The 282075-nt window shown below is 44.1% G+C and overlaps 11 protein-coding genes across 30 annotated transcripts; 8 read left to right on the top strand and 3 right to left on the bottom strand.

The window, feature by feature from the left end:
• Positions 1–3971: 3971 nt before the first annotated feature.
• Positions 3972–21573, top strand: SNW1 (SNW domain containing 1; the record flags this gene model as incomplete). Its single annotated transcript, XM_080617482.1, is given in 15 exon segments — positions 3972–3997; positions 3999–4052; positions 5201–5354; positions 7531–7692; positions 13320–13415; positions 13508–13614; positions 14402–14506; positions 14600–14669; positions 15362–15427; positions 16709–16825; positions 17164–17305; positions 18571–18667; positions 19466–19583; positions 20593–20756; positions 20830–21573. Coding segments are annotated over 15 exon segments (1683 nt in total). The 3' UTR covers positions 21035–21573.
• Positions 21502–25473, bottom strand: SLIRP (SRA stem-loop interacting RNA binding protein). Of its 2 annotated transcripts, none has more exons than XM_080617486.1 (4): positions 25250–25473; positions 24914–25061; positions 23236–23343; positions 21502–21627 (listed from the first exon to the last, which is right to left on the bottom strand). In XM_080617486.1, exons 1-4 carry the CDS (start codon positions 25341–25343, stop codon positions 21543–21545), a joined length of 435 nt encoding a protein of 144 aa, XP_080473612.1. In that variant the 5' UTR covers positions 25344–25473; the 3' UTR covers positions 21502–21542. The 2 variants fall into 2 exon arrangements, with proteins under 2 accessions (XP_080473612.1, XP_080473613.1); XM_080617487.1 differs by having other exon boundaries at positions 25003–25061.
• On the top strand, positions 25412–41733 carry ALKBH1 (alkB homolog 1, histone H2A dioxygenase; the record flags this gene model as incomplete). Of its 3 annotated transcripts, XM_080617485.1 has the most annotated exons (7): positions 25412–25579; positions 28315–28423; positions 31625–31787; positions 34873–34963; positions 36731–36924; positions 37483–37726; positions 39420–41733. In XM_080617485.1, the coding sequence occupies 7 exons, from the start codon at positions 25412–25414 to the stop codon at positions 39438–39440; spliced, it is 990 nt and encodes a 329-aa protein (XP_080473611.1). In that variant the 3' UTR covers positions 39441–41733. The 3 variants fall into 3 exon arrangements, with proteins under 3 accessions (XP_080473611.1, XP_080473610.1, XP_080473609.1); XM_080617484.1 differs by lacking the exon at positions 39420–41733 and having other exon boundaries at positions 25412–25546; positions 37483–39383; XM_080617483.1 differs by lacking the exon at positions 39420–41733 and having other exon boundaries at positions 37483–39383.
• Positions 41734–58425: 16692 nt separating this feature from the next.
• SPTLC2 (serine palmitoyltransferase long chain base subunit 2) lies at positions 58426–146256 on the top strand. Of its 5 annotated transcripts, XM_080617789.1 has the most exons (13): positions 58454–58584; positions 58732–58898; positions 70203–70397; positions 84984–85138; positions 86162–86310; positions 86630–86754; positions 92828–92921; positions 95483–95588; positions 96435–96654; positions 98465–98591; positions 133324–133459; positions 135453–135582; positions 139908–146256. In XM_080617789.1, exons 3-13 carry the CDS (start codon positions 70272–70274, stop codon positions 140025–140027), a joined length of 1488 nt encoding a protein of 495 aa, XP_080473915.1. In that variant the 5' UTR covers positions 58454–58584; positions 58732–58898; positions 70203–70271; the 3' UTR covers positions 140028–146256. The 5 variants fall into 5 exon arrangements, with proteins under 5 accessions (XP_080473913.1, XP_080473917.1, XP_080473916.1 ...); XM_080617787.1 differs by lacking the exon at positions 58732–58898 and having other exon boundaries at positions 58426–58584; XM_080617788.1 differs by lacking the exons at positions 58454–58584; positions 58732–58898 and adding an exon at positions 58994–59079.
• Positions 146257–148102: 1846 nt separating this feature from the next.
• Positions 148103–165929, top strand: ISM2 (isthmin 2; the record flags this gene model as incomplete). The annotated part of the gene is made up of 6 exons (XM_080619144.1): positions 148103–148240; positions 162299–162559; positions 163049–163421; positions 164247–164387; positions 164883–164960; positions 165412–165929. 6 exons carry the CDS (start codon positions 148103–148105, stop codon positions 165927–165929), a joined length of 1509 nt encoding a protein of 502 aa, XP_080475270.1.
• A 9448-nt stretch (positions 165930–175377) lies between these two features.
• Positions 175378–181424, bottom strand: AHSA1 (activator of HSP90 ATPase activity 1). Its single transcript, XM_080620180.1, has 9 exons — positions 181198–181424; positions 180693–180883; positions 180444–180526; positions 179933–180050; positions 178178–178266; positions 177687–177821; positions 176813–176914; positions 176218–176269; positions 175378–175774 (listed from the first exon to the last, which is right to left on the bottom strand). Exons 1-9 carry the CDS (start codon positions 181275–181277, stop codon positions 175602–175604), a joined length of 1023 nt encoding a protein of 340 aa, XP_080476306.1. The 5' UTR covers positions 181278–181424; the 3' UTR covers positions 175378–175601.
• A 176-nt stretch (positions 181425–181600) lies between these two features.
• Positions 181601–201114, top strand: VIPAS39 (VPS33B interacting protein, apical-basolateral polarity regulator, spe-39 homolog). 9 transcript variants are annotated; one of them, XR_013957103.1, is made up of 22 exons: positions 181790–181917; positions 182386–182485; positions 183802–183945; positions 184937–184975; positions 185319–185383; positions 187925–187981; positions 188883–188975; positions 189623–189656; positions 190059–190161; positions 190250–190277; positions 190462–190535; positions 191072–191147; positions 191428–191562; positions 192107–192148; positions 192541–192630; positions 193020–193106; positions 193591–193680; positions 194154–194258; positions 194531–194736; positions 199281–199823; positions 200119–200188; positions 200851–201114. XR_013957103.1 is itself a non-coding variant. In XM_080620175.1 (20 exons), exons 2-20 carry the CDS (start codon positions 181825–181827, stop codon positions 194549–194551), a joined length of 1476 nt encoding a protein of 491 aa, XP_080476301.1. In that variant the 5' UTR covers positions 181601–181740; the 3' UTR covers positions 194552–196008. The 9 variants fall into 9 exon arrangements, 6 of the variants coding, with proteins under 6 accessions (XP_080476301.1, XP_080476300.1, XP_080476302.1 ...); XR_013957104.1 differs by having other exon boundaries at positions 194531–195991; XM_080620175.1 differs by lacking the exons at positions 199281–199823; positions 200119–200188; positions 200851–201114 and adding an exon at positions 181601–181740 and having other exon boundaries at positions 181825–181917; positions 194531–196008.
• Positions 201115–204969: 3855 nt separating this feature from the next.
• TMED8 (transmembrane p24 trafficking protein family member 8) lies at positions 204970–215494 on the top strand. Its single transcript, XM_080618599.1, has 6 exons — positions 204970–205068; positions 206330–206408; positions 209064–209193; positions 210090–210231; positions 210485–210784; positions 212187–215494. Exons 1-6 carry the CDS (start codon positions 204975–204977, stop codon positions 212402–212404), a joined length of 963 nt encoding a protein of 320 aa, XP_080474725.1. The 5' UTR covers positions 204970–204974; the 3' UTR covers positions 212405–215494.
• A 14405-nt stretch (positions 215495–229899) lies between these two features.
• GSTZ1 (glutathione S-transferase zeta 1) lies at positions 229900–238834 on the bottom strand. 3 transcript variants are annotated; one of them, XM_080619861.1, is made up of 9 exons: positions 238681–238834; positions 235645–235696; positions 234856–234923; positions 234215–234295; positions 233613–233738; positions 232999–233074; positions 232217–232269; positions 230915–230964; positions 229900–230285 (listed from the first exon to the last, which is right to left on the bottom strand). In XM_080619861.1, the coding sequence occupies exons 1-9, from the start codon at positions 238699–238701 to the stop codon at positions 230159–230161; spliced, it is 654 nt and encodes a 217-aa protein (XP_080475987.1). In that variant the 5' UTR covers positions 238702–238834; the 3' UTR covers positions 229900–230158. The 3 variants fall into 3 exon arrangements, with proteins under 3 accessions (XP_080475987.1, XP_080475988.1, XP_080475989.1); XM_080619862.1 differs by lacking the exon at positions 238681–238834 and adding an exon at positions 237312–237545; XM_080619863.1 differs by lacking the exon at positions 235645–235696 and having other exon boundaries at positions 238681–238745.
• On the top strand, positions 238821–269196 carry POMT2 (protein O-mannosyltransferase 2; the record flags this gene model as incomplete). Of its 3 annotated transcripts, none has more annotated exons than XM_080619859.1 (21): positions 238821–239080; positions 239631–239715; positions 240539–240643; positions 241777–241885; positions 242773–242881; positions 244499–244658; positions 247079–247185; positions 248172–248254; positions 249254–249363; positions 251385–251451; positions 252334–252403; positions 254863–254941; positions 255727–255878; positions 257577–257668; positions 258759–258835; positions 259987–260058; positions 260268–260327; positions 260534–260639; positions 262322–262462; positions 263102–263216; positions 263792–269196. In XM_080619859.1, the coding sequence occupies 21 exons, from the start codon at positions 238821–238823 to the stop codon at positions 263895–263897; spliced, it is 2265 nt and encodes a 754-aa protein (XP_080475985.1). In that variant the 3' UTR covers positions 263898–269196. The 3 variants fall into 3 exon arrangements, with proteins under 3 accessions (XP_080475985.1, XP_080475984.1, XP_080475986.1); XM_080619858.1 differs by having other exon boundaries at positions 252331–252403; XM_080619860.1 differs by having other exon boundaries at positions 238939–239153; positions 252331–252403.
• Positions 269197–277222: 8026 nt separating this feature from the next.
• Positions 277223–281668, top strand: NGB (neuroglobin; the record flags this gene model as incomplete). Its single annotated transcript, XM_080618437.1, has 4 exons — positions 277223–277329; positions 278698–278809; positions 280317–280436; positions 281522–281668. The coding sequence occupies 4 exons, from the start codon at positions 277223–277225 to the stop codon at positions 281666–281668; spliced, it is 486 nt and encodes a 161-aa protein (XP_080474563.1).
• Between the last annotated feature and the right edge of the window lie 407 nt (positions 281669–282075).

The following is a 282075-nucleotide window of genomic DNA, read 5'->3' as shown; positions in this document are numbered from 1 at the left end:
GTGTCTGTTAGGCATACAGATATCTGATATTCTATTACTTTGTATTATCATCTTCATTTGTTACAAGATATTTCATGAACCATTTAATTCTGTATTTGCAAATGTGAAAAGTGCTGAAGTAGATAAAAACGGTGCAGAGGATTTAACAGCCTAAATCTACCCCAAAAGACTCCTTTGAATGCATGAGAAATATGTTCTCAAAACCAGTTGTGGTATTCTCATCAAACTAAAAACATCCCTGCTGGCAGCCATGCCAAGGATTAAGTCCTCTGCAGAGCCTGAACTCCTTACTCACCATACAGAGGATCAATTTGGCATGATCATTTTGTAGAAAAAGGATGTATGTGGAAACCTGCTAGCATTAATGTCCAGAAATGTTAAGCAAAAAATACTGTGGTTAAAAAAAAAAAAAAAAAAAAAGGAATTAATCCTTTCTTAGAGACAGATTTACATCTAGGGAAATGTGTTCAATGATCTCAGAACCATTCCTTGCCTAATGTTTCTTTTTATCAAAGCTCTAGCAGAGCGGGCATCTCTCAATCATTACCAGGTCTGCTTCAGATAAAGTTCAGAATGAAGAGATACATGAAGACGCACACAGATGATCAGTTCAGAAGAGAATATTAATTTTTGTCTGATGCTGTATATATTGTGGGACATTGTTTCACCTCTGTGTTCCTGTATGGGTCTGTATGGTTGCTCACACTTGCCCAAAGCAGGTCTTGTAATAGTGGAAGCATCTCTTCCCAAGAGACTTCAGCTTTGATTAGAAGATAACAAGAGATTGAAAAGTGAGCACTTCCCACAGTTTCCCAAAGGTTAATCACTCTCAGTGTTAAGTATTTCTGCCTAATTTCTTGTTGGAATTTCCCTAATTTCCACTTCCAGTCACTGGTTCTTGTTTTGCCTTCCTCTGTGAGATGAAAGAGTACATTCAAGTCTTGCATTTCTAACTTCTATAGATACACATACTGAATAGTCAGATCATTTCTCAATCTTTGTGTAATTAGCAAACCATACAAAATATTTTCATTTGCTCACTTGGACAATTTCTCCTTGTGGTTGACAATAAGGAGAGAAAAATTGAGTTCACCTTATTTTAATATGGCAATTTAACATTTACCTTTTCAAACTTCACCACAAAACAAGCCTACTTACTGTATTTCCCCTACACTTCCAATTAACACTGGCCTTATATTATGTTTATAGTCTTCTAACCCTCTTCTGTCTTCCAGCATTGTTTTAGAAACTTCAATGCCACAACAACGTAGAGTCCCTCTAGAGTTCACCATGTTCCTGCTTCTACATCCATGGGCTGCACAAGGCTTTTTGTGACTTCACAGAACGAGAAATTCATGCTAAGCTGCTTCTCTTTCAAGTTTCAATGATAACTATGAAACTTTCAGTTTCAATGATAACTATGTAAATTATTTATTTCTTTGCTCTGGTGGCTAAACTAATATAAAAAATAAATAGTTTTCTCATTTCAAAAAGAAAATATAAAAAAACCCCAAACCAAACCAAAACCAAACAAAAAAACAACAAAAAAACCAAAACCAACCCCCCAAAAAAACCCCAAAGAAAAAAAACCACACCACCACCAAACAAAAAAAACCCAAATAAAAACCGCAAAGACAAACATTTTTGACCAGTCAAACCTTATATATAAGCATTTTCTAGGTTTGATATGTGACAGGCAATGCAGAGCAGGGGCAAGAAGTTATTCACAGCTGGATTAGAAGCAGGTGCATAAAATAACGACTGATATGCTCACAGAGCCATACGGCTGAATAAGTTTGTACAGCCCCTTCTTACCATATGGTCCACTCTGTCCAGTGCTGAGAGCCTTATGTATTCACAAACTTGAAATTGGCCAACTCTGACACCAAAATTAAACCACAGAAAATGGTTCAAGGGGAAGAAAATAAAGTATTAAAAAGAGCCAGTGTTGCTTATAGCCAGACAGCTATAAACATCCGCAAGCACAAACAGCTCAGTTACCCGTAAAAAGAAAGTGACTGCACACTTCTCTAAACGGGCTGGGAAACTGAGGAAACCAAAGGAACATCTTCCTAGTGCAGGAGCTGAAGCAGACTGCTCATCTACAATGTCACCTTCTAAACAACAATTGTGTATTGTGGTTGTCATATAAACTGTTGCAAAATAGCTCAAGATGTCTATTTGACATATACCATTAAATAATGCATCACAGCAAAGGAAGAAGGAGAAATGTCAAAGTAGGAGGGAAAAAAGATTTCTTTTTAGCTGAGAGTAGTCTAACCGCTGGAGAGACCCTGGCAACTTCCAATGGTGATAGGAGGCTCCTGAACCAGGATGCAATATTGCCAGATGTGACAAAAGCAATTCTGTTGCTAAATGACTGACAGAAACGGGTAGGAGAGATGACAGATGAGTTTTGCTCAGAAAAATTATTGATAAACGATATATGTCAAAGTCCTGTATCTTTAGCTTTGTCTGAAGTGCTCGTAAGAGGCCAGCTGTCTTGCAGAAAACAGGGAAGTATCTGTCATTCACAGAAATGATGACAGAGCTGCTGTCATCACAGTGCAAAGCCGAAGTCTGATTCTTACTAGAGATTTCAAGAGTTTTGGCATAGAAAGACTGCAACAGGGCTGTCCTTACTTTACTCCAAATCTCCCACATCCTAGAAATTGCAGATGAACTAGTCTGCCCTGCAGATTATAGAACGGCCAGTCAGGCAAAATGGCTAGAAGACCGCAAGACAGACATTTAGTCTGCCTTCTAGTCTTCCTGCCTCTTACGGTATGATTTTTTTGTTTCTAATAGACTGTGTTTGTTTCTTAACCATTCTACCCTTTTCTTCTCTGGCCAGCTGTTTCTCTTCTAGATAAACCATACTTAGCACAATGGGACTCTTTGCTCTTTGATTCACTAGAGAGCAGTTACTAATTAATAACTGAATTCCTTTGATTTTATATGGTACCACTTCAACACAAATCGGAACTCACCCATGTAAAGCTCCATCTACCACTAGTTCCCACCTATTGTAATTCCCTGAGAAGTATTTTTTCGTGTTCTGCATTTAACTATAGAGTGCATCCCTCGGCTTGATTTAAAAAAAAACTTTTATGTAACATATGGGTGCCCATTATACATAGACAGTAAACTGGCATTTAATACAGAAGTTTTTATTTTAAATCAATACATTTTTATGCCCCTTTTCCATCTCCCTTCTTCCCTTCTCTCTCATGTCCTGATATCTAAGTCGCAGATAGCAAAATAAAGAAATTAATATTCCAATCCATTTCCTCTGTATTTTCTGCTTTTTACTTGGACACGTTCAGCTGGGTGAACCGTAAAGTTACTGAACTTCTTGGAAACTATCTGAATAAACAGGATATCTAGAAATAAAAAAAAGATACTGTACTGAGAAACCCCCCTTTTTTCATTTTTTCTTCCAGCTGTACCTCAGGGACCTATATTGTTCAGTTTTCTGGCACAGCCTTGTTGGGATTGCGGCATTTCCACCGGGTACATCTCCTCCGCCCTAATTTGCCGAGGCCAGCAGTGCCTGGGGAGGTACCCAAGTGGGACAGACACGCAGTACTGGAGACACCCCGTATGCGGCTGGGAGGCTGGTTGTTCATTAGGTCTTGGCCGTTCGGCAGCAGACGCAGGCCCGATATCCAGTCCGTGATGGGCTACGGCACAGCCCACAGTAGCCCCGAGGCTCACCCGCCCGGGCAGTGCTGTCCTCTACGATAGTCTGCACCCTGAAGGCAGCAAATGCGCCGCTGAGCTGAGCTGAGCCGAGCCGAGCTGGGCCGGGAGGCGGATCCCTCACGCACAGCCGGTACCTCACCACAGAAGCTGATCTGCACCGCTGCCGCGGAGAAACAACATCCCCCAGACGACCTTGCGGCCCGTCCGCACGCGCACCACCATCATGCAGACAACAACTGCCAATTACGCGCCGAGGGGAGCGGCGCATGCGCAGCTACTGTCACTGCCCCTTTCCCGCGGCCTGGCTCCCGAGAAGACGACGGAGGCGGCAAAATGGCGCTCACCAGGTACGTTTGTAGGCCTGGTAGGCCTGGCCGGCTGCTCTTCTTGGTTTGCCTGCGGCTTCCTGCCCCTGTGCGAGGTTCCGGCCGACGGGAGAGGCTGCACTCGGTGTGTTCGCTGCAGGGCAGTTGCCTCTCCTGGGCAGTGGGTCTGCTGGCCGGATGGGAGGCCGGGCCGCGGCTGGAGGGAGAGCGACGAGGACCGAACCGGGGCTGGGGGGAGCTGCCCTGCCCTTTTCTGCCCGGCTCTGCCCTGCCCTGCTCCGGGAGGGGGTGTTCGGCCGTGCCGTTGGTGGTTCAGGGTTCTGCCTCCTCCGCGTGTTCTCTGCGGGAAGAGGGCTCTCCTCCGGCCCGGGGGGTGGGGGGATCCGTGGGGGTTTTGGGGAGGTGTCCGTACCGTGAGTAAGGTTGGAAGGTTTTTGTTACAAGCTGTTGAGCCTCTCGCAAGGCTCAGGAGTGCAGCCTTTGAGGCTGTCGTGGAATGTAGGCTTTCTCCGAGATGGACACTTAACTTAATCAACACGTAAAAAGGCTCCGTAGTCTAGATGAGCTGAAAATGGGAAGTCAAGAAACTGGAGTTCGTCGTCTTGGTTTTGGCCAGGAGCTGTCTGGAGTTAAGCGCGGATGTTGTTGACAGATCTCTTTGTGGGTGTTTGCCTTGAGAGGAAGGAAGGGGGAGTCGTTGGGACTAGGGGTGTGAGTTCTTTTTCTGCTCAGTAGTGGTGGGAACAATGCCGCAGTTGCATGTGGCATTCTTGTTGGAGAATGGGTACTGTCATACTCCTGTTTGAATATTATGTGAACATGGATGGATTTGTCCCTGCCCCTGTCAGGGGGGTTTGGAAATAGATGATCTTAAGGTCCTTTCCAACCTTAACTATTCCATGATTCTGTTCAGCATTAGTTTTTATAGGAACCTTATGGAATGCTGAGAGAGCATGCCCTTTTGCCCCTGTAATCTCAGAAGTTACTGCCCTCAGGTTTATGAGTGGAAATCTCAAGTTTCATAAATTGTTTCTTAATTTTCATGGCATGATTGTAGAGAAAGTAGTAATTTAGTAGCAGACTGAAGCATAGTTGAGTGTTGCTGAGCGAAATTATGAATTAACTTTTTATGTTTGTCTTTTCTTTGGTGTCTGTCTGGAAATACACAGTTTTTTGCCAGCTCCAACCCAGCTGTCTCAAGACCAGCTAGAACTAGAAGAACGAGCAAGAGCTCAAAGATCCAGGCAGACTGCTCTAGTCTCATCACGAAGAGAACCTCCCCCATACGGTTACCGGAAGGGATGGATACCACGGGTGCTAGAGGTAGCTATTTAAATTCACCGTATAGTAGTGTGTCTCCATGGGGGAAAAAAAAGAGTATTTTCTGGAGTAGAAGTAAATTCTGAGCATCTTGAGTGTAGCTCAGAGTTGTGTAAAGCCTTACCATGTGCAGCATTTCCATCCAGACGGCCCAATATATTTTCTTGGGTTGAGGGAAGTTTTTCCAATTCACCAGATTGTTTAAGACATATTTAATGGTACACAGGATGTTACAAGGATCCTTCCCTTCAGAGATTCTTGTGTTGTAATATAGAAATAGATCCGTAGTCCTTTCAGTCTACAATTTATGAATCTATGGATCCTCTTGAGAAAGACATCTGTATTGTCCCTCTATTTCTTAAAAACATGTTCCAGTTAATATCTGGAATAACTGAACGTGTTTACATCAGAGGAAAGAACACTTGTGTATTCTGTTCTTAGTGTAACAAAAGCTGCTGTTGAGGAAGAAAATTGTTAAGAGTTGAAAGGGAACTTAAAAATTTATCAGATACTCATTGTTAAGTATGTCACTGGCAAAAGGGTTTTGGATGATGTATTTAGCTGTAATCCTTGCCAGTTTAATGTAATTTAAACTGGAAGTGTTAAAAAATAGAAAGGAAAATGCAGATGTATAGCTCTGATTAGAAAACTATTTTCATTCCGTTTTTCCACTGTGAGCCACTATATAAAGTGGCTTCAAACAGTGGTTTCCTAAAAGAAAACAATTTTATATGGGTAGCATTTAATAAAGTATATGATGTTAAAAATTATACCTTCATTATGCCCAATGTAGGGTTCCCTTCTTACACTGTTGGTTACTAAAGGTAATATTTTAGTGCTTCTTCTTTCTAAATGTTAGCAAAAGAACTTCTTAGGCAGTCAGGTGGTGAAGGTTTTCACAAAGTTTCCAGCATCACTGGGCCACAAAGTGATACATGTCTTGGGAAGACTGTTAAGGACTTCTTTCTGCCTCATAACCAAATGCAGAGTGGTAAATGTTTCCAAAGCATAACTTTTGTCCAGTGATCCTGGAATGTCATTGTTGGAAAAAACAAAATCTGATCTTCATAGATCAAGAGTTATGCAAAAAAAATTTTAGGAATGACTGACTTCCGTTCTGACTGATACTTCAGTATTGATTCTGTAACTAGTTGTTGAAGGTGGGACATCCAGTGGAAGACTTTAAATAACTGAAGCTGTGTTTCGGTGAACACTGAAAGATGGCATAAGCATGTTCTTCATTGGAAGGAAGTGTTCCGCTAGTTCATTCCAGCCTCAGTCCACACTCTCAGTTGCAGTGGTGTTAACTATTTGCTCTTGAGAGCATGGGGGAAGATCAGTCTGCCCATTATACCCATTCTTCTTTGATCTGGTTTGTTACGAGACTCCACATAAGCAGTGCCATTGCAACAGAGGGAGGGGAGATGCTCGTGTTGCTTTAAGCAAATGCATCCTCTGAAGAACTGCATTTGAGACTGTAGCCTGCAATTGTTTTATGAATAGTACCAATTCTGTGTGCATCCTCAGTGTTAGTGAGTCAGGATGGTGTGTTTTAAGAGGTCCTTGGTTACCCGTTCATTAAATGCTTTTACAGCAACACATTGAAGAAGAGAGGAAGTAAACTTTAAGAATATTAGGCTGTTGGGTATTGGGCCAGTTTTCAGTGTATTCACACGTCAGGAAAGTACAGTACATACACATACATGTTTCCTTACACACAGTAAGGAAACGGGGTAGCTTGGCATTCATACCATTGTAAAACTATGAGCTATGGGCTTTGAAAACAATGGAAAGCTTTTTTAATATCTTCATTATGGTGTGGAAAATAACAAATAACTAGTAGAAATATTCATCAAAAAAGCTGCTTTTGTAGTTTTAGTATTTCCACGATTTCTTTATTGTAGAAAGCACATATTTGAAGTTCTGATTAATAACTTGCATGTAAATTAAATACTTAATCATGTATTGTCTGTAGCATAGCAGTGCCTGCACATTCTAGTCAGTGATACAGATTTTTGCTCTGTACAAGGAATAATTAGTGCAGGATGTCTGTGCCCTTTAGTGTCTTTTACCAAGTGTAAGTTAAAATCAGTCCACTCTTTTGTTGAATTTCCCACCCCTGCAGATGTTATGGCATGTTTTTGTTTTTCAGTCACTCACTACTTTTTCTTGTGTGTAGGATTTTGGAGATGGGGGTGCTTTCCCAGAAATTCATGTGGCACAATATCCATTGGATATGGGCCGAAAGAAGAAAATGTCCAACGCTTTGGCTATTCAGGTGGATGCAGAAGGAAAAATAAAGTACGATGCAATTGCCCGACAAGGACAATCAAAGGACAAGGTAATATTTCTTCAAATACATAGACTGGCAGTATACCTGGAAAAGTTGTATGTGCACATTGCATGCACTTCAATTCATTGATCTGCTATTAGCCAAATGGATTGTGTCATGTTATGGAATAACTGGAATAATTTCTAATGGGCATGAGCATTTTGACTGGGATCACTGTGCATCTTCTCTGTTACATAATGAGAAGTAATTAAAAGGCAAGGCAAAAATGGCAAGTCTCTACACAAAACTGACTTGATAGCTTACAGGTTTTGTTAGAGAGCTTTCCAGTGAAGGCAAGAAACTGAAAATAGGCCTTACAACAGGCAGCCTCGTTTCAGTGTGTAGAGAGAGGGAGTAAAAACGAAGACAGAAAACACAGTTCAGCTTTCAGAGTGATACACCTTGTGTCTTACTAATTCAACATTTGATGTTTGTGGCTATTTTCAGTATTGTTGGGTGCTTTGTTTTTTGTATGTTCTTGGTTTTTTGCTTTTTTGTTTTGTTTTGTTTTTTAATTGCAGAAGAAAGTATTGCCAGGGGATATACTCCAAAACCTTTGTGCTAAGTTCAGTGATGGCAAGGTTCTCATCAAGTTTAATGGGAACCACCTTTAATCTTTCTTTTGTCATCTCTTTGTGAGGACACTTTACTTTGAAGTCCTGACTAGTATTGAGGAGACCAGGTACTTGGGTCTCCTAAGCCCACTTTGAGGGGAGTATTTCTATCAGCCTTTTCAAATGTAACAAAGCAGACTACAGTAAATCTTTAATTCTTTTAAGCCTGTGTTGGAGGCTGGAAAACTGCTGATGTACAACCAAAACCTCTCTCAAAAAAAAAAAAAAAAAAAGAAAAAGAGGGTGAGCAGTCTAAGAATATCAGGGGAAGTCTTTCTGTTTTAACAAATTAATTTTTTTATTGTTTTAAATTGATCCTACAGTTGCCAAAGTTGCAAAAAGACAATTCCAATAGGATTTGGTAGTTAAGTTTCTGCCCTGCGGAGAAGGACTTGAGGGCATTGTTTGATGAGAAACTTAACATGAGCCGGCAGTGCGCTCTTGCAGCCCAGAAAGCCAACCGTATCCTGGGCTGCATCAAGAGGAACGTGACCAGCAGGTCGAAGGAGGTGATCCTGCCCTTCTACTCTGCTCTTGTGAGACCTCACTTGGAGTATTGTGTGCAGTTCTGGTGTCCTCAAGGTAAAAAGGACATGGAACTGTTGGAACAAGTCCAGAGGAGGGCCACGAGGATGATCAGGGGACTGGAGCACCTCCTGTATGGAGACAGGCTGAGAAAGTTGGGGCTGTTCAGCCTGGAGAAGAGAAGGCTGCGTGGAGACCTCATAGCAGCCTTCCAGTATCTGAAGGGGGCTTACAAGGATGCTGGGGATGGACTCTTCATCAGGGACTATAGTGACAGGGCAAGCGGTAACGGGTTCAAACTTACACAGGGGAAGTTTAGATTGGATATAAGGAAGAAATTCCTTACTGTGAGGGTGGTGAGGTACTGGAATGGGTTGCCCAAGGAAGTTGGGAATGCTCCATCCCTGGCAGTGTTCAAGGCCAGGTTGGACAGAGCCTTGGGTGACATGGTTTAGTGTGAGGTGTCCCTGCCCATGGCAGGGGGGTTGGAACTAGATGATCTTAAGGTCCTTTCCAACCTTAACTATTCTATGATTCTAAGTGTCGCATTTTGTATATTTTGTATACATTCCTGTGCATCATAAGTTACTTTGAAAAAAATGAATTCATATCAGGCTTCATGCTGTCATGTGGCAGAAAGTAGTCAACAGAAACAACAGCAGTGGCAATGCTTTTATTGAGGGGACTTTCACTGGGGTTCAGTCACACTTTACTTAGTGTCTTGAATTTGTCAAGAGGAAGATGCTAAAAAGTTAATTACATTTAAATAATTTTGTGACTGAGTGTTTGATACTTGATAACTAAATAGAAATTTGACTTTTCCCAAAGCATAAAAACTAATTTGGAGCAGGTAAGTAGACAAGACGTAATAATGAGACTGATTTTTGGGGAAGCTGTAGGGAAAATCAGAAGGAAAAAAAAGTAGTGTCATTAAACCCCTATTTTTACAACTTGTCAAATGCATCTCTACTTGTAGGATGAGACTTAACTTGCAAATAATAGAACTGTTCAAATTGGGATCTAATTATATTTGAAAAGGAACTAGAAATTATAATATAGACTTCAGGCAAAAATGACTAGTCTTTTTCTATGCCTTATTTAGTTCAGAGTTAGGAAAAGAGTTAGAACAAGTGAAGTTAAATTTAAGACATTAACATTTTTTGATTCATGAAGATACGTACCAGCATTCATTAACTTCCTATATGGCATCTATAAAGAAGCAGTAGTATTCTTATTTGGTAGCCATACTTACTCTGTATGGAAGAGATGTGTGGCTTTTCCAAAACTGGGCTCTGTAGAACTGGAATTAGGGTTTCTTAAATCTGAGCTGTGCCTTCTGAGTCAGCTTGGTTCTGGTTGCATGCAGCTGGATGAAAATGCAGAGAGTAAAGATCAAGTATTGTGATTCAAGGGGAAGTAAAACAAGGGGAAATTTAGATATTGGAAACAATTTCACTGAAAGTAGCAGAACTTCTATTGCTTGATCTGTTTTGCAGAAGATATTGGCAGATGTGTCATAGGGATCAGTTCTTCAGAGGTCTGCGTTGACTTGAATAATGTGTAATATTTTTTGTAAGAGAGAAGTTCTAATAGCAGAGTGTCAGTAGGATTACATAGAGAGGTTTTATCATCCTGAGAGCTGCAGTCATAATTCAGATATTTCTTCAATCTTAATACCTAGAGCTAAGAGAAACAGATACTTCGCAGTCTGCCAGAAATGAGATGGGGTTTATGATCCTATTGTATGAGCTACTGGTTGGGTCTGAGTTAAGAAGCAAATTTTGTTTTTGCTACAGCTTAATGATTTTCGAAGTTGAATTTAGTATTCTGCCGTCTTGTAGAGGCAGCAGTTCCATCACCCAGCCCCTCTATCTAGATGGCTTGTCAGCAGTTTTTACTATTGCAGTGGTTCATCTCTCTTGCATCTGGTCCCTTACATATTTAAAAAATAGTTGCTTCAGAGAATTTAACTTGAAAAATGCTGACATGAATGAGATAGTGTGACAAGCCTCGTGTTTGGGGCTGGCAGAAAGTCTGTTAGACATAAAATGCTGGATAACATTGACAAATCTGAATGCGTGACTGTATGGATCCAAGGATGGAGTTCCATCTGGTTGTCCAGATGAAGGATTTCCAGCACAACTATGTGGTTAGCTCTTGTGTTGCTATAGATTCTTCCAATACTTTTCTCTACTCACATTACTGAAAGCCAGGCTAAAATAATGCATCAATATTGATATATTTTTGGCAAGAGTGATGCTCTCTCCCCTTATTAGGAAAATAAAGACATGATTGCTTCCTGTGTTTTTTATTAAGACAGAAGAGGGTGAAATCAAGGAATGGAACTATTAGCTCCAGTACTTTTTTTTACCGCAATGATGATTTTTCTGTGCAGGGGTTGGATTTCTTCTTTGTGGCCCAAGGCTTTGGTTTAGATGTTAAAGGTAAAAAAAGAATCTTACCTGTAGTTTTTTGTCCAGATTGTGAACTCAGTTGAAATATTTACAAGAGAGTAGTTCAATTGCTGAAGGAGCTCATGTCACAGCAGTGGAGCAGGTCAAGAGAACGTGAATGTAACTGATCAAAAGTGTCTTATAAAAGTTTTATAATGTGTTTGCCTTTTTAGCAGAGCTTGGTTTGAAAGGTCATCATCAATATTTTTTCCCTGGTGTGTGTGCCAGACTTAGAGCCAGGTAATTGTGGTAACTACTGAAATGTTATATGCTTCCTATGGAGAAACCGTTCTTTGACAAGAGAGGAATTAATTCTGCAATGCTTGGCAGTAGCTTCTTGATTTACACATAGGATTGATGAGCATGGTACAGGGCTGCAGTGGATATACAGAATAAAATATTGAAGGGAGGAATTTATATGTTACAAATTAAGAAATTTCTGTCAAGTCACTTGCATGCATCAGGTGTCTTGTGAAACTCTGAATGTGACTGATGTCTAAATCCTACCATGAGCTACAGTTTCTTAGACAACTAGTTAGGTAAGGTTGTTCTCTTTCTGATGGCAGTGCCATGCAGATTTCTAATGGCTTCTGATTAAGGCTGCCCCAACCAGAGGGAGAATCGTGTAGCTGCACCAAAAATTGAGCATTTAATTTCTGCCTAGGAGAAGATTCTGCTTTTCAGTAGCAATCAAAATGAAATATCCGAAACAGCTTCCTTTTAAATGTGATAGATGATAAATGGTAGTGGATGGGCATACTACAATATCAAACAGTCTCCCCTTTATCTTAATTAATAAAATGTTTCAACGTTACTGTTAAAACAAGGTAAATATCTAGAAAAACAGCAAAGTGCAACATCTTTATCTGCCTTCCTATATCACCTCAAAAAAGCACTCAAATTAGAACATGCAAGTGCATCAAGTTTTTGATGGAAACAGAAATTTATGTATTTTCAGGCTAGTTTAATCTATGTTATGCAGCTTGCCATTTGCATGCAATACTTCAGAGTGTAAATAGTTCATGTAGTTCATTTGTACCTCAGTGTATTGTAGTTTGTAGAGCACCTCTTAGACTTAATCTTATTTCCATTTTTCTTCTGGGATGCTCTGAGCTCTTTCAGTGTACTTTGTTCTTCATGCAGCAAGACTTGGACTTAGAGTTAATTACCTTAGGGGAACGCTGCTCTTCAGATGTCCTTCATTCAGGATCTGAGAAGCTGGGATATTATTGATACTAATTCAAAGGATTAAAATTTTAGGAGCGAAGGTTGAGAAGCAGTAAATGGCTTTTGTATGACAAATTAATGCTGAGGCTAAATGTCAGTTTTACAGTTGGAAATGCACTCTGTAATGAACTTGAAATAACAGTTGTAATGACTTTTAACCATTTGAACTAAGACTTTTTGATGTTATTTTGTTGGAGAAATGTGCAGCATTAATGAGATACAATTTTTTATTTTTTTTTTTCCTGTAGTCATCTAATAGTGTCCTTTCCCTGTACTTAAAATTGAGGCTTAAAGCTACTGGCCAGCTAGCTGCCTGTTGTATGAAGACTGAAGTACCTGTATAAGGGAAGGTGTCAAAGACAGATTTCTCAAGTGGGGTTGTTTGGTTTGGTTTTGTTTTAAGAACACAGCAAGCATAATGAAAAAGCTAGGTGCTGAAGACTTGTATCATGTTCTGATCCTTGAAAACAGAAGTACAAATGTGATATTTTTTTGTTTGTATCTGTCTTGGGGACCCTGAAAAAGGAAAAGAGTAAGGAAGGGAAGCAGGAAACTGGTGTCTAATCCCAGCTCTGAGAGTGATGTACAGAATTATAGTTAATCAGATTGCTTCTTTTCTTCAGTTATTACATCTGTAACATGGGGTTCAGAGTATATTGTTGGTTTATGGGAGTCATTGAAGAATATGTAATTATAATACATTTAAAATTGTATACAAGTTTTAATTAGTATCTAAAGTATAATCTGGGTCTGAAACGTTTCCTTTAATATGCATACATTTATTCCTATTCACCAGCACTAATAAAATGTCTTCCAGGTTATTTACAGCAAATACACAGATCTTGTGCCAAAAGAGGTCATGAATGTGGATGATCCTGAACTGCAAAGACCAGATGAGGAGGCAATTAGAGAGGTATTATATGCATTGATGTGCCTAGTTGTCTGTGGTCTGTTGTATGTCTTGCACATGTGATGAGGTACATACTGTGGTGCTTTTGTCTTCAGATAACAGAGAAAACGAGAGCAGCCTTGGAGAAATCAGTCTCCCAAAAAGTTGCAGCAGCCATGCCAGTTCGAGCAGCTGACAAACTAGCTCCTGCACAGTACATTCGGTATGTAGTGGTGGGGTGTATGTAAGATGTTGTTACATCTAAAATTGGTTTAAACTGTGATGCTCTTTGTATTTCTGAGAACGGAAGTTCATTTTGAATTCTGTTTTTCTGGAAGTAATATGAAACTGACTTACATATTTCAAATTAACCCACTAATGATAATGTAGTTTGAAGTGTATTAAAATATGTGTCACTTTGCGGAGGGGTTATTTTAGCAAAAAAATACAGATTTGTCAGGCAGCACTATTAATGATGCAGCCCTGAAAACAACGTGTTTACTGGGAGTCTCAAGCTGAGATAAGGCATGTAACAAAGTTCTTGCCTCATATAAAATGAGCAATTGGAAAGAATTGGAATTACTAGGAGGCTGGTACTCATTTATGATGATTTTCTGCTTGCATACACAGAAAAATTCCATGGCAGGGTTAGACTTGGCCTGAGGTAATTCCGAAAAAAGTAATTGAAGAGGTTTTAATAACCCGTAAGTAATCACCAGGGATTCACAGACATAGGTAAAGAGTACAGTAACAGGCTCTGTGTACTCTGTTAGTTTGTTTCTTCTACTTTGGAATCTAGGTTGAAACAGAAGAATAATGGGAGATATATCCTGCATTCAGTCCACGAGCTTCTGTGCAGTTACCTGCTCCTGGCGTTCATAGTGGAAGGTCTTAAACTGGTGTGGATAAGATGAAAATGCAGCTAGAGCAGTGAACTGAGTAAAAATAGAGATGGGCAAGGAATATCTAGTTGTATGCAGAGAACTGAGCACTTTGATGGTTTTATTCAGGTACACACCATCCCAGCAAGGCGTTGCATTCAACTCTGGAGCAAAACAGAGAGTTATTCGGATGGTGGAAATGCAGAAGGACCCTATGGAGCCTCCAAGATTCAAGTAACTATTCAAAATGTGTTCACTGCAAATAGAAGATTCTGAAATGTATTTCCCTACAACATGGTGATTGTAAATGTTTTCTTAATTGTTCAGAATTAACAAGAAGATTCCACGTGGACCACCTTCTCCTCCTGCACCTGTAATGCACTCTCCTAGTAGAAAGGTATGAAATGCCATAGCGGTTCTCAGTTTTGAATTCTAGATGGGTTCACAAATTCTACTTTGATCTAATTAATTTCTGTGCACCTTCTCCTTACTGTTTTGTGTGATGTTAAGTGACAAACTTAGTGCCTGGTGCAGACTGTTGTTTGTGGGGTTTTTGGTTGTGGGTTTGGTTTTCTTTTTTGGTGGGGGCAATTGTGCAAGTAGCTCTGTTCCTACATATCTGTCAAAGGTTGAGTAAATTTCTCATATATTTTATGCAGGGATATGTTGCTGGATGTTTTCATGGCAAGGATGAGTTGACTGAGGTTTCAGCCTTGGTAGCTGCTTTTATACAATGCTATCAAGCTGATCCTCAATAATACTAACTTGTATTACTGAGGATTAGCTCCTTCTGAGAGATGAGTGTAATGTTGGTTCATCAGTTAACAAGCTGACTGGGAGTTACGGCCTGTGTGACGGAAGTCTAAGAGGATAGCTGGAAAGCTGTCATGACTTTATGCGATGTTAGCAAAGTTACAGAGCATAAATTAACATCTTATTGCTATTAAGAAGAGTTGGGGGGTTTGTAGCAGTGTCCTCAACTTTGTACTCTAATTTATTTCAATAGTTCCATTAGCTGCCTTTGAGAAAGAGAACAGTATTTCCTTTTGCCATAAATCTCAAGATGACTTTGCTTCTTCTCTTAATCAGATGACTGTGAAAGAGCAGCAAGAGTGGAAAATTCCTCCGTGCATTTCAAACTGGAAAAACGCAAAGGTAATTAAGTTTATCTTTCTAATGTTGCACCCTGCCGGGAAACTTCTGTGAGTGATCTAAGCTTGAACAATGCTGGTTTTAAACCTGTAGAGTTAGGTAAACTGGCTGCTTCCAGCATGGAGAACACATCATTCACAGCTCAGGTTTTTTTCTCTTCGGCATATACGGGTTGTCAGATTGAGTGCAGAGTATAGTACAGGAGTATAGACCTGAGAATACGTTACTTCATGGCAGAGATTATGTATTTTGAGAGGGAGAAAAATGGCATTAATTAAAATCCTCAACATAGTACAGTGTGTGGAGTCTGAAACTGAAATCTCTGGAGCTTACAAAGTAAAGCCACCTAAACTGAAAAAGGGTACTCCATAGAGAAGCAAGCATGTTTCTTCTTAATACTGCAGTCCAAATTTCTGAGTTCTCTGTGTTGTATTCTTTCACTAATTAATTTCCATCACTTAGCTATTTTTATTCCTTGTTTGAGAAAGTATGTGCTGTCTCTTTGATTTTTGTCAGACAGTAAGTTTATTTTCAGAGAGAAGGGATAACTTTTAAGTTCCTGCCATAACTGGTCTATCAGCTCTCAAACTTACCAAGCTGTTGTCATGAGGCAGCCTCTTCAAATGGAGGGAGGAAAAGCTGTATGTTTGGATGTTACTTTTTTTCCTACCCCAACACAGCTGTATAACTGGGGCTGATGCTAATTAGTAGATGAAATTTTAGGTTGCAGATGCTAAAAACAAAGCAAAAATTTTGTAAAGCTCACTAAAGAATCTTAAAATTATCATCTATAAATAAATAATGGGTTCAGCTTTTGAAAGCAAAATTGGCATTTAGTGCCTCTTCTGCTGGCAATCTTGCCCCATAATTTCTCATTTTGAATCAGCCTAACCCCTTAACAGGTATGAAAACAGTTTAGGGAGTAGAGTTTTCAATTGCAAATGATAAAATAGCTTAGAGACTGGGAAAGGTATTGTTTGTAGTTGTTAACACAGAGCAAAGAGTGGACCTTACTGATTGAAAACTCTCATTTGTACTAACATGTGACTTGAAGGGAAATTGTGATTCAGATTTGGGGGAAATGTGGAATTGGAGCAAAGCTTAATGTTACCTGGAATGACTTTTATGAATTATGTGGTATGAAGTAAATATGAAGGAGGTCCATTGAGGCATATTAATGGTGGGCTGTTTGTGGTTTTGTTTTCTTACACAATAAATGTAATAATGTCTGTTATTGCAAATAATGTTAGTTTCTGTTATTAACTGTCTCTGTTTCCACTGTAGGGTTACACCATTCCACTAGATAAGCGTCTGGCTGCAGATGGCAGAGGATTGCAGACTGTTCATATTAATGAGAACTTTGCCAAGCTTGCTGAGGCTCTCTATATAGCTGACAGAAAGGTCAGGTTGTTGTTTACGTGTTTTGTTCCATGTGGTTTTACCTTCTTTTTATGTTTTATTTCCTTGGGAAAATCAATTGTGAGTAGGCTTTTTTGATTTGTCCTGCTTCTTGGCCAACTTAAGACATAAAGTGTTATCTCCATTATCTTTGAATCAGTGGCTCAGTGTGGGTGAAATTAATCTTGTTTCTCAGCTCTGTCTGTTGTGGCTGTCTGGGTCTGAATTTCTTCTTTGTGGCTTGATTCCTGCCCTCTTTGCTCACTAAATCCATGACACAAGATCTGCTTGCATTGCAGGTGCTAGCTTTCTGTCTTTCTAACTTTGTCATGTGTGTGCAGGCTCGTGAGGCAGTAGAGATGCGTGCCCAGGTGGAGAGGAAGATGGCTCAGAAAGAAAAGGAGAAACATGAGGAAAAGCTCCGAGAAATGGCTCAGAAAGCCAGGGAGAGAAGAGCAGGGATCAAAACCCATGTTGAAAAAGGTACGTTTCTTTGTTATTAAGATGCTGTGGAGTTTTTTAGCACTCTCTGAAGTGTGGGTTTGGAGAAATAACCTGGGAACTTATAATACCTAAGTATCAACTTAATAATTAGTATTATATTAATATTAATATTAATATTAAAAATTAAATATTAAAATTAACTTAGTAATTTGAAAGCATGACATTTGTTCTTAATGTCTTTACTTGATCAGCCAGAGAATTTGGTTAATTCACTGGCTGGTTTGATGGAATCTGGATTTGAACCTCGCAGCAGCGTGTCAATGTATGCAGGTTTGGGACACTGTTGAGAATTTCAGTTGTTATTGGCTTTCATAACTAGTCTAAAGTATGGGGTTTTTATTTAGAAAAGGCTTGTTGCAGAAGAAGAGCAGTGTGCCAGGTCAAGGGAAGTAATAATTTACTGGTGACCTGTTAGACTGTCTCTGGAATAGTGTGTGCAGTTATAGGTCCCCAGGTACAAACTGGTTTGATAAGCTGGAGCTCAGTGGAGGGCCATCAGAATAGCCAGAGGGCTAGAGTATCTCCCTAGTCAGGAGATGCTGAGAGAATGAAGCTTGTTCTGCCGGAATGTGTGGGTTTGGGAGCACCAAATGGGAGCTTTCCCCTGTCTACAAGGAGATCATCAGGGCTCTTCACTAAGAATGAGACAGTGGTCAAAAGTTGAAGCAGGAAGTTCCAACTGCATGTGAGGAGAAAACTTTCACCATGAGGGCAAGCAGCAGTGGAACGGGTTGCCAAGGGAGGCTGTCACTCTGTATCCTTGGAGCTTTTCCTCACCTGAGTGGGAAAAGACCTGAGCGGCTTGGTTTGAATCCAGCATTGATCCTGTTTTGAGCAGGAGGTCGATCTAGAGACTCCCTTCTGACACAAATGATTCTCTGAGTCACAGTGTTCCTCAAAGCACTTAGATGCCTGTGTGCTTGAACTGTATTTTTACACTTAAAAGATTAAAGTATGATATGATGATCTGTAGGATGGCTAAGTATTCTCAGCTCTTGATAGCTGACAAAACATAGCTGTTGGATATATCTGCTTTAACTCTTTGTCAAGGACAGTTAATTGCTTGTGGCACAAGAAGGCTGTGATTTTCTATGTGTTCAGTCCAGTGAAAGTGTGACATTTTAGACAGTGCTAAAGGTCACTTCTGTTCTGTAGAAGAGTTGACCCACTGTGCCAGTGTCTGTGGCAGAGTTAATTCAAACTTCAAATATTTGTGTATAACGAGCAATCTTGTGTTTGTTCAGAGGATGGAGAAGCTAGAGAAAGAGATGAAATCAGACATGACCGGCGCAAAGAGAGACAGCATGAGAGGAATCTTTCCAGGGCAGCCCCTGACAAAAGGTGAGTACCAGAAGAAAGCTGCTTTATTCTGTACTGGCCCTGGCTTCCCCTCTAGGGAAACTGTTGCACTGGCTGTCCTTTTGCTTGGTGTGCGTGCCTGAATTTTACCTTGTGGAGTTACTCACTGGTTTATGAAGGGCTGTTTGCCCTTGTATGAAATGCATCACTGTGTTAGTGTGTTGCAGTACTTGCTTCTAAATTTAGAGTTTTCCAGATGTGAGGAGGGAAAGGTGTTTTTTTTCCTTTAGCAGAACTTCAGTATATTCAAATTTAATTAACCTTGACAGCAAAGGTTGAAACCTTGATCCTATAACTTCAGTGAGACCAGGGTCTCATTAGCGGCTTTGTTTCTGGAAGCTCTTCACTTGAAGTGAGCTTGGATTTATGAGTGTAGGCTGAACTATCTTGTTTGCCCAGGCCAGTGAGATTTCCAAGCACAAATGGTGTCTGGAGGCTTACAGTCTCCAATATCTTACAGTTGAGATTGCTCAGCCTTCCCAGAACATAATTACACTGGTTCTTGCAAAAAATAAATATGACATTTTAGACCAAGCCAGCCTGATGTAAATTGCAGACAGTGGAAAGCAAATTTAAATGTCATGCCCAGCTGAATATAACTTCCCTAAATGTTTCCTTTGCCAAGAGACAGATTTTAAATGTTACCTAGTGAGGAAGGGCAACAGTCAAAATCTGGCTTCTGAGGCAAACTGTTAGCAAGTACCACAGGATCAGGCTGCAGTTGAGTGTGTCAACAGACACAGTTTACTGACCTAATAAAACCTAAAATTTTTAATTCAGGTCAAAGCTGCAGAGAAATGAGAACAGAGATATCAGTGAAGTTATTGCCCTGGGGATACCCAACCCGAGGCCATCCAATGAAATCCAATACGACCAGAGGCTGTTCAACCAGAGCAAGGTAAAAACGCCTTTACACTGCTGTGCGGCTTCATGTGAGAACATGCTCACCCTTCTTTAGTGAGCATGGCTACTGAAGAGACCCTGTTCTCGTGGTTGGTGTGGATACGCTCTGAAAGAAGTCTCTACATAACTGGTTAGGAATCTGTTGCTCTCCTTTATCCATGGCTGATGCAACAGAAATGGAGTATTCTGAATGTATGACTGGATTAAAGTTTTTTGTTGTGGTTTTTCTCACTGGGGAGTGGGGAGAAAGGAAGTATTTTGCCTTCAAGCTGCAGTGACCTCATTTTCTTCTTTTGTACAAATGTACTGACTGAGGGAAATCTGCTCTTGGAGAGAAGCAAGTAAATGCATTCTTACTTTTACTTACGTTAAAAATTCTTCTGAAGATATAAATAGTTAACAGCAACGTTTATTTTCGCTGAACCTTGTACTATTCAGAGATGAAAAAGCAGATTAGGCTTCAGAAAGTCCCTGAATAGACCTGCAGTTTGTCAATCATTTTCTTTCATGTCTCCAGTGAAAGACTTGCAGGCAGAAGGGAAAACTGATGAATCAAAAGTGAACAAGCAGGCACTTCTGCTTTCACAGTTCACACAAGCTGCTGTGTGATTTGGATCAATCAGCTTAAATCATGTTTTCCAGAAATTCTGAATAATACACATTTCTGTATGGTTGCACTTGGCTTTTATAGACAGCTGTACTTGCAGGGCAGACTTAAATGATCCATTAATCTGAAATACGAATGGCCTGTAATGCTCCCTGTTGCTTTCTCCAAGAGTAGAAGTGGCCCTGACTGAGGCGTGGAATGATTGTATCATGTTCTTTGGACTTAATCCTAGGCCCAAAAACACTTATACCCTGATGAAGTGCTTGAACTCATTTGAAATGGATGGTAAATTGCACAATACCACCTTTGTGTATCTGTGAGACCCCACCAGTGTATCTTGATGTTAAAGTAGCCAAGTTTTTCAGACCCATTTGTGTCATATTGCTGTTCTTCACAGGGTATGGACAGTGGCTTTGCTGGTGGAGAGGATGAAATTTATAATGTTTATGACCAGCCTTGGAGAAGTGGCAAGGATATGGCTCAAAACATCTACAGGCCCAGTAAAAATGTGGATAAGGACATATATGGTGATGATCTAGAGGCTCGAATAAAAACCAACAGGTAAGAAAATAAAGAAATACTCTCGATTAGTACTCTGAAGTCAGTCAGCTGAGTTTCACCACTTCTCTTGCAGGTTTGTTCCTGACAAGGAGTTTTCTAACTCTGATCGTAACGCCAGAGGAAGGGGCAGAGATGGACCAGTTCAATTTGAGGAGGATCCCTTTGGTTTGGACAAGTTTTTGGAAGAAGCTAAGCAACATGGTGGATCTAAACGGCCATCAGATAGCAGCCGCCCTAAAGAACATGAGCATGAGAGCAAAAAGAGGAGGAAGGACTGAATGCCTTTGTTCCTTGAGAGGTAGAGAAATGGACTACATACAAACTTGGACTTCACCCAAAAGGCATTTTTAAGCAGAGGTTTATAGGGGAATGGTGTTGCAACCCCCCAGTTCACAACCTTTGTTGTGTGGATGTATATACGCACACTAATTCTTCTCTACAGCTACCCCTTGGGAATGGAGGCATGGAGACCACTTTGAAATATTTCACAGGGGAATTATGCTTTAGGAAGCGTTCTGACTTTACTGATTCCCTGTTGCCCAGCATCTCAGGGTAAGAATGCAGCCCCTTCCTACAGCTTTAGTTTTTACAGGTAGCTAAAGCTTTTACTTCATCTGTATATAATTACTGTCTTATGCTGTAATGGATGGTAGGCAGTTTATGATTTAGTGTTTCTCTAGCGTGGCGATACATGATTTATTTGAACAAGGAGGGGAAACAGCTGGATTCTGTTTTAAAACAAGTATTCATAGTTTCTCACTAATCTTTATTTTAGTTTCTTTACATTTAGTGAAATAAAGCCTCCTTCCACCGCTCAGTCACTGACTCTTTCTTTAACTTGTCTTCTACGGGACTGCGGTCTGAGAGTGAGCTGAAAAACAACAGCAAGTATGCGAATTAGCTTGGCAAGAAGGTTTAGTATTTTTCATTTCTGATCTTCTAAAACATTCATATGGAAAGCAGAACATGGGTTTATAACTGGTTCAGTTTCATGAGCCAGAACCACAAATGCTAAGCTCCTGACAGGAAAGTTGAATTAATTTGCACAGCAATTGCTAGTTGTATCACCAAAAGCTTCTTAAAAGCTTGTGCTTTCAAGTGGAACTAATAGAAGGTAACTGTCTAAACCTAGCTTAGAACAAAGTGGGAGAAGTGCTCATTTATTTTCTTTTAGAGAAGCCTGTATTTTGAAGACATGAAGAAGGCTAACTACTGCTTGCCTTCTGCTTTTTATTTTGCTAGAAAGAAGCCTGTTAGCTGTTGTGCCTCTTGTGAGAGTATACACCTCAATGTCTAGGTAGATAAGTGAATGTGGCATCTTACAGCTTCAAGAATAAAACCCAGCAAAGTAATTTCCTATAAACTGACATTAGGTACTCATCTAACCTATTCCTAATGCTTACTGTGATAACCCCATACAGCTCACATCCTCATTACTTTCAGCCCAACTTGAGCAGTCAGGCTAGTGCCTGGTGCAGTTGAAGACTCAAGTTGGAAAACCACTCCCTAATTTCTGCTTCCATTTTTGCACCGCAGTTGTAACTGTCAGGTCAGCTTTTAGTAACAGGTACTGAAGTAACTGCAACTAGTGAAGACTCCTGCACTAGCATGAACAATGTCAAGCAAAATACCAGAATCACCACAGTACATCACTCTTGCCAACTCATTTTACTCTTACCCTCCTCTAGCATTGAAAGCCTCAAAAGGAGACATGAGTTGTCAGAAGGATATTTAAGAATTCTTATTAATTGTTCAAAGACATGAACTTTCTTTTCATCCTCATCTGTCAGCACCGCTGCACACTGTGTGTTTGGAAAGAAGTGCAACAGCCATTGCTTTGCTGCAGTGAAGCTAGAGGAGTTGTCTGGCTCTTAACTGACCAGTCAATGACAAGGCACCTTTGCATGGGTACTAGACCAAAGGCTTTTAACGGATGGTGTACGCTGTCTCTTAATGCCATACACTAATGCACTGAGATTGCCAAAGTGTCATGTATTTATCTTCAACACATGAAAACAGGCACATGACTTTTCCTCTATGAAATGACAGCTGAAGAAAAATTAAAACCATGTAAGTTCAAATTTATGTTCTTTGTCATCTTCCCCCTGCCACCCAACATCCACACTGAATGTTGAAATCCACCTGCAGAAACCTGTCTACAAGCACTAACTAGCTGTGTGGCAGTTCCTGCACAGTTCTACTGCATTCATATTCCTTTAACTCAGCATAGCAGGAAGTCTTGGTCTCTGGTAAGTGATCTCTGATACCTAGATGAGCTCAGACTCTCAGTTAAGTTGAGAGAGAATGAACAAAACTGTTAATGGTTTGAAAAACACCAAAATTACACTAAGTGGCAAAATGCTTCATCACACTTAGAACAAACACAGCAGTATTTTGATGCTACTGTGTCCAACAAAAGGCGGAAGTTAAGAGCTCAATTCACTACTTCATTACTTCATTCAAGGAATTAGCATGTTACCTTGGCACCTTCAAGTATGTGGCAGTCCTTCTGAAACACATTCTGAGCTGCTTTTGGGGTCGAGAATTTAATCCAGCAGTAACGTTTGTGGAAGCCTGTATCTCTGTCCTAGTTACCAGTTAAAAAAATAAAATCCCAATTACTACAGCAAATATTCATGCAGGCTGTTAACAACTCTCTACAATATTCAATGTAAGGATTCACAAATTATCCCAGAAATCAGCACACTTGCTGTTTCAGAAGCCTTTTTCACACAGTAAGACATTTACTGTCATTGGCAGCATGCGGAAGCCTGGCAAGCAGAGGCTGTCCTGCATCCCTCTCTTGTCAATTTTTGAGTTCAGCAATAATAAATCTAAGATCTAAGTTATAGCTGAAGACTTGAATAATGCATAGCTGGTTGTTTCAAACTGCAGTTGTTACCTACTATTAAGCCAGTCACAACAGAACTGACATTTAAATGGCTGCACGATTTTAAAATAAGCCTGCCACAGTACTTGCAAAGCATTCAGCAAGACAAAGCAGCTTCTTAAGATCCCAAGAAAGAAGTCTCCAATCCAAGATGACAAGCACTAATTCACTGAAAAAAATAAAGTTAATTTTTAAGAATCACTTGCCAGTTGTAAAAGACAGTTGTCAATACCAAGGAGATGCTGTAGAAAGGCCAGGTCTACAAAATGCCTTTTATCCTAACTCTGATTCCCATCAGAGGTCACACCAGCTCTGCCACTCTGATCATCAGGCACTTACAAACACTGGTGCAGTTTCCACCCTGTAGTCACACTGCCCAATTGCAATATCCCAGGGATGTCTTAATCAGGGGCTCTTACATTGGCAGCAGATTTTTGTATCTCTGGTAGTTTTAACACTCCTAAAGTAACTGCTGAATCAAAACACACGTGCATCAGTTCAGCCTGAATCAGCGGTGGAGGCAGGTTTACAGTAAGCTGCCACCCTTAATGAAGGGACAGATCTGTCCTGGGCCTGAGGAAGTGTGTAGCAGGTAGACACCTGAGCTTCAGTGCTCATAAATAACTGGACTGTTCCAAACTATCTCTCTCCATTTTCAAACTATCCTGAACTGGTGGTGAACCAATCAGCTTAATTTAACTGACCACTGCTTCATATGGAGAACACAGGCAGGAGAAGCTCTCCTTCAGCAATGACCTTCAATTTATCCATAACAGAGTGGGAAAGGAACACTTTTGTGACTGCTGATCTCCAATAAACTGCAGCAGGTACTATTATCCCTGACCTATATACTCAGAACAGCAGAGGCATCCTGAAGAGGCTGCAGTTTTGTGTTAGCTCTGTGCTCTGATGGGGTACGAAGCCAGAGCAGGGGAAGACTGTAAGCTCATACCCACACGTTTAGGATTTTTAGGCCAGTGAGACCAGGCACGTGAACACTTTGTCGGAAGAAAGGTATCAACGATGGTAGAGAAGCTCAAGGCACTTTCAGGTTAATTATTCAGAAATGGCAACATTAACAAGATGTGGGGCACGTGCTTTCAAAAGCCTTTCCAAAGCCAGTGTAAACCACCAAGCTTCACTGAGGCCTACAGCCCGCCACGGGGAGAAGGACTTAAGGGTGGGCAGCACCCAAAATCTGACCCGTGTACAGAAGAGGCTTCCAAGAAGCAGCTCCGAGGGAGCAGGGCCCTGCAGCGGGACCGACCTGCCGGGGCCCGGCAAGCACGAGCCGGCGGCTCTGCCCCGTTTAATCGAGCGACACGAAGAGCGGCCTGGAAGGCGAAGGCTACTCACAAACGGCAGCTGACATCTCTGCACCGACCCGAACTGGGAGAAGTACTCCTTAAGCTCCTCTGTGGGGAGAATGCACACCCGGTTACACGGGACAGGCACCCCCGCGCAGCCGCAACCACCCCGGCCCGGCCCGGTCCGGGCCCCGCGGCGTAGTGCCGCACACTCGCTGAGGACCCCGCCTCCCGCGCCGCCCGTCCCGCGGCAGCCCGAGCACCGGTGTGTGCTGAAGGAAGTGGTGCGCACTCACTGCTCGACACCGTCCACGGAACCTCAGCCACGAAGATATCAAAGAGTCTCCTGGAGCGGCGCCCCACCGTACGGACCGCGCTGGCCACCGCCATCTTGGGAGCTGCGACGGGAAGGAGGCTGCCGGCCCCGCCCCGGCAGTGCGCTACGCCGCCGCCGCGGCATGGCCAAAATGGCGGCTGCGGCCCTGACCCGGGAGGGCGGGGAGGATGCGTTCCGCCGGCTTTTTCGTTTCTACCGGCAGCGCGAACCGTCGGACTTGCGGGGTGTGGTGGACTTCACCGTGCCGGGGGGCCAGGTAACGCCGGACTCCGCCTGCCCTCCTCCCGCGGTGAGGGGCCGGGTGGTGCGGTGCACTGCGAGCTGGTCCCGTCCCGCTCCCCGTGCGGTGTCGCGGTGTTTCAGCGCGGTGCTGCTGCAGCCTGCTGTTTTCATTAGCTGTTGCTCTCCGCGCTCAACGCGAAGTCTCTAACGCCATCTCGTTACGGTGCCCACCAGGGCTGATGCTTCTACGGGTCGCTATAACGTTTTAAACGCTGATTGCGTGGTGAGAGATGCGCCGCTGAGGAAGGATGAGAAGCTCGGAGGGCTCCTCTGCCCGTGGATCCAGAGCCCCTTTGGGCTAGCTGCCCATGGGGTGCAGATCCCTGTCCAGGGCCACAGACTGCTGTCCCAGCTGCCCCTGTCCAGCACACTGTCTACTCACAGATTTACTGCTTCTGCTTATGTTTGTTTATTCGTATACTGTTTAATTAGCTCTCTATGCTGCGGTAAGGGGTTTTCGAAGCATATAGTAGGACCACATGATACTTAAGGGAAGCAAAGAAACATATAGGCAGAAAAAAGCAAGTCGTGTTGGACCTGACACTATTTCCTGGGCCTGATTATCCTTGTCTTGGCCCGAGAATACCTTCCGAGATCAGCACAGTGCACACCCAGCGTTCTTGCTGTCTTCCCTTGGTAAAGGGTCTTCTGTCTTACTCCTGTATAGCAAGCATTCGGCTTAGCCCTCGGGGCACGTCCAGCATTGCAGTGGATTAGGGCACACAGGCAGGAGTGCATCTCAGAGTAGTCGCTGCCATGGTTTGCTATGTCCTCAGTGATAGACAAGTGATCCTTTACACTCATTTTCTATTTTATCACCTCACAAAAGGATAGTGGATGTCTACTGAAGTGTTGTTAACCTGGGATTTTCTGTACGTGAGCCTGTATAAAAAAAGGGAGTAGGGAATATAGTTAAAATGAAATCTTCCCTAATTTTTCATAGTTCAAAAAGCTTTTGCTTTTTACTGTTCTATTACAATATATATTTTACTATCTTTTCAGAGTAAAATTTTGATATTGTAATGGGGCATAAAACTTGACCCGTATGAAATTGTTCAAGGTGTTAGCATTAAACAAGGGATGTGTTAACATTTCAGCCTGTCTTGAGCTTGCAGCAATCCTTTATCAAATAAAGGATTCCAGCATTACAGCCCTTCTGGGAAATCCAAAGTAGTTGAAAGCATCACAAGCATCTGTTCCCTCTTCATACCGTTCTTTTTGTGCCCGTTACCTTGTAAAATAAGTTGATAGCTTGCTAGTGAAACCATCTTTTATTCCTCTTTCCCCCAGGTTAAGAACATCTGGCTTTTCTCTTTAAGAAGAGCTACAGGCTAGGCAGATTGGCCCAGATACTCTTGTTCCTTTTCTGTCAGAAAACTGCTTCAAGTGATTGAGCTCTTCAGTGAAGTGTGACATACCAGCTGCCCAGCTACCAGGCTTATTTAACTGATTCAGCACATGTAGTTCTTCAGCATAGAACAGCTGCTCTCCAGAAGTCCTGACAGCAGCTGATGTGTAAGCAGTTTGAGAAGGCAGAGAGGTAACAGAGTCTTAGTTGAAGGAAGAGGCTTTCTGGGGATGCCCTGCAGGCAGGACTCTGAACTAAGCTCTTCAAGGCTGGCAGTCGCAAGGCTGCTTTTGACAAAGAGCTGAAAAATTTGTTGATAAAACAGCACGTTGCCAGAGGCTGCTGCCCAGCACTGCTCTAGAGTTTTCTTACAAATTCTATGTAGGTAATTTACTCAGAAGATGTTAACCAGAGCTGTCAGCCTGCAGACTGATTTACACATTCAGCACTGCAGAGTCTGTGTGCAAAGGCCTTACTTTCATATACGCTCTAAGTTACCATAAACAAAGTCTTGCCTGTGTCTGCCAGCTTATTCCCCCTATGCCTGGCCGGTTCTTTCCTTACATGAGCTGTACTTCTGTATAGCTACATGGAGAGCTGAACTGGGGAACTAAGCCTGAACAAAACTAACCCTCCTCTGTGCCATGAACCATAAGATGATTCACAGCCCTAAGGGAGGAAGGGAGTGGGAACACAGTGGATGAGTTTAGCTTTGACAGCAAGTGTTGGTTTATTGCATCTTAAATACATGTGTTATTGCTACCCAAGAGAGTATGTCAAGAAAATGTATCTTGCTATGCCTTGAGCTGTTGGCCCTGCTGTTGAAAACAGAAGTGTCAATGTGGTATTCGGGATTTACTGGATTTCTGCAGTCTTTCACATCAGACAACTTTGGCCACTTGATCACTGTATTACTGCTTGTTCTATAAATTACACAATAGTCATCTACCCTATGGTATCACTAGCAACTTGTATTTGGAATGTTCTTTGAAGGTATCAAGTGTTATGGGTATATTGCTCTCTAATGGAGATTGATAATTACTAGAATGTTTTATAAAGATGTGGCTGTATTGTGGAAATGGACAAATAGACCATTTTTTTTTCTCATTGGTATGAATTGTTTACGGGTTTTTTTTAATGAATGGAGGACATCTCTCCTGATCCCTAGGTATTGTGAAAACTGTAGTACGGTTTGACTCCTACATTGAGTACATACTAGCTCTGTTAGCAGCATGCCCTGTTATGGTCACAGTTGCTTAGTTTAACTTTGCAATAGAGTTGGCATTTTCACAAGACTTACTGTGGAATATGATAGCACTCTTTCTTATAGGTGCTGGGTTTGGATGAGTTTTGTATTTCTTCCTTTTTATAACTAATCTATTTTCTTTTGCCAGGTGGTCAGATCACAGCTCAGTATTTCGTCAGTCAGTGATCAAGATGCCTACAGAGCAGGATTACAGCCAGTCAGCCAGTGGAAAGCCTATGGCCTTAAAGGTTATCCAGGTATGCATTTCTTGATTTCAAGAAAAATTAAACACAACCTTGTTCCTTTGGATTCAAGCGTCTTCCATCTTACCCCCTCTGCCCTGCCTGAAAAAGCTACTTTGGTTTGCTAAAGTGTAATTTAATGTTATTTTAAGTGCAGGAGGACAAACAAGTCAACTGAAGGGTGGGATACAGCAGTATGTATGAAAGTGAGAACAGAAGGGCCTTTTGTTTCAGAGTCTCTGATCAACCAGGCCATCCCTCATGAGGATGGATTCCTGTTGCCCTTGATAGAGATGTTTATATTATTTCTATAGCATGTATTTTTCCTCAACATACATCATGAACATTAGATAAGAACCATTCTTCTGGTTCATCTGGACTGCAGTAAGTGTGTGTGTGAGTTGCTATGAAGCCAGCCTACCATTTCTGAAACTGTGGCAGCCACACTAGTCATCTGCCGTGGTAATACACAGGGAATTTAATAAATTCAGGAGAAAGGCTTCCACCTCTTCTTGCCACTATAAATTTTTTGTTCCACTTACCTGTCACATTATAGCTGCCCTCATTTGATCTCACATGTCATTTTACGTCTGTCTAACTGTCGTTCCTAACACTTACATGGAGGAGGGGTAAATCACAAGTGTTCTACGTAAGTGCATTTTTCTTCTACTTCTGACAAAGAAAACATTTCACTAAAATGAAATGCAAATACATTAACAAATTCTCACTTGTGTTTAGAATCAAGTCTTGTGCAGACAAGAATAATATTTTCTCCTTTTCCAGCTACCTTTATCCAGACATCCTAAAGCACTATAAGACATTTAACCAACTGCCCGAGTAGTCTGCTAAGATAAGTTAGAATTTCTTTAGCTTGACTCTGGCCAAATGGAAAGGAACTCATTTGGTTTTGTTCCCATAGTGAGCAATGAAATATAAAACTAAGGAATCTGGGTGAATTTTTGTTGCAGTGTCTTGAGTTCTGTGAGATGTGGGCGATGCTGTCTTTGGATCTTTGTAACTGACACAAGTTGGTTTGATGAGAGGTTGTTCTTGTTGCTAGACATCTGCATGTCTTACCCTTCCTCTGACTGAGGCTGGAGACTAGGTGTAAATTAATTCCTAGTGTGCCACAAGATTTTGCTGCAGTAAGAGAACTGCACTTGCTTCCTCAAGTTGCCCATTCCACTCAGACCAACTCTTTTAAGGCCAAGAGATTCAATTGTGTTGCCTTCAAAGCTTGTCTGTGATGTTCTTGAGTCAGCTCAGAATGATTGCTACAGAAATATATCTCTTACTCTTCTCCCTCCCATGTGTGGTAAACCACTGATTTCTAGCTCTATTTGCCTTTGCAGGAACTGTTAATCTTGAATGTCAGTATAGAATTTTATACTAAAACTCCCCAGCTATTAGAAATTCATGGTTTTTTGCTTTTCTTAACATCAGAAGCCTAGCAATGAACCTCTTTTTAGTTCTTGCTTTTGTAAATCTAGACTAATCTGGTTTCTTAGGAGTAAGCAAGGAAAGGTTTTGAGAGACAGGAGCATGTGCTAAGCTTCTGATACAAGAGGCATAAAATTTGGATTCTTGTTCTCAGCTCAGTGTGTAACTAGCCCTTGCAGGCTTCAGTTCCTTCAGTAATACCTGGAGACAATACATACACAGTAGAGCGTAATTTCATTAATGTAGTAAAGCACTTTGAGAACCCCACATCAAAAGCTGCTGAAGGGAAGGGCAGTAATATTGTTCTGTTCTATGCAGAGTCCAAAAGAAAGTAAATTTAATGTTCTGGCAAATAAACTTCTTGTAACCAGACCTATTAGAAGGCTGCCATAGTCTGATGGTGCATGGACTGGAGTGAAATGAATGACAGTACATTATTAATACACTGAAGGCTCTTTTTCTAAGTAGTTAATTTTATCTTATGAGGTCAGTGAGATGTGCTGGCAGGAAGCTTCTTCTGTGCTTTTATTACCACTGTCATAAGGCCACAAGGCAAGTTTGTATCCTGCTGAGACTCCTAGCTTTGCTTCTTCCTTTTTCATCTATTTTTGTCTCTGTTTAACTTGGTATGACCAAGAAGTTCACAATGTCACAGTAGGGCAAAACCTCGAAACCTCCTGTTCCTTTTTTATCTCCCATACCCTTATCTGGCTTTGTATGTGAATTTTTGTTGGTGAGTCTTACTGAACTGACAGTCTTTGAGGGAATGCCTTGATTCTCAGCATAGGTATAATAAAGATTAATAGCATCTTCCCTTCAGACACTCATCAATGCTGTCGACCCTGGCCTGGAAGGAAACTCCCCATGGGTCCTGGGGAGAAAATTCCAGTGAAGAATCCTGTTAGCACTCCTAGTGATGGCAGCTCTCATGTTAAGGACTCTTGTCTGTTAAGATACAGATCAAATCGATCCATTACATCTCTGCTAATCCTCTTATTTGGGCTGCTGCTTGAACTGTGCCGGAGGTGCCTGGCTGAACGAATGTGCAGACTATCTACATGTTTATTTTTGTTGTTAATTAACAATGACTGCAAAGTATTTGCAGCAGCAACAAGAAGTTTGGGACATAATTTGACTTTCATGCCCACTTGATGAGTATTACCATACCAAAATACAAAGATGGATACAATCAGACTTACCTGGAAATAAGCATGAAGCAGGGGAGAGGACAGTTTACATTACTAGAGACTTGCTCAGCTCCTGCAGTTCAAGACACTGAAGTAGCAATAGGAAGACAGTTGAATTCAGAGGCAGCAGTGAGGATAGTTTGAAGTCTAGAAAAACTAGGCCAGAATTATTTTAACTTTGCAGGGCTCAAGAGAAGAATCTTGCTGAATCATTTCAAAATCAAATTTACTCCAAAGCAATTTGCTTTATGGTTCTTACTCATTTATCTACTGTGATCAATGATCACTATGCCATAAACAGACTAAGTCCTTTATTGTCATTTTTCTTCTTGGACCATTGTTGGCTGCCCTCCCTGCCTTCTACCTTATGGTCACCGTTTGTTTGTACTGAAAAAGCAATAGGTTTTAACTTACCTATTCAGACCTGTTAATAAATTTCATGAGCTTACATGCAGAATCAGTGGTTATATGTCTAAGGTGTTTTTTCAGTACCCTTGTCCTTGGCTCTAGTTTTAGAAGAAACAAGGGAAATGCCTAATTATACTCTCTCTCTACCTCCTCCTTTTTTTTTTTTTTCTCTTGTGGTCAGGGTTTATTTTCATACTGAATCCTTTCCTTCCGGGATGCCAGCGTCACTGGGTAAAGCAGTGTCTCAAGCTATATCCCCAGAAACCCAATGTCTGCAATTTAGACCTTCACATGGCTCCTGAGAAGACCATTGACCTGTGGGGACAGAGCAAGGAGCAGCTAAGGTAAGTCCACAGTAACCTTTGGTGGTCAAAAATAATGGAGTCTGAAGGTTTTAAAGACCTTTTTAATTAGTCACATGTAAAAAAATACATCAGAGAGATGCTGTTCACAGTAGACAGTCTTTTAGTTACCTGGGTATTTATTATTACCTTGCTTATTTCACTGCTCATTTTTGATAATGAGTTCTCTACAGCACTCATCTCCCTCAGTCTCTTAGTAAAATTGACATGCTGAGATTTTTCTCTAAAAATATGTTTCACATCTACAAGATGTGTAATGGCAAAAGCAAGGTTTGGACTTCGAAATGTTTGCACCTAAGAGAGAAGTTATGGCTCCACTTGTATTTTCCAAGCTCAGTCAGAAGTAGTTACAGAAATTTAGACACTTTCTTCTGTGTTCATCAAGGATGAAAAATGGTTCCTTGAAAGTATTGTGCACTGTGCCCTACAGCTGAAAAAGTGAGGTACTGTTCCAGCTCAACAGGCTTTTCCCAGCAACACTTCCTGTGTGCACAGAGAATGATCAGAACAGAGGTTAATTTGCAGCTGAATCCAGTTCAGTTGAAAACAGCATTCAGAAAAGTCATGCTGGTGGTTTTATTAAGCACTTGCCTGAGTCTTCAAGTGAGCAAAGTGCTGTATTGTGCTTTTTACCTGGAGAACAGCAGATCAAACTAGCGAACTTGTATAGTGTCTAGAGTTGAGAGCCGTTCAGGGAAGGGAGAAATAGAGTGCTTAACTAAATAGTTGTCTTCTTCCAAGTCTGGGAACAATTTTAATGCTTTTTAAAGCCATTGGAAAGATGCATAAATGTGCTCAGGTCAGGGGTTATCTGCTCTTTTCAGGATACGGGAATAACGAGGTAGGGAGAGTCTTCACAGTGCCTAGAAATACATTCTATGCTCCTTTAAAGAGTGGAGTTTGGGTATTTTCTGAAGTCCTGGTGACAAGTAAAAGCACAAAAGAGGCTAGAGCATCCCTACAAGGGATATTTGTAACCTGTGTACAAGGAAACAGCTGGGGGGGATTTTATAGATGCAGTCATTTACCAGCTTCAGACTAAAGCCCCAGCTGTTCAGTCTTGTTCTATTTTTGAACATAGTTATACCTGAATTTCTCTGTGCTTTCTTGTAGGAGCACCTGCTGCTACAGTTGTAGGAACTTGCTGTTTCCAGATACATAACACTCAAGACTTTCCTCTCGATCACATGTGAAATCACATGCAAAAATAAGGACCTACTGAGCATATTAGGGTTCCTGATGTTGTGCAAACACTCTAGCACTCTAGTGAAAGTAATTGCAGTTGGTTACTACCCTATAACAGAGGTGGAAACTGGACAGATGACTTTCAATAATCAGTGAGCTATGAAAAATTGCTAATGGTAAAGAAACCGGCCTTTTACTGCTGTTCCTTGTTTAGCTTAGTATGGTATAGGTGAAGGGCAGAAACAACATGTATATGCAGATAGAAATGTGCATTAAATCCAGGTGCTTGGTTGAGGCTTCACCATGGCAGAACAAATACGAATCTGTTTTGTAAAAGAAGGCATGTCTTACTGAACTAATGAGGCTGTGAGAGCCAACCATTGAGTGCAACTGATGATATTCTGAGTATATTTCCCTTTCATTCCTGTCCTGGGTTCAGTAGCAGCAGTCAGTTTTTCTCCTTCTTAGTAGCTTTTGCAGCACTGTGTTTTTGACTTTCGGCTTGGGAATGGAGCTGATAACAGCGATGTTTAGACTGACCAAGGACTTTGTGAGTCTCATGCTCTGCCAGGGAGGAGGAGAAGCTGGGAGGAAGCAGGGACAGGACACCTGACCCAAACTAGCCAAAGAGGTATTCCATACCACAGCACGTCATGCCCAGGATGTAGAACTGAGAGTTCCCGGAAGGGCTGGATCATGGCAGGGTGGGGGTGAGGTACCGGTTGGTGAGCGGTTGTATTCTCTTGCTTGTTATTTCCTTTATCATTATTCCTATTAGTGGTAGCAGTAGTGATTTGTGTTATACCTTAGTTATTAAACTGTTCTTATCTCAACCCGTGGGAGCTGCATTCTTTTGATTCTCCTCCCCGTCCCTCCAGGAGCGGAGGGAAGAAAGGTGGGGGGGGAAGTGGACTGCGTGGTTCTGATTTACGGCCTGGGCTTAAACCACGACAATTCCTTACTGTAACACATGACTTAGCTTGAGAAAAGAAGCTGAAATTGCTGGAATAATTAGATTAGCAGATAGATGTGTAGCTCCCTTTTTTATTTGTTACTAGCATGTTTCTATCAGATTTACTATAGTTACACTTTTTGTAACTTCATAAGGATTTTTCCATAGGCCATAGTAAAAGCCCCTCCCTGAGGTCTTTTCATGCCTTCACTATCATTAAGTAAGACTGGTAAATTGGTGTGTGGCTTCAGACCCCTGAGTCTCTCTGCATTAGGGTTGACACTTGAGAAGAACAGGTTTTTGTCCTTCATAGCAGTCTGGATAGGAGACACCTGCAATATAGACTTCTTGACATTACAAGAAGTGTATGGTCATAGCTAGAGCAGTCTTGCTTTTTACTGGACATCGCGTTGGTCAGTCTTCAGGACATCTTGTCAAAGTACCAAGTAGCAGAACTAACGGTCCTTTGGAACATCATGCAGCTTGATATACTTTACTGTCAGGCAAAGCATTCTCCTTTCTTGTCATTTTCCATTAAGTGCCTCGAATATTTTTCCTTTTGTTTGCAGCTTTTGTATCTTCACAGATTCTGTACTTTGACATTCAGCTGCTCAAACAGTACATGCTTAATTCTGACTTATAAATCTGTACCACTTCACTGTGTTGTCTCCATCTGATAATCAATTATGTACCATGTTGAAAATACAGGCTTTCAAACTGGCAGCAGTTGGCAGGAGCCCCTATAGCTTGCAGAAGTTGCATGAACTGAATTTTCAGGGTCTTTAGAGGAAAAAATAATGGCACTGAAAAAAGTTCAGCATTGATTGTTTTAATAGGCTGTCACATGGATGCGTGACTCATTACTGTTTGCTGCACTACCAGAAAACCCCTCAGAAGTTAATGCATATTCTATTCATTTTGTCTTTGCAGAAAGAAAGGCTCCAGTAAATGGGAGCCCAGAAGCTTATTGGAGAAGCTGCGCTGGGTGACCCTTGGTTACCATTATAACTGGGATACTAAGGTATTGAAACTAAATAGTTTATTTTTCTCTGCTGTAAACACTCAGAATGGTAGACAGAGGAGGATATCATGGAATAAAATGCTTATGATCCTACAAGACAGCCTTGAAGGAAGGCTGTAACAAACCATGCTTGAAAGAACATTTCAATCTGTATTAGCTTACTGTGAAGGATTTAACAGCAAAGTCCATTGCTGCACTCTTTCCATTGTAAGATAACTGGTAGCATAGACACAGCTCTAGACCTGTGACTCTATTTCAGGTTAAGTGAGCATTTTTACCCTACCAAAAGGGATGTTCACAAAAGCATTGTTAACTACTTCAGAGCAGCCCTACGGAGAAGGACTTGGGGGTGTTGGTCGATGAGAAATTTAACATGAGCTGTCAGTGTGTGCTCGCAGCCCAGAAAGCCAATCATATCCTGGGCGCATCAAAAGGAGCATGACCAGCAGGTCGAAGGAGGTGATCCTGCCCTTCTACTTTGCTCTAGTTCCAACAGTTCCAAGTCCTTTTTATGGTGAGGACACCAGAACTGTACACAATACTCAAGTGAGGTCTCACAAGTCCAGAGGAGGGCCACGAGGATGATCAGGGGACTGGAGCACCTCCCATATGAAGACCGGCTGAGAAAGTTGGGGCTGTTCAGCCTGGAGAAGAGGAGGCTGCGTGGAGACCTCATAGCAGCCTTCCAGTATCTGAAGGGGGCCTACAAGGATGCTGGGGAGGGACTATTCATCAGGGACTGTAGTGACAGGACAAGGGGTAACGGGTTCAAACTTAAACAGGGGAAGTTTAGATTGGGTATAAGGAAGAAGTTCTTTAATGGTGGTGAGGCACTGGAATGGAAGTTGTGAATGCTCCATCCCTGGCAGTGTTCAAGGCCAGGTTGGACAGAGCCTTGGGTGACATGGTTTAGTGTGAAGTGTCCCTGTCCATGGCAGGAGGGTTGGAATTAGATGATCTTCAGGTCCTTTCCAGCCCTAACTATTCTATGATTCTGCTTAAGGTGAGAATGACCTTGAGTGCTTGAAGACAGCTACTTTTGAGAAACTGCTTCTCTTCACAGGGGTGAGCGAGAGCAGGAAGAATCTGCTGCTGATGTGACTTTGAACCAGTATAATACGGCCTCACCAAGTAACAGCTATTTTGGGACACTTGACCAAAATAAACTTTTTCATAAGATTGAGTTAGATGGAGGCTGAAAAAGGATGGCGGAGTGAATATGCAGTCTTACCAGTATATTGCAGATACTTAACCAAATCTGCTTGCAGCCTTATATTTACCATGTCAGCCCATTATTGGGTGCCTTAATAAAAACTTAGTTATTCCTTTCTAGTCATCTCAGAGTCACTCATGGGAGAGAGAAAAAGTAGGTTTGCAGTTGATTTCTGTTTCTTGTTCTTCAAAGTTCTGTTAATGAAATACAGTCATCTCTTTCAGTTGGCAGCTTTAGGTAGTAACCAAGTAGATCCTCAGGATGTTGGTACAAGCCTTAAGTACTAATCTTACTCACTTCAAGTTTGCCATCAAGATATAATGGTTAACTCCACTATTAATTCTATCTCTAGCAGTCTTAGCAGGGGCCTAGAATTACATGAAGAGGTAAACTTGCTATGGTTCTGCCTATGCTGTAGTCATAAATATGATGTCCTCTGTGACTATTAGCCAAGCTTCTGACTTCTCATTCAGTGTTTGTTTTCAATTGTATGTACTGCTCTGATGTTCTGGATGTGGTTTGTGTTTACTTTTTCTCCACTCTCCTTCCTCCAGAAGTACTCAGCAAATCACCACACTCCTTTTCCCTCAGACCTTGCGTTCCTGTCAGAACAAGTGGCCGCAGCCTGTGGGTTCCAGGGTTTCCAAGCCCAAGCAGGGATCTTGAACTACTATCACTTTGACTCCTCCCTGGGAATTCATGTGGATGAGTCTGAACTAGACCATTCTCGTCCCCTTTTATCATTCAGGTGAGTCAAGGAAAGCGCTCAAGTGTTGTGGAAGGATTGGTCTCCTTTTTTATATAGTTGTATATGGCTCTAGGAAGTCAGTATGATGTAGTTTGCTAATTGGATATATAATATTCACTCTCTGAAGATTTGAATAGTAGGAAGCTGTAGCTCAAGGTTATAGTTTTTTCTCTGAAGACTGCTTGAATAGCATGGATGTGGCACCTGTGGTGGAAGAGCTCTTTGCACGGAGCACAGTTCTGTTCTAGTACGGTGTCAATTTGGTACTAGCAGGCAACAATGAAATAACTCGGCAGAGCTTCAAACCTGGCAAGGCAACTGCTCACACTGACTGCCTTGAACCAGGCCTCTTAGTCCGTTTTCCATGCTCACATTGTGAAGTTGTTCAAGTTGTTACTAGGAGACCCGTCTGGTTTGCTTGTTTGGGGTTTTTTTGGGGGATTTTTTTTTTTTGGTTTTGTACAAGCATTTAGCTGCTAATCTTTTCTTACTGTACATATAACTGTTCTCTACCTGAATTAGTTTTGTCTTCTTTCTCTATCCTCATGCTATCTCTAGTTTTGGGCAATCCTCAATATTTTTGCTTGGGGGCCTGAAGCGGGAGGAGGCCCCAACAGCAATGTTCATGCACAGTGGAGATATCATGGTGATGTCCGGCTTCAGTCGCCTCCTGTACCATGCTGTGCCGCGTGTCCTCCCCAACCCTGAAGGGACAGCTTTGCCTTCATGCCTGGACCAAGGACTTTCTTCAGACCTTCCTGTTGGCTCAGTCATTGAGCACAGCTCTGATGAGGACTGGCAGGTGTGTGCCAAGTACTTGCAGTCTTCCCGCATTAATATGACTATTCGGCAGGTGTTGGCTGAGGGTCAGAAATTCCCAGAGGAATCTGGAACAAAGGGAAAGGGCCAAGCACCCTCTGAAGATGGTCACCATCAGAAGAACAACAGAGCCAAGAGACATAAACCAAACACAAACACAGACAGCTGAGACCAGGAGGTCATACTGACAGGGACTGGACAGGCAATCTTCATATGGAATTGGGAACTAATGTATTCATACTAGGTGTCACTTGTCAGTATTGGGATTAATAAACTTCTGCAGACTATATCAAGTCATTTGTGCTGTAAGAAATAGGTTAAAGGAGAAAAAGAATTTAAAAGTAAAAGAAGGATAAGTTCAGGACCGGGACCCAGGAGATCAGCTCTTCTGTTGTTTTGTTGCAGACATTTATTGTACTCTGTTCCATTTAAAATACCTGCGTGTCAAAGAATTTTAAGCTTGGTACAGTGATGCTCTATAAAGTATTTTGAAATCATTGGGCAGAAAGTGCTAGTAAAAGATACATAATTGTGAAGGATTAAAGAATCCTTCTGGGCTTGTGCTGCTCAGCTGAAGTGCAGTAGCAGGTATGAGTGAGAATAGGCTGCTACTGGTGTGAGACCCACCTGCAGCATTTCCAAGAGGGCTGACCTCTACCACAAAAATTGGTTCAGTGTTTGGAAACTAGCAGCTCCCTCAAGCAGCACCTACTATAAGCTTGCTATAGTCCTGTGCTCTCCTCTTGCCTGCTTGTACCTCCTCAGCTGCGTCAGAAACTGCTCTTACGAGTAGAATGACTTTTTTTGCATACCTAAGATTTTAGAGAGAAACAACTAGGGGCAGTATCTACTTATAATGACTAGTAGCTCCTAGATGGGAGTATGTGTCTGAGCCCTATATCCTCATTCTTTACAAACTCTCCCCTCTTAAGTACCTGCAGATTATGGTCCTCCAGTCCCAAGCTAGCATCATTAAGGAACAGAATGACTTTCATTAGAAGAAATGAAGTTGAAAAGTACCTAAAACATTAATCAGTGACTATCTGTGTCACCCAAAGATAAATATAAAGAAACAAAGAAAAGCACCAGCTTTTGTGCCAGTTCTCTTTAAGGCTCAGACCTTCCTATCTGCTTTTTAATGTGATTTTAATTGTTGGAGTGGAATGCACTATCCTTGGGGTATTTTGTTGCACTTTCCCAATGAATAAACTTACTCAGTTTTTAAATTAAAGATCTCTATCAGTTTGGGAATGGCTTTTTTCTTCTTTTCTTTCTCTCCCTGTTAGTTATTCAGTGTATTGTTAATGCTGCCACATCCTTTGTGCTGTTCCCTCCAGGCTTCTTTCGGATACCGCCTCTGCCATCTGCCAGCTCTGGTAGAGGAGCCCTGTGTGTGTCTGCAGGGCTACCTAGCTTAAGGGCAGTTCAGGGTTTGTTGGGCAGGTTCAGAGAGGTGTTGCCTGCAGTATCCAAGTCCTATTCAATATGGATGTGACAGCTTTTCCTCATGGGGAAAGTGTCTGGTCTGCCTATTTCATAGCAAGTGAATGTGTATATGTGCAATTAATTCCTTATGCAACACTGCAAAGAGCTTCAGTAATTTAATGTCTAAAGTAATCAGATATAAGTTTTAGTATCTTGTTCTAGGCCAGAAATATGTCCTTTCTGTGTTCCAGGCCTGGTGCATTTACAGCTGAGCCCTGGGAGAGTGAATACTATTATGCAGAGAGGTTACATCATGACCAGAAAGGAAAGTTGACCAAGTCTCAGAAAAGAGCAAAGCTCCTTTAGTGGCACCTGAAGGTGGGGAAAGGAAGAGGAATGTCTGTTTTCCTGACAGAGAGAAGGCAGGCTGGCTGCTCCTCCCTCTTGAGAGGGAAGCAATATCTTCCAGCTCATAGAAGACAGTCATGGAACTAGATAGTCGTGAACTGGAGCTGCTTTCTTCATGTCACAGGCTGAGGCTTAAGTCCATGGTTCTCATTTCCTTTATCTTCAGTTCCTTGCAAATATGTAATAGACAAGCAATCATTTATTCCAGGATTCAACTGTTTCTGTGATTCAAGGTCAAGAAACCATACGGTTTATCCTCTGCAGTTTGAAATTGTAGTAAATGCTGCAAACATTTAGTAATTGGTTATGGGAAGTAACGAGCCCATTGATGCCTTATGTTTACATGTGACTGACTTGAGAATTTGCTGACTTGCAGTCAAGATTATTTAATGCCATTGTGAGTGAGAGACAGTCCTGATCTAATTCTGTATTAGACACACAGAAAATGAAAAGTCCATTACCCGGAAATGGGCAAATGGGAAATGATCCAGAAATAAAAGGGTCATCATCTGTGTACAAAGAGAAACAACCCTGCAGAAGGGAGATTTTCCTGAGCTGCCAGCCAAGCAGGTTCATTGGTTTTGTGACCACAGAAAAGCAGAGAACAAATGAGCAAACCACAGAACTTCTTTGGGCTCTGCATACTGGGCTTCCAGAACCCAATTTTGAAGAGGCAGCAACAGCCCTGGGAATAAGGTAGGGAATAAAACTGCATCCAGTAATACACTCTGCTTATTTTCCTTCTATGACACAAGGATTGGGAACCATAAACCTACTCTAAACAGCTCTCAGGCTGTGACATTGCACCTCATTTGTTTAGGTTTGTGATGACACCACAGGGTTTTTCATAGCACTCAGACTTTTGGCTCTAGGTACCTGAAACGCTTGTCTTCATAATACAATCTCTGTGGCTTTTAATTTCTCTAAAGCACGAGAAAGGAAAGAAGTCATCTAGACCAATTTTGCAAGAAAATTAATGTAATGAGTTGATTACAGGAAGATAATCGTATGTTTAATTCCAGGCCACCTGGAAATGAAGCATGTTGTTTACCACATGTACTCTTCATTATGTGATCTATAGCTAAAGCTAACTGTCCGACAGAGTTTAAACAACTGCTGGTTTTTTATAATCAAGGGTAAAGGGAAAATAAAATCTCCAATTAAATCAAAGCACAGTGGGATGAATGCTGGAATCGGAAGAAGAAACTGCCTGTACAAACTTAAAATTTTCAGTCCCCTTGAGAGTACTGTGCTAGAGAAGTTCATTGTTACAAACCAGCCTGCTGGCTAGTGCCCAAGCCAGATGTACTGCATGCCCTCTGCGTGCCAGCCAGGTGCAGTAACTTTTGGGCAAAGCGGTCCCTACACCTGTGCCTGCTGCCAGAATGATTCTGATCACTGGTATTTTTCCTTTTTTAAGAACTTGTTGACATTTTTTACTCACATCAGATATTTCTACAGATAGTAGCTAAGCTCCTGTATTTATGCTACATGCTCTGCTGAGCTAGTAGGTAGGGAGAAGCTAGTAGATAGGGAATACTCAGCAGCACAGCATTTCACTGCCATAGCTACAGGTCCAGGTTGAATCCAGCTCACATCTTAAGGAGTGCAGAGAAGAGCCTGGATCTGTCTTCATCTGTTCATGTAAGTCATTCTCATTCTCTGCATCACACCTGAAGCAGGGTACATTTAACAGGAAGAAGAGACTTGGTGGTGACAAGACTGTCTTCCACTGAATTGGGATGCAAAATTAATTGAGCTATAATCCAGTGTGCTCTAAGCATACTTTAGTTCTTATGAAATCATAAAACTTGCCTGGGTCTGAACACATTACCTCAAGAAGTAAAAGGAAGTACATGGACTGCAGACATTAATGATCCAGAAAAGTAAGGTGCTGGAGGCCTCAGAAGACCCATATATAAAAGGCCTGGGTTTTTTGGATAATCTCTACACAAGAAGAGACTTTGAGAGAAAACCAGTGATAGCCATCCACCATCTGCTGATGCCTCTGTAAATCCTAATCACCAAAGCTGTTTGAAGACAACCTGTAGCACAACACTATAGATCCGATAAAAGAGGCACAAGATGTGGCTGACACAAACTTAGCACAGTACAAAGTAAGTTCTGCTATTTATACTTAGCAAATTATAATCTCAAATACCTTAATAAAACCTTTTTTCTATGCAAAGAATTGAACAGTGTTCACATATGCTCTGATAAAGTTGAGATGAGATAAAAGTTGCCACTGTGCAAGTTACAGCTTAGCTCATACAAGCTGTTTCCTTGCATCATCTGGTATCTGTAGTTGAAGGACGACAAAAGGTGTCTGAAGGGATCTCTGGAAGTGTCTAGTCCTTCCTCCTCCTAGGAGGAGTGCTGTTGCCAATGGGCTACCCACATGAGGCTTAGATGCAAGAGTAGATGTAGAGTCTCAATCATGAAACATGATTTTTTCATGTGACTGAGACTCTACCATTTCTTTTGGTAACCTGTGCCAGTGCTGCCCTACTTGCCTTAAAAAGACATTTTTTCTTGTGTCCAGCCCAAGTTTCCCAAAATACAGCTTCTAACCATTCCCTCTGCCTTTTTCTTACCATCTGTTACTACCAACGGTTTGGTTCCACTGTCTTTGTAACTCTCCTTCAAGTAATTGAAGTCTACAGTTAGACCTACTCCCCCTTAGTCTCCTTGGAGCCACATGGAAGGACCCCAGGACCCACAACATTTCCCTGTAGATCACATGCCCTGGGCCCCTGACTTTCCTTGCTAGCCCTTCTTCAGCACCTCTTCCTATTTCAGGTGGCATACTACTCTCTCTGCTAGTTCTTTTACAAACAGGATGCCAACAGCAAATGGACTACTGGATAACAGCTCCTAAACACACTAGATCCACCAGATCCACTTAAATCCACTGGATCCTAGGCTGTGGAGTTTTTTCTTACAGTGTTTCCGAAATAAAATAATTTTTCCTCCCCTCTACATCACAATATAACAAAAGCAGTAGTTTTGTTAGGTGCAGAATGAATGTTCCATGGTTCCCTATGGATTTATGTTCTTGAAAAGTTGTGAGCTCTCACTGAAGCTTTTCTTCCAACTGAGCATTTACAAGTGATTTTACCCACATGATCTCTCTGGTGTTTACTACATGCACACAGTACCCTTTTCCAAAATCAGGTATTTACAAGGTCCCTCTCCTCTAACTGGCTACCTTCTTAACCTGCAGAAACTTAAGTAGCTGTGAAATTTATGCCATTTCCCAAATCTAACTGAAATAGACCAACAGGTTTCAAAGTTACTGGATTGGAATGTGAGGACAGTTTAACAAATGCGCAAATCGTGAGAACATAAGCCTTATTCCCTTAGGAAGCCAGGCTCAAAAGCCTACTTTTATGTTCTTCATGCAGACTTGTCTGGACTTTTGTAGCACGTCAGTCTACAAAAAAAGGGGTTTTGCTCTTGGCGTCCCAGTCACGAGAGAACAATCTGGGATATCAGAGTAATTCTAACCCAGTGAGCATCATCCCCATCCAGTTCCTGCTACTTTAAGCGTCTGACCCCTTTTAGGAGGAGCGGACTATGCACCGTGACTTTGAACAGGTTAATCAGCTAAATGCTTATCTCTCCAAGATGTTAAATAAGTCTATGGAGTACAGCAGGGAGCCAGATGCGACTTTTATTTGCAGCTAGGGCTTGTATTTAGATAGGCATCAAAGAAGATATCTACCACTTCCACTACACTAGGGGACAAGGAGGGAGGGAATGAAGTCTGGAAAACCCTGCAGTAGCTTTTCCTCTCTGCAGAACAGAGGAGAAGCTTACTCTTCCAGGCAGTGAAGGTTTTAACGGTTTTAACTTTTGGAGGTACTTTCCATCTCAATTTTTCACAAATCAGTAGGGACTATTCTGTCTCTGACATTTCCCCATGTGTAGTGAACTCTTCCCTGAGCTTCCCTGTGTAGCCTTTCTCTTTTTGTGTCTGTATTCACGTACTTAGCACTGAGGTTGTGCCCTCCTTTACCGTCACTCAATGCTAATTTCCTTATTTGAAGTACGTAGTGCTGATGGCTGGGCTGAAGGAGGTCCCTTGCCATCCAGCTTTTCTCACCTGTTTCACGATCTCAAAGCTCTTCCAAAAGGTAGGTCAGGGCCATTGCCTCCATAAGGCCAGAAGCAAGGCCAATTTATACCAAACTGTGGGGAAACTGAAGTAGAAGTAAGGTAAGGTGGCACTCACACTTAGGTGTGGATTTGGCACTTACGGTTTAGTGGTGGACTTGGCTGTGTTAGGTTTATGGTTGGACTCAGTGATCTCACAGGTCTTTTCTAACCTAAATGATTTCATGATTCTATGATGTACAACAAAACATTCTTCAAATATTCTCGTTGAAACGATGTATAGAGAATAAAAAAAAGTCAGCCTAGAAGACATACTGACTCTTTCTTCTCTGATGTTAAGAAGTCAGTACTTTACCTTTGCTTTTAGCTTTCTTCTAGGTGAATTTAAAACTCATTCTGTATTTACTGAGGCAGGCCAGATAAATCAATAAAGGCCTTGGCTTTCTAGAGGTGATCATATCACCAATCATTTCTTCTCTGTTCTGCACTAAGGGCTTAGATAAGAAGGGTTTGGTTTTGTTTTCCCTTAATGGATAGGTTTCTTAATTAGGATGAGGGAAAAATGACTGCAATTTTGCTGCGGCAAATTAAAACCAAAATGAGGTAGCAAAGAGCAGGGTCTGGAGGGGAGGGGGGCAATCAGAGACAGCTATTGATTTTGAAATGATGGAGGAGCCAAAGGAGAGCACATAACCTGGAAAGGAGACTCATCTTTCAAAGCACTGTTCTTGCTTAAAACCAATCAGTCCAGGCAGAGGTGTCAGTTGTTGTTGAAGCCCTGGCATTAGCTTTGTTTTCAGACAGAATTCAAATTTTGGGAAGACTCACAGGTTCATAAGAGGATGGCTCCTTAGACAGATCTTCAGATTGTGGAGCTAGGAGTCATGGGATAGAGCTGAACACAGGAAATCTGAGTGGAGCATTGAGAAATTCTTAGTAGGCAGTGGTAAAAAAAAAAAACAACCCAAAACCAAACATTTGAGAGTAGTTTCTTCCAAGGACAAAGAAAAGTGTCCTTGCTGACAGGCAAGTCAGGCAGAGGAAAGGCAGCAAATATACACCAAATATGGGACAAGCACTAAGATGTAACACCATTCTCATTCCCATCTGTTGCATAGCAGGTCCCATTTTTTCTAGAACGGAGAGAATTAATCTGGCATCATCTTGCCTTGTCTGAGTGCCTGACGTAGAGCTTTCTGCCACTCTAGTCAGCACACTTTCATATACACAGGCCTTTTCCCCCTTGGCTTTTCAGACAGCATTCCTCCAAGATTAAAGTCAGATGTTAGTCTGACCTTTTGTGAAATATAGCCAGCACCTGGAAAGACTGTCAGAGAACAGCACCACTCTTGTAATGACTGTTTGTTAGCTTATTTTCATTGCTGTGATGAAACCTAACTTTGCAAATTGCTGATTGTCAGATGTCTATGAGAGGAGGTTGGGAAGATTTTAGCTGCACTACTGCAAATAATCTGAAGCCATTCTAACCTAGCCAAATGCTATGTGCAAATAAGCCCCTTTTCAGCCCAGACAGCTGAAAACGTGCCATAGATCCTTTCAAAGCAAAGGGTTTGTTCCACCATGTAGGAGACCTTTCTTCTATTCTTCACACTGACATTGTTTTATCATCATAATGCTGATGACAAAATGACATCTCCTTTGCTCCCTGTAGGACTGGCAGTTTATAGGAGGTAGCACGTCCTTGTTCACAATCCCTTTTTCATCCTCACCCTTTCTCTTGCCTCCAAGCAATGCTAGAACAAGTGTAACAAAAATCTCTTTTCCCTGCCACCACCTCTGTCTTTGTAGCTCAGATGCTGCCACGTTGCCAGTTCCCTGCCTGAATCCCGACTGGGGGCAACATATGGAATTAGCTGGCAAAGAGAACTCTACATCGCCTCCTAACAACCTACCCTCACTTGACAACAGCAGGAGCTCCCCTCTCCAACAACTGTTTCTGTGGCTGCTCCTGCCATTGAGAGCTGCTGCTGGATGTCAAACATGAGCACAAGGATATGATCTCTTCCAAGCCCTTCCTGGCCCAATGCTGTGATTGTACTCCAAGAGAGATCCGAGTCTGGCACGCTGTTTTGATGCTTCAGCACTTAACCAGGGCTGAAAATGGAACCAGTTTGCAGACATCTCCTGACTTGTGCAGAGGTGTTAGGCAACAAGGCAAGTCTGTAGAATCTTATTACTATCCTTGTCTAATCCACTAGCACTTCTTCCTCTCCTGTAGGACAAAATGATAAGAGATAAATTAAATAAGGATCCCTGGTGAGCAAGCATAAAGAAGTGAAGATATAGAACACTCTTTCTGATGCCTGTGGCCTACCCACTCCTGCCCATAACTGCAAGCATCACTGCACACTGTTCTGGAATGGCAGAGGCTGCTCAGTGCTGAAAGCTGCAATCCCTGGCTCCACAGATATTTAATACTTCCTTTCCCTGGAATTCACACAAGAAATACTGGTTTACAGGTGACATGGAGCCTTCTGAGAAACCATGGGTCCCATTTGGGGAGTTAAGTATGCAGGTACCCAGGGTTTCATTCACTGAATAATATTTTCTACACAGAAAAGTGGGAAAGAGAGAAACATTAGTCACACACTTGCTTAACTGAGATCTAATAGCCAAGGTCAGTGCTCAGCCAAGAATAGATAGTAGAAGTCTCCCATGATGTATTTTTGTGATGAGAAGTTCACAGCACACAGACTGATCTATTATTGGGTTTCAGTATGAAAACATTAACTACCATGACCGTGCAAATTAGCAAATCTCTGCTGTGTGGAGACTGCTGCACCTCTACTGAAGTGCACCTGTTTGTTCTTTTGCTAGCCCTCTGCAAGATGACAATACCTGTTTGTCAGTGTCTAGCATGCTTTTCTGTGCTTTAAACAAAAAACATTAAACGGAAAAGATGAGTACTCAAGGGAAGATGCTGCAATGGCCAGTTTGGTGAGGAAAAGCACTGGACCTTTGCCTTGAGCTGTGTTCTGCATGTCTGCAGTTACAGTAGAGCAGAAGTGACATCATGACCTATCTGCTAGTCTGCAGCACCTCTCTGGTCTCCTCTGGCACTTCAACCTATAGGACCAGCGTGACCATCTACTTGGTTTGTTCTTTCCAGCTTTTGCATATGGGTTTGTACAGGATTCATCAGTGTTCCTCCTGAAGCCAAGCATTTCCAAATATTTAAGGCCACGAAGCCTTTTCTCCTCCAAGTTTTCCCCACGGACTACAAAGCAATCATTTCCCTAAACTTCAAACTGAGAACACAGGAGAACTATGATTTGTATGGCCTCAGAGGCCACTAAGCACTAAACCTAGGGAGTTGATGAAAGAAATAAGCCCTCTGAAGATGAAAGGAGTAAGGTCTCTGAAGATGAAAGGAGTAAGGTCTCTGAGAACACTCTTTCGCTCCTGTGGTACCTGAGAGAGGCAGTTGTACTTTTTTTGCCAGGTGCTACAGCACAGGACATGCTCTGATCCAGCTGAGCAAGAGCAGAAAACATACTCCATGTGGGCACTAACAACAAGTGTGAATACACTAGGTGCAAGGAGGCTTTATGTTACAGTTTGCACATTTGCCTTCTGTCTATCCCTGGAGTCTTGCAGTACCTATTGCTGTTGAGCTCCAAGCTTCTGGTGATGCTAGGGTTGAAGTTGTTCATTGTGGTACTTCCTAAAACACCTCTCTTGCAGTGTGGGTGTGAGCTCTTCCAGCAGACAGCTGTCTGCATATGCCTAAGAACTGGCAACTGGCTCAGCCTTCACTGCTCCTGAGGACACTGTGGACACAGGAGCAAGAACCAAATATATCATAGTAATTCAATAAACATCCATTCTGTTTTTGCAGCCACCAGCGTATGAGGTACCAAGACAGTGGCCCCCTTCTGCTGAAAGATGCAGTATGCAAAAACCACCCCATATCCCAGCGTCTACCACTTTCCCATTCTAGAGAGAGGGCAGCGTGGTCCTTACCCATTCTCAAAAGAAGGAGAGTGAGTTTGGGGCTTTTAGTGTAAGACAGAAACATTATTGCCTGGGAGTTTGGCATCTGGCAGGGAGAGGAGAGTGCGGTCGCCATGGTAATTCTTTGCCTCATTTAACTGCAAAGTAACCTCTTGTTACACGCAGCCATTCCCAGCACATCTGCCCTGCACACACAGCACAGGCTGGACACTGCCTGTGCATCCACACACAGAGCAACCCCCTGCCTACAGCCACACACACACACTCTACATCCTCTGCTGTGCAACACCCTTGTCCATATGTGATACACAACATGTATGTGTTGAACAATGCACATTCCCTCAGCTCTCTCCCATTCATATCAAATATACCTCTAGATAACCAGCCAGGCTTACAGTCCCTGCTCCTACAACTGTAGGTCCCTCTGCTGCAGGCATAAGATGATTTAGAAGCACAAGATAATTCATGATCAGCCAGCCACCAAAAGACACACCCACCCTGTCTCCGCCAGCCTTGCCACAAGACCTGCATACAGCTCTTGTACAGTTTATTCCTGGATACATTTTGTTTCCATGCTGTGGCATGAACAACGAATAAATTCAGCTCTGCCTCATTCATTTTCCTCTATTTCTGCCACTGAGAAAAAAATATCCCTGAGAGGCAGATCTATAACAAGTGACTGTGCCTCTCCACCGTGTCAACTCACAGGAAGCTGGTGGTCAGGTCATTGGGTGCCCCTGACTGGACCCTGCTGCTCATGTTTCTTCATAGGTAACTAGAGGAAATCAATCTCAATTCCATTTCTCCTCAAAGCACCCTGTGGGTTCTTGCCAGAGGGCTCAGCTCCTTGCTGATAGCAGGGAAACAGAAATCCGGAACTGCAGTGACTGATTTTATAGCATAGCAGGAGCATAGTAGACAGGGGCCGCGAGCTGAGTCCCTAACTCCTCTGCTACACAACACCAGATATCACCTTGTACCAAAGATGAAACTCAGCTCCCACTTACGCCACCAGACACAATCTCCCAAGCTACCACTGTCACATCAGGTTTCCTCAGCAATTCCAAAAGGTGCTGGTGTGATTAGGGTTTAGGCAGTGTTACCAGGGTGGGCACAGACCTGCCTGCAATCAGGCCAGGCAGCAAGCAGAAACTCTTTAGCCCCACATATATGACAGGTCCAACTAACAGGGCCCATGGGAGCTAGCAGGTATAGACCCGGTGGAGTCTCAAGTTCCCACATTGCATGGTGCAAATGACTTTTCTGCCTCATGCTGTGGTGAGTTTTAACAAACATGTAGCAAAGGCAGTCAGTCAGGGATGGCCCTGACCCACATGAGGGTTACAGTCACCTGAGTCTGACAGGGTTGCTAACAACCAAGTACCACTTGTTACTGCTGCAGGTGGACTATGAACGTGCTGAGAAGGGCTTCAGGTGAAAGGTCTCCTTTAGAGAGCTGGCAGGGATGCCTGTCCATATCCTTTTGGACCCACTCTCCTCTTCATAAATGTTTCAAGCTCACCTTGCTTCCCTGTATCTCTGGACAAGGCAGTCTCATTTCTTGCAGGACTAGTCATGCTTGCACATCTCCTCCTCCATCTCAGGCAAGTGACAGGCACCTTCCCACTCCTGCTCCACTCTCTTCCCATCCCCATCATCACTACCTACCTGCCTGCCTGGCTGTGGCTGAGCTCAGGTGCCTCTGGAGGCACAGGCCCTGCTTTTAGCCCTGCACAGGAGGTGGGACCCAGGCAGAGTCCATGCTGCTTGCAGAGCCCACCCCCAACCCAGCTGGGGTTGCTCCTGTCTGAGAAAGACACTTGATGCCTGGGCACACACTTCCCTCTTATGGCCATGTCCGATACAGCAGCTACCCAGGGCTGCAGCACCTTCCCTGGAAATGTGATTTTCCTGTGAATAGTGACATTTCCCATAGTTGCCTCTTACACTTGTAGGGCCCAGACATCTCTCCAGTGCACCTGGGTGTCAAGCACAGAGCCAGCCTTGAAGCCCTGTTTGGCTAATGTTGATCACAACACACAATGTGAGCTGTGTGAGCGGGAAAGACAACTCAAACTCCCGGTATGTGTCCTGCCAACGGCATCGCACTGTCTCTCTGATGTAAGCCCAAGTATCCATTCCTGGTCCTGGGGTAGATTTTCCCTGTGGCAGGGCACAGCCTCTAACATCTTTCCTTTCCTCAATTTATAATGGCTTTTACTTACTGTGATTTTGAAGGGAAAGTTTTTAACTACCTAGTTACGGGTACTTGAAGATTCTCTTTCTCCCTCACCCCATTGCACTATGGCAAAGCCTCTCTCTCTTCTGTTCAAATAATAATGATAACTTTGCGAAGAGGAGTGGCAGCAGCCTTCTCCTTTCCCGTACCAACCTTTTTCTCTGGACTGAGCTTCAGGTAGCTGGTTCTTTCTGTGCTCCCGTCACCCCAAATACCAAATTTATAATGCAGGTTATCATGCTACACAGAAGGGGCAGTTTCCCTTTACATCTAATCTGTGGCCACCTTTCCCCAGCCACCAGGTCAGGTCAGGTCAGTCCAGTTCACTGACCTGAAGGAAAACTAATTAATTTTCCATAGGGCAATTTTCAGCGAGTTGAACTGACTCTGGAGGTAGAAGGCTGAGCATTGAAACAAACCAAACTCCTTTAGTCATGTGTTTTGTCAACTTGTCTTCCTTCATATAGTTCTTATGAAGAGGAGAGAGGCAGGAGAATGAGAACCTGCAAAACTGTGTTTGGTACCTGAAAGGAGACAAACTGCTCCTTCCTTTCTTCTCCAAGCTAAGGTTTGGTCACTGCTCAGGTGCTAGAGTACTGTCCTCACCATTTCTCTTCTTCTCTATGGTTTGCTGTCTTCTCATGTGCCACCTTTGTAATAGCATCAGTAAGGGATGAAGCCAAAACTATCCACAAAGACATTTTAAAGGGAAGACACATTTTAAAAGGCCTTGTCCAGTCTACTGCAGTACCAACAATGTTGTCAGAAGCAGCAGCAGCTGCGGTCCTCCTTGAAGCTAGCCACAGCAGCCTGGTTGTGCTCTGCCAGACTCAGTGCTCTTTCCCAGAGTTTCTCAAAGCACTCTGCAGCCATTGATAGGGCGAGACCACACCTGCTGTGAACCTGTTTGCCAGGGTACTGATGGGAGGAGGGTTTGGGGTCACTTCCATAGTGTCAAAAGTTGTAGCCCCAGATCCTCAAAAGTATTTAAGCACCTAAAAAGAAGTTAGGAATTAAAATACCATGGGGCTCGGTGTCCTAATGAGGATGCAGTTATATTGGTATTCAATGTTTTTGCTGATACAGCTGTTAGTGCTTGGAAAAGTTCTGCTTGAAAAAAGAGCCCTATTCTGCTGACATAAGCTGCCTGCACACAAGGAGGGCTTCACTGGTATAACTGTGCTGCTACAGCAATTTCACATGCATTTACATGTAAATTAGGGCTTCATTTATACTGCACAGATGCAGTCTTTCACTTCATCCTGTTGGGGAGGGGAGGGTAATGGTCTTGCTACTCTCATTTTATGAACTAAGAAAGCAAGTCACAAACAAAATGAGCTCATTGGCTCAATATCGCTCAACATGGGTGGCAGTAATGACAGAGACATGGGTCATAGGTTACAGCCACAGGACTTTCTTCACTCCTAGAGACAGGGAGACAAATGAGAGTCACTAAATAGGAACCTCATCAGGTCAACTACACAAGGTCAAATCCCTGATGTGTTTGAGACAGAGGGGCTAGTAATGAATGCACTAGGGAGTCCTAGGGGACTGAGGTGTGTTTAGATGCACAAAGCACTGCCAGAAAGGAACTGAACTTAAAAGAAGTTCTTACTGCCCTGTTTCACCAAGCTAAGCAGCAACAGGCATGAGTGACAATGAATGTCCACGAAGAATGGACATGAAAGCTGAAGCCATACAGGTGGTTAATAACATATCACAGAAACCAAAAATGAGATCAGAAGCTACTGAGATTACCTTGCTGCCAACCACTGCTGCCCAAGTAAATATGCACTGAATGCACCTCCATTCTGCCAATACTCTTGTATCTTGACCACAGAATCTGCCAGGACATATTTCCATGAAAAAAAGACAACATAAGCCAAGAATGATAAAATAATTGATACCATCTCAGCTATTTGTTCCTAGACTTGCCTCTTCTGCTCTACTAAACCACATATCTGACACAGATACAAGGTGAATTGCATGGTAGGACCAAACTCAACATTTTTGCTAGAAAAGTTTTAATCTGTATCAGCTTCTCTCAATGGCAAGTACAAGGGTTCCTGAAGCTACGGCCTTTTTTTGGTCCCACAGTGTCAGTAAGTGACCTGTTGAGATACCTCACCATACAGTTCCACTGCAATGGCATAAAGAAAGATCCTCATATGCGGTTTGACTTCACAACTCGTTAAAGTTGTAAAGTAGGTATGCTTTTATTCAGTGCTGAGGTGCATAGGGATCGCTCCTCCAAAGTATGCACACCTCAGTGTCGTTTCCCTCTACATTTATCCTCTAAAGTTACACACCTAGACATATTCATGACCTATCCCCACTTCGTATTATAATGAGCTAAAAGGTCCTTTGTGCATGCGCAGTGCCCCCCCGTGGTCATGGGCGAGGGTCTCAGGATGAAGTAAATGAGTCTTCCTCTTGTGAGTAGGGGTCTTCAAGATGAAGTAAACGAGTCTTCCTCTTCTTAAACTTTTCACCTTTTGCACAGTTGGACGCCCCAGTAGTCACACAATTAGCTGAAACCAACCATATCTGTAATTCTTCTGTTAACTAGCAAAGATTTAGAACAGGGTGACCTTCCTGCAAAATTTATTGCAGGATGGGCAGACAAGGAGTATCCCAAGCTAGCAGATGTTTGCGAGGCTCTGTCTTTGAACTAACTGATAAGTAGAAGGATGGTGTGAAATGTTATACTTTAGAAGACTAGTGTGAAACAATTAACTCATGTTTAGTGGGGCCCCTAAATTCCACAGACTTATAGCATAGTTTTCTTTCTACAACTTAAGTTAAGCTAAAAAGTACTTTATATTTTCCAGGCACTAGCATTTCTTATATCAAGCCCCCTGTATCAATCCAAAACTCAGTCTCCAGAAAAAGCAGGTGTTGCCGTGGGCTGGGTGAAACGTAATGGAAGTGGTTAGATGTTACTGCTGGCCTTAAGTTAGGTATAAGATACAGTCTAGCTAAATTGCAGAGAAACAGTGATCTCCATTCTAAAACACTGCACAAGTCACTGCCCAAATGAGAGGCAAACACTCAGAAATTTTAACTGGGGGGAGCGGATGGGGAGAGACACAGACATGACTCTGAGTACTGTTTTGCATAGGAGTCCTGGGGACAAGGGATGTGAGGAAAACCAGACAAAGCATAGAGAAGAAGGTTCCAGACAAAGTAGGACAATACTGGTAGTCAGCCCTGACTGTAATAACCTGGAGAAAAACAACTCTTTGGTACTGGCTGAAAGAAGGCTGGAGCCATGAGCAAGGAAACAATATCCTGCTGCTCGATCCCCTCATACCAGTGGAAACATAACCTTATGCATACCTTGTAACTTAATAAATAAATAAATAAAGTAAATACAGTTACTTACTTCCCTCCTAACTAAAGGATTAAACTTCTGGCTAGCTGTATGTATCAAAATGAATAACAGTCACAGGGGGTTAAGTCAGTCTGTCATTAATCCCCTCCACCATACAGGACTTCCTCCCATGCCCTGTTCTGCTGGCCAAAACCCTGATCTTACACATACCATCTCAGCCCCTCTTACATCTCTGTTTTCTTGTGGCTCATCAGACCCCTATTCACATGCATCTTTCAGCTCCTAGTGTATTCTCTCAGGCCTTTTGTGTCTCTAACCACAAACCTCCCATCCTGACCCCTTTCACACTTCACCACAAAAACGTTATGCAAGCCTGGCTGGTTTCTCCAGGCAAACACAATGAACAGCAAAGTTTGTCATGTTTACAAATTCTGGTCCAAATCAGTGCCCAGAAATAGGTTCAGTCAAGGCTTCATTGCCAAAAGAGGGGGAAATATTCTGAACAGTCTTATTAGCATTGTACAGTTTTGGAGGTTAAGTTATTTCCAGAACAATATTATTCTCCGAGCCAGTGAAACAGAAGCTGTGGTGAGCCTAGAACTGTAGTACTCACAGCAGGAAGTGTTAACGACAGGGAGGGTCTCTCCTGGAGCAGAAACACAATTCTCAGCTTAGCTAAATTTAAACCAACCAACTCCATTATTTAGAAACAGGTACCTACCTCCCTTTGCCTTTTCCAGAAAGAAGTAATCCGCTGTGGGCATTCATGGCTTACCTACTTATCAAGATCTGCTGAGGACCAATGATGCGCATTTCTACATCAAGCTAACCAACCTTCCAAACATCACTCCCTCTCATGAGCCATGCCAAGGCCTCTCCAGCTTTCCATGAAGTTTAACTAGCAGCTTGACAAATTCTCATGGGGCACCCAGATAGCTAGCTGCTTTCTTCAACAGCTGTGAGGTCTCCAAAGAGCTTTCCACACTCCTGCTAATTTTATTATGCTTCAGGCAGGCATTCTGCCATTCAGTCCCAAGCTAAAAACCAAGGTTCACTGCTCCCCTCGAGGAATTTCCCAGCATACTCCTTGCACTTTCAGTGCTGGGTTGCTGTAACTGTTGAAGAAAAACAGGAAACAGAAACAACTCTCACCTCACAGCACTGCACTGGACTGTCCAAACCTCAGCTTTTTCAATTACACTTTCAGCACTTCAGCCTGCACCTGGAGACTGAAGGTGAAGAAAGGCACCAGAAGAACATAGACTGCTCCTCTCAGAACAGCATGCCTGCTATTAGCTGCCTTGAATGTAACAGAGGGGCCACTGCTTATTCTGTCTCTGCATTGCAAATATAAAAGTCAAAGGCTTGGGTTTATTTCTGACTACAGCCACCTTGAGACCTTCCATCAAGACTCTCTGTGTAACTGGCATCATTCACATACTCAGTTTTGTCTCAGCTGCCTACTCTCTCCTTTCTCGAAGGAAATTTCTTCCCCTCAGCCACATCTCAGCGATGAGTTCTGATTATCTTTTATCAGTGCAGAAGGCCTTTGTTCTCTCTGTTTGGGATATTGAAGCAGAACTTTTTTCTGCTACACTTCTCAGCCCCAGTGGTTATGCAATCAGCTCTTCCTGAATTTGCCCTTCTGCTGCCTCCAAACTTCACAACTCTACTCTGTGATCCCCAAACCTATGAATGGTTAGTAATAGTACCCACTGACTCATGTCCATGATGTAAGCTCTCTGTTGATACGAGCCTCCTGTGCAGCAATCCCTGCCTGTTTGACTTGTTACTTGTGGTCCACTCTTCCTTTTGACTCATTATATTTTTATTTTTTATCCAGTCTTTTGCTTCACTCAGTTGGCTGAGTAAGGCTGTTTGCTCTGCCAGCTCACAGGAATAGTATACTTGGAACCTAAAAGGAAACTTAAAACTGGAATTATGCTGTTTTGAGTTTGTTTTGCTCCCGTTTTGCAACTGCATAGTCCAGAGGCAGAAGCTGCAGCCTCCTGTGTACATGGATGTCTCGTGTGTCACACACAGCCATCCATATCAGAGTTGTCAGCAGGTGTGACTCCAGGAGATCTGTGGCATGTGCTTGGTGCGGCCTGTGGCAGCAGCTGTGTCCTGGGATGGCACCTCCATGCCAGACTTGTCTCCATGGATATCCCAGAGTCTTCTGTCACTGCTGCCCCAGGGTGAGCACGGCCTTTCCTGCCCCTGCGCTGCACCAGAAGGGGCCTAATGCCCCTCAAACACGAAGTCCCACACTAAGGCCAGGCTGGGTCCTGGCAACACGATGAGGTCACATGTGCAGGGGAGCACCACAGCCATGGTGTGAGGCTGCCCAGTCCTGCACAAGTTAACCGGGGGTCCCTTAATGGTTTTTTCTTCCCATTTGCTAAACCAGTACTAAAACCATTGCACTGTAAGCGTTTGTGCTAGTTTGGTTTAAGGACAGATGAAGTAACCAGTCTGCAGGGTTTGGGCTCTAACTAAACAGATAACACAGCAGTGAGATCCACTGCCTGGCAAGTGAAGCAGCTTTCCTCTAGAAGGCATTATCAGAGGAAACTTCTCTGTATGTAGGTGGGCAGGGAGTGGAGGTTGATGCCCCATACATGCTCTGTGAGTGTAGGCTGGTGGACCACCTGCACACCATGGCGAAACTGATCTGTATAATTCAATCCAGTCTATTCAGATGGAGAAGATATGGGAGGAAAATGCCAACAGCCAACCATGGCAAAGGGGAAAAAACCAAACCCTACAAAAAAAGTACTGCAATATGTGGTCTCCTAGTACATTTCTCACTCACTTGCTCACTCATTTCTTTTTTTCATGATAACATTTGTTCATTCCTCATAGATTCTGCAAAAGCCCTCCCGTCCTTATGTAGAAAAAGCCCAACACCACCTGTCTCTTTCCACCAGCACTCCTAACTGTACTGAATCGAGTCCACCTGCACAAGCACCCAAATGCTAAACAGGAGTGTTTGCAGCTTTGATCAGTAGGTCTTCCTAGCAACACCCGTCTCTTCCATACTCCCCATCCTGCAACACGAGAGAGGGGACACAGCCCATCTCAGCTGATGGCTCAGTCTCACTGCGTACCGAAACCAGGTGAAGAAAGAACGTTTCTGAGGCAAGTCCACACCTGCTTTAGTGGCAGTCAAGAAAAGGGAGTGGTCACAGACAGCAAGAAAAGGAACAAAGTCTCACACCCAGCCTGCCCTTGTTACGCCTGAGCCAGTGTTTGTACCCCCCTCATTACAAAAACCCTCTTGTCCAAAGGTGACCCAGAGATATGGAGCATACTGGACACATACTGCTGCCTGCAAATAGGCTAAAACCAGGCTATGAAGCTCCCCCAAGTCTTCTGGAGAGAATAAAAATGCCTTTCACAGAAGCTAATTCACCTTTGTTAGGAACTCCATGTTCGTATCAAATTTGCAATAAGATCTGTGACCGAAGCTCCAAAATGTGACTGTAATACAGAAAAACAACTATCAATAGTAGCAAATCAGAAGAGATGAGACCATTCTCTCAAATTCACCTGCTTAAGCCTGTTAACTTCCCATTGTGTTAACTGAGCTTTGTTTTTATTGTTTCAAGTTACATTCTAAGAAACACCACAGCCCTTCCCCCTCAATTGCACTGGAGAAAACAAAGGTCATATTCCTCCATCTCTTCAGTATGTGATTAAACACATTTGGCTGTTTCCTTCTACCAGTTAACACTCCTGCAACTCGGAAACCTCTGGATGCCTTCCTCTTCCCACTCCCTCACCAAGATGTATACAAGTTGTGTAATAGTGCACAAATCCAGATCCTTTGTGGTTTGCAGAGCACCCTTCCTCTCGTGTTGTCTGTGTGACGTCTGGAAACTTTACTAATGTTGGTAATATCTACCTCTGAACTAAACACAGTGTTTAGTTTACCCAGTCTTTGAATGAAGTATGTATTTCCAAACCATACTCAAATTCATAGTCAAATATATGATGATTTTTAAACACAGCCAGAGGCAGAGTTAACAGACTGGCAGCTTTAGCTGTCGGGGATACTGGCTTAGCAAGGCAGTCAAGCGTGCACCAATCTTTAAGCCCGAATTCAAATCCTATTTACTTAAGCTCTGCCTGGAGCTTATCTAGAGCATTTCCTATCAGGTCCTACACTACCCAGGCATACTTGAGCTAAGATACACCTCTCCCATGTCGACCCTAGGCAGGAAAGGGCTTCGCAATCATTCGGTCTGACCTCCTAAACCACCATTCACAGTTTCACTCAGAGGTTTTCCTGCCAACTTGCGGTGCCAACTTCAGCATTCACACACTCCATCACGACAAAGCCCGAGGCCTGTGTGTCCTGGAGCAACCCCCACAGCCTTGAAGAGAACTACTTCACCCATTAGCTCCCTCGACTCTGCACAGGGAGGGCAGCAGAGAGGCTCACCGGCTACCTCACCCCACCCTGGCCCTCTCCTTGCTCCAGCGACTGGGGTGCCCTAAAGAAAAGGCTGCCTCCAGTCACGGAAACGGCACCAGCCCGCGCCGCTGCCCACTCTGCGCCAGGAAAAGCGCTTACGAGCGCACCAAGACCCTCCCCCTCACACGCTCGGCGCCCCGCGTCCGCCTTGCCCCAGCCAGAGCCACCAGAGCCGGAGCCGCCGGAGCCAGAGCCAGCCCTCAGCGCGGCCCCTGCTATCCCTCACACGCCACCCCCCCAACCACGCCCTCACTCCGCGAGCCCGCCACGGTGCCCTCCCATTAGCTGCTACCTCAACCACCACCTTGCCCCTCCCTCCCGTCACTAGACGGACCTCGCTGCGCGGTCACGCCCCTCCGACCGCCTCTCGCTGTGACTGGCTATCTTATCGCCTGCTCTTCGTTCCCGGTTCCATTTCTGCCGAGCGATTGGACAACGCTCACCTTCTGGCTGCACCTTCCTCCGAACTTTCCGCTTTGCAATTGGGCAAACCCCTTGCTTCACCTCACTCCCCTCCCACCTGATTGGCATGCGAGGCTCTCATTGGGCCCCGTCCTTTGGGCCCCGCCCCCTGCCCCTGGCGGCCGCCGCCAGCCTCGCACGCGCGCCGATGCGTCGTTACAGAGCCCATCCCCGAGCGTGACGTGTCTGCCGGTGATTGGTGCAAGCGGCAGCTCGCGCTTCCGGTGCGGCGCGGCCCGGCGGGGGTGGCGGAGCGGGCGCAGCGGAGCTGGCGGGATGGAGCGGCCCAGGCGGGCTGCGGCGGTGACGGGCGCACAGCCCTGCGCTAACGGCTGCAGCGGCGCGGGCCACGGCACGCTCCGCAACGGCTACGTGCGCGGTCTTTCCCCTCGCGACACAGAGGTATGCGTGCGCACGGGCGCCCTCCGCCTCACGGGTGGGGCCGGCACCTGGATGGGTGTGTGGTCTCCTCGGGGGCGCCGGTGGCGGGAAGGGCTTGTGGGGCCGGTTGCGGTGCGGCCGCGGGCTGTCCTCGGTACTTTCTTCCAGGTGCTGCCGCCTTGCTGCCTCGTCCCGCTGTGGGAGCCGGCAGTGTCCCCGGCACGCCGGGTAGCAGAGGAAGCCTGCGGCTGCCCCCACTCGCCGTGGCTGCAGCCGGCCACCGAGGCGCCGCTGGTTGGGATGTTCGGTACAACTTTGCTGGCCGGTGGGATCGGGTTTGTGCTCTGCGGCCCTGCGGTGGGGAGAGAGGGCGGCGAGTAGCGCCTCGGTCATGGGCGTGCCGCGGAGGGTGTTTGTTCGCCAGGCTGGCCCTCGGGTCACTCGTGTCTTTACCACAAGGCTTTCGTTTCTGTTGTTTAGCAGCAGAGCTTTAAACTTAAAGCTCACTACAACATGGTAGGTTTGTGCTTTCAAATAAAAGGTTTTAGCAGTCTTTCACTATTGCTTTATTGTTACAGGTGTGATGCACAGGGCTACAAGTATCCTTGTTAGGGACTTCCCTCTACGGAATAGTTAAAGGTTGATGCAGCACTTCCCATCTAGCTGTATTGTCACCTTGTGATGCAAGTGTCTATCTGTGCTTGCAGACTTCTGTTTGTTTCTCTGCAAAACACCAAAATTTTTTGTTACAGTATAAGGAACATAATGGCTCTCATTGAGGCAAGCCTAACTGTATGGAATAAGTTGTGTTTCCTTGGACACCTAAAGCTGCTTGAGAAGAGCCTTCCTCCATGCCATCCATCCTGTTGCTCCATGTTTTTCCATTGTAGGTTTGTGCACTCACTGTGTGAACCACATTGAGAACTGATGCAGGGTAAAACTAAACTTCCTCCCGGACCCACCCCTGGTGTTAAATATAACCCAGGACACTTACCGCATTTCTTTCACTAGATGGATGCTCATAGTCTTGCCCTGGCATTTGGGAAGTGAACAGTGTTGGAAGTGAACAGATGGAGGAAGACAGTACAGTACTTTGGCAGCAGTGTCAGCTTGTACTGGTTTGGAGAGCTATGGCACTGGTTGTCTGGCTGTGCAAACAACAAGCATTGCTGACTATAAAATCATAAACATAAATCTTTGCACTAAGACTAGGCATGGTGGTGGTGAGCATTCTTCTGCGAGTGGTGTTTCTTCCCTGTCCCCTCGTAGTCCTTTTAAAGGAGGAGATCTGATTACAGTTGTGCTTTTCTGCTTCAGAAGAACAGAGAAGTTGGGGTAGGGAAGTTCTTCCTCAAGGATTTTTTCAGCTGTATCTGGAAAACATGGGAGATACAGCACGTGAATGGCAAAGCCATCTATGTCAAACTGAGGAAGCTTAAAAATCTTGATGTTTTATGAGGCATTCTAGTCAGTCAGTAGCTGGCAAGTAATACTATGCCCAAATATGCGCTGGAAGCCTGAGGTGTTTGAGGTAACTATTTCTAAAGTGGGGAAAGGTTCATTGGCTTTTTGCTAAGATTTCGTAGAACCACTTCTCAAAAGTGTAGCAGCATTGGCAGAGGATGCATGAAGAGTATAAGAAAGTTTTGTATCTTTCTAGCAGCTGCTTGCTGGTCAAGCAGAAATTAGGAGTCTTGCATTCATTTTGCTATAATTTTATGTGGGCCAGATTGCTGACTTTCAAAATAAGGTTCTAAATGTTAGAACCTGAGTGGAAGAAGTGAGTGTTTAGGTGTATTTGCTAGCAAAGATATAGTTGCTGGTGTATCACGGATTTGGCCACTTGAGTGGCCTTTTGGCTTTTGAATTTTGGTTGTTGATCCTTTGCACAGAAGGAAAACATGTTAATGCTTACCATGTGTTGACTATATTTGTCTGTGTTTGTACATACCACATACAACACTTGAGAATCTGCAAGTGAAGTAATCAAGTACCAAAAAGGAGGGAGCTTTTCCTACTTCGGAGAATAAAACAGAAAAGTAAAGGTGAGGAGGCGAAAAGGTGCTTTTGCAAGAAAGTCCTTCAGAGAAGTAGGAGGCAAGAAGAGATCTAGATAAAATGAATATATTGGTGGGAAGAGGAGGGAAAAGAAAAAGCGTTGGTATAAAGAAGTGTTGCACTGGCAATTTATCTGGAAAAGCCTGGAACTTGTGAGAGGATAGCTTAGAGACAGGGTATTACATCGCTGTGCCCTCTGGTAGGGCTTGGTAGTGAAGGAATTTTTAACTGTGTGAAAAGAGGAATGTGCCCCTACCTAGGATATCCCTGCTGTGGTTAGCTGAGTAAGTTTTGGGGTTTTTTTTGGGGGATGGCTGGGTTTGTGTTTTGTTTTGGGATTTTTTTACCCTAAATTGTCCCTATGACACAGATTTCAGGCTTTCCTTACAAATCCCTCTACAGAGACTGGTATTTAACTTAGCATGAGCTCTTCACTGTTATTCCAGCATAAGCAGTAATCTATTTATGGGTTCAAAACTGATTTAATATTTTAGTGTAATACTGCACTATGTAGGATGAAAGCATGAAAGGGTATTGTCGTGGGGAAATGAGCACAGCCAGGAGAAAGAAAGCAAGTCTACATAAAAGAACAGTGAAGTTACCTTTTCTTGTTCTGCGTGATTCTCTTTTATATGTCTTTCTGGTCTGTTGGAGTGTTGAGAGAGAGCTGGAGAGTTCAGTAGAAAAATGGTATTCAGGATCTATCAAGACACTTGTGGGAATAATAAAGAGTGCAAGGAAAATTGCTTTTTCTTTCTGCAATGCAATTTTAAACTGCAGTGTATTTCTCTGTTGCAGTGCTTTGCTCTAAAGCCAATGGCTAATGGTTTTCTAACACTGCATCTGAAAAATAATTCTTGCTAAAAATAGGGAGCTTGGGGCATCTTTAATGGGACAAGGTGCCCTTATTTTCCATGATAACTTATTGGAATCTACCTATTATTGTGAATACGTTTTTAGTAATGTGTTTTTTTGGACTTCTTAATTGAGCTTCTCACCTTAGAATGGTTTTGTTATGCCTCTGGAAGTTGAAGAAGAAATCATCTCAAACTGAAAAAAAAAAAATAATTGGAACATAGGTGTTAGATATCAAGTTCTTAATTTCTGTTGTGTGTGGTATTTCCCAGCCAGATAACAAATTTTAGTTCCCTTCACGTTTCTAGGAGGTTTAAAATGCCATACTGTAGCCATCTCCAGATAGCTTATTGCATCCATGCCTTTTATAAATGTCTAATACTACTTCCTCAGGAAGACAAGGAATAGCTTGGTTGAAGAGTGGGAGGACCGTGGGATTTGTATTCCTTTAAAACTGTCACAAATCCTGAATTCTTACAGCTATTAAAACAGGTAGCGTAGATTTCTAATTTTTTTCAGGTTTTTTTAGTGTGTACGTACTAAAACCAGCTTGTGTGGTCGTGTGATTTGTGTTTGGGTTTTTAGAGAGAGCGCAATCCTACTGTTTGTAGGCTCATCTCATGAGATACATCAGGATGCATGGGAGTGATGACTTCATCTTGATTTTATAGATGCTTTTGCTGGAATTAAGGTTAGTATAGTTTCTTCAGGAAAGCATAATTATAATGATGAGTGCAACAAAGACTGAAAGCTTTTCTTGTTATAGTGAGTTAGTGGTAGCAGTGATGTGAATAAGCCCTTGTTTCAGGTAAAGTTTGGGATAAGATAAAGATGTTAAATAATGTTGAGGACAGAATTGTTTTGGTTTTGTGTTGTTTTGTGGTTTGGATTTTTTTTCCACATCTGCATACAAAATTAAAATGCAGATATTTTTGATAAAAAGAAATAACAATTTATCTCAAAGAACTGAATCTCGTGAACTTATCCATGAAGAAGTGATCTTTCTCACTTACTCAGCATTTGTGAGACTGCGTCTTGCATATCATGTCCATTTTTGAGCTCACCAGAAAGATGCTGACATAGCCATGCGAATCTGTGACTCTAGTGGGGGGTCCCAAGCAAAAGGAGGGACTGAGGGGATCTGAGTTTGTTCAGCCTTAGGAAGAGAAGGCTCAACTAGATGGCTGGAGCCAGGCTTTTGGAAGTGCGTGGCAATAGCATAAGAAGCAACAGATATAATTTGGAAGAATGGAAAATTTTTATTACCTATAGGGAAAATAAGTCTTCTGTGAGAGTGGTAAAATACTGGAAGAGGTTGTGTCCTGGGCTCAGCTGTAACAGAGAGGTTGCGTGACTTCCATCCTTGGAGGAGGTCAAGACTAGATGAGATATGTCTGTCAGCAGCCTGCTGTAATTAGACTTGCTTTGACCTGTGAGTTGGAGGCGTTGACCACTGGAGTCACCTTCCAACCTTGGTTATTCCATGGTCACGGAGGTTAACTTGTGGATTGCAGGAGGGTTTGTCCACGTGTAGACATTAGTGTTTAATCCCTGAACCTACATAAAAATGTGTGCCTTGGGGCTTGTAGCATATACTCTGGGGCTTGCATCAGACCTGAGGAAAGATATTATTACTTTGTGCCTCTTGCTTGGCTTTTTTATTGACTGTGTTTATTGTGTCAATAATGTAAAACTGAAGTGAGCAGAAGATTGGCTGACCTAGAAAGACTGATCTCTGTCAGATGTTTTAATTTATAAACTCTTATTTCTGAAACTGTGTACCTGAAGATACTTTTCTAATACTAAATTCAATTATAAAAGAATATAAGCCTTTGTGGAAAAAATAGCTGCGCAGCATTTTTTTTTCTGGCTAGATGAATATTTGAGACCATAGTGTTAAATTAGTAGATGGTAGTGCCAGTGAGAGTTTGTGTATCTCTACTAGTATGCAAACAAACACCCATGGTAGTTGCTGATGTGACTAGCTTCTCTTAGGTTCGATTAGGTGCTACTGAGAAGTCAGTTAGGATAAAGTGTGAAAATCTTTCACTAATATTGGGACTGCCATTTCAAATTTAACTGCTGATAAGCCTTAAATGCTGTAATTGTTATAAATGTATGCAAGTTCACTTTTTGTTATTATAACTGCTTGAATGATAGGTCATATTGTATTTTCATGTCTTAATCATACAGCAGAAATGTTGCTTTCCTAAATATCAAGCTTTCAATTTGTTGGGGCTGGGGGGAACTTAATTATCTATTGACTTCAGTTTATCTTGGAGGAACATAAAACATTGGCCCAACTTCTGTGAAGTAAAAAATAAAAAAAGGTTGGTTTGTTTGGGTTTTTTTAATTCATTAGGAAAGCACTCCTAGAAAAATAATCATAATAACCAAAATAACTTCCCAGGGAAGTGATGAAATCACCATCTGTGGAGGTGTTATAAGAATGTGACACGTTTGAGTGGTGGACTTTGCAGTCCTGGGGTAAAGGTTGGACTTGATGATCTTAAAGGTTTTTTCCAACCTGCTTGATTCTATGATTTTTCATTTAAAAGTACAGTCTTGAAGAATACTTATAGTTGACAAAGCAGGAGTTAAAAAGTTTAGAAAGTAATAGGACTTGATGTCTGTAAAAATAAATGAGAACAAATTCTAAAGTATATTAGGAATGCTTTCAGAGGTATAAAGCCTAGAAATTTACTTGTTAGTGAACCGCTAAAGACTTAAGCTGCGTTTGGAAATCTTATTGCGAAACACATTTAGTTACTAGGCGTGCAGTTCAGGAATTCTCTGTCAAAATGTTGTACACCTAAAAGCTACTGAATGTACTAGATAAAGTAACATTGGGTTTAAGGTAACTTAAGGTAAACTGACAGAAAAAAGTATATTCTCAATAGAATTCAAATTGTCAGCCGTATGTAGTAAATCCTGCCTTACGGTGTCATTCACTCGATAAAAGAAAAAAACCCCAAACCCAACCAACCAAAAAAAAAAAAAAAGAGGCACAAAAAAACCCCAACCAAGCAAAAAACCGCAACAACAAACCCCAAACAACACTTAAACATTATGAAGATTTGCACTTTTTTGTGTAGGTGTAGCAAGTGCATCTTAACAAAAGAAGACCTAGTTTGTTGGGAGTGACTAGTTGCAGATCGCAATATTTGACAGTGCCTGTCAACAAGAGCAAATGTGTAAGTAAGAATATAGGAATACACTCCAGTGTTGAAGTCTGGTTTGTAAAACAAGTTTCCCTTTTTTTAGGGAAAGAAAAAAAAGCTTAAACTGTGATTCAAATAGTTTCATTCTAATTTTGGTACTAAATACTTGGTCCTTTTACCTATGCAACAGTCTGAGATCTGAAGTCTAAGAAGAAAGCAGTACAAAGAAAAGGGCTGGAGGTGACAGTAACATTCCACAGAATAACCTAGCAGCTTAGAGCAGTTGCCTGTGTGGAGTTTTCACTGCTGTAGTTTCTGTAGTGCTGATTACTGTCATCCTTTAGAGTAAATGTGACTGGTTTTGAGAGAGTGGAGGCATATCCAAGAGCAGAGGTGCATTCCGTGTTTTTCCGTTTTATTCCATATAGTTGGCAGGAATCTTCAATAAAAACAAGCAACTCATGGAAGTGGTCTTCCACATTATGTTTCTTTTTTAAAAAAAAAAAAAAAAAAAGGCAAAAAAGAAAAGCTGCTAGTAGAATTTCTGCAGTATGTGTGGTGTGTGGCAACAAGAAGCTACAAATTTTTAACAGGTATTTAGCAAGATTGTGCTTCAGCATAAATAATCCTTTCAAGGTGTTTACATAAAGTCTGCCCAGTTCATCTTACTTTGCTCTTTCTGGCAGCATGAAATGAAACAACCTCTTTAATACACAGTGTTAGGATTTTCCTGGGGTAGCACCATAATCAGTATTCTTACTGTGCACTGTGCATGTTGCACTTGTAGCATCTTCTCTCCTTAAAATGCCTGCCATGCAAGGTATATACCCAGATGCCTGTGATAAATCCTGTGTGTTGCCTACAGCAGCATCTGCAAATGTTCCTGTGTTCAAGCATGGCTCCTGTCTTCTCACAAAACTTCACCCTCTTTAATGCTTTGGAAGTTAAGCATGGTTCCCTTCAGTCTGAGAGTGTTTGGCTTCTTGTGTGCTCCTTTGCATCTACTGATTTCTACCATGCTGACTTTGTTTAGAATGAGTTCTTATACGACTTGTCTGCTGACACAGGTATAGCAAATATACTGAAACGCCTTTTTCCTATTGGTTTTGAGAAATAAGTTTTTAAAGATAACAAAGTGAGGTTCAGACTAATGCCAGTCTCATACATGACCTGTTTTGTGGGCTGGCAGTGAAAGCAATACTAAAATCTGTACCAGTTTGCTGATTTCCTTTTACCTTCTTTGTAAATTTATGACAGGGTGAGGTATGGCGGTCCTTCTATGAAGATCCTGCTGTCCAAATTTAGAAAATGGAAAATGGTGAAGGGTACTAGGAAAAGCAAATTTACTGCTGACCGTTGTTTATGAACTGCAATAACTGTAGGGTAGCGGAGATAGTAATCAATAAAGCATGCAATTGGATATATTCTGGTGTGAATTTGTGCTCAGTGGGGTGGCTTAAATGAGAACTACTTTTGTTTAGATTACACTATTCTGTCCCTAATTTTGGATGACCTTTAACTAGCTAAGGTAATTGCAAAAGGGGTATTATGTGAGATATTTTCTAGATATGTCATTAAAGAATTTGAATAACTTGGGATAGACAGGAATCTTTTCTGTCTATGGAGCTTAAGTCTTGTTCTGATAGTACCAGCCCTTCAGACACTGCACTGGAGGCCAATGTGGCCTTTAAAGCATAACTTTGTGCAGTAGTTGGGCAAGAACATAAGGTTGGGTGTGCTTGTGCCACATGTGTGTGCATCCGCAATCCCATCCTCTGCCTGTTGCAGATGTGCTGTCGCGCTACTTAAAATGTTTCTGATTTGCAGGATGAACTTAAATCTGAAGCCAGTTTTATAATATATTGTCTTCTGAATTGGAACTGTTTGTTACCAATTAGAGAGCTGCATGTAATCAGACACCCTAATGTGTTCTACTTAAACCAGTGCAATCCTTTCTACCTGTAGGTGTATGATGCTGCTGCTTAGTAACTGTTACGATACTGTTCGATGTGACTTTTCTTCCCCAAGAGATTGGCCCAACACAGGCGACCTATGGCTGATGCAGAATGCCATCTCTTTCCTGCTTTCTCTAACCAGCTGGGTGGTGCTTTCCGATTTTTCTCCTGCAGTTGATTATATTAATGTGATGATGCTCTTCTATGTACGTGTGGTCAATGCAGTACAGGAGAGAGAGATGTAGGTGAGCTTACTCCTGCTTTTTTGAACCACACACTTTGTTGAATTCTTGACTTTTCTTTATAGTCTCCACTTAGATACACAGTATGTTCTACTCCAAAGGTCACGGCTCACTTTATTGTGAGGCTTTGAAACCATAAGAGTCTTAATCTTGCATGCTTCTTCCCCACCCTCCAGAAAAAGAAATGAATCACGAAGCTGTAGCCACCTTCTTTCTTGATCTCTGGAACTGAACTTGCTGCTCCTTGGCAGCAGCCTTGGAGCTCACAGCATGTAAGCCTTCATTTGAAGGCTAGTGTGCAGATTCCTGAGGCATTCTTGGAAAAACCAACTGGCTTGTATATAAAATGTGGCTATTATAATCAATTATAGACTATTTATAATCATTGTATCCTTTATGAAAAGTCTGTGGAATTGCATTCAGATTATTTCTTTAACATTTAATTCAGATAGGATAGCATAGAAGTTTCTCAGCTTTTTTCATGGTAGCTGACATGAGAGTATAAGGATGTATAAATGCATTCATAGGATGACACTGGGAGGTGAAATTGGTTAGAGTATGTGTTGAATCAATACAAGTATTCCCAAAAGGGCCATTCTCAGTGAAATTATTTTGACCATGTGGGATAACTTGTTTAGTTTTAACATTTGTCACAAGCAGAGGCAACTCTAAAGACCTGGAAAAAATTGGTATACTTCTGATTAGACTTGTTTATAGGTTGGGGTTTAGTTGGGTTTTGGTGTGGATGTTTGTTGGTTTTTCCCTAGTAGCTATTTTTTGGTGTTAGGTAGCCTCAGATACACCCTCAGGATGTAGCCTTTCATATCTTCAGACAAACTGCCAGTTACATGGGAAAGACATTAAAACCTTTGATGTGATCTCTATTTATTAGAGCTAGGTAATTTGTTAAGTAGTCACTAGCAGTTTTCTGTTGCTACTAATCGGCTACTAGTAGACAGCATAAGTAGCAGGTGCAGTGCATGCCTGCTCCTGAATAGCTGCTATTCAAAGCCTGGTCTGTCAGTGTGAGGACACCAAATTCAACTTTTAATTCATCAAGCTGAAATTATAGTAATAGGAGTTTTGGTGCATGAGCTTTCTCAGATCTGGATGTAATGAAATTCAATGGTTTCATGAATTGGAGACATAGTAATACAGTTAAGCAATCTTGAGAGTAATAAAGAGAAAGCTTTCATGGTTTTTCCTCTGCAGTGTTTGCTCGTTGAGTCTGTTGATTGTCATGTTGCTGCTGCCCCTTCTCTCTACCCAACAGCTGCTGGTTCTTGTTTGCTGAGATCTATTGAACAAGTTTGCAGAACAGCGCTGTAAAGACTGTTGGGGTCTAATAAATAACCTTCTGCAAACCATTATGTTTCCAACCTAGATCAGTTCAGCATTGGAGCGACGCTGTGCTGAAAATCTGATTAGCCTTAGTTGTGCAAGCCAGAGGGTGATGCAGATGGCTCAGAGTGGGAATATGGCAGGGGCAGTTCCTTTGGCGGACAGTGTTCCTGAAGGAAACAGTGTATGAACCTGTAGCCTGTGTTAAAGCTTTAGACTGTCATCATCTGAGCTGCAGTGTGGTAACCAAGTGATCTACACCTGTTCCGAAGCATGGTAGTTTTTTAACTTAAGCCACCACTGTACGCTGTGTGTTTTAAAAACTGCTTCAGCATTAAAACTGGTCCCAACATGCTGCAAGTTAGTTATTTGCATTTGGCCTAAATGCTGCTGCCAGTAAAAGAGAAGTTCCTACTGTGTCTTTGCTGTTTAGTTTCCACACTTGGAGCAATTCTCATCAATTGACCAAATCCCCAGTGACCAAATTGAGGATTTGCTCTGGTTAAAACTTGATCTGAATGTCTGTATTGGCAAAGGGAGGAGGTAGAAATGAGTATCAGGAGACGAATGTGCTGGTGCATACTCAGTGACTATGGAACTATAGCATATTTGTGTCCTAAGAGAAGACCCTTGCTTCTGAAAAATTACTTTCAAGGTATTAATGCTAGGCTTGAAATACAGACTTGCTCCAGCATATGAGCAGGTGTCACTTTCCAGATAACACAGTGTTTGGTGAGGCCAGAAAGTATGTGTGCCTTTATTGATTCATCAGCTGTTACAGAGGTTAGGACAATGTTGACTTCTTTTCCCACATGATAGTATGAGTGCCATAGGTGAATAACTGGGTTGGTTTGTCTGTTGGCCTCCACTCCTCATTAATTATGTGCTGTTGTCCTTTTTTGATTTATTTGGGATTAAAATGCCTTCCTATGTGTTGATGTTTCTTTGATTAGTATATTTTTAAAAATACACTTCTTAGATCTGTATTTATTTGGTGCTACGGATAGGGTTTTATGTCAAAGACTGTTCTTTCACATGTAGCTAGCTATTCTATCACAGGGTAGCTATTCTGTAACTTTTAGCAATACAGAATAACATTTGCATCTAATGGCTGGGTTTCTATGTTTTGATACATTGATCTTTAACTTAATACTTTTAGACAAAACAATGATATTTTTCCCTCAGTGTTGTGTTGAGTGAGCCTTTGCCCTGTAGCTGTGAAGTTTTTCTTAATAGTCACAAATATTATGTATTACAGTAACTGTACTTGAGATGGCCATGCACATGTATTATACAACTAATCAAACTCTTTGCATACCAAATAATGGTATGCACGTTGCAAGATGACGTTTAGTCTGGATTTTGTGCAGAAAGCTTTGCATTGTTCTATGTGCTGACTTACATGCAATGTTGAGACTGTTTATATAATGACTTTTTTGTCTGGTATCATGTCCTCCTCATGGATGAGTACAATGTTTACGTCACTATCTTTAGGCAAACAGTTATAGAGACACACAGTTTATGCTTGTTTTGTTAGAGTAATATAGGCTTACAAAGTTGAGCCTATTTTGCTATCCTCTAATTACTTTTTCAGTTCTCATAATGCTTAAAATACATTGTTTAGATTAATAACACTATTCATTTCTGTTTTGTTTTTTCCCTGTAGTGAGCCTGGGAACCCTCGCTATTCTGTTAGTTATGCCTACTTAGTTCTTGATGAAAGGGGAAGGCAGGGGTTTTTTTATTTTGGTTGGTCTGGATATAAGCAGTACTCTCTGTGTACGTTTGCAAGCTAAAGAACTTTAATGAGATGTTAAATGGCACTAAGTTGGTAACTGTGACTTTGGTTATATCAACAACTTAGCTGTCTATGGAGACTGACACTGTTTATCAGTCAGGTCTAACCCTAGCTGAGAGTACTTTGAGTACTTGTAGCTGATTAGAAGGCCAGGGGCTACTCTGAATGTCTGTCTGTCATTTCCTGAATGGATATCTCACAACAGCCTCTCTTTAAATTTTTACTATAGGTGAATCATATTGTGCACAATGGAGGATTATACAAAAGGCCTTTCAATGAAGCTTTTGAAGAAACGCCAATGCTGGTTGCTGTGCTGACCTACGTAGGCTATGGTGTTCTCACCCTTTTTGGGTATCTGCGAGATTTCATGCGGCAGTGGAAGATTGAGAAGTGTCAAAATGCAACAGAAAGAGAAGAACAAAAGGTAACCACTTGGAAATAATGTGGCTGAGGCTACAGCTTGAGCATTTCTTTGGGAAGCAGTGTTGTTCAAAGTTTTTTGCTGTTTTCCTTGTCTTCTTAATGCCCTGAATACTATGCTAGCACTGCTGTCACTAAACAAAATAATGTTTCTTTTAGTTGGATTATTTTTTGGCAGAGCAGGTCCCTCATCTGGTTCACTGCAAAGCTGCATCAACAGTTATATCAACATGCTGAGAGATGCTCCAGTTGCAGAAGCAAGGGTTTGGGGAAAAGAGACCGCATATGCCAGCATCAGCAGATAAACAAAAGCTTATTAATGATCTGGTTTGAGTTTGACAGCAGCAGGAAGCTTTCTGATGCTGTTATGGTGGCTGTGTTTTGATTTGGAAATATGCTATTAATTCTCTGTAGCCTAAGCAGTTGCAAAGAAAAGCTTGTGGATGCAAACAAGAGCACAAGCTGGATGACTTTAAATTCATCTGGAGTCCAGAACACTAGCAGGTTAGCTGGTGAGTAATCTGAGGTGCTGACTCCTCACTCACTGATACCAATTAAAAAGAATTCATTCATAGAAAGACCTATTCACAAAAGCTTCTTTCATGAGATGAAAAGTCTTGCCTCCTTCAACAGTTAATCTGGAATGGATAATACTAATTTTGAGTAGTTGTAACATAGTTTTAAAGGCCTTTATTCCCCACAGGAATTAATTACTGTTAGGAAAGCTACTGTTTAAACTTGCAGTTTGCAAGCTATTTCCTGTGAACTGTTGATGTGACCTCTCCTAGCACAGTGTGAATACCAGTGAGCTGTGCTCCGAAGGTGAAGTGACTTACTGTTGCTGACCAGGTTTCTGTTTTTCTCTACTGTTTTGGGGAGCCAATCTGGCTTCTAAAATGTTAAGGTAGGTTGTTTTCCAGTTGCTGGTTTCTGTTTCTCTGTGCAGCCACACAAGCAGTTGGCTGGCAGAAAGTAGTGGGGTGTGAAAAGGACATCTCACTAATGCAAACAAAAAATCAGGAGCTGGGGGTGGGAGTGGTGAGAAAAAAAGGAAGCCTTGAGAGCCTTTTTTTGGAAGCAACACTGGAGTAAACTGTGTGTCATTTTAACGGTAGATTAGCTAAGATGCAGTAAAGTATCCAGTGGCTAAAATTACTTCACAGTAGCTTCTTTTGGTGCACATCGTGAGGTAGAATTAAGCTGATTCATTATAACGTACTTAATATCAAAATAGAAGCATGGAATCATAGAATAGTTAGGGTTGGAAAGGACCTTAAGATCATCTAGTTCCAACCCCCCTGCCATGAGCAGGGACATCCCACACTAAACCATGCCACCCAAGGCCTCATCCAGCCTGGCCTTGAACACCGCCAAAAATGGAGCATTCACAACCTCCATGGGCAACCCATTCCAGTGCCTCACCACCCTAACAGTAAAGAACTTCTTCCTTATATCCAATTTAAACTTCCCCTGTTTAAGTTTGAACCCATCACCCCTTGTCCTGTCACTACAGTCCCTAATGAATAGTCCATCCCCAGCATCCTTATACTGGAAGGCTGCTATGAGGTCTCCATGCAGCATTGTCTTCTCCAGGCTGAACAGCCCCAACTTTCTCAGCCTGTCTCCATATGGGAGGTGCTCCAGTCCCCTGATCATCCTTGTGGTCCTCCTCTGGACTTGTTCCAACAGTTCCATGTCCTTTTTATGTTGAGGACACCAGAACTGCACACAATACTCCAAGTGAGGTCTCACGAGAGCAGAGTAGAGGGTCAGGATCACCTCCTTCAACCTGCTGGTCACGCTCCTTTTGATGCAGCCCAGGATACAGTTGGCTTTCTGGGCTGCGAGCGCACACTGCCAGCTCATGTTAAGTTTCTCATCAACCAAAGCATTCTCGTAGGATTTTAATGAGTAACAGGTTTTTTGTATTGGTTGAAAGTACAGGAGCTTAAATTTACACTATTTGCAAAACTGAATTCTAGGATCTGGAATTAAAAGTCTTGGATCCGTTTTAACAGCTACATTATCAAAGTAAGGATTGCTGGCTAAATCTCAGCTTGAAATTTGATGTGTTCATTAATGTCACTTGAGATACTATGGTGTATGTCACCTGAGAACATGACACTCTTGAATTTTTTTGTGTAAAAACTAGAAGTTAATACAGAAGAGAACAGTCAAACAGTTGGAAATATCTACTAAGACATTAGAAGAAAGGTTTAAATATTGGTCTGTACTCATGGCACTTGAGTATTAGGAGGATGTAACTGAAGTGTTGGTGCAGTTACTCTATACTGTTGTCATTAGATTTCCCTTGCACAGTTTTTGTGGAATGCTTGTTCTGTTACTAGTATGTAAGGTGCAAGACTACTTACAGTAGCCCTTTTCTGTGGGAGCAGTCATGGCTGACATGAGAGTGTACATTGGGCAGTAGGGAATACATTATTGATATTAGGCTCTTGGTAAAAATAGTCACAGAGGATGCTGAAATATAAAGCTTGTTAGCAACTCATTATCCTAGTTTTAAAAGAAATTTAGCCTTGAAATTTTTTATAAAGTAACTTAGCATTGCATCTTACCCTGAAAACAGTTGCTTAACTGCATCTCCTTGACTGATGAATTTGAAACCCTTTGTGTGTTGGTGTCATGGTTTAAGCCCAGCTGGCAACCCAGAACCACGCAGCCACTTGCTCACTTCCCCACTTCTTCCCCCCGCTCCCGGAGGGATGGGGAGAAGAATCAAAAGAATGTAACTCCCATGGGCTGAGATAAGAACAGTCCAGTAACTAAGGTATAACACAAATCACTACTGCTACCACCAATAATAATAATGATAAGGGAAATAACAAGAGAATTCAACCGCTCATCACCCACCAACTGATACACAGCCCGAGCCAAGCAGTGATCTGACCCTTCCAGGTAACTGCCCTCAGTTTATATACTGGGCATGACGTTCTGTGATATGGAATACCCGTTCGGCTAGTTTGGGTCAGGTGTCCTGTCTCTGCTTCCTCCCACTTCCTCTCCTCCCTGGCAGAGCATGAGACTCACAAAGTCCTTGGTCAGAGTAAACATTACTTAGCAACAACTAAAAACATTGATGTTGTCAGCGCTGTTCCCAGGCTGAAAGTTAAAAACACAGCACTGCACCAGCTACTCAGAAGGAGAAAAATGACTGCTACTGCTGAACCCAGGACAGTATCCACCCCTTATTCCATACGATTCACATCATGCTCAGATCCCACATTTTTCAATATACCATCACTCTTGTTTCATATATATACATATATAGACACATACACACAAACACACACACAAAGAGAGAGAGAGAGATCATTCCTTAGTGCATGGACAAAACCCTATAAAGCTGCTGAGTTCATCTGGTCCATGATGTCAGGCTCTATCTCTTGTAACAGTCTTTCAGAGCAGGAGAGGCTGTGTGCAGTGTTGGATTGTTGTCTGCTGATGATACCGCAGAACTCGTCTGGTTTCATCAAAGTTCATTCTCTGTTGGGATGATGATCGGAGGGAAGTCAGGGCCAGTCGCTGGTGACCTGAAGACTTCTAGTTGATGGGCAATAAAAGTATTACATAGCAGGCAACAGCATACAATTGAGTTCAGTGGCTGTTTTCCCCTAAAGTCAGATCCCCTTGAGGTACACATCGGACTTCGCCATCTTCCCGCATTACCCACCAAGTATATCCAGGTCCCTGAGCAAAAGCAATCCCACGAGTGGGTTTGCCTTTACCTGAAGCAGGAATAACCCAGACTGTCTTCCCCAGCAAATTCTTCATGTGCACCACAGGAACTTTGTCCCCCTCTACAATATGTAAAAGTTCTGACTGGGCTGGGCCAGCCCTGTTGGCAGATCCTCTGGTGTTGACCAACCAGGTGGCCTTTGGTAAGTATGTATCCCAATGCTTGAAAGTTCCCCCACCCATTGCTCTCAGTGTAGTTTTTAACAGCCCATTGTATCGTTCGATTTTCCCAGAGGCTGGTGCATGGTAGGGGATGTTATATACCCACTCAATGCCATGCTCTTTGGCCCAAGTGTCTATAAGGTTGTTCCAGAAATTAGTCCCATTGTCTGATTCAGTTCTCTCTGGGGTGCCATGTTGCCACAAGATCTGTTTCTCAAGGCCCAGGATAGTGTTCCGGGCAGTGGCGTGGGGCACAGCGTATGTTTCCAGCCATCTGGTGGTTGCTTCCACCATGGTAAGCACATGGCGCTTGCCGTGGCGGGTTGGTGGGAGTGTGATATAATCAATCTGCCAGGCCTCCCCATATTTGTACTTCAGCCATCGTCCTCCATACCAAAGAGGCTTTAACCGTTTGGCTTGTTTAATTGCAGCACATGTTTCATGCTCATGAATAACCTGGGCAATAGTGTCCATTGTTAAATCCACCCCTCGATCATGAGCCCATCTGTACATTGCATCTCTGCCCTGATGGCCTGAAGTGTCATGGACTCACCGGGCCAAAAATAATTCACCCTTATGTTGCCAATCTAAGTCCATCTGAGCCCCTTCAATCTTAGCAGCTTTATCCACCTGTTGGTTGTTCTGGTGTTCCTCAGTGGCCCGACTCTTGGGTACACGGGCGTCTACATGGCGTACCTTCACCACCAGGTTCTGCACCTGGGCAGTGATATCTTGCCACAGTGCAGCAGCCCAGATGGGTTTACCTCTGCGTTGCCAGTTGCTCTGCTTCCATTGCTGCAACCACCCCCACAGGGCATTTGCCACCATCCATGAGTCAGTATAGAGATAAAGTACTGGCCACTTTTCTTGTTCAGCAATGTCCAGGGCCAGCTGGATGGCTTTCACCTCGGCAAACTGACTCGATTCACCCTCTCCTTCAGCAGTTCCTGCAGCTTGTCGTTGAGGACTCCATACGGCTGCCTTCCATCTCTGATGCTTTCCCACAATACGGCAGGACCCATCAGTAAACAAGGCATACTGCTTTTCACTTTCTGATAGTTTATTATATGGTGGGGCCTCTTCAGCACGCATCACCTCCTCCTCTGGTGACATTCCAAAGTCTTTGCCCTCTGGCCAGTCCATGATGACTTCTAGAATGCCTGGACAACTGGGATTTCCTATTCGAGCTCGTTGTGTAGTTAGTGCAGCCCATTTACTCTGTGTCGCATCGGTTGCATGATGTGTAGAGGAGACCCTGCCTTTGAACATCCAGCCCAGCACGGGCAACCGGGGTGCCAGGAGGAGCTGTGCTTCAGTGCCAATCACCTCCAAAGCAGCTCGAACCCCTTCATAGGCTGCCAGTATCTCTTTCTCAGTTGGGGTATAGCTGGCCTCAGATCCTTTGTATCCCTGACTCCAAAAGCCAAGGGGTCGACCTCGAGTCTCCCCTGGAGCTTTCTGCCAGAGGCTCCAGGTAGGACCATTCTCCCCAGCTGCGGTGTACAGTACATTTGTTACATCTGGCCCAGTCCGAACTGGTCCAAGGGCTACTGCATGAACTATCTCACGTTTAATTTGCTCAAAGGCTTGTTGTTGCTCAGGGCCCCATTTAAAATCATTCTTCTTCCGGGTCACATGATAGAGAGGGCTTACAATCAAACTGTAATTTGGGATGTGCATTCTCCAGAACCCCACAGCACCCAAGAAAGCTTGTGTTTCTTTCTTATTAGTTGGTGGAGACATTGCTGTTATTTTGTTGATCACGCCTGTGGGGATCTGGTGACGTCCATCTTGCCATTTTATTCCCAAAAATTGAATCTCCTGTGCAGGTCCCTTCACCTTACTCCATTTTATGGCAAAACAAGCTTTCAGCAGGATTTGGATTAGTTTTTCTCCCTTTCTCAAAGAGGGAGATACTTCTTCCGCTGTATCACCCCACACAATAATGTCATCGATGTATTGCAGGTGTTCTTGAGAATGCACATCCCAAATTACAGTCTGATTGTAAGCCCTCTCTGTCATGTGACATGGAAGAAAACTGTACCAGCTACTAAGAAGGAGAAGAATGACTGCTATTGCTGAACCCAGGACAGTTGGTCATGGCTTGCAGTGAAGAGATGCTTGTATTCTGCTTTTGTTTTGTACATAGTATATCTGTGGATGTAGCTAGTAGGACGTGCTAGTGAGTATTGTGTAAGAATAAAAAATAGGAAATCCCATTTAAAAAGTTTTGGTGTTAAAAGACATTTCAGCCTGGTGTATATCCCCCAGATCGCATTTCTAGCGCTTAAGTTGGAATAGGTGTTTTCAATATTGGACAAATAAAAAGTGATCATGTGAGGTCTAGAACATACAGTACTTTTATTCTCACGCTTTGCTGCTTTATGCTTTGTTTGCCTACAAATGAATTGATGAGAGCACACTGCATTGTATCTAATGTGGGAGCCAGGTTTATTTTGGTGCAGGGGAGGGGAGTGGTAGTGTGGTGGTCAGTGACCTTGTTTTGAAACCATTTAAAGTGATTTTCAAATTTTAATCTCTCAAGCTGCTGTCTGACAGCCCAGTAATCTTTTAGTGAGGGAATGCAGATACTAGTGTACAGAAAAGGCTCAAAACTTGCACTTCTGTTTTTCTTATTAATACATAAAATCAGAGCCTGCAGTTCAGAAAAGAAGCAGATCAGAGAAGCCCTGCAGTTAGCCTGGGGTAGGCTGTGGCAGATTTGTGACCTTTGTGTAGAAAGTAATATTTTTTTAATATTTAAATTCTAGAGAGCCAACTCGGTAATGAGGATTTTCTTAAATACCAAGCAAAAGAGTTAGCTTTACCTTTTGGAAGTAATTCCTAATTGCTTAAGTGAAAAGCTCAGAGCAAAAGCAGCAGCAGTAGCTGTGTGGCTGAACAGTGTGACAGCCTGCTTTGTGAGTGAAATGAACTTATGTGGTGCAAGGAAGTATTTCATAAAGGGCTGAATGAACTTGTCCTGAAAGTTGTGGAATTGAAGTATGTTAAGTTTTCTGTGGTGTGTTTCTGAACGTGATGGCAGTTAAAAACATAATGTAAACTTAGGTCTGAAATGTAGTTTTACAGACACCAAAAAAAAAAAACCACCTTCAGTTTTTGTGGGTTTTTTTTAGGGCAGTTTATTTCAGTAGAGCAACTCCTTCCTTAAATTGTCACTTAATACTATAATCTTAGTCTGTGCATCAGAACTAGGAAACAAAAGTGACCAAACTAATTTCAAATCTTTTCAACAAGTCTCTGGGACTGTCTCTGGTAGGTAAATTCCTTGGAATTACTAGAGCTTTGCATTGAAATTAATGATTCCAGGAAAACGTAATATTCACTCACAGTTGGAACAATACAAGGGTGAAAAAGGAAATAGTCTATTGGGTTTTGGCTTTGTTAAAAATACATCCAGCTGGGCTTTTCCTGGAAACCAGTGTTGTGTAGCACATCCTCTCTAAAGCATTATCAGTCTGTTCTTGGCATGGGTAAGCAGCAAGATTAACAATTCTCAGTTACCCTGGAATCAATTTATGCATACCCAATTTAATGTAATGTCTGGTCATATAGTGCAGTTAAATCTGCAAAATGCTTGTAGGATTTTACAGACAGGATGAAAATCACTTTTACCTTTATTCCAGTGTGATTTTCAATTTGATTACAGTGTACATTTTGTATATGGGAGCAACTGTGTAAATGGGGCTAGTAATTCTGTAACGTACCTCTTCATGCTCAGTAGCTTGCCCAGTTAGAACATGTTGCTGGCATCTGTGGTTTTCAAACACTCATTCACAAGAATCCAGCTGTAGGAGTATTTTGGGACAGTGAACTTTACTTTTTCACTCAATGTTGTCTTAGCATCTGTACAGCTCATCAGAGGCCTCTTGATAGTATAGAGGCTGCCCACAGTTATTGCTCCTTTTTTTTTTTTTTGATTCACGTAACAGTGAGACAGAACTAGTCTTTCTGCTTCCTTTTAGAAGCCTGAAATTTGTTGCAGTTGTCTACTCCTTATTTCCATTCAGTCAGTTTTGTATTATCAGGGAACACGTTATGCGAATTGCAGATAAGCGTGGCTGGTGCTCATGGCACCGTTTGTTAGCTTAGGTGCAACACTGTGGGAAATTGGCTCTAAAAGCAGGATAATCACTGAATTTGCATGTCAGTGTGCCCCAAACTAATGGTTACAAAGCTGTCATTATAACCTTCACTTGTTGTAGTATTAATTTACTATATGATGAAATCTTGGGTTCCCAAATCACCTGTGCTAAGGTGCTGCACCCGAAGGGAGAATTTTATTCTTTCCTTGTTTCACTCTTTCTTGAAATTGCTATGCCTTTCAGGCTTCTGGGAGACCATGAGTACTTAGGTTTCTTTATCAGGCCTTATCTTTCTAATAGGGGATATGTTCTGGCTTAAATCAATAGGAATGGAGCTGTTTATGATTTCTTAGCTCCATGTTCATATGAATTCAAATGAAAGAACATGCTGGTTTTGCTCCCTCCTTTGGAAGCTGTGTAACTTTTGCAGTTGTTTGACCATGCTTACTCTGAAGATTGCTCGAAGAATCAACTCACTCATAGAATGTTTTTTCTCCAGATGAAGGTTTTCCATCTCAGGCTTGATATTCTTAGTCTGTTATGACGAGAAATGTTGGATCTGAAATAGGATGATAACTTGATGGAAAAATAACAATAAACACTGAAGGTCATTTAAAGGTGACAATGATTACTTCCAGCAATTCCCCTGTTGCAGCACACTGTGGCTGCATGTGCCAAAAATTTGAAATAGATTTTGTCCCACTTCTCAAACGTTTTTTCTTGGTTCAGAGATTGAAAACGTTTAATTTCCCTTTTTGGTGTAGTGTCCTCTCCATATGAAATGCCACATTGTAGAAAGATGGGGAAAAACAACCAACCAACCAAAGAACAACCAGCCCCCAAGCCAGTCAGACAAACCATCTGGTCCTGGAAGCCAGTTCCAAAAGAGGGCTCTCAAACTCTGAGTGTCAGTAGCAATATATAAGGTATAAGATCCTTACCACTTCTCTTTGTGTTCTCAGATGTATGGGTTATGAGAACCCCTTGGCAGGGCAAAGATTACTGAGGAAATGGACAATGCAGTTTTGATTTATGCCAAAAGAACAGTTCTTGCCTGTCCTACTCCGAGGAATTTTCTCCTAAGAGCTAGCTGAGGGTGGTTTATTAGGGGTAGGTGGGATGGACAACAGAGGGGTTGGCATTAAGCTGATACATCACTGGGAGCCCTTTGCTATAATTTTACAGCTTGGTACTCCCAAAAACTAAGGCTAGTGTCCTGTGTTAGACCTTACTTCACCTACCCATAATTTGTTCCTTGAATTCTTGTTGACTTTAAAGACACTTTGTTTGATTATCATAATCTACTTGGTTCAGAGAACTTCTCTGCTTCACAGTTAAATACCTTTAAACTTAGTTATAGTTTTGGCTTGTAAGGTCATGCTTGTGTTATGTATCTCAGTGATGTCAGCTTGTTGTGGGTGATTGTCTTTATCTCACCAGTTGAGCTTGTTACTCTTCTTGCTGTGTCAGCTTGTGTTTCAAAAGAAAATGTACTATCTGATAAGTAATCTGAGGAGAGATTGGACTGTATCGGCCCAGGCGTACCTGCTTGAGTTGTTACAATGACTCATTTCCAGCCTCCGCTCCTAACCAAGAGCCTTGGCTAAAATCTCACATAGTTCGTGTGCTTGAATAACTACTGCAAAGCTGAAATCTCACAGAGGTGGTCAGGAAGAGTTGAAAATGCTTTAAAAAGATCTCAACAGGTTATAATTAAACATAAGTTTGACTTGATCTTAAAGCTCTTTTCAAACCTAGTTGATTCTGTGATTCTCTAACAAGTACAGGTCCCTAAAGTGTTGATCTTCTAGTGTGCCAGAGTTTCTTTTTTGATCTTCTCACTTCCCCTGCCCCTTTACAAATAATTAGCAGAAGGTTTCAGACACTTGAAGATAATTATTTTGATTTTATGACATGAATTAGGATCTTCTTAGTATATTGCTACAAATACTTACATGTGTCCCCACTTTGTAATACAGTACAGTAGCTATGCAACTTTTCATGTGTATGAAGGAAGTTCTTGAATGCACTTGTCAGTACTGACATGTTTTTCTCCATTGTACAAGTGAACAGTTTGTTAGTGTTTCAGCCTTGAAATCCACTTTCTGCCTGGATCAACATGAGACACTGAAGTTGAGGAAGGGTAGAGCTGGATAGCTACTTCAGAAAAACAATTATTTTCTAGTGGATTACAGCTTTGTACCAGCTGGCCTCCTACCCTTGTTAACATCTCTTGACAAAGAGCCTTCAGAGAAGACCTGGCACATTTGAAATAATGCAAAGCTATACTTAAGTAGGAACATGGAAGAAATAATTGCCCTTCTATGCATCTTAGCTCATAGGAATCTTGTTTCCGCTGTCTGTCCTTGCTGAGTAAGGACATACTTGTGATTCCCTGGAGGAGTGATCACCAGCTAAGTATAATTTGTTTTCCATCGTTGAAATAATGGAAATTAATATTTTTGTGCCTTTTTGGCATGTTATTATACGCAGGCAAATCAGAAGAAGGCTTATGTGCAACTGTGCCTGCTTAAAAGTTGGCATTGTTGGGCTCCATCTTTCCTGTGCAGCTGCTGGTAGGAGGATGCAAAGAGACCTAGATGGTTCCTTTACTACAAACTGAAAAAACAAAGTTGTCAAATCATTAAAATAGGAAAGTAAAGAAAAAGTATTCTTCCTGTAGTTAAATATTGTAACTAAAGAGCTTGTCAGTGCTCATTTGTTTGAGCTGTTAGTAGAAAGTTGGCATAAATGCCCCTAGTTTTGCTTCAGTGGTACAACCGTCAGGAACTGGAACACTTGGTCAGACAAATATTCTGTCTTGCTTATTCTGTCAACAAAAATAAAATGCCCCTCACCATGTTTGCATTTCTTTTGTGAAAAACAGGAAGAAATGCTGTGCTGGCTCTTTGTTGTAAATTCTACTTTTTCCTTTTGTAGATTATTAAAAAGGCTTCCCCCCACCCCATAACAGTAGCAAATAAATTATGTATTCTTATCACAACTGAATGTCAAACTTCCTTTTAATTGAATAGCAATAAGGAAATCTCATGACTTTGGAGCATTTTAAGTAGGCCAGAAAAAATGTTCTTAAATGTTCAGATGTCCTTGCTGTCACAGTTAGTTTGACATTCCTGTGTGTTATCCATTCAAGACAGTCACTTTTCCTGAAAAACGTTGGAAGGGAAGCTAGATTTCAGGAAATACTCAGAGAAATCCTGTGGGACTTAAGTGCTGATAAGCTGTGCAGAAGAGGAGCGCTGTAACATAGCTTACTAGCTTGGATTCAGAAAAAGAAATTGTGGAAAGTTGTAATGATAATCTCTGTAATAATGCTAGTGATGCTATATTAAATGTGTTTCTTATGAACAGTATAAAATACAGAAGAGTACCGCAGTTTTCAAAATTTGTGTATTCAGTTCAGCAGTGCATGCTGTTTGGTGCCAAAAAGCAATTGTGTGTTCCCTTGCTTTGCTTAACTCTGAAGGTTGAATACAAATCTCTTGCAAAGATGATACATTTCATCTATTTCATGAAGAGGTTATTGTATGTTTGAGAGATGTTCTACTTACCTACCAAGACAGCCAAGCTATTTCAAGTCCCAGGTTTTAGCACTTCTTCTCCTATATGTTAGAATTCTTTGAGGCTTTCTAAACTGAAGTGTGACCGAATGCCATGATTGTTGCTTCTACTTGTAGCTGAGAGCTTTAAGATTCTATGAGCTACTTAAGTTATACACAAATAAATATGTGCTATTGAGGAAATTTTGGAGATCATAGAATCATAGAATAGTTAGGGTTGGATAGGACCTTAAGATCATCTAGTTCCAACCCCCCTGCCATGGGCAGGGACACCTCACACTAAACCATGTCACCCAAGGCCTCATCCAGCCTGGCCTTGAACACCGCCAAAAATGGAGCATTCACAACCTCCATGGGCAACCCATTCCAGTGCCTCACCACCCTCACAGTAAAGAATTTCTTCCTTATATCCAATCTAAACTTCCCCTGTTTAAGTTTGAACCCATCACCCCTTGTCCTGTCACTACAGTCCCTAATGAATAGTCCATCCCCAGCATCCTTATACTGGAAGGCTGCTATGAGGTCTCCATGCAGCATTGTCTTCTCCAGGCTGAACAGCCCCAACTTTCTCAGCCTGTCTTCATATGGGAGGTGCTCCAGTCCCCTGATCATCCTCGTGGCCCTCCTCTGGACTTGTTCCAACAGTTCCATGTCCTTTTTATGTTGAGGACACCAGAACTGCACTCAATACTCCAAGTGAGGTCTCACGAGAGCAGAGTAGAGGGGCAGGATCACCTCCTTCGACCTGCTGGTCATGCTCCTTTTGATGCAGCCCAGGATACAGTTGGCTTTCTGGGCTGCGAGTGCACACTGAAGCTGGCTCATGTTCATTTTCTCATCGACTAACACCCCCACGTCCTTCTCTGCAGGGCTGCTCTGAATCTCTTCTCTGCCCAACCTGTAGCTGTGCCTGGGATTGCTCCGACCCAGGTGTAGGACCTTGCACTTGGCATGGTTAAACTTCATGAGGTTGGCATCAGCCCACCTCACAAGCGTGTCGAGGTCCCTCTGGATGGCATCCCTTCCCTCCAGCGTATCAACTGAACCACACAGCTTGGTGTCATTGGCAAACTTGCTGAGGGCGCACTCAATCCCACTGTCCATGTCACCGACAAAGATGTTGAACAAGACCGGTCCCAACACCGATCCCTGAGGGACACCACTCGTTACTGGTCTCCAGCCGGACATCGAGCCATTGACCACAACTCTTTGCATGCGGCCATCCAGCCAGTTCTTTATCCACCGAGTGGTCCACCCATCAAATTGATGTCTCACCAATTTAGAGACAAGGATGTCGTGTGGGACAGTGTCGAAGGCGTTGCACAAGTCCAGGCAGATGACGTCAACTGCTCTACCCCTGTCCATCAGTTCCGTAGCCCCATCATAGAAGGCCACCAAATTGGTCAGGCAGGATTTCCCCTTAGTGAAGCCATGCTGGCTGTCACCAACCACCTCCTTGTTTTTCATGTGCCTTAGCATGCCTTCCTGGAGAATGTGCTCCAAGATTTTGCCAGGCACAGAGGTGAGACTGACTGGTCTGTAATTCCCCGGGTCATCCATTTTCCCCTTCTTGAAAATAGGGGTTATATTTCCCTTTTTCCAGTCGTTGGGAACTTCACCTGACTGCCATGATTTTTCAAATATGATGGCCAGTGGCTTAGCGACTTCATTCGCCAGCTCCTTCAGGACCCGTGGATGGATTTCGTCAGGTCCCATGGACTTGTGCACGTTTAGGTTTTTAAGATGGTCTCGAACCAGATCCTCTCCTACAGTGGGCCCAGGGTCTTCATTCTCACAGTCCCTGTGTCTGCCTTCCAAGACTCGGGTGGTGCAGTCAGAGCCTTTGCCAGTGAAGACTGAGGCAAAGAAGTCATTAAGGACCTCAGCCTTCTCCAAATCCAGGGTAGCCAGTTCTCCTGATAGCTTCCGGAGGGGGCCTACATTGTCCCTAGTCTGTCTTTTATTCACAATGTACCTATAGAATCCCTTCCTGCTATCCTTAACATCCCTAGCCAAGTTCAATTCTAACTGGGCCTTAGCTTTCCTAAACTGGTCCTTAGCTTCCCGGACAACATCCCTGTATTCTTCCCAGGCCGCCTGTCCCTGCTTCCACCTTCTATAAGCCTCTTTTTTCCTTTGAATTTTCCTGAGCAGCTCCTTATCCATCCAAGGAGGTCTCCTGGCCCTCCTGCTGCACTTCCTTCTAGTTGGGATGCAACACTCCTGAGCTTGGAGCAGGTGATGCTTGAATAACAACCAACAGTCTTGGGCTCCCCTGCCCTCTAGGGCTATATCCCATGGAACCTTACTAAGCAGGCTCCTGAAGAGGCCAAATTCTGCTCTCTTGAAGTCCAGGGCAGTGAGCTTGCTGCACGCTCTTCTCACTGTCTTGAGGATCTTGAATTCGACCATCTCGTGATCGCTGCATCCAAGGCTGCCCTGGAGCGTCACATTTCCAATGAGCCCTTCCCTGTTGGTGAGCACGAGGTCAAGCATGGCACCTCTCCTTGTTGGCTCCTCTATTACTTGCAGAAGGAAGTTGTCTTCCACACAATTGAGGAACCTCCTGGATTGCTTGTGCCGGGCTGTAACATCCCTCCAACAGATACCAGGGTGGTTGAAGTCCCCCATGAGAACAAGGGCCTGCGAGTGTGAGGAGATATAGTAGATTTGTGCATTGAAAAAGTTTGGAAATCACACCTAACATGGATTTTGCACAAGCAGATGAATTTTCAGGTTTTCTGCCATCTCACTTCCGAATAATTTTGCACTGGCACAGATTTCCAGGATTAAAACACCTTGGGTGGAATTGGTTTCAGGGCTTGTGATGAAAAACTCTTAACTTTTCCTGGAGTTTTCTTCCTTTTTTTTTTCTTTTTTCTTTTTTTTTTTTTTTTGGTAAATTACACCTGACTGACAGAAAGAACTTAACCCGTCTTACTCCTACTTTGCTCTAATATATATTTTCATTTTTGTGTGTTTCAGGACTTTGTCCCATTGTACCAGGACTTCGAAAATTTCTACACCAGAAACCTCTACATGCGCATTCGGGACAGCTGGAACCGTCCAATCTGCAGTGTGCCGGGGGCCAAAGTGGACATGATGGAGAGAGTTTCCCATGACTACAACTGGACGTTCACGTGAGTCAAAATTGAAGAAAAGGCTTGAAGTAAAGGGTCTGTAAGAGCAAGTTGCAGTCTCTGTGGTTAAAGGAGCAGTGAATTGTGTTTGTTTTGAACTTTCCACTGGCTTGGATCAGTGAATTTTGCTCTTCTGAAACACATCTGGCCGCCAAGATGGTTTTTTTTTGTGTATAATCTTTTGGCTACTTACTAAGGCTCCTGACTGCCCATGTCATGGGCATACACCTGTAATAAAATTAATACTTTGGTGTGTGATGACCAGAACCCAGGTAGATACTTTGAATTGCACTGTTACTTGTAAATTTGTGTTAATTTAGGATGAGTCCTGACATTTGAAGTAAATATTGCTGCTAGAAACTGGATTTAACTCAATCGTTTTGAGTTAGAACTGAACTAGCCTGTAGAAACAAAATCAGAAATGCAAGGACAAGGATTTTTACAAATTGGAAATGACATATTCCAAGTTAGATGTAAAGAGGTTTTCAGCACTGTACTTGGTGAAACTCGTTATGTCTCGACTTGCCTTTCAAGTGCAAAATAATCAGAACCTTTTTCCACTAAACTTCTTCCTTAATTTCCTTGTCACGTACTGTTAGCACAGCAGTGTCAGATGTGTTTCCTTTCTGTGGTTAGAGGATATCCTGCTTGAGGGGGGTGCCAAGTTAGTTGATACAGAGATCTTATTTTGTTATTGAAAAGTAAGTTTTATGTTTCTGGAATGGAGGGTGTTTGTCAGAGAAACCACAAGTTGTTTGAGAAGCCTCAGGCAATTTTCTGCACGATAACAAATTCACCTTTAAGGAAGACTCTTCTGGGAACTAGTTTGAGACCATAAGGTAGGGGAAGCATCTCTTTCACTGATTGTTTCAGTTTGATGAGAGGCAGTACTGAAATAATTTAATGCTTGGTTCTATTGATTTTTAACATTTCAGTGTATGTTCTAGGAAACTGAAATAAGAATCTTCCAGTGTAGAATTTTTAATCATGAGTGGCCTAACTTGTGCTGTCCTTAAAATACAGGTACACAGGGAGAGTGATAAAGGACATCATTAATATGGGTTCCTACAACTACCTTGGATTTGCACAGAAGGCTGGGCCTTGCCAAGAAGCAGCAGCTAAAGTTCTGTCCCAGTATGGAGCTGGCGTGTGCAGCACTAGGCAGGAGATGGGTAAGTTGGAGTAGGAAAGGATGTTCCCTGATTGTCTGTAATCTGCTTGCAAGTCTTTGAAACATTACTTGTTCCAGCTTTTGAACTTTAGACTAATCAATAAAGTGGCTTTTACTTTATTGAGTTGCTGGCTTTAGTTTACATGGCACAGCAGTTGGCTCACTTAAACTTTCTTCCATTCCTGCCTCCTCCCACCCACCTGTATTCTCTTGTGGGCCCTTTATTTAAAGAGCAGCCTGGTTGGTGGAAATTTTTCTTGTAGATTATTAAAATAATGAAAGCTTCTCACTCCTGAGTTTCTCATTTGTTTTATGTGCAGGAAACTTGGACAAACATGAGGAGCTGGAAAAGCTAGTTGCCAGGTTCCTAGGTGTGGAATCTGCAATGGCATATGGAATGGGGTTTGCGACCAACTCCATGAACATTCCTGCTTTAGTTGGCAAGGTATGGCTTAAGTCACTGGCAAAAGCTTATCTAACAAAGGCTCTGCTGGCTGGATTTTTGTAAAAGCTACTTGTTTGATTTTGTTTTTTTTCAATGGCAACCCCTGCAGATATTCTCTGTGGAAACTGTAGGTCACAGTATGCATCTCTAACCTTTACAAAAATCTTTCTGGGAAGTAGCATTGTGGGACCAGTAGCAGTCCAGATCTTGCTCTTTTTCTGGGAGAGAGCCTAGCATGTTAAGGCTTGCTTCCTCAGGCTACTCATTAGCGTATGAAATGGTGGCTGATAAACAGACTGATTGGCTGAAGGTATTTTGATGCTCTTGAGACACTAAGAAATGTGTCAGCAAGACACAGAGATAAGCTGGATTATGTGTTGATGCATACAGAATTTATTATCTTTGACAGCTGAAAAATCCTTTCTTTGAAGGACCTGTCCTGGGTTCAGCAGCAGCAGTCAGTTTTTCTCCTTCTTAGTAGCTGGTGCAGCGCTGTGGTTTTTTACTTTCGGCCTGGGAATAATACTGATAAAGCTGATGTTTTCAGTTGCTGCTCAGTAATGTTTACCCTGACCAAGGACTTTGTGAGTCTCATGCTCTGCCAGGGAGGAGGAGAAGCTGGGAGGAAGCAGGGACAGGACACCTGACCCAAACTAGCCAAAGAGGTATTCAATACCACAGCACGTCATGCCCGGGGATGTAACTGGGAGTGCCCCAGAAGGGCATGTCCTCTTCTCTGTCGGGCTCATTTCCGACAGGTGGTATCGTATTCTCTTCCCTTGTTATTTCCCTTATCATTATTATTGGTGGTAGCAGTAGTGATTTGTGTTATACCTTAGTTACTGGGCTGTTTTTATCTCAGCCCGTGGGAGTTACATTCTTTCGATTCTCCTCCCCATCCCTCGGGGAAGGGGGGGAGTGGAAACTGCATGGCTGACTTGCCGACTGGCTTAAACCATGACAGACCAAAATCCTAGTAGAAAAGCTGTTTGAGAGAAACAAGGTCAGATTTAAAGACTGATGATGTCTACTATGTGCTCCATAGAGTTATGGAATGGTTTGGGTTTTAAGCGACCTTAAAGATTATCTAGTTTCAACCCCTCTGCCATCAGCAGGGACACCTTCCTCTAGACCAGGTTACTCAAAGCCCTGTCCAACCTGGCCTTGAACACTGCCAGGGATGGGGCAGCTGCAGCTTCTCTGGGCAACCTTTCAGGGCCTCACCAGCCTCATAGTGAAGAATGTCTTCCTAATATCTAATCAGAATCTACCCCCTTGCAGCTTAAAGCCATTCCACATCGTCCTGTAACTACATGCCCATGTTAAAAGTCCCTCTCCAGCTTTCTTGTCATCACTTGGTATTTGGAAGGCTGCTATAAGGTCTCCCTGGAACCTTTTCTTCTCCAGGGTGAACAAACCCAACCCTTTCAGCCTGTCTTCATTGGAGAGGTGCTCCAGCCCTCTCATCATCTTTGTGGCCCTCCTCTGAACCCAGTCCAACAGCTTCACATCCTTCTAATGTTGGAGGCCCCAGAGATGAACACAGTGCTTCAGGTGGGGTCTCATTAGAGTGGAGTAGAGGGGGAGAATCACTTTCTTCAACCTGCTGGTCATGGGGTTTTTTTAATGCAGTCCAGGATATGTTTTGATTTCTGGACTGCAATTGCACATTGTCATAAAACAGTACACTAAGCAGCCTGACTGTCCTGCACTTCAGACTATGAGTTTTGTAGCTATCGGAGAATGAAATAGAGAGAGCTCTTTGTTTGCATTTTCTGATGCAAAGTATGTGTTATCATATGTGTTCTCCTGGCTCCTACTTGAGAGTAGAATAGGGTGAGTAAAGGATTTTCCTTTTTTGAAAATGATTCACTGTGTGTAGTGAATTGTTTTCCCTTTATTCCATTTATTTGTTTTCCCACTTCCTCTGATCACTTTGTAAATTCTTCAACTTGTGATATGTCCAGATTATAAAATTGCTGCCTTGTTCTTCCTGGTGACTTTTCCTGGTGAATCTCTCCTTGACTAGCTGGAGTGTCTTACCACATGCTGTTTTATTTGTAACTGTGAAGCAGCACTGTTTACGTATTGCCTTTTTGCCTTTGGTCTATTAATTTTTAAATATCAAATGCTTTCTGTAATGAAAGATGTTTGAGTTTGATGCCAGAGAGAAATTCAGTGTGTGAGGATCACACTGTATGTATTTAATACCTTCTGAGAATACCCTTGAGGTGCCTTACTCAGCTCCTTAGTTTTCACATTTGAACCTTAACAGGTTTTACAGCCACTTGAGAGATTCTGAACAGTAAATACCAAGGCATGTAACATACCTGTTTTCATGCACGTTAACTTGCACGTTTACAAAACTGTTTTCATACATGGGTACAGCAGTCTATACTATGTTACTAATGAGCATACTTGGTTTTGGTGCACTAAAGTAGTAAGAAGCTTCTGCCTCATAATACTAGAAGTGCGCTTATACTGAGGTGAATACTCCAAACAGAAAATGCACTCTTCTGAAGAAGAGTTCTTGTCAGAAGAACCACTTAGCAGTTCAGAACATTCACTAAATGGTCAGGCTTGGGGTTTTTTTTTGGGTGCCTGAAGTTGCACCCACTGCACTTTTGATTTCTTCTTTGTCTGCAAATAAAGACTTACATAAATTCTGAGTTCTGGCACCACCCAGTACACAATTGTCTGTGTGTGCACAGCCTGTTTGGCAATGATTGATAGAATCCTCAGTAAAGCCCAGAGACTCCCATGCTTGATGAAACTCTTGGGCTGTCTTTTTTTTTCCTGTCTTGTTTGGGTTTGTTGGGGTTTTTTTTAATTTTAATTTTTATTTTACTGTATTTTACTACTCTTTTTGTCTCTCTGCATGTCCTGTATACATTTTCAGATGCGAAGGTGCTTGGAACCTGAATTTTTTTGAAGTTTATCAAATGTAATGGCATCTGCATTTGGCCAGAAGGAATTTCTTTGACAGTCACTGATAAGATCTAATGCTAATCATTATTCACATCTTATCTGGGTACCTATATTGCAACTTAATTAGTTTAAAACTCAAGCCACTGCAATAAAATTACTCACGTGTATGTAGTACTGGACCACCTGTTCTGGTTTTGCCCTGTGGAATCCTTGAGCACTTCGTTTATGTTGCTACTGAATCCTCTTTTAATAGCGGCAAATATGACTTGACTATCCTAGGATCCAACTGTATTTCGTAAGCTGATCAACACTTGTCAGCAAAGGAATTCAAAAGCTTCATCAGCATTACCTAGTTGATCTTTATTCATTATCCCTTGTTAACAGCAGCTTCTGCTGAGCAGGTGCTGAAAACAGGTATGGTTGGTGTACACTGAAAGTTGTATTTCAACACTGTTAAAGCGTTACTAAAACTAGGTCTTTCTGCACCTGACAGTTTTCAGCAGGAAAGACCCACTGTTGACAGCCACGTTGTTGGCTGCCAAGTAAGCTGAGTCTAGACCACAGATAATGTGAGATTTGAGGATTACCATTTGAGGCTGAGATAGACTCTGAAACTTGCCTGTTTTGAAGTAAGTGTCATAAATGTAGTTACTGTAACTAGCTAATAACAGCATTTTGTACTGCCTTTAGCACAGACCTTTTCATCATAGCTCTGGACTGATGTCCTGGGTTCAGCAGCAGCAGTCAGTTTTTCTTCTTCTTAGTAGCTGGTGCAGCACTGTGGTTTTGACTTTCGGCCTGGGAAAAATATTGATAAAGCTGATGTTTTCAGTTACTGGTCAGAATGTTTACCCTGACCAAGGACTTTGTGAGTCTCATGCTCTGCCAGGGAGGAGGAGAAGCCGGGAGGAAGCAGGGACAGGACACCTGACCCAAAACTAACCAAAGAGGTATTCCATACCACAGCACGTCATGCCGAGGATGTAGAACTGAGAGTTCCCGGAAGGGCTGGATCACTGCGGGGTGGGGGCGAGGTACCAGTTGGTGAGCGGTTGTATTCTCTTCCTTGTTATTTCCTTTATCATTATTACTGTTAGTGGTAGCAGTAGTGATTTGTGTTATACCTTAGTTATTAAACTGTTCTTATCTCAACCTGTGGGAGTTGCATTCTTTTGATTCTCCTTCCCGTCCCTCCAGGAGCTGGGGGAAGAAAGGTGGGGGGGGAAGTAGACTGTGTGGTTCTGATTTACGGCCTGGGCTTAAACCACGACAACTGACTAAGGCTAGGTAATGGATTTAGATCAATGGAGCTTGAAGGATGTAAGAAAACTGATTTCCATGTATAGTTTGTGAAATTACACAATTCGTGTATGCAGCACTCTGGTAAAATGTAGCATTCACTTCAGTTTCTATGTCTGCTCTGTGGGATGAATTGATAAATCTGATCTTCACTGACATGTTTTTCGAAAGTAAGTTTGCTGATAAATGCAATTGAAGTCTTACCATTGTAGTAGCAGCACTCAGTTACATATGATCATCAGTACTGTACTGTATCAGTGGCTTCTTTGATCCTTTTCCCTCTCTCTAGTGGCAGATGATACTAGACTCTTCATCTTAAGTTTTAAATTAATTTTTTGTCTAATTCGATGTCCTCCTCTGTTACAGGGGGTGTAAAGTGGCTGCTTAGTGATTTGTTACATCTCTTTTCTTTACCAAGAGCTCATCATTGTTTTTACAAGAAAGGTCCTTGTAGGCTATTAATCTCTTCCTCTTTTTTAAATCTATCACTCTTCCTACTTCCATGTAAGAATGGTTCTAGTACGGGATTATTCAGGTTTTGTTATGGTAGTGTTTGACAGCAATGCCCTCTGACATAGTATACATACTCATTGTGTGGTATAGTACCTCCAAAGAGCAAATGCTAGTTGGAAATTTCCATGCTCCTTATGTCAAAGCCTGTGAAATACAGACAGTAACAGCAGTTTGAGCACTTGAGATTTAGTGCAGTTTCTGGGGGAAGACTAGTCTCGAGCTTTCCCAGGATGCAGCTTATTTCTAGGTACATTGCAGTTCTAGTGCAAAACTTTATTGTGGAGAAGGTACTCCTATTGCCTGTGACACCTCCTTGTTTAACTGTAGGCAGTGCTTTTCACAATCCTTTCTCGTAAATCTCATTGCAGAGATGTTCTTGACTTTTCCCTCCACCAGTTGTTAATAGAGAAACATAGAACGAGCATGTGTTTTAGTGTCGTATCTTCAGCATCTTAACAAGCTTCTGGATTTTTAACTTAGTCACTTCTAGAGTTGCAGCAAATTTGCATAGTAATTGCTGAGGTTGTTTAGATATATTATTGCTCCCTTACAAGCTAATCCCCCAATATTAATTCCTATAGTCCACAGTGATAACACTGTAACCGAATGCTCAGTTTATCAGCTATTGACCTGTAATCATTGCTGCCCTCAGAACAGACATAGCCTGTGTTGATATTTGTCCAAGGATTTATCTTCCCTTTTTTCAAAGGGCAAACAAATTCAATGTAATGTTTAATAGCTTCAGAAAACGACTCTATTTCACTCTGCAATTTTATTCTCCACTTTCTGTCTCTTGTATGTTACCTCTGTCTACAAAGTACTTAAGAATTGTTTGTTACAGCAAAGTAGTTCCTTTCCTACTGCAGAGTGAGCACACATGGGTTTAGTCAATGGTTACCTCCTAATGTAAGAAGTAGGGCAACTTTTATAAGGTCTTTTAATCTAGGGCTTCAGTGGCCTGTTTCTTAGCAGCACTGTAGGCTTGCTGAGTGAACTGCAGCAAGCTCCTCTGCTTTCTCTTTCCACTGGCTGCATAGGGGGATGAGTACTAATCACCAACATGAGATATTCAGGTAGACTCAGGTGCAGAACTTTTGGGAAGAGTGAAACTTAAATGGTTCTTTCAGTTAACAGCAGTTGTGTGTTTTTGTTTGCCATACTACGGCTGCAGACTTTTTCTTAGCAAGTCTTGCCTGGACTAGCTGCATTTGTATTGGCTTTTTTTTTTTCTTCTTTCTTTAGATGATATCTAAGCAGTTCAGAGCTGATAGGTGTTATATGCTTGGCTGTGAAACATAACCTTTTCAATATCTTCTTTCCCCTTCTAATTCAGGGCTGTCTGATTTTGAGTGATGAATTGAATCATGCATCACTAGTGCTTGGAGCAAGACTGTCAGGAGCAACTATTCGAATCTTTAAGCACAACAGTAAGTATCAGATGGTGGGCTGTTCCTTTCTACAGGTGCTGTAGATCAGATACAATTTCTTCTGATAGTTGGAAATCCAATTTCATGCAAGAAAATCAATTGCTGGCTACCTGAAAGGTCCCAAGGGTGCTGCTACTGAGAATTTAATCATCTGGAATTGGATGGTTTTGGTATGTTCAGTCTTGGCTAATAACAGTTTTATCCCGAAGCTGTTCTGGCCTACGTCTTGTGCATATGAAGAGGAACATGCTGTCCATTTGCGAAGTCTAGGGGAACTAGTGTTTTAACATGGCTTTGTGTTACTTGAATAACTCAGCATGGTTAGACTATTCAAACAGTCTGTGTCACATAATAATGCAATCTTGTAGTGATCTAGGTTACAGCTTGGGCGATAAGAAAGTTTAATTTTAGGACCAGATGCTGGCATGTTTCAACAGTAACAAAAGCTTACCAATGTAGATGTCCTGGCTAAACTAGACAGCCATGCATTGGTACAATGTAATATAAAAGGAATTTTGTGGATGTGAAGCATAGATTAATTTCGCCAAATCACTTGTAATTACTTGTTTCCAAAATAATACAGAATTTTCATTTTGCTAGTTTCTGCTTCCTCCAGAGGAGTTGTTAAGAATAACTTTCAAATTAAAAATGCTTAGGGTTTCCTTCTTTTACTTCTTCCACTGAGAATACCTGATTGTCCTTGATTGTAAAGTCACTATCTTCATTCTTCAGCTGCTCCTAATACTCTATAGTATCGATCCCTGAGATCACGGTGTCTCTTGCTGTCTTTGAAGTGTGTGGTGGTGACAACAAAGCTTGGGTGGCTGCAATTGTTTTCCTTTCTTTGCCCTACTTGATAGAGGATCCTCTGCTGTGCTTACTGTTTCTTTTATGTTCGCTTTCTTGTTCTTTATTGTTTGATTAATTTTTTTACTGAAGTATGGAGCTTACTGTAACATTCAGTGATTTTTATTATTATTAGTCTGTTTTTCTTAATTCTTCATGAATCTTGATGGGCAAGATCACAGAATCTTTGCATTAAACTTCTGCGTTACTATAGATATGCGTCTGAACATTGCATCCAGTTCCAGACTTTCAGGGTACACTGGTGACAGATACACCTTTAGATGTGAGAAAATCTTAAGGGCTCAGGTGTAATGAGGAAGAAGAAACCATTTATGGGAATGGGGTGCGAACTATCAGTGATGAGATGAGGGGTTATTCTAGAAACCTTATAGATGGTGGGGATCTGTGAAAGAGAATAGAGTGGCAGGTTAGAATCAGAAGGCAAAACGCAAGCAATGATCTTGGCCTGTCAAGATGATAACTCAGTTCATAGTTACGTATGTGTTTGCAGTTCTACTCTTGTTACAGTGTTTGCTGCCTTAGTTAACTTCATTTTCCTGAGATGTTAATGGCTTCATGTTCTGCTTTTTAGAAATCATGGGGGGGGGGGAAATTAAAATCCCCCTTCAATTCATTGTTCAATGTTTCCATCTTTTTCCTACTTCATTCTGCAGTTTGTCCTTTTTCTTGAGGTCAGACCTAGTTCCCATCTTTCCATCTTCAGACATGAGAGCAGAAGTTGATATTCCATCATTCTCCCCAGTGCTCTAAACTTGTCTTTTCTCCCTTGAGAGACAGGGACTCCGCTTCTGAGTTCTTCATCTTTGTCTTTTTTTTGAACATCAGCTGTCTTTTAACGGCCTATTGACTGACCTGTTTTGCTGTATAATTTCTAGTCCAGTTCTAGTTCACAAGCTCCTCTCACTGCTACAGCTGTCCTAGCCTACCAATCTTCTTTTCATGATTGATTGTGTTCTTTTTCATAACCTAATGTTTATATGTCTCTTGCTCAGCACTTTAGCTTTTATGGTTTTATTACTCACATCTCCACTTCTTTCCTCAGATTGTTTGGTTTTTCATGTGTATATATTTGCTCATACTAGTCAGGTTTCCCAGGATCAGTGTTTGTGGCCAAAGGTAGTAAGGTTTCAGAACACATTGCTACTAGCAACTTCATCTGTCTAGTTTCTGATATGCCAAGCACTGTTCTCTTCCCTACACTGGTTGTTCTTTGTTCTTTTTTTTTTGTTTGGTAGCTTCCTGTTTCATGCCTCCAGTCCTGTCAGTTTTGAACAAAGTAATAAAAAAGTGCACTTGCTCCCCTTCTTGTTCTGTGCTGTGGTTTATCTTCTACTTATCTTTAGTTGATCCATGAGCTTCCTTGTTCTTTTTTGAGTTATTTGTATCCACAAGGACATGCTTACTGCCTAATTTTTCTTTATTTCTCCCCCCCATTCTCTTTCCCCTGTTTTCTGTTTGTGCCTAATGCTCTAACTTCTGCTTTTAGCTTAGTATGATGAAATTCTTCCTTAGAGTTCATACAGTCACCCATTCCCTTTAATCTCATCTGTGGGCCCACAGCTTATTGACTTAGGTACAGTCTGTTCTCCACACTGGAGCAATTTGTGCGTTTCCGGGATGTTGCTGTCTTTAGTCATGTCAAAGCTCAAGCTAGTAGCTGTTTTGGTACCATTTAACAGTAATTTCTGGTGCAGATATGCAAAGCCTGGAGAAGCTGCTCAAAGATGCTATTGTGCATGGGCAACCTCGTACACGGAGGCCCTGGAAAAAAATTCTTATCTTGGTGGAAGGAATATACAGGTACAAACTATTCTTTATATTCCTGGGACCGTCCACATGAGATCTAGCTGCTTAGTATTTGGGTTCCTTTGCCAAATCAAACAATGAATATTGTCACTTCATAGTTACTTTGTTAATCTCATCTGTGAATTAAATTGCTCTTTGTATGTCTCACATCCTGGACTTTCTGTTGCTAGTACTGTACTGCACTGTGGGAAATATTGTGATAACTGGTGTTATCACAATGCTTCCCACATCTTGATTAGATGGTAAAATTAATCAACCTAAACTGATTATTTACGTCAGAGCTGAGGTCTTAAATTGTCCATTCCATTCTTTCTGTGCTCACTAGATAATGCTAGTGTGAATGGAATTGCACAAATTGAATGTTTCTGCTAAAAGTGAGTGAGAGCATATAGTAGGCTTAGTTCTGTTAGGCATTTAAATTACAGTATTAAAGATTAATTTCAGCACTAAATGAGGCATTTTTGAGTGCTACTAATGAAAGCCTAGTCAGTTCTTAAAAACAACAGGTAAGTAGATGTCATCAGAATGCTGACATTAGGGTGGAAGTAAAAATGAGATAATTTATAAAAATGTCACACAGCAGATTCCTTTGCTTTAACTCACTGTTGCTGCTGCTACTTCATCTGTATGTCAGCATCCCAGAAGTGTTAAATAGGTTGAAGAATCTGGGCCCTAGGTGCAAGGAGGACCTTTCCTCTCTCTGTAGAACATGATGCATCTAGCAAATTTTGCGTTCATAAGTACTGAAAGAGTGAAGAAAAGAAAGATTAGAGACTTTAGGCTCTGTAAAGAGGCCCCAGCCATTAAATCAACTTACAGTGAATTTCTGTTTTTCAACAGTATGGAGGGATCCATAGTCCGTTTGCCTGAAGTGATTGCTCTTAAGAAGAAGTATAAATCCTATCTGTACCTTGATGAGGCTCATAGTATAGGTGCCCTGGGTCCTAGTGGCCGGGGTGTAGTGGACTATTTTGGACTCAATCCAGAAGATGTGGATATTATGATGGGAACATTCACCAAAAGTTTTGGAGCTGCTGGAGGATACATTGGGGGCAAGAAGGTAAAAACCTGAGAATCTCATGGCTGTTTCAGGCTGGTGGTGAAGTCCTTCACTAAGCATTTCAAAATTGATCTGTTTCTCACGTACCCTAATTGTCCATTTGTTCCATAATTTTACATACTGTCTAATACAGTGGAAGTTTGTGCAATGTAAAATAGTCTAGTAAAATACCTCATAATTTTAGAGTTCTCACATGGTGAGCAATGATCTCAGTTCACAGAAGGCACAGTAGTGGTATAATTTCTTAGGAACTACTAGGAACCAGGAAGGCAGGGATTTCTTACTATTACTTTTAATGAGACTTGCAGGAGGAATGTCAAAAACTGGTATTTTTCAGCCTGTTTGGAGAACAATTCCCTTAGGTTAGTCTGGTAGAATTGATTCCTTCTGGACTTAAAACAGTTTGCTTTCTAAAAAGACACTTCTTTCCTTTTTTGGTGGAGTGGGGGGAGGGTTGTTTGCGGGTGTTTTGGTTTTTGCTGCTGACTCTCTTCTACTGTAAAGTACTGCTAAAGTGTTGCCCTTGCCAAACCCTTCCTTTTGTGAGGGATGGTATAGGCAATTGCATGCTTCCACTTTCTCATATCCTCAAATGTATCTCACAGATCAGGCTTCTAAGCTTTATTTAAGAGTAAAATTCTACCATTTTCCTATCAGAACAATAATTTTTAAATACTACTAGTGACTATTACTTCAGCCCATACAAATGAAGGTGGGATTTGCAGATATTCCCCTTACTACAGTTAGATTAAAATTACTCTGACATCTTCTAAAGAGAAAAACTACCATATTATTATCTTTTTCTGAAGGTACTGGGCTAGTGAGAGTAACTCCCTTTGCATAAGGTGAAGCAGCTGAGAGCCCTCAGCTGGGTTTTACTACTGTTTGAGGGACTACTTCAGAGGCAAGAGGTCTTAAATCTTCTTGCCTAGTTTATTTCAAAGTCCCTTTGCAACTTCCTTTCATTTCATTGTGACTCCACGCAGATAGCAACGTAAAAGTGATAATATGTTCCCCGCTTGTGCTGTCTATGGGGCCATCATTATTTTATGGTTGCAGAAGACTGAATCTGTCTTGGCATTCATGCTGGTGTTCATAATGTTTTGCTGGAGTAGTCTGGGTATTTTAGAGTGGCTTTATTACAATTAACAACAAACAGCCTAGTTTTATTGTGTGTTGGTCCTTTGCTCCTATATGACTTGCTTTTGCCCTCTAACAAATGTAGCAAGTGTGTTCAGTGGCAAGTGCAGGAGAGGTAGGCTGAGGTTTTTTCACTCTTAAATTACACCCACTGCTTTATTTATATTGTGCTGATAAATGGGAGAAGATGTTTTGTGACCTAGTCCCCTGTTTGGTGACTTGTAGGGAAATAATTGTATGGAACATGATACATAAGCATCTGTGGATTGTGCTCCCCACTGTCTCATTTGCTTTATACTTGCACTGTTACAGAAAACACTTTGGAAACACAGTGTGCTCACAGCTCGAGTAATGCAAACACCCTGTTGCAATTTGGTAGTGGTGGTGTTAGCTAAACAGGTCTGCTGTAGGCATTTGTCCCTGATCAGTGCACATTCTTGCCACGTGACATAATTATGGGTTGTTACGTACCTGCTGTTTGCTTTTCAACTCTTTATTACTTGATTACTTTTACTGTAAAATCAATCTTTTGAGATACCTGTTCTCTCCTATGACATTCTGAAAGAGATTTCCTGTGGTGGCCCATTTTATTGTGTGATTAAGACGTGGCAAGAAAGCATTTCTGAGAGTGCTGGAAAGGCAATGTCTGATGTCTCTTGTGTTTTGCTAGGAACTGATTGATTACCTCAGAACATACTCTCACAGTGCTGTGTATGCAACATCAATGTCACCTCCTGTTGTGGAGCAAATCATCACCTCTGTGAAGTGCATTATGGGTGAAGATGGTACAACTGTTGGTGAGTCTTTCTAACACTAAGCATGTGGAAGGGGAAAGCTAAACAGAGTTTGACATGTAACTCATTCAGTGGACACATCCTTAATTGTCTGTTAGTACATGTAGACCTGGAATTTCTGGAGCAATAAACCAATTTACTAGTCTACTTGGCAGACCAGCCTAATAACATAAGAAATTTCCAGCTAGAGGTAAGTAATCTTAGCCTTAGATAAGATGCAGTATTGTCTTGTATTGATTTTTGGTTTGTGTCTAGCTCTTCTCCATTCTCTTCCCCATTCTGTCTTTTGTTATTTGCCCTCACTTTTTAGGTGGCTTTCAGAGTATTTTGCTGTGTATCTTTTACAGTCTTGTGTGCTGGTGACTGCAGGGGCAATGCTTTTGATTTTAATCTCCAGTATAATTTGATGTTTGCACCTCAGTTGAAGTAAATACGGGGATGTTTCTTAAATCCCTTTTTACTTGGGGAGCTAAAGGCAGTTCTTAAGATCAGTAGACTTAATGCACTGGCGGAAGAAATTCAGCATATTTGTCTTTGTCATTATGAAAGTAAGAAATGGGAACTCTGTACTAGTCTCAATGCATTCAAAGAAGTTAAAACCACAAATTCTCGTGTCTAATTTGCCTAGTAGCTAGCAGCTTCTTTCAGTTATAGCATGAAGTAACTAACTTGGCACTTGTGGTACGTAATCTGCCTTGAAACTGAAATAGTACAGCACTTTGTATGTAGGATACTTTTCCCTCTTCACAGGTAATTAAGAAGTTGTGAGCAGCTCACATAAGGATGATTGTGTAGTTTGTTGGGGATCTGTCAGTGGCATTTAGTTCAGAAGCTCATAGAATTCAAACTGCAGAACATAGTTACGGTAGTTTCAGGCATCTGGCCACGAGGTGGTGGTGTGGACTGAAGGACTGTATTAGCTTTTGAACATGGGTCATCTGACAGCTAACCTGACAGTGAAAAAGCTTGCTGGAGAAATTACTTAAGTTTTCTGTTCTAGCAGGTTTCATTCAGTTTGCTTACGTTATCTGAGAACAGAGTTAAGTGCCAGCAATTGGTGTTGGTGGTTGTTCAACCTATCACTGAGGCAAATACAGGCAGACAGCAGCCATATCTGTTCTAGCACTGAGTGCTTCCCAGAGGTCTGTGTGAGACACCTGTGCCAGCCAAAAGTTGTCCCCGGTGCTGGTCTCAAGAACAGATACTAACAAAACTTCTGCTACATGAAAAGTTGTGCAAAATGGCTGGGTCTTCCTGTCGGCTTAAAAATGAGTGTTTGAGCTCTTTCTAGCTGATGATTTGCCAACAGTCTGTGGTCTACTCAGGCGTTGCTTGTTTTGGGTTTCTTCCAGTATCTGTTTTGCCTAATGAAGCAGGAAGCAAGGTATGTGTAGCTGATTTCTGTTTGTAGTATTCAAACTCAGGCATTTTTGGCCCTTTTCTGAGGCTACAGCATGATATTTATTCAAGCCTGGAGAATGGACGCAAATTCTACTCCAGACTGTTCTGCCATTATGCCAACAAGATCCATCAGAGCTGAAAGGTTAACCAGATCAGGAACTAATTTGGCAAAAAGATAAACTCAAAAGGTCTTTTTTTTTTTTTTTTTTTCTTTTTTTTCTTGTAGTGTTGCTTAAAATGTGTGTCAGGCTGCATCCTGCTAATTTGGTGCTAAACAGTATCAGAATTCATAGTCTCTATTTTTATTGAGAAAAGTAGCAGTTGTGGTGTTTGAAAGCTGTGTCATTTAAAAAAAGCTGCTGTACGTACAATTTCTATACAAACCATAGCACTTTTTGGAAGTGCTGGATGTAGTAGCTGCATAGACAAAGTCCTGTCCATTCATACCCAGGATTTCTCAGCTACAGGTCTTGTGAAAGTGTTAGATGCTTAGCCAATAAGTCAGCCTTCAGCTAGAATAAATGCCTGATAGAATGATCTACATACTTCTCTGTTCATTTTCTGCACAGTACTGTTTCCCAGTCCTGCATTTTTTTAAATTGCCTTAAGGCTTTAGAGATAATACTACTTTATAGGCCCTTTCTGTGGATAAAGTTGGCAAAAGTTCAGTTGGGTGAATTGAGCAGCTGCTTAGTGATAGTATGACAAAGTTTTTTTTTCTTTGCTTAAAGCTTTGGCTGAAAAACTAGCTTGGATTCTGGGTATTATGAATATGGCTCTGGAGGGCCACTGCCTGCAGTTGGTTTGTCTATGAGAAAATGTGGAGTAGAATGGTGCTGGTAAGAATTGTTAACTGTGGAAGAGAAGTAGAGAAATAGTTTTAAACTGGGTCACTGGTAAACACCTCTGAATCAACTTTGTATTACAAAAATTTCACTGATTTTTCAAATTAGTGAAGCTGAACTAATGGATAAAGGAAAACTGAGATAGGGCGATGGTTTTAAAAGGGCACAGGGCTTGGTGCTGGAATCAAAACAGTAGATGGCTAGCTCCCAACCTTCTTTTTTGGGCCACAACTAAATCTTCTAATGGCTTCAAGAATGCTTTCTTGAAAAGAGCCTTTGCGTTTTTTTTGTCAGCCTGCTTCTGTTGTTCACCACACACTATTTGTAAAAGCTGCTGTTCTCTATTGCATCAAACCTTTGTGGAAATTGTGCAGTCAGATTGAGATGGTCTGTAGCTGAGAAATAAGTAGTAGGAAGCAATTAGTTTTTGAGGACAAAAGGGATTTTTTGTGTATTATTTTGCAAGAATAAGTTAATTCTCTTCAGGTTATTTCTAAATCTAATGAAACATTTGGAGGCTCTAAACTTACAATACAAGGCATTGTAGTTACTAAAACTTTAAATAACTTTACATAACTAAAAAGTACATATCTCCTTTCAGATCTTTCCAGCAAGCTGCCAGTGACTAAATAGGATTTTTTAGTAGGAGGCACCACAGACAAAATACAGATGCTATGAAAAGCTGAATGGCTGCTTACAGAGAACATAAGATGGATAGCTTGCAAATGTGCTGCATGAATTGGGACAGTGGTTTCTTGTGTCTTGGTTTCTGTTCAAACTAATCTGTTAATTCTCTGTACTGTTTATGTATGTAAGTGACTAGCAAGCCTCAATCTCTCTGAAGACGGTTACAGGAATATAATTATATATGAATACAAGTATATTACTTGTTCCTTCATCCAGACTTCAAAAACCGCTCCCAACAGCCAAAGCGATAGCAGAGCCGTGTTATGAGTTCTTGGTGGTGGTGCTTCCTGTACTGCTTCTGGAACTCCTCTGCATTATTTGTGCAATGCTGTGTGTCTATCCTATTTTACTTTGCGTTACTTGTTTTGCACATAAATTGGCTAGAAGACCATTATGTGGTCTGAAACAAAACATACTTGATTTGGATCATTTAAGAATTTTTTCAAAGGAACAGTTGTCCTCAAGTGATGAACATCATGAGCACATACAATGTCTTCAGAGAGCTCCAGTGACAATTACATGGGTATAGCACATATCATCACACATTTGGCTTTAGCAAGGCGAGTAGGAGAAATGGGGAAGGCTTCTTTCAGCAAAAGCGAACTTTTCAGGCTGGTTTTCCTGTTCAAAGTCATCATGGTAGAAATTGTTAATGAGCAAGCGTTGCAGATGCTTGTCAGCAGTTCAGTTGGTGCTGCTTTTTCTATTCAGCCATAAAGATGAATGAAATTCAGATATTCTAGTAGATAGAGGCTTTTTTAAAAACAGCAATAATAAAAAGACACAATAAGCAGACTTTCTGGGGTCATAGTTACACAAAGATGACAAATTTATTCCTGAAATGGAGTTCTGGAAACTTGCAGTGTACAGCCACTTGATTCTTGTTGTTCATGTGGTGTTTGGGTTATTTAAATTGACTGCAGGGAAAATGAGACAGCTTGGTGCTTGTCCTGGTAAATGAGGTATTGTTGGGATTTATGATATTAAGTACTTGACGTGTCTTGGTGAATTTTTCAGAGTCAGTGGTTCAGTTTGAGTTCAGTTCAGAGTTCAGTTGAGTTTCTGGATTTTTTGCTATTACAATCTTGCTAGGACTGGGAATCCAGTTGGCTTCTTTCCTTGCCATTTGCATAAAAGCCAGTTGTATATCCTGTGCAACTTGAGTTCTGTTAGCACTGTTGGTGTTCAGGACCCAGCCTGTTTGTTACCCTGATAACATCACTGGGGGCAAGTGGAAGAATATCATAAAGTAACCCAACTGAGATGTGAGCAAATCAAAACACGCAGTGAAACCAGTCTGGGGTCTGGTTAACCTCCTTCAGAGATGAAACTTAGTTTGCGCTCCCATATATTAAAAACTGAAGGTGAGCCACAAATCCTGGACTGTTTTAAGTTTGAACAAAAGCTAACAGGGTTAATTGCTTCTAAAAGATGTGAACTACTTCCTTTCATGGAGATTAGCTCAATAATAGTAATTATACATGTTGATAACAAGTTTACTTTCTTTGATCTCAGTTTGAGGAGGTGAATATCCCACACCCAATCACAGCACCATACATAGCATGTAAAGAATAAGTCATGAGCATCATTGATCATGATGTCACTTAAGTTTTGGGTGAACATTGTCTTGAACACTGTACAGAAATTGAAGATTATTATCCTACGTAACTCAAATGTCACAAGCAATGGAGGTGGTAATTGCATAGGCCATCCCAGCTGTTGAACTATTGGAAATTAATAACCTTTGAATGCTAGTCAGTTAGCTGCACAACAGTTTGATCAGGTTTTGTTCATCTGAGCATCTCAGTTGTGAAGGGCTAGGTTTTCTGATCTTGCTATTGCAGCATGCAACAAACTTCAGTCAGTTAAATCAGAAAAGGTAGTTAAACCCATTGTAGCCAGGGCATACACAGGGCATACACCTGTGTGGGCAGAGAACTGAACCTGAGCTGTTGAGAAGACAGAACCATTGCCATACTGTTAATGTGCACAGGGGGAAGCATGCTGGTGACAAAACTAAGCCTGGTCTGTTTAAATTGTAGGGGAGAAAAGACTGCAATTAGTACTTTAACCTGCGTGTAGTTAATTAGGCCCTCAAGTGAAGATATCACTTCAGTAGTTCAATTAGCTGCCTAATCATAGGTTTCTTCAAATTGGACACTTTGTAAAATTCTCCTCTTTTTTCCCGAGACAGAAGTATATGCAAGTTTAACGTGTAAGCAGTGGTGAAGGAATAGCCCACATTACATACTTGGAACTGAATATAAAGTAGCTTATAGTATATTTATAAATGAAGCTTGTACCTTGCCATTGTTAGCAGTAGATCCACAAATGGAAGCGCTTTGCGGCTGCTGTTGTATTCAAAAGGGAAAATAAATACTCCTTGTGCAGGCTGAGGTTGAAAACATTCAATTAGCATTAAAATCGGTTCATTTGAATTTCCTCCAATAATGCACTTGTTAATGAGGTGTTAAATTATCACCTTGGGAACCCGGCGACCAGTCAAAACTAATTTGAGCGAAGTGAAAACTTTTTTTGTTGCTGCCCTTGAGAATCTCAAGCTGAGCTGGGAAACTGTTGGAAAAACAAATACTCTGGGGGTTATAAAGAGAGTTTCCTGCTTCTCTCCAGGGGACTAACAGTTTTAAACATCACTCTCTGTATTTGTGCTTCCAGCTGGGGATCTTTTAAATCCAGCTTGTTGCTGCACCCCTACTTCCCTCCCACAGAGCATGGCAAGCCTCCAGAAAAATTGCTTTAACCTGGGCTGGGTAAGAGAAATCTTTCAGCCCTTGGTGCTTTGAAGTGTTTACAGACATTAGGAGAACTGTACCCTTTGTGCATTGTGATGTGAGAATTCTTTTGTGCCTCTTCTTTTGGACTTCAATCAACATTGTGGTGTTTGTTCAAGAGCTTATAGACCTTTATAACTGTACACCTGCTTTGTTCTTGTAACACTCCGGTTCTTACTGTTTCTGTTCAGGTGCAAGCTGTCATCTTGTATCTTCATAGCCTGAACACTGATCTGTCATAGCAGATACATATATATATAGTGGAGCACCTCCCGTGTGAAGATAGGCTGAGAAAATCGGGGAAGTTCAGCCTGGAGAAGAGAAGGCTGCGTGGAGACCTCATAGCAGACTTCCATTATCTGAAGGGGGCCTACAAAAATGCTGGGGAGGGACTATTCATCAGGAACTGTAGTGACAGGACAAGGGGTAACGGGTTCAAACTTAAACAGGGGAAGTTTAGATTGGATATAAGGAAGAAATTCTTTACTGAGAGGGTGGTGAGGCACTGGAATGGGTTGCCCATGGAGGTTGTGAATGCTCCATCCTTGGCGGTGTTCAAGGCCAGGTTGGATGAGGCCTTGGGTGACATGGTTTAGTGTGAGGCATCCCTGCCCATGGCAGGGGGGTTGGAACTAGATGATCTTAAGGTCCTTTCCAATCCTAACTATTCTATGATTCCATTATATACAGCTAGGAATGTGGCTTTGTTGAAGTAATTTCATTTTTCTTAATTTCTTACACTACATTTGGTTTAAAACGTGACTCACTTTTTACTCTCAACAGAACTTGAGATGCCACTTCTATAGATTGCTTGGTGTGCTGCTCATACATGGAAAGGAGTAAATATCAGGTAGCAGCTCACTGATAGATATTAGAAAGAGTGTGACCAAAATGCTTTTAAGTCAGTATGAATGTTAAAATAAAACATTTAAACAGGAGTAATCACAAATGAGATGATATGCACTCTCTTTGAGTTAGTGTGAAATAAAGAGTTCTTGGTTCTTGGTGTGATACGCGATTTACTAAAACAGATTTATTTTTTTTTTTAATACCTGAATGACCCACATAAGCACCTCTTCCTATCATCAGCCCTGGCAACCACAGCAATTTTCTACATAGAAAAATGAGTTACAGTATTACAGTAATATCTGCAGTGCACAGATGTGGCAAAAATTCATTCTGTGAAGTGCATTTCATAGAATCATAGAATCATAGAATAGTTAGGGTTGGAAAGGACATCCAGATCATCTAGTTCCAACCCCCCTGCCATGGGCAGGGACACCTCACACTAAACCATGTCACCCAAGGCCTCATCCAACCTGGCCTTGAACACCGCCAAAAATGGAGCATTCACAACCTCCGTGGGCAACCCATTCCAGTGCCTCACCACCCTAACAGTAAAGAATTTCTTCCTTATATCCAATCTAAACTTCCCCTGTTTAAGTTTGAACCCATTACCCCTTGTCCTGTCACTGCAGTCCCTGATGAATAGTCCCTCCCCAGCATTTTTGTAGGCCCCCTTCAGATACTGGAAGGCAGCTATGAGGTCTCCACGCAGCCTTCTCTTCTCCAGGCTGAACAGCCCCAACCTTCTCAGCTTGTCTCCATATGGGAGGTGCTCCAGTCCCCTGATCATCCTTGTGGCCCTCCTCTGGACTTGTTCCAACAGTTCCATGTCCTTTTTATGTTGAGGACACCAGAACTGCACACAATACTCCAAGTGAGGTCTCATGAGAGCAGAGTAGAGGGGCAGGATCACCTCCTTCGACCTGCTGGTCACGCTCCTCTTGATGCAGCCCAGGATACGGTTGGGCTTTCTGGGCTGCGAGTGCACACTGAAGCTGGCTCATGTTCATTTTTTCATCGACCAACACCCCAATGTTAATGTTTCTGGCTTCTTTGGAAACAAGCAACAGTCTGTGACTGAAGCCCTTTCTGTGGACTATCTGCAGGTGTATTTGGGTATGTGGGACTCAGACCAGTTTAACTGCTGTCCTTGTCTACTTTAGAAGGTTCTGATATAAAATGTGGTTGGCACAGGGTCAACTCATGCCATTCCACATCAGCGCAGTTGATGAATTCCCAAATGTGGACAATCTTGATAATCTACACTTTAGTCCTACTAGTGTGCAGGTGTTTGCTGATGTCTCAGAATTCCTAAACTTCCTTAAATAATACAGATTTGGTTTTTGAAGGAGGAAGCTGTCTGCATGCCAGTTAGTGTGCTGTGAGAGCATATGGCCACCGAAGAGATTTGAGATGATTTTAAACGAGGTTGTGCAGGTTCTATTGCAGACTAGCTTCAACAGTGGGGTTTAGCTTAAGACAAATTGGCTTGTCAAAACCAGGATAAATCAACCTGTAGAGCTTCTTGCTGCCACTGGTAAGCTTCTATTAATGCTCAGGGTATTGCTGAGTTGTTGCTTAGGGGAAAAGTTTTAGTTACAATGCTGTCTGCATGGGGGGAAAATGTGCTACAGAGTGTGCATACTTCTCATGTTCACGCTGGCTAGCAGCTTCTAAAATTTCTTAACTGTTTGTCTATGGGCACTGGGATTAAAATCAAACAAACAAAAAAAACCCTTAAACCCCACGGTGGAATAATCAAATAATTCTGAAGCTTCTTAAGACTTTCAAGCTTGCCTTCCTACTGCTCAGCTTAGTATTCTGTTGTACAAGTATGTCACCACACTCAGGCCCCAACTGGCAGTGGAGAACTCATTTGCCCTGCAGCTAGCACCTCCAGAGCTAAGTACTCTGTGCAAACAGATGTGGTACTCTTAAGAAGAATGGTACCAGGAGCTGGAAGCAGAATGTGTAGTACATTCCATCTTTACTGAAAATAGCCTGTCTTTTCTAGGGTTATTGCTGTATTCCTGACAAGTAATATTTTGTTCAGGACCTGGCATTGTAGAGGCAATTGTGGCTTTCATATGCACAGCTTTGATCTTGCCAGGATTCTTGGAAAATAGAGCTGTGCAGGAAAAACAAGTCTGTAAAAATCACAGCAGAGACAAGGCCTCCAGGGTTTGGGACTTTTCAGGCACAAAGCCTACCCTTCCACCTCACTGCAGTTCCAGGTGGCAGGCTACCAGGAACTGCTTGCCAAATACAACTTACTAACATGGGAAAGCTCAACACCCTTCCTGTTGAAATTATGGCAGAGTTTTAGGGTAAATCTGGGAGCACACTGGAGAAGGACAAGTATGGCTGCTGTAACAGATGCATAGGCAGATATGGGCAGCTCTGACAGTGGCAAATTTGCAGGCTATAGCTTATATCCTGAGATGAACTTTTTATCTGTAAGCATCTTTGTTAAAGGAGAAACTTGAGATGTTATGCAGGACCTCTTGTGTGAATGGGCCAAGGTTCTGCACAAGAAGATATATGAAGACTGTTCTGTGAAAGATTCAGGTGCTTCATACATAAATTTCTTATTTAAAAAGCAAAGAAAACCAAGCATCTCCAGAGTGGACATTCTTAATTTTAGGACACATTAGTAAAGGGCACATACGCATTTGTAGCATCCTTTCTCTCCCGCTGCTTCTTGTGTTAGGTAGATAAAATCTCTAGCAATATTGGGAGGTTTTTCAAAGTCATGTTGAGGGACAAAAAGATATTTGGAAACTACTGTGCTGCATTCCATAATGTCCCATTTAGTACCTCTGAGGAAAAGTAGATATTTAGGAATATTATGTTTGTTCTTGGTGGGATCTTCCTACCAAGAGACTGTTAGTTGAAAGTAGTCTGTCTGCCAGGTTTTTGTCTGAATTTTCAGAGTAAGTGCTAATGCAAAGATGAAATACTTCTCATAGTACCTTACAGTGTCAGTAACTGGTGAAAGCTTACTTCTCTGTTGGATGTTATCTTGGGCTCATGGAGCCTGTTTCATAGTGCTCCTGGCATTGTTTCTTTATGGAGTTGATTTCTGTTACGTTTTGCCAGAAGATGGTACGCCAGTGTTTGACTGCCGCCTCCCAGAGAAGTTTGCCAAAGAGTAGGATGGTCAAACACACCCCACCCCCTCAGCCTTGCTCACTCTCCAGGTAAGAGAATGGATCACCTAGCTCTGTTTGTCTCATTCTAGACCAAGCTGATCACTGGCTATTTGTAACCAAAGGTGGATACTTCATAGCTGTCTGGTATATCTCTTTCACTGAAATACCAAGCCTTGCTCTGCTAGAACTTGACCATTAGTCTAACTTCTCCAGGAATGATGCTGTTATAACCTTTCAAGGTGTTGACATGGAGTGTCAAATGACTTTTGCTGAATACTGCTTCTTGCACTTACACATTTCTCGTCTGATTTTATAGTTGAGAAAGCAGTGAGTGGCTGGATGCAGCTCTAGGGGATGAGGGAGAAGATTGTTGCTAGTCATTTGCAGTTCATCTGTAGTGTTTCTTATGGCTACCTTGCTGCCTGTAATTTCTGTGACATACAAATCCCTCTGACTGAACTGACTTTGAATTTCAGAACAGATTAAGACCTGTGGATGTTGTATAATCTCATGCTTCTGTACTGGTTTGATGTGAAATCTGAAAAACAGTGCAGTCAAATCTATATTTTTATGACCAGCTAACAAGGGATCCAGAGGGAAACTAGTATTAGTAGTAGAAACTAGTAGTTAGCAGAGATACTGAATAACTGATTCAAAGTTGAATACCTTGGATGTCTTGTCCAGTCTATAAATTGCAGCACGTTTTCCTAAGAGATGTGCCTAATGGTAGGATAAATACACTAACAGACTAAATGTTAATACTCTTGAAAAATAATATCCTTTCTGTAAAACCACAGAAACTATGCTTAACTATGAGTATTTCCCTGAAGACCATTCTTGTATTTGAGAATGTAAGATGGGAAAAATTGCTTTCCAAGTTTCATTTTGTGAAGTGTTTCCTACAGTTGTCAAAGATAGCTGTCTAAGCTATGTCTTGGATCATCTCTAATTTATAAAGATTTCTGCTCTGATGCATATGTAGCTAGAGGTGTTTCCATGGATAGAATTGTTAAGGAGGTTTTTGAAGTCAAAACTATGTTCAGTATTGTATATCTATAGCTGTTAAACCCTGGCAAAGAAAACAGCCCTTGGTGGCTGCTTGGTACAGGGAATGCATTACTATCCACCTTGCTCCTACACTGTTACACAAAACAAAAAGTCTTTGAGTAGCTCATTTTGCATTGTCACTGCATCTTTTCTTGGGTCTTTTGGTGAGGGTTTTAGGCTTGGGGGGTTGTGTGTGTGATTGGTTTGGGGTTTTGTTATTGTTTGTTTGTTGTTGGGGTTTTTTCCATTTTCTCAAGTATTACCAAGTCTTGGCTCAACAGAGCCACCTGAGATTCCCCTAGTATCAATAATGGTTATACTGATTACAGAGGTAAAAAAGCAAGTTTGAAAGATGGGAGGTACTGAAATGATTTGCAAAAGGGACAGTTTGGGTTGAATTTGTAACTGGATAGGTGAGCTACTTCAGTTACATATGCAAGTTCTTCCTAGTGTAAAGTTGTAATTATCTCCTAGAAGCTTCACATAGGTGAGTCTGGAATAGCAGTTAATGTGTTGAATGGTGGCCAGCTCTTTCAGATAAAGCAACTTTTGCAGTTTATGTCCTGTAGGTCTTGAAAAGTTCAGAAGCTGATGAACAAGTGATTTCTGTCCCAGCATCAACAGAGGCATTGTGAGGAATGGATCTAAGAGGGGAAGCAGATAGATCAGCAGCTGCTGAGAGGTAGATTAGGGGAAAGAAATGTATAGGTAAGAAGTACTTTTTCATATATATATCAACATACATAGGAAGCTGCAGACCCTGCACATTGTAGTCTGTCTCTCTTCTGCTTAAAAATAAATTTTCCAGTGAATTTCCAGACAAATTCCAGGCTATTACAGTGGGTAACTGAAATATTTATTAAAAACCCCAACCAAACAAACCCAACCAGAAACACCCAAACAATAAAACAAGCTGCAAATAAAGACTAGCATTTTTAAAGTTTAGAAATTGGTTTTGAATGCCTTTGCAATGAATATACTCCAGTGTAATTAAAAATCATCCTTAAGCATTAGTTATTAGTAATCCTTGCCTTAGTTAAAACTTTATGTAAGAGATTTTTTGTAACTCAGGCATGGAAAACTGGTTAAAGATGATAAATAATACCCCTGTAGTGGCACTGTTGTACGTTTAGGTAGTGTATTCCCTATGGAAAATTTTACTTTTTTGTGCCTTTGCTTACTTGGACTGAAGTAGTATTCATTTCCACAGTCCTGAGGTTATTGGAACATCTGGAGTTAACATTTAGTGATTTTAATTCAAACCACAGGAGTGTTTTTTTTCCAGAGTACTGCATCTAGTATGAAAAATACCTTAACTTAAATAAAAGTGGAAAAAAACTTGGAAAATAATTATTTTACTGCTGATCTGTTAACACAGGGCATTTGGTGACACAGGTATGGCCATCAGACTCTTCATCTTTCCACACCCTGAAGCTTTTGCTACGGCCTGCTTTGTATGCACTCATTTTTATTAGATTTTATTTTTTTTTAATTTTTATAATACCCGATACTTGTAACTGCTTCCTTCACCGTGTTTTGTGAGAAAGTAGCTTGGTTTGGAGTAGCTAACTACATAGCCTACCTACTATACAGCCATTTTTTTTGTCATGGTATTTTCTCCATCAGGAAGTAGGTAGTAGCTTGTAGCCTGTTAATTGTGGACATTGTCCCTAATATCTTTGTTGATTCCATAGATTTTTGGTATATGGTTAACTTAAAAATTCTAGTACCAAGGGAAATCTTTGAAAGGTGCTATGTAGATAGAAAAATATTCCCCTACAAGTGTTCTTCAGGGTGAAATCTTTTGACAGTTCATCGTGAAGTGAAGGATTTTTGTGGCAGTGTCTTCATGGAAGCTCTGTAGATACGCTGGTAAACCCAGGGGAGTTACACTGTGTTCTGGGAAGCAGAACACTGTGTGTAGGATCCAGGCATTTTGACAGATGTGCTGTACTGATATTTATTGGAGTGGTGGGAGAAACTACTGATGGTCAAGCAGTCTAAGATGGTCTTAGATCTGTATGATGGCATACGTAAGATTGTTTAAGTTTTGGTTTTGATGTATTTAGTGAGATTGAAGGCGTGTTTGAAGGCTTGCATGGTGGGCTTCAGGAAGATCTTTTCATAGCGTGATTTTTTCTAATACAGGTTCTAAAATATTCAGTGACTTCCCTTCAGATTTGAGGGTAGTCTAACATGTGGCCATGAGGGCTGTACAATCCATACACGTTTGTTTTTATATAATAATGTCTTATGTTTCAAGTGCCTTTTTATTTAGTGCCCTCTGTGTAGGTCAAACCTTTTAAACTTGAGTGTTGTGATTTTTCTTGGGAAAGTTGGCGTGCACTACAGCTTTTTGGTGTTATAGGGAAAGAAGGGTGGCTTACTACACTGTTTCTAGTGTTCTATATATGTGGAGAACATCTATGCAATATAGTGTAGGGGCAACTCCAGTCTAACAGCAGCAGCACAGCAGAACTTGTGCTAATGACATGTCACAGTACAATAGATGCTATTTGTTATTTGGTTTATTCCTTTTTGATTTTGGACAGCTTCAGGAGTGATTTTTTTGCTTCCATAGTAAATGAACTTTGGAGGTAGAAGGAGTTCTTTACAGTGTTGGCATTTTTATTCTTCTCATGCTTGAGCTAAAGCTGAATTCATGTTTTATACTGACTCTATCCTTTATTTTTGGCTATAGCTGTCTTAAAATGTGAAGTGGGCTTATTTGCTGTTCTTATGGCACATGTTCAGCTGAAGGTGATAATCTGTCTGGTTCTGTAAGGTGTATTATATTTGTATGATGTTTTACAATTAGGAAAGGCAGTTAGTAATGCTAGCTGAAACTAGGTAAGTACTAAATTGTTTGTTACACTTCCTAGTTGAAACTTTTGAAGAGTCCAGGTCCTTGGTCATCATGTCTTGTGCTACAAATGCAAAGAATGTTTCTCTGCCATCTTATGTTGCTGTTTAAAATCCCAAAGAACAGTTAGCTTTGATACTGGCTTTCACTGTAGAAAAACAGTCTGCACAGAACAGATGGAAAATATAGTTTGCACTCTTTGTTGATATGTTCTAAAGCTACTGAACTGTCTCCATGGAAGTAGATTATAAACATCCTTTATGCAATATGCTTTGTCAAAGCTTGCACATTCTTTAGCTTGTAAAGAAAAGTGGTGCTTATATGTGTTCCTGATGTTTTTTCTCTTTGGCTTCGATCTTTCATAAAGGTCTGTCAAACTTTTTGTGTTCTACAAAGGTTTGTGTCTGTTTCCTTTTGTCTCTTCTTCACTGATGCTTTTTCTTATTCTTGAGATTTTAAGAGTGAAGATGTGCTTTTAAAGTTCCAATGTCCAAGGTACTATAATAAAAAGAAAATAGGGGTTTTAAAACACATGTTCTGCCCTAAAACTCCATTAAATTGGCAAATTAAGTTTTATTGAGACTGTATAATTTTTTTTTTTCATGTTTTTGACTTCTTTGTGGTAGAGGCACTATAACTAGTTCAAGAAAATAGTCTGACCAGCAGACATCTCTCTTCCCTTTCTTCTCTGCAAGGCACAAGAGTATCGGTCAACCAGGGTATGAACAGCTGTGTTTGCAATGATTTTTGAATGTTATTATCAGGACTGTGCATTTGTGATAATAAGCAATTTGTAAGAGCTAATGTGTAAGTAGTGTAAATACCAGTCCCACAAATCCTCCCAATAATTAATATACAGAATTAGATAATAAATGTACCCAGGCAAACCAAACTTAATTTTTTTTGTTGTGGAGAGATGTTCCTGGTCTCATTCTTTAAAATTCTGATTCATCTGAACTAATGCTTTTTATGTTCAACTTCAAAATAAAGGTGACTGTAAGTCATAATTGTGAGAATGCAGTGACTTTCAGCCATGTGACAGCAGTGTAACCAGATACAGTGAACAAGGTATAAACAAAGATGAACAGCTGAACATAGAAACTAAATAATCATTAAAAAGTATTGCTTGTGTAAATTATATTTCAGAAAATGCTTTCTGGATGGGGAGGAGGAATTACTTGTTGCAGGCAATGCTACGGTTCCTCAGCACATCCTTCAGCTAGTGTCAGAGTGAAGTTGAGCAGATAGTGTGCTTTTATTCTTAGTTTCTCTCACAGGACAGTTACTTGGTCCTGTCTGTATTGCTATTCTATTTAGCTATGTTACTCTAGAGAGAACTTAAGTTGCTGTCAGTAGAAATTCAGCCTCTTCGTAAGTTGAGTGTGGAAAAATACTGTGGTGGCTAGTGAGTTGGAGTTAGGGTGCCCTTCTAGATCTCTGGAGGCTTGTCAGCCTAGTCTCTCACTTCAGCATTCTTGCACAGGACTCGAAACATATCAGAGGAGGTAACCATAAAATGGAGTTGTTTCGATGCAATCCTTTGCATATGAAATAATTTTATATTCTGTCAGTCTTACTGATTTTTAGGTACAGAGACACATTCTTGCTTTCTCGCTCTCTTTTAATGGTAAAATAGAGTTAATGGATAATTTTTTGTCAGCTCTACCAGACCAGACATTATCTTGAATTCTACTTAAAGTGGAAAGGGCTTGCATGTTTCTGATAGCCATTCACAGGAGGTGATGATTTGTTTTGGTTTTGTTTGTTGTTGGGGTTTTCTCTGTGGGTTCTTCTGGGGGGTTTGGTGGGGTTTTGATTGGTTTGGCTTTTTTTTTGTTAGACATCAAATCCTTCTATTTAGGAGGATTTCCTGTGACACTGAACACAAGTGGAGAGCATGGGATTTTTTGTTCTCCATTACGTGAACTTTAGAGTCAGTTGCTATCTCTGTAGCATCTTAAATCTGGTATACCATTGTAGTTAATACTGGATAAAAAAAATTAAAAGCATATTACCAGCTAAATGTAATTCTGGTAGTCACGAAGGTATCACCATCCAGCAGTCTTTTTAAAGACTTCTCTCTGTCTTAGAAAAAGCAGAATTCTGTAATGCACAGTAAATTTTGAGTATGCAGAGAAATGGCAAGAGACTGTGTTACACTGTCCCATCTCTTGAAACTGCGTTCTTGGCATAAATTAAAAATTGCTATTATATTTGAGGACGTGGTTCTTTTTTACATGGTTAACTCAAATAGATTATTTACGCAGTGTGTATCTACTATTTGGTATTTCTGTATCTCTAAAATCAGGGGGCTGCTGACAATAAACAATAAGCAATTCATTTTAGTTTGTGAGCTGTCTCATAAGATGTGTAAATGCTTGTGTAAATATGAATGGGAATTGTGGGCATCTTTCTAAAGAGAAGAGCTGTATAGGTTTTGGGGTTGTTTTGAGGGGGGCTTGGTTTTTTTGGGTTGTTTGATTTTTGTTTGGGTTTGGTTTTGTTTTTTGCTAATGCTAACTGATTAATAATTCAGACTTCTGCAAAGCAATGACAGTTGCTTCATGACAGTTTTTGTATGTTAGGCATAAGTAAAATGCTGATATGCAGAGTCTGTTTCACAGCAGTCCTTGGACATTGTCTCTAACCACAAATTTTTTTGTAACCCTGTCTTTTGTAAACCTGTCTTCAGGTTTTGAGGGAAGAGTCAGTCCAGCAGAGTTGTCTGCAGGGCACGCCTAAGGGGATGTATGTCTTGCTGAATAATCCTTCCATCTTCTCTATGTACTGCTTGTGCAGACTTCAAAGACTGCTTGGGGTTAGCAAAATCATTTCCTCTAATTATCACAAAGGGAGTCTGAGATGCTAATGGCTCTGTATCCCTGTTGTGTGTCACTTCCTTATCTATACAAGGGGAAAGGGCAGCTTTTAAAATCAGAGGGAGAAAAAAAGCACTGCAGCTCAAGTGTTAAACCTTGTGAAGCTTACTGCTACAAACCTAGTGGTTCTTAAGATCTCTTTTAAAGGCTGACAAATATAAACACGTTTTGCTTACTTACAGCCAGATTAGGCTGTTGCTATCCCTTTAGCTGTGAACTCCTGAAATCTGTATAGTACCTTATAGAACAAATAAATGGATCAATGAAAAAGCTCTGGGGCCAAGAATCTCTTCAGCCTGAGAGCGAACTTGTGGGGGGGGTGCTGTTAAAGGCATTGCATTGACAGATGGACCGCACATAACAGCACAAAAATGCACACACTTCTGTGGCAAATATGTGGCATGTCTCAAATGCCAGACTTGCATAGGAATTACCCTGGTATTAAGACAGCTGAAATGTTTCCATATTAAATTACAAATAATCCTGTATTCTGGATGTACCAAAGAGTTCCATGTTGTTCCTACTGAGCAATACTTTAAACGAGAGAGATTTGAAATGATAAATTTCCAAGGGCGAGCTATTTGCTGTATTTTTATCAGAATGCTGAAAACACCTGATATTTTTTAAAATGCTAGGTAGTGTACCCATGATGTTACATACCATGGAGACTTTAAAAATCTGTATTCCCCAGGACTGTATGGAAGTTCATGCCTTGCATGGGTTTTATAGTTTGGGGGTTTTTCCCTGCCCTTTGTTTCATTTAATTACATCTCAGTTTAAATACCAATCTATCCGAGAGGCAAAGGGGACTAAGGTGTTTCAATTAATAAGTTAATTCAGTTGCTGGCTTTAGAAAATGCAAATTAAGCAAGAAATCTAAAATGCAAACTAGAAGGCAGATAGTAGAATCTACAGCAAATCTGTTAAGACATGTTTGTCCTTAGAGTGTATTACATGATTTGATACAGTGTTAATTAGAAACTGGTATCGCTTCTTCAGTCACTTACTAAAGAAGGAAGTTGATAAAAAGGAAGGTTCTGAACGTGCTACAGTCTTCTTCTAGCCCAGGTGTAAGTGCTGACATAATCAGCTGTGGTGTAAGTCTATATTCTTTGGCTTAATTTTTCCAAGTACCATGCATCCATTAACATTGATAGTTCTGAATGTATTATCTTCATGTAAGGACAAATAGCTTCAGTTGCCTGTAGCTTGATTGATTGGATTAACTGGTTTCTGACAATACAATATGCATTCAGTTTTCACTACTTTCTCATTAGAGAGTTTTAATAGGAGTGGCAACACTAATGCTTTATAGCTATTGGGGATATCAAAGAAGATGATTTTGTCGTATATTCTGTATAATACAGCTGAGTTGGAGAGAACAGTATTGTATAAAACAGGAACAGTAGAAATAGTTCATTATGAAGATGAGACTAATTGGCATGCATTGGAAAACAAAGGCCCCTACCTTGTAAAGAACATTGAATTTTCTCTTGTGTGTACCTTTGCACGCTCAGTGTGAGAAGCCTGAGTTGGCTTCCCAGAAGCTGAGTTGGAGAAGCCTGAAAATCTCCATTGAAAGCTATTGCAGAGGTGCAAGAAATATTCAAACTGGGAAGAGTTTTAAGTGTTTGTAAAAATAGGTCTTTATGTCTGTCCCTGTGGAAGTTTACTTGCAAGTCTCCATTGTGTTATGTTGCCAGCATGTACTCACTAAGAACAAACAAAAAAAGAGATATTTTTCCAGTAATACTTCTAAAGTTCTGGTGGGAATGGACCCCCGTATCCAAGGGTAAGAGCCACCTTTGCTTGTTCATCCAGAAGAGACAACTTATTCTTTCCCTGTGAAGCTTTTTGTTCATGTTCGTGCACTTAACTGTGTTTCTTACAGGGACTGAGAGATCTTGTCCTTCATCTTTCACCCTTTTTATTATTGATTGTGGTCTTCTGAGTGGTAAGCCATCAGGGTACTAACTGCAGCTCCTGGATATAATGAGCGGAATTATACATTAGTGGAGATTTGTGCAAAATCTTAAATGCTGTCCAATTGCTGTGGGTTTTTTTTCCTCTTCTGTTATGCTTTGCTCAAATATCTTTTTCTTCTAAGGCTTTATATCACATGTAAAATTGAATAGAATCTGAAGAGCATCCTTTGAGTCACTGCTGCACAAAGAAAAGAATGTGCTGATTTGCTCCTAGTTAGAGGGTCAGTCAAGAGTAAGCTGGGCTAAGCCATCTTTTAATAACATTTGTTACCATCCTGGTACTAAAACTAGGTGAACATTTCCATTCTATTTTGTTACATGTAATTCCTGGAAATAGTCACACTTGGGTTTTCAGCTCACCTTTAACTTCCCAGGCTTCATAGTTACTCTAGCTTTTCAAGACGAACAAAATATTCCACTGTTGTGAAAAAAGGATGTGTTTCTTAAACACTTCATTAAATACATACTGTTGAAAGAAGGGGAAGTTGAAAGTCAAAATTTGGCTTGGGAGCAGACTCAGAAAATGCTTTGAGTGTTCACATAATTACTGCTTGTTTTTATTTGGGAGAGTTTGAAGCTCATGGGGAGAATTTTGTATGTAATGAAATTCATCCAGTCTCTTGCATTGCTCAAAGAGAAGGTAGCATTTGGTTGGTTGTACTGTAACTTGTTTAATTACACTGTAAGGTCCGCTTCTCTGAATTACTCCAGTATAATTGGGGTGTATGTCCAGATGTCAGAGAATGTCAGCTTAATGGTGTTTTGGTTAGGAAGAAACATCTTTTAGTTCTTTAGCTTTGTTTACTAGCTAACCTTTAATTTTCTGCCCTTCACAACTCTTACCTATTAGTCTTACAGAATAAATGTTGCTACTTCTGCTTTGGAGATGCAGAAATGTAGAGCCAGAAGAGGTGCATACCAGAACAGTGAATATCTACCATAATTACTTAGCCTAGGACATAGGTAGCATTTTAATGCAGTACAGTTAACTTTCCCTGTAAAACTTGTAATGCAAAAAGTCTATGAAAAATGCTTTTAAAGAAGAATCAAAGTATCTCATTTTTTAATTGTCTATCATCGATGTCCTCTTTGATAGACTTGTGCTATGTTTTTAACAAATGTTCTCCTTCTCTTCTGTGAGTCTAATGAATCCTGGAGCTGCACAGTGTGAGTCTGACAGACTGCAAGTTGCATTAAACAGCTTTGTGTTTTTATTGAAAACATTGACCTTGGTTCAAAGGGAAGGTAATTATTCTGCCCTGGAATGATAGCAGCCCCTCCTTTATTGACAGCACACCATCTGGTTGTGATAAATTAGATGGCCCTGGCAAAGCTGCAGCTTTCTGGTAGCAATGGGTGACTTAGAGGCTTTATATCCAGACTAGTAGAAAATAAGAAATATATATTGTTTATGGGAATTATATACTTCCCTGTCATTGTTCAGAGAAAAGCTTCTGCTTCTTATGTCTGTTAAATTTTCTTTGAAGGGTACATTTCAAAGTAAGATCGTGTATTGGATTTTTCCAGAGCTTATCTTTCTGCAAGTTCAGTTCCACTCATCTGTTGAGGGAGAGCTTGAAAAAGTGACAATAGAATTCTTGAGGATTTCAGGTGTAATTGGCACCATTTATTGTGCTCTACCACCCAAGGACTGTTATTGTAGTTCTCACTTAGCAGTAAGAACAGTATGGATTATTAAAGGGTTTTTCTGAAGGAGTAGTTGCTGTTAAACTTACTGTTTGCTGTAGCTTCAGGGAGGTAGATTCCTTTTCTGAGAACTTGCCAAGTAGTCAGTTTGCATCTATAAGTAAAAGTTCAGTGGTGTTAGGTAGCTTGCTAGCTAAATGGTCCTGGCAACAACTACTTTTTCTTGCTATCCCAGACAAAGTATTATTACTTCTTACAACCTGTCTAATTATATAATACATTCAAGCTCATTTCTGTTTTCTGACCAAAAAAAGTCTGAGCCAGTGATGACTGTTAAACAGAAATGTCTGCAAGAGTCTTGGAGGGGAGAGGCAGCTTTGGTCCTTATAATATCTAAACTATAACTCCACTCAAAGACAAGTTTAAATGCTTGCAAGTATAACATACTCAATGCGACTTATGTAGTGTCTGATTTGCTGAGAATGTTGGCTGGCTCCACTTCCAGATTTTCTTTTATTTCACAACACGATTCTAAATTCTCTTGCCACACATCGCTGCTTTTACTTCAAGGATATCCTCAATTTGTTGCTTTATTTGCTTTAAAAAAATAATCACAGCAACACCACAATGAACCTTATTCTTGCCAAGCTCTTTTGATACCTTTTGTGAGGCTAATTGGTCTGCAAAGCATTTTAGTCTTTCTTACTTGGGCAGAGGTAGCAGTAATACTACTCATTACTAGTTCTTACTTTCCTACCACTTCTATTTTTAGCGTGGAGCCCTTGCAGTTGTATTTGCACAGTGTGGCATGAATAACATTTATCTTAGATTTAGATGTAAAGATGAAACACTTTGAACCTGGCATTGCTATGCTTGTTATTTCTGTGGCTAGGCAGTTTGGACATTCATGTGGGGATTGGCCACAGGTTAAAATAACTGAAGCCATGCTGAGTTGTTAGTAAAACTCAGTCAAGCATTTTATGTATAATGAGCAAAGTGCCCTAGCAAGTTTGACTCACTCTTTGGCTGCCAGGGTACATAAGAAGTGGATGTGTATTATTCTGGGGTTTGTCAGCTTGGGCCTTCACCTTTTGTGGCAAAATACCTCGGCAGCTTCAAGCCATTTAGGCTAGATACCTATTATGTGCAGCATGTTGATGACCAAAAGTTGCAGAGTGCTCATTATTAATAGTCTCTCAAACTGATTGACTTGACATTTCATCTTCTGTTGTGGGAGGCAGATAAAAGTACAAGGTAGGGCTTAATTAATATGGGTAATTTTAGCTGTTGTCTGCATCTAGTGAATTATAACTTCCTGATAATTTTAGGATTTATGCAAGAGGGAAGGAGTTTCTGAAAACTGAAACTGTGAGAGCAGTCAAACATTGGAACAGGCAGCCCATGGAAATGTGGCATCTTTGTCTGTGGACTCAGTCAATACCCAGCTGGACACAGTTCTGGATACCTGCTCCAGCTGACCCTGCTTGTGCAGGTAGATTGGACTGGCTGATTCCAAGACAGCTCTTCCAACCTAAAGGATTTTATGGAAAGTGAAAGTGGTATCTCATGCAACAGTAACAGCCTATTTTCAGCATCTTGGGACATTTTATATTTTTACACAGAGAATAATAGGCCTGTGGAGCTTCTTTTTCCATTCCACAAATACATTTTCTGGGGCTGTTGGACCTTTCCATAGGGAAAAGTGCAGAGTGGATGTTTCAAGACTTATTGTCTGTGCAAGATGCATCCTAGAGTTACTTTATTGCACTGACACTTCTTAACGATATCAGTTCCTGCTGCTCTGTAGCTGATTTATGTGTATATAAAATTTTTATGTGGACAAATTTTTTTTAATTATTTTTTGGACACAAATTTGAAGGACACAGCTGTTGGAGCAAGTCCAGACGAGGGCCATGAGAATGATCAGGGGGCTCGAGCACCTCTCATGAAGACCAGCTGAGAAAGTTGGGGCTGTTCAGCCTGGAGAAGAGAAGGCTACGTGGAGACCTCATAGCAGCCTTCCAGTGTCTGAAGGGGGCCTACAAGGATGCTGGGGATGGACTATTCATCAGGGACTGTAGTGACAGGACAAGGGGGTAATGGGTTTACACTTAAACAGGGGAAGTTCAGGTTAGATATAAGGAAGAAGTTCTTCAGTGTAAGGGTGGTGAGGCACTGGAACAGGTTGTCCAAAGAAGTGGTAAATGCTCCATCCCTGGCAGTGTTCAAGACCAGGTTGGACAGAGCCTTGGGCGACATGGTCTAGTGTGAGGTGTCCCTGCCCATGGCAGGGGTTTGGAACCTGATGATTTTGAGGTCCTTTCCAAACCAAACCATTCTATGATTCTATGTCTTGTTTGCCTGTGTGCATTTCCGACCTGTGGTCAGGGAAGCTGACTTGTCCTCTAATGAGATTCCTTCTGATGGTTTTTGACAGGCCAATTCAGCATGGCAGTAGCTGCCCTACTAGGCCTGGGCTGGCAAGGATAAATCTGGAACGTCATTTTTTGAACAGACCACAGCTATTAGGTACTCCCAGATCTGATTTTGTGGAAATTATGAGCTGTTCATCAAAGTATTGCGAACCTCTGGAGCTGAATGATGCTCATTGTCTTGAATATTTGTGTTGCACTTCTAAAGGATGTGCTAATTGGTAAGCAGGCAAGACTCAAGGGGACATTCTTATCTTGTCAAGTAGGATGGTTTGTGCCACGTGCAACCTGTTGTATGTCCCTAGCGCAGCAGTTCTGGAGTAGTTGTTTGGTTACAGTCTTTCAAATCTACCCATTGGCTATATATAGGTTTCGTGGCATCTGCCTTGGCCAATTATCTTTGAGGTGCCATTCTCTACATTCAGTCACCCTGTAGCCCTGAAGTAGCAAAGCAGTCCAATAAAGGTGTTTCACCTTTTCTCGTGATCTTCCTGATGATGTTTGACTTCCACCTAATTCAGGATATTATTTTTTTGTGTTTTTTGTTTAAGCTTTGTACTTCATGGCTGAAGCTTTGCTTCCCACTCTGGGGAGCAACCAGATCTTGCCCAAGATTTTAGTTTATCAGTGGCTGCAGTCCCTCCACAGATTACTGGTATTGGTTACAGAAGATTCTTCTCTAGTAGTAGAAGCATATTCTGCTGAAATACTCTAATGCCTGAGCTAACTTAAAAATGGTTTTCAGACATCTGCAGGTCAGTCATCTAGTGTTTCAGCCACAGCTTCATTGAAATCTCTGCCAGTGGTACAGTATCTGGTAGTGATACTACAACTGATAAAGCAGCCCTTCATTCATGTATGTTTAAAGACTTCGACCCACTGTTGGCCAGTTGTACTGACAGGGAGTGCTTGGAGTCTTCTATCCTATGGATTTGTAGATCTACACTTCTTAAGGAGTGTAAGTACTTGATGTGTTATTTTCATGCGTAGTATGAGTCCTTACTAGGTTACTGAATTCTCTAGCTGAGACACTGTAAATATTTACTCATTTTATGTATTTGTAACTATTACTTAATGTTTGGGTTATGTTGGGTTTAGGAGCTAGCATTGCCCAGATTTGAGACAGGATGGTCTGTTAACCCATCTTTTTTTTTTGTGGCTGTGGTGTCGGTATCATTGTACTGGCCTAATATCTATCTCTTTAAAGCTTGAGTTTTCAGGATCTTAAAAAAAAGATTTTGCTGTAGAAAAGCTTTTCCTGTAGCTTGATAAACATTGGCTCAGTTTAAATCAATTGATTTTAATACTACTTTTACTGTCTCCTTAAAATGTTTATTCATGCTGGTCTCCTTTACACATGTATCTTATTTCAAAGTCTCTCTGTTCATATAATGAAGCCTGCTGTTTGAGGCAAAAGATGACTAGTCAAAGAATTCTAATGCTGACATGGCTGTGCATGGGTGAACAGCATGGGTGAACAGCCATTTTAGCTGATTTTATTACTATGTCCTTTTGTAACATCTTTGTGTCACCATATTGCAGAAACCTTTGACATGAACTAAAGCTGTTTTACTGCTGTACAGAGTTTGTGACTGCTCTGGAGAATTTACAGTTAAAATGATACACAGATCAGGGCAGTATGAAGGAATCAAACTTATCCTGTTAATACAAATACTGTTTTATTGGCTACAGCAAAGTTGGGCCATACTAATACTGTGAAGTTTGCAGTGCATGTGCAGCCTGATCAGTCAAGTTCTTTTGTGGTCACCAGTGTAGTGTTTGTATTAATAGAATAATAAACTGTGCAACCTGTGTTGTTTTGAACAATTAGGAAGATCTTCTGAAAAAGTGCCTGCATTGTGGCATTTTGGTACTTGAAGGAGGCTTATAAGAAAGGTGGGAGCTAACTTTTTGGTAGGGCCTGTTGCCATAGGACGGGGGGTAATGATTTTTAAACTAAGAGAGAGGAAATGCAGATTAGATAGGAGGAAGAATTTTTTTTATTATGAGGGTGGTTAAATACTGGAACAGGTTGCTGAGAGAGATGGTGGATGCCCCATCCCTGGAAATATTCAAGGTCAGGCTCAACAGGGCTCTGAGCAACTTGATCTAGTTGAATATGTCCCTGCTCATTGCAGGGGGGTTGAACTAGATGACCTTTAGAGGTCCCTTCAAACTCAAACTATTCTATGATTACACACTCAGTGAAAGTGCTTTTAAGACCTCTTTAAGTCAGTGTATTTTAAATGGTAGTTCTTTAACAGATCATATCTTTCCAGTCACATCAAGAGTCATGATCTTTTCATGGTGAGAGCTGCATCTCTATGATGTTCATGGTGTGAGCAGGCTGCCTTGGAGCTCTCTAAATGCAGCTGGTAGTTGCAAACAAAATCAGAAAGTTCAAATATAAAAATACTCTTCTGGGCTTTGGAATATGCCAAAGGCTTCAATCTCACCAGCACGTATAAACTGAATGAGTACGCAGTACATGCACCCAGCTGTTTTTTTGGCATGCCTATAAACTGTACTGGAACTGTTTAGCTTGATAGCAAATGCAAGCAGAGAAGCTTGGTATTAGCATAGATTTTGTTTCTCACAGACCTTTCAATGCCAAGAACATCAGCCATAATTTCCCCTTTCTCCTTTTTCCATTTCTGAATGTCATGGCTCCATTTCCATTTCTGAATCTCCATTGCCAGTTTCTGAATCTAATTCAACTGTTTTCCTCTCTCCTTTAAAGCATGGAGCGTTTTTACCATCACCTCTGTGGTGGCTCCATACTCAGTACCCATGTAATCCAGACAAATCCCCTGCATGCAGTCTTGTTAAAAAGCCATGGGCATGGGGTTAACTCAGAATGGTCATGAGCCAAGCCTTTCACTGCCTCTCCTAAAATAAATCGTTGCTAATGCTGCTGCCATATGGCCAACAAACATGAGCTCTCAGCAGTCTTTTGATTTCCTCGCTCATGCTTTCAAGTGTGCTGGCTCTTACACCGGGCTTCTCCTCCTGTATTATTTGTAGTTTATCTCCCAAGCAGTGAACTCGAGAAGCAAGTATCAGAAGAATAAATAACTCGTCTCAGCTGGCCTTTTAGCGGTTCCTTTAGCGTCTCCTGGATAACTAAGCACGGCTCTACGGTAACGCGGTGTAGGCTTTTTTGGAGGGAGTGCATCCTGACAGCAGGTCAGTGCCGCGCAGAGGGCGACTGCGGGCTCCCTCTGTACAGCAGTGGCCTCTAGTGGAAGATGCTCAGTCCTTCTGGTGACCCCAGACTCAAGACATAAATCCTAAGGACTTTTCCCGTAACGATTCTTGCCATTTCCAAGCTTGTTTTTAAACCTGGATCCTCCCAGCAACACTGGGGGAAAAAAACAATGGGGCTCTTCTCTTCTGACTGGTTTGCTAATCCTAGAGTTTGAGCTATTAAACAGTAATATAAGAGCAATGAGTTAAAGAATTATTCTAATTGCTTTTTCAGGTTTCTCACTGTTTTGACAGGTTCTCTTGGCATTTGCCTGTGTGAGCTGGTGCTTCATAATGTAAAACTGGGGGAATATCATATTCTGACCTATACATTTTAATATGTCTCTGCAATCTCGGGTTACATTGTATAATTGTATATAACACTTTTCTGAAGACCTGTGATGAAAATCTCCAGATGGCATCTGAAGGGAAGGATGTAGAATTCTTATTGCAGATATTGGCAATGGTGCAGCGCTCACATGTGCAAACTTAGAGGAAGCAGATTGGTACATATGGAGCCACTTTGTCCCTGGAACTTAAACAATGAGATAGGAAAAGTATTCTGAAAGATAAGAAATCTGTATGTAATGTGTAATAAAATTTTTCTTATTAGCCATTAGTTTGATCTTTCAGGAAAAGCTGGTGAAAACTTTGCTTTAAACCTCCCTCTTGTTTTTGAGGTGTTGTAAATCACTTTTTGAGGCTGAAAGAATAGGCTGCCATAGGAGGTAACCTTTCCATGATTGAGCAGGTGAGTGTTGTCTTTGACAGGATTGTGCAGTGAATTGGTCTTGATTCCCCCTTCTGCCTTGTGATGTGAGTTCGTATTATGAGTCTTCTTGACAGATGACGTTAGAAGCCTCTTAAAGTCAGTTCTGGCAGATACTACCATCCCAAATCCTTAAACATCCTTTACAGCATGTTTAACATCATCATGCTCTTCCTGTCTCTTAGTGCAGCTTCTCCTTAGAAGGTAAAAGTGTTGGTATTTAACCAATTTTAAACTGGAGTTTTGTTTAGTCTCCCAGTGTTTTTTAGTTTAAAAGATCATTCTACTTTGTCTAGTTTTCCGTTTACATACTATAGCCCTTAGACAGATACTACTTTGTTTCAAATCTCAGCCTTGCTTCCAGTCAGATACTTTTGTCGTGCTTATCCTTTCTGTACTTGGCAAATCTAAAAACACTTCTTTTTTGTGCAAATGTTGTTAGAAGTCACTCTTGTGCTTTTCAAGAGAAACCTTAAATAAAGGGGAATTTTTTTGTATCTTATATGAAAAATATGTTCATGACAGTAAGAGTAGTACTGCTTTTATGCCTTCCCAAAAAAGGAATCGGCCGTTGTGTGGTTTTAATGATGAGGTATTTACAAGTACAGTGTCCAGAAAACAACTTGACTTATTATGTTAACATTGCAAAAGATCTCCATAAACCCTTGGGAGGCAACTTAGCTTCTGAAAGCTTAGTGGAGAATCTGTTAAATCAGCAGAAGAATATTGAATTCCTGGTTGAGATTTGAAAAATGCTTGTTTCCAAAACAAAGTATGCTGAATTATGTCTTCCACTGAAACAGCCAACCAAAAGACAGAAGTGTAGGAATAATAAACAGAATGGAAGTATAAGCCTTGCAAAAACAAGGGATTTTTAATGTGGAAAAATTTACAAGCTTTGAATATATTATAGCATCACTCTGACATGAAGAAACAAACTTCTAGAGAATGATATATGTAACCAAGTTTTCATCACCAGTTTACTTTGATTTAAATACTTTGAAATGTTGGAAATTAAAGGCTTTTTGAAGTAGAAATTATCACTTTTATATTCCTCTGTTTGATCCACTGATAGCAAGGTATATGGAGATAAGGCTCTACCCATACTAATGAAACAGTGCTTTATCTACACTGTCATTGATGATGGTGCTCTCAGGAAAGCAACCATGAAATGTAGCTTGCCCCATAGCTTCTTCATGTAGGATATTTTTAGCCACCTTGGCTTGTTTGGGGAGCAGGAGATGATGGCATCACTTTGTTCTCTGTGCCTTCATAATGGATTGTGGTTTCTTTATTTTCTTCCCCCACCTCCTCCTCCACTCCCCCCTCTGGTTTTCAGTGATGGTTGGCTTTTAATTATGTGCATGTCTGGTAAAAATCTTAGTAAGCTTGTATGGTCAAGGATTTCTATTTCGTGTAATTTGGAAACCATTGTGGATGCTACCGAACAAGCTCTTTTTATTCCACTGAAGAATATGGAGGTTCAGTGTTATTAAGGTAACTATCAACAGTCAGTAAATATTACTGCTCAGGTTATAAAATGTTTCACCATTTCATATAAAATCTTTCACCATTGTTTCCTGAAAAGGTAGGTTGAGATCTGCTGTTTTGATGTCCTTTCACACGTATGCATGCCATGTATGCATGAACACAGCTGTCATAAATCTGTGCAAGTACTTAGTTGACCAAGTGCCTTCTTTTAGTTACCTTAATATGTATTTTTATTATTTTCTTCTAAGAAAGACCAAAAAAATAACTTGTTTTGTCTTGGGAAATCATTGTACAAGGGAGGGAAGAGGTTTATTAGATTCCCTTGACTGTTGTCAGGAGAGGAGAGGAGGACAAGAAACCTGTCCAGGTAAGCAGTTGTACAAAATGGATATAGCCCTCTTAGCATGACATCAGCAGGAGTACTTTGCTAACGTCAGAAAACTGTGGTATTTGACAAGGTAGACTTATTGCCAAATAAATGCCTTCCTTGACTGAAATAATCTATACCAAGCGAAATTACTCTGCTACAAATTAAGGATGGCACATTTGTCAGTAGGTGATTTAATGCTTCTCACCTGCAGCACATCTGTGCTGGCGAGAGTTTGCAAAATGGGACAAGCTTGAAAAACAAGGTGAAACAAGTTACATGAGAGACTGAGAGTAACTTTTGTGCGAAGAATTCATGGAGTGTTTTAATCTCAAAGATGCCTTATGGTTCTGTTATTAAGATTAACTTGCCCTAATCTTTACTTCTTGCAGTGATTTAAAATGTCTTTAATATTCTTCACCCAAGTTTCTTAACAAAACCTAGTTCTTGTTAGATGCATACTGGGCCTTATCAGATGCAGTGTGCTACTATCAGAGTACATCTTCACAAATTCTCACAGAATTCTTACAAATATCTGCTAGTAAGAAACTGGAACATTTTCAATGGAACAACAGAGGGTGTTCCGTTAGATTACAACGTAAGCTGTTACTGAGAGACTGAGTAATTGTGGAAATAAGTATGTATCACAAGTGGAGTGATTCTGCGTGTACTGGATAGCAGTCAATTCATATCAAGAGTTTTATTCTAATATTTTCATTTAGTCGTTAAAACTAAGGACATTAGCCTTCAACTGGTATATAAAATAAAGGTGTGAAACTACTGTTTGGCCTCATTGTCCATGTTGGAAACAAAAAAAAATAGGTTAAATTAAGACTGGAAAGTTAAAAATCTAATGTGGTGAACAGCTGCCAGAGTAGTTAATGAAAGAATATATAGTAACTTCCTCATAGCTATCTAATGTAAACTGGTATTTGTTGACCAACAAGAGCTCTGTTGAAGCTTGTGCGTACAGTTAACAGTTTCACTGCTTGGAGCCATTTTTAAAGATGTGTCCTGTTATGTTGCTTTGAAGTCTTTATAAAAATAAAAATGTAAACATACAGCTTCCTTTGTATTGCATCAAGTACTTTGTTTTAGGTGCAGGGGACCGTGATCCCTAGTGGGACAAGCAGATGAAATCTTGCTTGTGTTTTCTTGGCCATCTGAAGTTGGCTTGCCCCTCTGGAGTTCAGTGTCAGTCAGTAGTCTGTTTGTGTACAATGCAACATGCCTTTTATTTTTCAAGAAGCCTTGCTGATGAAGTGTTGCATTGTTTAGAAAGACAGATTTGTGATTGCTCTCCAATTACTGCCTAGAGATCACAAGAGGGAGGGAAAACAAATACATCCTGATTGAACTAAATTTTCTTTGGAGTCCGATACCATCTATGATAGCTTATTCATCAGCCTTAATAGATGACAGAAACACTATAAATATTAGATCTTTGTGGCAGAGTAACTTTCGCATATTCTAGGGCTTTTTTGTTCTTTGTAGATGGCTTTTTAATGTAGATGGCTTACACAGATCTCAGCTCTAAGAAGTATCTGGTTTTCTTTTTCCTTTTTTTTTTTTTTTTAAATTGCTGGGCAGTTGCTGTTTATTTATTAAACTGCCTTTTTGCCCATAAGCCTTGTCTGATAATCTTTGCAGTATTTGGACTGTTAGTGTAAGCATGAACTTCCATGATGTAAAGAGCAGTGAGGCTCAATACAGGTGAGTTTCTCTGTTTATGTGCCTATTTGATACAGGAGTTTAGATTGGGTGTGGTGGAATGTACAGTCTCCTATTTATTGTGCAGATAACTATGATCGGTCTCAACTTAATTTCTGCTTTGAGAAGAAATTTGATGAAATATTTCTAGATAAGGTTTTCAATATAACTTCTGTCTTTTTAAGCAATGTGACCTCTAAAGCAGAGGCCTTCGCAAGTGATGAAGTATCATTGCTTTAACCTGTGTGAATGTGTCCTGGCAGAGATACTAATTTACTTTCCACTAGGGTTGTGGGGAATATGCATCTCATGTGCGTTTAGATTCACAATGGAATGCTTTCTCTAGGGTGTTGGAATATTGGTGTGCCATTTTTTCAGGGAGATGCTAGCTGCATTTTTTTAAAGAGTATTGCTTGCCCTGCATACTGTATAATTTGATATGCCATATGGTAAAATGTAATAAGAGAAATGTTTTCCCTCAGCACAAATCTGCAGCTTGTTTAAAAGTGGCAAACATTTGTTGTTCATATTGGAAGTAAACTGCAAGTATTGGAGGATTGGCAAAAATACAGTCAATCAGCTTTACTGTATTGCTTCAGCTGGTTGTACAGAACCTTTCTGCTGCAGAAACTCTGAAGCCTGACTTTTCTGCTCTGTTAAGTCTAGACTTCAGTTGCTTAGGGTTTATAAATGCAAAAGCATATATCTGGCATTCTTGGCCATGTACAGTACAGATCACCATGAGGTTATGGGCAGTGCTTTAGAACCAAAGTTTGAGAGTGGCTCTGAGTGACTTCTTCAGCAAAGTTGCTGCTGATCTGTGAGTTCACACTTGGTTATTTGCACCTGAGGTAGAAGGGCTGCAACTCTGTATCATGTATACTTAGGTGTACAGTAAAACAAATGTTGGCTTGAAGATGAGCAGTGCCAATTTCAAGTGACTGCCTGTTATCTTGGACTAGTATAAGGCTACGTCAAGTAAAAGCATGTACCTCTTCTCAAACTGTCAGCTATAAATATTCAGCCCATCTTAGCTATCCAAGCAGAGGCAATTGTTGCATTTTTTTTTTTCTCCATTCTTTTTTCTTTGCTGCTTTTGCACAGCTACAGCTCTGAGCTGAGAGTGCTTAAAGGAGAATGTTTCTCCCCATTAGGTGGCCTATATATTTTGATAGAATGGCAGCATGTTCTTTAGGGAATATATGTGTGCTTTAGACTGAATGATGCAAGGCTTCTGCAAGCACAGAAGTATTTTTCTAAATGGCAAGAGCAATCTTGTTACAACTGCAGTAGACCTGTGAAAGGGTATAAAAGCAAAGGAGAAGTTATTAGTTAATCCTCTAATTCCAGTGTAGGTCTGTCAGTAGCTGGTTTAAGCCATTTACAGAACTCATAAGGGATTTCAGATCAGTTGCTCTGATAAGGGAGTCTAGTTTTCCAGCTTTTTGAAGAGCTCTGTTCCAGTAATTCTCCCTTTCTTCCCCCTTCCCTTCCAGAAGGTCATCCTATTCCAGTTTCCTAGATGAAAGGATGTTACCAGAATCGTTGCACAACTCCTGTGCAAGAACAATTGGCAGGGTGGTGTCTGAGCCAGCCTTTTTTTGCGTGGTCTTAAAAATGCAGCTGTATACTGCCAAGAAAGCCAGCTGCTGGAGGATTGCTGCCGTCCTGGCAGTCTTTCTAGGCCTACACTTGAACAGATGTGGACAGGGCTCTGAGCTTCAGAAGATGTTTGAGTTGAGAAGGGATTTTGATGTTCTGTTTGAATGCTCAAGCGCTGTTTTGGGTACAAGTGGGATCAGCAGTGCTACCTAGTCACTGCTGTCTGCAGGCACTGCTTGATTTGTCTTTGTGGTCCCAGAAGATACATTAAAACTCTAATAGCAGTTAACAGCCTGCTATGCCTGTGTGTACTGGGGGCTGAAGCAGCAAATATTGTTTGAATATTGTTGCATAATATTGCAAACCCTATTCAATTAACATGTGACATCACTCTTCAAGTGCAGGATTTTACAGTGGGATAGGAGACTAAATATGTTGAAGTGCAGAGGAGATGCAGGGAGAAAAGGAAGTGGAGGACAAGGAACCTGCACCTGGTTCCTGCTTGATTGCTGGTGCTTTGCTCCGTCATGACTACAGATCTCTTCAGATGGTAATGACACATGGTGCATAGTGAGAAGACACAACTGAATGTTTTCAAGTTCTTGTTAATGTTGTTGTAGCCATGGTGGCAAGTTTCAAGAGAGGTAATAATTTCATTAAATTGACTGATGGCTCTGGAACAAATTACAAGCTGACAGGCTTTTGAGACACACAAACCTGAAGGCAGTGTCTTCTAAATCTATCAGTTGCTATACTAGGCGATTATGTCTCTGTAGAGGATGGAGAGACTTGCACATGAAACTTGTCTACATCTCAAAGCATTCTTCAATCTATAAGGACAAATCTAGAATCATAAACTCTTTTTATGGGAAAGAATTTAAGGAAGACTGTGAAGTGGTTGCCAACTACAAATTAAAGTTACTCTTTAATCTTTAGCCTGGAAGGCTCACAACAACTTGGAAAAGGGTGTGAATCTGTAGAGGGGAAAACTAAAGAAATGCTGAAGTTCCTTCTGCTTGAAGCACTGTAAACTCCATATATTATGGGAGTATGGAAAGAATGTATGTATGGGAGCAGATGTATTCCTGGCTGTGGTAGAGGGGCTGATCACAGCACTTGTATCCAGCTGTGTATGTTACCTTACTACTCTTGTAGTAGTGAAATTTCCTGTGTGTTTAGATGGAGTTGTACATCACTGACTTGAAATGTTGTCAGAAGTTGTGCATTTCTGTATAGGAGATATGCAGGTGTGGCTTTCTCAGAAGGTATCATTGTAGCTTTTTTTTGCGCATGTAGACTGCTCTGAACACTTGTGTTTTTACTGATTGTCTCAATGTTAAAAATGCAACTAATGGCTTTTGGCCCACTATGTGTAGTATCTTGCAGTAAGCCTGTTTCTTTTTATTTTGTTGCATTTTTTTATTTTTTTTAAAAACTTCACTTTGCAGTCTGGGGTATTTAAAATAACCGAATAATTGGTCTGAAAACCTAAGAGAAAGCTGGAGCATCTGATGTGATGTGAGCCAATTAAAAAATAAGTTTCATAAGCACAAGATGCCTTTGTGTTTTCCTGAAATCTTACTGCTTTTTGGGAAAGAGGAATTAAGCTTCTGAAGAAACTCTGGGGAAGAAAAGATTAAGAAATAACACTTTTAATGGAGGAGATGTCTTAAATAGCAATGACTGCTGTTAAAAATAGCAGCTTCTACCACTAATGATAGGCCAAGTTTTGCAAACTTAACAGGTTTCATCCTTTTTTCTCATGCTTTGCTTTTGATGGGATTTTGCCTTTGATTGCATGGTTGTGGGTGGAATGGCTGATACTCTTGGCTACAAAAACTGTATAGGTTCTTAAAATTACATTTGTTCTGGCTTGGAACAGAGCTATGTGGGTGTTGGATGTTTTCTTTGAGAGCTGGCATTCCTTTTGGTTAATCACCTTATGTTATCTACAACTTTAAAGGAAGACTATTAATATCGAGCAGTCATCTTCACTTTGTGGCGTAAATCTGCACTGCTGTAGATGTAATGCTTCGGTATGTGAATCACCCATCTGGTGAAAACAGTGCTTGGATAATCAATTATCCAAAAATACACTCTGTGGACCAGAGACAAGTAATTATAAATGTTACTTATTATAGTCTCATCAATGGCATAGTGCTTAATCTGTTAAGCACAGCAGAGTATTAGTTGATCAGAAATACATTATGATCTGCTTAGGTGAGATGATGTAAATCTTTTTCTGGGTGATACAGATACGTAATACATTGTGCTAGGCTAGAATTTAATTAACTGGTAAATAGGTTGTCCTATGCACATCTGGCTAGCTGCAGTGTTTAAATTATACTAGCTGTCTAATGTCCTGTGTACTAATTTTGACAAATGTCAGAATTGGCTGAATGGATGATGGATTGGCCACTGCCGCTTATTGCGAAGTGAGCTGGATTATCAGAATTAATTGGTTTAATTTAAACCCAGCTCGTTTTAACTGAAGAAGGGTAGGGAGCAGCCATGTAATCAGTTCAGCAAGTAGACCTAAGGAGGAAATTAGTAATTTCCATTAATACAGACAAGCAGGATAAAACATGGTGAACAGCCCTAGCTGATTCAGTGTTTCCATTGATTATTAAAAGCGTAAGAAACTCTTCTTCAAGGTGCAGTTACCAGTGAATTTTGAGCAAATTTTGAATCTTGTTTAAAAGCAGGTACCTCTTGATTAAAAACCTGATATGAAAAAAATAGGGAGCGCTTGGACTTGATGGTTGTGCCTGTCCTAGTCCATCCACCTGCCGCCTTGTCAGAAATTGAGTGAGTGATTTTGGTTACATAAGGTAAAAGAAACTGCGAATTCTACTTTGCAGTTAATTTAACCCTTGTGTAAGCACAGGCGGTACATCATAGTTTGTACTTCAGCTAGAGGTCTTGTGTTGCAGTTATTCGTGTCACTTAGGTCCTATTTTAATTTCTTTTCTAGGGAAAGCACGTGTGCAACAGCTAGCAGAGAACACGAGATATTTCAGGAGACGACTGAAAGAGATGGGCTTTATCATCTATGGAAATGAAGATTCCCCAGTTGTGCCTCTGATGCTCTACATGCCAGCAAAAATTGGGTAGGTTTAACAGGGAAACTTCTCACCCATCTTCTCTAAAGCTAGGATGGTACAGGAATATTAAGACTTTTATAAATGTCAGAAAGGACTGGATTGATTTTTTTGCTTTTATGGTCATTACCAAGTCTGAGGAAACATGGAAATTTCCTGCAAATGATATTGAGAAAATTGAGGCTTGTAGCTTGCGGCAGCAAGAAAGCACTTCAGGGGAACCGTTTTACCACTACAGGCCATGTTTTAAAAGTTGGGTTTGGGTTTTTTCGGGTTGTTTTGGGGGTTGTTTTGTTTTTTCCATGTTATTTCTATGCAAAGTGCATATATGTGCTAAAGAAAAGCTGAAATTGAATTAAAATTAACATTAAGTCACTAGAAGAATCTTTTTACCAGTTCCTGAATCGGAAGCAGTCAGCATTTCCACAGGTGAACTCTGAAATTTCAAAAAGGAAAAAGCAGGGGGTGGTATATGATGGGACACAGCAACCTGTGTTTGATGAATCCCAAGGTTTTCTAAGAAGTCTGGATTTAACAGCTCAGATACTGTTACTGTAAATACTAATCGAACTGTAAGCTTTATAAATGCTTATGGACATGTGGGCTGCTGTGTGCATAATTACAGCTAAAATTCTGCAAGCAGGATATAATATATACATTAAAATTTTTTGCAGCATAAACAAAGCCTGATTTCAAGGACAACTTGGCTTTGGTAGCTGCTTTTCAGTGTCTGTGTATAATGCAGTGCTCAACCAACACTTCTGAATTTGGAAAGCATGGCTTCATTTTAAGCTGTAACAAACATCTGTAGTGTTCTAGCTCAGGCTTCAGTGAGGCTAAGTACTGTGGTTCTGTGAGGGAACAAATATCTTCTAGCATTCTGCATGAAGCTAGATGCAGTCTTCCTCCACCCTTCTCAGTATAACCAAATGTAAAAGGCCTTTAACCTTTATAGGTGCTGTAGAATGCAGTGTGTGCCATTCAGCATGCAGAGGCATGCTGTTTCTTTTACTCAGCTGCTCTACCAGCCAGTACAATCTTTTCCCTGGAAATGTTCATGGAAATGTTTATTAGCTTAGCAGTTGGGACAGTAACTTAAAAATGAAAAGGAACACAGAGCTCTGATGTAGATCCTAAGGGCCAGCTCTCATCAGATCTACTTCATCCTTTCTTTGTCTCATGGTCTGTTTTTAAAATAGTTTGAAAGTACTAAATGGATACAAAATGAAGTGTATCACTGTGCACCTATTTATGAGGAAAATAGTTGCAGCAGAAGTAAAAGGCAGAAATATTATAAACCTAGTAAAAGTATGTTATTTTTACACATCCTTTTAAGCCTGAAGTTCATTGCTGCTGCTTCTGAAGGCAAGGTCAGTTCAAAAAGAACTATTTCGTACGGCCTGTAGACACACCCACAATTGCACTGCCATTAAAGAAAGGATCTAGATCTTCATGCCTCTCATCACACAAGTCAAAGCCACTGATTTCTTTAATCCCCATAAGAACTTGGTGTCAGATTAGGTTATCTCAATTTACTGTGGCAATTCAGTGGGTCCCCTGGTAGGCACTTAAAAAGTGGTGCATTAAATTGGTGAAAACAAACCAACTTGAAATTGCAGAAGCTTTAGGGAATTGCAACAAGTGGGATTCCTTGTATAGTCTGTCTTCCAAGCCAAAATCCCTCTTTCCTATTGGAAAGATTTCCAAGCTTAGGTTACAAATCCAAAAGACCAGCCTCTGCCACCTTTAATCTTCTAGCTCTGTTAGAATTTAATACAGTGAAACCTTTTGAAGAGGACCACCTTAGGAATGAATTAAAAAATGGCTTTCGTGAATAGGCATTCTGCCTCTAGAAGAAAGCACTGCAAGCTCCAAATTGTGGTCTTGCAGGCTTGCTTCAACAAATGCCTGTATGGTTAAACATACGGAGACCTTCATGCTGCTGCTGCTGCTTTGCCACCACTGGTATCATTCTGATTATCTTTCTTGTACTCTTTGACAGTGCGTTTGGGCGTGAGATGCTGAAGCGGAACATTGGTGTTGTGGTTGTGGGCTTCCCTGCCACCCCTATCATCGAGTCCAGAGCCAGATTCTGTTTGTCTGCAGCTCATACCAAAGAGATGCTTGACAGAGTAAGTGTCTCATCTTGTCTTTCTTTTGCTCATGCCTTCTACAAACAGATACAGCAAGTGTCTGTTTTTTTTGTAGACTGGCTCAGTGTTTGGTACACAAACTATTAAATCTAACGTTTAAAGCCTTGTAGTAGAGCTCAGAACCTAAGCTAGGTTGAGTCGTGACTTTGGACTTCAGGAGAGTAAACTATCCTGTTCAGAGACTTGCTTGAAAGAATCCCATAGGATATGGTCCCAAAGAGAGGTGGTGTCCAGGACAGCTGGTTGGTTCTCCCACTTCCAAAGAACGATGCATTCTGACTTACAGGAGAACAATTGTGGTGGGAAACCTGCACAGATGAACAAACCAACAAATATATAAAATGGAAACATAAGAAGGTGCAAGGTGACCCAGGAGGAATAGAGACAGTTCTGAGCATGCAGGGATGGGGACAGGAAATCCAAAACCTACCTGGAGGCTGTCAAAGGACATGAAATGCAGCAGGCAGGCCTTCTATAGGGATATTAGCAGCATGAGGAAGAGTAGAGAAAATGTGGGGCTGCTGCTGAATGGCATACGTGACAAATGACATGCAAGAGGCCAGGGTACTCAGTGCCTCTGTTGCCTCAGTCTTTACTGATGAGACTTGCCTTCAGGAATCCTGGGCCCACAAGGTCACTGGAAAAACAAGGAGCAATGAAGACTTACCCTTGGTGTAAAGGAAGGTTGAATAATACGAACTGAACATTGACAAGTTCATGGGACCTGATGGGATACACCCACAAGTGTTGAGGGAGCTGGCTGTCACTGCAAGGATGCTCTTGATTATCATCTTTGGAAGGTCCTGGTGAATGGAGATTGGAAGAAAGAAAATGACACCACTAACTTCAAGAAGGGCAAGAAGTGTGATTTGAGAAACAGCAGGTTGAGAAGCCTCACCTTGGTCCTTGGGAAGATGGAGAAAAAAAAATCCTTTAAACTATCTTTAAACATTTTGTAGATAAGAAGTTAATTTGGAGTAGTCATCAATGAAAGGGAAGTCATGCACAGTGTCCAGATATGATGAGGTGGTAGCACTTCAGTACATGAACAGCAAATGGGACATACAAACAGACATTTACTAATGTAAAAAAAAAAAAAAAAAAAAAAAGATTTAAACTTTTCATATTTCACTGCCACAAAATGTTCAAATCGAGGGCTGAAAATAGCTTTTTTTAAATTTCAGTTTTGTTAGGAAAAATAGGCAGTGGTGAGTGCAGTTTGGTAATATATGTTTGACGTCAGTATGTATCAGTTAAGTAACCTGCCATGTATCTGCAGTGCTGCGCTTGCTTCCGAGTTCTTTCTGCCTTCTAAGACCCAAGTTCCTTCACTGCTACTCTTCCTGTCATTATCCTAGTTCAGTGTTTCTGTTCCAAATAAAAATTCTGAAGCAGTATCTCTAGAGAAGGTTCCGTCCTTCTTTTCCTTTCTCCCAGTACAAAATGAACAGTGTCACAGGCTTGGCTCAGAACATGGTAATAGAACTGATCGCATTGACGCAAATGAAGGCGCAGTAACTTCTGGCCAGATGGATGTGGGGAGAATGAATGGGGAGGAGGTAGGAAAAGAAAGAAAACTGAAGCCTCTGAAGTCATATTGCTGCAAACTGAGCTACAACTGAAACTGTGCGAATTTGATGTGCTGGCACTACCCGTGCATTCATGCAATCTTGCCACTGGTTAGATTCTTGGTCTGCTCTCAGAGTTACTAGCTGGAGTCTACTGTAACCAGCTGCTTCTGCAGGGTCTATATAAGTACTATACTTGCTCTTTTCCAAAACCAATCTGTAACTTTTATTACTCTGCTTTAAAAAAGCTCTTTTCCTGTCAATTCTCTTACAAGTCTTTCTGCTTTCCAGAAAATATTTCAGGTTTTGTGCTTTTAACATTGAAAACTTATTTCTAGAGTATCTCTGTAGGTGCTAAATGCTCTAAATGGAGGAGAGGCTTGTTTAATACATAAGGGCTTGTCTGTCTAAGAAAAGTAATCCAGGACAAAATGAGATGTGAATTTTGAAGTGAATGAATTTAGCTCAGTATGTGGAGGCTTTATTCCAAGTTAGTGTAATCCACTTCAAGGTTCAAAATGGCTGCATGCTCTGAACCCAGAACATTGGCAAGAGGAGTTAATAAGGAGCAAGTCTTTGTGTCAGTGATTTTTGTGTTGTGTTTTCTTGTGATGCAGTGAAAGGGAATTGATTTCAGGCAGTTAATCATTAAGGCAACCCTCGGATCTGATCCATCTGCTGAACTGTGGCAATAATATCCAGGAGGGAAAGGAACTGAAACGAATAGACTTTGAGAGAGCTGGTAGAGAGCTTCTTCAAGTCAGTGACACAGAGGAGAACTTGGTAGCCCATCTGTGCATGCATGGATGTTAACTAGGGCTCTTACAGCATTTTATTTAATTTTTTTTTCTAAACAAATTTATCTGGGTTTGGAGCCCAAGGAAGAGAAGATTGTCTTGTAAATGCTGATATTTGTAATGCTTCCTTGTTCTTATTAAGTAAACCCACATGATGGGGAACAGTTCTCAGTTACAATTTTAACAGTTTTATGTAAATAAAACTTCCTTGCCGGAAAATATTTGGCTCAGGATCAGAGTGAAGTCCCTCATAACCTGCATCCCTGTGGGCTGGTGCTTTCTTTTCAGTGATGAAAAATATATTACACTCTTGTGAAGTCAGAGTTCACCAATGCCGTTTCCTTTGTAGTCTTTGCTGGTCACATGGTCCCTTTTTTTTAAATTAATAAAATCCTAAATCTGCATTCAAGAGTAACAGTTAACAGACTCTTTCAACAGAAATTCAACCTTAAATTGTTTCCATATGGGATCTTTACTTAAAGCTCTGGCAAACTGTGCCCACACTTTTGTTTTGTTTTGTTTTTACCGAGGTCCAACTTCTGGGTTTGTCTTTCCCCCAGATTTTAGAGTGGAGAGGATTTTGCTGCCAGATACAACAAGCATGAGGGGCCATTGTTTAAAGAAACAAAAACTTGAACTATCCATCCAGGAAGGAAAAGTATGTAGGAATATTAACCCTCATCTGCCAACTATTCTCAGGAGACAGGCATTAGACCCAGAACATGTTAAAATGGGGGCACTAATGTTGAAGTTAGTGGCGTTCTGGAGAAATGCTGAACGTAACTATCTGAATAAATTTATAATTCAGGGGAGTGCAGAATGCCAGGCTTTGTGTTCAGAAATCATGTTGGACTTGGAAGTCATCTTCTGAACTTATTTCTTTGTCACTTGCCTACATAAGATAATTGGTATCACATACTGTTGTAGACTTGTCTGCAGCAACTAATTTGTTTTGTACCTTGCTCCAGGAGTGTTCTGTAGAGAAATGAATTGAAATTTAGGGCTTGGCTTTTAATAAACCCTATTGCAAATGAGTGTCTTATCAAAGAGATTGCAACATAAAGAAAGAATGATTAACTGAGCCGGGACTTTCCTCATCTCTCATGCTAGCAGATGTTTGATCTCTGGTAAACTTCATAACATTTGCATTCAGGTCAAAATGGTGAAAGGTTTTGTTAGCTCACTAACAGTGTCCTGAGCCATCAGTTGACTGAGTGTTGCCTTTGTGGCAACCTCAGTCATTGGGACTTAGTTTGTAAGGAGAAAATGCTTGTGATCCTACCCAGAATAACTTTTTTCATTCTTTGGATCAGCTGACAAAAATGTCCCCTGCAATGTTGTTTGCAGTGTGTTTCTATTTGTACGTGGACGATACAAATTAATCAAATGTAGATATAACAAATGAAACAATAGAACTTGTTAGTGCAGTATTGCAGTTTGCCTTTTGCTATCTTGCCATTTAAAAAATAGAGTCGGTCAGAGATGTATACTGGTAACACACGTTTTCATACTGAATTACACATGAAGAGGAGTCGAACCTACATGTACATATTTTTTCTGCTTCAGCTGTATTACTTCCAGGAAGGGAGGTTGTTCTTGGTTTTTTTCTGTCTATGAATAGTCATGGTTTCTGGGAGGATGACTGCAAAATTTGAGTTAGTATTACTGGATATTATGATCCTGCCTTGGAAGTGGAGTAGTTTGGGAGGTGCAGAGTCACTCTCAGTTAAGTTATCAGTGCTATTCACTTGGTCTTGAGACTTCTGAATGCTAAAATCAAAACCAAGTCCTAGGCACCTCTGAAGCTACAAACTTCCAGCACAGTGAAGTCTTGCTTATGTAAAATGGCTGTCGAGTAATCTGCAGGCATGCAAAAATGAAGATCTGCTGATAACTTGCATCTGTCTCCTCTGCTGATCTACTGTGGTCTTTTTCTCAGGCTTTAAAAGAAATTGATGAAGTTGGGGATCTTTTGCAACTGAAATATTCCCGTCACCGTTTGGTACCTCTCTTGGACCGACCGTTTGACGAGACAACATATGAAGAAACAGAAGACTGAACTCCCTCCATGTGTCTTGGTGGGAGGGACACACCCTGTGGGACACTCCATGGCACACAGGACACAGCATCCATGAACACATTTAAGACTGCTTAGCATAGAAGACATTTCCTCACAATACTGAAGTGGCCACGTCAGCTCTAAATGGCATTTTGTAAATAGGGAGAGGAGAAAAAAGGCTTTGATTCCTGTGTCTTCAGGGTCTGGCCCTAGAGGTGCTCAGCTTCAATTTTTCTTGTTGCTTTTTTTATTTATTTGTCTCAATGAATTCACAGCAACCCGAGCTGGCTGTGGCTGATCAGCTCAGACTTTGTATGCCCCATTAGCCTCGCAAATGCTGGCTGAGATGTTGTGAGCATGTGTGACGCTGGCATGGCAGCATTTCCAGTGTCACTGCTAGGTGCCTGACCTTCCCAGTAAGGAGTAAGCTGACCTGTCTGTTCTTGGAGTCTTCCTAAAGAAACTCTTAATTGCTAACTTTGACATATTTAACAAGATGGATAATCAACCAAAGTTGCTTTTTCTTTTGCAGTTACTTGTGTTTAAAACATAAATTTAGCCTTTTTAAAATAAATGTATTGTTGACATGTCACTGACAGGACCATTGTTCCCAAACATTATTTAGTTTTGTGAGCTACAGGCAGAAGGACTTTTGGGACTCTAGCTTCTTTTCCTTCCCAGTATGGATGCCAGATTGTCTCCTGGTTTTGACACTAATTGTCCTCTTGATACAGGGTAAGTGATGGAAAGGGGATTTTTGTTTTGTTTGGGTTTTTGTTTTTAGATGGGCTGTGTTTTGTCTTCTGACATACTACTGTTTAAAAAAGAAAAAAAGAGAGGTAGTTCCAATGTGTGTTGCTTTCTCATCTTCAGATTAATTTCTCTTGCTTTAGAATTATCATACAATCATGAACAAGTCACTGCTAAGTTCTAAAAGGGTGCTCTTGGAATTAAGTAAAACATAGCAAGACTTGTGCTTCTGAAGACCAGCACCCCTCAAAAAGCAGGCCTATAAAATGGATGACTATTAGGAGAGCCACTTAATGCAGACCTATGAAAGACTAATTGCTACCCTTTTTCTAATTCACCATTTCTTGTCATATATGAGGTGTTCTTCATTGATCTTGTTGCTGAAGGCTTTTATGCAAAGAATTTAAACAGCTTGGATCTTATAATGCATTACATTTTGGCTAGGCAACAAGTTTTGGCAGCTGCATGTCTGTGTGTAGGCCTTCCCTGAAGAGAGAATGTCCTCACGATTGCATGTAGTTTGACATCTTTTGCATTTCTTTTAACTGTGAGATCAAATTAATCTTTGCTGAGCTGGTTGCTGTTTGGAATCTTTTATTTGCAAGTTCCACGATGTCTTATTGTGAGTTTAAATTAGACACCTTTGCTCTAGCACACCTTAGAGATGGTCTGCTGCTTAGTCATTGCATCTTTTATTCTTTCAGTGAACAGAATGGATCATTGAAGAGGTACCAAAAATTTTATAACAGTAGTCAGTTGCAGTATAGTTTGTTTCTGTATTTTATACTTTGGACTTGTGGGGTTTCTGCAGAGATAGTAAAACTTCAACATTGTGTCGATAGGGTTGAGCCAGCTCTTCAGTTTGGGTTAGCAAGATGCTTTAAGTTCTTCTGTGTTCACTCTGCAACTAGCAGGGTTGGTCATTAGAACCAAGCAGTTCTGCAGATACATACATCTGGTGATTTCAAGCAGAATTGGCTTCTACTTTATAGAATAGCTATCTTCATGTGTTTATAGATCTTGTTCCATTTTAATGTAATGGAACTTCAAAATTCTGATTATTTTTACCATTGCATTTTAGAAATCCAATTTGAGAAAAACTAAAATTGACTGTTTGAAAATTGGTCCAGATAACTGTTTTTGTCATAGTTCACTAATGTTGATTTACTCACCACCTGGAGCATAGCATAGTGCATATGTGCATAGTTCAAGAAGCCTGTAACCTGTATATGCAATTTTGATAGCTATGGAGTAGTCTCATTTGTTCAGCCACAGAGTGAGTAAACTGCAATTGCACAGGCTTACTTTCTCACCTGCGTTCTGCCCAGCACTAGCTCTAACATTCCAGCAGATGATCTGCTGCTTTCTGACTTCAAGAAGCTTTACCTCAAAGAATTGCTGCTTCTTTTTCTGAATTACAGTAGGGGACAAGAGGAGGTTAGTGCAGGAAGCCCTAACTTCAGCCCTGATCCTGTTGACTTGATCATGGAACGGTTTCAGACTGGACAAAACACACAAACTTGAAGGCATAGCCATGGGTCAGTAGGGAGCTGGCTTGAGCATTCCTAGATGTACAGCATGCTTGTGTCTGTGTAGTCAAGTCAATTTGAAAACTGTGATGTACTGAGTTACAAGTTTTGCAAGTCTTGAGTCTTAATCTTTTCTTTGGGATTCAGTTGTATGGCAGCTTGTATTTAGAAGGGAGAAAAACTGCTGCATAGATCTCAGTAATTTAGGTAACTCCTGCATAACACTTCTGAAATTGTCAGTGTTTTAAAACTACCAATCCTCACTGGGATTTCAGTTGCACTTGTTGAGGCAACTGTGTTCATGCTAAACTTCTGCCATTCAGTATCTTTCTGTTATATCATGCTGTCTGCATATGACTCTGAATTCTGCATTGCAAAGACATTTCAGTAATCATTCAGGCAGTCATTAGCATTTGCAAACTGCTTGGTTACATTTCAGCTGTGCCGTATCTTTTTTGGGAAGCAACCCCACCCCTCAGGAGGCCTTTTATTCACAGGAACCTGTTTTGCCAAAGTCTGGTACCTGTTGGAACTGCTTCTGAAAAAGAGAGAAGTCCAAGATTTTGCACTTTTAAGCCAGTAATTCACTGAGTGTGAAAGCCAGGAAAATCTTTTCACGTCTACTAAAAAGCTCTGCTCCCACAACAGAAGGAACAGACCACTACTGGTTTGTACTAGGCAAACCTACAGCATGAATGCTATCACGGTATGTGTAGGATGGATTGCTGCTTTGATATTTATGTACTGACCAGAAATCTGTTTCCTTTTTGTGCTGGCAGTAGAAGTGAATGAAAGAACCAATCTTGAGAGATCACAAAGGAAGAAAAGCTGCTTAAGAAATAGAGTTCAGTCCCTGCCAACTGTTCTGAGACATTCTAATTGAAAGTGACTCCTGGTATTTCTTAAGGGATGCAAAATTCAAAAGAAAATGAAGGCTGCTTTTGAACAAAGGATTTTGCTCTGTACAGTATATTGGCTAAACTTATGAATATATAATAGTTACCTTCCCAGTACCTCTCTGAAGAACTTAGCAGGCAAGACTTTGCTTCTGCTGAGCGAAGAGTTTAGAACCATTGTAGTTTTCAAGGCTGATGGCCATGTGCTTTTTCTCTTAAGAAAACTGAGAAGCTCCTATTACTGAGCATTAACAGAGTGAGAGATCTGCTTCTTGTTAGAAACTGGCCTTCCCAAGTGGACCTTTGTCTTAAGGAGCCTGATTCATAATTTTGGTTTTAGTTTTTGACAGAGAATAAACCAAATCTTGTGTTAAGGTTTTCATGGCTTTTATTATTACACAAGACACAAACTTTTGTACAGTATGTGTATATGGTATAATTAAACTCTTTGTTTAGTTACTATATTATTTTCCCCTTCTAAGTAGCATCCTTAAAGAGCTGTTCTAGTTCTGTAGTTACTGGTATAGCATACTTCTGCTTTAGGCAAAGACTCAGGAGTGAACTGACCGAACATCTTACTGTAATGAAGTCATTCAGTGAAGGAATTGTGTCATGCATCATGATCTTGCTGTTTTCTCTAAGAGTGCAGAAGTGGTGCCCACTGTCAGAGTAGGAACCCGCCTTCACACAAGCAGTAAAGGGAAGTATGCCCATGAAATCAGTGACACAGCCCAGTGCTCTGTGGATGAAGGACCAGTACAGCAGAGATGGAGAAAAGGGGCAGTCAGTCATTCCTTATTCTCAGCTGTAGAGGGATCTTTCATGTGTACTTGAACAAATGTCCCTAAGACAGGAATGCGGCTTTCAGCGCCCAAAGGGACACTTCTCTAAAGCTTTTCCACACCAAGTAAATACTGTTTCTCCTTCTATGCAAATTTTAATTTCTTTACTTTTGAAAAGTATTTAGCTTACAGTTGTTTGCTCGTCCAGAAGCCATGTTATCCATTCAGGCAGATCATAGGAGAGGCTGGAGAAAAACCATGAGCATGAGCTTCTCCATTCCACCTAGGAGAACACCTCACAGCATTAGATCTGGAGCGCTATGCATGAGCTCCCTTGCTGCATCACAGAGAAGGAAACTTGTGGAGGTTTATCCCAATATACAATGCTCAGTCAAAATTTATACAGTTTATATGTACAGTTCATGTATATTATTTTTACAGTTTATCCTCTGCCTGTGAAAGTGTCAAGCATGCTGGGATCTATGTGGGTGGCACCTTCTGCACAGAGATCTGAGGTACCTGTGGTCTGTTCTGTTCCAACACGAGTGAAGCGCTGAGCTGTCTGGGAATAATTCCTAGTATGACCCCTCAGCAGGGTCTGGTGCTGGACCACTGTTTTGGAAAAGCATCAGTCATTTGATCTGTGTAACTTGAACATGGTTTTGAAAGAAAGAAAGGAAAAAAAAACCCTCAGATGCCATAGTGATGACTTGTATTCCCGTAGCATCCCCAGCTTTGCAGTTGTTCACCTGTTTAAGGATTTGGATGTGAAGCTAGAGCACAACCATGAAGTGCTTGTGTGAAATATTGTGCTTTATTTTTCACTAAAAAGTGTTTGGTGCAGACATTGGAGCTGTTGAGTTTGCATCTCCAAAAGGGGTTGGGTGAAGGAGATGATGACTGTGGTATGCATTGAAGGCCTAAAACTGTGACTCTTGGTATGAAGAATTTAGATTAAAACTGACCTTGAAGAATGCAGTGGATTTTAACCCATGGAAGAATACTCTGTGCTTTTAGTTAAGCAATATGTACTGCTGTTTTCTTGGAGAGAGAGGTTCAACTCAATTTGTGTTTGATCCTAGCAGCTGTTTTAAGGAGCAGAAGAGGTGTCTGTATGTGAAGGCCAAAAGCAGTGCAGCTGTCTGTACTGCTGTTCTGTGTTAGCGAGCATTGGTAACTTGTTTCTGGGCTGCTCAAAGTGGGAGGATTATGGAGAGGGTCAGGAACTTCAGAAGCAGTGGCAGCTAGCAGATTGATTTCCTCAACAGTCGGGAACAGGTCTCTTGACTTGAATATGCCACGGGTTGGTGCTGTTCCAAAAAATACCCCTGGTGAAGTGAAACGTGCACCACACCGTCTGTCTGAGTGCTGTAAAGCTTTCCTCTTTCGCCAAATCTCATCCTGTTCAGGCGGTATTTCGGCTACCCCCTAACGGTGTATTACGCTAACTGCATCTCCAGTCTTCCGATGCTATAACTTGCAGACCAGTTTGAGAGATGACAGGAACGTTGGAGCCTGAGGCTTTAGGCTAGCAGCCCCAAAGCCAATGGTGGCCCACATTTCCACAAGCCCCTGGGCAGAATTACCAAGTCACAGCACTTTGTCTCAAATTGCACTGTATTCTTATGCCTCTGTATTGCTATAATGTACATATATATCGGATTTTTTTTGTAGATAAGACATTTTAGATAAAATTTTTAAATGGGCTCCCCAAAAAATATTTTATGCCAGATGTCTAATTTTTTTTACACTTGGGATTAGCATGAAGTTGGATGCTCTGTGGGCAGGGAAAAGATAAATGGATGGTACATTGGCTTTAAAAAGGTAACAATGCATGTTAAAAAATTAAAAAAATGGAGAAAAAACTGCTTGGGAAAAAAAAAATCCATTCAAATCTATTCTATGTTCTGCATAATAAAGACTTTAAAAAAAATAAAAGCTGTATTGTGATTTTTTTTTTTTAATGCTAATGAGGCTTTTCCCCTGTTGGGGAGACCAAACCCTTCCCCCTTCCTACCCCATCCCTGGACACACACATCGCCTCAAAAAAAGCCACCCAGCACACAAATTTCAGAGTTTGATGCTGGAATTGCTGAGCAAACCTGTAGCCTGTTTGAGAGCTCAAACTAATCAGTGTCCCCACTCCAGCGCCAGGAAGCCTTGCACGTGTGGTGGATGCTCAGCTGTTCCTTACCAGTCATACAGTGACAGCCCTGTGTGATGCACGGTCTGGAGAAGCTGATTCTGCTGTGGAGAGACAACTCTGCAGAGGTTCTGCTGGTCCTGAGGTCTTGCCCACCTGCGGTCCCTGCTGGCCGTGTGATGCTGGCTCCACTCAGAAGTCAGGCTGCCACCCTTGGGTGCTTGCTGCTAGTGTGGGGCTGCTATCAGCCGTCATGCTGCTGCTGAGATGTTTTAAAGGCTTCTTGATGCATCTCACATGGTATTCTTGACCTCACATCTGTCCTGCAGTCTGTGCCTGGTTTTAAACATTTCCTTTCGTTCAGGTTGTGTAAACCAGATGTCGGTAATCAAAAAGGAGGTGTGGGTCCTGTTTTCGCCTGTGAGTGCACAAATCGGCCCAGGTGCTTTGCAGGGTCGTGCTCAGGCTGCTGTAGAATGCCGGACTTAGGGTTTCTGTGCTAGGTGTCCCTTTCTCGGGGCCGTGCCAGCACCGGCACTTCTCCTCAGTGGGCTCCAAAACCTCCTTTCAGTGTCTTTCCCTAATAATGCCTTCATGATAATTTCGCTCACAGGCTGATGGATGCCTGTGGAGATCCTGGAAAAGCAGCTTTCCAGACCCCAGGTACCCAGCCGCATCGTATTGCTAGCGGGCTCTGGGGGCTAGGAAAGATGCTGCCGGCGCAGGAGAGAGCAGATCAAAGAACCAGGGCTTGTTTTGAGTGATGGAATCTTCCTCTCGCAGCGCGGGAACAGCCGGAGCGTTCACCGGGGAGCACAGAGCCCCGCTTTTGCCCTCAGTCCCTGCGCTGAGCCCGCGGCCCCGCTCGTTAGAGGAGAGTGCAGGGTCTGGCCTTACCGAGCACGATCCGGCTCCGCGCCCCAAAGCTTTCCTCCCGGGGGCGCGGCTGGAGGCTTTGAGCGTCCGCTGCGGCTGAGTCCCGCGGCCGGCTCCCGCCCCTCCGTCCAGGGCGCTTCCATCCTCCCCCGCCTCCCGCGGCCGGCCCGGAGCCCGCGGCCGCCCCGCCCCGCCTCGCCTCGCCGGGAGGGCGCTGCCCCGGCGCTGCGGCAGGGCTCCCCCGGAGGGCAGCGCCCGGTGCCGCGGGACTTGTGCAAGGCCGGCGCCGCCGAGGCGAACCGCCGCCCGGCAGCGGAACAAAGAGCCGCGGGCCGGGCCGGGCCGGCCCCGCCGGAGGGGCAGCGCCGCGCGGGGTACCGCCGGGCAGCGGCGATGGGTAGGGGCCTCCGGGGCCATGCGGCTGCCGGGAGGGGAGGAGCGGCCGGCTGCGCCCGGAGGGGGCAGCGCCCGGAGGGAGCGGGGGGAGGTCTGGCAGCGCCGACAGCCCCCGAGCGAGGCAGGGGCGCGCCAGGGCCGGCTGCCGCGCCGCTCGCCCGAGGGGGGCTTGACCGCGCTCCTTGCGAAAAGGAGCCTCTCCCCGGCGAGCGGCCGCGGCCCGCCCGCCCGGCGGTGCCTGAAGAGCCGCGGCAGCCCCGGGGAGTGACTTGGCGGGGGGAGGAGAAGAGGAGGAAAAGAAATCAGATTGCCGAAGGGATTAGGAAGGGGGGTGGGGAGGCGAAGCCCTTTTCTCCCCCCTCCCTCTCCGCACACACTTGTGAAGCTTTTCAGAGTTATCCTTCAGCATCAGTGGCACCGGCGGGCGAGCCCGGGGAAGCAGCGACACTGAAACGTGCTCGGCAATCTGCAAGCGAGATCACAGGGAGCAGAGCGGCCCTGCCCGGCGGACGCTGCCCCGTCCGCACCCGCCGGGGTTGCGCTTCCCGGCGGCTATAGTTAATATACATTAATGTTTTTCTGAGTTTTCCCTTCTTCTCTTGCTTTCCCGAGCAAGGAAGGAAGGGGCTTGCAGCCTTGCGGGAGGGCGTGCTGCCGGGCCGCCTGCCCTGGGCGGGCAAAGAGGGGCGAGAGGGAGGGAGAGATGCCGCTGATTAGAGGGAAAGTCGTGCTCATCCTCGGCTTCGTCTTTCTGACAACTTTCCTGGCTGCGGTGAGAGGGCTGCCCGTGAAGAAGCAGCGCAGCAACAGCCCGAAGGAGAGGAGCTCCAAGCTGGCGGAGGTAAGGCAGCCTTTGGGGAAGGATGGAGAGCCGGGGGGTTCAGGGCCGAGCCCTTCGCAGCCCTACCAGTGCCCGGACTGCTGAGGGGGGGAAGCAGCCCGCCAGGGCGGTCATCGGGGCTCTTTCGGGGCCGGTTGTGCATCTCCGAAGGGACCATCCAACACGTGTCCCGCGGCCAGGCCGCCCGGAGCCCCGGGTGGAAGAGCAGCAGCAGGAGGAGCCGCAGGGGGAAGCAGAGCTCCGTGCATCTCCTCTGCTGGTCTGGCTCTTCACTCGCTGAGGAGCAGAGCCCTTTCCTGGCCCCCGGGACTGTCGGGTAGCCCCAGGTCCGCACTGAGGCTGCAGGAAAGGGGCTGGTTTAGGTGCTTTGAGGTGGGGGCCGAGCGCCGAGACCCAGCGCTCGGGAGGATCCGTTGCCTCCAGGGGGCAACATCCCCCGGAACAGAGCGGGGTCCAGCCGCAACCCGACCTGCGGCAGCATCAGTGGCGTTGGTGGCTTGCCAGGAACTCCAAAACTCCGCTACTACAAAAAGAAGACGTGACGGATTTCAGCCGCCGTCTGCCCTTCCCGCTGGGACGACCCAGGGGCAGATTCCAGAATGGTCATACTCTGCTCTCATCTCCGCAGCCTGTGCCCCGTCCAGCATCCCGGGCAGGCGGCCTCGGCACCCCCCTAAGCTGGAGAGGAGGTCCTGGGGCTGCACCTCTTGCCCCTCTGAGAGCCGGATCCGGCCAGCACTGGCATCGTGGAAGGGAAAACTTCAGCGGGAAGTGGGGAACTGGGAACCAACTGGTTGGAGCTATTGGGGTTGACAGGAAGGGGATGGGGAAGAAGCAAACTACCAGGAGGGCAGGAAGAAGGGTTTGGATAAGAAAGACAGACAGCTGAACAGTTAAAGCAAGTTATTTACACCTTGACGCTGTTCTCTTGAGAAAAAGTGGCTTAGGTGGCAGAGCTGTGTTTAAAAAATACAGTTTTGAAGAATGCTACTGCTAGAAGTGGGTGAAAGGGCTAAGTAGGAAAAGTGGCAATAGGAGGAGGTAGAGCAGGATGGGGTAAGAGAAGCTCAGCCCTTGTTGATGATACACAGCAGTGTGGGGAGCAGCAGGTTTGATCTGCAGTGTTCCTTACACTGGCAAAGGAGGTGCTGAGCGATGGCAGTATACCTTACTGCTAGTTATTGCAAAACCATGGTGCTCGTCTCAGGGGAATCATGCTGGTGCTGTACTTTGCTTGTAAGACTTCAAGCACAGACATAGTTGCCAGTTCACTTGCCAGGCAAATGCCAGGCGGAGTGTGCTCAGGCTCCAGCAGCAGAGAGAGTAGGGGTTTAAGGTGGAAATCCAGGAAAATATTGCAGCCCTGTGGCAGGGGGCATAGGACAAGGACAAACTGCATATTAGGAAGCTGTGCAGGTCCCCACCACAGGACCCTGCAGCACAATCTCAGGCTCCTTTTTATCTGACGTCTGAAATACCTCGGGAAGCAGGGCAAGCTGCTGTCGGTCCCAGTTTGTGAGTGGCTGTGAATGGGGAGCGTTGTGTGGCCGGCCAAAGATCACATACGGCACTCACAGCACAGCCTCTGTCCCCAGGACTTTTGCTTCTTGCAGAAATACAGGCACACAAGAAGTTTATAGGCAGAGATTTGAGGGTGGAGGTGAGGAGGAAGATGAAGAATGGATTCCTCAGGGGAATGGTATATTGAAAAATGTGGGATCTGACCATGATGTGAATGGCATGGAATAAGGGGTGGATACTGTCCTGGGTTCAGCAGTAGCAGTCATTTTTCTCCTTCTGAGTAGCTGGTGCAGCGCTGTGGTTTTGACTTTTGGTCTGGGAACAACTCCGATAACACCAATGTTTTTAGTTGTTGCTCAGTGATGTTTACTGTGACCAAGGACTTTGTGAGTCTCAAGCTCTGCCAGGGAGGAGGGGAAGCCGGGAGGAAGCAAAGACAGGACACCTGACCCAAACTAGCCAAGGAGGTATTCCATACCACAGCACGTCATGCCCAGGATGTAAACTCGGGGCAGTTACCCAGAAGGGCTGGACCACTACTCGGGTAGGGCTGGGTATCGGTCAGCGAGTGGTGAGCAGTTGTATTCTCTTCCCTTGTTATTTCTCTTATCATTATTATTATTGGTGGCAGCAGCAGTGATTTGTGTTATACCTTAGTTACTGGACTGTTCTTATCTCAGCTCGTGGGAGTTATTCTTTTGATTCTTTTGTTGGTGCTCCTTAGCACACCTTGTATCCCTCCAGGTACCAGCTTCACACTCTGCACAGCAGGGAGAAAGCAGTAGGTTTTGGCATGTGTCTTCTGACTGTGTTAGGAGGAAATCCTGATTTCTGGTGCCTGTGGGGGAGAATCTGGAGCAGACATGCCTGGTGTTTGAACTAGAGCAGGGAGCAGAAGCGCAGCAGTATGGTGGTTAGAAAAAAATCCAGAGTGATTTTGGGTCATAGGCGCAGATGGTTCCTGTTGCAGCGCTGATACATCCTGTCTCTATGGCAGCAGGGCAGCCGCAGCTGGAGTATTGGTTACGCTATGGGTAATGCCCTACAGATGTGGGTAGAATGAAGGGGACCAGGAGGAGAAAAATAGAAATGACAGAGCAGATAGACAATCAAAACCATTAAACAGTTACAAAACTTGGCCTTATTTTATTTTAACATCTTTATACAAAGTAAACATTTTCCCTTGGTTTAGGAGTGAATGGGAACTTTTATAATTTGTGCTGAGTCTCAGAGTTGCACTTCTATACTAAAATAATCTAGAAAAATTAAATCCATTCAGGTTTTCAGTAAATTTTGGGGTTTGGAAGTCTTCTAATTGCAGGAGGGATGGAGAGAACACGTGCTTTATCTTTGGGCGATAGCCTTATCGGTACGTCCCAAAGTCCTGTGCCTCAGTCAGGATCCGCTGCTTCCAGTCATTAATTACCAAAGGAGACAGCATTTGCATTTACATTTTCTCAGCCTTGATACTGTGTAGAAAAGCTTTGCCTGAGTTACACCAAACCCAGCATAAGCAACAGATGTAGCGAGAATGTTTTCTATTTCTTCAGCCCAATTGACTGGAAGTTGAAACGCTTTCTTTGCAAACTGTGACTTAAATCTAACGACAGAAGATACCTGCTCATTTGGAGGCTTGTTCGTGCTGTTAGGGAAGGCAGGTGGGCTCCAAAGCGGGAGGCAGGTGCACAGCAGGGGGTTTAGAAGCACTTTTGTGGGACAGATGCATCTCACTCTGATGTGGGCAGAAATGTGCAGGTCCAAGCACTGATCCATGCCAGTGGCTCTTCAGATTTGGGTAACTGAATACTTGGTAAAGTTTGTGTCCCTTGTGGAGATGAGAGACAGCTCATCACATTGCTTAATGGTCTGTTTATTTTTGATGTCAGGGGGTTTAAACGCAAAAAATGTTTTGATAAACTTGCTGGACTTCAAAATATTGGCTTTGAGAATCGTTAATAAATATTTGGGTTCTTTCCAACTGATACCAGCCTGTTCCAGTACTCTCTTAATAAATAGAAAATAGCCAACATTCTAACACACTAGAAATGTAAACATTAGAAGTTATTAGATCTGTGTCAACCGATACAACCACTTCAATACCTATGCATAGAAATAATAGTACTGGCAGTAACAGCGATGGGGTGTTGGTAGGCAACATCCCAGTGGTGATGGGACACGGCAGAGGTATGCAGCAGCATGCTATAGAGGGTCCAAGCTGCCCAGCCCAGCGACTGTGGGCTCGGTGGCAGGAGGGAGCTGCTCCAAGAGCAAGGGCAGCAAGCAACCTGAGGCACCCTGGATTGTTACTGCAGGGCTGGGACAGGGGCAGGGTGAGACTCCAGGCTGGAGCTTGCTGTTGGAGTTCCCCTGGTCTGAGTCTTCAAGCAAAGCAAATCTGGTGTCTGTGATAGGTGATAATAGAAAGCAACAAAAGAATACCAAAGGGCTGCAGTTGGCTGCAAATCAGTGGGTTTGTACAGCACCTGGTATGAGAGGCTCCCGCGCTCTGAGAAAGAAGGAAATGAGCAACAACAGTGTGTATTTTTTACTGATTACCTCAGGCAGCCAGAGTAGCGATGGGAAACTATGCTCAAAACTGAAGGTCTCCACCAAGATGTTTTCCTTGCTGATTAAAAGCCATCGGTAGCAGTCTTGATTTAAATCCACCTGTCCCGTGTATAGGGAGCCTGAGAGCAGAGGAGTGCTTAGAAATATAATGTATAGCAGTCACAAGATGCCTGACTGGAGATACCAGCAAGTGCAGAGTAAAGGAGCCCCAAGGTGACGTGGAGTGGCTGTAGTAGGTAAAAAGCATTAAATGGAAATATCAACAGGGCTTGAGTGGAGTTTGTCAGGAGATTGCAAGCTGGGGGAGCCCTGTTATTTGGGAGCCCTAACGTAGCCTACGCATGCTGCCCGGGGAGACCACTGGGGCTACCGCGGGGGAGAACACGGGTGTTCGGAGCCTCCCGTGTGCTTTCCCTGGGGCTGTCTCGCAGTGCTGTGTGTCTCCAGCGTGTGTTGCCACCCGTGTGTGCCAGCCCTGCGTGGGGCACCCGGACCTGTCCGGCCAGGACCTGCGGCTGTGTCAGTAGCAGAGTCATTTTGCCTGCGGATGTGCTTTTTACCTTTTCATTTCTTCAGCAATTAAGCGTTCTTGTCCCTGGCTTTGTCCTTGGCGGAGGTCGGATTTGTGGGTACAAAACGTGCACTGAAGCATCCTTCCGCTCTGAAAGGGGCTCTTTGTGCGCAGGGAGGTACTTCGCCCTTTGTAGCAAATTTCCTTTTGAGAAGTGCCAAATTATCTTAGTCAACACAGTTGAAAACCCTCCCGCCCTGGGGCTCAGGCAGGAGCAGAAACAAAAGGGAGCCGGGTGTAGGGAAGCTGCCCGACGAGGGGGCTTCTTCCTTTTTCACAGCACAAATAGGTCTGCTGTGCTCCCATTGTTACAATCAAAGGAGTTCCTGTAAAAGGCACATGTAAGGGGTAGAGATTAGGCATAAATCGCCCTACAGGGCATTGCTCAGCCCTCTCTCTGGGTTCCCAAAAGTGTCCAGCTCTTGCAGACCTTCTTAAAGACAGGCAGGTGAGGACTTATCCTGCCTTCAGTCGCTGTCCCTCCAAGCCCAGCGAGGTGGTGCAGGGAGTGTGCTGGGAATTAATTCCTGCTTTCCTCTTGTCACTGTTTTAGGGGTACAGAGTACAAACCAGGGATCTTCTGTTTTATATAGTACCAGTACAAAACTTGGAATAATCCCCAAAACAGGATGCCTGGACACTTCCCATAGGGAAGCCTGACACTCCGAGATGCAGTCACAACAGCAAGGTGGCCCGTGCCATCCAGCTCCTCCAAAGCCAATGCTGCAAACAAGAGGCTCAGTTTTTGTATAAAACACCAGAGCTCAAAGCCAAGAAGCAGGGAAGAGACTGCAGCCGTGTTTCTGTGTGCAAACGTTTCCATTTGAGACAGGAGCTTGCCAAAGTGTGAGGACTATTTTTTTCTCTGGTAGACCATTTTTGCAGGGAACATTCATTGGGCTGTTGGATGCTTTTATGTGGCCACTTGTAAAAGTCCACCCGCATGGTATTGCTTCCAAGCAGCTCGGTTTCTGCACATTCCCTCTGTGTAGTAACTTCTTTGAGAAGCTGTTGTGAAATATGCTTCATCTTGGTACTTACGAGATGTGAGACCTGCCTCTGAGTCTCAGGTGGCTCTTGGTGTGAAGGGCACTGACACCTCCTGGGCTGCAGCTTGGTTTAGTCTCCAGGGGAAGGATACAGCTTCAAAGGGGACAAAATGCAGTAAATTGCTTGCCTTCTGCTGGTCCTCAGTGCTGCTGGACAGGCTCAAGGTGGGGACCTGGCTGCAGATGGCCAGGAAGCACTCATGCATGCAGGGTGGCAAGGCATGGCTTTATCTTGGATTAGGAGCTGCTGGTTAGCCCAGTCATTCAGGGCCTTATCTAGCACACAGGACTTGAGTGTGAGACAGGGCTGGGAATGTCTTCCCAGTCAAGGAAGCCTCTGTCATGCAGGGTACAGTGAAAGGCTGGTGCATGGCATGGATTTGGTGCCCTTCAGGTGAGCTGTCCTCCATCCGAGCTCCAGCAGCCTGAGCCTGTGTACGAGCCAGCCAACCCTGGCTCTTTCCTGGCAGCTGAGCCCCAAGGCACTCACCAATCAAGGGGATAGTACCTGTGGGGTGGCCAGGGCCTGCCCTGTCTTCCCCTGTGTCTTCTAGCAGGCTAGGGGTCAGGGGGATGCTGGTGTTGGTCTGGCCCCTTCAGTTTCTGCACTTGCTTTGCTATATCTTGGGTTTTTTCCTTTTGCATTTTTGCCTGGGCTACGGTAGGGAAGGAAGCAGCAGCTGGAGCAGTCAGAGGGTTACAGTGTGCAGGCTAACAAATGTGGATCATTAGCTGGAACAAGTTAATGGTTACTGAAGCACATGGGGTTCAGAGCCGGAACAAGTTAACAGCAACTCAGCCTGATGCATTAAGAGCTTACACATATTACAGCTCAACTGTGTTAACAGAAAACATGTGCCTTAGCAGGAGCTTTTTCCAGAGAGCACCAGCGGGTATGGATGTGTGTCTGTTCACTTCCCTGGGGGACCGCTCTGTGCAGTCCCTGCGGGGCCCTGCTCCCATACCTGTGCTGTACTCTTATCTGAGCAGCACCCAGCTGGCCTGGTTGCAGCAGAGGTCTTGGGTACTTTCCTCCTCAGGTAAGGCTGCCTTGCCTCCTGCTGGGCGCCTCACAGCATGCACCACCCATCAAGGGCTGGCCCTTGGACCTATGCACTTGGGCAGGGTCTCTGGTGTGAGCACAGCCCTGGCTGCTGCACAGGGACATGTCAGAGGTGTGAACCGGAAACCCCAGTTTCTCCACTGCAGGGTCTGTGCAGCTCATCCATGCGGGAGGCAGGGCAGCCCCTCCTGGGGTGGGTGGGGAGGAGAAACTGAGCTGTGGTGGGCTTTCCAGAGAGCCTTCTCCGAGTACGACATGGCAGACCTGCACCTATTCCTGGCCTTGCCACGGGCTGCCTGAGAGACCTGCGGTAGGTCATTTTCTTTGTCTGCAAAATGGGGGCTTACAGCATTTGTCTCAGTATCAAAGAGGGAGAAGATATTTACGGTAGAGAAGCACCTGTGTGTGACACTGAGGAGTGCAACAGCCAGGCATGGTGAGAGGCTCCTACTTGTGCTCCTTGCATCACAAGCGACCTGGGGAGTTGTCTGAGGGTGCGACAGGCAAGTTACTCATCAGCACACCTGCAGGAGAGCTGGCTGCGGTGAGAGGGGCCAGGCTGTGCCAACCGGGATGTACGGTGAGGAGCACTCACAGCAGCCTGGCCAGCTGCTCTGTTCTTGGTCTTGCACAAAGTCAGCTATGCCATGCCCTTGCTCCTCATGGTGCTGTGTGCTGCTGCTTCTCCGGGCTGTGGTTTCTTCTGCTCCAGGGCTGGCTCTGCCTTGGGGGCAACTGAGTCACCCGCTTTAAGAAAGGTTTTGAGATCACAGTTATCACAGTTGTGAGACATGACAATAAATGAGAGATGAGGAAGCCTTTGATGCTGCTTCCTGCAGCTCTCTACTCAAGACAGTTGGAATGAAGCTGGTTATAAGAGAGAGTGATTCCACATGATCTAAAGTGTTTTGATAACTGCATGAAAATTATAACCATGAGGGTGTAATAATTACCTGCACAGCCACAGTTCGCTGCCAGCTCCTTCTGGTCTGCCATAAACAGCATCTGCCCACACAAGCATGATAACCGAGTGCCTTGTCTGTTCCACCAGCATTTGCAGAGCTCCCTAAAACCTAAAGGGAGATGCTTCAGTCTTTATTTGAAGAAAAAAGAAAAAAGCAAAACCAGCACTCGGGTGTGAGCTCATCCTGAGGCAGTGTCATGGTTTAACCCTAGCCAGCAGCAGGTTCAAGCCTCACACAGCTACTCACTCCCTCCCTGAGGTGGGATGGGAGATACAATTGGAAGATAAAAAGTAAGAAAACTCATGGGTTGAGGTCAAGACAGTTCAATAGGTAAAGCAAAAGCCATGTGTGCAAGCAAAGCACAAGGAATTCATTCACTGCTTCCCATGGGGAGACGGGAGTTCAGCCATCTCCAGGAAGGTAGGACTCCATCATGCCTAATGGTTACTTGCAAAGACAAATGCCAGCACTCTGAACGTTCCTTCTTCCTCCTCCTTCCCACAGCTTTAAAGCTGAGCATAATGCCATATGGTATGCGATATCCCTCTGTTCAGTTGGGGTCAGCTGTCCCTGCTGTGTCCCCTCCCAGCTCCTTGTGCACCCCCAGCCTGCTCACTGGTGGGGTGGTGTGAGAGGCAGAAACACTGTGTAAGCACTGCTCAGCAATAACCAAAACATCCCTCTGTTATCAGCACTGTTTTCAGCACAAATCCAAAACACAGTCCCATAGCAGCTGTGAAGAAAATTAAGTCTATCCCAATCAGAGCCAGCAAAGGTAGACCAGTGAGCAGAGGAGCTCATGGTCCTGCTCTTGTGCCATAGCTCCTTTCAGGCAGGAATGTAACTGAGGGCAGAAGATGAGGGAGGCAGCTGGAGGTGTCCACTGCCTTAAATTACCTCTGGCAGATCTTCCGTAGCTCACCTGTCAAAGCCCTGTGTGATGGCTCCCGCTAAACCACCTGCCTATAAGTATAAAGGTGTTGTGTCTGATCGTTGGGATCGTGGCTCAGGAGGTCTTGAAGACAGGAACAGGGACTGGGTGGCGTCTGTACCTTTCCCATTGCTTCCTGGGCACCCACCCAGCTCTTAACACCTGTAGGAGCACTCTGTGCCTTGGCACAGTTCTGGAGGATCCATTAAGCACATGATGAGTTGATGAATAGCAGAGGTGTCTTGCCTGATGTGCATCCACTGAGTTTTCCATCTGGCTGAAACACTGTGCTGGTAGATGGGTTATGAGCTGGGAGGATCAAACTACAGCCCTCCAGAGGCTACAGTGGTCTCAGCTGGCTGGGCTTAAAAAGCCCTTTGAGTAGTGTTTGTGGTGGGGTCATCAAGGAGAGAGCATGGCCAGCACTATGGGAGGGAGGCAGAGTGGCACGCTGCATTTGTTCCTGTCGATTACACTTCAATCTTCCTTTGTTTTAAAGAGACAACAGCGTTACCTGTTAGCACTCGGAAAACCTCCACTTTCTCCCATCCCACCAGCAAAACTGTCCTGAGCCCTTCTGCAAACTACGCTCCAGAGCTCCCCACACACAGGCTGGCCTTCCCCCTGAAGTAACTGACCAGAATCCTTCTGCTTCCATGGCTTTATAATAAAACCCTGCGCTGGAAGTTGCTCCTGCCCAATTTCAGTCCAAAGGTAGATTTTGTTGGAAAGCTTTCTCCAGATCTTCACAGGTTATTTAGGTGAATATGGAAGGAAAAGTTTTATGGTAGATAAAAGAAAAAATGTTCTGGTTTCTATTCTGTTCTTGGCTAATTCATAAGTGGGTGAGTTTGCAACAAACTGCAGGACAGATGTTAAAATAGTGATGGAGAGAGCTTGGGGGAAGGAGTAGGAATACACTTGTGTAGACTCAGCTCTATTCAGGAAAAGATCAGTAGTTCTTCTGGTGGGTTCTCATTTCAGTACAGTGTGGCAGAACTATTCAAAGGAAACTTAACACAAGTAGTAATAATTAAGCAACAAAACCCCCCGTTCCTTATAATTATAGACCAGTGTGATACCAGCCCTTAGCAAATACGTCATTTTCCTCACTGCAAGCCCAAAGCAGAGCCTGACTGTTGTCTCTGATCTGACTCCCCTGCTTACAGGTTTCTTTTGTTCAAGCTGAACAAGTTTACGTGCTCACTAATTGGCTCAGAATAGGTGTGAGTGGAAGTTGCATTCTCGGAGCTTGCCTTGTGCAGGGACTCCCTTGTGCTGATACACAGGCTGATGCACAGGCTCCAGCAATGCTTTGCTCCCGGGGAGTTATCTCAAGTGTACTTGGCTTGGGTTTATCCCCATGATGAAGAGCAGCTGTGCTCCGCAATGTATGTAGTTACAGAGAGCACTGCCAGTGGGTTCAGTGGCAACCTGTGCCTACAGAGGAACGTGCTGGAGGGACAAATACTTGTGGTTGTGGTGGCAGCACAGTGGTGTCTCTGGTTGCCAAAGGGCAGTATAGCACAGGGACTATTATGTCAATGTTTTCAGGTTTTAAACTGCTGTAGGATCTGAGATGTCACGTCTCTAATCATTTTTACGTAACAGCTGCAGCACATGAACATGGGTCATTTGCTTTTCTTAACTCAGGTTTAGTTCAGGGTGTTAGAGAAGTTTGTAGCAAAATTGCAGATTTTAAGGCCAGAAGAAATCATTAGATCGTTGAATTTCCTCCCTAGCACAGATGCAGTGCATATGTGTTGAGCCCAATGACATGGGTTTGACTGTCTCCACTAGAGATATTGCCACTTTCCTTGTTAGCTTGTTCCTGTGGTTAATCACCTACGGTGTTAAAAGCACAGTCCTTATTCCTCAGTTGAATTTGTCTGGCTTTGACTCGGATGTGTTGGTTCGTATTATGTGTTTCTGTTCTGGATTAGAGGGTCTCTGGTGCCAGATGGATTACTGCCTTAAAGAACTAGGAAATCAAGTCATTGCTTTTTCTTTTTAACATGACAAATTGAATTGTACAAGTCTGTCACTAGAAAAGTCTTTCCGTCCCTTGAAACGGTTTTGCAGCTGCTCTCTTTGCCGTCTTCAGATTTACAAGCAATTTTAATGGAGACATATGGACTAGAAATCAGCCTTTAGTCTCTAGAGAAATTATATGTGTCCTTTCCACACACCTTCTCCACACACCTTGTCACCCATCTTGTCTACAAGGTAGGCACAACACTGAGGTGAATTACTGACAAGCTCGTTCCCCTTTCTTATATCTTTGCTGAGTTTGTGCCCCAAGGTCCTACACTGACCCCCTGCACAGTCTCCACTACAGTGGGGAGAGCCTGGATTATGTGGGAAGAGCTCCTGTGCTGGCAGGGAGGTGGTTGTGATCCTGCATATAGCCTTCAGTCTAAACATGCTTTTCACAAACAGAAAGTACATGCTCTTTCCTGAGTGCTGCCCCAGAGTTTCTCCTGGATTTCTGCCCTGGAAACCCTTATTCCCAGCCAGGTAGGATATCCCAGGTGTGTGCAGGAGGAGCTGCGGCAATTCCCCCTCCAGCTTTGTCCTTTGCTTGGTGCTGCTGGTTGCAGCAGAAGGCTGGAGCTCAGCTGTGAGATATTATGACTTCTCATCACTATGCAGTCGGCTTCTATGGTGTGGTGGCAAGTGTCCTTCGCCGGTGTCAGAAGGAGAAGGGAGCTGCTTCGACCAGCTCTGCAGTGGTTTGCAGCCTTTCTCCTGAGCTCCATGAAGAGTAGGGGAGTAGAGTTTTCACTCTTCCCTTAGCTGAAGCACTGCAGTGGCTTAGCTCCAGGCTAAATGGCTTTATCCAGCTGTTCCCGAAGCAGGGTGGAGGAGAGGGTGACAGGAGCATGACCCTTGAGGGCAGCTGCCTGTGTGGCTTGGCAGGAGCCCCTTGGTTACACAGAGAAGGTACATCTGTCTCTCAGGATCACGGTACCACGGATGCACTGACCCAGAGGGAACACTGGGCCTCCTTGGACATCTCTAAAATCCATGACTTGATAATCACTTAGGTCAGGCACTGAGCAGGACTGTGCTTTCGAGGGACATCTTCTGATGCAGGGACAAATTTTAACCCAGCAATGCCCCTGAGCGCTGCACACGTTAACAGGAGGGAAGCGTTGGGTGCTACGGTTCAGTGACAGTCGCTGAAGGACTTTGGGCCATCCAGGTCAGACACCCTCAGGAGTCTGTTCTGGGAGCTCTGTTCACCCAGTGACAGTCCTGCAGCCAGTTCCCCTGGGGCAGTTTTACATTTTCCCTGTGGGAACAGTACTCTGAATTTCTTGAGCTTGTTTGGGCGTAAAATCTGAATTAGGCACCGAGTGCAAGTTTGGAGACTTGGAGTCTGTTCCTGGCTGGCTTGCTCTGATGTCCTTGCGTGAGCTTGGATCCTGTTGCTAGAGGAGACCTTGCTTTCCATGTGTATTAAATTGGGGTTGTCTGTGAAATGAGCTTACTCAGCCCCGACAAGCTCATTACAGATCAGGCAGGAGTGCCAGCCTCACAGGGCTGTTGGCAGCCCCTTGTGCTTGGCTTGTGCTGGGCACACGCAGCTGGCAGCAAACCCAGCACTGGCGGGTGCTGTTGTACAGCCAGAACTGGGACACAGCGAGGTTTGCCTGCTTGCCCCCCTTACTGCTTCTGCTCTGCCTGGGCTCCTCCTTTTCCCTCCCAGGGAGTTCCTGGGCACAAGAGGAGACCTGGCAAGGGGCTGAAGCACCAGGACACAGGCTGGAGAAGAGCATCGTTCCATGGGTCCTTCCCAAAACTGCCGCGGCTTAGATGGGGGCAGAGAAAGCTGGTAGGGGAAGGTGCAAGCAGAGGATCTGTCTGTGCCCACATTTGCTGCCAGCAGTGCCACGGGAGAGGGGTGAGCTCCTCGGCTAGCGAATGGGGTGAGCCCAAAGGCTGGGCAGCACATGTTCCCTTCTTCCCACAGCCCTCTCTCCTTCGGGCCCATCTGGTGAAGTCTGTCGCTGGCCCTTCCCCGCGCCCAGCCTGCTCTGGGCAGCAGCCAAGCGACCAGCAGCGTCCCTGCTGCTCTTTTCCCTCCCCCGGGAACTGGGGGACCGCGGGCTTTGATGTGTGGGCACAGGACTTGGGGACAGGCTGTGTGCGCTCATGAGAGCCTGGCCAGGCTCCAGCTGCCTTTGAAGTGCTCCAGTGATCAGGATGAAAGGGAGGGGAGTCCTTCCCCAAGCCATCTGGCTCTAATTGCAGGTAGAAATGCCTCTCCGCGTCCCCCGGGGGGGGGGGGGGGGGGGGGGGGGGGCACGCCGCTCTCTGCCGCTCTCTTCGTTAATCCCGCGGCTCTCGGCTGGGCTGGCGCGAAGGGCGAGAGCTCGGGAACAAAAGGGGGTTTCAGCCGGGCAGCCAGAAATAGGCGACTTGTGGGGGGTTCGGACACCTCCGCTCGCAGCCCCGGGCTGCTGGGCCCCGCAGGCCTGGCTGGGGATGGCCCGTGCCGCCGGGGGGTTGCCAGTTGTTCCCATCTCCGGTTTCTCGGGCTCACTGGAGCCTGCTGGCCCTTTGACTCGCGCTTTCTCATGCCAGTGCGGCGGGCGCGGAGACGAGGAACGTGGGAACTCGTCGCGGCCCCGCCGCTTGGCAGGGTGTGCTGTTCGCTTCCCTGCGCCGCCGGCCGGCTGGAGCGGCTTGCCCTGGCCAGGTTCCGTGCCTGCTCCTCCCGGGGTAGGGCTGACTGTGAAGCACCGTGTGCCACTGCAGTGTTAGAGCTATTGGCACCACTGGCAAGTACGTTGTCTCGTCCTGTTTGGCCAGGTTGTGTCTACCATCTATATCTATCTTTCCCCTCTTTGGGCAGCATCTGAAATCTCAATTAAACCTGTGTTGCATAAAGTTGTCTGCCCTAATACTGTCACCACAGAGCAATTTATTTATGTGTGGTTTCCTCCCTTGTCATAAAGCCCTTGTTATAAACTTTTTATATAAACATATAAAATTATTAATCATGAGCTCTGGTAGCCCTGTGACCAGAGGCAGCCTTTGCTGTTACCCATCTCCAGGGGCAAAGAACTAGTAAAAAAGTGAGAGTGGGGAGTGGAAAGGCAGGCGAGACGGGCAATGGGGCAGCAGCGGTGGGCAGAGGGGGTGGTCACGGGGATGAGAAGTCTGAGTATATCTGTAGGTTGCTCAGGTGCAATGGGGCCAAGCCCTGGCACAGTGCAGGCCACTGGGTATTAATTAACATGTTCATCGCTGCCCTGATGCTGCAATAAGATGGAGTGAAGGAGCCGTTTAGTGCAAGAGACCAGGCTCCCTTTGCTGGGCAGTGGTTTGCTCCCTGCACAGCCACCCTCAGGAGATGTTCTCACCACCTCTTCCCTCTCCAGGTCTCTGCCTCATCCGGCCCCCGTTCGGCAGGGGAGGAGGAGCTGTCACCATCAGGCAAGGCGCGGGGCCTGAGGCGTAGCGGGCAGGCTGGCCTGCGGCGGCACAGGCGCCGAGGGGCCGTTCAGCAGCCTGCCAGGAGCCCGGTGGTGCCACAGCCCAGCGGCGCTGGCCAGGACGAGAACCTGCCTTTCATGCTGGACCTGCAGAGCTTGCCAGGGCTGGCCAACGTGGACCTGAGTGCCCAGAATCCCAACATCCAGGTAGGGAGCAGGTCTGCATGGGCAGTGAGGGGATGCGGGCCAGCACTGCCTGTCCTCCCCAGCCTCGTTTGGTTCCCTAAGAGGAGGAAACATCTCTTAGGTGGAGTCCGTGTGGCCACGGCCATCTGTCTTCTTGGTGTCTACCAGGTGCAAATAGCTGGCACAGACAGGGTGCTTGCCACAGAAATTTGGTCATGGCATCTTCCCTGTTCCTACAGCCCCTCTCTGGAGGCAAATGCTCCTACAAATGCTCCTACAAGGGTGACTTATCAATTTCTGATGGTGGTGTTGGTCTCTGTGGGTGACCACCAGCCACCCCTAACCCCTACTGCTCTGCCCCTGCTTCAGTCCCTTCCTCTTGTGCTCATTGTGTAGTCCTGTACCCCAAAGCATCTCTGGCCTCTCAGGCTGGGAACCAGTACATGGGCTGGGAGGTCCATCTCAGTGCTGTGCCTTAGCTCACTGCCCTGCCTCGTATCTGGCCTCCAGGTGACCATCGAAGTGGTGGATGATCCTCAGGCTGAGATGGAGATGGACTTGTTGAAGGAGACAAGTAATGACTGGTCCCTGACGTCCCCTGAGTGGTTGTCTCACAAGGACCTCTTCTGGCCTCTTTTCTGGGAATACACTGACCCCACTGAGGAGGAAGAGGAGGAGGAAGAAGAGGATGAGGAGGAGGAAGAGGAGGAGGAAGGGGATGACAACCTGGATGTAGGGGACAGGGAGGAGGAAGAGGAGGAGGAAGAGGAAGATTACACAGCAGAGTATGAGGAGGAATCAATGCTCAGTGGAGTGGGAGGTGACTGGGACCAGCAGTGGCCCAGGCAGAAGAACTGGATCTTTAAGGACAAATATAATTACGGTGAGTCCTCTTGGGTGCCTGCAGCTGCCCTGCAAATGAGCACTGCCCTGCCTTGCTGCAGAGGAAGCAGCACTGCACTGCAGATCACAGCACACTGGTGCTCAGCTCCTACAAAAAAATAAGCAAGCATGCCAAGGAGTAAGGCCGGCACCCAGCTGAGGCTGCCGGCAGTCAGACACACCAGCATCCCAGCGGGAATTGTCCTTGCATGTAATCAGACTGGAACCTGGATTTTAGCAAAGGCATGTTCAGATGAGAAATACCATGTAAATGTTTAATGGCAAGTGCTGGTGCCATTATCTCTGTCCCTGGTGTGATACCAGTGCCAGAAGCCTTTACCACAGACCTGGGCATACTCAGGAGAGGAGCTGCAGAGAGCTAGATGGCAGGTGCTGCTGGGCAGACAGGCCAGGGCACCACAGCACATCCCTCCTGCAGCTTCCCGACCATAAGGACAAAACCAGTCAACCTTTGCTAACACATTGATGCTTCAGCATCATGGTCAGTGCATCAGGCAGGTTTGGTGGGGATGGGAATGGGCAGTGCTGCCTGTCTGGGTCAGTATGACTAGGAGCAAAGCTGTAAGAACAAGAACCTTTGCTTGGGAGCTGCTTCCCTGTGGCCGACAGCAAGGACAGGATTGGCCCTTGGCACCACGTGGCCAGGCACCTCCATGTGCCCTGGGCAGCGCTAGGCCTGCATCTCTGTAAAGGATGTCCCAGGGACAGGGCAGAGCTGAGGGAGTTCCTGGGTGGCTGCTGGCTCCCCTCCTGCTGAGGCTGTGCTGGGATCCACCGCTCTCTGCCTTTCCCCTGTTGTGCACAGACTATGAAGATGAGGAGGAGTGGAGCCCGTGGTCCCCTTGCAGCATCACCTGTGGCAGTGGCAACCAGAAGAGGACCCGGTCCTGTGGCTATGCCTGCACAGCAACGGAGTCAAGGACCTGCGACCTGCCACACTGCCCTGGTGAGCCCTTGGCAATACCAGTGCTTGGGCACTGACCGATCCCAGTGTGGGCTGGTCTCCTGCCACTGCAGGTTGGGCATTGCTCATGCTGCAAGAGCTAGTTATGTTTAATGTGGTCTGGGCTAATGACCACAGAGGTTTGTTTCCATAATGAAGCTCTAATGAGGCTTTTACCTGATGCCCAAGGGTGGTAGAGCTGAGTTCCAGCTTGGTGTGCAACTCCTTGCACCTCTCTCACACTGAAAGCTTAAAATGCTCTCCTGAGCAAATGAGCTCCTGATGGAGCTGGCTCTGTCCACTGGGTTTTGTATAACCTTGGGTGGGTCTGTCCTGCAAGTCTTGCTGCTGGTCCACCCTTCCAGGCAGAGAGTCAAAGCATTGGTTGGAGAGGGAGTTGGAAGATGGATGGTGTTTGGTGCCCTTATGGAGGGAAAAAACCCCATCACTCCTCCTGGTGTTCACCCTGACACTTTGGTTTGTTTTTCCTTTCTCAAGGAGCAGACGGAGAAATGGTCTTTCCCACAAAGGAGACGCCTTTCAAAAGCGACAACACCACAGAGCTCCTCAACTCAGGTCAGCTTCTGTCTCCGCCTTGCTCTGGGGACTTCAGTGCCAGACCTCATGGGGACTGGCTGGTGGGGAGGGCTCTGCCAAGGGCTGGCGCATTTGGTGTCCAGACCTAAGTCACCCAAACCTCTGCCACAGCAGGCTTTGGCAGTCATGCAGGCAAACTCAGTTCCTCCCACAGCCCTGGTACAACACGGTCCTGCTTTACCGTGCAGTGGCTGAGGCCAGCCTGCCACATGCCCTCTCCCCTGAGGGGATACTGCCAGCCCAGCCCTGTGACAGGCAGGTCTGCCCCAGCATGAAACCTCTTCCACCCTGTTAGTGCCTCAGGGATTGAGCCTGGCTCCAGCTTGTGCTGGGAGCCTGCTGCTCCTGCCTGGAGGTGCTCGCAAGGCCATGGGCAAATGGCAGCTGGGTAAAGTGTGGGTGCCCTCACACTTTGGTGTCCTCCCCCCAGAGGTGGACAGCTGTGAGAAGTGGCTGAACTGCAAGAGCGACTTCCTCACCAAGTACCTGAGCAAGGTGCTGACGGACCTGCCCAGCTGCCCCTGCTCCTACCCACTGGAGGCTGTCTACAGTGCCGTTAACCTGCGGGATGAGCAGCAGGGCAGGAGCTTCCGATGGCGGGATGCCAGCGGCCCCAAGGAGCGCCTGGACATCTACAAGCCCACAGCACGCTTCTGCCTGCGCTCCATGCTCTCCCTTGACAGCACCACCCTGGCTGCCCAGCACTGCTGCTACGATGAGCACACCCGCCTCATCACCCGCGGCAAGGGGGCCGGCGTCCCGAACCTCATCAGCACCGAGTTCTCCCCGGAGCTGCACTACAAGGTGGACATGCTGCCCTGGATCCTCTGCAAGGGTGACTGGAGCCGCTACCACACCGTCCGGCCCCCCAACAACGGGCAGCGGTGTGCTGACAACCCCACCGAGGAGGAGTACCTCTCTCAGCTGCAGGAGGCCAAGGAGTATTAGCCGCAGCCATGTCAGAGCAGCCACGGCTGCTGCCGGCTCCCACCCCAGCGCAGCCTGGTGAAGCCCTGGCCCTGCCCAGGGGCACCTCACTGTCGCTGGGCAGCGCAGGGAGGATGCAGCGTCTTCCCGTTCCCCAGAGGGGTGCCTTGGCCCTCCTTGGATTTGCAAGGGTGCCAGAGGTTATGATGGTGTGATCACTGCCATGCCACATGGGGTGGTCCTGCACCCTGGGATGCCTGGTCTGGCGCACAGGGAGCTAGCTGCAGGGAATGGGAAGTGTAAAGGGAATTGGGGGCTGTTCCCATCTGCTTTTGTTCTCTACAGTCTTTCAATGCAAGCTGAAAGCTGAGCATCCTCAGGGTGAAATGGCCTCAGTTCCTGCTGGCTTCATGCTGCATCTGAGGAGCTGGGCTGCTGCTGGCAGAGCCGCCTGCTCTTCCCTATGCGCCTGCCCTAGCACATGCGGGTCTACTTCTGAAACTGGGGGTGGGTCCTCTAGGGAGGGACAGGGCTGTCCCAGCCATGCACAGAGTGCAGGCGCCCATCTCCTCGGGTTTTTCATGCACAGTTGGGAAGGAGCAGGGTTTCATGGGTCCAGAGGGTGTGTGGAGCAGGATGAGACTGGCCATCTGGGCTTCCTTGGCAAGGTTGCTTTGCCACTGTGGTTTGGGTTGCAAAAGGGAACACTGCCTGCCAAAGCCAGACACGTGTGGAGCTCAGAGGAGGTCAGCATGGGGGAACACCACCTGTGTGCATTTCAGCCCCTCTGCCTTAGTGCTTAGGGGAGCAGGGGAGCAGCACCCATGCAAGTCCCACCATCAGCCTGCCCTGGCAGCCCCACAGTGGGTTTCAGTGCTCGAGAGTACACGTGACACTGCCCAGCAGAATATCCTGTGTTTCCAACCCACAGCCGTGCTGGGGGCAGGAGGCAGCTCAGCTGCCATTCCTGCTGCTACTGGAGAGCAGCAAAAAGCACTAAGACAAGTTCTCAATGGGGATAGCAACAAATCAGGCACTGCTGGGCACACGCAGCATTGCCCTTCTCTGGTCTGCTGCTGGCCTCAGGCCCCGCTACGTGCTGTGTCTGCCTAGGTCCCCAGCAAGAGGCAGCCCAGAGAAAGCAAGTTGTGTGTGCAGCCTGCGCTCCTCAGGCTTGCTGCCTGGCCAGGCGAGTCAGCGTGCCTCCACATGTGCTAATAATGTCAATACCTGGTGTTTGCAGATCATGGTGCTCTCCATTGCTGCTTTGGTCTTGCCTGGGTTTTATTCAGCTTTTCACAGGTTCATGGCAGTTTCTCCCAGCATATTCTGGGGGCTCCCAAGTTTCCCACAGAGGCTAGGCTGAGCGTCTTTATCCCTGGACATTCAGTCACTGAACCTGGCAGAAACTTCATAGCTTCTATTTAGCAAGTTTTATGCATTGGAGAAAACAAAAGAGCAAGTCAAGCACACGTGAAGAAGAATTGAGTCATTTCTAGACTAGAGGTTTCACCCAAAGCTGTTGGCTACTCCATGGTTTTCTGCAGGACACTGTTGGACAAAAAGCATCTGTCTGGGTGCAGAAGTCCTTGGTTGACTGTCCTGTGCTAGGTCTGTCCTTTCAGGAGGTCTCATAGCAATCTGGGGAGTCTTTGTGGGGAGTATCTTTAATATATTGAATGTATGTTGATCCTTTTGCCTTGGTTATGGATAGAATATTGTGTCCTTGGTCATCAGTACCTAAGACTTCATTGCTTGTGAAAGTATTAATGAAGTTATCACTGAATTATTCTTATCTAACTATTATTCTACACTTGTATCCCCAGACTCCAGTTATAGGTGTTATCAAAACAGGCAGATACCATCCATTTCCCAAAAGGCATGCAGTCTGAGATAACCGGTATTATATAAAGGGCAAGAAGGAAAGCACAACCAAATGAGCATGGATGGTACATTTTCATGACCATTACATGTTCCCTAGCCCAAATAGTCATTGGCTCACTAGTTTCTGGTAAAGACCTGATCAGGAGAGGGTGACAGTGATCTAATGGCTTGGTTCTGGGAGCCTGGCACATGTGTGGGGAGGCTCAGCATAGACACAGAAGAGTTTGTATGGGACGCAGACAAATTGAGTGGCCAAGGCCATGGAAGGATAAGCTTATTATCTTCTGTCATTCAGCAGAGCATCTTCATATTTCTTCTCCCCTAACATACATAATCATTAACATCAGCAGAGTCTCAGAGGAGCTTATTTACCATCAGTGCAGACTTCTTCAAAACAACGTCCTGTTAACCTTGCCTAGTGTCCAGTATTAGACCCACACATAGAAGCAGGACCACTGCAAACAGCTTTTTTTTTGAAGGAGGCTTCCAATAGCTCTGCCAGCTTGTTTATTAGACTGGCTCCTTTCTGAGGAACTGCTCTTATAATAAGGACTGTTACCCAGGATTTGCACCCACCTCCTCTTTATATTGGGTATTGCCAGTCTAACCCCCCAAAAAGAAAGTATCATTTCTGTAACAAATGCAGTTCCAATCCAAGGGCAAGTAGAAAAATTTGTTGCATTAAGCCACCCAAAAAGCTGGTTGAAAGCTGAGTGGCTGTTCTGCCTCACTGCCTCTATGGTTTGGATGATACAGGCATGAGCTGGAGCATGAGAAACAAGAAGCGGTGTTGTTCCTCACACAAGCACCTTATACACCAGGAGGCTTTGCGGGCCACCATGAGAAAAGCAGACATTAAGCAAGCATTTATTTTTATATCCCATCAAAGATTCCGTCCAGCCCACTGCTATTTAAGTGATAAATCTCTAAGCTTCCACTCCTTAAGTTTATTTTGTTGGGTTGTGTTTTGTTTTGGGTATTTTTAATATGTAATATATATAAAATGCCTTTTATTCCTACAAAATTTCATAGAGAAGAATTCTTTATTCTGATGCTGCAATAAAGCACTTTATATATGTATGGGTTGCTGATGTCATTCAGTTGGGACTGAAGCATATGTTGCTATTTGTTTTGGTTGAGTGGGAGGATACCACGTTGAATGCTATGTGGCTTGGATACCCAGCACCACATGTACTACAAAGACCCAGGTGGCTTTGCCTCCTTCCCTTTGCCTTTGCATTTGACGTCTGGCTGTAAGAATCAACAGCTAACAGAGACTATCTGGAGCCCACCACCACAACCATGGGATATGTGAAGTTCTGCTCACAAGGAATGAAGCCTACTACAAGAAGACCATCAGGGTCAGTGCTGAGAAGCAAATGCATTGCCTGTGCCTTAGCCTTGACCCCAGGTTTTACTCTGTGCTCCGCCTGGCCAGAGCTGACTGCCAGCTGACCTAACGCCAGCACACTGCTTTAAGCAGGTGTTGAGTATGACAGTGGGTGAAAAACCCAGCATCATCCCAGCTGGAAAACTGGCCTGGCAAACTACCTCCATAGCCAGCAGCTGATGATAGACAGGGGATTTGCAAAGCTCTCCAGGGGTCACAACTTTTTGTTGTTGCCGTTAATTTGCTGCACAAATTGTGACCACTTCCAAGCTCTTGCTCTTTGCAGCTGTTTTCCCTCCTTCTCTCTTGCTCCTTTTGCTTTGTGCTGGCTGCACATCTGTCAAGGGTTTTCCGCTACCCCAGCACAGGGCTCTGCTCCACAGCTGCCTGGCGCCACTGCTGGCCCCTGCCCGGGGAAGCAGATGGCTCCTCTCTGTGAAGATGCTCTGAACTTCCCATTGGTCTTCTGTGATATCAAAAACATTGTTCATAGGGCCCAAGCCAGGGGTACAGACTGAACTATGCTCTGCAAGAGAAGAGCACAGAGAAAATCACTCTTTCCCTGGAGGGCAGTCAGCAGTTACTACTGTGTATGTAACATTCCTAATGTGCCTTTGCCCTTTGCAACAAGGTCCTTCCTGTGCCAGATGCTGAACTCTGCTCTGAAACTCCTGGGCTATAGAAATCTCACATCCAGGGGACAGAAGCAGGAAGAATTGATGCCGTAATTCTGCAGATGCTGAAGATGTCACCTGAAATCATTGAGTGAGTCTGCAGTAGTCTCAAGCTGCACCTCTGCCTATTGCTTTAAACACAAGATTTCTTGACCAGTTGAGTCACCTTAGTCTGCCAGCCTGGACTGGAGCTGGCTCTGCTGTACCAGTTTGCCAGTGTTCAACTTGCAGCTGAGTTGGTTTGTACACAGGAGGAGCCATGCCTGGATTTTGCTAGGCACAGCGGTCAGCATGTCCCTGCTGACCTCCCCTCAGCCCCAGACAAGTCAGCAGCAAGCTGTGCAAGGACCTTTGGACTATGGGTGCATGGTCAGCTGCCGGCAGGACAGGCTAGGTGAGTGGAGCCCACCTCTCAGGGATGAGCACATGATTTTGTCAGAACATGATTGCACCAACAGAGATACCAATAGCTGTTGGTTTGGGGTTTTTTTCAGAGCTTTTGCTCCAAGAATCTGCCTGTTGGAAAGCACACAAGAAGTCCAGCTGAGCTCAGAAGAAGCTGATTTGAGAGAAGAACACAGAGGATGATAATGCCAGGAGAGTTCAGCCAAAGTCTGTGGAGCTAACCTGAACTGCAAGCTTGACCGTAGCCTAGGAAAGAGCCAAGTGTGGTTGTAATGGTCTGTGGACCTCGAGTTAAAACTGGAGCTCTGGAAAGGAAAAAAAACCTTTTCAGGCACCCTGGTTCTCAGTCTGTGAAGGGGCACACCCTGCTGTGTGCCACATTAGCCCTGTGCACTGTCTGTGCTGATGCCAACTTCTCTGTAGCAGAGTAAAAGAGTAAGTCACAGTAGCTGCAGTTTTTGGAAGCAGCCCTGCTGATCATAGTATAAGCACTGGGCGAACAGGAACCTGTGGCAAGACCCGGTTTCCTGGGCTTTGCATTTGCCTCAAGTGCAGAGAATCACCCCAGCGGGTCCCCAGCACCCATTAGAGTCTGTCCTTATGATGCCATGCAGAGGAATGCCGAAATCACACTGGGGTAGCCCTGCCCAACGTGGCCATGGGACAGGATACAGATTTACTCCCTCCATCTCCACAGAGGATGGACCCACCTTTGCAGTTGGGAAAGGAAATGTCTTGCTCTCCTTCCCTGCCATGCGGGGTCCAGCTGCCCCTTGGAAATGCCTGAGAGGAGCCCAGCTGGTGGGGTCTAGTCCCTGCTTTGTTCCAGGTCTTTGCAAGCATATCAGGTATTCTTCTCTCATTGCATCACAGCCTTTGGACACTGGGATGTACCACAAAAAATGGATTTAGATTGGCTCTGGAGAAAATACATAGCCTCACCATGGGGATGTGGGCAAATCATTGCTCACTGGCAGTCCTGCTCTCTCCTGGGCTTCAAGCTCTCCAGTGATGGAGATGCCACAGTAACCCTCAGCTTTACTGTTCTTGCAGAGAGATAGATATATTATTTTCCTAGCAGCCAATCTAAAACCTTCCTGCTTTATTTTAAGCCCTCTACATCTTATCTGCAGTGGTCACAGAGAGCATATTGTTGCCTTATTTGCTCCTACCTCTCACATATTTCAGAATTTTATCACTGCATTCCCTACTTTCCTCCTTTTCCACGATCTTCTCTTCTCTAGACTAAACAAATGCAATTCTTTTAGGCTTTCTTTTGAAGCTGTACTTGTAGACCTCTGGTTTGTCTCGTTGCCCACCACTGGGCTTGCTCCAAGTAATTTATACCTTTCTTGAAGCACGGAGCCCAAAACTGAAGGCACCGAGTCTTACATAAGGCTTTTTTTAAATGCTATATAGAAAGATTTCTTCACAAGACAGCCCGGCCTGGCCAGGCAGCTTTTGTTCCCTTCCATGATGTTTTAAATTCCTGTTCATTTGAAAATCCATCATAACCTGCCCAGCTTAAATGTCGTTTACAGATGGACAAACATACTTCATTTTTTTTCTCCTGGATCATTTTCCACTTGGTCAAGATCATTTTCAATCCTAAACTTGTGTTCTAAGGGTTTTACAGCACCAGTGGTGATTGATTGATATAAATTAGTTTTGACTTTTAAGTTATCAATTATATTATCTTCTACACTGACACATACTGGATTCATTGCAGTGCTATTAGGCCTTCCCTTCTTTACTACTAAAAATATCATATAAATCATTGACTACAGTCTTACTAAAGCTCAAATATTCTGCCAAAAGAAGGCATTAGGTTGAGTTGATATGGGTTGTGCTTGATATAGGTTGATATAGGTGTGCTAGTTGTTACTTTTTACCTGATTAGTTGGGTATTTACAGGCTACTGGCTGCATTTTTCAGTAGTGTTTCATGAATTGATATTACAAACTGACCTAATTTCCTTGGCCCTCGCCTCTTTCCTTCTTCTTCCCTCCCTCTCCCCATCATCATTCCTTATCAAATTCTGAAAGATTGTTCCACTTTCCCAAGTAAGTCTTATATGCCAAACTGCGTCAGGCCCTACCAAGCTGGAGATATCCAACTCCTTTCACTTTGGCTTTAAAAAGTATATTGAAGTTCTTCCCATTTTGCCATTGAAGTATGGGTGGGATGATGTTTCAAAGCAGTTTTAATAGTTACTTAGGCTAGGGGCTTTTGATCTCTTTGATTTGTGGCCTGATTGTCCCATAGAAGTTTCACATAGATAAACAATTAAAACACATGAGAAAGGAACGAGTCATAACAATTCCACCTAAATCAGCATCCAGTCTCTGGCAGTGATCAATAGCAGGTGACTAGGAAGGAAAAGAGAAGGACAAACTCGTATTTATGTTTCCCTGATGTACTTTCCTTATTGCCAGCAGCTGGTGGCCAAGAGGCTTCCTGAGCCAGATGTGAGGGTTGCTCTGTTTAATAGCCCTTGGTTGTTTTATTCTTCCACAAATTTTTCCAATCCTGTTCTGAATCCATGTAAACTTTTAGTGGTACCATATCAGCAGCTGCGAGAAATTCCAGAATTCACTAAATGTGTTCAGAGACCCTTTGATTGGGACCCCGTATTATGTTGGTTGATGGTTGTTCCTTAATCATCTTCGCCATGTGCATCAAATGTGTGTAGCATCCACCTCTGGCCTCTCATCACTGGAAAAAACCAGTTTCCTTCTATCTCTGTTTTCTGATTTTTAACCTTTGTTCTTTAATTCACAAGAATTTCCCTCTTATCCTGTGTCAAGTTCAGATTCTTGAAGAGCTTCTGGGCAGGAGTCTACTAGACCTTGCTTTTCGCCTTCATATGATATAGCCATCCCTCCCCAAAACAGCTGAAGGACTGTAGTTTCTCCTGACACTCCCAAGTAAAGCAAAGATCTGTACCAGAAATCAGTTGTAGATGAAGGAGTAGGTCTCTCTGCTGGGGGCAGGCAGATGTAGTACAGGGACCTTTGCTAGCATGCAGCTACTTAAGGACCAGATCACCTTCACCAAGTAAATGGCTGGTGTAAGGCATCACCCCTGCTTTGCCTCATAGAATTAGCATATCCTGACACACTCTGTGCCTCAGGCCAAGTGCTTGCTCACAGCCTGGCTTTTAGCACAAAGTTTCCTTTACCAGTGGATTCATCCAAGAGATTCTGCAGTGAACAGCATCCAAGGCATGGATGGCTACACATGCTATTCTGTTGCTGTGGGGATGGTAATCTCGAGCCCAAGGGGCAGGGAGCCAGCTGGGGCAGCACCAGCATAACTCAGGGCAGTCAGTTTTGCTGATGAAGAGCCCTCAAAGCACTAAGTCTGTGAGCCCCATGAAGGCGGGTTGCTGGCTGAGGCCAAAGAGTGTCCTATTAGAGCAGCAGCAGGATGCCCGAAGTAAACCCTGTTTGTGATGAAAGGAAGGCAATTAAAATTCCAGTTCAGCTGCCTTCCTGTCCCACTTCCTAACCTTCCAGCGGCAGCAGGTGACTAACAGGGCCTTGCCTTCTGCTGCCCTCACTCAGCTGTACCAGCAGAGTCCCACTTCAGGCAGGCGCTGCTGCCGCGGCGGCACAGCCAGGTGCCTGCATGGCTGCCGAACTATAGCCAGGACACCATGATTCAGCTGCCGAGTTATGTCCCAACTTAACTTAGAATAAGCTCATTTTTTCAGTTTTCAAATCACTAGGCTGTGAACACACTTGCTGGTCCTGCTGTTTAAGGTTTCCCATGTTTCTGTCCAGGATTTCCCAAATGGAAAACTAAACATGCATGCTGCAGTGGCATCAGTGTACTTGCATTGTGTCACACTCCCGCAGCCTACAGAAATCGTACCATAGCTCATCTGTGCGGAAGAATCTTGGCAAAACACCTGTGCCCCGCCTTCCCAGCCAGATGATGCCCTAAGGAAGACAACCCTGCAGGACATAGGGAAGCCCAACCTTATCTACAGGTGCCCAGTCCTTGTACAACTTCCTTTGTGGTCACAGGTCAGCACCAGGATAAGCACGATACAAACTTATTTCATACCCTACTCTTATGTCCATACAAACTTTACCATCAATAATCACTTTGGATTTGTGAGCAGAAAAGGCTAGAAATGATCTCCATAATTTAAAAGGCAACTCAAACGATTTGTTTTCTTTTTTAAACAGGCACTAGAGATTTTTTCCCTATCTCCCTACTCAAGCAGAGGGCTACAACACACCTTTCATATTGAAAACAAAAGATTTAAAGACAATTCCCCAAAGCAGTAAAACTCACCCAAGCAACACTACTTTCCTAGCTTACTAGAGGTACTCTGCAGAAAACAAAAGCATGCCAGAGAAGTTCTTGCCTCAAAGGGAAAACCGAGCACTTCAGTCACCCCTGAGGTGAAGCAGATTGACACTTCTGACCAGAAGTCCATTCCCCCCTCATCCTTAAAATAAATTTATTGCTTTAGAAGACACATCTGGGAACTAACTGTATTAGCAGGAAAGTACAAGCACATGTTCTTCCTCACCAGTCGAAGCAACAGCTGAAGTGGGGTCAGCCGAAAGTACTGCACCTTGCTTAATTTACAGGAATAAATCCCACCCCCATTAAAAGCCTAGTTTGCTCTGGCCTGAAGCTCTTGGGAGGTAGCTGACCCTGGGCACCATGACCTGCTAGAACTGTTTTGTAGGTGAGTTTCCCTGGCAGTGCTTTGCCAATTGTCTCGGACAGCAGGTGACCAAATGATTGGCATTCCTGTAGAGCAGGATAGTGCAAAAAAGAATTGTGTTGAAGAAGGGAATGTGCACAGGAGGGGAATAGCATGAACAGGATCTTAGATCCCTTCAGAAATGAAAAGGGTTTGAAACATTTACTAGCCGCAGATCAAAAGCAGAGAGAAAACAAGCAGCTGCTCAAACTAAAAACTGCATCAAGCTCCTGCTCTCTGCTCACCCGAAGTGAGGAGTAAATCTCACTGGGATCAGCACTCCTCATTGACCCATGTTTTTCCACACAGATCCCTCCCTCCGCCTATTGACCAACTCTTTGAACTCAACCTGATCTGAGAACACAAGTTCCATAGTGGGTTTTTTTAAGTTAGATTTATTTAGCAATAGAAGTATGTACATGTAAGAGAATCCCCTGCAGCACAAGACATGCACAAAGCAGTGAGGGACTGAAAGTGGTGCTGTTCAATGGCCTTCCACATCACCTGTCATCCCACTTTACTCGGCAGCAGGGCCAAGATTAGAAAGGGACAGGTGAGAAATTGATCAGTCCATGTGGCAGAGTCTTCAGGCAAAGCCTTTCCAGCAACCAGTATTAAAACAAGCGGGCACCATAGCCAAATGTCTGTTTAATACCCTCAAAGTAGTAGCGCTGCCAGCCTTGCTTTGTTCTTTCCTCCTCACTGGCAGGAATGCCCTTGCCTTCCAAGCACACCTCCGTTTCACCACCTTTGTCGGTGAAGTTCAAGGTAATTGTTGCAAAGTGCCCTAAAGGAACCAAAGCAAACCTGTCAGCAGTGTGCAGTACACAGTATATGCTGCTGCAAAGAGCTGCTCTGCTCCTCCTCTCACACAGCACCACCTAAAAGACTACTCAGGAGCCTTCCCCAGAGGATCTATTTATGACAGCTGCAGGCCCTCCTCACAAACATGGAGGAGAGGGCTCCCTCTTCATGGGGTTCAAAGCAGCTGCAGCCATAGCTGAGCAACCTGCTACTGCATCATCCCTAATCCCTGGCCACTGCTCTGAGTGGTGGCTGATGATTTCAACTTAATCATGTGGGATATGAAGCTTGGGTAACGTCGCTCCAGCTCCCAGAACACCATGAGCTCCCTGATCATGATCCAGAATGCGGTGTGGCACATGGGGCTGGAATTCTTAAAACATAGGCAATGGCTGTAATACCACGGTCCATTTCTGGACTACTTACCAGCTGGCCAAGACTTAAATCTCCATTTCATAACAAGTTGCTTCTCAGGCACCTTGAAAAGTGAGAGAAAGACTTGAGTAGTCAGGTTTTTTTTTTTCTTCAAATCCTGCAATCTAATAGAAAGCAACTAGAACTGTGTTATCTGAAGCCTTAAGAGACCCCTTGAGAAACACACACATAGAGGGAAAGAGATTTAAGTGTCCTTTTTTTTCTGCTCCTTCTAGGATGGCAGGCCATAGTACAGCCCTAAACACCAGGACAGTGTCCCTGCCCAGAACGCTTTAGCGGCAGGAAGGCAAAAGAGGAAAAGGGTCAACTACCATCTTTAACATCCCTCTAATCCCTAATACATAAGTAAAACCAAAGACAGAGTACACACATGACTAGAAGCCAGATTTTCTCACCAGACTGAAGTCCCATACACTAATTCATACTCTAACCCATACTGTCAGGAATGCTTCAATAGCCACAGTGAATATAGGTAACTGCTGGGCACAAGGCAGAACTCCACAGTCAGCTAATTGAAGCACTGATTCAGAACTGGCACCTCCAGGCTGCCCATGAGCAAAATACAACTGCACTAACTAGTACTTACTAGGTCAACAAACTCTCCTGTGACACTGCCATCCAGCAGCTGAAACTTGCCTCCTTTATCAGCCTCCAAGGTGGCTTGTGCGTGAGTGAAAGCTTGGACCATCTGAAAAGAATTCAGGAGGAAACCCGTATTACTTGACATTATCTGCTTGCAAACTTGTTGCCTAATGCCTCCCACCCAGCTACAAAAGTTCTTGAAGATGAGGTAATTCAATAGCGTAAGGTCTTCATCAAGAAAACACAAAAGCCCTGCCCTGGCCAAAAAAGTGAGGTTAGAGCCACTACAGCAGCATTCTGCCTGCCAAGGGAAAAGAATCCCTAACTTCCATATTCTGTGCAGTGTTTTGCAAGCCGCACTTTGATTTTCTCTGTTGATTTCTTAATGAAACCTTGTTCTCAGAAAAGGTCATATTTTTCACTCTTACTAGAAAAACAAAGGAAGAACAAAAGACTAAGACCATGCTTATATGTTTAAATAATGGTAAGAAATGCTACTCTTTCTTCTTACACTATATAATAGTCTGCAAAAGAGGAGCTATTCACAAAATACACTTTGATACCACTGAAGAGGAAAAAGCGAAACAAAACAAAAAAGCACACAACTGCAAATACCAAGAGATCTGACCACACGCAATAACAGATACACCTACAGACAGGTGCTGACAGCAGGCCAGAACTGGCTTCTGGCTGGCATTAATTCTCTCTTACCAACTGTGTGAAAAGATGCACATGTGAACTTTAAGCAAGCATTCTGCAGACCAACTTTCTTATTCCATTCTCATGGATTGCGAGTGTCCTACAGAATGCCTTAAAAAGCTTCTTAGGAACAGCCTCCCGTGTGCAAAGAATAATTCTGAGAACAAGCCTAACATTACCTCCTGAGTAATGAATACCCGGTAGAGCTCCTCAGGAGATGTTAAGAAGGTGTCTTTCAAGCTGATCTTACATGTAGGGATCTTGACTCCTATGGATTTGGACTGTGATGTGGCAGTACTGCTGCTAGCAGCCGTCTAACAAAACAACAAGCAAAACAAACACATACATTCCTTTTTTCACCTCAGAAAAGGAATAAAATCAACAAGTGGTTCACACATCCAAAAGAAAAAACTAAAGGCCTTTAGTAAAGATGTCATTAGTTACAACCATATTTGAGTGTAAAAAGCAGATTTATCACTCTGCTTGAATTAAGAAATATCATGTGCTGCAAATACAGTCAGGTCTACACCACAGACTGCCAATTCCTGAATATATATATACACATATATACATCCTATAAACAGCACAGGCTGCTCCTGTAAGCACTGGAATGTAATACTGTGTACCTTTCTTCACAAATCCAAAAGCACGTTTGCATAGTTTCATTTACCTTGCGGTCTTCTGCTTTAGGAGCCACCTGAGGGGCTGTTTCCATATGTTCACCATTCACTGTGGGCAAAATCATGCCCTGGGTGAATTCTGGAAAGACAGGAATGCACTCATGAAACTACTAAAAGATCAAACCTTTCAACTGTTCTTTGAAATACAGAATCAAAAAGGGCTTCCTTGTTTCTCCCCTGCCCTTGACAGCACCCACAGCTTGAAACAGTTTGCTAAAAAAAAAGTAAACAGACCTCTTTTTACAAGCAATTAACTCTTCTTGCCCTCGCTAGTCTACTGCAGGCCATATCTGAACCTGCCTACACTAACAATTAGGAACTTACCTCCTATTCTCAGCCTTGACATACCAATCACTCTCTTCCACATGTTACCATCACATTAACGCTAGCCTTACACTTACATAGCCTTTCTTCTCTTTCACTCTCAAATATAAATAGCAAACACATCTCAGATACTTTTACCTTTCTGGTATAGACAAACTAAACCAAGCTTTTCCATTTCTTTTCCGACTGGCTCTCCATTTCTGCTGTCATCGTAGTAATGTTACTTCTAACTCCATTTTTTTTTTTTTGACAACAGATGCTAGGACTACATACACAGAACCCAAGGGACGCCTCACCAGTGCCCTGTCCAGCAGCATTAGCACTTCCATAACTCCACCAGAAGCTTCAGCCTCTTTCGGTGTGTTTGCTTTCTCTCCAGCTCTGTCACTTCTGCCTTTACCAATTATAAAACAGTTTGCTCTTTCTCCTTCCTCTGTTCAAACTGGCAACATTCCATTATATATAGCAGAATTATATAATTAATCATATAATAGAATTCTATTACATGTATATATTCTTATATCCTGCAACACTTGGTTCCCACCTATTCTTTATTCCCACAAGATCATACAGTTCTTTCCAAATAACATTCTTGTCTTCCACTGAGTGCCTGCATCTCCCACCCTGAACACAGAAGTGCCTGAAAAACCCCAAGGGTACAGAAATTTCATCCTGGAAAAAATGCAACCAGTGATGGCTAGTACTCATCAAGATGAGTATCTAGCATGTGTAGCGTTAATACAGGTAAATGGATATAAAAGCAGTTGTAGCAATCCCAGCCTGCACTAGAGGGCAAAGCCAAACTCCATCAAAGCACAATGATTTAAGTCCAACTGCTGGAATCAGATTTATCTTCTAAAAAGATAATTTTGATCCAGATGCTGAAACAGCTCATTCAATGACACCAACAAAACCTGCAATTTCCAGTTGTCAGTTACTCTCAAATCCAAATAACAATAAATGCCTTTACTAATGTGGCAAAAGAGCAAAACCAACAAACTTGAGAGAAGATATCACCTTCCAAAAGACAAAGCAAACTAAAGGCCAGGTTGTGCCATGTGCAGTGACTGATGCTCTGTGTCACTGAGGCAGCAAACACGTTACTAGATTTATCTTCTCTGTATCTGAGCTCCAGCAAGCGAAGGATATTCTCAGTTTTAAAACATTAGTCCAAAAATGGTGTTTATTTATGGATTATTAATAGATCTCTCTGGGCTGTGCTACGGTGTCTAGAAACAGAAGTGCTTCTTGCCAAATGCTTACCATTTTCATAAGAGACAGAACAGTTACTGTTGTTGCTCTGACACCATCCTGTTGAAATAGGGTGAGGAACTAATATTCATTCCTCTCATTATCTCCATCCCTTCTTTAGCGTTAGCCCATATGGGTTCCCATAACACTTCTCCCTCTCAGTTACATACCTGTTTTGAGAGTGCTGATGTAAGTTTTCATTGCATCTCTAATTTTTTTTGCACCTTCTTGCTTCATCAGGGTCTTTAAGGTAGTGTCAGGCTCATCTTTAGCAAGGCTGACAAGGATCTAAACAAAAAGGACAAGTGCTGGTTTACAAAGCCGTATTTGCATGTCCTTTCGTTACTCAATTCAGCATCAGTTAGACCTTGGCTATACTTTCATAAGCACCAGTGCAGTTTTATTAATCTTTCACTTCATTTCTTTCTGCCTACAGTAACGTACACAAATACCTAAATACCTTCGTGTGCTGCAGAGCCCTTACATGTTAAAGGGGGATGGAATGAGATGACCTTTAAGGTCCCTTCCAATCCAAATCATTCTATGGTTCTGTTAACTTAAGCAGCCTCTAATACTAAAAAAGTTCTACACAAATGGTCCAGAAAAGGTAACACGGAAGAAAACATTAATGCTGTGAGACCTCCTGTTGGAACAGCCATATAGCCAGCATGCTCTGCTTACCTCAACTTCATCAATGTCATTTTCATCCGAGAGATTAGGAATCTCCACATAACCTTTGTATTTCACCCCGGTCTTTGAGGTGCCTGCAATTACAATTACATTATTCAGACCAACATTTCTTACTTTGGTTGTTGTAAAAGCAAACTTGTATCATAATATAGTAGTTCCCTTTGTTACTATTTCCCAAACAAGTATCCTTATCTTATACTTGACTCTAACCTTGAAACAGTGGGGGAGCACATCACTCACCAGTCCACGCCAGCTTGATAGCCCACTCATAGAAGAAGATCAGCTTCCCTTTACGGTTATTAATGGAGGCCTCTCCATCCAGTTTGCTCACTTCTGTCACCTCACAAGCCCCTTCCTCACTCTCCACCCTGACAGGAAGGAGCAGAGTTTTCAGCCGCTCTGTGGACCAGTTGGAGGCATCCCGCTCCGTCCTGCGGGAAAACCGGGCGCTGTAAGAACCTGGGACGAGCCACACTGCCAACACAAGATGCGGCTACCTAACCTTCCCCCAGGCCGTCCTTCCTCCCTACCCCGCTCTAACACACACAGAGCTCTTAGCACTGATGGGCACCCCACACACACGGAAACGGCGGCTTTCCCGGGACATCGGCCCGGACAGCCGCACCTTGGCACTAACGCCAAGCAGGGGAGGGAGAAAGGGGAAGGAGAGCCGCTCCCCGGGGCATCGGCCTCCTCCGCCCGGGGACACCGAGTCCTGCCAGGCGGGTCTCGCCGCCGCGCTCACCAGTGCCAGTTGTTGACGTTGGTGGCGTCCGCCCGCTGCTCGACGATCCATCGCGGGTCCCCCTCACCCCACTTGGCCATCGAGACCGCCGCCTCCTCCGCACCGACCGCCCGTGGAAACTGCTAGAACCGCCGCGCCACCTCCCGGCTTCCGCCACCGGCACGGTCCCTTCCGGCGCCCTTCCCCCGCCGCGCGTGCCGCCCGGCTACTTGGTTCCTCCGCCCCGCTTCCGCCTGGCTCCTGGCCCGTCCGCGCCCCCACGGGTCAGTACCCCCCGGAGCCGGGCACGCCGCGCCAAGGAGCCGCGCCAAGCAGCCGCCCAGATCCCGGCTGCCTGCAGTCCAGCCCTCAGCAGCCCGCCCAGCACCGCCCGCTGGGACTGGTGGCGGGGAGGCGCGGGGCACGCCGGTACTGGTAGTGCGCGAGCGAGTAAGAGCCGCGCCGTGCAGCGGCGGAGGAACTACTCGTCCCGGCGTGCCCTGCGCGGCAGCCGCACCTTCCTCCCCTGTCGTGGTGTGCTGAGCCGGTGGCTGGCGCGGGGAGGTGAGCGGGGCCGGGGGGCGGTGGGGCGGGATAGGACAAGCGGGCCGTGACTTCCCCTGAGGCGGCAGCGCGGTGCCGTTGCAGATGAGCAGGGTTCGAGCGGACGAGGAGGAGTACTGGCACAGCTCCAAGTTCCGGGCCTTCACCTTCGATGACGAGGATGACGAGCTCTCACAGGTACGGTCCGAACCCCCCTCTGCCGCGGCTCGGTGTGAGATCCTCGGGTGAGGCCTCCTGTGGGCTCGGCCCCGCTCTCCGCTGAGGGTCTGTGTTTCGGGGTAGGGGGGGATGGAATGTTGCCTCTTGCCCTGTGTGGAGGCCACCATGGGTTCGCGGCTCGCCCCCCCATGGTGGCTAGTCCGAAATCTCATTAGGACAGTGGTTCCTCACCTGTGCACCAGACTGCAGCTTCTGCTGGTTGACCTGTCAGAATCTGTGTGTCAGTGGCCTTTGGGCTCCCGGTGGTGAGGAAGGACTGCTGTGTCTGTTGAACGCCTACAGGCCAAAATGCCTCCTTTGGAAAAGGCAGTGGAAGCTGAAAAAGCAGTGTTCAAAGCTCTGAAGGATGTTTTTTGGGGGAAATAGAGAACAAAGCACACGTGCAACACTGGTGGTCTTTACACAAGCCCCTTCCTTTGTCTGTAGCTAAAGGAATCCAAACAGGCAGTGAATAGCCTTCGGGATATCGTCGATGATGATGATGACGACCTTGAGAGGGTCAGCTGGAGCGGGGAACCTGTGGGAAGTAAGTGCAAGAAGTGCTGCAAATTATCCTGAGACAGAGGGAGTTTAAAATTAACGCTTAAGCCACATAATATAGTTGAGCTATGGAATACTACTTGTTACCTAATCCTGCACATAAAATCTAATCCTAGTCTTTTCAGGTCACGTTGTGAGCCACTTAATTTACCTGTGTGGATTCACTGGAGACTGAGCAGAAGCCCAAATTACATCAAGGAATGCAGACAAGTGGAGGGAATTCACTGTGCTTTTACTAATATGTAGCCCAGCTTTTAGGGCAGATATTTGGAGATTATGGCATGATATTTATCATCCTCAGCTGGTGTGCAGGATTCTAGGTGATCGTTTCCTTCAGGCTGCTGCCTGAAATGGCACCATTTAAAGTTCTTGTGCTTTGTCCCCACAGCGCTTTCAGGAGACACTCCAAGGTTTAGTGTGTGTTTGTAGACTGACTGTTATTCTTGAAGTTTAAAGGGAATTTTAAGCATTAAGCAAATGTGTTTCTAGTGATGGTGGAAGCAAGCTCGCAACCCACAGACTATATGTTCTCCTGTGCTTTGGAGTTCCTGACAGAGCATGTGGTACTTGCTAGCCAAGTAAATTTCCAAACAGTGGAAATTTACATTTGGATCACCCAGGGGACCTTCAAAGAATCTCTTCTTGTCCTGTGCTGTAGCTCCTCCCTCTGGTTCTGGCCATTTCATTTCCTACCGAGGCCTCTATCTATCAGCTTTTTTGTGCTCTATCATCACTCTGTCCTAAAATGTATGTGTTGTGCAGCTGCATGAAAAATAGGAAAACTATGTCTCAAACAAGCTGGAGGGAGACATGTGCATTGTTGCTGGCAGCATATGCACATTGATAGCTGTTTTGTCTCTGTGGGGAGGAAAACTGTCGTAGTTTTCCAGTGTTCAGGAAGGTATGCTCTTATGCTTTTGTAATTTGAGGTAAGTCTGGGATTATCTGTCTTGCTCTGTACCTTTAGAACAAGGATTATCCCTTTGTTGCATATGCTTTATATGCAATGACATAAAAATGTTGGGTGGCCTATGCATTTTTTTATATAAGCCATAACTAGCTGTACAACACTGCTGAAATCAACCATTTCTGGAGGAGAATGCACAATGTTTAACAAGCACTATTACAGGAGATTAGGATTCTGTGCACTGCATCTGCTTGGTGCTGAGAGTCACAGTTATCAGTATGTGCTAGTGCAGAGCTAACTGAACAGGACATGCTTGATAACATTCCTGCTGTGCCAAAAGATCATGTTTTACAGACTGTTTCTCTCTGTTATGAATTACCTCTGTCTGCACATAGGTATCTCCTGGTCAATCAAAGAGACGGCCTCCAGCAGCACCAGCCCACTGGAGGGCCGAGACTCCAGCCTACAGAAAGGCTCGTCGTCTTATGCTGCTTTTCCCAAACAAGTTTCCTCCTACTCTCTAAGCAGTTTATTCAAAGGTGAGATTGCTCATATACAATGTAGACAAATGGGTTTTCCCTCAGGAGTGTCAAGGGGCCATTGTGTTATCTAGTGTAAATTGTTTTCTCTCAAGTATATTGCAAAACAGAGAAGCTCTGATCTCTTCTCAGTGTGAGAGTGTATATCCTACTGCTCAGAAATTGGAGATTGCCTTGTGCAAAAGATCATATACTCTCATGGTATGGGAGGGTGTTTTGGAGATAATGGGTCCTTAAAAGCCAGGTTGCCACAGAACAGCAAGGTAGAACACAGCACTATACAGCAATCCATTGGTATGGAAAAGAACAGGCTAAAAAGGGACTGGCTTAACCCATGTGTGCCTTATTTGATCTTCAGTACTGTAGAGAAGACAGGTTGATTATCCTTTATATGGCTTTCAGTAGGTTGTTGCTGATGTTACAGTTTGGCCAGCAAAGTATAACATCAGTGGTAGCATAGCTGCTTATGGGGGGAGCTGCGCAGCAGGCTGTGAGGAGACTTACACAGCTTGCAAGAGTTCAGCTCTGTTGTCTCACAGCCGGGCAACAAAACATCTTTTACTTTGTCTCTCTGGGGTGCTTTTTTACTCTTAACTTTGATAATACAGTGATAATGAAAGTCATCCAAATCACAGCCCTGGTGAATGAAGCTGGCTATGTTGCCATGGCCTAAGCAGTGCTGTGTGCTTGGGCCTCTGCTCTGCAGGTAGATGAGTGAATTCAGGCTCTCTCTCTCCTGGCCTTAGCAACAAGAGGGCAGATAGGGCTGGGCTGTGATATGGTTTGTTATGCCACAGATAGTTTCAAAGCCTTGGGCTGCAAGCAGGTGAGCCCCAGCTATGCTGGTGTAGTATGTATCGCTATACAGAGTGGCTTGTTCTACAGTGGCACAGCTGTAGCACACTGGCTTGCAGTGTGAGCTCGTGTTTCCTCTGCAAAAGATGTTGCTGGTAAATAGACAGTCTCTCATGAGTGTTTATTTTGATTTCAGGACGAAACAAACTTCCAAGTTTCCAGTCCCTTTCAGATGGTACGTTTTGAACCCCTGCCTCATTTTGGGAGAGGTGCAGGTTTATGTAAACCAAAGCATTTCCATAAAAGGGAAGTGTATTCTTCTTTATATTGCAGAAAGGGAACTGAATCATGGGTTGCCTGAAAGCCGTTCAGTAAAGAAGTGAAAGAGTTGGTGTGATGGTTTGGGGTAATCTGCGTATGCACAACTGTCAACTGGTGTGTTCAGAGCAACTTTGAATTGCCAGTTGATGCTTGAGCTTGGGTCTTCTACCACAAAAGAAAAAAAGGGAAAGGTGTTTTTGGAGGTGGGTCTGAATCAGGATTTTGATGTGTTACTCAGCTTTGCCTTTCCCTTTCAGCCCTCTCTGACACGGGAGTTAAAAACTATGCCCCAGAGCTGCGCAGACCGAAAGCTGAGTACAAGGTGAGCAGCCTCTGTTTGTAATGTGCTGAGTTCAGAGTACTACCAGGAGAACTTCATCCTCTATTGGCTTCATGGGAAGTGATTAATTGCTATTTCAAACAGCAGAGGACAATGCAGGGTATAGGACAGGAGCTGCAAAATGTATCCTCACAGTAATTTAGGTGTTCTCTGCTTTTGCTCAGTAGGGAGCTTTGCTCGGGGTCTTAGTTACTCCTTCTAATGAATGGCCCAGCAGTCTTTGTGAAAAGTATTTCTAAATAGTGCTTTGCCTGTAAGCTGCTTTCATGCTGGGTCAGGTGAACTGGCATCATGCATGCTTTTTTATTTTTTATATCTAAAGGCTTCTAAAAGGGAGTTGCACAGAGGTGGAACTCCAGTTAGCAGGAATGTTCTTCTCCCAGACAGGCAGTATTAGGTGTTGTAGAATCTAGTGGACTTTGGAACTGGGTGGATTCCTCCTAGTAGGTGTGAGGTTGTAGTTACTTGTCCCCAGGTCCAGCCAGTGACAGGATTGAGCACATATTCCCTACAGATACAGACATTAACAATACTGTCACAGCTGCCCACATGGATCAGCGGAGACAGAAACCAATGTCCTTACCAACAGACACATAAATACACAACACTCAGGCCTGATCCTAAGCCTCCTTTCTGTCTGACCAGGATTGAATTCCACTAGTGGAACACACTGTTTGTCTCTCCAGTAGCTGGTCTTAGATAACCAGTTGTTTTGTAGCTGAATCCCAGGCCCCAGTATCCTCCAGTTGCTGGCACCTAGACCCTTGAGCCCCCTAGGATTCATGGTCCCATTCCAGTTCCTGGTACTCAAGACCACTTATTCTCCTCACTGGCTGGTTGAGCTTGCAGTTCATTAGCATTCATATGAATACACTTGGAATAGAGAGCCCACCCACACAGGAGTTGGTTAAGTATAGAATTTAATGAGAATATAAGACAGACTGCAGTGATCCACTGCAGGGCTCAGTGAGACAGGCACACTAGCTAGCCGTGTGTTTAACTTAGCTGGCACCCTGTAGCACCTTTCCTCTCTAGTTTCCCATGCTTGTTCTTGCATTATTCATTATGATCCCTCCCTTTCCCTGCTTTTTGTCTTTCCCGTAAACTTCTGTAACAAGCCTCACACATTTACACAACCCTCTTAAAACATCCCAGGATTCTCTTTCCCTTGTGTGTCATACTAAGTCTTGTGCCTTCAGAGTTGCATGGTGTTTGAGGAGAATTTCTTTGGTTTACTCATCTTGAAGGATTTTATGCAATGGGGAATGACTTAATCTGTCTCATTTGATGGTGGCAAGGAGTGGCCAAGTTGGTGTGCTCAGATTGCATCTATTGGGTTCTTGGGCATTCTCCACCTGTCCTTTGCTATCTGATCCTTGTTGTTGTGCTTATGTTGATTAGCTGTTAAACACATAATCTAACAGGCAGCACTTCCTGAAAGCTAATCAGGAGAAATAAGTGTGCCCTCTTGTGTTCTGTTCTGTGTATGCAAAGGCAGAGATGCAGGAAGGAAAAGGGTTGTACAGTCTCTTAAAGCAGGCTGAAGTATTGTAAGTGAGGTGAATAAAGGCTGAGGAGCCTCAGTGACAGTCTGAGGAGCTGCCAGTGGACACAGGTGCTGGAGGGAACCTCGATGATCAGGCCATGTGACAGCTGCTCATTGACTTGAGAGACTCATGTCCCCTAACAGGGCTGGATGAATCCATTTTGTTTCTTTCAATAAATCTTCAGTGAATTTAAAATACAGTGTCTTCAGAGCTGGTTCTGGTTATTGTCTTTCTCTGGCTTTTTTGAGGTGGAAGGCTGAATTACAACCACTGGCTCTAGTGTCTCAGCTTGGGTGCATTCTTGGAGTCTCAGTTCAGGAATGGCTCAGGCCACTGCCTCTTTATGTAGTGCTTCTAGATTGTAGTGTCTGCAAGCTGCAGGTGAAGAACTTTGGTCATTGCAGCAGTGACAGCCTATTACCTTAAGATAATTTTGCTACAGGCTTCAGTGCTTTTGTCATGTTATACTAGTTCTGTGCAACTCTCCAGGCTGTTGTCTGAGACTGTTATCCCTGCGTTCTCCACACTGCTGTGGAATGCTCACCAGCAGAATTCTGTCTGAATTGTAACAAGAAACTCCTTCCCCTTCAGTTTTGGTTTTGTCAGTTTTGCACCTGCTTTGCTTGTCTTTCTGAAAGCAACATTGGAGCTTTAATTTGCAAGGAAGACAACCTGTTGAAATGCACTCATTATAAAGAATATGATGACAGACCTTACTGAGGCAATAGAAAAACTCTGTTAGCATCTGAGTGTCTAGCTTCCCTCCCCACCAGCATGCAGGGTCTGAGAGCCCAGCATCTGCTCCTGAACACTGCAGAGACGCATCCTACTATGAACCCCCCTGGAGCAGATGAATAAGTCCCAGAAGCTACACATGGCCATCATTCTGATCCAGCACAAGTAGAAAGCAGCCTGGGGACTGCTTACATGATCTGGCCTCTCAAATCTCTAGAGTTTTTTACTTTTCTTGTGACAGGATTACAGCAATGATTGGAACCCCAAAGATACAGTCAGGCGAATGCAGAGGGGCAAGGTAAGGACTTTTCCACTTCCACCTGCTTGCAAGAGACAGAGGATGGGTGGTCCTAAACTGGCTTACAGTTTCCGATGCTCCTGGCTGTTCCGGGACCAGGGAGGGGACTCATGTTACTTGCAGCATCTAGCAGGGTAGTCTGGCTGCCTGCTTTTTTTGCCAGGTGGCAGTGCTGAGATCACATTAGCTCAGGAGCAGCAAGGCTTTGTTGCATTATTTACCTGAGTCATCTGCTCAGCTAGACTCTGACAGGAGGTATCTGTGCTGCTGTGTCCTTCTCTGCCTTTTCTGCTCCTTGGGGCTGGGTTTATGGAAAAAAGTCCCAGGGTGTGGGGCTTCTTAATTGGTGGCAAATGGAGGGAGGAAGACTGAAGCAATCTTGGTTACACTGGAGCTGGAATCAGGCTCAGCTGTCCCAGTTTGCAGTGAGTGCTCAGGCAGCTTGTGGTTTTACCCTGCACGTGTCTCCTCAGTGCCTCAGGTGAACTAAAGGCTGACAGGCCTTTATGGGGTAAGAAGGGAGGAAGTCTTACAACTCTGCTTTTCTTGTCTCCCCTGTTGAAAGGGCCTTGGAGAGTTCCCTCCTCCTGTCAGGGCTGGTGGTTTGTACTGTGCAGGGAAGTTTAGCCTTGCTACAGGAGTGTTTGTGCTGAACACACCATGTCTGCTTCCTAGCCTGGGCAATAATGAGAGCTAATTCTGCACCCTTTGTAAACAGATTCCCAGGGATCATGGAGCATGTGATTTCAGCTAAATGAGAAGGTCTCTGCTGGTTAAGAAGGCAGTTATTCATGTTGCTGAAAGGTTTATGGGAGCAGAATAAGTAGTACCTTGGGGGTTGGTTCAGCCTGGGCTTGTCTGGTATCCCATATAAGCCTGCTAATACCTCTTCTGTCTCCAGGTTTGCTCTCTTGAAAGATTTCGTTCCCTGCAGGACAAGCTGGTGCTCTTGGATGAAGCTGTGGCAGGGCATGATGGAAATGTCATTACAGCTGTGAGTCCTGCTGGGGCCATATAAGGCTGGGACTTCCTGGGTGACCCCACAGAGGGTGCTTTTGTGCATGCAGTCAGCTGGCCTCGTAATCTTGCAAGATGGGGTGTTGTTCTTTACTTAAAATGAAAAAGTTACTGAAAAGTGTAAAAGCTTAAGACTGGGGATCCCATATTGCCTCTGGCTTTCCTGTCACTCTGCAGAATTCATGCCAGGTTAATAACAAGGAACTTGATCCTTCAGCCTTGCAGATCCTGGCAGCAATTTCTTGAATGCCAAGGTTTAATTTGCTCATTGCAGCATGGAGGATTTGAAGGGTTCCTCCAGTTTATCTGGCTTTCAAAGCATCAGACAACAAATGGGACTGTGTCAGATCTTCCCTTGTTCAGGTCTTTTAAGCCCTTGAATCTCTCATAGAAAGGTTTTTCTTTGTAAATCTTGGTCTCATCACTTAGAAGATTAGCCAGGCAGCTGTGGACCTGGCTCACTGCCTGTTCTGTGTCTGGTGGATAGTAGAATTCAGGCTGTAAGAGCTGTGTCTTCAGAGGCCCTTTGCAAAAGCTTCCCCAGGCCTTGACTAGTTTGCTGTCTGTTTTAATTCTGGTGAAGACTGATCTGTTCAGCTGAGAGCTGCCTCTCTGTGCTCACAGGTCCTGATATTCCTGAAACGAACACTCAGGAGAGGTAAGTGTGACTGGAGCCAGGGTTTTTGTTGTGTGTTTCAGTTAAGGGCAGAGGGGCTAGTTCTTTCACTGAAGTCACAAAGAGAGCATCTGAGATATTGCTACTTTACTGAGCATGAAATATTTTTACAGTGAGTGTAACATGGGAGGGGAGATGGTGAATGCCCATAAATGCCCCAGAGAGGAGTTTTGAGCAGCAGTAAGTGGTAGCAGTGATGGGGTGCATTCAGCTGGCAGCCCAGTGAATGGGCTCTTCAGTGCTGTAGCCTCCAAGACTCTGTTTTGAGATAGGATAAGGTTGTTGGATCCTGCCAGTGGCTTGCAGCTCCGTGCACCGTGCTTGGCCCCCTCTGGCTTGGCAGTGCTAACTTACTTTACCCGTGTGTACATTTCTATCCGGCAGAGATCTTGTTTCGGGAGCTGGAGGTGCGGCAGGTGGCCTTGTGCCATCTGATCCATTTCCTCAAAGAGACGGGTGAGCAGAAGTTGCTTCTGGATCTGCTCAGGTGAGGCTCTTGCCCAGCCTCATGGCAGGGCTGAGCACGCTGCCAGGATCCTGCCTTCAAGTTAATGCTTGCTCATTCCGTTCTGCAGGTTCCTAGACAGGACTGAGGAAGTTGCTGTAAGTATTCCTGGGAGCAGAAGCTCCCTTTCCTCAGGAAAGAGGGAGTGTAGTGGGCAGGGGGAGGCCAGCTGCAAGGTGTCTGGTAGTCAACAAGAGCTTTGCATTCCTGTTTTGCCCTCTGGAGTCCTGTATTTCTCAAATCCATGAGAACAGACTGTGCTGCTTTTCCCTCTCCCTCCAGCTGTCCCAGTACCGGGAACATTTGAACATTCAGGATGTAGAAAAAAGGAGGGAGTTTCTGAAAGGCTGCATTGGGTAAGAAAAAATGCAGGAGGGGTGGGAGGGATGTCAGTGCTTCACAGAAGGTGATGGTAAAGAAAATTAGACCTCTGTCACAGTGCAATAGCTTACGTAGTTTGAGAGGTGATGTTGGTTTTGCCTTAGTGGGAGTGGGTGTTGTGGACACATTGTAAACCAGAGAGGAAGTATTTGTGATCACTAGTCCAGCAGCATTTGCTGCTTACTTGGAGGCAAAGATGCTTCAGGAACCTTCTGAACACTAACCCTTCAGGTTGTAAAGGATGAAAGCTTGGGTGCCTGAGCACACAGTAGCATCAGCTTTGTTTGTTCTGTGAGAGGTGTCATTGAATTTTGCCTTCTCTGGAGCCTTCCTAGTGGAAAGCCAGTTGGAGAGGGCAGCAGGGCAGAAGCTAGCCACTCAGAGTGGGGAGAAGGGGGGGTGTTCACCACATCTCAGTGTGTGGGGAAGATGTTTGGTAGAGAAGAGCATCCTTCTAAGTGTACTGTGTTAAGAGTTGCTGACAGTGTCTTCTCCCTCCATGTCTGACCAGGCTGCCATTTTCAGCTGAGGATACCTCTCATATCCAAGACCACTATACCCTGTTGGAGCGACAGATCATCATTGAGGTATGAAATCTTCCCTGCTGGAGATGACTGGGACTAGCTGCAAGATCTCTGTTCCTGACGTATACCACTTCAGATGTATCCAGCCTGCCCTGGCTAGTGTGGTTTAACTGCTGTCTAAGCTACTGTGTCAGGCATGTGTGTGAAATACCAGATATGAGACTTTATGGCATGTTGAGGCTGTGCTTGTGCATTGCTATCACAACACTATCTCCAGGTCTCTCCCGGCAGCTAGGTCAGACAGTTGCCCTGGCTCATGTTCACTCTCTTCCTGATTCCACAGACCAATGACCGGCACTTGGAGATGTCTGGGCAGTCAGAGATATTTAAGAAATATCCTCGCAAGGCTTCAATTCTCAACATGCCATTAGTGACCACCCTCTTCTATTCCTGTTTCTACCACTACACAGAGGCTGAGGTGAGAGTGATGTGGGATAAGTGTTATGTCTCATCTCTGTATTCCTCAGTATGTGGGGTGGTTAAGCTGGGGCATATTAAGGAAAGAAGGGGAGAGAGGTCATGTTTTATCCCTCAGGGAAACCTGCAGAAAGTCAACGCTCTTTGTCCATCTGAGACCAGTTTGGAGTTTCCTTTTGTGCTCCAAGATGGGACATTGAACCTGGGACAGCATGTCAGGGAGTTGCCTCCTGGAAATCACTGTCTTTTATTTCTTCAAGAAGTCAGAATTGGCCTTTAATCCCATGAGTTCGAGATAGTCATATACTGATTTTGGAAGTGCTGGATGTGGACCAGTTGAGGATGTAGGGGAAACGAAACCAGAGTGCTTATGGAATGGGATAGTTGCTCTCTTCTGCCAGCTGTTCTTCCTGTGGCACTGACATGAGCAAAAAGCAGTAAAAACTTGGGGAGATTCACCCTGTGTGAGGCAAACGTCTTACAAGAGGTATCCTCTCCCCTCACCTGCCCTGCTGAGTTTGCACTGACTTGTCTGCTCTCTCTAGGGAACATTCAGCAGCCCCACCAACCTAAAGAAAACATTTAAGGTGAGTCTCCTGCTGTCCTGGCAGCACTAGCTTTAAAATGTGGGCAACCAAATTGTATTTAGCAAAGGGGCTGGGTAGAAAGAGTTTGAGCAGCTCAGTCCTGAGGTAGGGAGGAGGGCATGGCATCTTTCTTGAGCAGAGCCATTCTGGAGGCTGAGAAAGGAAAGTGGAAGCCATGTGGAAGCTTTCACTGAGTGTACCATGGCTGCAGCACCATTTGCAAGTCCCCACCTCCTGCTCTCTGCATGCTGGCACTGGCCTCAGGCCATACCTCTACTTTCCTGGCTATTGGCTAGGGTCCTGACAGGGCTGGGGCAGATGCCATTCCTGCCCAACCCACACAGGCCGCCTGAGCTTTGCTGGTGCTCTGACTGCAGCTGCCTGCCTTGCAGATTCCTGATAAGCAGTATGTGCTGACTGCCCTGGCTGCCCGTGCCAAGCTGCGAGCCTGGGATGATGTGGATGCCCTCTTCACTACCAAGGTGAGCTGCAGAAAGCCTTGCTGAGGACTCTGTTCCAGGTACTGATATCTACTACTGAGGGCTGGCTTGCTCTGGAGTGACTGGTCAGACTGGTTTTAATTCAGCAGGGCCCAGCACCTCTGCTGCAATACATTCCTTCTCTCCCTGCCTAAGACCTCTGCTGGGCCCAGTTTGGCTGCAGCAACAAGGTCAGAGAAGGGGACTTTCTGCTCTCCTGCTCTGTTATCAAAGGGTTTGCAGCCAGCCTACTCCCAGCCACTGGATGAAGGGCTTTGCCTGTGGTGCATATGGTGGCTGGTGTCATACATTGTGGCACTGGGGAAAAGCATTTTCTGGTGGCTGGAGGGATTGCCCTTTAGGATTAACAGAGGGTTTGGCTCTCATTTCAGAATTGGCTGGGCTACACCAAGAAGAAGGCACCGATTGGCTTCCACCGGGTGGTGGAGATCTTGCAGAGGAACAATGCTCCTGTGCAGGTGAGCAAGGAATTGCTGCTTATGTCCTCCTGCTCTTTGCTGGGATTTGGTGTGTGAGTGATGCCCCAAGTGAGCCTCTTTCTAGCTTGGAAGAGAACAGCTTGCCGAGCTATGGGATGGTAGTGAGGGCTGGGTTCTAGGTCTGACTGCAAGACGAACAGTGGGCCTACACTTGTCTGTCATCTTTCTCCCCATGGTGCATTGCCACCTTCGTTTGCTATATTAACTTTGTTTTCTTTTGCTTAACCTGAGTGGCAATGGTTAACCTGATCCATAGGAACAAGGTAGCCTAGGACTCTGAGCTTTGTGAGCAAAGCTTTACTGCCTCTGGGGCCCTGAACAGTCTTGTCCTAGTAGCTTATTGCCTTAGGAAAGAAGGTGTCGTGTCTGTGTGATCAGTGACCTTGAGAGGTTTTGTGACTGGGGTGAGAGAAGGAGGCAGTAGGTACCTGCAGAAGGGAGCTGAGAGACCCTTCCCTCACAGGTGCTACAGGAGTATGTGCGCCTGGTGGAGGATGTGGAGACACGGCTGAGCCTGGCCACCAAATACAAGTGCCATGATGTTGCCATTGAGGTAAATCCCTGCTCTGTGTGTGAAGAGATGGGACAAGAGTCTTTTTCTCCCTAGCTTTCCTGTGCTCTGCCATGTGCCATTGCTGTTATGTGCCTCGTGGGTTTTGTTTTATCCCTGTTGCTTGGGAGCAGTGGTGCGGTTTCTGGTGGAAAGCAAGTGAGCCAGGAGAATAGCTCGTAGTGGCTCACTTGCTGTGGTGCTGTGGTGGGAACCTGAGGAGGGGGATGAAGAGTTGTGGTGGGAACCTGAGGAGGGGATGAAGAGTTGTGGTGGGAACCTGAGGAGGGGATGAAGAATTGTGGGAACGTGAGGAGGGCATGAAGAGTTGTGGTGGGAACCTGAGGAGGGGATGAAGAGTTGTGGTGGGAACCTGAGGAGGGGATGAAGAGTTGCCCTGCTCATCTCCAGGGCACCATCTAAATGTGTAAGTGTCCTCTTCACTCAGCTGGGTGCTGGTTTTGCTATTTATCTAGACATACAAGGATCTAAAGGATCGCATCCAGCTGACGGCATATAAATGCAAGGTGGAGCGGGGCTCTGCAGAAGAAGAGAAGATAAACAGCGTTCTCAACAACATGGTAAGAAACATCTACTTTTTCTGCCAGAGGTTTTCATCAGAAATGGCTGTAGATTAGGTGTAAGGGTGTGGCTGTCCTACATACTTTTCATCCCTCCTGGGAAGCTAATCTTACCTTTGGGGTTGCATTCAGTATGGGAATGAAGGGTGAAACTGATAGAAATAGCACCCTTTGGCCATAGTTGTTTTTGTTAGGGACTGGGACTCGCTAACTTGGTCCTGAGGCATTTGTGTTCAACACTGATGTTAGTCATGTCTCATTCTCTCTTTTAGCAAATCCGATGGAAGAACTGAGCCCCTGTGAAGCAGCCTGCTTGGCTGCTGCCTTGCCAGTGAAAGAGGAAACTGCAAAACCCAGCCCAGTGCCAACAGAGCAACTCTGTTACTACTCATTGCATGATCAACGTTCGTCAGTTACAGTGGCTTGTGGGACAGTGGCATTCAGGCTGGTTAAAGGCAGCTGCTCCAAAGTAGCCATGGTACTAATCCACCAGGGTTGATTCTTTTTGGAATCTGATTCTCTTTGACTTGGCTATATAAGCCAGGCAGTGTTTTTGTTTACAGAGGAGGTTGCTGGACATTATGTTTGGTCTGAGTGGTGCCTGAGCTTATTTCCTCTCACAAGAGGAACAGGTCAGTCACACTCATGGGTCTCTCCACCAGATGATTCTGGTCAGTCCCTGTAACTCTCAAGCTGGCTTGGGCATCCTCAGTCATGGCTGTGGCTGGAGTAAAGTTCTCCCTGCATCAGAGTGCACTGGGGGAAAGGACCAGCTGTACCTTAAAGCTTTTTTTTTACTTTTTTTCCCTTCCCCCCCTTTTTTTTTTTCTTTTTTTTTTTCTTTTTTTTTTTTGTGGTTTGTTCTGGCTCACCCTAGGAAAAGAGGTGTTGTATGAACTCCTGCAGAGAGCCAGGACAGCAGTCCCTCCCAGTATCCTTGTGCTGGCACTTTGCAGCCCTTGGAAGATCCCTTTATCAGGGAAGAAAAGGCCCCTAGTGTGGAGCTGGTCAGAGCCCTGCTGGGTTGGAAGGAGAGCAAGCAGGGACCCTCTCAGTTGGCACAAACCTGCTGGTCCCAGCAGCTCTTTTCTCAGTGTTATGCCAGGAAGGATTGAATTGCACTTTCACAGAAACACAACTCCTCAGGCAACTGCTGGCTTCATCCTTCCAGACCTCACTTCAGTTCCTTAAATAAAGCTGTATCTTTCTCCTTGGGCTGTATATTTTCTTCCTATACTGAGCAATTCATCACTGTGTGTGCTAATCCAGAGCAATTTATCACACCTCCCACTAAGTGAGCATGCGGGGTATTTTCTCATGTCCTGAAAAGCCTAGTGTGTGTCACCATGGAGCAGCTTTGCTTGCAGCAGTATCTTACTTCACTCCTTCAATGCTGTCAGTACAGATGAATTAATTTTAATGTAGGAGACTTCGCTGCCACAGAGGTGAAGGTTATGTGTAGTGGTGTACCAGTCTGAGGGCAGGTTTGGGTTCCGGCCTCCCTTTTTTTTCCCTTTTGGTATTTGTTTTTTTTTCTTTTTTTTTTCCTCATTGACTTATTTAAGTTGGAAGGAACCTCTTAATTATCTAGTCCAGTCCTGCTCAAACAGGGTCACCTGGAACAGGCAGACCAGGACTGTGCCTATTTGGGTTTTCAGTATCTCCACAGCTGGAGACAACTTGGCTTCTGTGGGCAACCTCTTCCTGAATTTTACCACCCTCACAGTAAAAAGGTATTTTCTTGTCTTCAGATGGACTGTCACATTTCACTTTGTGCTCGCTGCCTCTTGTCATCATTTGGCACCTGTGGAAAGAGTCTTGAGTCCTTAATTCCCTCTCATCAGGTATTACACACATTGAAAAGTTCCCCCGACCCTTCTCCAGGTTGAACAGTCCAAGCTTTCAGCCTCTGCTCATACGAAAGATGCTCCAGCCCGTTAGTCATCTTTAGTCATCAGCCCTTTGCTGAACTCTCTCTGGTATGTCCATGTCTCTTGTACTGAGGAGCCCAGAGCTGGACACAGCACTCTGGATTTAGAGGGGAAGAATCACTGTTCTTAACCTGTTGGCACCATTCATCCTAAGGCAACCCAGGATGGTGTTGGCTAGGGTAAGGTTTGCTGCCAGCTCTCCCATATGCCCCAAGCACAGACACTGCTTGGTTGTAGGAGTTGGAATGGTGATTAGAACGGGATTTGTCAGGGAGCAATGGGAGAAACTGAACGTACCCTTGGAGGAATCTGATGAAACCATAAAATAAATCTTTACATCTGTATTTTCTAAGCATGGGTCCTGGATGCCCCTGTTGTGATTTGAACAATGATACAGATGTATAAGGAGATGTGTCAGTTCAGCAGCCAGGGGAGCTGTGATCTGGCTATACCTACTGATACCCTAATCTCAGTCTGCCGTTTGCAGGATGCAGTGTGCCATGTGCACCCTGAGAGCATGGGTAAGTGCTCTTCAGCCTGGGCCTGCAAATGGGGCTGCATTTACATGGACTTTTAACTGTACTTTTTTTCATAGCAATTGAGGTAGAACTCACTAAATGTTTTTCTGCTAAAAATATTGAAGGTATGGAAACTCCCCTCCCTTTTTTTTCAGTTGGGAAGCAGAGGATGCTGTTGTACAAAAGATCATTATTTGCTTGGAAACGTACTGTGTGCCAAATATTAATTTAGTTGTTTGCTTTTTTTTACCAGTCCTATCCCAGTGTGTTGGAGACATCAACCCTGTTCTTTGGATGCTGGCTAGTTTAACGCCCATTTTAGTTTAGTCCCACCCATTTTTGTGGCTTTTCAAAATTCTCCTCATTTGACAAGAGCCTGGTTGGTGACTGAGATGCCAGGTTGCTAAGTGTTCACTCAACAGAGAAAGCATCTCCCTAAATGAATGGCAGTACTGAAACAGAGATGGCCCTCTACTTGTTTCATGGGTGCAGGGTCAGTTGTAGCAGACAAGCTGCTTGCTAGGCTCTGAATACCCAGCCAGGAGAGGAGATCAGCCTGCATCACTACAGCAACTGTTTGCATATGAAATGTCAACTGCCCCATAAACTCTTATATAAAACAAGACAAGTGGGGAGAACAGTTCTCCAGAGAGATGCGTGAAATAATAAAATTCTCTTTCTAATCATCCCAGGGCAAAGAGGAAGGAGGGATTATTAAATGGCTTTTTATAGATCTTGACTGCTAGCCAGATCCTGAGGCTTGGCTGTTTCAGCCAAAGGCTTTATATCAGCCTGCGTGAACCGGGGCCAGGCAGCTGAGCTCTCTGCATGTTCATTACTGGCAGAGGGGCTCCCTGCTCCATGTCATTCTGCTGCTGCCTTTGCCATGTAGGAACAGTGATGGGGAGCAGCCAAAGTGGGCGGGCAGTCAGTGGTCCCAGTCTGGGGGTGGTGGTTTGTGTTTCACCTGCATGTGCAGAGCACAGGTAACCATGGTGCAGTGCCTGGAGCTGCTGGTCAGTGACCCGTGCTGGTTCTGTGGGCTCTTGGGTCCCTTTCTCCTTGCTTATTACAGCAGACCTGCAGAAGCAAGGCCTTGCATGCTTTTAAACAATCAGTGCTCAGCTGATAGCCTGGGCAGATGTTGTGTTCCTCTGTTGCCTTCTGGCACATGGGCTGTCCATCTGCTCTGTCATTGAGCCTGCCATCCAGAACCCCTGTGCTATGTACAGCCTTGTCACTGCCATCCCTCTCGTCAGGTAAAACAAACCATGACATTTCAAAGCCTGGATGTGCTGCCATCATTTGGGACCTCATGGGGCGCAGCTCTTTCTGCCTCTCATGATTTTATTGTGAAATGTCATCGCAGACCTTGTTGGTCTGCAGTGATTGGTCACTTCCCCAAGTCCCCAGCTGCTGGAGTCATGGGAACACTTTAGGGATTCAGCTTGCTGTTTGTCTAGAAGTTGTAGACTTTGAGGCTATAAATGTAAAAGCATGATCAAAAGCGGGAGCATCCCCTCTCTTCCCTGGTACGCTCGTTTCAGCTGCCTTTGCAGCCCTCTGGAGAGCTGGAGCACTTGCGTTGCTACAGTGTCATTGTAAGGTTGCAGCACCAGTGCTCCTGGCCAGGAGCCTATCCATCCATGAGTGGGGGGCGAAGGGAACAGACTGCACTGCTGTGCAAGCAACATGCCCCTGTAGTGCCCCAGGTAAAAGCCCTTTTTGCCTAAACTTAGTAGCAGTTCTTCTGAGGAGTTGCACTCAGTGGTTCCCCTGCCTGTGGGATTCAAAGCTGGGCCTGGGCTGGCAATAATTTTGTTAGGAGGGCAGTGTGGGAAGAAAACCCTCCTAGAGGAATCCTGCTACCATACAGTTAAAGCTGGAGTGGAAATAGTGTACATAGAAGGGAGTATCGTGCACAAGAAGTGAATGGGCAAAATGAGGTAGTATGTGTCATCTTCACCAGTTTCTCTGATCAGCATCCTAGGGGTCACTCTTCCTTTCAGGAGCACTGCTTTCCATGAACCTGCCATCAGTTGCTAAAGAGCTACCATTTCCCATTGTGAAACAATAGTAACTCTGAGCCTAAACAGGGGAGCAGGAGCTGAGATATGCTTTCTGAGCAAGCACATGGTCCAAAGTCTCTTTTTCTCTTCCTTCAGGTCCAAATTCTATTTCCATGAACATGCTGTTCCAGTTGCTGGACTACCTCTGACCATCAGTATTTCATTGTTCACTTCTGCATGCACATCTAATTCTTGTGTAGCTGAATGCTCTTAAAGCAGTTACAGTGCTCATCATGCCATGATGGCTGAGTTGCTTAAGTCTTTATATGCAGCCTGTAAGTGGCTCCTGTTAAGTAGAACGAACTAAAGGAAATATAAGCTATCCTACTTGTTACTATTAATTTCAGCATTCCTCTCCTTAAATGATCCTAAACCAGAGGTTTCAAATAAACCAGCTTTGATTGATTGGTTGCCAGTGCAGTTCTACACGAGTGGGAGATGAGAATATCTCTTCACACCTGTGTGCACAGTGGTAACTGACATTTGATTTTGTTTGTCCTGCAGGGAAAGTAGGAGTCAATGCTGAATGGCTGGTGATCGTTTTCTCTGCAGCCCTGAAGAGCAGCACGTGGCAGAGCCTGCCTCACCAGAAGGCACTGAAATTACTCAATGACCTCCGTTTCTCTTAACGCTACCCCATCTGTGCAGAGCACAAAACTTCCTGCCCACAGTTTGTGTGCAAGAGTTTCATCAGCAAAGATTTTGCCTCTTCAGTGACTCAAGAGGAGTAAGTAAAGGGTTGAATGCTGATGTACTACTTGTCCAGGCTTCCTCTTTGCTCTGAAATTTGCTTCCTTCCACAGCTGAAGCATGGGTTGTTGAGTTGAAAGACACTGAACTGTTTGCTGCCCTTAGGACCGCATATGTGCCAGGGAAGATTGCCTTAGGTGATACATGAGCAATAAAGGACCTGGTCCTTTAGCCTGAGTTATTTTGTCCTTGGTTCCTGTTTGGCTGCTTTGTTGTCTGAAGCCAGTGATCAGGGCTGGGGCACTGAATGCAGAAAAAAATTCCTATGGGAATACGTGGAGAGGGCAGTGCTTACAGGTAAGAACTTATGCTACATCAGGGACTGGACTACTGAGGATGTTAATGCTGCTTGAGGGAAAGGATTCCTGCTTGTGCAGGGTTGTTCTAGAGCCATTAGGCTGAGTTTTGCTCTGCAGGGCACAGTAATGCCTGGAACACTTTAGATTCAAGTATCCAAGTCTGATTGTTTCTCAAAGACCCCAGAAAGAGACTGGTAGTCAGACACTAAATAAACCCACTATTTACCATTAATTAGCAAGCTGCTTCAGACTGTTATTGCCCATAAGCACATCCACTTGTTCTTTCTTCCCAGAGCCTTTCCCTGGTTTCCCTGACAGCTGCATGACTGAGAGAGTCTCCCTTTAGCCAGCTGCTGGAAATAAGTAAGCTTGTCCAGAGCCGTATTTCTCTACTATACCAGGCATCCTTTAGAGTCTGGCCTACAAAGCAAGGTGGGCCTATCAGCACCAAGACATCTCTTCCTTCAGCTGCAGCAGAGCCTGGTGTGACATTGGATGAGAGGACTTCATTCTCCATAGCTGCTTCCGACATTTTCTCAGAAAGTCCAGAGGAAACAACTATTATTCTAAACCCTCATAAACTCTAACGAAGGCTATATCAGAAAGCTTTGCTGAGATCTCATCCCAGCCTCTTCCCAGGGCTGAGGAATGTGAGAACCAGCACTGTTCATTCTTAGTGTCTCCAGCCAAATACCCAATGTACACATTTGCTTCTACAAGTTTCACCCTTTAGGCTGCTCAGCAGACTTGCTCCTCTCTAACTGCCCGAGTCTGGCCTTATTTTGGTCTGAATTTGCTTATTACCTAGTCATTTTGGCCTACAAACTGCTTCTGTTTCATTGGGTTTCTGTTGCCGTTTCACTAGAAAACTGAAATACAAAACCAAATTACAGTTATTCTGTAGTGGCTACAGAATAAGGGTGCAAAGAACTAAACAGGAGCGGGTTTGTTTTTTTTTTTTTAATTTATTTTTCCATGGGGGATCTTCAGGCAGCCATTGGTGCCAGACAATAATAATGATGTAGTCTTTCTGTTGAGACAGGCTTTCATCAGCACTTATTCATATTTCCTTGCTGGTGATAAAGCGCTCCACCACCACAGACTGAATGATATTTCCTTCAAGAAAAAAAAAGGTAACTAGATATTCTGTACAAATCCACCCAGGACAAAGCATTTTTTATTCCCTAAACCCGCTAGTTCAGCTTACAGTATTCTCTCATATTCTTGCCATCATCTATCATGCGTTTCAGTACAGTTAGCTATTATAAACCACTGCCTGGTTTTGCCTCACAGGAAATAATTTCTGCAGTGAGGCCAGGGATTAGTTACTTATGTTGTAACTAAGCCCCTCACTTAATTACAGTCGCTGACAGCAGCTGTCACCACACCTGTATACCAGTTATTGTGTGTGCCATTTGTCTTACATCTGGGCTTTACAGTGAGCCCAGTCGGCAAACACTAAAGCCTGGGAGCTGCCAGGACGTTGCTATCCATCACTGGTAACTAAAATATGTCTATGATTTTTTTTTGTCTTTTTAATCAACTCTGAAGCAGAATTGAAAGACAGACAGTGGTACAGTCTGGTTTACAGATTCTGCTTCACTTAGCTCCTGGAAGCAAACAAAAGATTGCAGAAAAGAGCTGATGTAGGGATGTGCTTGCTGTCATCAAAATGCTAAGAGCTGCAGTTGCCTTTTCGACAATCAGGAGAAGGTAGAACTGTACTTCCTTGGACAAAATTCCAGATAATTATGGTGTATTCTGCTGCACTTCTTACAAGGGTGCAAGTGCAGTGTGAGTCTCTAATCCTGCCTCTGGGTGCCCTGTGGTGCAGGGAGGGCATCTGTTTCTACCCCAGTCTGGGCTTGTTGCAAAGGAGGAACTGTAGTATAGGGCTTTAGTCCTGCTTCTTTGATAAACTGTGAGAAAGTGAGGGCATCTGCTTTCTTTCCTGACCAGGACTTTCGCTCCAGAAAGAGACCCATGTTGTCTCTGTATGGGAGGGCAATGGATCTGCTGAAGGCAGGCTCCTCAATCCCTAGCAGCTCTCGTACGTGTCGTGAAATCTCCTGAAATACAAGACAAAATACCAGAAATCCTCATTTCACAGGACAACAGCTAATACCATTCATTCTGTGTCAGAGCAGCAAGAGAAAGAATGGAATTTCTGATTTTTGGAACAATTTCACGCTTGAAGTTGCAACTCAAGAGGGATCTGAACCCATAAGCCCTGTATGACATTGTAAAGCAAAGCAGATTTCTCCAGATTTACTGTGGAGAATGGCACTGCAGCTGGTCTCTTCATGGCACATATAGCTCTGTTTTCCTCTTTGCACTTGCAGAACAAATAAGTTATGGGTGAATGAGCTGGAGTCTATTCTGTGTAACTCAAAACCATTGCTGTTTGCTAAGTTATACTGTCAACAACAGAGTCTACGCAGAAGAGCTGTAAAAACTAATTAAGCCAATAAGCCATACTACTCAGTAAGAAAATGATGGGTGACTGAGCTGCCTGAGCCAGCTGGACCTGGAACTGTCAGTGAACAGAACCCTGCCATCATTTTTGAAGTCACTTCTGTGAACGTAACCTTCAACCAAAGCCTTGAAATACAATTCACAAGTTTTTACTGATCTTTCACAGCTTTTGCTCAAAACTTTTCCCCAGCTTTGGCGTGACTCTGAAGAGCAGTACCCTACTTTGTGTGACACCAATAGAATACAGGATCAGTATCTTCAGTGGTCTCAATATTTAGAATACCAATAGAGTGGAATTAAAACCAGCAGTAACTTCACTTTTTCATGCTGCACAGCCTCCACATAATTCATTGTGCAGCTTTCTACCAAACTGCCATTTCCCCTAATTGCAAAAATTTTCTATCACACTGAGCTGATGCTATCACATTCATTTCTATAGTAACTATCTTGGTTTCAACTGGTTATAGACCTTCATTGATATTTCTTGTTGGGTTATGTGCTCAGGGTTATGGCCTTAACTTTGTACCTGCTCCAGTACACACTTCTGGAAAGACCCACAGGGCCACAACCTACTCAGAGCTCTGCATACTTGAATTCTATCAAAGTTCTCTAAACCACAAATAACTAGCAGGAAAGGGCATGATCTTCAAGAACATCCAAGTTCCACTGAAGTCTGTAAGATGTTCCCAATTCACTTGCAAGCTTTGGAAAACATTACAGAGAGTCTTATTCCCAAGCTTGCTGCAGTATCGTAGCCCTATGGAATTTCAGTTTCTACAGGAGGAAGAATGGGTTACAGCTGATATCCCTAACCCATAGCTTAGTGTTTCTCAGCAGTTATATTACCACCATGCATAATCCCTTTATCCCAAATTGAGGCTGAGGTTTTCAAAGCTTATAAAATTATGCTATCTTTGGTAAGTACAAATGACTAAAAAAGGCTGTCTCTGCTTTCTGTCTAGAAATGCTCTCAAAGGGCTCCTGACTGAAAGAATAAGGATTATAATTTGATGCCTTCTCCTCTAACCAACAAAGTCATGGCACTAGGCAAGGTTTTTGGTGGCATATTTTGTTTCAAATGGTTGATTGTGCAGCCAGACAGAACCATGGGGAAATAGCTTTTTGGTGCTCTAGAATAAAACTAAAAGTGTTCATACTATAGTCATTGGAGCATAAAGATTTTTCTCTCTTCCTGGTTATTTGAACTCTTACCTTGTGTCCTCTTGTTTTGGGGAAAGCAACTTTAAATTATGATGTGAAAAAAAGGCTTTGGGTCTGTAAATGCAGGCCTGAATCCCTCTGTGGTTTCCAGTAGGGACAGGAAGGAGGGTAGTGAAATTTAAGTCAACTTTCTTATTTTCTGAACTTTCAGGAAGCTGTAGCCCCAAACTTCAGCCTACCAGTTAGCTTAACTATGAGTGTTTGTTAAACAAAAGATGTAGGTTTGAAAGGAAAATGACTAGACAATTACATGTTTATAAACCAAGAAAGAGACAGATGCTGTTTGTGTTCAGTGAAGTGTGAAACAAGGAAGTAATAACATGTTGCCCTTCTGCTGCTTGAGATTGGTGGCTCAATTGCTGCAGGTTAAATCTGACTAGATTTTTAAAAGTTCTATGAGTAAGTTGAAAATTACTGAAAAAAAAATTAGTTCTGAGGGATATCTAAGCAAGGCACGTGCATCTGGCTATGCAACTTTGTGGGGCAAGAGGAGCAACATAGGCTTAACGAAAGGCCAAGCACTTCTGATGCACTCTAGGTGTCCCAGAGAGGAAGCCCACAATCTCCAGCCAGCTAAGGATTTATACCTCAAAAGACTCAAGGGATACAAGTGATCCATCGAGGCCTCGGTGGACAGACTGTGGCCTAGGTGGCTTGCAAGCATAAAAGATCAGAGCTGGGCTCCGAGAGGCTGAGGAGGGGGCTCTGGGAACCGTGGCGGCTCGCACCTGCATGTGGCTGAAGTCCTTGACACCTATGGCGGGGAGGTTGGAGCAGTTCACGAGGATGAGTCTGCGGCCAGTGATGCCGTTGGCCCTGAAGCACTCCTGAGCAATAAAGCAGAGAGGAAGGCGAGTGGGCCCGGGTCGCCCTCGGCCACTGCCGGCCCTCCGTCAGCACTCACGCACGCTGACGTACACACAGAGCTCAGGGCCACCGGTTCAGGCGGGAGCTTCCCGCCCGGGCAAGACCCCGCACCTCGTATTGAGGGAAGCCGAGCTGCACCACCCATTGGGCCACCTCCTCGGCGGTCCAGGCCAGGAAGGGGCAGGCGGGCTCCGGCCCCGCGGTCCCCGGGCTCTGCTCCATCAGCGCTGTCCCCAGGCCGGCACGGTAAAGCGTCCTCCCGGGGCCCTGTTCCCATGGCAACTGCGACTTCCTGGAGGTAATCCCTTGTTCCCTCCCGACCCCCTTCCACGCGGTCAGCCCCCGTCCCGCTGGCTCTGCGAACTAGGTTTTGATTGGTTGCGTTGTTGAGGGGGGAGGCAGAGGAGCGAGCATCGAGCCACCACCTACCGCCAGGCTCACGTGCGCCCACTCGGTTTCTGTCGGCTGCTCTTGCTCGGGTGTTTCCGCCGTCGGTCGCAGCGCTTCGGCTCCACTCGGCTCTTTCCGCCGCGGCTGGCTGTCGCCTTCGGCCTCGCGCGCGCCGACCGCCCGTTCAGCCTTGCCCATGTCGGCCGTGCTGGCGGCCGCCGCCGCCGGCTCCTGCTTCGAACCCCTGGCTGCCGGGGCGCCGGATGGACCCGCGGCACAGGGTCTCTCAGGTACGGGCTCGGCAGGGGAGGGAGCAGCCGGGCTGGCCGCGGGGGAGAGCGGGAGCGGCTGCCCGCTTTCGCGCTGCCCTGTCTGGGGCGAGCGCTTGCATCCCGGCCGGGGTCCCTGAGGAGGAGCATCCCCCTCCCCGGCGGCGGGGTGGGCTGGGCTGAGCTGCCCGAGGGGACGCCGGGCAGTGCCTGAGGGGCTGCGGGCCCGGGAACACGTATTTTAACAGCGGAGAACGCCGTGAGTTTCCGTGATGGGTTTCCTCCTTTCTCCCGGAGAAGCCGTTTTTCCACGGTGTCAGTTTGCTCCGGTGAAAATAGGGTACCTCTGGCGAAGAGTAGCATCGGGAGTTAGTCGCTGGCTACCATTTGCGGTACCGGGTGGGTTGGCTTCTGCAGCTGGCACCCGCGCTTACGGGGACCCCGGCCCCTCTGTGAACAGGGTGCTGGGCTCGCCTGCTGCTCCAGCGCCCGAAACTACAGGAGCAGTTCCCGATGTTTCTTCCCGGCAGTGGAACGAGCAAGCGCTGATGGGGGTTTATTAGGGACAGGAAGCTTTCCCTTGTGAAAGAGGCCCAATCTAGCCGGGAGCCGGATGGTCTCTGCTGGGGGCTTGGTGCTGTGGGCTGGAGGTGCCTCCCAGCTCCAGACTGACTCTTCCAAACGCCCAGCTCCTGTAAGACGTCATCAGAGAGCTGCAAAAGCTGGAACTTGTCCGTGCCCAGTTCGCTGCCTTAATGCGACCATACAGCGGGGCAGTGGAGCGTGTACTGCAGTTGCATGGGGACAGAGCTTTCCCAGAGATCAGGAGACTCAGGGGAGACCTAGAGTTATCTTTATAGACAGTCCTTTTAGCAGTGAGCTAGGAATTTCCATCCCATCAGTGCCCTGTGGGAACCACGGCATGATTTTTTTCCAGGGCTTTATCAGCATGGTTTTACATGATGAAATTTGGCCTCGTTCTGGCCTTCTAAAGCGAGGATTGAAGGTTCCTGAGCAAACCCTGCTTCCGAGAGTGGTTCTGCGTGAAAAACATGCATGGTTTTTTGTTCTTCCTTTCTTGGGGTTGAGGAAATTAAAAATCTTTGTTCTACAAGGTGATAGATATAGCTGAACGTGAAAAACTGGTTGGCACAGCTCTTCATTCCACGGCCATGTGACCTTGTCAGCATTTGACTGCTGGCTGTGATTTTTTTCATCCTATCTGTGTATTCTCCAGACAAAAGTTTTTTTCACCTTCTCTCTGTATATTGTTTGTTGTTAGAAAATGAAGACTTAGCCCAAAAGACAGAGCCTGCAGATCAGCTGATTGATTCTTTGGAATCCAGCACTTTGCAGAGCAGGTAGGAAGATCTTCTTGTGTATTGTGGCCCACATGCATGGCAGTCTGCTTCACCCCTGTGACCTCCTCCATGTGGCCGTTGATTCTGTGTAGGTGAAGAGAAGGGACTGGAGACTCAATTGTCTGCTTTGGGACACCGTATACCAGAATCAGTATAGGAGGGGCTGTTCTGACAGCCTTAAGGTTGTTTTAAAACTTATGAAGTAATGTTGAATAAATGGCTCAGCTGTTCAAATGACAGAATCATTCAGCTTAGAAGGAGCCCTGCAAGCTTTTGTAGTCCATTTTAAGAGCTAATAAACTTTCAGCAGGAAATTTTCTCTAGTTTGAAGGATTCCTTAATAATTAAGCATTCACACTGTCTATAATTCTGGTGGGAGCTGAGCAAGAAAACACCTTTTAGTGTTTTCTTGTCAATGTTTTGGGTTTTTTTTCTTCACTCTGTTTTCTGTGTCACACCGTCATTAATGCTGCTGATCAGCCCTGTTACCAGATGTTTGGCTTGTTGCTATGTGTTTGGCTTGTGGTGTTTGTGACTGAGAAATTGCACTGGTTACAAGCACTAATACTATATGCAGTGGAGTTTCATTTGCCATCATACATTTGTTGCACAGGATACAATTTCAGAAATGATTTAATTGAATCACACAGTAGATAAACCACAACCACACTGAAAAAGAGGGGGAAAAAAAATCCAGAACAACCCCCATCACCACCATCAAACCACCCTTCTTGCTAAAATAGCAGTTTGATGCCATGTGGGTTTGTTAATGGCATCTGCATGAGCCTTCTTGACTCCAAACCTGTTTTTCCATCTCTTTATTATGTCCTTGAGTTTTCTTCAAAGAGATTAATACAGACTGTGAGGGACATGGCCACAGTAGATACTGGATACTTGTAGATGTACCTGATAAATTTGTCTAACTTAATCCCCATTGAAAAGAATGAGGGTTGTCCGCAAGTGTGAGTTGTTTGAAAAGGAATCAGCTGAACCCTGTCTTTGTAAACTGCTTGTAAAACTTGTGTAGCCCTTGCTAATCTTTCAGTGAATGTCTTGGGCTTCAGTGGTGCCTGGAAGAAAAAATTCCCAAGATGTTAGCTCCTGTGTTGATGAAGAGCCTTCTGAGCAGACGTGTGCCCCTGTAGTAGCAAGTGACCAAATAGCCCTTCTAGGTGTGATCATGCAACTGCTAAGCTAAAAAGCAAATGGGCTGGAAAACAACGGCATAGAAGTAAAAATTTTTCCTGGATTCAGAGAGAAATTGTTAGAGGTCACTGTGAGAGTTCTTCCTTTATAAAATTGTCCCTTACAAGTGTCCCTTCTTATATTGTTCATCTGCTGCCATTTTGTGTATCCTGGTATTCAGCTCATTTGTATTGTTCTTGCAGACCTTCTGGTCTATCATGCCATTCCCAGGGAAGTTTATCATACTGTTCAGAGAATTTAAGTAAGAAATGGCTTTATTTCTGGATAAAATCTCTGTTGCCATAAGAGTAAAGATTTGGAAACAAAAGCCACATTTGGCCTGTACTAGTCTTCTCTAAGGATGCAGGAAAGAATATGTCCGAGTTGAGCTGTGTATGGGGTTCTTCTGTTATTTTTTTTTTTAAACTATTCCACACTATACTGAGAGCCTAATCCCTTGCTAATGAGAATTTCTCATTTCTGAAAGGAGACATTTGAGGAAATGCACATATTTTCTCTTAGTAGTGTTCTCATCTCAAAGCAGTTGAGATTGGCTTTATAGTGCTGTGAGAAGGCTTTGCTTTTCGAAAGGACAACTGTTTCTATTCTTACTAAAGACTAGGTTGCTTCTCATGGAAGTTTCACGCTCTACCTGAGAGTATGTTAGAAGAGACTCTTCTGGCTTCCATCTGAGTTCAGCTGGGATGATAACTCTTTCCAGCTATAAACAACATGCAGCATTCTTTTAATATAATTTAGAAGAAAACCCTCAGCAGAGAATGAATTTCAGAAATATTTGCTTTCTTGCCCATTCTCTTCCTGCTACATACCTTTCTTTTTGTTTTAACATGCCCATTTCTTCGTGTCACAGTGCAGTACTTGAACCTCTTTGCTGTTACTGTGCTGCTGCTCTATGTCTCATGGCTTGCTTGTCTGCGTGGCATATTCGAAAATGGCAGAGAGACACCTGGGTGTTCCCTGTATCCCTGGGGACTGATAATAAAAAAGACATAATGGGCCACTAAAATGGAAGGCGTTTTCAGGATGGCTGTCAAAAATGTTTTGAATCTTCACTGATCCAGTTAGCCTCTGATAGAGTATGCAGATATCATGTAGTAGCTAGCATAAATGAAGATGTCTCTTCTTGAGCAGAAATTTGCTACTGTTTTCTGTACTTGGTGTTGGTGAGCTGGCACGCTGTGCCGTGAGCGCAGGGAATTACTGCGGTCTAAAGGATGGTAAATACAACGTATCTCACTGAAGTTGCTCCCTCTGGCTCACGTGGAAGATAGCCACCTAGAGATGAGGGCAGAACTAGGGTACAAAGGGGTCTGTGTGCAGATGGCAGGTGCTCACCACAGAAGCTTGTTCCCTTCAGTCTATTTAAATTTCAGTTCCAGGGCAGAGTGATTCCTCTGCTGGCTGTGTCCTGGGTGCAAGTGCTGAATTGTAGTGCTCTTCATCTGAAAGGTCACAGACTGGGTCGCTCGTGAATGCAGGCACGACAGAGGATTCCAAGGAAGGAGCTGGCACTTTGGAGGACCGGGAAGTGTCTGAACTAGAAGAGAAGCTGCCTGATGAAATCCAGTCCTTCAAAAAGGTAGGTGTGTGTTTCTTATGTCTGAAAGCAAGGACAGAGGTGCAGCAATAGTTCTTCCACCCTACTGCTATCTTATGGCTATGGGATTGAGGCTTTAAAGGTTGTGTTAAGACAAAAGTAGTGTTATAACATAGATTCAGTCTGATTTGCAAAATCCCTCTTGTGTCTTTGGCCAGTCCTCACTTCCTTGCAGTTTTGGCTTGCTAAGGCTTCAAGGTGATTCTTACTTTTTGCCTCTTGTTTGGGGCTTCTGGGAATTCCCATCTTGCAGATGCATGGAAGAAGGAGCTGAAAGTGACTGCTGTCTTTTGTTTTGTTTGGTGAGCAGCCAATTTGTTTGTGTTACAGATATAGTTGGGAAAACCCACACAAGTAGCACCCAGCTCAGGAACTGTGAGCTTGCATATATGAGGAAAGACGGCTGGCCCTAGTCAACCAGGTTCACTTTTAACTAGTGTGCAGCAAAGGACATCTTGATTGTCGCTGTAGTACAGATGCACATAGAGCTGAAAAGCTTTCCTTAGAGAAATTGTGTCTTAGGAAATTTTTCCAAGTGTCATAATCTGCAAAGGTTTTGCTTTGTTGAGAGGTGACAATTAACTCTGAGGCAGATGCAAAGATGTGCCTGCCCAGGGGCTCACAGGGAGGCCTAGGGGTGTGTGATTTGTGAGACAAACACAGCATTTGACTTCAAAGTTCATGACTTTGCTGGGGGGGAAAAAAGGCAGAGAGGTGTCTTGAAGCTAGATAGTTCTTTTTAACTAATAGAAGTTTCTGCAGGGTCTGACTTGGCTTCAGAAAGATGCCTGAATTACTAATATGCTGTTTTAAATCCAGCTAGGGACTTTCTTACCATGATGGTCTTTGTGACTGTGTTTCTTATGTACTTTGTGCAGGAAGCTGTTGTTCGAATGACCAACTACCACGTACCTCAAGGAGCAGGAGATATAGTCATGATTCAGTCAGATCACACTGGTGCTGTGGATATCCTTTCAGCTGAGCTGGAGACTGCAGGTCTCCTTGGTGAACAGAGGAAAGGTGAGTCCTGAAAGGACTTTTTAAGTGCCTGTCCTGCCTAGAGAAGAAGAGCAGAGGCTATCCTTGAGACACTGCTAATTCCTGCTGGAAATTTGGGCTCTTGGATAGTGAGTAGGAAAGCTTCATGTCCAGGGTTTCTGGGGGCAGGGTCTAGAGTGCAAAAGCCTTGTTGGAAATAGCTTCAGTGTTTTCAGGTAACAGTTTGTCAGTAGTGAAAAGTCAGGTGAGCCCATGATCTTTTCCCTTGTCTCAGCTCAGCCTCCCCCTCTGGCTCCACCCACCATGTGGACCACTGAGAAGACGAAGGAATTCAAAGCCAAGGTGGGAAGGGAGAAGAATGGCCGGATGGTGGTGAAGCGAGGTGAGGTGGTGACAGTCCGTGTGCCAACCCATCCTCATGGGAAATGCATTTGCTGGGAGTTTGCTACAGATGACTACGACATTGGTTTTGGAGTCTACTTTGACTGGACCACAGTTACTAGCACTGCCATTACCGTTCAGGTCAGCGAGTCCAGTGATGAGGAGGATGAAGAGGAGGAGGAGGAAAACGAAGGTTAGTGCAGAGCTTGTAAGGGTTAATTTGTGGTGCTTGTTGATACGCTGCTGAGACTGTCAGATGTTGTAATTTCCATCTACTTTGTTTACTCAGCCCGTTTATTATCTCTGCAGCCTTTTGTGGTTTTGGTTAGGCTGAGATGAGAAAGCACTTAGCCCTTCCTGCTTCAGTGTATGTCAGTGGCTGTTCTTTCCCAAGAGCATTCTTAAAATTGAACACATTGAAAAATAAGATCAGAATTCACTTGTTCAGCTTGTAGCTGATAAAAAGATTAGGGTCTCAAATTTTAACTTGGCCAGTTTTCTTAACCTCTCAGGCTGAGAAATTTCTGGTGGTGAGTAGAGGCAAAAAGGTTTTGTTTCTGGGCTTTTTGGTTGGTTGTTTTGTTATTGGGGTGTTTTTTTGTTTTGTTGGTGGTTGTTTTGTTGTTCTGATATTTTGTTTGTTTGGTTTTTTGTTGGTTCCTGTCTGTCCCCCCGTCCCCCCCCATCAGTAGCTCCTGCTGACTGCATTTTAGAGGATTGCTATCTGTGTCTTTGTACTTGTGAAACACACAGTGATGTTGCCTGTTCTGTGGCTTCAGCATATGTGTGACCAGAGTAGCTGGGGAGTTGGTGTCTGAAATTAATTTTGCAGGTTTTCCAGTAAGGGCTAAGTTTCTGTATGAGGAATTCTCTTGGAAAAGTGACTGAAGACATAAACCCAGTGAGGTTATAGCTAAGAGCTTTCCTGCCTTTCTTTTGCTTCAAGCCTGTATCGCTGGTCCAGTACTGTGCATATAAAGTAAGGGTCTAAAAGGTAAGTCCAGGGAGAGGAGACCAGGCTGGCAGGCAAGTGGATACTATCCCATCTATATTCCAAAGAGAACTGGTTCTTGGCATGTCCTTTGTCATGGTAAGGAAAGCTGGACTTTGTGGGTATTCCTTTCAAAAAGGTCAGAGCAGACACTGTGGGTAATGCTGTTACAGTTAGCCAGCCATATACTTGCATGCCTCTGCTGCATTCTTGTCTTGATCTACAAGGATGCTGGGGACTGTAGTGACAGGACAAGGGGTAACAGGTTTAAACTTAAACAGGGGAAGTTTAGATTGGATATAAGGAAGAAATCCTTTACTGTGAGGGTGGTGAGGCACTGGAATGGGTTGCCCAGGGAGGTTGTTAATGCTCCATCCTTGGCGGTGTTCAAGGCCAGGCTGGATGAGGCCTTGGGTGGCATGGTTTATTGTGAGGTGTCCCTGCCCATGGCAGGGGGGTTGGAACTAGATGATCTTAATGTCCTTTCCAACCCTAAGTATTCTATGATTCTTTTTCTGGACAACCTAGTAGCTTAACTGGCTCTAGCTTGCTTACTTGTCTCCTCTCTCTCATCCTACTTACTTATCTCCTCTCTCCCATTTAGGACTCGCCCCTGTTGGTGATGTGGAAAGAGGCTCCAAAAGCTATCTGCGGAACCGCTACGGAGAGATCATGCCAGTATATCGGAGGAACAGCCATCGGGAGGTGCAGGCAGGCAGCCACGAGTACCCAGGCGAGGGCATCTACCTGCTGAAATTTGACAACTCATACTCTCTCCTCCGCAATAAGACTCTGTTCTTTCATGTCTATTACACTAGCTGAGCTAAAGGGAAGGGCAGGGACAGCAGGCAGGTAATGGTGAATGTCGCAGGCTGCCACCCAACCCTGGTACTGCCTGATGGGCACTGCTGTGTGACGGAACCAAGGCACAATTCTGCCGGCTCTTCTTCAGACACTAATTGGTTTCTCCCCATGCCCTCCTTCCCTTCTGTCCCAGTGGAGAAAGGTAGCTGTGTCTGCCTGGCTGTCCACAGGCAGCTGCTCTTTCTGTAAAACTTTGGGAGATCTGCTCTGTGCAGGCATCGGGCTGGGCCTTCATGTCACAGCTGGTAAATGCCCAGAGCCCACGTTCAGGTGGTTGTGGTTTCAATCTGTTGCGCTGGTACAAAATGAAGTGAAAATTATTTTTGATCTGTTACTATTTTGTGAGTAACTTTTCCAACTTTCCTGCTGTATCTGCATCACTAGAGGGTAGCTGTCAGTGCAGTGAGCCAAAAGCACAGCTGGCTTGTCACCTAGCCACCTAGATGTCATCACTTACCACCACTACATGTCACCAGCACCTAGTGCTTCCTTCACTGGTGCGGGTGGGGGCGCAGCTGGCCAGCGGAAGCCCTCGCTGCAGTGGCTTGCCCATACTACAGCAGGCAGCCCCGGACAGCAGTCACAGCATGTGTTCGAACAGGGGTGGAAGAGAGGGTGCACTCCTACAAGTCCATAAGAAGGTTTCCCTACAGATTAAGAATTGGATGTTACACCTGTTGATTGTAGGGGTATGTGGATGATTAAAACTTTGGTGACCGCCAAAAGTTTTTCTGTAATCCAGATGTGAAGGAGAAGAAATTACTGCTGTGCTGAGTAAATATGAGAAGGTTGGAGTGCAGCCAAAAAATAGGAAGTATTTCACAGTAGCAGCATGTTGGTTCACTGGTATTGCTGCCAGCTGGATAATATCATATGTAGCAAGGAAAAAAGGCTCCCCAGAGAAGTGTAGCTTGTCTGCTGCTATTGCTGTTGCAAAGGTCTTGTTAGAGAAGAGCATCTCTGCTCAGAAACTCGAAAGATATGGGATTTAAACAATCCTTTCTATGTATCAGAATCAGCAAGGCCATTGCTAACCCTGATTACGTGGTAAAGGGTGGAGTTCCTTGGCATGTTTTTGTGGCTAGTGGTGGCATTGGTGATCACCTTCTGCTCAAATACTGGCAGAGTTGAACAAGGATTAAGTTAATCCTTCAGAGATGAATTTTAAATCATGTTTATCTGTAACTTGTTTATTTTAATACTTTAAAATTGAAATCATTCTCTTTTCTAAGAATACTGCTGTATTTGCATTTTTTGATACCTCTGCAGAGACACAAAATAGCTGTTTGCATGGTAATTCCAGTAGAATTCTGAGTTTTAAATCCTCCAGGTAAAGCACCCTTACTTGTTCCTTCTATTGAGAGGAATGATGGACAAACTGATTTTGGGTAGTTAAAGCCAAAGACTTCACTCTCATAGGAGGGATGCATATTTCTTATTAAGGATATATTATAATGCTGTTCAATTTGCTCCATATTCAAGCTCTTCTTTTAACTATCTCTGCTTACTTATTCCCTGCTATGGAGCACTTAGTAGGTTAAAATGGTAAGAGAGAGATTAGTCAGTCTACAATAGAGCAGCCCAAGCTGGGAGCAAGAGGAGTGGAAATGCAAAGAACACTGGTTGCAGCACAGCGGTTTTCTGAGTGAGCAGGCAGGGAGCAGAGTTGGTCAGTGTGAAGAGCAGAGTTGTTGCTGCTTTGGGCTCTGAAAAAGCAAGCGCACCTCGGTGAAGGGGGGCTGCAAAGCTGCCTTATTCAAGTGGGGCAACCACAGGGCAACCTTGCAGGGAGACAGAACAGCATCAGTATACAGAGCTTGGTATCTGTCAGAGTAAGATGCTCTTCCATTTAGCAGCTTGGGGAGGACTATTCCTGCCTTTAGCCTCTCCTGGGGGACATGAAGGACCATCCTGTGGCCTTTGTACAGCACTTGAATCAGGCCTGAGCAGTGGGGGTAAGGTGCTGTCTTTTTTTTTTTTTTTTTTTAATAGTCCCTGTCTATCAAGTTCCTAGGCACTAAACAGAATAAGATAGGAAAGACCCTTCAGTCTGACCACACTGTCAGCACTGCACCACTCAATGACTGCCTTTGGTCCTTTGCTGGGAGTTCCACAGAACCCTGCGTGTATTGTAGGTTAATGTACGATGCACTGTCTGGCACCTACTCCACTTTATAACTAGGATCTATTTACAATGAAGTCAATTATTGTACTCAGTTGCACAGCTTATTGCCGGCTAGTGGGTCATCTCCACTAAAAGACTGTTTCCCTTACAGCATGGCCTTCCTGTTGCTGACTTGCAGCTACTTCCCCCTCCTGTCCATGTGTTGCTCACATTAAGGTTTGAATTACATTTTGTCATATTGTAAGAAGTATGGCCTGCCTCACAACCAATTTTGATCCCTCACTGGCACATAAATAGTATGTGCTAGTTTTCAAGCCATTAGTGGTTTTAGTTTAGATGAGTTGCACTGCAGATGGCAGTCCTATTGCTCAGTTCTAGCTTTCTGAAGTGTGGACCAACCTATAAGGCAGCTCAGGTCACTTTTTAGGAACTGTGCCCATCTCCCTTGTTTCACTGAGTTAAGACCACTTGAGCATTGAATATGGTTTGTCATCCCAACCAGCATGTGCCTGGACTGCAAATACAGTGTGCCCATAGATAGGCCTGCTGCAGTGGAACCAAAAGCATTTGGTGTGTTACTCACACCAGAAGCTTAAGTTTCCTAGAAGTATCTGCTATCTCTTATGAACACAAGTAGTTTTAGGCACAGAGTATTTCATCTGCAGGAAACAGAAGCTTCACAGTTGTACAGGATAATTCCTCTTTTTGCTTATGATTTTTTTAATTTCCACATTACATGAGTATGTTGTTTCTCAGGTGTTCAGATAGCATTCACTACGCAAGGGACAACTTCTCTTTGGAAGGGTCTATAGTCTTCATTAATTTCTCATAAATCCAATAGCTTGTCTGTGTGGCTAGTGATTAATAGCAGCCATTCCCATTCAAAATCAAACCCATAGTTGGTTCAGACAAGTAACCTTATTTTTCATGCCTTCTTTTTCTGTTTGGTGGATCTCCTGGATTTGTACCCAACCCTCCTATCTGGCTGAGGCAGTGATGGAAACCCTTCTATTTGCAGACTTTTGGAACTAGACTTTGGGTCTAGAAAGAAAAATTAATTAAAAAGGAGTTGCAATTCAGAGAGGGAAATTAATCCTTGAGAAGGGAACATTCCTTCCTTGTTTCCGTGGAAGGAAGATGTCAGATTTTTAAAATGTGTTTCTTCTCCCTGTGTATTGTGGAAAAATCAAAAAAGTTAAATCAAGGAAGAAGCTTCTTTGCATTTTGGGTTTGCTTTTGTGAAAGCAAAAAATTGTTTTCCATTTTGTTTTGAATATAATTTAGATCTAGCAATAAGATCTACATGTTCAGACAGAGATATGCCAGTCATGTAGTTCAGGACTTGCATAAAAATTCGTTTGTATAATTGTTCATTTATAACAATGGGTACAATCTGTTGGGCATTATTTATGCCAAAGGTCATAAGATTTCCATTGTTGTTGGTTTTGTGTGGTCTTTGGTTTGGGTTTGTTGTTTTGGTTTTTTTTCTTTTAGGTGTAATGTAGCAGCAGGAGTTTAAAATGGATGTGTTTTACTGAGGACAGTGAAAGATCTCTTAAATCAGGGACCACTTGTACTGATTTAATTTACTCACAAACTCTTTGGAGGCATATAACATAGACTCTTGTGTAAGGATATTGGTGTTAGATTGATTGTTGGTAATGAGCCACTTACATGAACAGATAAGGTGAAAATGCATAAGAGAGAGAGAGCTTAGTTGTCTGACTTCAGGATCTAAGAAGAAAGTGAAGTTTGTATGCAACTGAGTGTAAAGACAGCAACACACCTTTCTTTTTTGCTCTACCCTGTGCACTCGTCTCCTTGTAACCATGTGTGCATGTAACCTTCAACTGTGGCCTGCAGTGGCTCAGTTATTGTGGTGCTGGACCTGGTGAGGTGTGTTAGAGATGAACCTTGTTAAATGCCTAGTTGCTGAAAGACTTACTGATTCATGTGGGGAATTAGAGTAGAGAATTAATCCCTAAATGAGTTCACTTTTATCCCCACTGCTTATACTCTTCCTTCTTGTTTCATTATCCCTACTAAAGCCACTCTACAGAGGATTTATCACAAGGTGCCTTAGGAACAAGGAGCATGTCTGAAATAAGAGCCATAGATGTCATTAGTCCAAGGGATTTCTCCTTGGTTTTTTGTCCATTTGTGTAGAAGGGAGACACTTCCTAAAATCAGGCAAGGAGAGCCCTGTAGGCTGTTCCTGGAGATTTAAGCTCTTCATTAGACTGCCTTGTTGCTGTAAGTTGAGTCATAAGATGGTGTTTGAGTTTCCTGGTGCCGTAAGATTTTTGCCTTTTAAAATCATATGCTGTTGTCATGTACCAAGGAACACCAGAGGACTACTCCTTTTGATATAGTGATAGTAAACCTGAGGACCAGAGGAACACTAGATAGCCACAGAAGAGCATTCCTTGTGGCCATTCATTATTTTCTCTAAAAAGAGTGAATTCAGCACTGAGTGGTGTGTGCTTATGTGTATTGAAGCTGGATAAGAGACCAGAGCAAAAAAGGTGGGGTTTTTTTTTGGTCTACAGGTGTGAAGAGAAAGACTGTTTCTCCTTTCCTCATATCTGGGAAGATATTGGATGTGATAATGTCATGTATATGACTGAGAATATCTCAATGGGTAAAATGAAAAATTGAGAACCAATCATGATTGGCTATTTAATTAGACTGTGAAAGAAGCCAGGAGTTTAGCAGGAGTCAAAATGCTAAGTCATTTATCTAAATAAATTAATTTGATGTAACTTAATAAAGCTTTAGAAGGTACATAAATCTGCAGTGTTCAAATACATCTTGCCAGGAGAATTTTCTGTGGGGTTATTCCACATTTGCCTCCAAAGAGTCTCTGGCAACTTATTCTGAAACACTGGTGCTGTTGGAGCTAAAGACACAATATCAGGCTGGGTGGACAGTGGGTCTGACTCCCCTTGGCTTTTCTGTGTTCCATTCTGGATTTTACATGTTGCCTTCTCAGAAGCATCATACAAGAAATGTACCTTTTATCAGGCAGGGAGAGAGCAAGAATTTTGCAAGCCATTAGTGAGACTATCTGGTTTAAGCCCATCTGGACTGGTGAGTTAAGTCCCTTGGGCAAGAAGCTGGATGCCAACCATAAAGCTGAGGGCTAAGGAGGCTTTCCCAAATAATGACCTCACAGTTTAAGAGCTGTGTTTGGATATTATGAATAGCTGGAAATGGTTTCCTGGCAACCTTCAGGATGCTCTGGTGACTGTCTGCTGTCCTCAGAGGGAAGCAGCGTGCTCTCAACTCACCGCTCCAAGTTGCTCGCGTAGATCTTTCAATGGGGAGCATCTTGTAAAGCTCGTCATACCTTTTTCAGACCTATATTCTTGTGAACTGTGATGGTTGTCAGTGCTTACCTATGTGATGTGAATGTTTTCGATGTCCTGTGATTTCAAAATTGAGATCTCAGCACCAAGCATTTGCTCTTCATGTCCTCCCAAGATAGGAGTTTTAAATGGAGGAGAGGCTATTTCAACAAAATTTGGCACTGAACCTCTTGCTGAAGGGCTCAGATGAAGGCTACATTTGTAGCATGCTTGCATTCCTTCTACGCTTGGTTTGTACTGTTTATATTTGATGTGTTGTGGCTGATTTGTAAAAGTATATTGGAACTTATTCCCTTTAAATAAACTTTTCACTATGCAACCAAGAACTTTGTCTTCTCTTTAAAGCAAGTGTGTGTCTTGATATGAAAAACTAAACTACAGCCTTTCCAACAAACCAAGAATAAAATTAAACCTGGTCTTATCAGTAAAGAGGCAACATATACTCAAAATGTACTTTGCAGTGTACCGGACATTATGGCTGTTGATGGATAGGAAAATGTTCTGTTGTCAGCTGGTGATGATGGTTCCAGACAATTCTTCAAATTCTCCAATGCTTGAGAGTATACTGAATGCCTGAAGAATTGGACAGGAACATGCAAGTAGCGAAGCTCATATAATAGACACAGATACTTTGAATGCTTTACCCTCCAGTGCTTCATATTGGTACTTGTCATCACCACTTGCAGAGATCCCCTATAGAGTTGTGGTCAATGGCTCAATGTCCGGCTGGAGACCAGCAACGAGTGGTGTCCCTCAGGGATCAGTGCTGGGACCAGTCTTGTTCAACATCTTTGTCGGTGACATGGACAGTGGGATTGAGTGCGCCCTCAGCAAGTCTGCCAATGACACCAAGCTGTGTGGTTCGGTTGATACGCTGGAGGGAAGGGATGCCATCCAGAGGGACCTCAACAGGCTTGTGAGGTGGGCTGATGCCAACCTTATGAAGTTTAACCATGCCAACTGCAAGGTCCTACACCTGGGTCGGAGCAATCCCAGGCACAGCTACAGGTTGGGCAGAGAAGAGATTCAGAGCAGCCCTGCGGAGAAGGACTTAGGGGTGTTGATTGATGAGAAAATGAACATGAGCCGGCTTCAGTGTGTGCTCGCAGCCCAGAAAGCCAACTGTATCCTGGGCTGCATCAAAAGGAGCGTGACCAGCAGGTCGAAGGAGGTGATCCTGCCCCTCTACTCTGCTCTCGTGAGACCTCACTTGGAGTATTGTGTGCAGTTCTGGTGTCCTCAACATAAAAAGGACATGGAACTGTTGGAACAAGTCCAGAGGAGGGCCACGAGGATGATCAGGAGACTGGAGCACCTCCCGTAGGAAGACAGGCTGAGAAAGTTGGGGCTGTTCAGCCTGGAGAAGGCTGCGTGGAGACCTCATAGCTGCCTTCCAGTATCTGAAGGGGGCCTATAAGGATGCTGAAGATGGACTCTTCATCAGGGACTGTAGTGACAGGACAGGGGGTAATGGGTTCAAACTTAAACAGTGGAAGTTTAGATTGGATATAAGGAAGAAGTTCTTTACTGTGAGGGTGGTGAGGCACTGGAATGGGTTGCCCAGGGAAGCTGTGAATGCTCCATCCTTGGTGGTGTTCAAGGCCAGGTTGGATGAGGCCTTGGGTGACATGGTTTAGTGTGAGGTGTCCCTGCCCATGGCAGGGGAGTTGGAACTAGATGATCTTAAGGTCCTTTTCAACCCTAACTCTTCTATAGCTAGTTCTTCCATTACATCATCTTTTAATATGAAGGATTAATAACACCTCTTCAGTTACCAAGTACTGATTAAATTACCTACAGAAAAGTGTTTGCTCCTCATAGCTGCTTGCTCCTCAACTTTATCTTACTATGAAGACCGAAGGAAGCACTTGCTGGTCAAAATGAGGAATGATAAGCTGGAGCCATCCTTCCATGGAATCATAGAATGCCTTGGGTTGGAAGGGACTGTAAAGATCATCTAGTCCCAACTCACTTGCCACAGGCAGGGACAGTTGTTCAAAGCCCTCTTCAACCTGGCCTTGAACACTGCTAGGGGTAGGGCAGCCATGGCTTCTCTGAGCAACCTGGGCCAGTGCCTCACTATGCTCACAGTAATGAATTTTTTCCTAATATCTAATCTTAATCTCCCCCCTGTCCTGTCCCTACATGCCCTTGTAAAAAGTCCCTCTCAGGTTTCTTGTAGGCCTCTAGGTACTGTAAGGCTGCTATAAGGTCTCCCCTGAGCCTTCTCCAGGCTAAACAAGCCTAACTCTCTCAGCCTGTCTTCATAGGAAAGATGCTCCAGCCCTCTGCTAGTCCTCGTGACACTCCTCTGGACTTGGTCCAACAGGCCACATCCCTCTCGTGTTGAGGGACCCCAATCTGGATGCAGTACTGCAGGTGGGGTTTCACCAGAGCAGAGGGGCAGAGTCACCTCCCTTGACCTGCTGATCACGCTCCTTTTGGTGCAGCCCAGGATACAGTTGGCTTTCTGGGCTGTAAGTGCATATTGTTGGCTCATGTCCAGCTTTTCCTTCACTAGTACCCCCTGGTTCTTCTCCTCAAGGCTGCTCTCAATCCATTCTCCATCCAGCCTCTGTGCCTGGGATTGCCCTGACCCAGGTGCAGGACCTTCCACTTGGCCTTGTTGAACTTCATGAGGTTTATACGGGCCGACCTCTCAAGCCTATCCAGGTCCCCCTGGATGACATCGCTTCTCTGCAGCGTGTTGACCACACTACACAGCTTGATGTTGTTGGCGATCTTGCTGAGCGTGCACTCAATCCCATGTCACTGACAAAGAAGTTGAACAGCACTGGTCTCAGTACCGATCCCTGAGGGATTCCACTCGTCACTGCTCACTGGAACTAGTAAACAAGCTGTCCCTCCCTGGAAAGGGATGTGTGCCCCGGGCTCTGGAAATGAACGTAATTCTTTAGGGAGATGAGGGCAACCCTGGTTTACAATGGCCAGAGCAGCTTGCCTTGTCCTCCCAACCTCCTCCCTGCAGCCAGGCCTGCCCCTCCCAGCACCACACCCCAGCTCTCGGGCGCTCCTAACGCCGGTCGGGGCCCACCGACGATCGGCGGCCGCCCACAGGTGCGCCGCGGCGCTTTAATGGCTGCATGCCGGGGCCGGCCGGGTCCGCTCGGTGCCATGCTGCCTGCCTGCCGCCGGGGCCGGCCGGGGCCGCGGGGTAGCGCCCCAGAGGGCGGCCTCGCCTTCTACGTGCTGTGGGCGCTGCGGGAGCCGCCTCGGCTGCTTGGCAGGTGCGGGCCGGCCCCGCCGGGGTAGCAGCTGGGAGCGGTGGGGCTTGCGCGCCTCACCTCGGCTGCGGAGGTGCCGGTGACTGCGCTGCCCCAGCTCATGGCTGCACTCCCTTCCCAGGCTGCCAGTTACTTTCTTCATTGCATCCCTGCGCGGTTTCCTCTTTAAGACCCTCCTTGCACTCTCCCCAGGCATAAACATGTTTTCAAGCCTTTTAATATTTTTTTTTTTACCTTCTTTTTTTAGTCCTTGATGATTATCTCTGTTTTCTGTTGTTTTTCTCCCCTCGCAGCCAGTCTAGCAAGATGGGTTTCCAGGCTTGGCTGCCCCTGCCGCTGCCCGAGCAGCTGGTGGTGTTCGGGCTGGGAGACTGGAGCTGTTACTCCCCGGACACGAGCATCGCGGTGGATGTGCTGGTGTCCCCAGGCATCGCCCCGCAGCGGGTCGGCACGCTGCAGCCCACCTGCAGGTTAGTGGCAGGAGCTGGTGCTGCCAGGGTGTCAGGAGGGATGTTCTGGACAAGCGTTCCGCTCTGTGGTACTGCCTGGTTCTGGTGGTGGTGTCCCAAAGCTGCTCAGGCCTGCCAGTCCTCCACCATGGTGTTTCTTTCAAGTGATCCTTTCAGCTTCCTTTTGGTTGCTTTCAGTGCTAGATCTCTTTTTGTCTTTGGGGTTTTACCAGCTAGCGTGGGAGCAGGAGTTTTCCTCTAGTCAGTGTCACCTGTGGGCTGAAAACCCATGGTTCTTGTGCAGGTCTCTGGTGTGGGAAGGTGACTGGAGAACAGATATTTTTATGGCCTCATTGGAAGAGATGGACAAAGGCAACTCTGTGAAACTTGTCCTGACTGTCAATGGACAGGTAAAATAACTGATACCGCTCCTCTGTTCCTGCCCTGGGTCCCAAATGTTGTCACTTCAGAGCTACAGAAGTTCCTTTCATATCCTCTCCTTTTCCTTCATTTTGCTACTCTGAGGCGGAGCCACCAAACATGAATCTGTTAATGCATGTCTGTGCTGAACCTAAACCCTCTGTGGTGCTTCAGACCTACTCCCTAAACACACCTTTGCTAAAGCACCTTTTGTTGCAGGAGATAGGTAGCAGAGAGCAATTCACTTCCTGTTGCACTCTCTGCTGGGTTTGTGATTGTTTTACCTTGTGCTGAAGCCATTGGATTCAGCATCTTCTGGTGCCTGGCTTTGCTTTTTGTTTATATTGCTGATTCTGCAGATGAAAGCTGGGGTATTCCCTTGCAGCACATCTGTTCCTTGCAAGACATCTTTTTGCTCACCTGTTGTGGATGGAGGCCAGCACATTTGATGTGTCCTTCTATTCCCAATGTCTTTGTTTCTGCTACAGTTGCTCCGAGGTGTTTCCAGCAGTACGCCTGTCCATCCCTTCCTTGTCCCAGAGACCACACAGTCCCCAGTGCTTCCAGCAGATGAGAAGCCCTTTGGCCAGAACCTGGAGGATCCTACTGCAGTATGTGTATGCTGGAGCCTTTCTGTTGGTTTTTCACCCTCTTCTTGCTATCTCCCCTCCCTCATTCATAGCTGCTCAGTTATGTCTAGCAGAAACATTTGTTGTCACTCTCTCCATGGAGACCTGCCTAAGCAAGTTTCAAAACCAAAGATTAAGTTGTGCTAAAGAAAGTGATACTCTCTATAGGAATGCCTTTGGAAGGGTGGAATTTAACAGCCCTTGGAGGGATGATTGATCAGCCTAGTTACTCCTAGCACAGATGGCCTTTCAGCATTTCCAGTTGCCTTGTGTTAGCAGTGCCCATCACAGCCAGCAGTTTGAAAGCAGACCACTGGGCATGTAGTAGCACATAGCTGCATTGCTCAGCATGTATTTGGTGGCTGAAATGGTTGGTATACTGGCCCTTAAGACTCAATGGGAAGATGAGCCTGAAGACAGTCACCACATGAAACTGATCTCTGGCCCAGGAGCAGAAAACTCACATTAGCCTCAGGTCTTTCTCTTCAGGGCTGAGTTGGCTGGGACTCTTTATCACAGGTTAAGAGTCAGAGCTCAGAGGTGACTACTACAGCATCCAGGCCTGGGAAGAAGGATGCTTGCCCACTGCTGAGGACCCTGGAGGTACCCTGTGCCCTGAAGCCACCATCTGGCAAGGTGGAAACCAGTGAGGCCTGGAGGAAGAGTCCTGCCCACCTCAAGAAGCCCAGGAAACTTTTATTTGAACCCACAGTATCTGAGAGAGATCTTGATGAAGAAGGTAACTCTGGCAGCTTCTAGGTTTATTTTATAGGTCTTGTCTGAATGATCTGTTAATGCTGCTGGTCAACAGCTTTCTAGTCCATTTGTCTTTGCCCAAGGCAAGATGGGCTTGTCTGGGTTGCCTTGTGAAATACTGAGAATGCTCCTTAGTCTTGGACAAACTGCTTGATGAATTTTGCCTGTTGGGAAAAGGCCAGAAATAGAACATGGGATACTATTAGTGCTAACATAATATGCCTCTCTCTTCGCATGAGTAGAAGTGCTTTGTAAATGAAGGCAAGTATTGTTACCCTTCATTTACAAAAGAATAAATTTAGGTAAGAGAAAGTTACCTACTATAATATTCTGTAACCTTTCCATTGGTCTCTTTGTTCTTCTACTATCAGCATTGGTTATTATTAAAGTATGAAGCATATGGAAAGGAATATGTATATCATTAGTCTAATTGTACTGAGTTTTCAGTAGTGAGAAGGAAGATGCCAAGGGGTTGGGAACAAAAATTTTAGGTTCTGGAGTGTGAATTCCAAGTCAGCTCCAGGGTTTGAGCAAGTTGGTGTGTAAACATTTGACAATAACTCGGTGGGCCCCATGTGAAGTGACTTCTTTGTGACTTGTCTTGCTTCTCACTGGGGCAAATATAGCTCCATCATGGTCACTTCCACTGTAGGCAGTGTGAAAAGTGGAAAAATGAGCTTCCATCTGAGGGGTAAAGTGCAACGATGACAGCAAAATAGTAGTCGAAGGAAGTGTGCCGTGTTCATACCTGTCTTCTGCATTTCTTCTGATGAGCTGAGCACTTTCCATGGTATGTCTGCTGGCTGCTTTCTTTATGGGGCCATCCCTCTGTTTCCTCTGCAGATCTGTCAGTGAAGGAGTTGCAAGGTGAGGATCTGGTTTCTAGACCCTGGTTTGTCTTTTCAGCCACTCGGTGATGCTATTCCCTTTAATGTCACAAGCCTCTCGTGCTTCATCCTTTGTCTCCCCAGTAATCAAGAAAAACAAGTAGGTTGTATATGTATATGCTCCTCCTCTCCATGCAATTACCCTCAGTATAGGCGATTCAAGTACTGTCAGGCTCTTCAGTATGCTTCTGTAGGTCGTCTGAATCTCAGTCACACCTCTGGGCACATAGTACTTTGAGGTAAAGGGTAAGATGTGGAATAGACTTTGATTAAAAAGTGGGTTTTATGTTGCTCAGCCAACCACAGGGCCCTGGGAGAGGAAAGAAGGAGGAACAGAGCAGTAGGAGGAATATCCCTGGAAGCAGCTCCAGGCTTCCAGTTCTGTATCTCAGGCACTAACAAGCTGTCCATGGGTAGCCCTCCCTCACAAGGAGTAACACAGGGGATAGCACAACTGGAATATTCCTTATGGGGTTAGGTTAGGTAGGGAGGGCATGCAAGCCTCTCTGTAGTGGCAGCCTATATGTGTCCTCATATATACAGGCAGGCTCTCTGTTGGCATCTCTCCTTGTAAGGCAATTCTTCCCCAAAGCCAATAGCAAATCTTCCTCAGGGAGCTTTGTCTCTTGCCACACCAGAGGGAAGTGACCTGGGGCCCTCGCCTTCCCATTTCTTCCCTCTAAGCCTCCAGCTGCCTTGTTTTTCCCAGCAGGAAAGGGAGCTGGGGGTGTCTCACCTGACTGATTTCAGCCCTGTGCTCTCCTCTCTCTAGGCAGTCCCAGCCCACGGTGGTGCCATGCCATGTGCCTCAGTGACCTGGGAACAGCTGTTCTCATTGGTGGAGAAGGTGCTGATCAGCAGCCCTGCAAGGATGCATTCTGGAAGATGGAAATTGGTGGGAACTTCAGGGCTATCAAAAACAATGGGAGCAGTGGGACCTGAGGACAACTCATGCAAGGTGGGAGGGGGTACTCAGGGGTTTCTGCGAAGGTGCCATGTCTCCTAACATGGGTCACCAGGCTGAGTTGACAATATAGGCTGCCATGAGAGTCTGTGAAGTTGTGTGTGAGAGCCTTCCAGGAGCTAAGGTATAAGTTCTCGAAAGAGTTGGGTGAATTTTAAAGGGTACACAGTCTGTGTGTTGTTACTTGTGGAGAATCATGAAATACCATTCCAGTGCCTTGCACCTTTCTGCATCTCACTGATCCTCTCTTCCACCTTACTATTCCCCACCTAGTTAGTGTTCTCCTGCATTACTTACACAGAAACATTTCTGTACAAGTCTCCTCTAACCCTGAATCAAAGGGGAGGAAGAGAAGAAGGGAGCAAGATCTTGAATACAGATTTTATGACATGTTCTTTAAATCTGGAGAAATCAAGAGCATCTCTGAACTCCTACACCATTTATCTGGTGTTGCTTCCACAGACAGTGATTTCTGGCTTCCAGTGAGTTTCCAGCTACAGAATGCCATGCCATTGTGCTTGCACGGACACACAGCTACCTATGACCCAGACACCAAGCGTATCTACATCTTTGGGGGCATAAGGGAGGACAAAACCAACAGCAGCATCTACATTCTGGACACTATCACGTGGAAATGGCTCCTTGTTGCTGTAAGTACCGCAGTTCTTCCAAGACACAAGCACAGGAAGGGTGGCAGGCCCTGCCTGAATGTGGCAATTGATATGTCCGTATCCTTATTCCAGTAGTCTTGGTCCCTTGCTCCTGCAGGTTGTCTGAGCTGCTTAGCTGGGATTGACAGATACAAAAAGGCTATGTTGAAAGGCTGCAAGCTTGGCAGAAACCAGGGGCTGTGCTTACAATGAATGAAGCAAGGTGAAAAAATGGCTGCTGCAGAGTCCTGTGCCTGACTGAGGTTGTGGGAGGGAGGTACTGTACGAGTGTCAGAGGGAAATGGCCTCTCATTTTATATGGTGCTGTTGAGAGCTGCACTGGATGCTGAGGTGAAAAGCTGATCTCAAATCGGAGACTGTTCTAAGCACAGGGACTGCTCAGAGCTCTGCAGTGTCATGTACTTGCAGGGAGTCCCATTAGCAAGGGACCATCTGTCCCTTTCCTGGCTAAGTCAGAAGATAGCTTGTACAGAATAAGCCTGGATGAGATCATTCAGTTCTCTGTTGTCTTCTGAGGAAGCTGGGCTAGAAAGTTATGTTTCTTCTGTCATCAGAGCATTCTGGTGGTGCAGAGTACTCAAATGATGTACTGCCTACCTCTGTGGCAAAGATCTGGCCAAAGAGTTCAATAAAGTGAAGACTGAGACTTGTCCAACTCACTGCATGACCCCTTTCCTATGGGTCATGCAGCAAATGAAAAAAAAAAAAAAGCACTTCTTGTGACAAATGTATGTTGAACTTTCTCCAGGCTAAAGGAAGGATGCCAGTGCTCACCTACCACAGTGCAACTATCTACTGCAAGGAGCTCTTTGTTTTTGGAGGGACTTCCTCCCAAAAGGCATCAATGGCAGTTGCACCTTGCAGCAATGTGCTCTATATCTTCAACCCAGAACATGAAATTTGGTATCAGCCCATCTTGGAAGGGGAGAAGCCTCTACCTAGGCTTGGGTGAGAGTGCTCTTATTCCAGCCCTCCAAAATAGAGCAGGAAACCTCTGCTCACTTTCCCTCCCACACCAGTGTAATTTCCTAAATATTACGTGATTGTTCTCCACTGTTTTCTTGTTAAGATAGGGCTATGTTTTGAGCAATGTGACTCCCAGTACCTCCTGTCATGAATCCTGACAGGATTCTGTCCTTGGGCTGTAGGGGATGGCAGTAGAGGCAGGTGTAGCCTGAAGCTATTGCAGGCAGCCCAATAGCAGAAGCAAAGGCTGAAACATCAGTTTTGGGAACTGCTGAGGATGCTTTGTTCACTCACTGCTTCTCTGCCCAGGCATTCAGCTACTCTACTGAAGAACAAGCTGCTGATTTTTGGGGGTCGGAGGGCTTCTCTCTACCTCAGTGACATGCACATCCTAGATCTGGGTAAGATGGCTGCCTTGGGAAGGGCTGTTCTAAGGCAGGGACTTGGAATGAGGCATGCTAGATGGGGAGGTGGCATTGATATTATAAAAACTAAGTAGACAATGGAGATGGAAAAGTCTGGGGTAAAAAAACCCACCCAACCAGCCAAAACACCTTCCTGTGGTGTGAGGGGAGGGAATGGTTAAAACAAGAAGCTGGGTAATAAGGCAGGTTGCTGATGTGGAAGAGTATGGAAGTTTTTGTCTAGTTATGAGGCTGGGATTTTTTTGACATTTCACCTGCCTTTCCCTGGCTGTCAGGTTTCATGGAGTACACACCAGTCCCTCTCCTCGCAGGACAGCCTTCCGCACGTTGGTAAGATCCTATTGCAGACTGGAAACTATCTTCTTCCTCTGTCCTCTTTGAAGCCAGGTTTGAATGGTGCTTGTGATCAGATCTAGTTGTGTATCTTTGTCCCACTAGTCAAAATACAGTGGATGGCCCCTCTGCTGTGGGACCAGAAATTCCTGTGCTATCCTAGTTGGTGCCTGTAGGGTGTGGGGGGTACATACCCCTTAGTCTTTGTTAGACTCCCTAGTCTTCTCTCCTTTCAGGCTAGGAGAAGTTTTCTGCCATGTGCTAGTGAAGTGCATTGCCTGCTGTTTGGTCTCCATAGTACCTGGAGTACGACAGACACACAGAGGAAGCAACTCTTGTACCAGGACTATGCTGTTCCTAAAGCCCTTGCCCACTAGAACAATAATCTAAATCAGACCAAAGCCCAGCTAGCCTGCTGTTGCACTCCATAGAGCAAAAACATAGGAGTTTTGATAGCTCCTTTTGAGATAACAAGGAGCTTTTCAAGCTTGATTATGGCCTGACCTGCAGAGGCAAACGAACAGCTCTTTCAGGGTTATTCAGCAAATCAGGGCAGAAAAGAAGAAGTTAACTTTCATTCTTCAGCTAAAGCCCCCACCCTCCTCCTGAAATATGCCCCCCCCCATCCATTGCTGACTGAGACAACCCCAGCAGGTTATGCTGTAGTCACCCTTTGGCTTTGCTTTGGTCATAGTTTTCATGCAGCTCTGGCTGTGTCGAACAAGAAGGTTCTCATCAGTGGAGGCTGCAATGCCATGGGAGCTCTGCAGGATGCCTTTGTCTTCCACCTAGGTGAGCTACTCTCCCTACCCATTTCCTCAGCTGAAGATGACTATGGGCTGCAGTGATGTTTCTGAACACCTAGTCTGGTCCATTTGTTTCATCCATTGCACTAGGAACAGGCTTGTCAATATTGATTGCCCCTTTCTCCTTCAGATACTCTTTCATGGAGCACGGTGATCCACCATGACCTCTGCTCTGTGCCCCGAGCTGGCCATACATTGCTTGACCTGACTCCTGCCTGCCTGAATGATGTGGACAAGGAGAATAAAAAGGAGTACAACCTGCACACAGTGTTGGTCTTTGGGGGCTCCAACTGTGCTGGGACTTTTTACAACAGCACAGTCAAGACCCAGCTGGACCTAGGATAATGCAGAATACTCAGAATAAGCCTGGAACAGCAAAGGCTCTTCACCAGCCTGAATACAGGCATGGACTGCAATAAATGAGTCCAAGCAATGTGGCAGTCCAAGTATCTATATGTAGGTGAATGCTGTCATGACACAAGAGATCACGGGTTTGTAAAGTCTTTCTGAAGGCTGTGGGTATTTCCCTTTTAGGGTAGCTAAGCCAGCATTGGACTGGCAGAAATTCCCTCTGATGTCGCTGGCTTTGGTATGTGGGCTTGGGTGTCAAAACATTCAGTGGGATCTGAGCTGAGCCTGCAGAGGAACACAGTCACATGCTTCTGGGTTTCCCTTCTTGCCCTACAGGTTTTGGGGCTGGAATTCCCAGGATGCTTTCAGCTCTGAAGGTAACTCAAGTTTTATTTGGGATGAGTGCAATGGGATTTACTCCTGCTGCTTGGTAAGTCCTCCCAGTGAAAGTAAAAGCACGATTCAGGTTTGGAGGAAATCTGGGGTGGAATTCCCTTGGGCAATAACCTGCAGCAGTGTTAGGAAAACACCTAGGGCAGTGTCTGAGGATGGTAAAAGGAAGAGAACGCTATCATTTTCAGTGTATGGGAGAGAGCTGGTTGTGTCTTGCCAGCTGTGGCACAACCACCTAGCTTTGCTCTAGAGAGACCTTTTATTCTAAATTCCGCAAGACTGCTGCTAGACAGAAGAGGTACAAATCAACTGTCCTTGGTAGTAATTCACTTGTCATTGCAAGGGGTGGCAGTGTTGCTGAGTGTTTGCTCTTTCAAGACCTGTGAGACCCAACAAGGGTTAGGATTAAGCTGTCTCCTGTCAGAGACTAGCTCTGTTTATATCCATTATATCCACTGCCGATTATGCCATAGCTCTGTGGCAGCTGCAATAACAAGCAGGCCTGCTAGATTAGCAGCACACTGTTACACTAGTTCCCTGTTGCTCTTTCTGTAGACAGTAAAGAAGTCCTATGGGGAGTCCAAAATTGGCGCAATACCTCACAGCTGTCTGTAGCCACATTCCCCAACTCAAAGCCATACAAAGGGGACTTGTGATAATTATGAATCCTTCTGCTTTAATCTGCTCCATGGAGATACATCAGATAGAAAAAACATAGCCAGAAGTAGCTGCAAGCTTTCCGGCACAGGCATAGCTCCTATAAGTCATCCAGGCTACTTCTAGGTCTTCTGTTCTTCTTCCCACCCAAATGAAAGTGAGGCAATAGTACTAGGGCTTCCTGATGGCAGTGAAGTCCTACTCAAGCTGTAGCTGTTTTCTTCATTGACACTCCAGTTTACTTGATTTAATGAGTAGGACAGGACTTCAAGCTCGTAGCTCTGCAGGAGTATCTGGCTGCCGGGATGGGTGGCTTACTTTGAATGCCTCTAACTCCAGAAGAGCTTTGTTTATTCTGGTTATTGTAGGATAAGGACCCATGTCCACTTTGAATCTGCAAAAGGAAAAGAATTGGTGATGAACTATGAGTTGGATAGCCAGTGCAGCAGTGAGCAGAACAGCAGTGCGCTGTGTCTTCCCAGTATGGGAGAATCTTACAATGCAAATATACATTTGCATTAAGAGAAAAGGTTCATCCCTGTAGGTTTAAAAACAGATGCTAGAGGAAAGGCTAGTTTTTCCGTCATCATTGGGCTTTACATAGTGTGCAGTACAGGGTAAGAAGGCACTATGCTTTTCCTGGAAATCATGCAACCACTACTTGCATAGGTTTAAGGCCTTCAACAAATAGATTAATCTTTCCCCACTGTGCAGTGTAAATGTAGGGCAAACAGGGAGAGAGGACATGGCAATGCAGGCAACCTTAACTTTCCTAAGGATACAGATCAGGTTTCCCCCAGGGCCCTCCGAGAAGACAGCACAGCTCCTTATTTCCAAGAGCTTCCAAAAGAGACAGTATTTATGGCATTGTAAAACTAATGCCGAGAAGAATCCATAGCTGGATAGGGCAGGCAGGAGGGATGCTTTTGTAACAGGCACAAGGTGCAGCAGAAGGTAAACTCTGACAGGCCAGGACAAGGGGTAGGTGCCCTTGAAGAGTTCCTCAAGCTTAGCCTTGCTTACCTTTCGGCATTGGAAACTTGAGGCACCAAGCACAGATCAGCCATGGAAACCTGTAAATGTAGCAGAGAAAAGGGGTCAGAGTATGAGCCTGTCCCATCATTCTTCATTGTGGTGGCAGGCTTTGAGAGCAGGATAGAAATTATGGTATTGGCCAGTATAGAGGAGTTGTCATGACAATCTTATTCTTTAATCCAGCATTAATAACATGACAGTGGTACAAGGAAAGGAACTTACAGCAGTCACTAGTAGAAAAAGCCATTAGCCTTTAGGGAGCTTCACATTTACCAGCTGATCATGACAACCTCAAGGACACAATGCTCTATGGCAACTGCCTCTGAGCAAACAAGTCTGCTGGCAAGCTGCAGAGGAAGGTGATGGAAGGAGGGGAAAGTTTGCATGGCTGGGAAAAGATGAGTAAATTTTGCTTGTTTGCATTGCAGAAGTATCGGGCAGCTCCTGCCAATGTCAAGACATGATACATGATAGTGCCTTCAGACACAGGCCCGGGGACTCGCAATCTGAAAAGAACCAAGAACAGTACAGCTAACTGCTTATCTGCACAGTGGCAGCTGCCCTCACCCTACTCCCCATGTCACAAAGCCCTGGGTGCCTTTTACCAGCATAAGATCATGTAATTAGTCTTTGCCCATCAAAAGGCTCCAGTTCCATAATGCTCCTACTAGGCAATTCTCTGCACCACAGGATATTGCAGGACCCTTCCTTTTTTTTTTCCTGAGGTCTTATAGAAAAGATCCAATTGCCTACCAAACAGGACTACTAAATGGAAGAGGTCTGAGTGGCCTTTAATTTGGTAAGGGTCAGAACAGCTTGTATGTGAGCAATCTGAAAGCTGACCATGTTAAAATTGGTCAGACAGTGCAGAAAAATACAACTTGGTTAAAGGTTCCACTAAGCAGAGCTAAGAAATGAACCTGTGTTTCTTGAGCCAAGCTTTGATCTTATGACAGGACACTTTGCACTCCAGATCTCTTAAAGATGAAATATATATAAGCTGTTTCCCCATCCTCTAGTAGCAGTCAGATCCTAGATACAGCTGCAGAATCTGGCTATCAGCAGGTTACAGGCAGGGACAAGTCAACATCTCCGTAACTATTTGCAAGTCAGTAATGGCCTAAGTAGGATCCATGCAGCTTTTTCTTATGGCGAATGCACCACATGCAACTCCAATCACAGAACGGGATTGTGCTGTGTCTCCACAACTAATTTCCTTTCTTATTTTATGGAATACATACTGGAGTTTTCAGTTCTCCAGTGGTTTGTAATGTTTGCTCAGATACTTACTTCATCCCCCACACAGTAGTGACCAGCAGTGTGCTGCAGAATCTGCTCAAGTGCTGTCAAGAAAGGTGGTACACTGGTGTGAGACGTTAGAAACTCATTTGAAAGGGACACCAAAGACCCTTCACACTGGGCACTATGAATAAAGGCATTTTGATCCTAAGCTGAGTATGAAAAATGGGCAATTTGGGGCAGAGCCTAAAAGTAACAGATATTGTACAACAACATAGTTATGGGAGTTTTCAGGATCAGTTTGTGTCTGTCCAGAAGAGAAGATGGGCCTGCCACTGCAGCACATGTAGGAAAGGGTTTTGAGGAAACAAAAAGCACCCTATTTCTCTTGGGGAGGTAAAAAAATACTGTGCTACTTACTAGATTCTGTGGGAGTTTGCCATCAGATACCTTTTGTCTGATTACAAAAGCATATAAATATAGACTGACAGAACCTTTAAGCAAAAGGTACTAATTTGGAAGCAGCTGGGTGGAAGGGAGAAGTGCTGTCAGCCCTTGTGCTTCAGGGACAATCAACTGCTGTGGTGTACAGGATGACCCTAGGCTTCCCCTCTTCCATATGCAGCAGTGGAAGAACCCTATGGACAGCATCTTTCCTCTGAGAGCTTGAAGAACTACCAATCCTTAGGAAGAGACTCTGGGCAGAAAGAGTGCCATCTCTGCACCAGCCCAGGAAGATCTGTTTTTCTGCTTGTAGAGGAAAGTCGGACCCCAGCGGTGCAGCGTTTTGAAGGGTCAGCTGAAATGATGATATTTTTGGATGTGGGACTTGCCTTGAAAGCCAGATGCGATGCAGTTCTGAGCCCATTCAGTTTTTTTATCCCCTATTTGTTTCAGGACTTTCAGGTTCTGCAAAGATAAGCAATCTCAAGGTTAGACTGACTGCTGCTGGCAGGATCTTGCCCATGGCCTCATCCAGTGGAAGAGAAGGGAGATAAGTTGCCAAGTCTGAACCCCCAGCCTGAGTTCAGCCTGCTGGGTCAGCCCTGACCTCACCCTCACCAAATCATGCACCCTGCTGTACCTCTGATTTGGGACTGTCCTGTAACAGCTGCCAGGGTATCTATCCCTTTGCCTCTGCCCTTTGGATCGGTCAGTTGTCTTCTTCCTAAAACATCGTAGACCCAGCAGTAGAACCATATGGGTTCAGCTGTTTCTGGAAAGAACCCTGGGGTGCTACACATTTTCTTTGTAGGAAATAACTGTATTGTTGCCATTGGCAGATCAGGCAGAGGCTAAGCAGAAATTCCATCTGCCAACACACAGTCAAGGTCTGCCAGACTACTGGCTGGCAACAATTTAAAGATACTGAATTTTTCAGAGATCTTGCAGACTTCTGGAAACCCATCCTGGCTTTTACATTTGCATGGATATGACAAGGCAATACCTGGAGTGGCTGAATGCCAGAGACAATGTGATCGGCAATCATTCTGACTTGAGCTCTCTTCTTTGGATCTTGGGGCAGGAGCCTGGGGGTAGGATGGGTGTCTTCTAGGTAATGAATTATAGCTAGCTGTAATTAACAAAGAGGTAAGGGGAGGTTATTGGAAAGCTACGGAAAAGCTCACATTCTTAATACCTGGGGGAGGATTGCTGATCCAAGAGAATACAACAGCTTTTTCATGAAGTTTGTTACTGATCCAAGCAACAGAATATCCCTTTTGATGTCCACTTGGGGCCTTTTTGTCATTTAGCCCAGCTGTAATTTCAGGCAAATCTGGCACAGCCATCTAAGTCAGATTATAAACTGGTCAGTGAAAAGTAGAGTTACGAACCAAAGCTGAATTTAGCTTATGTCATTGACAGGAGTTTCCCAGCAGAGTCTATGTGCTATTTCTGCCCCCAAGTGGGTTTGTTTATCATAAATCCCATCTCTTTTCCAAGGTACAAATGAGAGTGTGGGGGGAAAAAAATGGGGCAGAGCCATCCCCTCCAGGCTGGGCAGCAGGCTGGAGTGAATGGTTAACAGGGATGTAGCTAGTAACTCACTGATTGAGAAAGGGTGATGCCATCAATTTTCAAGGCTGGTACTTGCTGCATTGGATTCACTGCCTTGAATTCAGCAGAAAACTGTGGAAACAAACCCTGAGATTACTGCAACAAGAAATTCTGTGTTTTCCTCCTCTAAACCAACCCAGTTATTTTTTTTTTTAACCTGGCTTTTCTCTCTACCTCAGTACTAATAGTTGCAGTACTATTAGCTGTACTGATAGCCTACAGCAAACTCACTGGGGCTCACGGATCTGCATCCACGGTCAGACTTCCTTACCTCTTGATAAACTGTCAATACAAGCCCAGGATGGGTGGTACTGCAGCAGTGTCATTATTACTGTTACAGTTCTCCAACTCTACCTTAGCCCATACTGGCACATCATGCTGGTGGTGCTACTAGGCACACAACTCCCCATTATGGCCCCCCAAATAAGTTCTTAGGGAAGATCTCTTCTGGCAACCCACTCTTTCCTTTGGCAGGCCCTTTGAGGGGCTCAACTGGCTGCAACTATGAATTACAGAGAAGTGGTGAGGAATTCAGTGACTTCGCCTGTGAACTTTCTAGTGCTAATCACAACTCTTCTCATGATCCCCAAGTTCACTACCCCTGGAAAAAGCGATGGTAGATACACCCTTACCTGCTGCCCCCCATCCTTGAGGAGGTTCACTGGCACCAGGTCATACGAAATCCCTTTCAGAGCAAGCGCTAGGGAGAGCAGAGTGTACAGCTTCAGACATGCACAGAGACCAGTTTCATTGATAATGGGCTCAGGGAAATCCCACCATCTCCATGTGAAGAAAGAATGGTGTTTAAACCAAAAAAGACCCTATCCTTCAGGAAAGGTGGCCTCAGTCCACTGAGAAGATAGTGCTCTGGCAAATGAAGGACCAAAGCACTAAAGATTAGTACTGGTAAAACAAGTGCATTTTCCAACATAAGCTTTGCCACTCTTTGCAGCACAGCCTGTCCTGATTTGGCTTAGAGAGGGCAGGGAGCCCCGTGCTCACCTGCAAAACCTTGCTTAAGATTGTCTCAGTACAAACAGGGACCATTCCCAGCCCTGCTCAGCAATCAAGACCTTGCAATTTCAAGACCAGAGTCTGAGGCAGTATCTCTGTAAAAACAAAGTGTAGAGCCCCTCTAGAAAATGTGGAAGAAACAGCCATCTGCATCACACTGGTTTTACAAAACGATTATTTCCCTCTTAACTAGCTGTAGGCTGAGCAAAGCCCTCCTGTCTGTTCTGCTTTCCTCTCGATCCAGGTGAAGTGTGCTATTCCCTTTCCTCTCACTGGGGAAAGTGCCTCACTGTTCCAGGTTCATGTTTGTTGTTCTCTCAATAAGTGATTGATTAATCAGATTAGTGAAGGGGAGGATACTGCAAAAACACCAAGATAGCGAAAGAAAGATCAACACTAGATCTTACCGATTCTCACTCTCCAAGAGCAGGAACTTCGGAAATAGCTATAAAGTATTGGCTGAGAAGAGAAAGAGAGATAGAGTGGTTATTTGGTGAGAAGACCTTAGTTTTGTAAGGAGAACAACACATGAACAGAAGGCATTTCAAGAACTGTAAGACAGAGAAGCACAATGCTTTGGGGAGAGAAGGCTCCTTCCTGAAAGTGTTCTGGGTGTACAGGTAATATCACTGTCTCTCACGCTGGCCCTCTGAATATTTAGTTGCACCTGATGTTTCCAGCAGTGCACAAGTGTCCTTAGAATTCTTTCTTACAAAGCTTTCCTCTTTGTCCCTACTGGATGTTGCTGACTTCTATCCCATCTTAGATCTTTGAAACAAATTCCCCACACATTGTGCCAAGCACCTGCACTGGGTGTTCGCGTGGCATTAAGATAGCTTTTCCAGCTATTGAGGGCAGGGCCAGGCCTCTTTCCAAACAAGAAGAGCTTCTGCTGTTTGAGATGAAGGCCAAGAAGGCAGACAATTAATCTCTACTTTATCTCTAGCATTGAGGCAGCTTTCCTGGATGCTTCCTCCCTGTCCAAGCTCTCACCTTTTCAGATGCCATGGTCAGTGTGTGCAATCTACTCCATGAAGTAAAACCAATCTTTTCACTTTCCCTTTTAACTCAGTGGGAATGGGGGAAGGTTTATCTCATAAAGCCAATGAGAAAGGACTATGCTCACAAATCCATGCCCAGAACACAAAAACCAGCCAGTCAGATTCAATCTGGAGCAACAGCAGACAGCTGCATCCACATCCCCTTGTGCTGTAGCCCAGCCTTGATATCAGAACCATTAATCAGCTCTCAGGTTGGAAGCATATTTAGGAACCATCCTTATCTCCCTAGCTGTTTGTCCCGAAATAAATAAGGTATCTAGAGAGCCTGTCAGGCACCCCGCAGTTGCCAGTGCAGAAATACAGATAGCCCTGGGAAACGAAACACGGAAACTAAAGCCACATGCAGAATTTCTGTTTCACTAGGGAACCACTGCCAGCTCTCTGAACAGGGGCTGCCTTTACTCCTGTAGCCCTCCTCCCATTAGTACCAGCAGGCGCAGATGGTTTTCTATGTTGCAGGTCTGTGACCTGCTACTCTGCTCCCAGGCCAACTTTGTGTAAAATACAAAGCTATCTTCTTTCCACATGGGAAATTGGTATTCATGCGTGTCTCTTTCTCTGTATCTCCACCCTCCCAAAATGCATAGAAATGATACCAGAGACTGACAGCAAGGCAGAAAAAGGCAGGGATATCCTCACTGACAGACTATCTTGTCAACAGAAAACCAGAGACACCCTGAGGATCTCTATGCTCCAGTCCTCTGTAAACTTGATGCTTCTTTTATAGTGTAGATTGGTTCAAACAACTTTAAATGAGGTATGCATTTGATTAAATTACTGTAGTCGAAGTTTACTGGAGAAACGGCTTTTAAGTGAGGAGGGAAGTAATGCCAGTATTGACAACATTTTCATATACAAGGTTATTTCCTGGTTTTCTTTAATTCTCTTCTTCTGGAATCTGGGCATTAGAAATCTTAGCTGTGCCTTTTATTTTCAAATGTCCAGCCTGCTGGCCTGCAGGGAAAGAAACATCAAAAGGGAAACATAAAGCATTCATGACATGCTATTTTTACCTGTTTTCCCTGGGGACCTTGCTGATTTTTTTGCTCAGAAATTCGTGTCCTCCATCACATCTGTTTTGGACTCTCGCCTCTCAGCTGGCAGAGACATTTATCCTGATCTCTTCGTGTTCTTTGTTGTTTTTGCAGCCTGTGCTAAATTGTGCTAAGCTAATTGCTTTGTTCTATGATTTCAAGGCCCTGGGGGATCTCACCAAAAAAGAACACAAAACAACTCATCCCTTAGCTTGAAAATGTGTCTCCAGAGTCTGGGGCCTGGAGTGATCGCTTAAGTTTATGCTGTTTTGCTCCCTGCAGAAGGGCAGACCACAGGCAGAACAATCAGCTAAGCAAAGACTACAGACAGTGAGTGTTTGTTCTCAGTGGACAGGTTCACTGAGACACAGTGACATTCTATCTAGTCTTCCCTGGAGGAAGAGCTGATCACAAGGCAGGGAAGTAGTGGGGAAGAACTGTCTCCACTTACAACCTCATGAAGTACGGGGTTGTAAGTGGAGTTAATCCCCTTAAACTGCAGGTTAGACTGGTTAGAACCGGGAAGTTAGGAGGACAACATTTGTTTGACGTCTACTAAGATTTCTGGTTTGGTTCTGCTTTCATTTCCAGTATCAGTGCTGCACTGAGGAAAATTTGGGCCTAAGGCCCAATCCAGAGTAAAAATCTGGGAAATGCATTTCACTGATAAGGAAGATAGAAGAGGCACCCTTAACTGTGTGTGTGGAGCTCTCAGGTTTCCAAGCCTGTCTGCTTTAGTATGGTTTCTGGATATCAACCTCTTTCCAGGCTATATTCAGGATGCACTTGGAAACACAAAATCTTTCACCTGTTTCTTGAGACACAAGAGAGAAAACTGCTCCTTGGAGGCTTGCACAGGGGAAACCTCGGTGTCTGAAAGGCATTGCTTGTATTATGCTGGGTTAAAACATCAAGGCATAAGCAGCAGTGGGTTTCTGTATCCCTGCAGCGGGTGTTGACATTAACAGCTCAACTTACTATCAGTTAACTGTTAACTTACTACTGTAAGCAACCACCACCACTGCTTTGAAAAGCATTAGTTTTATTTAGCGTGCGGACAAATTCCTTGCTTTCCACTGAGACACAGAGCTGGGTGCAGCCCGGAACTGCGCGAACCTGTTTAAAAGACGCCGTGCACGGCGGTGCAGACCTCGCGGTCACCGCCACCCCGGCTTTCCCGAGGAGGCCGGGCCAGCAGAGCCCGTACCGCGCAAGGCCCGGCCCTGCCGGCCCAGAGCAGAGAGCCTCCGCGCCAAGCCTTGCTTCCTCTAGCTCTGGCTCAGCCACAGCGCCCCGCTCCCTTCCCGCCCGGCGGGCACGCTCCGCACAGAGCCCGGAGGCCGCGTACCTTCGGTGCGGCAGAGATCATCCTGCTCCGCGACCCTCCGCGGGTGCTGCAGTGTCGGCCCCGCCCCGGCAGGGCCCTCCCTTCGCCCGCGGGCTCGACCGCTGCCGCGGCAGCGGCCGCCGCTGCAGGACTACATCTCCATGCGTGCCCCGCGGCCCGTTCGCCCGCCCCGGACTCCGTATCCTGAGCTGCGCCGCTCCCGGCCCGGTGCTGCGGGTATCACAACCCTGCGGATGCCGGCAGCGGGGCGAGGCCAGGCCGAACCGGCCCCTCCGCGGCAGCGGGAGCCCCGCCGGCTGCCGCCACACTCCTCCGCCCTTCCCGCGGCGGCTCTGGCCCTCGTCATCCTCCTCAGCTTTGCCTCCCGCTTTCACCGCCTGGCGGAGCCGCCGCACGTCTGGTACGGGCCGGGGCGGGGCCTGTGCCCGGGATCGGCGGGCCTAGCCCGGGCCGGGCCAAGCCCCTGTTTGTGGGTGGGTGTCTGCCGCCTCTCCCTAGAGCGGAGATCTTCCAGCATGCGCACGGCGAACGTGTTTATTGTAGGCAGGTGGTGGAGCGGGATCCAGGCGGTGAGGGCAGTGAGGAACCGTTGTGTTCTCTGGCCAGCCCGCTGCCGGCTCCGGCCCCGGCCCCGCTCCCGTCGCTGCTCTCGGGACGTGTTACAGGGGGAAGGCCCAGTATTGAGCAGGCATCTTTGGGGATCTGTGGGTTGCAGGCTGACTTTTTAACACCCCTTAGCACAATTTGGAATCGGAAGGGTAGGCTAGAGATTGTGAAGTGCCAGTATCAAGCTCTTTAGAAAGGACCCTGCCTTAAATATCTGAAGTACTCCTCATGATTTCCTAGTGTATGGCACATATCCTATATGATGAAAAGCATAAGTAAGATGCTTCTTGGGGTTTTTACTGTCTTCATCATTATAGCAGCTTTTTTCATTTGTTTGTTTTTAGTTGGGATGAAACTCATTTTGGGAAGATGGGAAGTTACTACATTAATCGGACCTTCTTCTTTGATGTCCATCCCCCTTTAGGGAAGGTAAACTGCTCTTCTGTTACATGTCTTAGAAGCTACAGGAATGGGCCAACAAAAGTCTTCCTCTTCCTTCTTGTTGAAGGATATAATGAATGCCAGTAGCACTCCTAACTGTTGTTGGTGTCATGGTAATCTGCATTCTGTATCCAGAACCTCAACTTGCCTATTTTTTATGAAAATACTCAGAATATGGGAAAACAAAACAGTATTGCGTGTTCAGTATTTGAAAGGCTTGAAATAAAATAATTTAATGGTTTGAAGGGGATGTGTCACAGAAGCCTGCAGTTCGAAGGAACCAGACAATTCCTCATAGCTTATGTGGAAGTGAGATTCTTACCCTGAAAAGGAAAGGACCTGAAAGAACCCTGAAAACCTTGCATTGCAATTCTGTAGTCAAAGAACTTGTTCTAGCAACAGCGTGCAGTCTTGATGAAGGTGTCTCCTCCTGCCTTGTAAAGGTTATCTTCCTGTCAGGCTGAGCCACCTTAAACTATAGGAATAGGGAGCTATGAGAGTATCTACAGAGACAGAATTGTCTTTGCTAAATCCACCGGCTGGTATTTCTCTTGAGCGTCATTCCTTATAGTCAGAAGCCAAAGTCCTGAGCCCTTCTGATCTTACCTTTAGACAAAGGACAATATATATGTCTATGAATTCTGTACAGAGACTCTTGTTTGAATTATGCGTCTGAATTAAGTATCTTCTTATCCTCTCTTATCTTCTGGGTGGAACTTGGCTTCTATAAAAATCTTACCTGCTGCTGGCTTGGATATTCCTTCCTCCAGTGACATTTCCCTGACCAGTTTTTTTGACCTCTCCTCTTCAGATGCTGATTGGACTCGCTGGCTACCTTAGTGGATATGATGGTACATTTCCTTTCCAAAAGCCAGGGGACAGATATGAGCAGCACAACTACGTGGGAATGAGAGGGGTAAGGCTCTACAGGCTGGTGTCAAGCTGTTCAGCTCTCTTGTGCTTTTCAGTACAGAGTCTTATGTCATAAGAACAGCTCTCCTGGGTCAGGTCAGAGGTCTTTTTAGCCTTGTGTCTTGTCTTTAAGCTCCTTGGAAAAGTCTTAGTGGTTGTATTGTGAATAACTCTTAATGTCTGTCTATGAGAGGCCTGACAGGTAAGAAAGTAAGGTGGTTACTGAGGCTGTTTTCTAATTAGTGGGACCACTCCTGAGCGGGACAGATATCTTGCCTGTTCTGCAAAGGGAACCTTGCTGAACTTGGGCTTCTGCTCACTCTGTTGTGCCTGACTGCTCTTCTGGGGGAAGCCAAGGATGTCAAAAAGCCAGGATCATCCACTGCCATCTGCAGTTGCCATCAACAGTGACAGTGAGCTAGTAAGCTTATGGAGCAGGGAGGGAAATTCAGAGTGGTATTCTATATGAAATCCTGGCTGAACTGCTCTAGGAATACCAAGAGCCATAAAACTGGCAGTGGATAGCACAAGCCAAGAAAAGAAACAGTGTCCAATTGCTAGTACCTAGAAAGAATAAAAACTGGAAAAGCATATTTTTTTGGTGTAGTTACTGGGTCTCCAACAATTTATGGTTCTAGATTTCCCTGAGCCAAAGGTAGGAGAAGTGCTGGAACCAGACATTAAAGAGAACAAATTTTACTGTGATGCTGCTTTCTTTTGTTTTGCTTTCTGTTCTTCCTCCTCTGACTATCCTTGGTCTCATTTGTGTAGGGGAGGTGATATTGGTATGCTAAAGATGTAAGTTACGGGTGTATTTTGTTCTCAGTTCTCATATTCTAATATCTTGTTAGATTAAGTATGGGGGATGTGTAGTGCACCTACTTGACATATCTTTTTATAACTATGTGATGCAGTCTACTAAGAGAGTTGTTACTGACAGCTCTGCAGAACAGGCTAAGCAGCTGTCCTTATCTGAGCAGTATCTTTGTTCATTTGGCTTTTATCTGATGTCTTAAGTGAGTCAGTTCAGCTACTGCAGCATCTCCTGTTGGTATGAGTGGAAGATGAAGGAAGAGAAACGGGAGTAGTAATCACCCTGGGGAGGATTATAACTTCTCTCATGATCTTTTCCTGCAGTTCTGTGCTTTTCTTGGCTCCTGCCTGGTTCCGTTGGTGTACCTCACAGTGTTGGAACTGTCAAAGTCACTGCCAGCAGCCTTACTCACAGCTTTCATCCTTATTTTTGGTGGGTGTTCCTGCTACAGCAAAATTGAGCAGGTTAATTGTTCAGCAAATCTAATTTCTGGATTATTGTGTGTTACTTAGCCCGGGGATATTAGGGTTAGTGAAAGAGATTCCCAAAAGCAAAGTGATTCTGCTTTATATATATGAAGCTTTTTAATTGATGGTCCCCTTGAGAATTTTACAGCCTTGTTTAGTTCATAGGTACTTCTGTTATCTGAATAACCACAGCATTGGATTACATTTTGCCTCAATGCTATGAATTTTTGTAAGACAGACAGGAATGATTTTGCCCAGAAGTGAAGTACTGATGTCTCCCATATGAATTATAGAGGTATTTAACAACATTACTGGGGAAGAGTTCACAGTAAGAAATGAATAAAGTTCCTTGTTGAATTGAGCCAGGTGGAGAAATTAACATTACAGATGGAGAAACCCAAATTGGGTTTTGTGAGGACACACAGATACTGAGGTATGGAGACTTAAAATACTCAGTCATTATTTTTTTTTTTAATAGCTAATATCTGAAAAATGAGTGTTCCTTTAGCATCCACTGGCACCATGCTGGTGCCTTAGTAGGTAGAGCATTGCTGCCTGTAACACTTTCCATCTAAATGTGGAAGTTAGCAGCACTTCCCAAATGGTGTTTCATAGATACTGTTGTACTGTGTATTGAATTTTCTGTTTGTTTTGTGGGTTTTTTTTGGTGTTTTTTTGGTTTGTTTTTGTATTTGTTACCCAAGTAGAAGTTGAAATATTCTGATCTGCTGCTGTTTCTAAAATTTCCTTTATTCCCCTTGTCCTCACTATGCTGAGGAAACTGGCTTTCTGCAATCTTGGATTCACTTTGGAACTGCAAGCCTTTTTGACATTGTTGTGTTCTCTTTGCAGATACAGGCTGTATTACTTTGTCTCAATACATTCTGCTGGATCCCATTCTAATGTTCTTCCTCATGGGAGCTGTTCTGAGTATGGTGAAATGTAACAGCTGTGCAGATAGGTAAGATAAAGATGATAACTTTGTTAAATTATAGGTACTCAACTTTCTCACAGATGAAGTATTAGGACATGTTTGCCACTTGGTAGTCTGGGTGAATGGCTGATAGGTGATCACTTCAGGAAATTTGGAGGTGAAAATGGCTTATGGTAGGGGAAAAGAATTTTTAGCATGAGGATTTGTGAAACTGGGGAGAAAGTATCATGGCTGGAGTAAACGAGGAGAGATACACAGATTATTTTAGCATGAAAGGAAATTTATAGAACTGTGAATCTTGAAAATAAATGTTAAAGCTTTTTAAAGCTTGACAGGAAAGAAAGCTAGTGTAGGGTTTTGTAGGTCAGAGAAGGAGGATTGAAAGATGGATGTAACGTGTTCAAGGCTTTGGTCCTTAATGACAGAAAATATGAATTTGTTGTCTTGAACCAGTCGCTTTGTCTCCAGGCTTGAGAAACACAGCTTATCTGTGACTGTAATCTTATAAGCACTTAGAAAATCTTACTAGCTGAGGCAAATAGTATAATTTATTTGGTTTAGAAAAATTGGTACCAAAAACTTGAGGAAAGTATAGCCAGAACATTTCTGAACAAAGTAGTCAGGTTGCTGAGGATACTTTCTACAGGCCAGTCCAGAGGGGAATGGTGATTTATAGGATATGTCAAATGGCTTCTTTGCGGCTGAGCTGCACAGAGTGCTTTCCCCATAATGCATTCAGAATTCAAAGACATAAAAGCTTAGCATATTGTGTTATGTATGAGCGATTTTTGTTTCATGAAATACTCAAGAACTGATCATATCAATCTTAGTGTGACTGTGGCACACTTGGCTAAAATGCAGCCTGCAGAGTCATGCAGGGCCATCCAAGGCCATCCGCGTCTACAACACATAACCAAGGAAGTGCAAGCTCTGAGTTGTAGGGCAATGTTTGATCAGCTCTGTGTGCCTTAACCTGAACTTATTTCTCATGTTTTAAGCGCTAATCCTGTTTTCAAACTAGTTGATTTTATGCAAGTTAAAAGACAGCTGTAGCTATTGCGTTGCTTAGCAGGTCATGGGGATTTTGGCTAGTCGCAGTACAAATATCAAGGCATCAGTAGGAAGAGGGTTTTAAATTTTACTGTAATATTTTTTCATCTTTTCTCTGTGGTTCAATTTTAGTTTAATTTGTAAATTGTTTGCTTTTTGCTTTGGTTAGATGTTTTCCACTATGGCCTTTCTGCTTTAGGGAAAGTAGCTGCTCTTTTTCTCCTGTTGTCCCCCATGTCCTTAGCTTTCTGAGAGACATAAGTTTGCATTTTATGGAGCAGAAGTCCTGTTTCTGTTTTCAGACCTTCCACATGTCAGTCTTTCTTCACACTAGTATTTTAGCTTATACCTGGTGTCTATGCTTTCTTCCTTAAAGGGGAGATTTAGGGCTGCCTTCACAAGCCTGTATCTGAAGCCAGTGTCCTTGCATCATTCTAAAATGAGTGAGAAACTTGTCTGTCTTTTCCTCACGGGCTCCTGAGAAGATGGAATGTAATTTTGCAGGGTAACTGATTTGCTGTTTATTTTCCTGATTGCAGATGCCTGTACATAATAGTCATCAGTTATTCACTGACTGTTCTATCTGTTCTGCAGGCCATTTTCTGCCTCCTGGTGGTTCTGGATGAGTCTCACTGGAGTGAATCTTGCTGGAGCTATGGGGGTAAAGTTTGTGGGCCTTTTTGTAGTCCTCTTGGTTGGCCTGAACACAATGCATGACCTATGGGACTTGCTGGGGAACCTCAGCCTGTCACTGGTGAGTGTCAAAACCTTTTCTTTATGTTAAGGGTTTCTTTGTTTTGTTTGCCTTGTGATTCCCCTAGTCTTTGACAGCCCTGTAACTAGCCAGACAGCAGTACTCTGTCTGTACAAACAGGGCCATCTGAGGTGGGTGATGCTAATTAAAAATGAAGGTTATAATGGAAAAACTATCACCATACATTTGAAAAAAAACCAAACCAAACAAAAAAAACCCCCCGAACATGCTTTAGCAGAGTATAATGTCATAAGAGCACAGCAAAAAGGTGATTTTTTTTCCCAAGATAAACTATTTCCTTTCCAGTTGGATGAATTTTATTTCAGTCTAGGCTAAAAATGCTCATTGGGAATGGCTGTACAATGGCCCAGAGCAAGATGTTGTTCAGCACTGTTACCTGACCTTCTGAGGAGTACGCGCTACCTGGCAGACAGCTGTGTCATGCAGCCCTGAGTTTGCATAAGCAGTGCAAGCTCCGGCTTTGCCTCATAAGAGTATGGGGGCATAGGCCATATAGCAGTAGTGTGCTATAGTCTGTCATCAGTCATAGGAATGCTCTGTAACTTGCATTCTCCATAGCCAGTCCTGAGGATGAAAGCAGCTATAGCCTGCTTGATTTCACACACATGTAGTTCCTATAAGCTGTACGAAATTTGCTAGTGTGTTTGAGTGCCCTGTTCTGATATTGCATTTTGTATTTTGGGACTGTGAAATCTGCTGTTTAGAGGAATACCTTTATGTTCCATTTGCTGTCTTGCAACCAGCAGGAAAATAAATTCTCCAAGCACATATTTTAAGAGAAGTTCAGTTCTCCTCTTGTCTCAGCCTTTTCTGAAGCTTAAATTCTATTTCTTTCACTTACGTTTTTTTTGTCCTCTGTCTCATAAACGGTGGGGGTACTGGGGGACTTCTATTCCCACTGTGTGATCTGTTTTCTCTGATTAATGTGAATCAATATGGGCTGCAAAGATGCAGTGTTCCAGCTCTGGAGAAGCACTTCTTGAGCAAAGTCAGTTAATTGCATTTGAAATGGAACAAATCCATCATGTCTAAGCTTTCTGCCAGCAGACAGCTGCACAGTGATTTCATTTGTGCTGCTGGCAGCAAAGGCAGCAAGCCCCTGAGTGTTAGAATATGTAAAGAAAATTACTCCAGAAGGTAGATGCTTTCTGAATAATTATTTGGCAACCTTGGTGCTTGAGGAGAGGAAGAGAGGGGAAAAAAAAGTGACGATTAAACCTCTGAAAGCCTGAATAACTTATCTCTGCATTTGTTAGGAAACTACTCATGATTATTTACATGCAATGTTTTGGGGACTAATTTGGTTTCTAGAATTCTCAGCTTATCTTGGTCTAGTGTTCTGTTTTGCTCTATGCTTTCAGTTGCATTTTCTTTTTTGATTTTGCATTGAAGTCTGTAGTTAAAGAAAAACTTTTCACAAAGATTGAAACATATTGTGGTCATTTTGAGCAGGGACCTGGAGATTAGTTCATGTGCCTCTCCTCTGCATAAATTTTGTTAAGTACCATCAATCATTATTTTGCTGTGTGCTCAGTGGTTATTAAGTTCTGCTGAAGTACTTGAGCTGAGAAGCTGTTTAATTTTGTTGACTTCAGTGAATTCTTAGTTTTGTAGCTCTTTTCCCATTACTCCTGAAATCTTTGGACCTAGTATTAAGGGGTGGCAAATGATTAGCTTAATGATAGTATGATAGGTACCATGTAAAAAAATACGGAGGATAGCAAATACATCTGCCTTCATCTGCTTTGAAGTTGCATATGGACATGTAGCAAAAATTTTTGCTATTTAATTGTTTTCTTCTCCCACAGCTATTTACTACCCACCCTGTATTTTACATTATTTACTCTACTACCATGGTCAGCAGGATGTGAATATGTAATTGTTTCTTGGGCATTTGTGTATAAACCACCTTTCCAATTGATTTAAATAAAATACTCTGCTTTCATATTGAGGCAGGTGAAACACTCAGGTTTTGCTGCTGACTTTTCTGTAACTTCTGGATGAGCAACAACAGTGTGAAGATGTGTGCCAGTGATAAACAAATTAAGGTCCTTGTTTTCAAAGTATTGTCAATGGGAGATATGGGAGCTGCCCAACCTCCTTTGCCAAAGTTAGGGATGGTCAGCACTTTAGAAAGTTAAACACTGCTATTGCCTTTTTTTGTCTTCTTCCCAAGACCCTGAAATTTCAAGGCACCACACCTTCAGCTTCTGAAAATGTGTAGCAAGGTCTGCCTAAGGTTTTACCTCTTTCTAGACCTTTTTGAGGTAATTCTGCAACCTGCTGAGCTTGCTTGCATGGCAGACTCCAGCTATAGGACCACTATTAGAGTCCTGTGAAATAAGGAGTGGAGTTGTTTCTACAGCTGCACTGTTTGATCCAGGTTGTGTTTGTTACAGGTCATGTTTGGGAAGCATTTACTGGCTCGTGTACTCTGCCTCATCCTGCTCCCGCTTGCCCTCTACACGGCTATGTTTGCTGTTCATTTTACAGTGTTAAATAAAAGGTATTTCACAATGTTTTCTCCAGAAGAAGAATCACTTGTCTTTGCTTTGAATTAAAGGCTATTCGTTATGGAGTTCTCTGCTTTCAGTGTCAGAATCACAACCGCAAGCTGTGTCTGTTTAATTCCCTACCCAAACTCCTGCATTGTTCTTACAGAAAGGCTCTGGCCAAGCTGGCAGTGAAGCTGAATTTGAGCTTGAGACTTTCTGAAATGCCAAGCAAGAACTCTAACCTAACTCTCTGTCTCCTTCTTTTCCTCCTCTCTTTCTTGGACCTGAAAATGTCTCAACTCAATTTTTTTTTTTTTTTTTAATTTTTTTTTTCTGTTTTGTATTTAAAAAAAAAAAAAAAAGGTCGCTGCATTCCTGAAAAATACTTTGGTTGTGATTAAAAAAGTAAGTCTGAGTGTGCCCAAAGGGAGAAAGGGAGGACTCTTCTCTGAATGCTTGCAACCGGGGGATTCTTTTTATGTGGGAAGAGCACAACAGCTAGTAAAATGGCTAATGTTTTTCCATATGCCAGCATTAAGGGATGAGGTGAATAAGTGTTTAACCATAAAAAAGGATTATAAAAATAAATCTGTTTTTTTTTCAGTTTAAGTCAACTGGTCTACCACTAACCTTTTAGCAGAAATGAGACTTAAGGAGCCACAGAGAGAGACTTTGTTACATCTAAGCTGATAGTGGGTCAGTTTATTTGTCATAAGAACACCTCCAAAGATAATTGACAGTGCTTTGTGCAGGGTCAGTGTGTACATTTTTGTGATCTCAAGTCTTTGCAGCTCTGGGCAGTTTCCTGCAAGACTGTGTCTGCCATGATTCACAGTATTTGAGGCATGTGCATCTAAGGGAGTTGCAGTCATTCTTCTCCTGATGCCATATCTGGTTTTATTGTTTTCCTTCTGTAAAAACAATTTGTTAATACATGACAGAACTTTGTATGCCTGTTTTCAGACTGAATTGTTACATTCTTTGCTCTCTTTTGCAGTGGTCCTGGGGATGGTTTCTTCAGTTCAGCATTTCAGTCCCAGCTGATTGGGAACAATCTTCATAATATCTCTGTTCCAGAGCGTGAGTATCCAAAAGAAGAAACCACTGAATGTTGTCAGTGTATGCGGGGGTTTTAAATAAAATCAGCATCTCCTGTGACTCAGTGCAGAACAGTGCAGATTATGCCTTCCTGGTCAGATCCATGCTGTTCTTCTGTGCAGTTTTATTTATCAACAGAAAAGAAAAAGGCTGTAAAGAACACTGTGTTTAGTGCGTGGTCACTACCTGTTTCATCATATTCCTTCTAGAGGGAAAGATTCCGTTTTAAAGGATTTGAATTTTGTGTGCACGCATCTTGTTAGTTTTTGGCTTTTATGTTGCTTGAGACAACAAAAATATTTGTCCTGTTCATCTTAGGTTTGTAGGTGGTCAGATGTGGGATTGGTTTCCAAAATATGTGTTAATGAAAAGATGAAAACTCTCAACTCCTTTATGACACAGCATGCTTCTGGTTCAGCAGTTTTGTATTCAGCATGCATATGAATTTAGGGGAAGGATGGCTCTGTGGTTGTTGTCTGATCCTCAGGTTGGCTAGGGACTGTTGAACAAACTTTAATATGGTTTAGGTTTCTGATTACTTCAGCTTTTCTCTGGCTGTTTGCTGCTCCAGAGCTGCTAGTGGGAGAGCATTCTCCAACACTATTCTCTCACTTGTGCTGGGAGGCTGTGTAGGAAGGTGTTTTAAACTAGGGTATCAGCTCTGCTGTCTGATAGCTGAGCTTGCCTCCCTTCCCTCTTGTGTTGCATGCAAAAGAAGTAGAGCTTGTTTATTAAAACTAGGTGGGAGAATTTTAAGTGTTTCAGCCAAATGTTATGTAACGGTTTTATTGAATTGTGGTTGAGAATGGAAGATAAGCTTGCAATGAGCTGTGTGGAGTAAGTGTCAAACAGGAAACAGGCTTTCATCAAAACAAAACAGGAGAATGCATGCCTAATTGGAGCACTGCAGACTAGCTGGGGAAGATACTTATAGGAGAGCTGCCTTATGCCTTTTTTCTTTCTTTCTTCCTTCCCATGTAGACTTGGCATATGGATCTGTGGTCACGATGAAGAACCTCCGGATGGCAGGGGGATACCTTCACTCCCACTGGCACCTCTACCCAGAGGGCACTGGGGCTCGTCAGCAGCAGGTTAGTGTGCTGTGGTAGCATTGCCTCTTGACTACAATCAGTGTAGTCAATGGTTGTAGCTCTCTCCCACTGCACATATTGTTCAGGGTTGTTGTGACAGGACCTATATATTTACTCAGCATCTGTTACCCTCTCAGTGTCACAGCTGTGCACTTGGCTTGGAAGTCTAAGTAAAAAGGATGTTTGAAGACAGCCTACCACATTGCACTGGAGAGATGACTTAAAGTAACAAGGCTTTGTTGTCGTAGCAAGATCACCTTCCACAGGTGGAGGCTGAGAGGACTTAAAAATAATTCTCCATACTGAAAGTGCTGTTGCTACCTCAAAGTAGGCCGTAAAACTTATGTTTAAAACAGAATTAATTTATTGTAGGTTTCAATGCTGTGTTTTAAAAGCGACAGGACTGCTGTATGTTGTTTCACTCCTGCCACTGGCCTCTCTGACCTTACATGAATTACTCTCCTTTTGTGCCTTGCTTTCTTCATCCATTGACAAAGAATCTGTAAGGCTTTACTCATTAAATTAAAGCTTCTGATTAAATGATTAAGCAGTAAATCAAAGTAAAAATCAGAAATCATATAACTATTACTAATAAAGTAGTACAAATTTTATATTAATTTCTTATTTTTGTCTATCACCATCAAGCTTCACAAATCTTTGTAGTTTCTGCAGCTTTCTGAAGATATATTTTGCAGTTTGCATGTTAGTGTCTAAGAATTGTTCTGAGCTCCTTGAAAGAAAGTTGCTAGAGAAAAACAAGTGTTTGTTTTAACTCCCTTCAGTCACTGTGATGAGAAAGAAGTTTCCAGAAATTAAAACTTCGTCTCAATATTCTTTTCCTGCTGTCCTTCCCAAACGAAAGTTCTAATAATCTCATGTGATGTTGATGTTTATTACCATAGATGGAGATGTCATACCAAAACTAGCTCAAAGATAGACAGATTTCAAGTGCAGAGCATGCTTTATGACACTAAAAGCAGGGAAGGGGGTATTGGAAGAGGATGCTGATAGGAGTTTCCTGAAGGGTAAGTGAGAAAGGGTGGAGATTTCCCTCCCTGTGCCATGGAGGCAGGACAACGGATGGGAGCTGTGAGAGTCTGGGGGCTGTGGAGAGGGGAAGTGAGTTCACAACTTAGAGGAGATTTAGGGAGTAAAATATGGAGACTGTAATAAAACTGCCTCCTCCTTTCTTTCCTTTCCTGATGATAAAACCTCAAGATACGAGGTTCCACCTCTAGTTCTCCCTTTTTCCCCACCCTTAGACACTTGTGTATGTTCTGTGTCTCACTGGGCCATCTGCTTTCACCTCGGTGGGGGGCACAGGTCTGGGCCTAGGCTGGGGTCTCACAGAACAGGCCTTGTTGCTGCTGGAAAAGGAGAGTGAGCAAGGTGAGCACAGTTCCTTATGCTTCTCAGGAAGGCTTGCCCTTGGGAGCAGGATCCTGGGGCCATATGGTTTCCGCTGCCCATGGTAGCAGTAAGAGCAGTTACTCTGTGTGAGGCTGAGTGGGTCAGTAAGGATAAGCTGGGTAGTATGGGTGGCTTTAACAGCTGGTCCCAAATTCCTTCTTGCCTTGCCTTTATCTTTTGGCAGAAGTAGTATGGTTGTCACAGGCAGCCTGTTGTCTTACATCTCTACCAGTGATGACTGTCTGCAAAGCCAGTGCTGTTTCTGTTTTCTGGTTCTGGTATTGGTCAGCGACTATTCAGAAAGTTCAGGTTTGGATATCCTGTTGTAGAAGGAGCCTCTGAAGTAGCGTGAGAGGAGGTCAAGCTGTATGGTTGGAGGCCAATACTTGTGATGCGTATGAACCGCAATTAAGTGTATGGGGCTATACACTGCATAAAAGGTATGATCTGGGTTAAGGATTGGCCTTTCTAGAGGGCACTGTCATAAAAGCAATGCCAGGCTTTCTATGTTATTGGTGCATTTATTTGGAACTTCAGTTTGCTGGTGAATGTGTGTTTGCCATCACCACCTTTTTTCTTGTTTGGTAAAATAATACATCATGTGCTTTCAGGTCACTGCCTACTTACATAAAGATTTGAATAACCTCTGGATTATAAAGAAACATGATTCAGACACAGGTAACAAATGCTAGTAAAGTGCCTTTTATAACTGCTGCTTCAGTTTTCAGTTAAATATTCAGAGTTCCCTCCAGGGCAAAGTATCCTTCATGGTTATGAGGGGCAGAGGAGAAAGAACAAGGGAAATCTGGTTCCATCTTGACAGATGCTGGTTTTGTCTATTGCGTTTTGTGCAGCTGAAGTAAATACGATTTTCTTAGCTGAAGGTTGCATTGACAACTTTTCAGCTAGGTAAGGCTGCAGATAACAGAGGAAATTATTCTGAACTTAGTTAATATTTTGTGGAATCTGTTATTGTGGCTGTGGGTCTTAGAGAATTCGGGTCCTAGTGCATTCTGATACATTATGTTTAACTAATTTGCATGAATGCTTGCTTGGGGCAAGATAATATAAGTGAATGTGAAGATCTATGGTTTGCACATATCTGTTGTTTTAGAATATCATATAGTGTAGCTGAGGTATGTTTAGTCTAGCAGAGTTCCCTTTCTTTACCTGCAGCATGTGCATATGAAAACAAGAACTGTCTAAACAACAAAAAATGCAAATAACTTAGATAAAACATAATCATAATCAGTGTTGCAAGAGTAATTCTTTAATTCATAGAATATATATGTGTGTATTATATATATATAATTATTTTTTTTTTTTGGTGCTGTCCAGACCAGGCATCCTCTTTAAGGGCAGTATGTGCTGCCTGAGGCCATGTTCTTTGGAGTAGCATTCTTTAAACTAGAGCAGCGGTTTACACCAGGCTTGCAGAGTCGACACAGATTTGTTTGCCTTGTATTGTCTGCCTGAGGCATGAGAATTCCCAAGAAACCTTTTAAGACCCTGATATGTTTGTCAGTGCATTGATATGATAAGGTTGCCTTCCTTCAGCAGATCTGTCAGACCCCTCGATCCCTGTGGAGTTTGTGAGGCATGGAGATATTATTCGTCTGGAACATAAAGAGTAAGGATGATTTCTGGGGTTCAAAGATATTGCATGAATGAACAGAATTGGTGGGAGACTTGTTCTGCTGGAGACTACATTGTTAGGCCAGCACAAGCAGGCTGTGTGACAGAGGTGTCTGTATTTCCACATTTCCAGTGTTTGGTTTGTGGAGTTTTTCTTCTGTGGTTTATGTTTTGAAATGTGTCTGTCAAGTGGAAAACTTTCATCAGAACCACACAACTTCGTTAAAAATACCTTCCTGAGCAGGAAAGGGATTTGTTCAGCTGTGTGAGGTGCCATATTAAGGGTAACTCTTCTGTGAAGAAGCAATTTTAAAACCCTTACTGTTTTGCTTGTCTCCACTCTCTGAGTTTTCTAGGCAAATAGAGTGTGGTTATTTTTGTCAGTATGCTGCAAGTATCCTGTCCTATGTGTATAGGCAGTATCCAGTGAAACACTTGGAACAAAAATGTCGGCTCATGTCTTCCCTCTCTGTAGCATAGAATCATAGAATCAGCTAGGTTGGAAAAGACCTTTAAGATCATCAAGTAGGGAGTTCCTGAGAGGAAGCAGTTTAACCCTGGTGACTTGGTATTTAATCTTAATCTAATCTAATGTCACTGAGCCACAATGCTTTGTGCTGTTGCAGCTTTGATTTCTTAATGGCAGGTCTAAGCTTGTGAGCCTGGAAATGCTGTGTTTGGTATTCACACACACAGAGTATCACACAGTATGCTAGAGATTGGAAGGGACCTCAAAAGATCATCTAGTCCAATCCCCCTGCCAGAGCAGGAACACCTAGATAAGGTTACACAGGAATGTGTCCAGGCAGGTTTTGAATGTCTCCAGAGAAGGAGACTCCACAACCCCCCTGGGCAGCCTGTTCCAGTGTTCCGTCATCCTCACTGAGAAGAAGTTTCTTCTCAAGTTTAAGTGGAACCTCTTGTGTTCCAGTTTGTACCCATTACCCCTTGTCCTATCATTGTTTGCCACTGAGAAGAGCCTGGCTCCATCCTCGTGACACTCCCCCTTTAAATGTTTATATACACTAATAAGGTCACCCCTCAGTCTCCTCTTCTCCAAACCATAAAGACCCAGCTCCCTCAGTCTTTCCTCATAAGGGAGATGTTCCACTCCCTTAATCATCTTAGTTGCCCTGCACTGGACTCTCTCCAGCAGGTCCCTGTCCTTGAACTGAGGGGCCCAGAACTGGACACAATATTCCAGATGCGGTCTCACCAGGGCAGAGTAGAGGGGGAAGGAGGACCTCTCTCGACCTACTGACCACCCCCCTTCTAATACACCCCAGGATGCCATTGGCCTTCTTGGCCACAAGGGCACAGTGTTGGCTGATGGTCATCCTGCTGTCCACTAGGACCCCCAGGTCCCTCTCCCCTACACTACTCTCTAACAGGTCGTTCCCCAGCCTATGCTGGAACCTGGGGTTGTTCCTGCCCAGATGCAGGACTCTACACTTTCCCTTGTTATATTTCATCAAGTTATTCCCTGCCCAACTCTCCAGCCAGTCCAGGTCTCACAGGATGGCAGCACAGCCTTCTGGCGTATTGTGTGTTCACAAATCATTGCTTAGGTTTCCCAAATGATTTTAAGAATTAAAAAAAGAAAAAAAAAAGTCTCGAATTTTGGAGTATACTGTCAAGTAGATGATAATGAAGGTGATAAAATCTTGATTAGGCAATGCTGGTTATTTCCTGTTGATGTCTCCAGATTGGAAGGTAGAATTGTGGTGCTGCGGAAAAGATCCAGCAGATAGCGCTCGTCCCCTTGTGTGAGAGCCTCCTCCAGCATGGGCAGAGGGTGTCTGTGCCCATAAGGCCGGGCTAGATGCTGCTGCACTCGTGATGATGGGGGTCCACTGTTCGAGTGGTTTTATTAAGGACTGACCAAGGTATGGCCAGGTCTTTCTGGCTGCCTCACTTAGCGATCCTGGCTAGGGTGGGAGGCTGTTTGTCTGCACCATGTACAGCTGGTGCTTATGAGGGCCATTGATTCCCCCCTCAGTAGATCTGTGCCTAAGTCATAAAATCTTTCCCCTCAAAAGTAAAATCAATAATCAAGAGAGGTCTGGCTTTGCTTCTTGTGAGAAGTCCCACTTTTACTCTTCATTTAAAAAAAAAACCAAAAACCCAAACAAAACTAACAACCCACCCCAAAAACAAACCCAAGAAACCTAGCAATGGCTTTTCCACTTGGAGGTAGTGGATTATTGCTTGTGGGTTGGATTTATTCATGCTGTCCTCCTTTTCAAGCACTGCCCAGTGTGACATAAGCTCAGAGTTGCATGGTGGGAAGCAGCAGTTTCACTTTGTGGCCCCCATTGCTGTTAAGGCTGCCCCTGGCTGGAATTTGGTGGTCAAAGTGCTGACAGCTCTCTGAATGGCTCAAACCAGAGTTCTTGTCACAAATTGACTGAGATGTAAAAGTGAAACAAGGTTTGACTTTTAATTTTGTTTCAGAACTTCTAGAAATCTTCACAGTCACCAGCACGAGGCTCCCCTGACAAGGAAGCATTTTCAGGTCACTGCCTATGGAATAGTAAGTGAAGGGCAAAATAAAACAAAAGCTTCTTCTTTTGGGGAGAGTTCATACCAGGCCAAGGGGTTTTATTCTTTGTCTTTTAGTTTGTTAGCTAAGGTGATAATGTACATTAATGATAATGTACTGTACTGGAGGAAAAACTGATTTAGTATGAAATAACTTCTCATATTTAAGGTCTATGTAATGTGAACACACACAAGAAAATAATTTAAGCTTTTACTGCCAGTCGAGCTTTGGCAGTGTTCAACTCCTGAAATGCCAAACTGAGCAACCTTGAAGTTGCTCTGACAAGTATTATTTTATGTGTTTGACCTTATCACACAGACAAGTGCCTTTTTTTGGCAGAATGATAACAGAATTTTGAATCACAAAAATGAAATCTGCTTTGAGGGCTGAATTTCTAACTGCAAGAGGTTGTTGCCTGAACCCCTTTTGTGAAGCTGCCAAGTTAGCCCTGTTTAAAATGTAACTTTGAGCCACAGTCAAGGATGAATTGGAAGCAAAAATATGTAAGGTTGGCAAGATAAAGATGTATTTGTGAGTGGTTGCTCATGTCTAGAATCGTCTCTTCCTGATGGGGAATCTCTTCTGTGAAATCTGAGCGAGGGTAGCCTGGGCTCCTTTGTTTAGCTTTGCCACCATAAGAATTTCAGCAGTTCCTGTTTGCAGTGTTTCGATCACATATGTCTTTTAGTTGATGTGTTTTTTTTTTTTTTTTTTTTTTTTTTTGGTGGGGTTTGTTTTGTTTTGTCTTTTTCTCCTATGGCATTTTTGCATGATAGAACGGAACAGGAGACTCCAATGACTTTTGGCGGATTGAAGTGGTAGGCAGAAAGGCTGAGAAGCTCATCAGAGTACTACGGAGTCAAGTCCGGCTAACCCATGTGGCCACAGGATGTATATTGGGCTCTTCTGGAAAGATTCTGCCAAAATGGTAAACAGCTTGTAATCTCCTTCCACTCCTGCAAGGCCTTGAGCTGACATGTTCCTTTGCTCAATAGTACTTTTAAACTAAGCAATAACCATATTTCCTCAATTATTTTGTCTTTAAAACAATAAAAAAGTAACTAGCAGGTACTAAAAACATAACCAGAGGAGAAGATCTGAGTTAGGGTTATGTAGTCTGTTACAGTGGAAGGTATAGAGCTCTGAAAAATAATATCCCTTATAAGAGATCGAAGAATAGCATGGGTGTAGATCTTGTAATCTGGTAAATCCAGGAGGGGATGACAGATGTGTTCAAGGCCCATTTTATCCTTGGGGTTCACAAACATTGCTGGAAACTGGAGCAATTCATGCTGTTCCATACCAGAATCTTACAAATTTCTTTTTGTTGATATTCATTTGTTTTGTGATTGGAATAGTTTCTGCCATTTTTGCATGCAACATCTGAAGCGGGGGCAGTGGTAACAAGCTGATATGAGCAGGGGTCAGGATTTAGTATGTCCTTGAATTATATATTTTCATCATTAAAATGAAGTATATGCAGAGACATCCAGATTAATGCCAAGCAAGCTGGTGTATCCACAAATCTGTACTGTGTGGGATGCTAACACAGGTCCTAAAGCAGCAGGCTGTGCTGTCATGTTGCTTCTGTTTTCCAGAGCAGCCTCCATGACTGCTAGCTTAGGTTTCCCTTCACTGTGTTATGGTAAAAAGGGCTTCTAAGAAATCCTGTGAATGCTGAATCATAGTGAGTGTGGGCAGATACCTCTGGTGACTGCCTGGTCAGGAGTGCAAGTGCCATTTAGGCTTTACCAGTAACACTGAGCTCATGGGTAAATAATGTGATTGTTTGGGTTTTTTTTAAATAAATCGCTACTTCTGTCAACAGCATTCAAAAAAGTGGGGATTTTTTCCCCTAACACAAACTTACCCTGTGAATGGAAGTTATTGCCACAAAATATTGATGACATTAAAAGCTGAGGGGGAAAAGTACTTGTTAACTGCAAAGAAGGATAAGTACAGCATACTGGATTTTTATATATTTTTTAGGAATTTAAAGGGTAGTAGTAGCTGTCCTTCAGAGAATGAAATGGCGATTAATGAATGGAATTAAGTAGTGGAGTTAAGTCTGCTAAGTGGTGATTGGTAGAAAATTCCTTATTAAGCTATTACATTACTGTGGGATTTCATGCACTTTCTCCCAAAGTTTTCTATGTGACCTGCTAGAAATAGGGTGACAGACTAAATGAACAGTTGGTGGGATCCTCTAAAGTCATTCTTTTGTTTCTGTAATACTGTTGCTGTAGGCATGGATTGACTTAATGATGGTCTCTGTCTTCCAGAGAGACTGTAAGGGTTGACTTGATGCAGTTTGTAGTTGTCAATGTGCATCATCTTCAAAAGTCCCACTAGTTATGTATGGATTTAGGTTTTGGTTTTAGTTTAGATGCCCAAAGTTAGAAATGTGGTTCACATATTTGGTAGCATTTTCATGCTGGCTGCCTTGCAGATCTGTTTTGGTTTCTACATAGTGCTTAGAGCATGTAAGAGTGCAGCTGCTGGGGTTGAGTGATATGGTAGGTGTTGTGGGAAGGTATAAAGGTAAATGGGGAAAAAATCAGACATGAGCTGGAAGTACAGAATGATCATTTGTAGGATGGTGGCTAACTCTTTTGCTGTTCCTCAGGGGTTGGGAACAATTGGAAGTCACCTGTACGCCATACTTGAAGGAGACTCCCAATTCCCTCTGGAACTTTGAAGATCATATTAACCCTAAGTGTAAGTCATTTTTTTCCTTTTCATTTGAGGGTGTGTCTTGGCTTGTTGTTAAAGAAAGGGATGAGCTATCAGATGGCAAGAACTGGCATTCACTGTTGGAATTTGTGTTTCTTTCCCGAATCAGGCATGATCTTGCTGAACTTGGGCCATTTGTTCAGAGATGCATAGCTTTTTTCCACTTTACTGTTTGTACTGTAAGCTGGGGATAATGCTTTAAATATAGTGGAAGTGTAAAGACTTCTTAAAGGATTTTGAGGTCTTCATGGGTAACAAAAGTGTGATGTTTTATGGGCACTGCAGTAGAGGCTGTTATTAACATTAACATATTGTTAACATAATTGGGAATTATTGTGATCAATATGAAAATGTCATACATACTTTGATTTTATTTTCTTTTTCTTAAAAGCTGAGATCCACCTTGTTCTGTCCTTCCCTTGCTTACTGGAGGCATGCTAAATAATGACTTTGCAGTACCATCAAGAAATGAATAGAAGTGTGGCAGAGAACCAAGTTTGCCAGTAATGACAGATGGGCCTTGCAGCCTCATCCAGGAGTTAAATACATGTCACAGCCTCGTTTGGCCTGAATAATTTGGTACAATTTTCATCCCATGAATTGCAGATGACTTGGGCTGAGTTATTAAAAAAACTAATGTTCTTCAGCCTTTCAGAGCGACTGTATGCAAACCAAAGGAGAAAAATCCTGGGCTGTTGACTTGGTAGAATTTTCTCTTTTGAATGCATTTTACATTCCCATACTCATGGCTCATTTACAGATAAACAGCAGCTTACAAACAATATGTCTCTAATTTCAGCTAGAAATGCAAATCTGTTCATTTCATGGACTTTTATCTAATTCTCTTGCTCCTGAAAGTAAAGGAAATCTAGGAGTACATCAGTTGTGAAATTCACTGGGGGATACTTTTGACTGCAAGCCTCTGTGTTTAGAATATGAATGAACTGCACAGGGAATTAAAAAAGGTGCTAGAAGCAGATTTGTCACAGGAGGAGAGAGTTCAGTTTATTATGAAAGAGGCAAATAAAAGTAAACCATACAGACTTCTAATCTATTTTTATCTCTTTTTCTGAAGTGCCCAATATCAGCCTGGATGTTTTGAAGCCCTCTTTTGCAGAAATTCTGCTAGAATCCCATATGGTTATGATCCAGGTAGGGTATCATTAGTTCTAGATTATTATTTTTCTCCTTCTTTATCTTTCATCAGAAAGAAATAGCATTTTCTGAGATATCTGGGTGACAGCTGCAAGCTAGAGCAGAATTTACATGCCTCAGCAACCTACATGTATTTATGCTTAGAAAAAGGGGTGGTCTTTCAGCTAAATCTTCCAAAAGTTTGGAAGCCTTGGGCTTGATGCCTGGCTGTGCTGTTGGTATGATCTAGCTGCTGCCTATTTATGTAATCCCTCCACTGATGAAATTCAGTTCTGTAAAGGAGAGTTGGAAATTTTCCTTACACTACTGGAAGGTTTTAAAGTTAAATTAATATTTGCAAGCAGGAGGATATTCCTGTGGTCAGTTAGAAAAATGAGCTAAACAGACAGGAGAACAATAAATCTTCGGGTTGAAAATTTCTTTTTTTAAGTTCATCAAGCTATCTTTTCTGCTTTCCTCTTCCCTGTTTATCCCTGAATATTAAAAAAAAAAAAAAGTTGGATTTAATATTTTTGAGGTGGACTGCTGTTGCACTCTTCCCTATGATTGTTCTTTGTGCCCTTGGCCACAGCCTTTCTGCTTCCAGCTCTCTATCCTTTATCTGAAAAATGAGAAGTTACTATTTTGAGAAAGGAGTTTAAGGTTTTATTTGCTACTGTTCGTAAAGCTCTTTTCAGATTCCTAAGAGAAAGAAGGTAGTCAAGCAAATTATTATTAATGCTTAGCATTTCCATGGCAACCAGTGATAATGCTGTCTCAGGTAAGGAAGCACCTGCATGAGTTTCCATGGAGATAATCTTTCTGAGGCCTATTTTTCAGACTGGAGGGAAACCTATTGAAGTAGTCTCTTAATGAACAAAGGTCTTGCTTATGCAACATGTGTCCTCAGTGACAGAAAAGCTGAAGAAGATGAATGAGAGAATGCTTCCTCTAATGGTACCCAAAGAACATTTTCACTTGTGCAGTAATATTAAAACATTCATTGTGCTCATTGTGGCCAATCTCTGGAAGATGATGTGTTTATGTAGTCAGAAAACAGTCTTTACTCAGGAAGAGTATTCCTGTATGTTTGTGTACCCAGACATTTCTGGGCAGGCTTTGCAGCATAACTGCCTGCTCATTTGAATTTTATCTTGACTTACCTGTAGGGAAATACTGCCCTCAAACCAAAGGACAATGAAGTTACATCCAAACCTTGGCACTGGCCCATCAACTACCAGGTATATTGATCAATTCACCTTTCTTTATGTGTTTTTGCTGTGCTGCTTGAAGCACAGCAGCTCTTAATTTTGTTGAAGATGTCAGCTTTGTTTTGTAGCATCTGAGCTGCATAGGTGGCAATTTGAATTTGTCTCACCTTTGACACTGTGTGAAATACAAACTGGACTGATCAAAACCCATTTTATTCCCTTCTAATCTGTTTCCTCAGGGCCTGCGTTTTTCTGGTGTAAATGAGACCGATTATCGGGTTTATTTGCTGGGAAACCCGGTAAGTTGGAGTGGGAGGTTCCAAGCCAATTTCTTCATCAAATTTTAGCTTAGTCTTGCTTCTGCCAGTGACAGTGATTCACTTCCTCCTCCTCCTTTTGGACTGTCTCTCTTGTTGTACTCTTATGCTTCTGTGTAGCTTTTAATTTCCTCTCACATGCACATGTCCAGCCTAAAGTCTCAAATCTTTCTTTTTTCCCTATGTAGGTGATTTGGTGGCTAAACCTCGTCACTATTGGACTGTATCTTCTGATAACAGTTTCCACTGCAGTGGCCCTGAAGAGAGGTGTCCAGCTGACATCTGAACTCAAAGGTGAGGTCAGTCTTCTTACCCTGCCTACACTATAGAATCTTTATTATAACATCCTTGTTTCCTGATACGGAAAAGCTCATCTTGATATTAAAAATCTTTTTTTTTCTATTTACTTATACTATATTAAAACCCTGGGGGTTGAATGAAATACACTCCAGGCAGCTGTATGTACAAAACACTCAGCTATATAGTGCTTTGAAAGTGTATCACTGAGTGATGTGACTTTGAACAAAGGATTTTATACAAGAAATAATCACTCTGAACAAATCTCACTTTTTGCATGGCAAACTGTTCCTGACAAGTTTACAAATTTCCTAAACCTGTAAGACTTTATCAGAAATCCTCAAGTCAGCAGGGACCCTGAAACACCTACTTAGACAAAGACAAAAGCTCTGGAAGAGATGCATAGGCAGGTTATGTGATCAGTGGCTCCTCAAAAGTCTTACCACTCCTTTGCTGGAGATTTCAGAGCAGGAATGAGTATAAACTGGCATCTTAAAGTGATCCAGAGATAAAAGTCCCAATAGGCTTTTGCTACCTTGTTTGCTTGCAGGAGACAAGGGCTTGGCTTTGTCAGTAGCTCACATACCAGCTCTGCTTTGCAGGTGATCACCCATCCTAGCATGGGGGTTGCTTATGAACTGCTGAAGAGCCAAGATACTGGCCACAACTGCTGTCAGTTACATTGATTACTGCAGCTCAGAAGTGACCAGATGTGTATCTGTTAGAAAGACTATATTTGATCTGTACTTATCAGTAGGAAAAGGTCAGGGAAACTTTCCTGATGCAGAGACCTACTGGTCCTGTGGGTTTTAGCCTGTTCTGCTTTGCAGGCTTCCAAGGTGTTTTTTCTAGTAGAGATATTTACCCCACATGTGTTACTGGTAATAGGCTTCCTTTTCATAAATGCCTTTTACAGGCACCTTAAAAGTGTGTGGGTAACAGGTGTGTGCCAAGGATGAGAAGCCAGAGCTTGGGTTATTAAGCAATATCCACAAGGAAAAGGGCTTCATATCTCAAATAGGTTAATAGTGAACAGGACAATCTTAAAAAAAATACTGGAAAGAGCTACCTATATTGTCTGTAAGGGAGGCAGACCAATTAGATCAATGCCCTGCTCTCAAGCTTTGGATGTGCTCTGTACTACTCTGCTATGCATGGTGTTTTGAAATGAGAAACATTTCCTGATATTTACGCAAAGCAAATGACAAATGCAAGAGATGAATTTGTTATTATAATGATTCTTTACTGCGTCCAATGCCAACATCGTAGAGCTTTTCACAAACCCTAGTGAGTCATACTTTGACCATTCCAGTTTAGATCAGTGGCTTCTTCATTCACTTTTTTGTAGGAATTCTAAACCATGAAACTATTCAATTATACAATAAGGTATTGGCAAAGCTGCACACAGACACCAGAGCTCTCAGTCCCTTCCCCAGGCTTGAAAGTGACGCAACATTTCTTTCCAGGAAAGGCTGGCAAAGTGATCGTCTGGATGGCTTGTATCTCATTGCAGAAAGAATAAAAAACACTAGAAACTGGCATGACCTGATTAGTCTGATGTATGTCCTGAGAAACTGCAAGTTTGGTCTTAACACAGAGTTTACTTAATGTGATAAGGTTTGCAAATAGGAACTGTCACTGAGGTTTTCTCTGCTGAATTCTGTTTATTTGTGTTCTAGAACTGTCCAGAGTTGTGCTGCGTGGTGGAGGGCAGATCATGCTGGGATGGCTCCTTCATTACCTCCCTTTTTTTATGATGGGACGAGTTCTCTACTTTCACCACTACTTCCCTGCTATGCTTTTTTCCAGCATGTTGACAGGTAAATACTAGAGTGTGGGAGAAGACAAGGCAGAAAAACAGATGAAATCCTGTTAAATGGAATGTTTTCATACTAAGCATTCTTTTTTATATATAGGTTTTCTGCTTGCTTGTGCAAAGTTCCTGAAAACACTGACTGATTTAAAATGTTTTTCACAAAGCAGCTTGCAGTGCCAGATTGTCTTGGTTTTTGTAACTACCCTGAAGAGGTAGTCATATCTAGTGCTTAGGGCATTTAAATTTGGAGATGTGATTCCTATTCTCTTCTGTTTCCCTATTCCCTATTGTATGTTTTTATACAAGTTATTTCTCTTTGTTTGCTGCTCTCACTTTTCTGTCATATCTGTTTATAATTCAGTTTTGGTAGATTTTCCTGTACATTGTTTTGTACCAATTTAGTTAGCACCTGGGGCACAGATCTCTCTTGCATTTATTAAAATGGAAAGGTAGGATAAAGGAACCTTCTCCTGATACAAAACAAACCCTATAGTTCTGAAGGTTACCAAGGTGAATTAATTTAAAAATTGACAAGGTCTTCTGGTGTTAACAGAGCTTTGTCAGCCCAGTCTATGACTGAATGTAGCTGCTCTGTTCTTTGGCCTCTGTATTGCTTCTGACTTCTACCCCTTCCTTCTCCTAGGAATCACCTGGGACACACTACTGAAGTTCTTTGCTGGGTTCTGGTCACCCAGCACTACAGCTAGAAAAGTATATGGAGCAGGGTTCCTGGCACTGGTTCTGCTCTTCATTTACAGGTGCGTGCTGAAAGCTGAACTTCTCCTGAATGTGTGACAGTCACTGTCTTGATAGAAGCCTTACTGTCTATTATTTATCCATAGCCTTTATCTCTTTCTTGTCTGCTAAACTTGTCAGATTATTATCAAGCCCAATCCTAAACCTGCAAATTTGATAAAATTCAGTATCTGTGTCCCAGTAACGTGTTATAGAACATCCTTCCATTGCAGGGAATCTCTTTTATCCCAGCACTCAGTGTGAACGCTATTCTCCTCCAAACCCACTGTTCAATGTTTTTTGGTTCTAGTTCCAGTGCTGGATGGTGCCAGATCCCTCAAACACAGGCATATTCTTCATAGCTGTATGTTTTCTCAGCAAGCTTTTCTCCAAAGCTTTGCTTTCTAAGAGAAAATACCACCTGTGGTAACTGTACTATGTGTATATTGTGTTCAGCAGAGGTTACGAGGTTCCCAGTGGAGCTTAGAGCAGCCCAAAACCAAAGGTCCTGTAGGACATCTATATGAAATAATTGCTGCAGTGTTCTTGAGACAGAAAACTCTGTGGTCCCTGATGGGCATTTGGTTTCTTTCCACAGCTTCTACCTCTTCCATCCTCTGTCCTATGGGATTGTAGGACCCATGGCCTCTGACCCTAGTAGCCCCATGGCAGGGCTCCGGTGGATGGACTCCTGGGAGTTCTAGAGCCAACAAAGGGAACCTGGGAACAGTGGATGGGAAGCATGGGATCTGCTGCATTTCAGGCTGATTCTGGTGCTTTGGAGACATGTGACAGTAAAATTCTCTCTCTGGAGAACCCTGTTGCTTTGGCATTTGTTTGCACTGCCTGCACTGGAAGATGCTGAGGATGACTCTGAGAAGGTCCTCCTAAAAAGACTCACGTCCTGAAACCTTAGGTTATATTCCTGGACAACTGGCTGCTTAAATCTCAAATATTTTGAGCAATATCTATCAGTCAAACAGCAGTGGCATTCCAGCAGTCAGACCCGTACAAGCTGAAGGCTGTGTGTAGTTTCATGGTTGTGTGTGTGTGTCTTCCTGTAATCTGACTTACAGTGAGACAGCATCTGGGACGTTAGGACTTTTATGATTAAGAATGTTTTGGGGTTTTTTTATGGTGAGATTTTTGAAGGCTTCCTGTAAGTACGTGGGGACCAGCATTCTTCCCTGCCCTGCTGTTGGTGGGTTTTGTTCTGTCCCTGAATTTTTAGAATTTGACTGAAAGGGGTCTGCTTGAAATCCCCTGAGCCACTGTGCCTTGCCTGTCTCCCAGACCCTCTGCAGACAGAGGAGGTGGAGATAGTTTATCCCTCTATACGGCCTTGCTTTTTGGTCACCTTTAATCATTTTGTAATAACCACCTAACAGGCCTGTGCTCAGAGCCAGCCTGTTCCAGCTCAGCACTTTTTAGCTTCTTTGAAATTCTGTCTGAAATTGCCAAGGAAATTACAGTGGAAATAGCAGGTGATTTATTTTCTGCCCCAGCATGCTGTGAAGATTGGACTGCTGCGGGTTTTGTAGAGTCTGAAATGACAGCTTGAAATTTTACAGACAGCTGTCATTCATCTTTTGATCCCAGCTATTTCAGTGCCAGTACCTGTGCTTTTAGGGGAAAGGCTTCACTTTAATTAATCTGGCATCTGCATACCTGTCTGTTAGTGCCACAGTATCTGCTTGCTGTATTCCAATATTGAGCATGTTCCCTCTCATAGATGGCTGAACATTAAATTACTCTATTGAAGGAAATGCAAGGCCAGGCAAAAATTCTTTGTTTGTTAAGAGTCAAAAGCCATCAGATATTCAATCCCCCCTTTCCAAAAAAGCAGAATTCTGTTTATCAGGTGCCTTTCTCCTGTGTTAGGTTCAGTTTTGTAAATGTTCCTTTTATTCCACCTCCTGTTCTTTACCCTGTTTTAATTTCTTGTCATTTCAAGGTTGCTACCTTGTAGCATCCAACATGAATGACATTTAAGACTCCAGCTGTGTTCCTGTCTCAAGTAATATTTGCAGAACTCTTTTGTGTATGTTTCAATGAACTGAAGCCTTTCATTTCTTGCTCTGCTTCTCAGCCTTGAATCAAAATTACAGGTACAGGGAAAGCAGCAGGTGAGCATGTCTGTCTTTAAGCATGAATTGTGCATTCATTCCTTTTACCAAATCTTGAATTCTAGTGTATTTCTTGCAACAAAGAAGAGCAGCATTAGTATAGTTGTTCTGTGTCGGGGACTGAGCCTCTAGTCAGACTTGCTTTCATTCCTTTTTAATAGAGATCCATAGCATTTTTCAGTAAGGCAGCTATTGTAAGTCTCTGGCTTGGTATGTCACATCTCTCTCCAGAAGTTGACTCCTATAGACAATAACTCAGATGGTATAGACCAATGCCTCTGATTCTAAAGGTTTTATGTTAAGCATCTGCTGGTAATACATGGTGGGAAGTCATTGCACTAGTTAGCTATGGGGTTTGATGATTCTTTTCCACTTGCTATTGCAGGAAGTGCTCCCACTGCATGAGCCAGGGGTTCACAGAGGTGATGTACATGCAAGAAGGATGAGGGAGAAGGCTGCAAACTTCTACACATCCTGCTTGATCTGACAGCAGCTGTGAATTGTTACCTGTTGGCAATGTGGCTGGCAGACAGTGCAGTGCTGCCATTGTAGCAATGTGATTTGGCATCTTCTACTCTTGGTGAGGTTATCCGCTTACCTTGCTATCCTGAATTACCCTGCTATCCTGAATATGAGCTTTCCCTAAGTCCCTAGTCCCATTGCCGTGGTGAGGATTTGCCAGAAGAGCTGATAAAAGCCATGATTTAAGGTGCAGTGTTTTTTGCAGCACATACAATCACACGCCTGCCGTTATCATTAACAGCAAAAAATCCCTGAGAAACTTGTGTTTTGGAATGACAGTTTCTACTATTCATCAAATTAAATTTGTGGGAAAGCAAAAATTGACTCGGTAACCTTGGTTACTTGGGTTATTATGAAGGGGTCAGCTTTATAGGAGCTGCCTGAGGAAGATGAGCCAGTATGTTCCTTTGGCCAGGGTCCCTCTGTCCTTTATTACTAATAACCTTTTGTGTGGGGATTGGCAGCTGAAGGTGGCAAGTGTCATGCTCCCATCCCACCTTCTTATGCACAAGCCCAGCTTCCAGGTTTATTTTTCTTTAGGACTGCCATTTCAAAAATCCTCTGAGAGCACTTGATGGGTGTTGAGACTAATTTGTTTCTTAGGCCTTGTGTACTGGTGAGGAGACAAAGGCGTACAGTGAAGAAAAATCTAGCTATTCCACAAGAGGGAGCAGCCTCTAGCTCAATCTTTTGTTTCTGGTGGGTTTGGTTTTTTGTGGTTTCTTTTTTTGGGTTTTTTGTGTGGTTTTGTTGTTGGTGGTTGGTTTTTTTATTTGTTTGTTTTGGTTTTAATTAATTTGATCTGGAGTTAAAAGTACTCAAAGGTCTACATTTGAAGACTAGAGGGCAGACATTTCCTCTGCACCCTCTGGACTCCAAGGGTTGTCTTTTCAAAAAGTGTAAATTGATGTTGCTCTGTTTTCTGTCAGGAGAAAAACACTGAAAAATTACTTTAGTTAGAATTTGACCCTCAGTCTTTGATTCTCAAACCCTGTCAGGCCATAGCTGGAAAATCATGGTTACCAGTATTTTGTCAACAAAGGTCAACAAAGTACAGTAATTGGGATTCCGTTACTGACTCTGAATTACACTGTTTGAGTGGTGCAGATGTGAAGCAATGAGTGCAGGGCACTTGCTTTTTGAGCGGAGTTTGGGCTGCTTCAGTTCAGTTTTTCCATTTGTGCTTATGGAATGGCTTAAGATTAATTTTGAGAACTGCTTATTAGTCCTTTTCCCCAACCCATGGGGAAAATAGCTACTGGTGCTTTCCGAGGCCAGAAGATGCTGTTCTCTGGAGCAGCTTCTCTCTTTGAACTTTGCTCGACAGGGCTCCTTTTATCACTGTCAAAGTGTTTCATCAAATTGTATCTGTGGATACAAATCACAAAAAGCTGCAGGCTGCCATGCTCCCCGTTTCATATTCTTTTTTATGTGTAAACTCTATTTTCACCTTTTTGGTCTTTGGAGGATAGATAGAAGGCCTTTGGGCTCATCTAGCTTCATCCTAGACAATCCGTCCATCTTAAAAGGCTCCTGTTAACAGTCACTTCAGGACACAAGTGCACACACACCTATTCCAGCAGCAGGGACTGGCCTACTTCCAGAAGCTGGACTACTTGTGCTATGAGACAGTTGTGACTGTGAGGAAGATTTGAATAGCAATTCCTGTGCTGAGGTTGCCCTTGCTCGAGGTGGAGGACTTCATGTCATGCACTGCTTACCAGCATTGTTCACAAGCCTGTGGGTGGGAGAGACACCATCGCTCTGTTGTCCACAGTTTTCTTTTTCCATGTTGATTGAGAGGGTTTATTGATACATAGAGGGCACTGACAGGACCTGCCTTTTATTTCTCCCTCCTTTCTTCTGCTTCTTCAAGTATGCCCAAGCTACAGGAAATGTCTTTGCTTCTTCTCCAGTTTTCAGGCTGTGCATCCATTTCTTACAGGTGCCTGAACAAGGGGTAGGGCAGGACACCTAGTGTCCCGAGTGGATGAACAGCTGTCACATGTACTGAGAGTAAAACTAGAACCTTGTTATGGAAAGGTAAACAAATGTGTAATTTGATAGACCCCTCCTGTATCCCTGTGAGAATCATTTTCAAAGGACTTGAGAGTAAACCAGCTCTAAGTGTGGAAACACAGGCATTTACCTGAAATTCTCTATTGCCATGCTTAGTGGCTTCCCTTCCAGAGGCCATGCCTGTGCACGATTTACCCTCTGGGTTGGCACTCTGCACCCAAGTACCATGATAACACTGCTTCTTCCTCTCAGGATACTGCTGGCAATGTGAAAATCTTCTTAGTGGTGCCCTGTGCCTCTGCCAACTGGGCAATATAGGTAAGTTCAGGTTTTTGCCCTTTACAGTGCGTTACCCCACATATTGGCAAGTGTGTGTCGTGAAAGCAAAAAAGTGTGGACTATTATAACATCATCAGGCTCTTTCCTGCTGGAAAAGGAAGCTTGATGATAAGAACACCATGTCCATAGCAGACTTGCTGTCTTCGGAGGGCTATGAGCTACAAGCAGTCAGGACTGAAAACTGTCTTCTTTAAAGTACCAAGACCTTGGTTGCATGGTTGGTTGTGAGTTGCTTTACTTGAATGTCAAGGGCTATGATTATCACAAATAATATCTGAGGTAGGGGTCATACTAGCACATAAAACACTCCTGCTGAATTTGTAATTGGTCTAAAACTTTGCCAAGTGAGTTCATTGTGTTTTACAAGAAGCACTGTTTAGAGGCATCCTTGGAGAACTGGCCCCTGTCTGGGCAAGAGTTTGGAGTAGCAATTAGAAGGGTCTTCTGTAATTCTGTCCTACATTCTGAACCTTACTAATGCTGTGTGCGTATGTGGGTGCTTGTGCATCTGTCCATGAGATGAATGTATTCTAACTAAGGTGCAGTTACTGCATCATAACAGCATGGATGGGAGAATGTTCCCTTGAGCTATAAGTGTATTTTGTACAGGAGATACAGAAAATGAGGTAGAATTTGTAATTTAATTTTGTAATAAATACCTCTTCTTTCAAACATTCTGTTTGTGTCTGTGTCTTGGGGTGTTTTTTCCCCCCTTTTCTCTCTCCCTCACTTACAGGTTTGAAGTAACAACATGAACTTTAAACAGACCCATTAGAGAGTTTGATCTAGGACAGCGGTGATCTACATCAGCTTTTAGCACACAAATGTTGCTGGACTTCAATTCTAGGAGGTCAGGTTTTACTGCAGTTAAAGTGATACACTGATAAGCGCAGCAGGAAGTGAAACTAGTACATTTGGGTGAGAATAAAGCACTGTGCTGAAGAAGGTTTGTTTTTCCATGTTAAAGATGAGTTAAATAGTAATTAGGTATAATGTGCTGGATAATGGGTGTATTCATCAAGCTTCTGGTAGGTTACCTATGAACACTTCATTTGACAGATCAAGCACTCTATTCAGGAACCCAGCATTTTTTTGTAAGTCATTCTTATGTTGAGTGTGTAGTGTCCATAACATCAGACTGATGCACAATGTTGTATAGATGAGGCCCTTGCTGTGAACTGAATGTAAGAGTATTTAATAAAGCCAAATACTGTAAATCAGAACCTGCTCTATGCCAGCTGTAGTGACAGGGTAGCATATACCTTTGAGTACAGTGTAACAAGGGGTTGCCATCCTTGGGCTGAAACTAGATGGGGAAAACAAAAATACAGCCCTTCTTATCTGGGCTACACATGGATGTCCAGATCAGCGGTGGAGGAGAGCCAGCCAGTCTATTTAAACATATTCCAAAGGCCGCTAAAGTAAAGCCAGGACAGCTAGAAACTGAACTATGGCCTGCACTAGATGATACAATAGGCTAATAGATGGTTACTGAAAAGCCTATTAACATCTTGTATTGCTTCAGAAAGTGCAAGTTAGTCTTTGGGTATTGTCTGCTCAGGACTGTCTTTCTGGAAGGAAGGAGTGCTGATGCAGGAGCTGTGCTAGAGTGTAGGGAGACAACCATAAATAAAATGAAGTATTGTTCAGAAAATGGTGATAATATCTGAAGTAAAGCTTTTCAGTGTTCTCTAGAAGAATGACTTCTTTCTGCAGGTAAGTGATCTCATGTGGGTGGACACTGGCGACTGATTCCATTTGCATTTATTTTTAACCTGCCAGGTTTCTAGGCTTCTGAATTCCAGCCATCATCCTGCTACATGTTCCTCAACAAGAATGAGGCTTTTTTGTAACCTGGAATTTAATACAGGTTTTGTGCTTTGTCTTCAAGCTGCTACTTAATCTTCTTTCTACTAACGAAATAGAAACTTTCTATGCAAGTTGCTTTCTCTAGCCCCCAATCTCCTGTGCCTCTTTTCTCGTTCTGTTCAGTTTACCCATATGGTTTCCCAAATTGTACACTGTTGTCCTCCAACATTAGTCTCCCCAGTTCCATATGCTGAAATAAATCTTCATTGCTCCAACTGCTGCTTCCTGGTTTAGATCCAAGGATTGTGGTTGCCATACACTTCGGAGTTGTTTTCTAATACACCATCTCTAACTGTAGCTGTGACCCATGTGATACATGCTCTGGAAATAGAAAGTTTGTGTTTTATCTGAATAGGCATAGTCTACCAAGTATTGATTGCTGTAAATTGCTCTTCTCTATTCGCCATTCTTGCAGTCATTGTTTTATCTCCGGATTTCATCCAAAGCTAGTTGTTCTGCTGTCTTGCAGCTGACATCCTCTCAGCTGACAAAAGGTAGCTTTCAGGCTTCATTCATCTGATGTTTTTCTTCACCATGTATTTTCTGAACTACCTGGATTTCTCCACTGACCTGAAGGGAGTTTAGGTTACTTGCCTGTATGAAGGCATCAGTGTTGAGTCAGCTGAGTCCAACCCTGGCAGTGTGTTGATCCCACAGAATGCTTTAGGAACAATAACTATTTGGTTACAAGGTGGAGAACTAAACTAGCTGAGGAGTAGGGAGGATTGTTTCAGATGAAAATGTGAGTATGTGTGAGATGGCACGTTTTTATTGAATATTTATGGACTGAGAACAACCAAGTAAACAAAGGCAGTGCAGCTGAGGAAAATGAATTTAAGCAATTTGATAACTTCCAGGCAAAGTACCATTGGAAGCAAGTCTGAGGAGTGATATTTAAATAAAGATCAACAAGAGCACAAGTACCAACTGTCCCAGTGCAAGGCAGGGCCAGGAAAAGCCAAAGAAGCCAAACATGAGAAGCTGGGCAGCAAGTTAGTGATTGACTTAAAATACAAGAGAAAAGCATCCAGAAAGTGAGAACTCAAATTACTAAAGGCTACTATGAAAGAGTCATGCAGAGGGGGAAAGCAAAAAGGCTGCTTTACAAAACGAAGACATAATGAGGGGTATCAAAGTTAATGAAAAACTGTTAGGACACAGGCAGTAGGAGATGGATCAAGAATTAGACCACTACTTGGCAGAAATGGAAAAGCATGAACTGATGTATCTCTGAAAAGTTGTACACCTTTCTTCAAATGCTTTTATAATAAACTCCCTGCTGTGTTCTTCATTGCTTTCTCTGTGCTGTTTTTTTTCAGGCTGGTTAGTTTCTTCGTTACTAAGTCATCCTAGTTGGCCCTTTTGAGTATTGCCCCATTTTATGCTCTCTAAGTCTGCTGAAATTTCTTTGTTTCAAGCATTATTAAAAAACTTCAAACAGTAAGTATGTTGGAGGTACCCTCAAGCAGCTCTTGTAGGACTCATGAGTGTCCTGTGCTTGCTGATTTTAAGTCTTTCTTGCTAACAGTTGCTGTTTAACATCATATGTAGTTATTAATGGATTGGAAAGTGCTTTATAATGTGGCATAAGTACATCATTTCAAAGCTTTGGCATTTTTGACTCTGGAGCTTGCAACTGCAAAATTTCTCACTGATCTGGAGAGTTATTTTTGACAGAGCTCCAAAGCTGCAGTGGCTCAGATAGGTGAGGAGGAGAAGACCTCAAGCAGGAAAGGATCTCACATACAGAAGCAATAACACATGGGGTCTGATTTAAGAGCAGACGGCTGTGTGAAAAGCTGAAAGGTTGTGATGCTAGCATCGTCCTGCCATGAATGGATGGGTGCAATTAAATGAAAAATCTTTGTTTTAATAAATCACGTCAAAGATCTTATTCTCAGAGACAATCGCTGTAGGTCAAAATATTGTAGGTGATGCCCTGTCAATAGTGTCAATTCAAATAGCAAGAAGGAGGGAAAGACCAGACAGAGGTGAGATCAGAGAGAAGACAATCAATGATCACTTCAGAGATGAGCACCAGCAGTGCTTCTGAAACAAGATAAATCCACACTGGAAAATACAGAGGAGGCTCCAGAGAGAGTAAAGCATCTAAATGTTCCAGCAGCTGAAGAATGATCCAGCCCAGAAGTATGAGGACAACTGGAGGAAGATCCAAGCCCATGTGCACCATGTCTAGGTAGGACAAAAGCCAGAGAACTCTGGTTAACACAGTACTTGCCAAGTTGCCAGGTTTATTCGCTAGAGCACCGTGTTCAGCTAATGAGGCTGGGAGAGCTTTGAGACCACAGCTGCTTGTATCCCACCAGCTTGGAGAGCGCACACATCTATAGTTGTGTCTTATGACCAAATTCAGCTTGTGTGTCAAGACTGACATGGTAGATAGACTTTTTAAACTCACTTTGGTAGAGTGACTTACAAAAGGCAGAGGTTTCTTCTTGAAAGATCAGCCTTGGTGGGAGTGGCAACTGGTGGATCATCACTGTGTTAGAGATCATGAGGTGAATAACAACTGAGGTAAGGTCTGAGCATCGGCAAACGCCAGACCTGGTCCAACAGCCTCATAAGTCAACAATACTCAGGCTAGCAGCTCTCTCAGTGGTCTCTGAGTGGGCTTCTCTCCCCACTTCATGACCTGTCAGCCTTGGAGTGTTTGCACCTGCCTGCATGAACTTGCCCCAGCCGGCCCTGGGAGATTCAAGAGGAACCTAGGAAATGTCAAGTAGCAAATAAAAGTCAAAAGCTGTGTCTTCACTGTTCCTCCTACCTCTGCCTATCCCTCTCCCCTTAGCCCAAATCCTCAAGGTCAGTAATGCTGTCTTGCTTTCACCACAGGCGTGGTGGCTGCCAGTGAGCTCTGCAATCGTCACCTTCATCATTTTATGAGCAAGATTATTCCCTCATACATCTCTTTTGCTTCTTGTTATGCAACTGTGTTTTGCGATTTGCTTTGCTACTGAGCTGTGCTGCATGCACCATGGCCTGAGGTGGTAGCTTGAGAAGACAGCTGGGAACAACTTCTGCTCCCACCTGAGGATGGGGATGGGTGTCTGGGGAAAAGAGCCATCGTGGTCTGTGGTTTAGAGATGGTGGCAAGAGGAAAGAAAGGGGATTAGCCAAGCCCAGGAGTCTGTACCCGAGGTGAGCAGGGAGCCTGCAGCAGCTAGATCAGAGTGGCATTATTCATGAAGACTCACAGATGTAGAACTGGAAATGAGGGGTCCAGAGGGGATTTGGGTTTACTGGTGGTGCAGCAGCTGGGACAAATCCTGACAGTGCCACAGCAGCACGTGCAAAACAAAGTCTGGGCCAGGCTGGTGGGGTGTCCTTGGAGGGGAAGAGTCATTGCCCAGGCACCCTGAGCACAGGGTTGGGGGCTGGGTTTTGTGAACTTATTCTCAATTCTGTCACACTGTTTTATGAGATCGGGCGAGTTTCTTTTCCTGTGGGTAAACTAAGGCACTGAACAAGTCAAGCTGACACTTGGCAAGGGGAGTTACTAGTGTCAGTAATGTAACTTGAAGGGACTGTAGATTACAGTGACACCCACTTCAAATTAAAAACATCCTAAATTTGTGTTCTTCCAAAGCACAGAAGAGCTTTATTGTCTTCTTTGCAGGTCAGTGAGTTTCTCCAGAAATCTGCCTCCCCTTTCTCCACAGGGCCTACAGATGGTTTTGGAGCAGCCTCTGCTGATGCCCTGGTGGTTCTTCACTCATGAGAGCTCCAGGGACAGTCTTGTAGAAATCCAAAACATCTCATAAAAAAGCTGAGCTGCCAGGCTACAGAGATAGAGCCAAGGGAGCTGGGGACCATCCCAAGAAACCCTCACACCATGGAAACATTTGCAGTGCTCAATCTCTTGCTGCATCCTGGGGCTACCACACACTTGAAAGCGCGCAAAACACTTCAACAGGGGAGGTTTGCTTGTCTGTTTTTCCTTGTACTTTAAATCCTCTCTGGACTTCACTTGTGCTGTCAGCACCTCAGTGCTATGGCAGCAGGAGAAACTCATCTGACAGCCAGGTAGCTGCAAGGGAGAAGCTGCTTTGCAGGCGGGGAAGAACATCATGTCTCCTGAGCCCTCGCTCTCTTAAGTCATGTGAAAGGAATGGTGGCTCAGATGTTTCTTACCCCTGAGTTCTTGTCTCCCACCTCAAGTCCCTCTTTACAGCTCTCTCCTCACAGCTACCTCCTCCTGTGCTGGAAGATCTATGCTGTCACGGAAAAAAATGCTGGTTTTGTTAAGGGAGAGGGCATGCATCAGTGCTAGAAGGCAGCAGAGAAGTGGGTTCACTGTTCAGAGGGGCAGGGAAGGTGGGGAAACTGCTTCTGAATGTACCCATACCCTGCCCAGAAGGAGCTGTCGCTAGGGGGTGAGGAAGGGATTAAGTCTCTTTGGCTCTTAGACTGCTAAGTGTCACACCAATATGGGGTTTGGGTACCATCGGGTAGGCAGGGGTGTGGCCTGCCCACTGCCCCTTTCATCACCTGGGGCACCGATATGTTCCACGGAAGAAAGTGGCGCATCACACGCATCACCCTCATTGCTGCCATTATGTCTGTTCTGTTCTGACACTTGTGCCTTGTCTGCAAGCGCTCAGCATGCAGCCACCATCTGCAGCACAGAGGAAAGGTGCAAGGGGGAAGACTTTGGACAACAGCCACCATTTTTCCATGCCGTCATGGCTTCACTGTTATTGTCTGAGATATCCTTGCCATTAGCTGAACCTGTATCTTGTTTCCCTGCAATATGATAGCTGGTAAGGTACCTGCATGGACCCAAGGAAAGATGTCATGCATCTCAGCTAAGCTTTAGGAGCTGATCACTCTTATTTACAACTTGCTTTTGTAGTGTTTCTTTTGCTCCTCTATCAGCCAGCTCTGTATGTATTCAAAATGTTGCTAGGCAAACACTCAGCCTTGGTTGCTGCTCTGATTGCACATCTATGCTTCAACTCTGCTCCTTGGTATCCTGTGGTCTAGGAGAGACTCTCCACTCTCCTTCCCAGTACCCTGACAGCACAGTGCTGCCGGCCTGTCTGCTCCCCCTCCCTGTGGGCAGGGCCAGGCTGAATTGTCCAGATGGGCTCTGGTGAAGCTTCACATCTGTGTGGCTGTGACGACAATGTCAGAGCAGCTTGTGCAGATCCATATAGATGACACTTCATTCTCTTTGCTGTGTTTGCCACTCTGATCAGATTAACCCCCTGTTTCCCACTGCTCCTTCAGGCTCCTTGCAGCTTCAGCAGTTATCAGCACACTGATTTATCAGCAGTTCCCAGTGTGAATGTCTCCTTTGCAAACACACAGCTAAAATGCTGGGTTTAGTCGGAGCTTCTTGTGGACCAGAAGATGGTGGCCACAGCAGGAAGCACTGCAGGCTGACGGGTTGCCTGTTCTGACCCCCCAGCCATGAAATGACCCTGCAGCTTGTGCCTGTTCTTTATTATCAAATGCTTTCTATTTATCCCCTGTTGTCTGAGAAGATAGATGTGTAGAGATCACGCTTTTCAGGCTTTTCTTCTTAGTTGTCATGAAAGCTAAAATGCTGTATTTTTAACAGGAGCCATGATTTAACAGAAGCCATTAGCATCTCTTCAGGACCTAGGACCTTTGCCATTAATTAAGTCTTTTCTCACAGTGACATTCAAAACACAGAATCCCTGGAACATAATTTATTTTCTGGCTCAGTAGCCAGAGATCTGTGATATTTGTGGGACTCCTTAGTCCCATCTGACAGTTCAATTCCTTTGTGACTTTGGACTTTTCAAGAGCCCAGCTTTGGAACTGGTTTTTCAGCTTGCAATGTACACAGAGCTTTTCCTATACAGCATCTTGTCTGGTCTGCACTGAGAAGGAGAGGTCTCCAAAGCCCAAGAAAACAGGTAATTAATTCTGGCACTTGCAGAGATGTCTCCCGTGGCTTCCTGCTGTCACTGCAGCCAGCGCTGTCACTCCGGCTCTTCAGGAGAAGGGCCCCTGGGAGACAAGCTGGGGCTGGGGCTGGGGATGTAGCATTGTGCCTTTGAACTTGCCTCCTCTCAGAGATTATTTTCAGTACTCCAAGGAGAAGAGCCTCCAATTCTACTTACACTGAGCCTATACGCTGCTGGGTTGGGCCAGAGGCTGCTGTCTTCTCTCTTGATTACAAGAAAGAAGTGTGATTTATAGAACCATAACTTGTAATAAGATCAGTGCAATTGTTACTTCAGAGCAGACTGTGATGGTTTCGGTAATATTTGTGCTTTTGTGTTGCTCACATCCTTCTGAAACCCTCAATGTGCATGGCTGCTCTGGCTTTCCTGGCTTCTGTTGTGCTGCTTAGGACCTTGCTTGCCCCTTCTCACTTTTGCTGCCCATGCTGCCCAAATTCCAGGACCCAACTAAAAGCAGTGTTTCCTTTTGTCTGTACAACAGAGAGAAGCTGGGTGCCCTGAACATGTTTGACATGTCTTCTGATCTATTGTTAACATCTTTGCTTGCTTCAGCTGGTTTAATTTGCCTTAAACATGTATCTTGCAGTGTCTAGACTGCATCTGTCTGTGGAGATAGCAGGTGGCTGTGAGGCGTCCTGAGGTGGAATCGGCCAAGAGCAAGAGGCTGCTGTAGTGCTGGAGCATCACCGAGGACCTCCACCACAAAGTTACACTTGGAGCTGCTCTGAGCGGCGAGCGAAAGCAGCCGAGTCCCAGTGGTCCCCTCGCTAGCCCTGCGCTGCCGTACTGCGCTTAGTGTAAAAGCGGGCTGATTGGAAAATGTCAACCACGAACGAGCTGAACTTTCTGCTCCTCAGCTGCGAGCACGGGGCGGGTTGGGGATTGTAATTTTCCTTTTTCCTTCTCTTCCTTTCCCTTCCTTCCTTCCCCTGAGTGGGAAATGTAAAGTGAGCTCTTCCTTGCCGATGAGGTGGCCGGGGAAGCCGCGGGTGGAGGAGAGGGGCCCCGGGAAGCTCCGGTGTCGGCAGCCCGCCCGGGGCAGGGCAGGGGCGGCGGGCGGAGCGCGGATGCGGGACCCCCAAGTGAGCACGGCGGGGCCCGCCCGGGGCTGCGAGGGGCGGGCGGCTGCCGGTGCCAGCGGTGCCGGTGCCAGCGCCTCGCCTCGGGCAGCGAGGGGCAGGTCCCCCCGCCCCTGCCATGGAGAGCGGGATGCCGCTGTCTGGCAGGCAGCGAGCGCTGATCCGGGAGAGCTGGCAGCGTGTGAGCGGCAGCCCCGAGCAGCACGGCCTCGTCCTCTTCACCAGGTGAGCGCGGGGAGAGGATGCGGCCACCGGCGCTCCGGCACTGGCCGTCCCCCGGACCCGCCCGGCGGCAAGGGAGGGTGAACGAGCTCCGCTTCTCGGAGAGGAGCGCTTCTCGGCGATGGCTGCCGGACTGCCTTACCCGCCCGCTCCCCCCTCCGTGGTCCGTGGGGAGCAGCGCGGGGATGAAACCCCTCACCGCGAAGCCGCGGCTGCTGTGGGGCAGCGGCGGGGGGACACCGTCCTGTTCCCACCCTCCGCGGCGAGAACTTTGTCCCGGGGAAATGGAGGGAGAGGGTCAGGGGGCAGGTTTTGTGCGTTTCTGCCCACTGACAGCCCGCCTTGCCACTGTTACTTCTGCTGCCTGGAGAGCTGCCTGTGAGCCCAGCCCCGGGGAGCGTGTGGAGGGGACCCCCGCACTGCTCCGACACTGCTCCAGGCACTGGCCTGCCAGCTAGGAGGGAGTTAGTCTCGGGGCAGAGGAAATGGTATGCCCGGGAACGGCTGAAACCCAACTCCTTGCCTCCCCTAAGCAGATTAGTGCCTCGATTACGGGAAGATGAAAAGGGAAAATCTATGAAAAACCATTTAAAAAGAGAGCTGAGGACCAGCTTCTGGAGGAGGACGTAGAAGGCAGGAGCCAGGTCTGACAGACCAGGGTTGTGAGCAGCGACAGTACTTCTTGAGAGTTTCGGGGGTGGGGGTGGGGGGGGGTGGGAAGGGTGCAGTAGTTTAATGTGCAGGATGGGAAGAAGAGAGACTGTTTTGCCTGATTTCCCTTTGGACTCCATGGACAGCATCAGCCTGTTACATCTGCTTGGGTGGCTGCTGCTAGACCCATATCTGCCTGGTATACACTGGCAGGGAAGATGGGGGAAAATTGGGGGCTGGTGATGATGTGGGAGAGTGGGGTGTTAGCTGAGTTTGTACATGCACCCCCTTGCTCAAGTAGGAAATCTGGCTGATGGAGCTTGCAGGTCTTCCCGGATTTGGGACCTTTGGGGCTCAAGGAGGTCATGAAGTAGGAATGGGAAATGTTGGGATAACAGACAAAACTTTGGGGGTAAGGGCCAGGCTGGGAAGAGCTCCAGTGAGCTGGAACTATTCCTCAAGTGCCATAAACACGCAATCTGAAAACTGGGACGGCGGGCTAGGGAAATAGAGACTTTTTTGGCTCTAAGTAACCTGGATCGCTCCAAACTAAGACTTCAGAACTTCTGTGTCCTTTTCAGGTGGGGATTGAGCAGTAGGTGGGAAGGGAGGCAGAGGGGTGCTGCGGGTGCGCTTCTGGTGGGGTTGTTCCTGGTGTGAGCGCAACTCTAACTAAAGCTGAAGAAGTGAGGCAATGGGGGTTCTGTCTTGCTGTTGCAGGTTGTTCGACTTGGACCCTGACCTGTTGCCCCTTTTCCAGTACAACTGCAAGCAGTTTGCCAGCCCTCAGGAGTGCCTCTCTGCCCCTGAGTTCCTGGATCACATCAGGAAGGTGAGAGAGGGGCTGTGGCATGGCTGGAACGCAGCCTCCTTGGACGAGAAAGCCCTTAGGCAATGGCTTGGGACTGTGGTGTGTCTGACTGGGGAATGCATGGAAAGTCTCCTCCTGAGATGGTAACTGCAGGGCCTTACTCATGCTAGCAGAAGGTATAATTGCCAGGCCAAAGTGCCCTACCACAGTGAGGACAGGATGAGGATGTGGGTTGTGGTGAATAAGAAGCACCATGCTGATTTCCATGACCTCATCTGAGAGTGGATTGCCTCTTGTGAAGGTTGGAAGCCCCCTTCTTCTACCACGGAAGTGCCCCAGTGAGCTCACGTCTGTCCAGACAAGGACTGAAGCCTCTGCTTGGCCACATACTGAGCAGGAGGTGGCGCAGAGCTGGGCAGTGGGCCCAGCTCCCATGGACCTACTGGTGTAAAGAGGCTGTCTTTACAGAGCCAGAAGGCCCACAGCATCTTTTGGATAGCTGCTGGGAGAGCAGCAATGCTGATGGCGCATGGAGGAGCTCATGCATGGGCAGAATTACACCCGGTGCAGCAGAGATCCTCTGCTGAGCCCTGAAGAGCAGCCACAGCCTTCGCTTTCAGAAGACTTTATAAGCTGTCTTTAAAGCTCCACCTTTAAACCAGTTTGGTGCCTCACATGCCTGTCTATTCCTTATAGGAGGTTATTTCAGGACTATGCACCTCTGATAGCTGCAAGCTTTTTGTTATTCTCCAGTGTCTGTATACCGGCAAAGTTAAGTCTGTTTTTATTGTTTTGAGCTGAAATAGCTCTTTGCTCTTGTTGGAGATAATTTCCCAGTTGAGATTGTGGAGTCAATTCTATCACCTCTTGGCTTTGCCAAGCCAACCATGCCTGGCTTTAATCTCTTTTTCTAATTCAGTGTGTCTGTTCCCTTCATCCTTCATTAACCCTTCTCTTTCCTGTTTCCATTTGACTCTTTATGCTTCTGGGAAATGACTGTGGTACATGCTTTACCAGATCAGGTCTTTTGGCTGAACTATCAACCCCATCTCCTCAAAATACCTGGGCTGATCTTAGAATTGGAGTTACCGTATTCACAATTGCACCATCTTGGCAACATCTAGTTGGAAATTCTTGTCCTGACAACTTCTAGGGCTCCCCTGCAGCTGTCCTGAGGTCCTAAGAGCTGTAATGACTGCATCTGCATTAGTTTTTAGCTCGTAACTGCTCTGCTGTAGGGCTGTTTACCCCCTCTGGGACAGGAAGGCCTGCAGTGCTGCTTGCTGTGACACCTCTGGCAGTGTCCTATGGTAAGATGTGGTGTGTGCTGCTGGCAGCATGCCTCACTGATGTGACACATGGATTGCAGTAGAGCAAAGGAAAGCTCAGAGAGCATCTTCTGGCCTGAGAGGTGATCGTGCTGAGAAGGATGAAGTAGAGAGGTCAGATTCTGTTCCTCTGGGAGGGCAGCAGAAACTTGCTGTTAATGCCTTAACGCTGTTGATGTTTTGCCTCTGTGCTCCTGCAGGTGATGCTGGTGATCGATGCTGCTGTGAGCCACCTGGAGAACTTGTCCTGCCTGGAAGAGTACCTCTGCAACCTCGGCAAGAAGCACCAGGCAGTCGGTGTGAAGGTCGAGTCTTTCTCGGTGAGGTGTCCTCTCTTGTCTCACTATGGCTGTGTGTGTGCAGCCCGGCCTGCAGCCCTCAGCTATCCCCATCCCTCTGCATCCACTGCATGTATTCAGCTGGTTGGAGCAAAAGCTCAAGGAAGTCCCCAAGCTGCTGATACCTGCAGAGTGATGTTGGCTCTATCAGGGAAACCCTTTAGCTATGCTTGTTTTCTGCCCTCCCCAGTAAGCCCAGGGATAATGGACAAGCGGGAGCAAGGCATTCACTCTGCTTGAAGAGGACCATGATTTGGGGGACTGCAGGCTCAGCTTTTGCCCTGGGTCCTGAATCTCTACATCACATGCTCTAGGCAAACCTCACTGCACCTGGGAAAAGGAGCATCCAACCCCCTCTGTGTCTGTGCTGCAGTGGGGTTCCTGCACCTCAGCCCCTGTTTTCTCTAGGGCAGTAAGACAGGATCATCCTCCATGTTACACCCTTGCTTACTCCTCTCCTGCCATCAAGCATGGACAGAACTGCTGGATAACCCAGCAGAAAAGGGCAGGTTGAAGGAAAGGTTTCTAACTAGTCCATGGCTCCCTGCTGATACTGCTAGCTTTGGCCCTCTTCAGAGGGAGCAGGGTCCCCTTTGCTTGAGGTGGTGACTCCCACCAGTCCCGTGCTCAGAGTGCCAGTGCTCTTGGATGGAGTTGCTCGCAGCTCCCTGTGGAGCAGCCTAAGAGGGGGTGAGGGAGGCCTTGAGCATCCAGCCAGGGGTCTGACCCACTCCTCTGGCATCAGGGCATTGCTCAGCTCTGCTGATCCCTGCTATGCCAGAGCATTTGTCTGGCTACCTGAATCTGGGGACAATGGACGTGCACCTCTCCCCTGGTGTTACAAGCATGGTCAGCCCTTGATCCCTGCCTGCACCCCCTGCTCACCCAGGGTGTGGGGTGAGGGCCAGCACAGGGTAGTAGAAGGGGAGTGGTGTGGCCTGGCCCCGCTCTTGGAGGAGGAGCCACTGCCCGGCAGTGGGAGAAATCCAAGGTGGTGGTGAAGTGAGAGAAGGGGCTGCGCATTGTCCCCTGGTGCTGAGCTTGACACTTCCCTGTTTGTTTTGCAGACTGTTGGCGAGTCCTTGCTGTACATGCTGGAGAAATGCCTTGGCACTGCCTTCAGCCCAGATGTGCAGGAGGCCTGGAGCAAACTCTACGGTGCTGTGGTGAAAGCCATGCAAGGTGGCTGGGACACCCTCCCAGAAGGTGACTAGATCCTGCCAGGCACCCCCATCCCTGACCATGCAGCGGTCCTGGGCAAGGGGGAGCACTCGCACCATGCTCTCTGCCTCTCTCCACCTCTTTCTTTGTGCACCAGCCCAGTGCCATCTTCTCCAGTCATGCATGGTTTGGGGCTCTCCCAGTGATTCCACCTTGCTTTGACACAATCACATCTCTGCCTTTGCTAAGGGCTGGCAGTGAAGCCAAGGAGTGCCACAGTACAGGTATGCTGCCCTGCCCCAAGTTCCTTCAGGCTGGCTGGAGCACGCATGTACCTAATTCTGGTTTTTAGCTGGCTCACCTTCCCTCCGCTTGCTGCCCACCCTAGTTAGACGACAGCTAGCACAGGCCTCTCAGGCTTATTTGCTCAAGATCCTATTTGCTCAAGACTGTTCACTCC

Source organism: Psittacula echo, assembly GCF_963264785.1.
Source record: "Psittacula echo genome assembly, chromosome: 5".
Classification (NCBI taxonomy): Eukaryota; Metazoa; Chordata; class Aves; order Psittaciformes; family Psittacidae; genus Psittacula; species Psittacula echo.
The sequence above is the reverse complement of the archived record's forward strand: the minus strand, read 5'-3'. Positions and strand labels throughout refer to the sequence as shown.

What these genes read in the sequence shown, in the direction of transcription:
- TMED8 (XM_080618599.1), top strand. Translation starts at nt 204,975, where the DNA reads ATGTCGGCCGTGCTGGCGGCCGCCGCCGCCGGCTCCTGCTTCGAACCC. An exon ending in AAATCCAGTCCTTCAAAAAG is followed by an intron (nt 209,194 to 210,089) that starts GTAGGTGTGTGT and finishes TACTTTGTGCAG; the next exon opens with GAAGCTGTTGTTCGAATGAC. An exon ending in GGAGGAGGAGGAAAACGAAG is followed by an intron (nt 210,785 to 212,186) that starts GTTAGTGCAGAG and finishes TCTCCCATTTAG; the next exon opens with GACTCGCCCCTGTTGGTGAT.
- GSTZ1 (XM_080619861.1), bottom strand. Translation starts at nt 238,701, where the DNA reads ATGATCTCTGCCGCACCGAAG. An exon ending in TGATCTCTGCCGCACCGAAG is followed by an intron (nt 235,697 to 238,680) that starts GTACGCGGCCTC and finishes TTCTCTTCTCAG; the next exon opens with CCAATACTTTATAGCTATTT. An exon ending in GCATCACCCTTTCTCAATCA is followed by an intron (nt 233,739 to 234,214) that starts GTGAGTTACTAG and finishes TGTTAATTACAG; the next exon opens with CTAGCTATAATTCATTACCT.
- AHSA1 (XM_080620180.1), bottom strand. Translation starts at nt 181,277, where the DNA reads ATGGCCAAGTGGGGTGAGGGGGACCCGCGATGGATCGTCGAGCAGCGG. An exon ending in CAGGAGAGTTTGTTGACCTA is followed by an intron (nt 176,270 to 176,812) that starts GTAAGTACTAGT and finishes TCACTTTTCAAG; the next exon opens with GTGCCTGAGAAGCAACTTGT. An exon ending in ATTTAAGTCTTGGCCAGCTG is followed by an intron (nt 175,775 to 176,217) that starts GTAAGTAGTCCA and finishes TGGTTCCTTTAG; the next exon opens with GGCACTTTGCAACAATTACC.
- SPTLC2 (XM_080617787.1), top strand. Translation starts at nt 58,459, where the DNA reads ATGGAGCGGCCCAGGCGGGCTGCGGCGGTGACGGGCGCACAGCCCTGC. An exon ending in CAGCACTAGGCAGGAGATGG is followed by an intron (nt 86,311 to 86,629) that starts GTAAGTTGGAGT and finishes TTTTATGTGCAG; the next exon opens with GAAACTTGGACAAACATGAG. An exon ending in TTCCTGCTTTAGTTGGCAAG is followed by an intron (nt 86,755 to 92,827) that starts GTATGGCTTAAG and finishes CTTCTAATTCAG; the next exon opens with GGCTGTCTGATTTTGAGTGA.
- SLIRP (XM_080617486.1), bottom strand. Translation starts at nt 25,343, where the DNA reads ATGGCGGTGGCCAGCGCGGTCCGTACGGTGGGGCGCCGCTCCAGGAGA. An exon ending in TCCGTGGACGGTGTCGAGCA is followed by an intron (nt 25,062 to 25,249) that starts GTGAGTGCGCAC and finishes TTCTCCCCACAG; the next exon opens with AGGAGCTTAAGGAGTACTTC. An exon ending in ACATACTTGAAGGTGCCAAG is followed by an intron (nt 21,628 to 23,235) that starts GTAACATGCTAA and finishes GTTGTTTTTCAG; the next exon opens with CTCACTCTCAGACCGCAGTC.
- VIPAS39 (XM_080620175.1), top strand. Translation starts at nt 181,825, where the DNA reads ATGAGCAGGGTTCGAGCGGACGAGGAGGAGTACTGGCACAGCTCCAAG. An exon ending in TCTAAGCAGTTTATTCAAAG is followed by an intron (nt 183,946 to 184,936) that starts GTGAGATTGCTC and finishes TTTTGATTTCAG; the next exon opens with GACGAAACAAACTTCCAAGT. An exon ending in TTTCCAGTCCCTTTCAGATG is followed by an intron (nt 184,976 to 185,318) that starts GTACGTTTTGAA and finishes TTTCCCTTTCAG; the next exon opens with CCCTCTCTGACACGGGAGTT.